We start from the raw sequence: 288,358 nt of genomic DNA, 5'->3' as shown, positions 1-288,358 counted from the left end.
GGGCCCTTAGTCAAATCAGCCCGGGGTCACCAATACATTCTGGTGGTCATGGACTATGCGACCCGGTATCCAGAAGCGGTACCGCTAAGGAACTCATCAAGTAAGTGCATAGCCAGGGAACTTGTCCATATATTTGCCAGGACCGGTCTGCCAAAAGAGATACTAACTGATCAAGGGACCCCATTCATGAGCAAGGTAATGAAGGAGCTGTGTAGGGTCCTCCAGATGTGAAACTCCATTTACCATCTGCAGACAGATGGCCTAGTGGAGCGCTTTAATAAAACCCTAAAAGCGATGCTCAAGGAGGTCGTAGAGAAGGATGGACGTGACTGGGACTACTTGCTGCAGTTCCTGCTCTTCTCGATAAGGGAGGTTCTGCAAGCCTCCACTGGCTTTTCCCCATTTGAATTTCTGTATGGACGACATCCATGAGGGCTCCTGGATATCGCTAAGGAAATCTGGGAAGCCGAGGTTACACCACACCGGAGCATCATTGAACATGTCGCCTAGATTCAGGAAAGAATGGCGAAAGTGATGCCTATCATGAAGGCGCACCTCCTCCAGGCTCAGGAGGCCCAGGCAAGGGTCTATAACCAATCGGCAAGGCCGAGGCAGTTCCAACCTGGGGACTGTGTTTTGGTCCTAATCCCTACCGTTGAGAGCAAGTTCCTGGCCAAATGACAAGGCCCATACGAGGTGGTGGAGAAAATCAGCGAAGTTAATTATAAAGTCCACCAACCTAGCCGAAGAAAGCCGCATCAGGTGTACCATGTGAACCTGCTCAAGCCGTGGCGAGACCAGGAACCTGTGGAAGCTCCTTGCCTGGGAGCCGCTCCCGGAGGCAAGGTGGAAGAGGTCACGATAGCAGAGACTCAATTGCCGGCTCAGAAGCAACAATGTCGAGAAGTGCTACAGCGGAATTGTGACCTGTTCTCAGAGTTGCCGGGGAGTACTCAGGTGGTAGAGCATGACGTGCTAACAGAGTCACATATACGAGTGAACCTGAAGCCCTACAGGATTCCTGAAGCACGCCGAAAGGTGATCTCAACCGAGGTGAAAAGAATGCTAGACCTCAGGGTGATAGAGGAGTCGAAGAGTGGATGGTCGAGTCCCATCGTCCTTGTGTCAAAACCCAATGGGGAGTGGAGGTTTGGTAACAACTACTGCCGGCTGAATGAGGTGTGCAAGTGTGACGCATACCCAATGCCCCGCGTCGACTAACTCATCGAGAGGCTTGGACCGGCGAGGTATATCACCACTCTCGACCTGGCGAAGGGCTACTCGCAGATCCCCATGTCTCAGACGGCCAAGGAGAAGATGGCTTTCTTGACACCTGATGGGTGTTTCCAATACACTCGGATGCCGTTCGGACTGAAGGGAGCCCCAGCCACCTTCCTGAGGGCTATGGATCGGATCCTAGCCCCACATAAGAAGTATGCCGCAGCCTACCTTGACGACATTGTGATCTTTAGCCCAGACTGGGCTAGTTATCTACTTAAAGTACAGGCGAGTCTGAATGCTCTAAGGAAGGCATGATTGCAGAATTTACAATAAATCCAAAAAAATGTGCAGTTGGAAAGGAAGAAGACAAGTAGTTGGGCTATGTCTTTGGGAGATGTGAGATTAAGCCACAAGTCAATAAAGTGGAGGCAATCCAGAACTGGCGCAAGCACTCTCCAAAAAGCAAGTGAGAGCATTTCTGGGAATGGTGGGATATTACCGGCGGTTTATCCAAAATTTTGCCATGATTGCCGCGCCACTTACGGGTCTCCTCAAAGGCACCAGATCAACAATGGTGAAATGGACAGAGGAAACAGAGACGGCGTTCCAACGGTTGAAGCTAGCACTATGTAAGTACCAGACTTTGAGAAAGAGTTCGTGGTCCAGACAGATGCGTCAGAAGTTGGTCTAGGAGCCGTACTCTCTCAAGAGATAAATGGGGAAGAACATCCCATTCTCTATCTGAGCCGGAAGCTTTCGTCCTGACTCCTGAGAGAAAAACTACGCAATAGTAGAAAAAGAGTGTCTAGCCATAAAATGGGCCATAGATACACTGAGATACTACCTACTAGGCCAGAAGTTTAGACTGGTATCAGACCATGCCCCGTTGAGATGGTTCAGAGAGAAAAGAGGTAAAAATGCATGTAGAGCACAGGCACGGGAAACTACATGGAAATGCTAATGCCCTCTCTAGAATTCCCTGTCTGGTGTCTGAAGGTGCCCAAACCCCCAGCTTTGGGCAGAGGGGGGGAATATGTGACAAAGTCACTGGCAGAATACTGGAGTGGAGATATGTGTCTCTGAGACTTTTTGCTTTAGTGATGTAAAACATGGGGGTTTCTCCTGCACATTAGGTGCAGAGAGGGTTAATAGCCAGAGTTACAAGGGCATGCTTTACAGCTGGATAGCTAAGTGCTGGGAGGGAAGCTATACACCCTATCTCCACTCCAGGGCGTGGTTTGTAGGTGGTCAGTATCTGGAGGCCAGCTCCAGAGAGAGGAGCGTGTGTTTGTTCCTGCTGAACCTGAACCGAGTGGTTTGTGCTAACCCGGAGTGGCCGGACCCCGGCCGGTGCAAGGACTTTGCTGGACTCTTTTTCTATTTTTGTTTGCCGTTAGGCCAGATGGGCTATGTTTATTTTCTATGAACTTTTTATTGGTTTATGCTGCACAATAAACCAACTGAAAATTTAAAGAGACAGTGTTCCGTTTATACCTCAATGCGTAGCCGAGTGAGCCGATCTACCGCAGTTAGTGATTCACAGGAATGCTAAATCCTCAAAAAAAAGAGTACACATTGTGAGTTTGTAAAGACAAATGCAGACACTGCTATTTTTTAGAACAGCTCAATGTTCATTTTTTGTTGTTTTCTGTAAAGTAGTTAAAATTATATACATTTCTCTTCATGTTTTGAATTATAAAACAGTGTGCAATGTTCCCAATGCATGGAAATAAAGACTAGTATAAAGATTTTGTGCTTAACTCATGTTTTTGAACACACTGCTATTATTTTGAACACTACTGTGTGAGTATTTTGCATGGATAGTACTTGTATCTGTGATAATCTATGGGGCCACTTACGTGTCTGTGATTTTTCACTGACAAGGAGGTCCGCAGAAAGTCACAGAGACATATCAGATTAGGTAAGTAAGCATATAGGCGGGGATTTCAGGGAATAAAAAACAGATAGGCGGGGTTTTCTTGGCATCCGGGGGACACCAAGCCTGTGCAAAACAGAGTTTTTAAAAACAGATTTCTCTGCAATCAAATCTTTACTATGGGCCATAGAAGTATGTATAGATTTACTTTTCTATAACCTGTATGCCCATAGTAGAGGTCTGATATCGCCCACCCTTTAAGGTTTTTACGCCAGTAATTTGGTGTAAACACTTTAATGAATCAGCACTGTAGTCTTTAGAAATTGCTAAAAATCATGATAAAGTAAATATTATGATCACAAATTCTGATATTATTTAAGTATAAATACAAGATGGCATATTCTGATACTTTTACTAGAATGATACCCACCGTATATGTTTTAATTTAACCCCTTCCCGATGCGGTCAATTTCCATTTTTTCTGTTTTTGTTTATTCTTCCCCTTTTTCTTAGAGCCCTTTTATATTTTTCTGTCCACATAGACATATGAGGGTTTACTTTTGCACATGTACATTTGAATGACACCATTCATTTTACCACATTGTGTACTGGAAAATGGGACAAACATTGCAAGTACAGATAAAAAAAAACACAATTCTGTTTTTTTTGGGAACTATTTTTACGCCGTATATTGCGTGGTAAAAATGTTTTTTCTTGTCTGTACGATTACGACGATACCAAACTTGTCCATTTTTTAAATTATTTTAGAGGTGAAAAAAAATCTGAAATTTCTATAGAAAAAAGGGGAATTGTGTTGACATTTTCTGCGATCCGCAATGCTGTAATTTTTTTTTCAGGGCTTATTTTTTTGCAGGGCGTGAAGATGTTTAATTGATATCATTTTGGGATAAATAAGACATTTTGATCGCTTCTTACAGCATTTTTTGCGGTATTGCAGAGATCAAAAAATGCAATTTGGGCATTTTATATTTATTTTATGCTTACAATCAGGGATGTATTTGGTGTTCATGCTGCCCTAGGCACTTTAAGTAGTCACGCCCACTACTGGTAAGTCAGACTAAGGGTACGTGCACACAACATCTTTTTCAGGGGGATACACTCCATAACCCACCTGAAAAAGTGCTAAATAAACTCTAAAAAGACTGAATATATGTGCTGCAGTATAAAAATGACTTACTGATCATATGTTCAGTCTTTTGAGCTTCTTTTAAACCATTCAGGTTTCCAAAGATGTGAAATGGTTAAGCGAAGTGACCTGACCATTCCTGAAACATCTTCAACTTGGAAGCAGCTCACTAGTTTATTTAATACAATTTAATTAAAAAATAGTCCCCAAAAGATGTTGGAAAAGACGAGTGAAAAGAAGCAAAAAAATATATCTTTAGCACAAAAGACGCCATTGTGTCTTGAAGCCTGAAAAACTCATGCAATTCACAGAGGTCTAAAAGACATTGTGGGCATGTACCCTAAAAGTGCCCATACTCTTTAGATAGTAGTTAAGCCCTCCCACACACATTAGACTAATATTGTCCGAATCCGCCAATAACAACAGGTTCAGCCCGGAGTCTAATGTGTATGGGATCCCCTGACTGATGATGTCGGGAGAGATAAGGATCCAGCATATCTGGTTAAGTACTGAAGATTCTTTTGTTCTCTAAATGATAAGCCTCCATGTAACATCCCTGGCGGCGTGCTGGCATGGCTTACCACCTCCCACCATGCAAGACCGCCATCTTACCTATCAATCCAGGCTGCACACTTTGCTCCAGTACCTGCTGTGTCTCTTGTCTGATTGCTTAGGGCGGCGGCGCGGCTACTGCCTGATTCTTATAGTTACTGTGTGCACACTCCTAATGCCTCCCCAGCCTATTGCTGTGAGTCACTGGATACTTAAACCCCCTCCACCCAGTAGGGGGTGCCTGACCAACACTTTCATTCAGTGTGTTCTGTGCAACTGAGTTGCCAGGTCTTGTCCTGTATCTTGTCTCTTCCGCCACCCTGGGGGCTGTATACCCAGGTCTGTTGCCTGTATCTGTGACTTCTAGTCTGTTTCCGCCACCCTAGAGGCTGAGTTCCCTGGCTCATTCCTGTATCTTGTTCCTGGTTCAGTTCCTGTCTGAACAGTGTCCTAGCCCGTTACCTGTTTGTCTCTATGTCCGAACCTTCCCTTTTCCTGCAGTGTCTGAACCTGCACCTAACTCCAACTCATCGTCTCTGTACTTCTGTTTGTGAGTTTTGTGTCCACTCGCTACTTCATTGTAAGTACCTTGTGTGTATCTGGTTCTGCTTGTCCCGTTTACCTGCCTCCGTATCTACCTCCTGTGTTCTAACTATCTTCCTGTATTTTCCAGTCTGTTCCCTGTGAACAGAGCCCTGTCCTGTCTGCCTGCACCTTCTGCTCTGTTCTGCTCTGCTTGTTCACCGCACCTGCGGGTTTTGTTCTGCTCTGCTATGCTTGTTCACCGCACCTGTGGGCTTTGTTCTGCTCTGCTCTGCATGTTCACCGCACCTGCTGATCCACTTTGCTCTGCTTGTTCACCGCACCTGCGGTTCCGCTCTGCTTGTTCACAGCACCTGCGGTTCCGCTCTGCTCTGCTTGTTCACCGCACCTGTGGTTCCGCTCTGTTCTGCTTGTTCACCGCACCTGCGGTTCCACTCTGCTCTGCTTGTTCACTGCACCTGCGGTTCCTCTCTGCTCTGCTAGTTCACCGCACCTTCGGTTCCGCTCTGCTCTGCTTGTTCACCGCACCTGCAGTTCCGCTCTGCTCTGCTTGCTCACCGCACCTGCGGTTCCGCTCTGCTCTGCTTGTTCACCGCACCTTCGGTTCCTCTCTGCTCTGCTTGTTCACCGCATCTGCGGTTCCGCTCTGCTCTGCTAGTTCACCACACCTGCAGTTTCGCTCTGCTCTGCTTGTTCACCGCACCTGTGGTTTCGCTCCGCTCTGTTTGTTCATTGCACCTTGTTCACCGCGCCGTGCCATCCAGTGCCCACCTGTCTGCATGCCAGCGGTGCCTGCCAGTGCCCACCTGTCTGCATACCAGCCATGCCTGCCAATACCCACCTGTCTGTATGCCAGCCTAACCTGCCTGTTCCTGAAATCAACGATGTGAGTCAACAGCTGTGACCGGGGTCTGACTTGGAGTAGCACCTGGTCCCTCTGCTCGGTTCCTCCCTGGTTCACGGAGTCGACTGAGCCGCCGTGTGACCTTGGTCGGACCGAGTTGCTCCTTAGTTATGCCCCTCCAGGCACTCCTCGGTTCATGGTCCAGTGGGATCACTAATCATTCTCACGCCAGTCAGTCCGGATGTGTGCATAACAGTTTGCTCAGGCCATGGGCCCCGTTGAGCCCCACGGCCCTTCCCTCTCAGAGACATTTGAATTCTTGTCTGGCAAATACGTGCACCAAGGAAAAAATTTTTCTCAAACTGAGGTCCAGGCGATTTACGCACCAGCCGAAATGGAGCTATCAGAACTTGTTCGTGCGGATCCACCACGGTACTATGGGGATCCAAAACAAAGCCATGCGTTTGTAGAGCAATGTATGCTGCATTTCAAATTCTACGCTCACTATTTTCCCTCTGATCGGGTTAAAGTAGCATTCGTGATGTCCTACTTAGCGGGTGATGCCTTGAATTGGATCACCCCCCTATGGGAAGCATGGGATCCTATCGTCTCTGACCTGCAGGCCTTCCTGGTGGCCTTTCTAATGGTCTTCGATGAACCTAACCCTGAGGCTTCTGCTAGAGCTTCCCTTCCCAATATCCTGGAGCAGTCCCGATGGGTGATGCGTGTAGGTAGCCCACCAGCTCTCCAGCCTAAAGAGACTGCCGCCCACACAGAATTCACACAGGATGACAATGCTCCACAGAATACTTCTCTTCCCAACCTCAAGAGGCAGTCCAGACATGCAAGGCGTAGAGGTAAACCGTCACGCCAGGTTCTGTCCAACCAAAGACCTCCTGTTCCCCAGCCTGTTGAGGCAGCTACCCGCACAGAATCCATGAAGGATGACCATGTTCGTCAGGCAAAGCAGAGGCCGGAACTCAGTCACAAAATTGGATTGCGGTCCCGCTGCGGTTGTTTGGGACACCCTGATGGTCTCTGTCCAGCGAAGGTTGGAGAATCCCAAGACATTAGGCCTGTAGGAGAGGCTGCCCTTGGCGTTAGTGTTTCCTCTCCACAGATGACCGTGACTGTCTCCGTGGCTAGTGAAGGCCTCTAATTAACCGGAAGTTTCGGGCATAAAGCCTTGAAGAGTCAGTGTCTGATTCCCGTCCGACAACTCCAGAATCCGGTTTGGGCATTGTCAGCGGAAGGACGAGCCCTACTCAGAAACAGTCAAAATATGTCTGTACAAATTAAGCTCCAGATTGGAGCATTATACATGAAGAAGTTCACATTCCAGGTGCTGTCTGGTTTACCCACAGGTCGTCCAAAGCCGAGTGAGCTAGTGCCCGCTCAGGTCCGGAGATCCTGCATGGTGTTTCCTGGGGGACTGCTGAGGTACAAGGGGTGTCCAGTCCCCATATCTTCAGGACTGTCAGCAGTGTCTTCTTCTTCTTCACCAGATCTGCTAGTCGCTGACTCGCTGTACGCTGAAGTCTCCGAAGAAAGGGAAGCGGAGGTATTGTCCCCACACAGTCTCGATGATTGTACCAATGATCTGGCTTTAGGCACCGCCCCGCCTCGCAGACGTGTCATCTAGAAACCAGACTGAAGTTGGTCCTAAGTAAGGATCCTCCATCTCTAACAAATCTGGCAATAAGTCCATCAAGGCGGTGGCTACCTCCAAGTCTCTGCAACCCTCCAACCAGGCGGAGGACCTCCAGTTGCCTCCTGAATCCTCCGGGGTGCTATCTGATAACAAATGGAGACAGACTTTTCTGCACCCTGTACCTGGTACTTCGCCCACTTCATCCAGTAAGCTTGGCAAAGTGTACGTCAAGGCGGTGGTTACTCCCGAGTCTCTGCACCCCTCCAACCCAGTGGAGGATCTCCAGTTGTCCCGTGAATCTTTTGGGGTGCTATCCGATATTAACAAATGGAGAGAGACTTTCCTGTGTCTTGCTCCTGGTACTTCACTCACTTCATCTGTTGCTGGGGATGGCTCGATAGGAGGAAGCATCCTAGTCACCAAGATGGCGAGACCAGTTTCATTCCCTCTAGTGGACTGAAGAGGTAATCTTCTTGAAGAGAAGGATCGGCCTCCAAATTCTCTGCAGAAAATCCTTGCAGGCTTGAAGAAGAGGGGGCGTAAAAGGGGGGTACTGTAGCATCCCTGGCGGCATGCTAGCATGGCTTACCACCTCCCACCATGCAAGACCACCATCTTACCTATCAATCCAGGCTGCACACTTTGCTCCAGTACCTGCTGTGTCTCATGTCTGATTGCTTAGGGCGGCGGCGCGGCTACTGCCTGATTCTTATAGTTACTGTGTGCGCACTCCTAATGCCTCCCCAGCCTATTGCTGTGAGTCACTGGATACTTAAACCCCCTCCACCCAGTAGGGGGTGCCTGAACAACACTTTCATTCAGTGTGTTCTGTGCAACTGAGTTGCCAGGTTCTGTCCTGTATCTGGTCTGTTCCTCCACCCTGGGGGCTGTATACCCAGGCCTGTTGCCTGTATCCGCTCCGCTCTGCTAGTTCACCGCACCTGCAATTCCGCTCCGCTAGTTCACCGCACCTGCGGTTTCGCTCTGCTCTGCTTGTTGACTGCACATGCGGTTCCGCTTCACTCTGCTAGTTCACCGCACCTGCGGTTTTGCTCCACTCTGCTTGTTCACGGCACCTGCATTTTTGCTCCGCCCTGCTTGTTCACCGCACATGCGGTTTTGCTCCGCTCTGTTTGTTCACCGCACCTGCGGTTTTGCTCTGCTCTGTTTGTTCACCGCATCTGCAGTTTCGCTCTGCTCTGCTGTCCACCGCACCTGCGGCTCCGTTCCTGTGTCCCAGTCTGTACTGGTCCCTATCCTGCCTGCGTTCCTACCTGCCAGTAACCGCCTGTCTGCATGCCAGCCGTGCCTGCCAGTACCCACCTGTCTGTATGCCAGCCTAACCAGCCTGTTCCTGCTTTCCCCGGTGTGGGTCAACAGCTGTGATCGGGGTCTGACCTGGAGTAGCACCTGGTCCCTCTGCTCAGTTCCTCTCTGGTTCACGGAGTCGACTGAGCCGCCGTGTGACCTTGGTCAGACCGAGTTGATACTTAGTTACGCCCCTCCAGGCACTCCTCGGTTCATGGTCCAGTGGGATCACTAATCATACTCACGCCAGTCAGTCCGGGCGTGTGCGTAACACTCCAGAGATGGCTGGCAGCATCTCTCTATTATAGAGAACACAGGAGCGCTCGGCAAAGTGAGTCGGCTCCTATATATGGGAGAATTGGGAGAGATAGCTGTCGGCCGAATGATCAGACAGCTGTCTATAATGTATGGGGGCATTAGTCAAACATTTGTTCAGCTGACAAATGTGGCCTAATTCAGACGGCTGTATTGTCAGTCCATTACACTGAACCTATAATGATAACATATCATGTCTAATGAATTAAAGATTACAACATCTACACAGTCAGCACATGATTGCATTACCAGAACCATTATCAGCACATAGATACATCACCAGAACCACTGTCAGTACATGACTATATCACCAGAACAACCATCAGTACATGAATATGCCACCAGAACTACAGTCAGTACATGACTACATAACCAGAACAATCATCAGTACAGAAATACAGGACCAGAAAAACAGTCAGTACATGAATACATCACGATGGTTAGTACAGTGATCACTTGCAATGTCAGGTTAGCCCCAAGCATATACATTTGTATCACATGAAAGTGCAACTCCCAGTATGTCCTTAATAATGGTAAGGAGATGATTGGCGTTGTTGTTACCAGGAAAAATATATTGTTGTACGGTGTTAGCTAGTAGATAGAAAAATATCATGATTTATGAGTCCTCAGTGGTTGATACCTTTTAATGGCTAACTGAAAGCATGGTAACAAATAGCAAGCTTTCAATACTACTCAGGTCTCTTCATTGGGAATAAAATAATACAAAATCTGAAGAGTCACATATTTCTACACAACAGTGCCCAGGAATACTGTAGTAATGAGACGACGTGAAGCAGAGATATCAATGTGTGACAGGGAGGATCAGTTTTGGCAGTAAATATTGGAAGAGTTCATAGATAAGGAGTGTGAAAGTTTTATTGTCCTCTGAAAATAAAATGTAGGGGGCAGCTGGGTGATGAAGATGTTGGGTCAAGAAGGGGTTAAGTGTTATATGTTTATTATATGTTTGTGTGGTGTATGATGAAGTGTTTGCTGTGATATCCCTATGGCCGCTATTGTATCCAGTTCTCCATGGGCTTTGCCTAAGGCTGTCCCTGGGATGCGGGAGGTCTGCCCAGAGGGGAACTGTACAATAGATAGGGATTCAGCTGCACTACACTGCTTAGACACCTGAAAGTTAGGACAAGGGCTACATCATCAGCTGGGAGGAGTTACAGCATTAGAGTAGTTTTATAGAAAAGCATTTCCTGGTTACAGACAGTCTAGGAGGGGAGAGTGAGTAGTGAGGAGCATTAGGCAGTGTACGCCTGCCATTAGGGGAGGCCTGAAGGGTTCAAGACCCGAGTGCACAGAATCGGAGATGTTTTATTAGTACAAGTTATCGGAACAGAATGAGGGCACATTTGAGACAGAATCTGGATGCTGGCTATGTCCTAGGCTCATGGCCTGTAAGAGGTGCTCAGTGTGAGGCCTCTGTTTCCCTACAAGGGAGTCTCCCAGCCGGGTCCCAGAAGATGTGGAAGATGTTGAGTCTCAGGAAGGGACGAGAACAGACACTGGAAAGGCACATTCCCAAGGGGGCTTCACTCACCAAAAATCTTGTCTTGATCTGTATACTGCAGCCGTGTATGGAAGAATTGCACAGTAAAAGTGAGTCTGTTAACCTGGATCTACGATCTCCTGTCTTGCTTGCGGTCGGTGTCGGTCCTGGTCCAAGGGACGTCGTAACAGTGAGTACAGCAAATCCTCCATTGCAGCACACACTCCGGTCTCAGTCCTTAATAGTAGAGGGGGCATTGGGCGAAGAAAAGATAGTTCCTTCACACAGCATGATGGTAGTGGCCCCGTGTGCTCCCCTCTACAAAAACATGAAATGACTGGTATTAAAAGGTAACTTCACATCCCAAAGAGACAGAATAGTCTGGGAATACAAACTTATGATGAACTTTGACACATTCAGAGCGCAAATGAATGTGTCACATGGATTTTTTGTGTTCTTACTGTACATCAATTAAGGAATGTGCTCCTCAGACCATTTGGGAGCATCACAACCCTGCACCAGACCTCAATCAGAGAACAATAAAACATTCACACTCTTTAACTATGAACTTCTCCAATATTTACCGCCACAGCTGTTTTCTTCCGTCCCACATTGATAGTTCTTGTTCATGTCACTTGTTTTCTTTATTGCATTATTTATGTGCCCTGTCGTGTATAAATATGTGACTCTTCAAAATTTGTCTTATTCCAGACCTGATGAAGAGACCTGAGTAGTCTCGAGAGCTTGTGATTTGTTACCATCTTTTCAGTTAGCCATTAAAAGGTATCAACCACTGAGGACTCTCAAATTTTAATATTGTTGTTACTAGCCATTATCATCAGCCATTTTGGACCATACAGGAACCACAGTACTGATTAGTTGCAGGCAGTAGCACCAGTAAAGGTTTAAAGAGTAAATTAAAGGGGTGGTCCAAAGGCAAAGTAATTTTCATTCTAAATTCTTATCTATTTAGTGGCACAATCTAAATTATTTTCTAATGTACTTCCATTAAAAATTCCCTGTCCTTCCCTAACACCACTATAAATAAATAAATAACTACTTTTCTTCTTTTTTTGTACTTCCTTTTTGATGACACTTCGTTTGCGAATCCCAGTGTACACTGCTGGGATACTCAAACGAAGGGCGCAGAGGCTGCGGTCAAGGTCACTAGGATCACCGGTGCCCAGTGGTAAATACTGGCCTGCTTATGATGTTTATCGATTGGGTTAATTATTTTTATATTTTGACAGATCTAACTTTTTTGGATGCAGCAATACTACATACCTGTATGTGTATTGTTTCATTTTTTACTATCTTTCTTTTTAATGGTGGAAAAGGTGGGTGGTTTGGACTTTTATGGGGGAATGTTTTTCAGATTTTTTAAACTTTATTACTGTAATTGAACCGGTGATCATCTGATCACTTGTCCTATATATAGCAATACCATGGTATTGCTATATATAATAAAAATCACAGTCGCCTTTGAAGTCTGACTACAGGCAGGGTTTCAAGGGAGCTCCGTAATGACAAGCACAGAGGTCTTCAACAGACCCCCCAGCTATCATAGCAACTCATCAGCACCTTGCAATCGTCTCAAGGAGGTGCCCATGGACATATAGAATGACTTGCCGGCATGCTGTTAATACTGCTGGCAGAGTTTGATAGCTGCATTTAACAGGTTAACAATCGCAGGCGGAGCTCTGTGAGCCCACTCCATACACCCCCTAATGATTAAAGAGTTTGCACCAAGTTAAAGTTATCAGCAAGGAGGGGGTATTTCCACTGGTATTTCCACCAATCCTGAGAATTCAGTGATGGTGATTGAGCATATGCATGGCCTCTCCATTCATTCTCCATAGGATTGCTGAAGACAACCAAGTACAAGAAATATTTCCCATTTTATAGCTTCTATGCTGTAAATCAGATTTTGCTGAAGGGATATTCCCATCTCAAAGATCCTATCCCAATATGTAGTAGGTGTAATAATAATAATAATATTAGCAAATACTTCCAATTAAAAATGTAGTATAGTTCTTCTCATTCGCTATGTCTCTAGGGTGCTTTCACACTTCGTTCAGGCACCTGTTTAGTGGCTCCATCGGGGCTTACATCCGAACCCACCGCAAAATGGGATTCAGGCTTGTGCGCAGAGGGGGCCATAGACTATAATGGTACCGAAAGAGCGAACGTGCGCTCTGTCGTGCATCATTTTCAGGAGTATGCGCTTACTGGAGGCGGACACGTCTGAGTGTCCGCCTCAGATAAGCGTACACCTCCGAAAATGATGCACGACAGAGCACACATCATCTCTGTCAGCAACATTATAGTCTATGGCCCCGTCGGCGTACAGTGTGAAAGCTCCGTGTGCAAGGCATTGCAGTAGCTTAGATATCCATGGTTACGACCACTAACAATTAACTGTCACTATATGAGTGGTTGTAACCATGGATACCTGCTACTTCAATTCCCTGCACATGGGAAGCAACATAGCTTATCAGATGAACTATACTACAACCCCTGGCAAAAATTATGGAATCACCAGGCTCGGAGGATGTTCATTCAGTTGTTTAATGTTGTTGAAAAAAAGCAGATCACAGACATGGCACAAAACTAAAGTCATTTCAAATGGCAACTTTAGGGCTTTAAGAAACACTAAAAGAAATCAAGATTAAAAATGTGGTACTCAGTAAGGGTATTTTTTTTCAGACCAAGCAGAGGGAAAAAATTATGGAATCACTCAATTCTGAGGAAAAAAATATGGAATCACCCTGTAAATTTTCATATTCAAAACTAACACCTGCATCAAATTAGATCTGCTCGGTAGTCTGCATCTAAAAAGGAGTGATCACACCTTGGAGAGCTGTTGCACCAAGTGGACTGACATGAATCATGGCTCCAACACGAGAGATGTCAATTGAAACAAAGGAGAGGATTATCAAACTCTTAAAAGAAGGTAAATCATCATGCAATGTTGCAAAAGATGTTGGTTGTTCAAAGTCAGCTGTATCTAAAATCTGGACCAAATACAAACAACATGGGAAGGTTGTTAAAGGCAAACATACTGGTAGACCAAGGAAGACATCAAAGAGTCAAGACCAGAAACTTAAACCAATATGTCTCCAAAACAGGAAATGCACAACAAAACAAATGAGGAACGAATGGGAGGAAACTGGAGTCAATGTCTGTGACCGAACTGTAAGAAACCGCCTAAAGGAAATGGGATTTACATACAGAAAAGCTAAATATAAGCTATCATTAACACCTAAACAGAAAAAACAAGGTTACAATGGGCTAAGGAAAAGAAATCGTGGACTGTGGATGACTGGATGAAAGTCATATTCAGTGAAGAATCGCGCATCTGCATTGGGCAAGGTGATGATGCTGGAACTTTTGTTTGGTGCCTTTCCAATGATATTTATAAACATGACTGCATGAAGAGAACACACAAATTTCCACAGTCATTAATGATATGGGGCTGCATGTTAGGTAAAGGCACTGGGGAGATGGCTGTCATTACATCTTCAATAAATGCCCAAGTTTACATTGATATTTTGAACAGTTTTCTTATCCCATCAATTGAAAGGATGCTTGGGGATGATGACATCATTTTTCAAGATGATAAGGCATCCTGCCATAAAGCAAAAACTGTGAAAACATTCCTTGAAAGAAGACACATAAGGTCAATGTCATGGCCTGCAAATAGTCCGGATCTGATCTCAATCCAATTGAAAATCTTTGGTGGAAGTTGAAGAAAATGGTCCATGATAAGGCTACAACCTGCAAAGCTGATCTGGCAACAGCAATCAGAGAAAGTTGGAGCCAGATTGATGAAGAGTACTGTTTATCACTCATTAAGTCCATGCCTCAAAGACTCCAAGCTGTTATTAAAGCCAGAAGTGGTGCAACAAAATACTAGTGATGTATTGGAGTGTTCTTTTGTGTGTTTGTTTTTCATGATTCCATAATATTTTCCTCAGAATTGAGTGATTCCATAATTTTTTCCCTCTGCTTGGTCTGAAAAAAAATACCCTTACTGAGTACCACATTTTTAATCTTGATTTCTTTTAGTGTTTCTTAAAGCCCTAAAGTTGCCATTTGAAATGACTTTAGATTTGTGCTATGTCTGTGATCTGCTTTTTTTCAACAACATTAAACAACTGAATGAACATCCTCTGAGCCCGGTGATTCCATAATTTTTGCCAGGGGTTGTACATTTCTAATTGGAGTTATTTGTCAATATTTTTATTGTAATCACACCTACTATATATTGGAATAGAATCTTGGAGATGGGAATACTTCTTTACCTACCTTATTGAACGCTTCAAATACTTTAGCCCTATGACTCAAACACTCAGTAATGGGTGTTTAGTGCCACCAGTTCTTTATGTTCAGAGAGTAGGTCTTTTCATAATTTCTACAAACTATTTGGATATTACTGAGAGAAGGGGTATAAGTGATTTTTAAATGCCTGATACAACTAGTGCAGCTCTTGACTCCCTGGATAGCAGGCACATCAAATATGGTGAGCAGTGATGGAAAGATTTATCCACTCCTATATAACTGTGACCTGTAGGGTGTAACATTGGTGACATAGAAAATATGTTAGCCAAGCAACTGTCTTAAAAGTATAGAAGTCAAACAGTGCCCTCTTGTGATCAGAACAAGATTTTCGTTTCACTTTCTTTTCTTTTTTTTTTATTCTATTTAGATCACATATCTTTTCCTTTTATACATTTAATATAACATCCTATAATCTAAAAAGAAAATTAATCTGGAGTCTTGCCAAACCAGGAGTGTTTGAGAATAAATCAACTCTAGGGGTAGATGAATGCTGCTCTCGGCAGGTCTTCAGCGCTCCGATTAGGATGAATAAAGCAGCAGTGCACGTTATCATACTCCACTCCATTGTTATGGGTCTCTGACCTAGTTCTCAGGATCGATGGTAGCCCTAGAAATCAAACTCCGAGCAATCAGGATATGGATCGTGGATATGGAATAACTTTCAAACTTGAAAAAATAGAAACTAGTAGCAGAATATACGTTTATATTATACACTGCTCAAAAAAATAAAGGGAACACTCAAATAACACATCCTAGATCTGAATGAATGAAATATTCTCATTGAATACTTTGTTCTGTACAAAATTGAATGTGCTGACAACAAAATTACACAAAAATCATCAATGTAAATCAAATTTATTAACCAATGGAAGCCTGGATTTGGAGTCACCCCCAAAATTAAAGTGCAAAAACACGCTACAGGCTGATCCAACTTTGATGTAATGCCCTTAAAACAAGTCAAAATTAGGCTCACTATTGTGTGTGGCCTCCATGTGCCTGTATGACCTCCCTAGAACGCCTGGGCATGCTGCTGATGAGGTTGCGGATGGTCTCCTGTGGGATCTCCTCCCAGACCTGGACTAAAGCATCCGCCAACTCCTGGACAGTCTGTGGTGCAATGTGACGTTGGGGGATGGAGCGAGACATGATGTCCCAGATGTGCTCAATCGGATTCAGGTCTGGGGAACTGGAGGGCCAGTCCATAGCTTCAATGCCTTCATCTTGCAGGAACTGCTGACACACTCCAGCCACATGAGGTCTGGCATTGTCCTGCATTAGGAGGAACCCAGGGCCAACCGCACCAGTGTGAGAGTGTGAACTGTGATAGCAGCAGGAGAACATTAGGACCCTGTGAGTTTTGCCTGGCTGAGCTCAGATCAGGGGCAGATCAGGAGACCTTGTGTGTTCTGAGGGTGTCTGCTGTGTGAGACGCTAGACGGGCATCTGAGGAGAACTGCAAGGACTGAACTGCAACAAGACTCTCTCTCTACAAGCTTTGCTGTGGGGGTTGATAACCCCTGGCCCTGGTGAAGCTGTGTCCCTGCTTAAGAACAAGTGCTGAGCTGGGGAAAGCTGTATGGCTCTTTGGAGTTTTGTGGAAGTCCATGCTGAGTGACTAGAGACTTTGTACTGAAGGAGCCAAGTGTCGAGTGAGAGGGAAAGAGACTGAGGATATCATCTCTGTGATGGAGTGTGACTACGAGAAGAGAGAAGGGGTCCGGTGCCATTCACATTGAGAGGATACTGACAAGCCTTGTGAAGAATTCTTCCCAGACCTTAACCTGAGGGTACAGGACTAAAGTCCCCGGTGTGTGGGCTCGGCATCGGCAGACAAGACAAGGAACCTTTATTGTTTTTGTGAACGTTGCTTTTTATTTGGCGCCAAAGTTTTCCTGGGACTAGCTGCAGCCACCGCGATTCGCAGGCCTGTGATAGACCACATCTGAATGTGACGGTACCGTAACTTTAAGATACCCAGGTATCCCTATACTAGGGGAATAAGAAAAATTGGTATAGTTTCACGCATTGTTATTGTTAATAGTTGTAGGATTGTACTCAGTGTGCCATCTCAGGGGTCCCTATAGAACACCTTCACTAGATCCTTTAGGTAAAATTGTTCCAGATCTTTAGAGTAATTCACATAAACTGGAAACCTTGAGATTGGCACATTGATTTCAGCTTTTGCCGGTTGTGTGTATTCCGTAGAGACAGTGTCCCAGGTAGAACCTGAGATTTATTCATGCAATGCTGAATTTTAGTCCCTGTTTTAGTAAAGAAAGTGTTGTTTATTTCTGTCTCTGTCTCAGTTTGTGACTCACTGGATCCCTCTCGGACTTCCGGTCATTACATTTTTGGCGTAGTCGGCAGGATCCAGTGCTTGTCATGGACAGAGGTGAGGGAAGAAATGACTCTGCCGCACCAGCAGCCCCCCCACTGGTAACGGAAACCCTGGCAGCCGAGTCGACTTTGGGAGGATATGTGCCGGTAAGAGCTTTACTCCAGCACATGCCAAAATATGACGGGCGTAACATTCCGTTGCAGGATTGGACTGAGAGGGTCCGGAGTGTTCTGCCAATGTCTAATCTGGCCCCCGCGTTACGAGCAGAGTTGGCATTAAATGCACTAGAGGGCGACGCTAGGCGGATGGTGATGGTATATCCAGAGTTAGAGAGGAGCACGTTAGAGAAAATCTTGGAGCTGTTATAGGGGAGTTCGGGAGGCCGGGCTCGCGTGGCCCAGCTTCGTTCCTTGTTTTTCATTCGGCCCCAAAGGGAATGTGAAACCTTGATGCAGTATTCGAATACCTTACAGGAAACGTTGAATGAGGTGCAGCGACTAGACCCAGGGGCAATGGGGGCATTCCGAGAGGTAGACCGCTTGCTCCGGGATCAATTCATAACAGGGTTAGCCAATAAACTCCTTTGAGACAAACTGATCGAGATGACCCGAGCTACCCCGGAATTATCCTTCTGGCAGATTTATCGTGCCGCAGTGGAAAGGAGGAGGAGTCTACTCTGGTGGTCGAGGGGGCAGTGGACAGTGCACAGATGGAGGGAGGTCAGACGCCAGTTTCAGGAGGGGGAGTACTGGTAAACGTTGTACAGGCTCTGCGTGCCGAACTGAAGGAGCTAAAGCTGGAGGTGTTAAAACTCAGAGCTGGGCCCGTCCCTACTCGCACGGAAGGGCCAACCGCCGCATCCTCTGGAATGGTGGTTCCGCAGTCTGCCAGGTCATCCTCCTCGAATGATTCGAGTTCTCATCCACGAGGAGCAGTCACTTGCTGCATGTGTGGGCATCGGGGACACATATCCCGATAGTGCCGGATGTCTTCAGCCCCGGAGCCTCCTTCGCCGGCGTTTAACTCCCAGCCGCTGCTATGAGAGGGTGAGCAGCAGCGGCCCACCCCCCACAAAGCCCTCGACAGGAAGAACAAGATTTGTTCGCATGCAGTCCAGTGCTGGAAGCAAAGTTTGAAGGGCGGAAGATGAGATTCTTGGTTGACACAGGATCCGAATGTACCATAATGTCCTTAGAGGTGTACGAAAGGCACTTCAGTCAACTAGTTGTTCCGGAGGACAGCTGAGTGATACGACTTACCGCTGCTAACCATGGCCAACTGATGGTGAAGGGGATCGTGTGAATGCAACTGAAAATGTTTGGTCAAGAGCTGGGTCAGAAAGGGATTGTGCTGGTGGACCACCCTCCTAGAAGAGGGATGGAGGTGACGCTCGGAATGAATGTTCTGTGAGATTTAAATCATCAGATGTATGCTAGTGAGGGACTCCGATACTGGGCTCGTACTACCCACCATCGACCCACACAGAGAATATTACACCGTCTAGTGCTGAGCTGCAATCTCCTGAAGAGTGCGGTCCCTGGGGGTTGCGTGGGCCTGGTCCGAGTGCCATTGCGGACCATGATCTCGCTAGCGCCCCGACAAGAAGAACTCTTAATGCTACCGGTGGGGGCTGCACAGAGACTGAATGGGCTTGAAGTACTACTCAAGCCAGCCCCAGAGAAGTCCTCTTTTGCCAAGGCGCATGTGACCCGGTCTCTGGCGATTGTGAAGAATGGACGGGTGCCGGTCAGATGCATCAACGTTCTAGATGAGGCTGTTACAATTCCTGCTGGGACCATTCTGGCTGAACTGTTCGTGCCAGCAGGGAAGGTGCCTGACAAGGCAGTGTTCTAACTGCGCCCAGATGAACAGTCTTCCTGAACACGCGGTCGAAGTAGGCCGGACCGAACCCCCTACCAAAGAATGGAATGGTCGTGTGATCATGGACCAGATGGGATTGGATCAGGAGAAACTGACCCCCATGCAATTGGAGCAGCTGGAGAGGGTTTTGTGGGAACATCACGAGACCTTTTCGCGACATGCGGAGGATTTCGGTTGTTCCCGGACGATTGAGCATGAGATTCCCTCCTATTAGGGAACGTTATCGTCAAATTCCCCCAACGCTCAATCAAGAGGTGACGCCCCTGGTGGCCAGTATGCTTGACAACCAAGTGATCCGAGAGAGCCAGAGCCCCTGGGCGGCCCCTGTGGTCTTGGTGCGGAAGAAGGATGGGACCCTTCGGTTTTGTGTGGACATATCCATTACCTCACATAGAAGAGTCTCTGTCGGCATTGGGTCGGGCCAAATATTTCTCGACGTTGGATTTAGCAAGTGGCTATTGGCAGGTACCAATGGCCAAAAAAGATCGGGCCAAGACGGCGTTTGTCCTACCAATGGGGCTCTATGAATTCAACCGGATGCCCTTCGGGCTCACTAATGCCCCGGTAACCTTAAAACGCCTGATAGAACATTGCTTAGGCGATCTGAATTTTGAATCAGTCCTGATATATCTAGATGACATTTTGGTGTTCGGGACCTCATTTGAAGACCATCTTGAGAAGTTACGTCAGGTTCTCCGGCGGCTCAGTTGTTGCTGCCTAAAAATAAAACCAAAGAAGTGCCTACTGTTACAGAGTCAGATTGAGTATTTAGGCCACGTGGTGACTCTGGACGAGGTGCTGCCCGCGACCAGTAAGGTCATGGTCGTGCAGGAGTGGCCACCTCCCCGTACCCTGCGAGAGGTTCGGGCCTTCTTTTGTTTAGCGGGGTACTATCGGCGATTTGTACCTAAGTTTTCACAAGTAGAGAGTCCCCTGAATGAGCTTTAAAGAGGGACCGCACAAGGCCCCCAAAATCGCCCCATCCCATGGGGACCCCAGCAGCAGAAGGCATTTGAGGAGGTGAAGGCCGCCCTAACGAGTGCTCCATTGTTGGCGTATGCCCGGTTTGATTCTCCTTTCCTGTTATACACCGATGGCAGTCTGCATGGGCTAGGGGCGGTACTAGCACAAGTGCAGGATGGTCAGGAGCGAGTAATCGCCTATGGCAGCAGGTCTTTAAGAGACACTGAACGCAACCCAGCTAACTACAGCTCGTTTCACCTACAGCTACTGGTGTTAGAATCTATTTTTTTTACTATCGGCCATCTTGTTGTGGTTTGCTGGATTCTAGTCTTTTCCTCTGGTGCTGAGTTTCTTGGTCACGTGATCTCTGCACTCTTTATTACTCAGCACCTGGCTCCCATTCCCCCCTGGACATCAGTGTTGTAACGCTAGTGCTCTGGCTAAGTAGCCTTGTTTAGTTCTTTTTGCTTTGGACTATTTTTATCCTGGGACTTCTTGTTCCACCAGTTTTGTTTCCTTTAATTTTTGTTTCTGCAACTAACTTTTCTGTTAGGAGGTCTCCTGCTTTTACTCCCAGTCCTTAGATCTTTTAGGGACCCCTTTCCCCGTCCTACAGGTCTTCGTTTGAGTTCAGTGCAGGAGTTTCGGTTGGGCTATTCATAAGGAATAGGGCACCCACCCAAGCGTAGGGTGAAGCTGAGTCTCAGTGCAGGGACAGCTTTTCCCGCATATTCCTTAGTTCTAAGTTGCAGAACATAACAGTATGTCCAGCTGCGTTTAAAAAAAAATGGTGTTTTTTTTCTTCTCCTCTCCTCTTCCTGGATTTTCTTCAATATGGTTACCATCCAGGAGCTTGCTCAGCGCTTGCAAGGGTTGACTCTGGAGGTTGCCGATCTTCAGCAGTACGTGAGTAAATATCCTGCAGAACGCTATGAAGAACCTAAGGTAGGATTACCTGAGTGTATCTCGGGGAAACAACAGGATTTTTTTTCATTTAAAAATGCTTGTTTGTTGTATTTTTGGCTCAGACCTAGGTCTTCTGGTAGTGAACTACAGCGTGTAGGAATTAATATGTCTCTGTTGCATAAGGAACCTCAAATCTGGGCATTTACCTGGTCTCCTGATGATCATTGTTTGAGGTCTGTGGAGGCATTTTTTGATGCCATGGGTTTACTATATGATGATCCTGATCGGGTTACATCAGCTGAGGCAGAGCTCAGACGTTTCAAACACGGTTCTCTTGATGCTGAGAGTTATTTCACCCTGTTCAGACGATGGTCTGCCGAGGTCAGGTGGAACAACCCTGCACTCAAGTTTCAGTTTCTGGCAGGCTTGAGTGAAAGGGTTAAAGATTTGCTTATTGCATTCCCTGCACCTAATACTCTGCAAGTTGCCATGCAGTTAGCTATCCGTGTGGATAGAAGATTGAGGGCTAGACAGAATGAGGAGAAGTTGCCTGTATTGCTGGATTCTGTTTCTCACGATATTCCTGCCGACACTGGGGAACCTATGCAGGTCGGGGCTATGTCATCCCGTTCCAAGGAGAGGGACAGGAGGTACTCTGAGGGACTTTGCTTGTATTGTGGTAAGTCTGATAATTTTTTAAAGCAATGTGAGGTTCGCTTAAGGAAAGAAAAAAAAATGGTCAGTAGAAATAACACTCCCGTTCGCATTGCGTTTTTACGTTCTGCTGGGGTGTTTTTTCCTGGTAATACCACCTGTCAGGGTCGTTTGATTGAGTTTCAGGTTATGGTGGATTGTGGTTCTGCACTTAATTTGATTGATCAACAATTTCTTGAAAAGTATAAGTTTGATTCTGAACCTTTGGCGTCTCCTTTTCCTGCGGTGTCGATTGATAATACTCCCCTGGAGCATGGAAGCATTCTTCGAAAGGTCACTGGGTTTCTGCTTACTATGAATATGGAACATCAGGAGCAGATTGACTTATTTGTACTTGCTGAGTTGCCTTCTCCGGTCGTCCGGGTGTTGCCCTGGTTAAAAGTTCATAATCTTTTGCTGGACTGGTCATCTGGTTCCATAAGATCCTGGGGTCAGGGGTGTTATGGTAAGTGTTTTACTGTTCAAATTGCGGCTGTTGTGAAGGGGGAGTTACCTGAACACATTCAGGATTTTTGGAGGGTTTTTTCGGAGGTGGAGTCGAAAGCTTTACCACCTCATAGAGATTACGATTGCGCTATTGACTTCGTCCCTTATGCTAAGCTCCCTAAGAGTCGGTTGTTTAATCTGATAATTCCCGAGAGGATACTTTGAAGGAGTACCTTCAGACTAGTTTAGCCGCAGGTCACATATGACCCTCTAAGTCTCCTGTGGCGGTTGGGTTCTTTTTTGTCAAAAAGAAGGATGGGGGTCTTAGGCCATGTCTGGATTTTCAGGAGATTAATAAGATCACTGTGCGCAATCCTTACCCGTTACCACTTATTCCAGATTTGTTTAACCAATTGACTAGAGCTAAATGGTTTTATAAGATTGACCTTCATGGGGCATATAATTTGCTGCAGGTGAAGGACGGAGATGAATGGAAGACAGCTTTTGACACCCCGGAAAGACATTTTGAGTGTTTGGTGATGCCTTTTGGGCTTACTAACGCCCCTGCATTTTTTTCAAAATTTCATCAATGATATTCTGAGACCCTTGATCAGTAGGAGTGTTACTGTTTATCTGGATGACATTTTGATTTATTCATCGGATCTTGAGTCTCATTGGCAGAGAGTCCGCGAAGTTCTTCAGATTCTGAGAGATAACACACTCTTTGCTAAATTGGAGAAGTGTCAGTTTGCTGTCCAGAAAAATAGTTTTTTGGGTTACTTTGTCTCTTGTGATGGTTTTGAGATGGACCCGGTGAAAGTTCAGGCTATGCTCGACTGGCCGAGGCCTGAGGGTTTGAAGTCCGTACATAGGTTTTTGGGGTTTGTCAATTATTACAGAAAATTCATAAATAATTTCAATGTCATCGCTAAACCCATTAATGATCTCACCAAGAAGGGTGCTAATACAGTCCAATGGTCCACTGAGGCTATTGAAGCTTTTGAGTATCTCAAGGAGAGGTTCAGCTCTGCTCCTGTTCTTATCCAGATGGATGAGATCAAGCCATTTTTGGTTGAGGTGGATGCCTCATCTATAGGCGTAGGGGCAGTTCTGTTCCAGGAGGGTGAGAATGGGGTACACCCCTGTGCTTTCTTTTCAAAAAAAATTTCTGAGACAGAGCTCACCTATGATGTTGGGAATCGGGTGTTGTTGGCTATTAAACTCGCGTTCGAGCATTGGCAACATTTTTTGGAGGGGGCTCGACATCCTATACAGGTTTTCACTGATCATAAGAATTTGATTTATCTGGACGCAGCTAAATGTTTGAATACCCGTCAGGCTAGGTGGGCACTGTTTTATGCCCGGTTCAATTTTTCCGTAACCTTTGTCCCAGGGACAAGGAATGTTAAGGCTGACACTTTGTCTCGTAGTTTCTTTCCAGGGGTGAATGCTGAGAGGGAGGAGTTTATTTTGCAGAGAGGGGTGGTGGTGGCCGCATTGGATTCTGAGTTGGAGAATAGCATCCTAGGAGCTCAGAGTGCGGCACCAACTAACACTCCGTGTGGTAAATTGTTTGTGCCTAGAGCCTTGAGGAGAGCGTTGTTTGTTGAATGTCATGAGTCTCGGATGGCGGGTCACCCAGGGATTTCGGAAACTAGGAAGTCTATCGGTCGGAGTTTGTGGTGGCCAGGATGGCAAAGGGAAGTCATGAAGTGGGCGCGTCAGTGTTCTGTGTGCGCTAGTTCGAAGGCCTCTCACGCTCTGGCTGCGGGGTTGCTATGCCCCTTGGAAGTTCCTAGTTCGCCATTGACGCACCTTGCCATGGATTTTATCACCGATCTGCCTTTATTGGAGGGTTTTTCTGTCATCTGGGTTGTTGTGGACCGTTTTAGTAAAATATGTCATCTGGTTCCGTTCAACAAGTTGCCTTGTGCCAAGACTCTTGCTAAGGCTTTTGTGAAGGAGATTGTTAGGCTCCACGGTGTTCCCACAGACATTGTTTCCGATAGAGGACCACAGTTTGTGGCTCGCTTTTGGCATGCTTTTGTGACAGATTGAAAATTCCTTTGTCATTCTCGTCGGGGTATCATCCAGAGTCCAATGGACAGACTGAAAGGAAGAACCAGGATATCAAACAGTTTTTGAGATGTTTTGTGGCAGACAATCAGGAAATGTGGCTAGAGTTTCTACCACTTGCGGAGTTTGCCCTAAATAATCATACTTCTTCCTCGACTGGTTGTTCTCCTTTTTTTTTGTTGTACTGGCAGGTATCCATCATTTGGTCCATTTTCCAAAGTTGGGGCTGCTGTACCGGAGGAGGACAATTTTTCTGGTGATTTGGAAAGGGTTTGGACCAGTGTACGTCTGAACCTTAAAGAGGCTAACAGGAGACCATAAAGGTATTTTGACAAAAAAAGAAAGGAGTCCTTGTTTGCTGTTGGGGATATGGTTTGGTTGTCCTCTAGGAATCTTCGTTTGAAGATTCCTTCTAAAAAACTGGGGCCTAAATTTGTGGGTCCTTTCAAAGTGGTTCAGATTGTCAACTCGGCAGCGGTGAGGTTGGGCATTCCCTCATCCTGGAGGATTAATTCTGTGTTTCATGTGTCGTCACTTAAGAAGACGAACACACCTGATGAGCAGGCGAAGCCTACTGTTCCTCCTGTTGATGAGGACGGTGAATTTGAGATTTCTCGCATTTTGAATTCCAGGTGGCATAGAGGAAGATTACATTATCTTGTGTCCTGGAGAGGTTTCGGCCCCGAAGATAATTCCTGCGTGAAGGCCGAGGACGTCTCGGCCTCAAGGCTAATTAAGGCTTTTCACAGGAGATTTTCTGGTAAGACACGGCCTAGAGGATCCAGAGGATCCTGGTAAAAGGGGAGGTACTGTTAGAATCTATTTTGTTTTACTATCGGCCATCTTGTTGTGGTTTGCTGGCTTCTAGTCTTTTCCTCTGGTGCTGGATTTCTTGGTCACGTGATCTCTGAACTCTTTATTACTCAGCACCTGGCTCCCATTCCCACTGGACATCAGTGTTGTAACGCTCGTGCTCTGGCTAAGTAGCCTTGTTTAGTTCTTCTTGCTTTGGACTATTTTTATCCTGGGACTTCTTGTTCCACCAGTTTTGTTTCCTTTAATTTTCGTTTCTGCAACTAACTTTTCTGTTAGGAGGTCTCCTGCTTTTGCTCCCAGTCCTTAGATCTTTTAGGGACCCCTTTCCCCGTCCTACAGGTCTTCGTTTGAGCTCAGTGCAGGAGTTTCAGTGGGGCTATTCATAAGGAAAAGGGCACCCACCCCAGCGTAGGGTTAAGCTGAGTCTCAGTGCAGGGACAGCTTTTCCCTCCTATTCCTTAGTTCTAAGTTGCAGAACATAACAACTGGCCCTGGTGTGGGCGATGACAGAACGCTTTGCCGAGTATTTAACAGGAGCTGAGGTGCTAGTCATAACTGATAATAACCCTCTGGCTCACCTAGAAAATGCAAAACTGGGAGCGTTGGAGCAGCGGTGGGTCGCTTGCCTTGCTAAGTTTAACTATCGAATTAAGTTTCGCTCTGGGCGGGAAAACGGAAATGCGGATGCACTTTCAAGGGTGTCCCTTGGGTCCTCGGGGGAACATTTTGATGACCAGCTTGAGGACACTGAAACCCCTGACTTGGGGGTACCTATCTTCCGAAGTGTTGTACATTCAAGTGGGGTGACGTCAGGGATGCCGTGTGTTCTGGGAAAAACACCCTCAGACTGGGCGAAAGACCAGAACGATTGCCCTGACATTGCACTAGTGCGCAATTGGGTACAAAAAGGGGTCTGGCTGCGTGCAGAGGAAAAGGCCCGGTTGTCCGCAGAAGAAATGAAACTACTGCGACAGTGGGATAAGTTGTGTGTGGAACAGTACCCCTTGTACCGTAAGGTGTACCTGCCATCTGAGCTGCAGCACCGGTACCAGCTAGTAATCCCTATGTGGATGGGTCCGGTGGTCGCTCGCAAGGCGCATGAGAAGGGGGCCCACTTTGGGAGTGATAAGACACTCCTGTGGCTACAGCGAGTCCTCTATTGTCCTGAATTGGGGGGGATAGTAACAGAGGCATGTCGGCAGTGTCAGGTCTGTGGGCTCAGTAAGAGCCCTGAGCAGCGAGCGCCCACGCAATCTATTGAGACTTCCGCTCCCTTTGAGCTGCTCATGATTGACTATGTCTTGATAGGATACTCAACGTCTGGGTATTCCTATTGCTTGGTAATGACAGACCACTTCACCAAGCATGCTGTAGCAGTGCCGACAAGAGATCAGACAGCGGCGTCAGCGGCTGAGGCAGTGTGTCGACATTTCATCCAGGTGTTTGGGTGTCCGCAAAGAATATACTCCGATCAAAGGGCATGTTTTCAGGGGGCATTGATGAAGGAGCTGTACCAGCTGTATGGTATCGCACCGTCGAGAACGACACCTTACCATACCCAAGGTAACGGAGCTTGTGAGCGCGTTAATCAGACTCTGTTGCAGATGTTGAGGACGTTAGAGGGTAAACAGCAGGTACGCTGACCTGAATATCTTCCCGAATTAATGTGAGCCTACAATAATAGAGTGCACAGCACTACTGGCTACTCACCACACATGTTGATGTTCGGGAGGCCAAGGCGGGACATTAAGGATTTGAGCATGCCAGGTCCCTCCTCCAATCCCCGTCGGACCGCATCAGAATGGGTTCGAGAACACCGGCAGCGATTAAGGGTGGTGCATCAGGTGGTGAGTGATTAACTCAATCAGGTGACCCATAGGGACACGCGTCCCGTGCAAGCCGAGCCTTTCTCCCCGGGGGATAGAGTGTTGGTGAAAATCAAAAGACGGTCCGGAAAGCCGAGTGAACGATGGGAGGCGACTCCGTACCTGGTAAAAAAACGGGTGAGCCCTGAGATTCCAGTCTACCAGGTCGAGCCGGTGGTGACAGGGGGACCAACTCGTAATTTTCATCGTAACATGCTACAACGGTGCTGGTTTGAAGATGCGGTACCAGTCCCCACGGAACCAAAGGCCGTGTCCTGAGGGGGTGGGCATTCCTAATGCTCTTGAATTTGATGGTGAGTCTCCCTCTGGGCCTGCTTACTTGTCCCCTGCGATCAATCTGTCCCCGTGTGGAGAGAGTGTTGATAATGTGGTATGTCCTTTAAAGAACAGGGAATCAGGTCAGTTACCTGACCCAGATGATGTGGCACAGGGCACCACACCTCAGGAGGGAGCAGCCTCATTGGCTCCCTCTGATGATACCACTGAAGAGACTTCTGCCCCCTCGGGGACTGAGCCTGTTGGGGTGGGTCTCAGGAGAACTACTCAAGCTACGGCAGGTATACCCCCACAGCGCTATGCACAGGACGACTTTAAGTGTGGAGGTGTGTCGAGGACGCCAACCTCTAGTGGGGTAGCATGTGAGAGTGTGAACTGTGATAGCAGCAGGAGAGCATTAGGACCCTGTGAATTTTGCCAGGCTGAGCTCAGAGCAGGGGCATATCAGGAGACCCTGTGTGTTCTGAGGGTGTCTGCTGTGTAAGACGCTGGACGGGGCCTCTGAGGAGAACTGCGAGGAATGAACTGCAACAAGACTCTCTCTCTACAAGCTTTCCTGTGGGGGTTGATAACTCCTGGCCCTGGTGAAGCTGTGTCCTTGCTTAAGAACAAGTGCTGAGCTGGGGAAAGCTGTGTGGCCCTTTGGAGTTTTCTGGAAGTCCATGCTGAGTGACTAGAGACTTTGTGCTGAAGGAGCCAAGTGTCGAGTGAGAGGGAAAGAGACTGAGGATATCATCTCGGTGACGGAGCGCGTGGTCGGTGGTCTGGAAAACAGTGAGTGACTGCGAGAGGAGAGAAGGGGTCTGGTGCCATTCACATTGAGAGGATACTGACAAGCTTTGTGAAGAGTCCTTCCCAGACCTTAACCTGAGGCTACAGGACTAAAGTCCCCGACATGTAGGCTCGGCATCGTGCGACAAGACAAGGAACCTGCTGTTTTTGTGAACGTTGCTTTTTATTTGGCGCTAAAGTTTTCCTGGGACTAGCTGCAGCCACCGCGATTCACAGGCCTGTGATAGACCACATCTGAGTGTAACGGTACCGTAACTTTAAGATACCTGGGTATCCCTATACTATGGGAATAAGAGAAATTGGTATAGTTTCATGCATTGTTATTGTTAATAGTGGTAGGATTGTACTCAGTGTGCCATCTCAGGGGTCCCTATAGAACACCCTCACTAGATCGGCACAGTGTTTAGGTAAAATTGTTCCAGATCTTTAGAATAATTCACATAAACTGGAAACCTTGAGCTTGGCACATTGACTTCAGCTTTTGCTGATTGTGTGTAGTTAGTAGAGACAGTGTCCCAGGTAGAACCTGAGATTGATTCACGCAATACTGAATTTTAGTCTAATCCCTGTTTTAGTAAAGAAAGTGTTGTTTATTTCTGTCTCTGTCTCAGTTTGTGACTCACTGGATCCCTCTAGGACCTCTGGTCATTACACCAGCATATGGTCTCACAAGGGATCTGAGGATCTAATCTCGGTACCTAATGGCAGTCAGGCGAGGACATGGAGGGCTGTGCGGCCCGCCAAAGAAATGCCACCCCACACCATTACTGACCCACTGCCAAACCGGTCATGCTGAATGATGTTGCAGGCAGCAGATCGCTCTCCACGGCATCTCCAGACTCTGTCACGTCTGTCACATGTGCTCAGTGTGAACCTGCTATTATCTGTGAAGAGCAAAGGGTGCCAGTAGCCCCTTTGCCAATCCTACTGTTTTGTGGCAAATGCCAAGCATCCTGCACGGTGTTGGGCTGTGAGCACAACCCCCATCTGTGGATGTCGGGCCCTTGTACCACCATCATGGAGTCGGTTTCTAACCGTTTGTGCAGACACATGCACATTTGTGGCCTGCTGGAGGTCATTTTGCAGGGCTCTGGCAGTGCTCCTCCTGTTCCTCCTTGCACAAAGGAGGAGGTAACGGTCCTGCTGCTGGGTTGTTGTCCTCCTATGGCTCCCTCCACATCTCCTGGTATCTGCGCCATGCTCTGGACACTGTGCTGACAGACACAGCTACCCTTCTTGCCACAGCTCGCACTGATATGCCATCCTGGATGAACTGCACTACGTGAGCAACTTCTGTGGGTTGTACTGTAGACACCGCCTCATACTACTGGACCTCTAGGGGTGAGAGCAATGGCAAAATGAAAAAGTGACCAAAACAACAGCCAAAAAGGATGAGAACAGAGAAATGGTCTGTGGTCACCACCTGCAGAACCACTCCTTTATAGAGTGTATCTTGCTAATTGCTGATCATTTCTACCAGTTGTCTGTTCCATTTGCACAACAGCATCAGAAATTGATTCACAATCAGTGTTGCTTCATAACTGGACAGGTAGGAGGCGACTCCGTACCTGGTAAAAAAACGGGTGAGCCCTGAGATTCCAGTCTACCAGGTCGAGCCGGTGGGGACAGGGGGACCAACTCGTAATTTTCATCGTAACATGCTACAACGGTGCTGGTTTGAAGATGCGGTCCCAGTCCCCACGGAACCAAAGGCCGTGTCCTGAGGGGGTGGGCATTCCTAATGCTCTTGAATTTGATGGTGAGTCTCCCTCTGGGCCTGCTTACTTGTCCCCTGCGATCAATCTGTCCCCGTGTGGAGAGAGTGTTGATAATGTGGTATGTCCTTTAAAGAACAGGGAATCGGGTCAGTTACCTGACCCAGATGATGTGGCACAGGGCGCCACACCTCAGGAGGGAGCAGCCTCATTGGCTCCCTCTGATGATACCACTGAAGAGACTTCTGCCCCCTTGGGGACTGAGCCTGTTGGGGTGGGTCTCAGGAGAACTACTCAAGCTACGGCGGGTATACCCCCACAGCGCTATGCACAGGACGACTTTGAGTGTGGAGGTGTGTCGAGGACGCCAACCTCTAGTGGGGTAGCATGTGAAAGTGTGAACTGTGATAGCAGCAGGAGAGCATTAGGACCCTGTGAATTTTGCCAGGCTGAGCTCAGAGCAGAGGCAGATCAGGAGACCCTGTGTGTTCTGAGGGTGTCTGCTGTGTAAGACGCTGGACGGGGCATCTGAGGAGAACTGCGAGGAATGAACTGCAACAAGACTCTCTCTCTACAAGCTTTCCTGTGGGGGTTGATAACTCCTGGCCCTGGTGAAGCTGTGTCCTTGCTTAAGAACAAGTGCTGAGCTGGGGAAAGCTGTGTGGCCCTTTGGATTTTTCTGGAAGTCCATGCTGAGTGACTAGAGACTTTGTGCTGAAGGAGCCAAGTGCCGAGTGAGAGGGAAAGAGACTGAGGATATCATCTCGGTGACGGAGCGCGTGGTCGGTGGTCTGGAAAACAGTGAGTGACTGCGAGAGGAGAGAAGGGGTCTGGTGCCATTCACATTGAGAGGATACTGACAAGCTTTGTGAAGAGTCCTTCCCAGACCTTAACCTGAGGCTACAGGACTAAAGTCCCCGACATGTAGGCTCGGCATCGTGCGACAAGACAAGGAACCTGCTGTTTTTGTGAACGTTGCTTTTTATTTGGCGCTAAAGTTTTCCCGGGACTAGCTGCAGCCACCGCGATTCACAGGCCTGTGATAGACCACATCTGAGTGTAAAGGTACCGTAACTTTAAGATACCTGGGTATCCCTATACTATGGGAATAAGAGAAATTGGTATAGTTTCATGCATTGTTATTGGTAATAGTGGTAGGATTGTACTCAGTGTGCCATCTCAGGGGTCCCTATAGAACACCCTCACTAGATCGGCACAGTGTTTAGGTAAAATTGTTCCAGATCTTTAGAATAATTCACATAAACTGGAAACCTTGAGCTTGGCACATTGACTTCAGCTTTTGCTGATTGTGTGTAGTTAGTAGAGACAGTGTCCCAGGTAGAACCTGAGATTGATTCACGCAATACTGAATTTTAGTCTAATCCCTGTTTTAGTAAAGAAAGTATTGTTTATTTCTGTCTCTGTCTCAGTTTGTGACTCACTGGATCCCTCTAGGACCTCCGGTCATTACACCAGCATATGGTCTCACAAGGGGTTTGAGGATCTAATCTCGGTACCTAATGGCAGTCAGGCGAGGACATGGAGGGCTGTGCGGCCCTCCAAAGAAATGCCACCCCACACCATTACTGACCCACTGCCAAACCGGTCATGCTGAATGATGTTGCAGGCAGCAGATCGCTCTCCACGGCATCTCCAGACTCTGTCACGTCTGTCACATGTGCTCAGTGTGAACCTGCTATTATCTGTGAAGAGCACAGGGTGCCAGTAGCCCCTTTGCCAATCCTGCTGTTTTGTGGCAAATGCCAAGCGTCCTGCATGGTGTTGGGCTGTGAGCACAACCCCCATCTGTGGATGTCGGGCCCTCGTACCACCATCATGGAGTCGGTTTCTAACCGTTTGTGCAGACACATGCACATTTGTGGCCTGATGGAGGTCATTTTGCAGGGCTCTGGCAGTGCTCCTCCTGTTCCTCCTTGCACAAAGGCAGAGGTAGCGGTCCTGTTGCTGGGTTGTTGCCCTCCTACGGCCCCCTCCACATCTCCTGGTATCTGCGCCATGCTCTGGACACTGTGCTGACAGACACAGCTACCCTTCTTGCCACAGCTCGCACTGATGTGCCATCCTGGATGAACTGCACTACGTGAGCAACTTCTGTGGGTTGTACTGTAGACACCGCCTCATACTACTGGACCTCTAGGGGTGAGAGCAATGGCAAAATGAAAAAGTGACCAAAACAACAGCCAAAAAGGATGAGAACAGAGAAATGGTCTGTGGTCACCACCTGCAGAACCACTCCTTTATAGAGTGTATCTTGCTAATTGCTGATCATTTCTACCAGTTGTCTGTTCCATTTGCACAACAGCATCAGAAATTGATTCACAATCAGTGTTGCTTCATACCTGGACAGGTAGATTTCACAGAAGTGTTATTGACTTGGAGTTACATTGTGTTGTTTAAGTGTTCCCTTTATTTTTTTGAGCAGTGTACTTTGGACAGGTTCTTCTTTGCTCTATAGTTAAGACTGTTATAGTTACAGCACTGATAACCTTTAATTGATTCCAAAAAGTACAAATAATATCACAAAATCCAAAGCAGGGAAGGATTGATTTATATGCTACATTTTGCGGCATTTTTAACATTTTTTCCTAATATGCTAGAAAAAGGACATGTTCTAAGTGTTAGAATATATACTATATATATACACACACACATATATATTTATTCATAAAACACTTTTCTTGCCATCAGTTGTCCAACTGCAGTACTAGATTACAAGATAAAGTTGCAATAGTAAACCCTGCCCGACTCTCGCTCCTGTGTGTTCCATTTTCCACTAGATGGTGCCCTATTGCAGTCTTCTGGGTGAGATTAATCTATAACAATGTAATTTTAGTAATATATTAATATAAATTGCTGGCGGATTTAAACTATTAGGCGAATATATGGAAATGATGCTTCATTTTGTAAGAATCCATTATAATAAATTGAAAATAAAATAGTAAAGGTTAATTTGTCAAAAAATATTGAACGATTGAGGTTTGTTAATCACAAATTGAAGAATAGGAAGAAATTTAGCTTAATTTTAGTAAACCCTATTGGTTCCCACTGCACCACCATAATGTGGCACACTGACTATAGGTACTGATCAGTAGAAAATAGTTCACATGTAGAGTCCGTTCCTACTGTGCTTGCTCATTATATCAGACTTTTTCCGATATAAACTCCATGGCTGATTTCTTTAGTATGCAAAGCATTACATGAAGCCGTTTTGCCCTTCCTCCAGCTTTCTCCACCCCTATCTCAGCCAATCTGAGCTGCCAAAAGACCCAGGCTAATGGGAAAGCTGTAGAATCCTAGAGACTTCCAGCTTACAACAGTACAATAAATTTGTTAAAGGGGTTTTCTCATTACAGAAAATCCCTGTCATCGAGTTGCAGATGTGTGCTCATACCCTAAAAGTGCCTATTCCTTTTCAGTATTCTAATGTGTATAGTGGCTTCAACTACTAATGTCGGTCAAATCCGCCAAAATTGACAGATTTGGACAACAGTTTAATATGTATGGGTGCTTCTGACTAATAATTGTCAGGGGAGATAAAGGATCTGGAATATCAACAGAACACAGGAACAATTAGCATAGTGAACACAGTGAGTACTCCTGTACATGGCGAGATAGCTGCCAGACAAATGTTCGACAGCTAACTAAAGTGTATGGGGTCTTGAGTCATACACTTATATTGCTGGCAATTATGGCCTAGTTCGAACTCCTGTATTTTCAGTCATTGTGTTGTTTATGTCTGCAACGGACTGAACTAAGACCCAATAGTGAGCTAGTATCAATCCTAATAAATAAAAGATTACTGCATCTACGTTAATATAGTATTAGAACCAAAATCAGGTCATGAATACATCACCAGAACCCTAATCAGTAAATTAATACAGCCCCAGAACCATAATCAGGACACAAATATAGTGGCAAAAACAGCATCAGTACATGAATACAGCACCAGAATCACCATTGGTACATGAATACATCAACAGAACAGAACCATCATCAATACATGTATGCATCACCAGAACCATTGTTAGTACATGAATGAATACAGCACCAGGACCATCACCAATACATAAATAGAACACCAAGCTTAGTACAGTGATCAATTGTCAGGTCAGCCTCAAGAATATTTAATTGTATCTCATGAACCTGCAACTCCCAGTTTATCCTTAATAATGATGAGTTGTTTCCAGCCATAGACTGCGCACTATACAGGACCATCAGTAGCGATGAGACGCTGGCAACAGCCTTAAACCTTTAAAGAGTGACTTAACCTTTGGGACATTTAGAAGGGGAAAGTCCATTGACAATAGACTCATACATAGTCAAGCATGTCCTTATATACAGACGGACACACAGTTGAGGAGCAATATTACTAACAAATCCTATGAAATCAGACACTTTATCAACTGCCGTTCACAAGGAGTGGTCTATAAGGCCACTTGTGAATGAATGCGGCCTGGAATACATAGGGAAAACAATACGTGAGTTTAGGCGCCAGATTGGTGAGCACTTGGGAGACATTGAACACGCTCGTGATACGCCTCTCGCCCGACATGTTAACAACCATCATGAGGGCAATGTGAAAGTGATCAAATTCATGGGTATTGATCGGATACCTAAACCTCAAAGGGGAGGAGATTGGGATAGATTGATACTGCAGGCTGAGGCCAAATGGATCTTCTACCTAGATACTGTCACACCCAGGGGTCTCAGTGAACAGCTTACATATAACTGTTTCATTTAGGAAATTGCCATATATTTCCCCCCATGCCTCTACTCGTACTTGAGATATGGGACTAACAAATAACATCTCCACAATTCATTTTTAATATTCCATCCCACACTGCCAGTGGTAATCCTATTTCTCAAATTTCTTTGACACTTTGATTTTTCCTAGGTATAGTAGAATGATATACATTCCACATATGATCATATCAAATATGTGATTGGTCGTTAATCTATGCTACCATTGTATATTTACATTGACTCACCCCATGATCATTTGTTATGATCCTTGTCATAGGTTAAGTTATTTTTACCACCTTATGGACACATTGCCTAGTTGGCATTTATAAATTGCATTGTATTATACTTGTTCATGAAGATTCTGGGGGGTTATTCTACGTGATTTGTAGTAAATAACTAATAGATAGCCCTTGGATTGATGTGTGGGCGGCTCATTGAGGTGCTTCCTGATTGACAGACTGGCTTAATGGCAGCATCGTGTATGGTGTCATCTTTTTGACACTCTAGGATGTGGGGCCTGCCATCTGGCTTTTGTCTTACACTGACATCCTTTTTCGGCTTGCAACCAAAGGACCGGATGTGACCTGTGTGTCTCGGTATGCGTTCCAACCCGTATCTGTATGATGCTGAAAACCAGCGCTTTGATTAACTGCCCGGTTCACCAATAGTTCCGGATGTGACGTTATTATCGTTACGCCCTGACATGTGACGCATGCGTTCCAGCATGCGTTCCACATTGGTTTCCGGCTCTGGGATGGAATCATGGGACCGGATATGACGTATGCGTCTCAGACGAGCGCTCCAACTCAGGCGGGAATGACAGCGTCCTTGCCTACTTTGACCCCCGCTTCTAGGGGTTACATGTGCGCCTTCATTATGGGCGTGATGAACTGGACGCACATCATTTGTCCACATGGCTATTTTCCCCAGTCATGAACCAAGATGGTGGTTTCTTAATCTACATTTACACCTGGGGCAATTTAGATTGGACCAAACACAACTTTGAGTCACCTGATTGTGATTTCCCTTGAATTACTCTGATATATATATATCCCCTCTACTGACTACTTCCAGCACTCCCTTGTAGATTGTAGTGGAGTACACATTGACTCCTAACATAGCAGAATAGCATAGAATCCAGCATTGTCATGTACGTATGTCCCCTGATGATTCCTGAGAAGGATGAAACTTGTTAGGATGCATGAGAGGCATATTGAGGGCAAGTGCAGGGTCTGTGTATTATAGTGGTAGCTGTGGACTGTCCTTGTCAGGACGGGAGCCTTTGGGAACAGGGCAGAGCAGTATTCCCCTTTAGGGCTAAATAGGGGCAGAACTATTTGCCTTCACTGATATGCTGCTGCGTTTCTTTATGGATGATGGCTCCCTCCACTGAGAAAGCCCCAGGACTAACTAACACGGAAATTACTACAATGGGTGAGGATGTTCCGTTTTATATTTAATTTTTGTCTTATTCACCATTGGGGTGATTTATATGGAGTGTATTGTCTTGCCTAATGGTAATGGGATGCACACCATAGATCTACTCTGTCCAGTGACTGATATGCACATGGTTAGATACACTGAACATTGGGGTCATTAAACACACTCCTTGTATCGTTTTTTCCATATATACAGTACAGACCAAAAGTTTGGACACACCTTCTCATTTAACCTAGAAAGCATGACCATAAAAATCTACATTTTCACATACCTGGGGCCTTTTACTCCCGTGTGCAAATAACATGGAATAACTCAAACAAAAATGACAAACAACTATATACCTGAGGAATACCTAGAGTTTCAAAATTCTAACTAAAGTAATCTTTCAGAAAATAGAAAACAATTAACAGGGCGGGCCTGCGAGGCCCCAGGTATGCGTTCTAGGGTTAAAGATTTTTCTGTATTTTCACGACTATGAAAATTGTACATTCACACTGAAGGCATAAAAACTATGAATTAACACCTGTGGAATTATATACTTAACAAAAAAGTGTGAAACAACTGAAAATATGTCTTATATTCTAGGTTCTTCAAAGTAGCCACCTTTTGCTTTGATGACTGCTTTGCACACTCTTGGCATTCTCTTGATGAGCTTCAAGAGGTAGTCACTGGAAATGGTTTTCACTTCACAGGTGTGCCCTGTCAGGTTTAATAAGTGGGATTTCTTGCCTTATAAATGGGGTTGGGACCATCAGTTGTGTTGTGCAGAAGTCTGGTGGATACACAGCTGATAGTCCTACTGAATAGACTGTTAGAATTTGTATTATGGCAAGAAAAAAGCAGCTAAGTAAAGAAAAACTAGTGGCCATCATTACTTTAAGAAATGAAGGTCAGTCAGTGCGAAAAATTGGGAAAACTTTGAAAGTGTCCCCAAGTGCAGTTGCAAAAACCATCAAGTGCTACAAAGAAACTGGCTCACATGAGGACCGCCCCAGGAAAGGAAGACCAAGAGTCACCTCTGCTTCTGAGGATAAGTTTATCCGAGTCACCAGCCTCAGAAATCACAGGTTAACAGCAGCTCAGATTAGAGACCAGGTCAATGCCACACAGAGTTCTAGCAGCAGCCACATCTCTACAACAACTGTTAAGAGGAGACTTTGTGCAGCAGGCCTTCATGGTAAAATAGCAGCTAGGAAATCACTGCTAAGGACAGGCAACAAGCAGAAGAGAAAAGTTTGGGCTAAAGAACACAAGGAATGGACAAAATCTGTGCTTTGGTCTCATGAGTCCAAATTTGAGATCTTTGGTTCCAACCACCGTGTCTTTGTGCGACGCAGAAAAAGTGAACGGATGGACTCTACATGTCTGGTTCCCACCGTGAAGCATGGAGGGGGAGGTGTGATGGTGTGGGGGTGCTTTGCTGGTGACACTGTTGGGGATTTATTCAAAATTGAAGGCATACTGAACCAGCATGGCTACCACAGCATCTTGCAGCGGCATGCTATTCCATCCGGTTTGCCTTTAGTTGGACCATCATTTATTTTTCAACAGGACAATGACCCCAAACACACCTCCAGGCTGCGTAAGGGCTATTTGACCAAGAAGGAGAGTGATGGGGTGCTACGCCAGATGACCAGGCCTTCACAGTCACCAGACCTGAACCCAATCGAGATGGTTTGGGGTGAGCTGGACCGCAAAGTGAAGGCAAAAGAGCCAACAAGTGCTAAGCATCTCTTAAGACAAATTTTAAGTTGTTTCACACTTTTTTGTAAAGTATATAATTCCACAAGTGTTAATTCATAGTTTTGATGCCTTCAGTGTGAATGTACGATTTTCAAAGTCATGAAAATACAGAAAAATCTTTAAATGAGAAGGTGTGTCCAAACTTTTGGTCTGTACTGTAGTTAAATGCATATTGATATATTTTCCATTGTTTAGTGGTTTGAATTTGCTCTTCACCTTGGAGTCTCACTCTCAGTCCTTTTTGGTATGACAGTGTCACTGTATTTTTGAGTATTATCATATACCTTTTGTCTTGGACATTGTTATACTTCTGTATTGACCTTGATTAGGTCCTACTTTGGTTTTACTAAGTGTTGTATATTCTTAAATCTAATTACAGGTTATGTTTTAAATTACCCTTGTTGCCCTATGGTAAAAAAATCGACATGTCAGCGTATTTTGCCCACGGACACACGGTCCGTGAAAACACACTGACGTGCACAGACCCGTTCATTTGAATGGGTCTACAGTACGTGTGGAAACTGTCACCACTCGTATTCGAAACACGGACGTCTAAAACGCGAAAGAGATTTATTTAATAATATATACAGTCTGTATTGTGAAATCTAGTGACAGATCTGTTTGAAACCTGGTTTGTTCATATAAAATTAAGCGAGTTTCCAGTCCAGCCCTTGTTGGCTATTAATGGGCCACAATCCTTTGTGAAAATAATTTATTAAAATTTTGATATTTTATTAGATATTTTTATTTGCTAGTTTATACCAGGATCAGCTAATTAGATATTGTTAAACGTGGGATACATTACATGTTTTAACCATGCATGTTATAAATGGTGGTGGTGGTATGACCAAAAAGTACATTTTTATGGGCTTACTGTTAAGGTATGGGCCCTCGATGCAGATTTGAAGCAGAAATTTCCTGAGCATTTCTGCATCTCCTTGGCAGAAAAAATGCATGCGGATTTTTCAGCGTTTTTACATGCATTTATGCAATTCGTTTTTTTCAAGCATTTTTCCTAGCGATTTTGAGCATCACTTGGAAAAGGGCTTGACAAGTTGGTCACACAATATAAATTCATGCAACTGGCATGGATTTATATTGTGTGACCAACTTAGAGGAAATTTCTACTATCAAATGCTGCATCTAAAGTAAAAAAAAAGAATTAAAAAGTATAAAGAAATAAAAAACCTTATATTCACCTCTCCGGCGACCCCCGGTCTCCTTCCGGCCACGTCCTCTCGCCTCGGCGTCCCGCGGTGTACTTGCAGGACCTGTGGTGACATCATTTAGTCAGCTGATGGTCACTCGACCGCTGACATCAGCAGTCAGATGATGGTCGCGTGGCCATCAGCTGTCTAAATGACATCACCGCAGGTCCTGCCAGTACACCGCGGGACGCTGAGGAGAGAGGACGCTGCCGGGAGGAGACCGGAGGTCGCCGAAGAGGGGATTATGAATAATTTTTTTTATTTTTTACTTTAGAATTCTCTTTTTACTTGCAGGTACGATGGTACCTGGGTCTGATGAGAGTCTCCTCTTCTCCAGACCCAGGTACCATCCGCGCGTTGAACTGCACAACATCCGCATGTATACATGCGGATATTATGCGGTTCAAAGCAAGTCAATGGGCACGATTTCGTGGCCCAAATTGGTTGTGCTGCGGATTGCTCCGCAATGATAATCCGCAGCGGAAATTTCCGCAGCATGTGCACAGCACATGTGGATTATCATTGGGGTACATCCCAGACCTCTTACCAAGCAATTTTAATGCGGAAACGCATTAAATTTGCATCGTGAGCACTCAGCCTAAGTTTCTCTTTTACCACTTAGACATAGCAATGTGTGTTAGCATACTATTTAGTGCACTACTCTATCCAGTTAATAAGAATCTGGAGGAGAAAGCAGAGGTAAATGATTATACATTCCCATCATATTTATCACATAACATGAACAAAACACTTTGGCCAAAGCTGAAAGTCCAATTTTGCAAGCAGCATGGGAACTCCACCCATGAACATAAGTTTTACTTCAGTTATGATGATCTGATAGGATGTTGTACAACCATCCGTGATGTCAGTGTAGCACAGACAGAATCAGATTTGTCTAATAGTGTTGCATCCTATAAGCTACATAAGGATATGTTAACACGCTGCATTTTTTCAGAGGTTTTTTGCTGCATTTTTTTCTATAGAACAGAAGCTGCATTTTACAGTTCCAGCAAAAGCTATGATATTTCACATATCTCATGTACACACTTGTTTTGACTGAATTTGAACACTGCAGCGTTTTATAAATCTGCAGCACGTGAATTATTGTCAATTATCAGTGTTTTTTGCAGTGTTTTTTCATTCATAGAAAATAATGAGAGTGCAAAAATGCTGTATTTTGGCAACAAGCTTTGCTGTATTTTTGGTGAATAAAACTAACTTCATTAAACATGTACTGTAGACAAATCACAAGTTATCCGCACCAACAAAACACAGAAAAAAAAAGTTGCAAAATCTGCCAACAGAGCAGGTTTTCACTGCAGAAAAAAGCACTGCAAAAACACTGCGTGTGAACATAGCCTAAGGGTACATGTATATAGAAAGTTGTTTTGCTGTATGAAATCACAGTTATATTCCTACAAAAAAAATCTTAACTTTCTAGAGAATCCTTTTTTTAATATTTTTAATAAAGAGGAGTTTAATAAAGTTTTCCATAATTTGGTTTGATTAGGTTCATTTATTGAAAATAAAATAGGAAAAAAATAATAGCGCTTGAGCATTATATGCATTAAGCCTTTCCAGTCAATCGACAAACTTGTACATCATCTATGGTAGTTCCCTCAAAATGCTGGCCATATGCATAAGGCTATGTGCCCACGATGCAGAAATGCTCAGGATTTTTTCCTGAGCGTTTCTGCATCTCCCTGGCAGAAAAAAACGCATGCGGATTGTACATGCGTTTTCCTGCCAGGGACATGCGGAAATGGAGCGGTTACCCACTGACATTTCCGCATGTGGATTGAAAAGCGCTTTCCAAGCGATTAGCATCACTTGGAAAGTGCTTGTGACAACTAGGTCACACTATATAAATCCATGCAAACAGCATGGATTTATATAGTGTGACCCGAGAGAGTGGTAAAAATAAAAAAATAAATGTATACTTACCCTCCGATGGCCTCCGGTGTCCCGCTCACTCTGTTCTCCCTTGCCGGCAACAGTGAATTGAAAAGACCTGCCGACGTCAGCCTCGCGTGACCAGTCACATGACTCTGACGTCAGCGCAGGTCCTTCAATTCACTGCAAAGTGCCGGGAAGCAAGTAGGAGCGGTGCGCGGGCCGACAGAAGGTAAGTATACATTTATTTTTTATTTTATTATTTTTTTACAGATTTTCTAATGGTACCTGGGTGTGGATGAGACTCTCCTCTCCTCTACACCCGGGTACCATCCGCACATTAGAACGCTTGGATTACGCATCTACATATACAGTGATGCGTAATCCATGCGGTCTAATGCAAGTCAATGGCGGCGAAGATGCAGCACTTCCACAAAATAATTGATAGTGCTGCGTTTTTTTCCGCAATGATAATCCGCAGCGGAAATTTCCGCAGCATGTGCATAGCACATGCAGATTATCATTGGGTAACATTGCTGCACTTCTACCATGCGTTTTTAATGCGTTTTTAATGCGTTTCCGCAGCTGCAAAACCGCTGCGGAAACGCATTAAAAACGCATCGTGGGCACACTGTTATGAACTGCTACAAGCACTAAGGAAAGATAGGAAAACTGTCCCTACAATAGGACTAAGCTGAATCCCTACGATGCAGCGGGGGACCTGTTCCTTGTGAACAGACCCGCCTAAGTCCTCGGCTAGTCTGAACGCAGACCTATAGAATAAAGGGAGGGGTCCCTACAAGAACTAAGGACTGGGATATAGATGGACACCTCCTAGCAGAAATTGTAGCAGAGCAAAGACAAACAAACAAAAAGTACTAGTGGTCCAAGGACCAAGCAAACTACAGAGTTAGGTACAAAGGCACCTGGCTAGCTTGAGAGTAAATGAAACACTGAAGTCCAGCAAGGCCAGAAGGGCGGAGCTGGATTAATTAGGCAGAAAGTCATGTGACCAACAAAATAGAAAAAAGACTAACAGGAGGGTTCTAACAGTACCCCCTCTTCTATGAGGATCCTCCGGATCCTCCAGGCCCAGGTCTATCAGGAAACCTCCTGTGAAACGCACCGACAAGTCTAGGAGCAGAGACATCATCCGCCTTTACCCAGGAGTTATCCTCAGGACCGAAACCTTTCCAAGCGACGAGATACTGCAATCTCCCTCTATGCCATCTAGAATTAAGAATGCGAGAAATTTCATATTCACCGTCTTCCACCACCGGACGAACAGAGACAGTGGCATCCCTATCCGAAACATCAGCTTTTTTCAATAAGGAAACATGAAACACTGGATTAATCTTCCAGGAGGTGGGAACCTCCAACCTAACAGCAGATTGGTTAACTACCTGAAGTACCTTAAACGGCCCTACAAATTTCGGGCCCAATTTCTTAGAAGGAATCCTCAACCGCAGATTCTTAGAGGACAACCAAACCATGTCACCAACAGTAAACAAAACCTCTTGACGTTTCCTGTCAAAGTAACTCTTAGATTTTTTTGTTAGCCTCTTGAAGGTTATAACGTACAGTACAGACCAAAAGTTTTGACACACCTCATTTAAAGATTTTTCTGTATTTTCATGACTATGAAAATTGTACATTCACACTGAAGGCATCAAAAATATGAATTAACACATGTGGAATTATATAGTTAACAAAAAAGTGAGAAACAACTGAAAATATGTCTTATATTCTAGGTTCCAAGTGACACATCTTGCTAAAACGGTCCACGACCACCCAGATGACAGAGAAACCCTCAGAGGCAGGAAGGTCAGTAATAAAACCCATAGCAAGATGCGTCCAAGGTGCACTAGGAACCTCCAGAGGGCAAAGCAACCCCGCAGCAGGAGCATGTGAAGACTTAGATCTAGCACACACAGTACATTGACGCACCCACTTAATGACTTCCTTCTGCCACCAAGGCCACCAAAAACTGCGACCTACAAGTCTCTTAGTCTCAGAAATTCCTGGATGACCTGCCAACCGAGACTCATGACACTCCACAAACAAATCTCTCCTAAAGTTCCTAGGCACAAGCAACCTCCCATGGGGAGTGTTAGACGGGGCATCCTCCTGGGCCTTCAGAATCCCATCTTCCAAAACGGAGTCCAGTGCTGCTATCACAACACCTTCCTGTAAAATGCTCTCCTCCTCCTCGGTACCAACCATGGGAGAAAAGCTGCAAGATAAAGCATCAGCTTTTACATTCTTGGTACCCGGGATGTAGGTAACAGAAAAATTAAACCGCGAAAAAAAAAAGTGCCCACCTAGCCTGACGGGCATTCAAGCGCTTGGCAGCATCAAGATAGATCAGATTCTTATGATCAGTGAAAACCTGAACGGGAAATAATTTAGCATCTTCCAAAAGATGACGCCAATGTTCAAATGCGAGTTTAATAGCCAGCAATTCCCGATTACCAACATCGTAATTAAGTTTGGTCTCAGAAAAAAATTTTGAAAAAAAGGCACAGGGATGTACTCCATCCTTGTTTTCCTGAGACAAAACAGCACCGACCCCCACCGAAGTAGCATCAACCTCGACCAAAAAAGGCTTGGTCTCATCAGGCTGCATAAGGATGGGGGCAGAACTGAACCTCTCCTTGAGATACACAAAAGCTTCAATGGCCTCCGTAGTCCACTGAACCATATTCGCACCTTTCCTGGTGAGATCGGTCAGCGGCTTAACAATTATAGAAAAATTCTTAATGAATTTTCTGTAATAATTGGCGAAACCCAAAAATCTCTGTATCGATTTCAAACCAATAGGCCTAGGCCATTCCTGCACCGCCTGAACCTTCACCGGGTCCATCTCAAAGCCCTCGCTGGAGATAATGTAGCCCAAAAAACTAATTCTCTGCACAGCAAACTCACATTTCTCCAGCTTAGCAAAAAGTGAATTGTCACTTAACAACTGCAATACCCCACTATGCTCTGCCAATGAGACTCCAGATCCGGCGAATAAATCAAAATGTCATCCAAATACACCACCACATTCTTACTGATCAACGGTCTTAGGATGTCATTAATAAGGTTCTGAAAAAACGCTGGTGCATTGGTAAGACCAAAAGGCATAACCAGATTCTCAAAATGACCCACCGGAGTGTTAAAAGCAGTTTTCCATTCATCACCTTCCTTCATTCGTAACAAATTGTATGCCCCCCGGAGATCAATTTTAGAGAACCACTTGGCCCCCACTAACTGGTTGAACAAGTCAGGAATTAATGGCAGTGGGTAGGAATTGCGTACGGTAATTTTATTAATTTCGCGAAAGTCCAGACATGGACGTAAACCGCCGTACTTTTTTTACAAAAAAAAATCCAACAGCCACAGGAGACTTAGAAGGTCTAATGTGACCGGCGGCCAAGCTTGTCTGTATGTATTCCTCCAAGGCCTTTCTCTCAGGGATAGTCAGATTAAATATGCGACTCTTGAGAAGAGTAGCTCCAGGGACAAACTCAATGGTGCAATCATATTCCCTATGAGGAGGCAAAACTTGCGACTCCTCCTCAGAAAAAACCTTCCAAAAATCCTGAATAGGTACAGGTAATTCCCCTTCTTCCACAGCAGCAATGCGACCGTTACAACATTTATCGTGACACTTAGGACTCCAAGACTTAATTTCATGGGTAGACCAGTCCAGTACAGGATTGTGCAATTTTAACCAAGGTAACCCCAAAACCACTGGAGAAGGTAAATTATTTAATACCGCCAAATCCAAATTCTCTTGGTGAATACCATTAATGGTGAGGGGAAATTCAAAAACCTTGTGAGTAATACATTTCAAAGGAGAGCCATCAACAGCAACCACAGAAATAGGAGATGACAAAGGTTTGGATTCTAATTTAAATTTTTCCAAAAATCCCTTATCAATCACATTGAGTGTAGAACCACAATCCACAAATACCCGAAATTCAATCAACTCCTCCTGAAATGAGGTGCTCCCAGAAAGAAATACACCCTTTGAGTTTAAACAAGCTATACGGGCGTAACTGACCTTTTTTTTTTCTTTGTTCAAACGAAGCACACAGTTCTTAATAAAGTGGTCAGATTTACCGCAATAAAAACATAATCCCTTAGCAAACCTGTGGTCTTTTTCCTGAGAATGGGGTGACATCGCCCCAATCTCCATCGGTTCTCCACCTTCCGAGCAGACCCTCTGAAAACTAGGAGCTGCCATAGCAGTAGATTTCTCTTCATTAATCCTAGCACGCAGTCTCCTGTCCACACGTATAGCTAATTGCATTGCCTCCTGCAAGGTTCCAGGTGTTGGGAAGGCAATCAGCAGATCCCTAACCCTTTCACCTAGACCAGCAAGAAACATACATTTTAATGCCAAGTCATTCCATTCCACTTCGGCCGACCATCTTCTGAAGTATGTACAATAATTTTCCACATCACCTGACCCCTGCTTCAAACATCTTAATTCATTTTTAGCAGATGAGACTCGATCAGGATCGTCCTACAACAACCCCATAGCAGAAAAAAAATCTTCCACTGATCTAAAACACGGATCATTAGGTTGGAGAGAAAAGGCCCATCCCTGTGGTTCTTTGCACAAAAGTGACATTATAAACCCAATGCGCTGTGATTCATTCCCAGAGGATCTGGGTCTTAAACGAAAATATAATAAACAAGCGTTTTTAAAGGAAAAAAAATCTTGCTGTTTACCATAAAAAAAATCTGGCAGTCCTAACTTCGGTTCCACAAAATGCGCTCCAGGACAGCTACTCACGTGTTGCTGGAGCTCGGCCACCTCCAAAGACAGTCCCTGTAGGCGTTGAGCCAAGTCCTGAACCGACACCATGCTGATATCTGGATTTCTTTCCTTAGAGTGTTTTATTTTTGTTTTGGGCTGGACTTACTGTTATGAACTGCTACAAGCACTAAGGAAAGATAGGAAAACTGTCCCTACAATAGGACTAAGCTGAATCCCTACGATGCAGCGGGGGACCTGTTCCTTGTGAACAGACCCGCCTAAGTCCTCGGCTAGTCTGAACGCAGACCTAGAGATATAAGGGAGGGGTCCCTACAAGAACTAAGGACTGGGATATAGATGGACACCTCCTAGCAGAAATTGTAGCAGAGCAAAGACAAACAAACAAAAAGTACTAGTGGCCCAAGGACCAAGCAAACTACAGAGTTAGGTACAAAGGCACCTGGCTAGCTTGAGAGTAAATGAAACACTGAAGTCCAGCAAGGCCAGAAGGGCGGAGCTGGATTAAATAGGCAAAAAGTCATGTGACCAGCAAAATAGAAAAAAGACTAACAGGAGGGTTCTAACACACACAGCCTTACAATGATCATAGCCCGGGCGCCAGGAGATTATTGACTCCCAGTGTAACACTCAGGATAGGAAATAACTCCTTGCAATCCTTGCAATCTAAACTCTTAAACAAGCTTTTACATGACTCTGTCGGCCAAAATATGGAAAAATTATAGCTATCAAAATATGGCGATGCAAAACTAGTCTTTGCAAAAAAAAGTTTTAGTGTGTTACAGCTGCCAATCATAAAAACCCGATATGAATCTGATATCGCTGTAATTACACCGACCCGAAGAATAAAGTCATCTAATCACTTATAGCACACGAGGAACGGCGTAAAAAATAAACTCTAGGATTAGAGTTACGATTAGGATTAGGGTTGTGTTAGGATTAGGGTTAGGATTAGGGTTACAGTTAGGATTGTGTTAGGGTTGGGGTTAGGATTAGGGCTACAGTTAGGATTGTGTTAGGGTTGGGGTTAGGGTTTTGTTAGGTTTGTGTTGCGGTTGGGATTTTTTCAAAAGTAAAGTAAAAAAATGATGATGATATGGCCACTAGTGTTGAGTGCAAGTGCTCGCTACTCGAGTTTGCATCAGGTACTCGTGTATGCACCGAGTATTGTGCGTGCTCAAGTTACATGCTTGCGCCTCCACCCCATATGTTTCATGGCTGTTATACAGCCAAAAAAACCACGCTGGGATTGACTGCCAGGCACGGGCAATCCCCGCATGTTTTTTTTTTGGGTGCCTAACAACTGTGAAACATGCAGGGCGGGACTCGAGCATGTCACTCGGACACATGCTCAGAATCAGGGGGATCCGTTGAAGCGTTCCAGAGTTATTACCTCATGAAGTGACAGTGGTCAGAATTGTAAAAATTGGTCTAGTCATTAACGTGCAAACAGCCTTCGGGGGTAAAGGGGTTAATAAGAGATTATTGCATGTATATACCCCAAATTAGCACCATGAACTACAATTTGTCCTGCAAAAATCATGTCCTCACACAGCTCAGTCTCAACCAAGTAAAACATAAAAAACAACAGATTGATGTAGCCATAATCTTATTGAACTGCAGAATAAAGATATAATATTTACATGGTAAAGGGTGTAAATAAATGCTGAATTGCTGTATCCCAACTTTCTCCCCCACCAAAAAAAAATAATGCAGTGTTTTCAATATATTACATTTACGTCAAAATGAGGGCACTAAAAATATGGTGCCCAATAAAAGCCAGCCCTCATATGGCTATGTCAATAAAAAAAATACTGTTCTCATAAGGTAAGGATAAAAAAATTAAAAAAATCCCTGTGGCATAAAGGCCAAAACTGTCTGCAATGGTAAGGGCTTAATTCTGTCTAGATTTTTACTGCTAGTACAATTTAAATTGATATATTAGGTTTATAATACAGCAGACAGCACGGTGGCTCAGTGCTTAGCACTACAGCCTTACAGCACTGGGGTCCTGGGTTCAAATCCCACCAAGAACAACATCTCCAAGGAGTTTATATGTTCTCCCCATGTTTGCCTGGGTTTCCTCCCACACTCCAAAGACATACTGATAGGTAATTTAGATTGTGAGCCCCCATAGGGACAGTGCCAATATTGTCTGTGAAGCAATGTGTAATTAATGGCGCTATATAAGTGAGTAAAATAAATAAAGTATAATATGCAGGAAGAAATTCTAATAGTCCATACAATCTACAGTATAAGATTAGGCACATCAAAGCCCCCTACACTTCATATTAAATAGATACAGGTCAATATTCTATTAAAACATATTTAGCTTAGCAAATAACTTTTTTTACACTTGGATAAGCTCATTATTATTAGTGTAGTATTTTTCTCCTTCAAAAAGGTTAACTAATTGTGATTTTTCTGCACAGTATTCTTTCATATAGTAAAAGAAAGCATCTATCAAAACATCTTCTTGATGTAATTCATCAAAAGCCTTTCCTTTTGCTTGTTTCACTAATTGTGTGATACATACAAACTCATAATCTAGCCTTCATTTATTCCTTTATATTCACCCTACCCATGGTATATTTTCTGTCATAAAAACGGTACACAACTGGGTACACCTAATACTTTTCTAATACTATCCCAAACTTTTTAAAGCAATAACCGTATGTGTATAGACACAGCGCCCCATTGATCACAGCTTTATTGCCAGAATTCAGGCAAAAAAGCTTTGAAAAGTCACAGCATTTTGGTGCTCTAAAATTTAGCAACTTTTAGTGTCCTCACTCCATTGTTACCCAGCTCTGACAAGGTAGGCAAAGCTGGGGCAGAACGGCGATGTGGCAACCATCGCTCATCAAATTCATGATGAGCGATGGCGTTCACTACGCCACAAATCTTACTCCAGCGGAGACTGAAGTAATATTTGTTGTGAGGCACACACGGATGCGCATTTCACTCGTTAGACGCTCCCGATTCATTAAGAGTAGTGATGAGCGAGACTTGCTCGTCACTGCTCGTTACTCATTTGAGCATCAGTGTGCTCAAGATGCTCGTTACTCGGCAAGTACTTTTTGAATTCTCGGGCGGAAACTTGAGTCCCTGCCCCACATATTTGGCATCTTCTAGCCAGCCAATAAACATGCAGGGATTGCCTGCTAGTTGCTGTAATGCCATAGTCATGTTGGGACCCTATGCTCGTCACAGACTACCAACCGAAACAGGTAGATCATGGAGAAGTGCTGCTGAACGAGGGAGAGAATTTTAGCTGCGTATAGGCACGATTCGACACCACTTTTATTTCTTTGAACTGCAACAGCAGCCCTTATTAGGGCTAATTATAATCAATATTAATACTGCTGTTAGCAGTACTTAGGGAGAGATTGTGCCAGAGGCAGAGTGTAGGACAGCATAGGGTTCATTGCACGTAATTTCTGCAGCAACTCATATCAATAGGCCTTATAGTAATATTCTTTTTGCTCTTAATCCTGCAAATTATTGTGAAAAGAAATATAATACACCATTTATACTGCTTCATTTGTGTGTTAAAGGCATACAGGCAGACTTGTTTGGTTGCAGTAGCATCGCTATATAGTGCAAGCAGTGAAAAAAATCCATCTGGGGTGTGCTAAATTTTCTGTGATACAAATCCTGCAAAGTTTTCTCAGCATCAAAATCTTCTACACCATTTATACAGGTCCGTTTGCACATTAAAAGCATACAGACAGACTTGTTTGGTTGCAATAGCATCACTATATAGTGCAAGCAGTGAAAAATGTCCATCAGAGGTGTGCTAAATTTCCTGCGATCCAAATCCTGCAAAGTTTTTTCAGCAGGGAAATATCATACGTAATTTAAAAAGGGCAAGGCGCGTGCTAAGGGATGGGGAAGTGGACGTGATGATGATGGTGAGCGAGGACAGCAGAGCAGAGGGGGAAGTATCTGCAGCACCACAATAGGCAGGAAGAGGCAGTGGGGTTGCCTGAGACACAATGCGGGCACTTGTTCCCCAGAGCCCCAACATGGGGGAAGTTGCCAGGCCAAGGGTTAGGTGTTCCCGAGTCTGGCGCTTTTTTAAAGACAGTCCAGTTAACCTAAAGAAGGTCATTTGCAACATGTGCCATGCCAGCATCAGCAGGGACAGCACAACTACTAGCCTGACCACCACCAGCATTCTCAGAGTCCAGAAACAGTGTCTGTTGGTGACACCACTGCCTCTTCCCCTGTTCTACGTGCACACCAATCAACGGTCCATGACACTGGTGTGGCACCCCAGGGGTCTGGTTGCCACAATGGTAGAAATACCATGTCTGAGAGCGAGCATGGGCTTTCCTGGCCAGGAGCACTATTGCATGCAACACCTCCTGCCCCAGTCCAGGGAGGGTAGGAACCTGCCCTTTATAAACTGGATCTGGGGCGGGGTTAGTGAGTCTAGTTCCAGAGGAAGGGACAGAGCAGCAGCAAGGAGCTCTGTAGGAGCCAGGAGCTGAAGGCCAGGGACTGGAGCAGAGAGCTCATCATGGTAGAAGACGCTGAGAACCGGACACCGGAGTCCAAGGCTGTGAGGATATTCACATCCAGCAGCAGAAACCACCTGGCAGGGGATTTCAGGTCCCCTGGCTATAGAAAGCCCGGAGGCTCAGTCACACGCAAGGGACCGGCACCGCCATCAAGGAGCGGAAGGCACCAAAGGCCCCAAGTCACCAGCCATAAGGGTGAGCACCACACGGTACACTCATGGACGTGGGCTACTACACGACTACAGCAGGGTAGCCAGGAAGAGTGCAGTCAGACGGGAAGGCCTACACCTCCACCTGGCCAGGGGGACTCTTGTTCGCTCACAGACTGACCAGGCCTCTAATGTTAGCCAGTACTCCCGGCAGGGCCTTCTTCATTACCAACAGTAAAGACCCTGAACTGCACTGCACAGACTCTGAGTCATTTCTGCTGCGCCCATGCACCACAACCCTCAGCATCTACACGCACTGCCCTGAGGCTATACTCCTCCCGTGGGGAGTTATACTACCCCCCTGCTGCGCACACAACATCAGCCTCAGCGGTCTGCCCGCAGCGGCGGTTCGCAGTGACCGCAATCCACAGGTGGCTTAGTCGGACATTTAAACATTACTAAACCAAAGAAACAGATCCGCCACTGGTTTGACCACCCTGAGCCACGGGACCGGGTCGCCGCCACGGAGACTACAACCCCTAGCATTACACAGAGACCCGGCTCCGGGTATTCCCCTACACACACGGCCCAGGGGGCGCGTCATAGGCGAAGATGCCTCCCACCACCATCATCAACCACATCCACATCCTTGTCCCAGCCCAGTGTTCAGTTGCCCCTACACCAGTCCTTGGAATGCAAACGTAAATATGCAGCCTCCAAACCACAGGCCACAATACTAAACAGACACATTTCCACACTGCTTGCACTGGAAATGTTGCCACTTAGGCTTATAGGGATGGAAGCTTTCCGCAACCTCCTGATGGCGGCCATCCCTTGGTCCCCAGCCGCCACTGTTTTTCCTGGTGTGCCATCTTCCCCACACAAGCACGTGTCGCATAACATCAGCTATGCCCTGACCAACGCTGTTACTGGGATGGCCCACTTAACCATGGACATGTGGACAAGTGATTGTGGCCAGGAATGCTACATTTCCCTGACGGCAAAATGAGTGAATATTGTGGAAGCCGAGACCCAGTCAAACCCTGGGATGGAACACGTGCTACCGACACAGAGGATTGTGAGCCCTGGTTCAATCAGGGTTGCCCCCACCTTCTATAGCAGTTCCTGCACCTCCTCCTCAGCCTCCATCTCTGAAACATCAACATCACTTGCAAGCTGGAAGCACTCAGCACTGCCTCGGCCAAGCGGCAACAGGCTCTGCTCAAGCTAATCTGCTTAGGTGACAAACCGCACACTGCCGCAGAATTGTTGAAAGGTCTACCAGACCAGACTGATCTGTGGCTTTCGCCCCTGAACCTACAGCCACGCATGGTCGTGTGTGACAATGGCCGTAACCTGGTGGTGACTTCGAAGCTTGGCAACCTCGCACATGTACCATGCCAGGCCCACATGCTCAACTTAGTGGTTCAGGAGTTTCTCAAAACCTACCGAGATCTGCCTGAGCTATTTGTGAAAGTATGGCGCTTGTGTGCCCATATCTGCAAGTCAGCTACAGCTTCTGCCGCCCTGTCAGTGCTGCAGCAGCATTTGCATCTTCCAGCTCACCCACCGGTGTGCAATGTCACCACGCATTGAAACTCAACGTTACATATGTTGGCAAGGCTTTGTGAGCAGCAGAGGGCAGTAGTTAAATACCAGCTCCAACATGCCAGTCGGTATTCCGGTCAGCCTCCACACATAAGAGCTAATGAGTGGGCAAGGATGTCTAACATCTGTGCGGTTCTCCAAACCTTTGAGGATTCGACCAAGATATTGAGCGGCGATGACGCCATAATCAGCGTAACCATCCCACTTCTCTGTCTACTGAAACACTCACTGCTCACAATTAAAGAAGAGGCATTGCAGGCGGAACAAGTTGTATTTGGTATTTGTTTCTTGTATGTGGTATTATTCATTCACTGTGTGGTGGCAATATTTGGTCCAGCCATGGTGTGACGGTGTTTGTTCCTTGTATGTGGTATTATTTGGTCTTTATGTGGTCTGGTCATGGTGTGACGGTATTTGTCCTTGTATGTGGCATTATTTGGTCACTATGTGGTGGTAATATGTGGTCTGGTCATGGTGTGACTGTATTTGTCCTTGTATGTGGTATTGTTTGGTCACTATGTGGTGATAACATGTGGTCTGTTCATAGTGTGGTGGTATTTGTTCCTTGTAAGTGGTGTTATTTAGTCACTATGTGGTGGTAATATGTGGTCTGGTCATGGTGTGATGGTATTCCTCCCTTGTATGTGGTATTATTCGGTCACTATGTGGTGGTAATATGCGGTCTAGTCATGGTGTGGCGATATTTGTTCCTTGTATGTGGTATTATTCTGTCACTATGTGGTGGTAATATGTGGTCTGGTCATGATGTGACGGTATTTATCCTTTGTATGTGGTATTATTTAGTCACTATCTGGTGGTAATATGTGGTCTAGTCATGGTGTGGCGGTATTTGTTCCTTGTATGTGGTATTATTCAGTCACTATGTGGTGGTAATATATAGTTCAGCCATGGTGTGGCGGTATTTGTTCTTTGTATGTGGTATTATTCATTTACTATGTGGTGGTAATATGTGGTCCAGCCATGGTGGGATGGTATTTGTTCCTTCTATGTGGAATTATTCAGTCTCTATGTGGTCTGATCATGGTGTGGCAGTATTTGTTTATTGTATGTGGTTTTATTCGGTCCCTATGTGATCTGGTCATGGTGTGGCGGTATTTGTTCTCTGTATGTGGTATTATTCGGTCAGTATGTGGTGGTAATATGTGGTGTGGCTATGGTGTGATGGTATTTCTTCCTTGTATGTGGTATTATTCGGTCACTATGTGGTGGTAATATATGGTCTGGTCATGGTGTGACGGTATTTGTCCCTTGTATGTGGTATTATTGATTATTTTAAAAAATGCGTTTGACACATTCCCTTAAAGAAAAATAAATAAAAATATACCTAAAAAGAGTATTGGATATTTTAACAAATGTTTGATTGGTTACAGTAGAGTAAAGCCCTTCCAGAGTCTACCTTGTTGTGGTAGCAGGCTGAAAAAATCTTTTGGCCAAAACAAAAGCTGCTGGCTATGTGTGTGATTTGGTGTTTGATGGGAACTGTTAATGTGTGAATGGTGAGGACGTGGTGCAGAAGTGGAGTTTTTCCAAGAGTGGGCAGTGGGACTGTGGAAGATTCAAGGGGTGCAGGTGGAGATTGGGCGCAGTCTCAAGGGAGGCCCAAAAATGTTGCCAGTATGGGGCCCTAAAATTCCTGATGGCAGCCTTGTCCATATTAGACTATTTTGTAAGGCATATCAACATTCTGGTAATATTATCATTTAAACTAATGTAAACCTTGTAAAAAAATGAAATCAATAGCATACGCCTAACTATTAATTTCTTTTCAATTTTTAAAATACCTTCACTAGATTTGATTTCACATATTCCTCATACAGGGAGATCTAGCTGCCCAAATATGTTGCCATATCCATAACCAATAATTGTCCTTCTGCCCTTTTTACTGTCTCCTTCTTCTCCTTATGGAACTAAATGCTGACTTGGAAAGAATTATTTTTCCCACTGAGAACTGGTCATATACTCTAAATATTTTCAATACTTTTTACATTGCAATGTTTAGGGTCCCTTTTCTTTAGATCCAATGTATGTCTGGTTAATTTTTACTTAAACACTAACAGAAAGTGGAGGATTCAGAAAACTGATGAGATACTCCAGTCCCTTACTGGCCATGTTCACATGTTCAGTATTTGGTCAGTATTTTACATCAGTATTTGTAAGCCAAATCCAGCAGTGGATGATAAATACAGAAGTGGTGACGTGTTTCTATTATACTTTTCTCTGATTGTTCCTCTCCTGGTTTTGGTTTACAAATACTGAGGGAAAATACTGACCAAATATTGAATTAGTGAACGTGGCCTTTTAGTTAGCGCTGCTCTATAGCATTAGTGTTAGTGGCCTGTTTAAATTTCCTATGAGCATCATGTAAGATCATAATATTTAATTTTTCTGCAATGTTCTGAAATGTTTTTTTTACATGATATCATTACTAGAAGAGAGGGTGAAATTGCAGTCTGTGATGTTGAACTATGACAATATAAATGAATCCCAGATTTCAGAGGTGCAGATTGAAATATGGTCAAGTATCATCTGCTTAGGATGTCCGAGAAAAGTTTGCTAAGATATCTACTTTATAGAAAAATTGCAAAATGAATACATTCTATTTGTGTTTTTCATTTTCTGCTAATCTAATGTAATAATGGATAAGCAATTTGTCATTGTAGGAAAGTACGCAGATGGTGGGCATGTCCCTCAAGGCTGAAAAAAATAAGATATGATGTTGAAAACTTACAAATTGATCTACTGTATTCCCAACAGAATTGTTTATAAAATGTTGTAAAGTAACTGTGGACAGTAATCTGGTCAAAGATTTATTGTATTTACCTGGGTCATGTTCTGCTTAATCCAACACATCATGATCAAGAGTAGTAATATGTAAATTGAGATCTTATTGCTACTTCTCAAGAACGTATTTAATAAGAACCATCTACGTCAATGGCCTGTCTAGAAGGTGAGTCAGTATGGACGTATGTAATCAGAATTACGTAAAAGAATCGCCTGCCCCTTTCTGTATCTTCACATATCATAAATGATGTATGCAGTGTTATTACTAAAGACTGATCTATTGCTACATTTTCTTTTCCAACCCTTAAATGGCAAGGACATGGTGTATGTTTACAAATTGGGGAAGGGGAGCACATTTCATTGGGGCAATCTGTGCAGCCACACAGGGGTCTGAAAGGTAAGGGGACCACTTCCACCTCCAAACTAGCTAGCAGCTTCTATCACTGATAGATACACTGCACAAGACCATATACTGTATTTGCACAGGGACCCTCTTACATCTGCATTCTGAAATGGGGCATAGTCAATGTGTATAAATCATAAATGCACCCAATTCTATGTTTCATTCATTGCCAAAAGAAGTTAAAAACAGGTTAAGTGTATCCATCTAGTGGAAAATGTGTTTTCATTAACTCGATCATAAACCGGAGTTAATGTTCAACAAGCAATAATGATAGCAATTGAACATTTACCACATATACAGGAAAGAATGTAGAAGAAATTATAGAAATGGAAAACCTGTATGGTAGAATGAAAACGGTTAAATGAACATAAAAGCTGAAAATACTCAAACGGCAGTGAATAGAAATACAATACGGACCGGGCAGCACAATGGCTGCTTTCTCCAGTGGAGAGGTGACATATTTGATCAGGTGAGAGGGAGGCGCATATCTAGCTAAGTAAAATTCCCATTAGCTTTTCATTATGCAAACACCAATGAGAGTATGTCCTGGGCAAAGGACAGAGGGAGCGTCTCCAGCAGGTCACAGGGTGTTCTCATAAATGTACTTGAGAATTGACTCCCCATAGCTGGATTAGCTAAACTACTGATTCCATCCATTTACTGTGGTGGATGGATTTCTGACTAAAGGAAGCCGATCTCAGGACCAGATCAGGAAGAACACAGGTAAATAGTGGAAATGTTTGTATTGTTGTGCTATCTGGGCTATATAGAATGTACCAAACCACTTGGTTAACGCTAAAGGCAGCACATTATGTGCTTTGATCCTTAATTCGATTTTACTAATAACTAGCTTTTCTCCTTAAACTGAGAGGTTTGTTAGGTTAAAAATATTTGTTAACTGACTTGAGACATAATATGAAGCCCCCATTTCATTTGTAGTACTATTCTCCTTATATGAGGCAGTAGAGCCTTTGAGAGTTTTTTTAGCTCCAGGACCTGGTTATGCCTGCGTACAACTGCCGATTTTGCATTCCCTATTTTTATGTCACTGGTACTGATAAATAATGAAGATTGTATGTTTCTTTAAAGGGTTTAACTATAGGACTAGAGATGAGCAAATCTTTGAAAATTCGAATTCGCTGGCTTTGCAGAATTTTTCCAAAATACTCAATTCACGCCAAATAAACTTGTGTAGATCTCAATACTGGAAAGTTTGTAGTTACTCAGTAAATACATGTGGGAAAGAGGAGATAGAGAACCTTGCTAAGCATAAAAGCCTACATTTTACATTGAGAGAGAGAAGACCCCACTGATCATAAGAGTTTACACTCTACACAAGAAAGAGGACTCCGCTAACCATAAGAATGTTACCATAAGAATGCTCTATTCTACAGAAGAAAGAGGAGCCTGCTGTCCATTAGAGCTAACACTCCATAGGAGAAAGAGAGGACCTCGCTGACCATAAGAGCTTACACATTACAGAAGAGAGAGAACCCTGCTGACCATAAGAACTTGCACTCTACATGACAGAGAGAACCCTACTGACCATAAGAACTTGCACTCTACATGACAGAGAGAACCCTATTGACCACAAGAGCTTACACTCTACAGGAGAGAGAGAGAACCCTGCTGACCATAAGCGCTTATACACTACAGAACAGACTTACCCAGTGATTCTGAAGATGGAAAATGACTCTGCCCTACAAACTGTGCTCCACTGAGAACCGCTGATCTGTTATTCCTAACAAGTGCTCCCCTGATTTACTTCCTCCACCCACACCCACTACATGGTTCCCCCTCACTTTGGTTCCCCCCACTCCAGCCAGGGACAGGGCTCAGCAGGAAAGCAACACATCTTGACCCTCTTGCTGATCTGGAGTAGTGTAGTGTTGGATATAGGCGTTAGGGTCCCGGGCAGTACTCCTTCCTTACCTGAGAGTGAGATACCACACCTCTGGGTGAGATGCGGTACCTCTGTGGTGACTGAACCCGCAGGGGCGCTACACATGCATCATGGAATTACTTATCCAAAATTATTATAGAGAAATCAGAGGCAGAATAGGGCCTGATGAATCTAGAGCAGGACCTGGGCAAAGTGCGTCCTGAAGGGCCACATCCAGTCCCTAGCTATTCCAGTCCAGCCAGTGGACCAAAACAGTTGAAAGGTTGAAAACACTGGCCCACAGGCCACAGGAAATAACATTTCACTACTATTTGCACGCTCAGGATGCAAATAGCATTTACTATAATAGTGGAGGAGGGAGCCATCGGATCATCCTTCCACTTCCTTGTTCCATAATTCAGCTTGTGTGACTCAGAAAGCAGACGAGATAATGTCACTACATCCCATCTGCTCTGCCGAATGTCAGTGCATATAGCAAAGACGGGAGCAGAGCGCCAGGGGAACGGGAGCGAGGTGAGTATGTGTTTTATGTGGGCTCATACTGAATATGGGGCTGTGTGTGGGATCATACTATATATAGCGAGGTTGTGTACAGGCTCATACATTATATAGTGTGGTGTAAGCATATTTAATTATGCTCAATATTAAAAGATACAATTATTATTAATATAAAATAATAATTATAATTAATATGTTAATATTAATATTGAGCAGAATTAATTTCAGCCTATTGGTTTGGCTCTCTCATGGTCTCTCATGTTGCCTGTTGGGAAAATTAAATTGCCCACCACCTATCTAGAGGGACAAAACTATCTAACAGAACAAGACACAAATGCTCAGATTTCTCCAGTGCATTTTTAAGCTGTTTTTATGTGTTGTTTTTCTGTTTTTGCTGGTGGCCTTTTTACCAAATTCATCAAAATGGCACACTATGTTTGATGAATCTGGCATGAATCAAAAGATGTTTTTTACTCTTTTGCTCACTTTTTAAAATATAAAGTTTCACAATCAATTTCAGTAAGCCTTAAAATATCCCACGGTAGTCTTCAACTACACAAAAAAAGACAGATTTTGTACTTTACTAGGGTACGGGAATACCAGTGGGCAAAAATGTTGCAATATTTAGAAAGATTATAAAATACTGAATTAGCCAAAAACATCTGGATATGAAAACACTTCTACATTGTTGAACAGAAAAAAAAAGACTAAAAAAAAACTAGAATAAAAATTGCACAAAAGACAAAAAGAATTTGGCAACAAAGTAAAAATGTATTTATTTATTTTACTCACTTATATAGCACGATTAATTCCACAGCGCTTTACAGACATTATGGGCACTGTCCCCATTGTGGCTCATAATCTAAGTTCCCTATCAGTATGTTTTTGGAGTGTGGGAGGAAACCAGAGGAAACCCAGGCAAACATGGGGAGAACATACAAACTCCTTGCAGATGTTGTCCTTGGTGGGATTTGAACCCAGGACTCCAGCGCTGCAAAGCTGCAGTGCTAACCACTGAGCCACCGTGTTCTTGTCCTTTCGATAAACTTAAAGTTTGCAAAATGCAAATCCACTTTAAAGGGGTTGTCCGGTCACTTTTTACCGGACAACCCCTTTAAGTACACTATGCATTATTTTACATCCTGGAATGTGGACTTGTACATGATGGTTACAGACTTCTGCTTTAAGACTACTGCTGTTCACCATGTTGTGTAAATCTTAATTTCGTTACAAGGAGGCCCAGATGCTAGTTACAACATGCATAATGGCACAGCACAATTAACAGTTGCCAAACAGTTTTAATGGTACAGTTCTTGATACCTTCATACTTTGATACTTTGATAGTCTTCACCATGACTAGGTACCATGTTATACTCCGCCAATCCTCTGGGAGTTGAATTCCACTCAGAGTGGCTGTCTGATTTTACCCATCGTTCAGTCCCATAGGTACCATTGGGAGTTCCCGAGGAGGCTAAACCAAACCCCACCTTCAGACAATTTGTCACAAGTTAACTTCACATTGTATGTTTCAGTAATTAGCAGTTGCACTTACAGGAGGGTTTCTTCTATACCCACTTTACTGTTAGAATAGTAACCCCTTATTCTTGTTTCAGTATTCTTTATCAGTTGACTATCAAACAAGAAGTGACTGTTTGCATCAGTATTTTGCACCTGGGCTACCACCACCTTTATCATGGGGGTCTGCTTCATCCTGCTAATGCATTGGTAATTTGACCTGGTGTTGCTGGTCAAGGCTGGTTTCTTTGAATTTTTGTCCTTTTCTGTGAGCCATTTTTAGTTTTAGTGTTAGGACTCATAAGTATGAGGACCCTTGACGTGGGTTGCGAGCTTGCGCATTTTGTCCAAAATATCGACCAATACCTCATGTAATCTATTTATCTTATACATTATTTTTCATCTTTTTCTTGCACAGTTTTCAATTTTGCAAGGAGCAGCTAGGCCCTTTAGTGTTGGTTGGGTGAATATGGGCATCTGTCTTGTGGGGGTGCACGTATATAGTGCTGGACAGACCGCATGATCTAATAGTATGGGTGTCATCAATAGACCGTAAGCCAGACACTGTGCATCACACGTGCCTGTGTGACTGACGTCTTATGCAAGCCCCATCTGTGTGCATGTATAATACTACACAGCCACCCCCTCCATGAATTGGATGCATCAGTATTTTGCACATGAGCTGCCCCCGCCTTTATCATGGGGGTCTGCTGCATCCTGGTAGTGCATTGGTAATCTGACCTGGTGTTGGTGAGGCTGATATATTTTCTGTGATGTTTTTTGAATTTTGTGTCCTTTTCTGTGAGCTACCTAAAATCTATAAGGACTACAATGTTTTAGTAGTATTGTAGCCTTTTCATTCTTGGGATTCAGGCAATCCCTGCATGCGTCACAGCAGTCTAACAGCCGTGACACATGCTGCCGCGGCGACACTAACATCGATGCTGAGCACGCCGCAAATACTCGTCGAGCACTCGAGCGTGCTCGCCAAAAGGGTTAACAATTCATGCTCGCTCATCACTACTTGCCCTTCTGTCACAGCTGCCTCTGCGGTGCAGCAGTGACATCAGCAAAGTGATGAGATGACCTCATCAAACCACTGCACTTCTCCTCTACAGCATTGGTGCTTATATCTTCAATTGTATTCTCAAAGATGAATGTAGAAAGCAAGGAACTGGATTGGCATCCAGCGTACTACAGCTTCGGAGAACCAGATGTCAGTTTAACAAATGGTTCAGAGAATTGTTGATAAACAGACGAATCCCAACTCCCAACTTATGGGTCCAGCAAAATGCCGCCTCTTAAGAGGCACTTCAGACCGCCGACTGAAGCGAGATGTTCATCTTGCCTCATGGCAGAAACGGCCCTGAGCAAGAAAGAAGGTAATCACATGTATCCCATTTCTAATATTTGTTAAAACAATAAACTCCACATCAGTGGATCGGTCACCAATGCAGTAGTACTAGAAGACAAGATCACTTACCCCTTCACTCCTAAGCATTTTTGTTTTTGGGCTTTAGTTTTTTCCTCTCCTTCATACAAGAGCTATAACTTTTTTGTTTTTCCATAGACATAGGAACGGGAAAAAAAAATCCAAGTGGGATGAAGTGGTAAAATAAATATAATTCCGCCATGGTTTTCTGTGTTTCATTCTCTTCAAGTCAATATGAATACTGGGATAACAAACTTGTAGAGTTTTTTATTATTATTATTATTATTATTATTATTATTATAGTAGCTAAAGAAAATAAACATTTTGAAAAAAAAGGGGGGCTTTTTTGTCGACTTAGAACTCGTAAATTTTTTATTTTTCTGTCAATATGACTGTCTGAGGGTTTTTTTTTGTGTGACGAGCTGGCATGTTTATTTATACCTTTTGGGCTACATACAATGCTTTGATCACTTTTTTATTGCTTTTTTAAAGAGGTACAAAAATCAAACAATGCGAATTCTGGGGTTCTTGTTTTTTTTTCTTTATGCCATTTGTGGGATAGTTGGTTTTATATTTTGATATATCGGACTTTTACAGACATGGCAATACTAGCTATGTTTATTTTCTCATTTCTTTATTTTTAGAGGATTTGAATCTCCGATATTTTGATGATCGCTTGTTCTGTTTACTGTATCACTTGCCGTATATAATGTAAATTATGGCCTCAAGAAAATCACATTGTATAAATTAGATAAATTTATTTCCATTTTGCAGTGAGAAATAAGTATTTGATCCCTCTGGCAAACCACACTTAATACTTGGTGGCAAAACCCTTGTTGCCAAGCACAGCAGTCAGACGTTTTTTGTAGTTGATGATGAGGGTTGTGCACATGTCAGGAGGAATTTTGGTCCACTCCTCTTTGCAGATCATCTCTAAATCATTCAGATTTTGAGGCTGTCGCTTGGCAACTCCGAGCTTCAACTCCCTCCATACGTTTTCTATGGGATTAAGTTCTGGAAACTGGCTAGGCCACTCCATGACCTTAACATGCTTCTTTTTGATCTACTCCTTTGTTGCCTTGGCCGTATGTTTTGGGTCATTGTCTTGCTGGAAGACCCAGCGACAACCCATTTTTAATGTCCTGGTGGAGGGAAGGAGGTTGTCACTCAGGATTTTACAGTAAATGGCTCCATCCATTCTCCCATTGATGCGGTGAAGTAGTTCTGCGCCATTAGCAGAGAAACACTCCGAAAACATAATGTTTCCACCTCCATGCTTGACATTGGGGACGGTGTTCTTTGGGTCATAGACAGCATTTCTCTTCCTCCAAACACGGTGAGTTGAATTAATGCCAAATAGCTCAATTTTTGTCTCATCTGACCACAGCACCTTCTCCCAATAACTCACAGAATCATCCAGGTGTTCATTGGCAAACTTCAGAGCAGGGGGACCTTGCGGGCAATGCAGGATTTTAAACCTTTAAGGCGTAATGTGTTACCAATGTTTTTTTTGGTGACACTGGTCCCAGCTGCCTTGAGATCATAAACAAGTTCCCCCCGTGTAGTTTTAGGCTGATCTCTCACCTTCATGATCAAGGATACTCCACGAGGTGAGATTTTGCATGGTGCCCCAGATCAATGTCGATTGACAGTCATTTTGTATTTCTTCCATTTTCTTACTATTGCACCAACAGTTGTCTCCTTCTCATCCAGAGTCTTACTTATTGTTTTGTAGCCCATTGCAGCTTTGTGCAGGTCTATGATCTTGTCCCTGATATCCCTAGAAAGCTCTTTGGTCTTGCCCATGTTGTAGAGGTTAAAGTCTGATTGATTAATTGAGTCTGTGGGCAGGAGTCTTTTCTACAGGTGACTATGTAAGACAGCTGTCTTTAATGCAGGTAATGAGTTGATTAGGAGCGTCTAACTGGTCTGTTGGAGCCAGAACTCATAATGGTTTGTAGGGGATCAAATACTTATTTCTCACTGCAAAATGCAAATAAATTTATCTAATTTATTAATGTGATTTTCTTGATTTTTTGGGGGGATATTCTATCTCTCAATGTTAAAATTAACCTACCCTTAAAATTATAGACTGTTCATGTCTTGTGGGCAAACTTACAAAAACAGCAAGTCAAATAATTATTTCCTTCACTGTATGTAAACCCTGTCAAAAACATACAGTTACAACCATATGTATCAAAGAGTAAAAAAAAAACTTACATCAACCTTCTTATCAATAAAACTGGATTGTGCAATAATTCTGTTAGCAGTTATATCATTCTCCAAATTACCCAAATCATCCAAGTTGCACTTATTTCTTCTTAAAGGGGTTTCCACTACTCAGACAACCCCTTCTCAATCACTGTTTCCTCACAGTAAAACAATAACGCCTACACTCACCTCTGGTGTTAATATCAGCATTGGCTCTACCATGGCTTGCGTGGCATTGTTATGTCATTCAATTCCTGCGGCAAATCAGCGGCCGCTTCACTCTTCCCTCCTTCGGACATAATTGACATCCAGAAGAAATCAGAGCTGTGTCTACTCTCTCACCTTCTGACAGATTCCCTTTAAGGTAAGTACTCATAAACAAGAGTGCTTCATAATTAACCTGTATATAGTGATTTAGCACTGATATGACTGTTTAAGTGAATATCAGTATTCTTTATAAAACAACAATCCTGAAGGCTCTTTTCTTAATCTCTGTGTTGTATTATTCCTCTATTATTCCTAGAATCTTACAAATTTGACAAATGGGCAAGTCTGATACTGTCAGTTCAGATTGAACGGTTTAAGTGAACCAACCATAAGCCCAATTGGTATTATAAATTCAAGCAAAAGTACCAATAGGATAAGAGATAAATGAAGGACTGATCAAAAATTGTTATAGGCTTTATTATAATGTACAATTTAAACATATGCAAATAAAATCCCGCTAAAAAATTACACAAACATGGTAAAAGATAGTCCAGAAAGAGAGAGAATATCTGGACTTGGGTGAAATCACATACATAATGAAAGCACATTTGGGTGTTATACACAGTAACTGATACATGTATTAGTGAAATGTTCCCAGAAGGGGCATGAAAAACAGTAAAAACAGCCCATAAGAACAGCAAAACTTAGATGGAAGAGTATATCTAAAAGTTTCAAATAAACAGATGCGCTAATATGCGCAGTTAGCCCAGTTCAGATATCTGAATATGACAATATGATACAGTCATGGCCGAAAGTGTTGGCACCCTTGAAATTGTTCCAGAAAATGAAGTATTTCTCCCTGAAAATTATTGTAATTACACGTGTTTTGTTTCTTCTGGGGGTTTTTTGTGTTGTTCCAACACACACAAAGGAAATAAACATATGACGCGCCCCCTGGGCTGTGGGGTACCCGGAGCCGGGCCAGTAGACGCTGGGGGTTGTAGTCACTGTGGCGGTGACCCGGTCCGTGACCCAGGGCGGTCAATCCAAGGGTAGTATCTGTGTATAGGTTATATAATGTCCGACTACGCCACCTGTGGAGTGCGGCTAATAGGGGCCGCCGCTGCAGAACAGTCCTCTGAAGCTGATGGTTTGGCAGCAAGGGTGGTATAACTCCCCACAGGAAGAGTGTAGCTTCAGGGCAGTGTGTGTGGATGATGGTGGTTATTGTGCAGGAAGTCAGTAATAAACAGGGAGTCAATGGGATGCAGTCTCAGGTACTTTACTCACAGTTGTTTCATTCCAAGTCATCACTGCAGATCACGACTTCCCATGTCGTCCTGTGTTTACTCAGTGAGGGGCTCAGTCCACCCCCAGATAGCTCAGGAGTACTTAGCAGGACCCCCTTCTGTGTGTCCTTTCTCTGGCCTTCTCCCTGCACCTCACACCTAGTGACTCCAATCCGATACCCTCGGGCCTTGGCGGGCGACGTCTGTTCTGTCCCCTGTGGCTACCTTCTTAGTGAGACTGGTGTGGACTTTTGGCTAACGGTACATAAAGTGCTGCAGCCTCCGGTTTCTAGTTGAGCCTTGCAGTTCTCCACTAGTTGGGGGACCGGTTCCCCTTATCTGGCCTGACCCCTCTACCTCCTGGTAGCAGCGGGCGTACGGGTGGCTTTCTGTGCGGCCCGTACCCCTAGGGTCCCTTCTCTTCTCCTCCTGGAGCCATCCTGCTCCCTCTCCTCTCTTCTCTCCTCTTCTCTTCAGACTTGGGCCTCACTGGCTAGGCCCGCCTCTGGAGCAGAGCTCATACAGAGCCTCTGCTCCTGTCACTTCTCCTCCTCTGACTGAACTCACCGTGATCTAAGATGGTGTCTCTATTTTATACTCTCTCTGTCATGTGCTCCCAGGATCTACTTCCTCCATCCCATCCACTACATGGTTCCCCCTCTCTAGGTGGTTCCCCCCACTCCAGCCAGGGACCAGGGACTGTGCTGTCCCATAGGAGTAATCTCGCCCTGTCCCCCGGAAATGTGGTGTAGTGAATGCAGGTGTTAGGGTCCTGAGCTGTACTCCTTCCTTACCTGAGGGTGAGATACCACACCTCTGGGTGAGATGCAGTACCTCTGTGACGACTGAACCCTCAGAGGCACCACACACCCCCTTGGTAAAATACAGCACATCCGCGGGCTGGAACAGAGTAAAAGACAGGGTAGATTAAAGACATGCAACATTTTAGAATGCATTCGCATAGAAGATCACAAACACAACATTTCTTCCCTTTATGGGAGGTTCTCTTTTCTTTAACGTTACTGGTACGTTTTCTCTTTCAGTAATATTATAAAACTTTCTTCACATATATAAAACATTATAAAACTCTTTTCACTTGAATCAACACATCTTTTGCATATAAAACATCTTTCTCATATCAAGCATTTATCATATCAAAACATTTTTCTTGGTAACACATTCTTCATATAACACTTTTGTCAACTGGTCACAGTGCACTTTGCAACCAGGTGTCCATTTTTCTGTAAGGTGCAAACTGGTAAACACGAACATGAGGGACCTGTCCAAAACCCTCAACGTAGGCCCTGGGGTGGCTGCAGGGCATAGCTGATCCAGGTGTTGGACCACGTCTTCGGCCACCTCCGACGGGTTTTTGTTCTGAGGTCATTTGTTGTACACTTATAAAACCAATAGGGGTCACTTTAAGAAGTGCAACTTTTTACAAAGGAAAGTTTTTCGGGAGATCACCGTCCTCTTCCCTATTGTCTTTATACCCACACGGGTAACTGGTTAAACAAACACAAAACATTTATAACGTTTCCTGCACCCTCACGGGTAACTATTTACAATTTCTACAGACTCATATTCAATAGCGGGGTTCCCGCCGGGGGAACTCCTCATTCTTGCCAACTGGCTTAGCCAGGTACTGCGGGGGTAGGTCTTTTCTTTCTCTCGCCACCTTGTGGACGTGGAGGGCATACCACCCGCGCTCTCCCTTATGACGGGTGAAAGTGACATAGTCACCGGGATAGAGGTCCCGTCTGGGGTGCCCCTGCTGGAGGTGGGGTTCCATGTCCCACCGATTGACGAAGACATCTCTATCGGTCTGTGGCTCCCGGATGAAGCCCCAGCTGGCATCCAAGTCAAACTTTACTATTATCCCCTCCAGACGGGGACTAGGTGTTGCTGGTTTTTCCTGGTGGACCCGAGTCTTAGCCGCCATATTTCTGGCCTCCATGCGCTCCCATCTCACCTGCCGGCCATACCGCTCTTTCTCCATCTGCAGCAGCTCCCTCCTGCAGTACTCTTCCCTCCGGAGGGCCTGGGCCTGCGTCTCCTGCGGGAACCCGATAAGGTCCCCCTCCCGGTTGTCCAACCGGAACTCCTCTCCCTCTGTGCAGGCCATCGGGGGCACAGGTATGGGAGCCAGGGGGGCTCTCTGCTGGCCTTCATTCCTGGCGGACCAGTCGAGGGCAGAGGTCCCGTATTCTCACTCGGATGCGGGGGTAGGCGGTTCCGGTAAAGGGCCCAGGAGCCGGTTCACTGAGCTGGCGTCCGGATGGTGCGGGGATTGCGGAGCTGGTCGGCGGAGCTGGTCAGGTGGTAGGGGGATTCCGCCTGGGGATTGCGGAGCTGGTCGGTGGTGGAGGCTCTCGGTGCCGTGGTGCATGCTGGACCTGGGGGTAAGTCTGGACCGTGCGCGCCCGGGTATGGAGGCGCCACCAGTGGGCCCAGGAGCAGGTCAGCGTGGTCTGCGCCCGGGACAGGGAAACTCTTCCTACCTGTTCCCGCAGCCGCTCCTGGGCTGCTCTCTGCCTCCTGGTCCTGGTCTGGCTCCGCCGGGGCTGGGGCGCTGTCGGTGGATTCCGGTGCTGGCTGCCGTCTGACACTTATCTTCTCCAACACTTCCCTCTTCCAGCTGGCGATGGCGGTTCTCTTGGCCTCTCCTACCCGCCGGCTGAGCTCACGCATCTCCGTCTGGAGGAACTCCGCATCCTCCAGGGTCAGCTTGTAGATCACCTACGTCAGGGTAGGAGGTGTCTCTTCTAGCTGCAGGCCGCGGACTGGGGTCTCAGGCTCACTTCCCTCCATCTTGCCTGCCGGGTGTGTTCTCTCTGGCCTGCTGGAGGCCACACCCTGTCTCCCAGTTTTTGTTTCTCCTCTCCCCTTTCTGGGGCGGTCCCATCGCTGCTTGCTGTCGGTCACACTTGGGGACATCTCCCCCACCTTGATGGACACATCTATGTGTATGGCCACAGTTTAAGGGGGCTGGTTGCACTTTTGGTGCCATTCTGGGACCCGGCCCACGATGGGAGGTTCTGTAGTGTTGTCTTTGATCACGCACATAATGGCGCCCGTTCTTCTGGGGCGGGCGCCACATTTAGTAGAAAGCACAGTCTTTAGGCGCACTATACCCGGTGATGACGGGTGGGCTCATATCCTGCCGACTACGCCAAAGTTGACGCGCCCCCCCTGGGCCGTGGGGTACCCGGAGCCGGGCTGGTAGATGCTGGGGGTTGTAGTCACTGTGGCGGTGACCCGGTCCGTGACCCAGGGCAGTCAATCCAAGGGTAGTATCTGTGTATAGGTTATATAATGTCCGACTACACCACCTGTGGAGTGCGGCTAATAGGGGCCGCCGCTGCGGAACAGTCCTCTGAAGCTGATGGTTTGGCAGCAAGGGTAGTATAACTCCCCACAGGAAGAGTGTAGCTTCAGGGCAGTGTGTGTGGATGATGGTGGTTATTGTGCAGGAAGTCAGTAATAAACAGGGAGTCAATGGGATGCAGTCTCAGGTACTTTACTCACAGTTCTTCATTCCAAGTCATCACTGCAGATCACGACTTCCCATGTCGTCCTGTGTTTACTCAGTGAGGGGTTCAGTCCACCCCCAGGTAGCTCCGGAGTACTTAGCAGGACCCCCTTCTGTGTGTCCTTTCTCTGGCCTTCTCCCTGCACCTCACACCTAGTGACTCCAATCCGGTACCCTCGGGCCTTGGCGGGCGACCTCTGTTCTGTCCCCTGGGTCCTATGTGGCTACCTTCTTAGTGAGACTGGTGTGGACTTTTCGCTAATGGTACATAAAGTGCTGCAGCCTCTGGTTACTAGTTGAGTCTTGCAGTTCTCCACTAGTTGGGGGACCGGTTCCCCTTATCTGGCCTGACCCCTCTACCTCCTGGTAGCAGCGGGCATACGGGTGGCTTTCTGCGCGGCCCGTACCCCTAGGGTCCCTTATCTTCTCCTCCTGGAGCCTTCCTGCTCCCTCTCCTCTCTTCTCTCCTTCTCCTCTCTTCAAACTTGGGCCTCACTGGCTAGGCCCGCCTCTGGAGTAGAGCTCATACAGAGCCTCTGCTCCTGTCACTTCTCCTCCTCTGACTGAACTCACCGTGATCTAAGATGGTGTCTCTATTTTATACTCTCTCTGTCATGTGCTCCCAGGATCTACTTCCTCCACCCCATCCACTACATGGTTACCCCTCTCTAGGTGGTTCCCCCCACTCCAGCCAGGGACCAGGGACTGTGCTCTCCCGTAGGAGCAATCTCGCTCTGTCCCCCGGAAATGTGGTGTAGTGAATGCAGGTGTTAGGGTCCTGAGCTGTACTCCTTCCTTACCTGAGGGTGAGATACCACACCTCTGGGTGAGATGCAGTACCTCTGTGGCGACTGAACCCTCAGGGGCGCCAAACATATGTATAACAAAACATGTGTAATTGCAATAATTTTCTGGGACACTTCATTTAATTATATACAAAAGTTACCAAAAACTCAGACACAGGTAGCCAGAGGAAGCAGCAATGAGGAACATGCGTTTTATTTACGACTTTTTAATGTATCAGTGACTGTGTATAAGGCTGCGTGCCCACTATGCATTTTTCAAGCGTTTTTGCTACGAAATTTCCCCAGCGAAAGCGCTTAAAAAACGCTTGGTAATACTTGCCCCATGGTCCCCAATGATAATCCACATGTGCTGTGCACATGCTGCAGAAATTTCCGCTGCGGACTATCATTGCGGAAAAATCCGCTGCATGTCCATTATTTTTGCAGACACACGGCGTAATTGCCGCCATTGGCTTGCATTGAATCGCATAATATCCACATGACTACATGTGCACATGCGGATATTAAGCGATTCAATGTGCGGATGGTACCCGGGTCTGGAGAAGAGGAGACTCTCATCCAGACCCGGGTACCATAGTACCTGTAAAAAAAAAGAATTTAAAATAAAAAATATACATTATACTCACCTTCTGATGGCCCGCGGTCTTCTCTCCGGTGTGTCCTGGCTCCCCGCTGACGTCGGCGGTCGCGTGACCTGTCGCATGACTTAATGACGTCATGAAAGGTCCTTTTACACCACCGTGAGCCGTACAAGAGACCGGACGCACCGGAGAGAAGACCCGGGGCCATCAGAAGGTGAGTATAATGTTTGTTTTTTTATTTTTTACCATTTTTATTATTTTTTTAACTATTAACTTGGTCACACTATATAAATCCATGCCAGTTGCATGGATTTATATAGTGTGACCAAGTTGTGATGCTAAAATCGCTTGGAAAAGTGCTTGATAACCCGCATGCAGAAATGCATGTGACGAACGCTTCTACCTGGCAGGAAAAACACATGTAAAATCCGCATGCGTTTTTCCTGCCAGGGAGATGACGGAAAAAAACTGCAGCATTTCTGCATCGTGGGAACTTAGCCAAACGCCCAAACATGTTTTCTGTATGTATGTTACTTCTTCCAAGAGCAGGTGGCTTGTGTTTCCTCTATTTCAGGACTCTTTTACCACATTTGTGAGATTTTTAATGGGATTTTCTTAGCATATGTTTTAACTGACTATGATAATAAAACCTTTGCTGTTTTTAACCAGCATCATTTATTCTTTGATAGTTTTACCAAAAGAACAATTTCAGAATGTGAAGGTACACCCCTCAAACTAGTAACACCCATTTTTCAATTTATTAATACATTTCTAATAGGAATTACAGCAACGGCACAGCAGAGTTCTAAGAAAAGATGCAAGAGAATTGTTGCTTCTTGACGATAACAATAAACTACTAAAACAGGTCCCTTTTAAGAAGAAACCACCAATTCTTGGTTTACATCCCCTACATATTCATGTTTGAAGGTGTTGTTCCATGGGATAGGTGATAAATGTGTGGTTGTTGGAGACCCAACTGCTGGGTTCCCAACAATTAAGAAAATGATAATCTTAATCCCAAAACCACATGGAGGTGGAAAAGTGAAACATATAGGATTATATCACATTAGGTAATCACTCAAGACACTGTATCCTGTGACCAAGTGTACTCAATGAAGTACAGAAAACATTAAACATCTGTGGAGGGTGCCACAATTCATTCTTCTGCAATGTGAATTGTTTGGAACACTGTCACATTGCAGAGGACCCAGAGTGGTCTATTCTCTGTAGATAAATGTGGAAGAGAGCTGTGCCGGTGTAGTGTTTGATTTTCAATACATACAGTGGATATAAAGGCTTCACATCCTCTTTAAAATGCCAAGTTTTGGTCATGTAAAAAATCATTGCAAGAAGAATCATTTCAGAATTTTTTCACTTTTAATGCCACTGATCAACTGTACAATTTAATGGACAAATAAACTGAAATCATTTTGGGTGGAAAAAGAAAAGTAAAGAATAGTGATGAGCGAGCACTAAAATGCTCGGGTACTCGTTCGGGTTGAGCAAATTGGAATGCTCGAATGCTCAGACCGAGTAACGAGCCCAATGTAAGTCTATAGGAAACTCGAGCATTTTTCCAGTGGCTCCCCCCGGCGGTCTGCAGGGGGCCTAAAAATTGCCCATATTGATGTGAACAGTGATCAAATGACACGGGATCAGCATAGGGAAGACCCCTGAAAGCATTTCGGATGCCCAGGTCACTGCTGTCATCAATGTTGTCAGATGTATTACGCCACTTTTACGGACTCACAATAAAACATGCAAAAACAAAAACAAAATGGATTTTCCTGGTAAAAATGTTAAGGAACATCCTTTCCAAGGCAATGACTTGTATATAAGGCAAAATAAATAACCAAACACAAAAATGCTCCTCCACACCTTGGGCTATGTTCACACGTAGCATTTTTGATACATTTTTGCACTTTTGCATTGCATTCAACCAAGACAAATGCATTCACTGGGAAATGTAATTTTAACATTTTACAACCTTATCTGGCCATGTGGTGTGTGACACATCATCAGACACTTGCATACAGTGCTGAAAAGACAAGGGAACAGCATGGGGAAGACCCCTGGAAGCATCTCTGACTCCCAGGTCACTGCCTAAAAGTGTGCCCATCACAAGTGATCCTTGGCGCATGCGAAGATGCCTCTGTCGTTGCAGACTTGCAGCAATCACCGTTCACGTCCTTGTTCCAGCGCAGAGTTCAGTTGTCCCTACCCCATTCCTTGGAATGCAAGCGCAAGTATGCAGCCAGCCAGTCACCCACCCACAGGCTACAATACTATACTGCCAAATTTTTGACAGCTACTTGCACTTGAACTGTGGCCTTTTAGGCTCATGGAGGTGGAAGCTGTCCACAACCTTATGGCAGCGGCTTGGTGTCTATACTCGGTCCCCAGCCGCTACTATTTCTCCCGGTGTCGTCTCCGCCTTCCACAAGCAGGGGTCCCACAACAATACCCGTGCCCTCCCCAGTGCACTTTCTGGGAAGGACCTAACCACAAACACATGGACAAGTGAATGTGGCCAGGGACTGTACGGAGCCAGTCCACAGCTTGTCGGTGAGAGTTGTATTTCACCACAACCATATTCTTTAGCTCGGTGAAAGGATTTGGGAAACCGTATCTACTCCAATTGTCATTTCTCCCAGAAAGTCCTGTAATGCAACTTGTTGCATAAGCAATGGCAGGCCATCCAACATCAGCGTGCACTTGACGGTGGTGCTTCGACACACAAACATATTTCTTTGCCCTTCAATTTCATGACTACAGAGTTGGGCAATGGCCTGATCAGCAATGCTGTTTGAGAAATAACATGCAATTAAGCACGTCCAATCCACATTAAAAAAAACAGCCATAGAGTGTCCGGGAACCTTCCCACACACTTTTCTTAGCCAGGGCTGCTTCTCGGCAGCCTTGGACGGACTCACCAGAAAACCGGAGACTCCTCCACTGGGCCCTCTCTTCTCCATTGGGAGAGTTCATAGTGCCGAGGTGAGGCCATGATGACAATAGAGGCCACCATTTGCTTAGTTTTCTGTTACTTGGAATGCAAATGTAGCACCCTGAGGACTCGGCTGCTACAGGGGTATTGCACCTCACCCAGAGGTGTGGTATTCCACTCCCGGGTAAGGATGGAGTGTGGGACTGAGCTCAGACAGCTGCATGCACTACACTCATCCCATTTCCGGGGGACAGAACTACGGTACTCCCACCAGTTAGATGTGCAGGTACGACAGCGTCTGTCCCTGGCTGGAGTGGGAGGGGGGGAGGAACATCCCAGTAGTGTAGGGGCAGATAGGGGAGGGGCTCTGGGCATAGAGGTAGGAGCCCATTGGGTGCTAGTCACCTGGGCTCACACATAGAGGGAGTATATATGGTGGGCACCATCTAGAGACAGGGTCAGTCAGTCTGAGGAGGAGCAGAGCAGAGGAGTTCAGCCAGGAGGGCTGACAGGGAGCTGTGGCTCCGGCTGGGCCCAGCTCCAGGGCCAGGCCTGAAGCAGAGAGGAAGAGGAAGAAAGGCCCAGAGGCATAAGACCAAGAGGGAACCCTGAGATCCCACGAGTGAGCTAAAAAGGGTGAAGGGTTGGCAGAAGAGGGCACCGGATCCCAAGCTGGCGGAGGCAAAAGTAACCCTTAACCAGGAACCGGAGGTCGTGGGCAAGCTTTGCCACGACCCTCACCACATCCACCAGGAAGGTACACCAAGAGTAGGGTCAGGAAAGCCAGAGAAGGTTTTACCATAGAAGGCCCAAGGGAACCGGACAAAGGTGGATCCCTGGTGGGGACGGCCAGGAGAAAGAGAGAGAGAGGGAAGCTCAGGACCACGCTCCGGAACTGCCTGGGGGTTGGCCGAGTCCAGCACCTGGTGGATGCAGCACGGCTCGGGTGGTCACTCAAGGCCAGAGTGACTGAAGGAACACCTGTGAGTAAAAACCCTGAAACTGCATCTCACGTCTCTGACTCTCCTTTCTGCACTATCACTACCCCCATCATCCGCACCAGCTGCCCTGAGGCCATACCCCTCCCGTTGGGGGTTATACCACCATCGCTGCACCCATACTACCGGCCTCAGCGGACTGCTCTGCAGCGGCGGCCTTGTGACCGCAAATCAACGGGTGGCGTAGTCGACACAGAAACAACATCTACCAAGACTGCCACACACTTAGTTTGACACCCTGGGCACGGACCGGGTTACCGCCACGAGACTACTACCCCCATCTGATCCGGCTCCGGGTAAGCCCCCGTGCGCGCGATGCCGCACGACACAGCAGGCCCAGGGGCGCGTCACAAACGCAAGTAAGAAACCAACCACCCACCCACAGGCCGCAATAGTAAACTGCCAGATTTCTGGGCAGCTGCTTGCACTTGAAATGTGGCCTTTTAGGCTCGTGGAGGCAGAAGTTTTTCACAACCTCATGGCGGCGGCGGCTGGGTGTCCATACTCGGTCCCCAGCTGCCACTATTTCTCCCGGTATCGTCTCCGCCTTCCGCAAGAAAAGGTTCCTGAACATTACTGCTGGTACTTTTCTGTGGGAATCTGCTGGTCTCCTACCAGCCTGGAATATTTCTAGTGACCTATGGTATGATGCCATGGTATTAGCACTGCCCCCAGTACCAGTAGCGAAGCCATCCCCAATTTCCTTCTCAGGAATTCTATTTGGTAGACTGAGTGGCTGCCCAAATACATTAGTTTCTCACAAAGGAGATGAAGATAGAGTGGCAGTAGGTGCAAGTTTCTCCAGCCTGTTAGATATCAGAGGATGAACGGTAGCACATTGGCTCAGTGGTTAGCACTGAAGCCTTGCAGAACTGGGATCCTGGGTTCAAATTCCAGCAAGGACAACATCTGCAAGGATTTTGCATGTTCTCCTCGTGTTTGCATGGTTTTCCACCTCAGTAAAAAAGGAGCCATAGAGTGTCCGGGAACCTTCCCACACACTTTTCTTAGCCAGGACCGCTTCTCGGCAGGGTTGGACGGTCCCACCAGAGAGTCCTCGGGTGGGCCCTGGCTTCTCCATCAGGAGAGCTCATGATAGCGCAAACTTTGCAGCAGCTATGGGGCTCTTGAGCAGGGGAGAAAGGTGAGCCCTCAGAATCAAATCCTCTGGTGGGCCCAATGTTTTTCAGTTTGAAACTGCTTCTCAGTGGGAGTTGTATTTCACCACAGCCATATTCTTTAGCTCGGTGAAAGGACTGGCATAGAGGGAAACCGTATCAACTCCGGCTGTCATTTCTCCGTCACCAGGTTTCGCCCATTGTCACACACGACCATGCCTGGCTGTATGTTCAGCGGTGAGAGTCACTGATCAGGCTGCTGTGTTACAGCTTTCAACAACTCTGCAGCGGTGGGCGGTTTGTCACCTAAGCATTAAGCATGTTATCTTCAGCACAGCCTGTTTCTACTTGGCCAAGGCAATGCTGCAGTGCTTTCAGCTTGTGATTGATGTGGTCATTTCGGAGATGGAGGCCGAACTGGAGGAGGAGGTGCAGGAGCTGAACAATGTGATTACATTGAGGTTACATTGGCAAGTCTGGTTTTATACTAAACAAATATCCCACTGTGTTTTTATTTGTTTATATTTTTGCGTTATTTTTTAAGACAAATGCATTCATCGGGAAATGTCATTTTAACATTTTACAACCTTATCTGGCCATGTGGTGTGTGACATATCATCAGACACATCCTGTTTCATTTATGATGGAGGGGCTCTGAAAGACACAAAGCCTATTTTTATAGAGTCATCAGGCTGCCCTTACTATTCTTAAAGGGTCAGCAGTCGGCCCTCGCTATTGTTAGAGAGCCGGCTATGCTTTGTTGTAACCATTATAAATGAGTGGGTCTCCATTACTGTTATTGCATATGCAGTGACTGCAAGGCCTGCCAAAAATTTGGACGCAACCCAATACCCCTTTGAACAGACATAGAGGAGGGTCTCAGTAAAAAAAATGTTTCCCATTATAAAGGAGCAGGTCTCCTATAGTGGTAATGCCCATGCTATGACTTCAAGGGCTGCCAAAATTTTGGAAAAACCCCACTAACAATTTAAAGACACATAGAGCTCAGCCACAGTAATGAGTACGAAATGTTCCCATTAGAAAGGAGAGGGTCTGCTATACAGTTATAGGGTATGCAGTGAGTCCAACGGCTGCCAAAATGTAGGAACAAGCCCACTAAGAATTTAAAGACACATAGAGCAGGGCCACAGTAGCGACATATTTCCATTAGAAAGGAGCGGGTCTGCTATACAGTTATAGGGTAAGAAGTGAGTCCAACGGCTGCCAAAATTTAGGAAAAACCCCACTAACAATTTAAAGACACATAGAGCTGGGCCACAGTAACAGCATATTCCCATTAGAAAGGAGCGGGTCTCCCATACTGTTTGCCTATGCAGTGACTGCAATGGCTGTCAAAAATTTAGAGGCACTCCAATGCCCCTTGCAAGAGACGTAGAGGTCGGAGGGCCTCCTGAAACAATGTTCCCATTATTAGGAAGTGTGTCTCCCATACTGTTTGCCTATGCAGTGAAGCAACAGCTGCCAAAAATTTCGAGGAACTCCAATGCCCCTTGCAAGAGACGTAGAGGTCGAAGGGCCTCCTGAAAGCAATGTTCCCATTATTAGGAAGTGTGTCTCACATACTGTTTGCCTATGCAGTGAAGCAACGGTTGCCAAAAATTTTGAGGAACTCCAATGCCCCTTGCAAGAGATGTAGAGGTCGGAGGGCCTCCTGAAAACAATGTTCCTATTATTAGAAAGTGGGTCTCCCATACTGTTTGCCTATGCACTGAAGCAACAGTTGCCAAAAATTTGGAGGAACGCCAATGCCCCTGTGTAGCCCAGGGGATGGGGATGACTCGGCGCCCGGGCCTTGTTGCTTGATCTTCGGGGATGTCGCGGTAGTCAGCTCCGGGGCCCGTACTCTGGTCCTCTCTTTAAAAAGTGTGGATAGTTAAATATAAAAGTTTGTGATACCACCAGCGCTGCGGCAGCCCACTGAGGCCGGTGTTAAGGCAGCTTGCGTGGTATAGCTCCCCACAGGTGGAGCTAGGCCTCAGGGCAGCGGGGAAGAAAGGATGCAGGGACAGATGGGACCCAGCCGGGTCAGAGCAAGAACAGGGACAGACACCATAGTCACTTCAGTACCTTTTACTGATGGAAATTCAGGCACATCACGGAGCACTGTAGGGTGAAGGGTGCATATCAGGATCCTCCCCAGTGAGCGGGTATAGGGCCTCCTGTTTCTTGCCATTGTGTAGTAAGTTTCTGACCTGCCTGGAGCTAGGCCTAACTTGGTTTCTGTTCTGCACCGGCTGACTTTGTGGTAGGGCCTTCTCTTGGAGTACGCGCTCCCAGCTTGCGGGGCCTCCGTGACTCCTCGCTCTGGTACGTATCAGCTCTTGGGTGATCCTGGGACTTGAAGTCTTCCAGGGGTCTCCGGTTGTCTCTACAGGGGGATATACGGCCCTGTAGACGCGGACCCGGTGTCTGGTATATGTTTTCTGGGGTGAGCTTGTACAGCTCCTCTGCCCCCAATGCAACTCACTCCTCTAGCCTTCGGCCTAGGCTATACGCACTAGCGGCAGCTTGCCGCGCTTCACCGCTCTTATGGCATCGGCACACCTTAAGCTCTAACTGAGCTCCCTGAATCTAGCTAGCAGGAGCCTCGTGCTCCACTGCTGAACTATTATTTGAGTTCTCTAAACTAGACTGAGCTCCACTGCAGACTGACCTCTCTCAGGCTTCTTTACTGCAGGAACTCTTCAGAGGAACTGCTCCCTGCCTAGCTCCACCTTCCCTATTTATATCCCTAACGGGCTCCCTCTGGTGGTCTGAGGTGGAAGGTGGAGGTGTGTGTATGCTGTGGGGGCCTCTTGTGGAGGAATCCGTTTATGCACCCTTCCAGGATTTGTGGTACCAAGCGCAGAGGGGGCGCCACATTCCCCCCTAGCAAAGCTCAGCACTCCCGGGCTGAAGTACATTTTGAATAAACATGAACAATAACAATCTTCCCTTTATGGGAGGCACATTCTTAAACGTTGCATATAACATTAGAAATAACAAATGTATACATATAGGCCATAAGCAACCTCAGAATTGAAGTCTCCTTTGGTGAGGTTCCCCCGAAAGGATGTCCATCTCACAGGGCAGAGTACTTGGTAGCTTAAGGGACCTGTCCCAAACCCTCAACGTAGGCCCTGGGGTGGCTGCAGGGCATGAAGATCCCGAGTTGGACCTCCATTAGAGCCACTCCAGACAGGTTTTTCTTCTGAGGTCACCTAAAGGGGCACTCCAGGGAGTGCAATTATTTACAAGGCATAGTTTTTGGGCTGCACATAGTCCTCAGCCGCTAAGTTCTTTATGTAACAAGGGAAGTGTCCATATCACTTAAATTGTCCATTAATAAAGGCAAAACACAAGTTAATACATAATATAATTCAATATAATACAATGCTATATAATACCCCAGGGGTAACTATCTACACTTGTCAGAAGCTTAACTGTTTTATTCAGTATATCTGGCAGGGAGTTGACCTTTGGTACTACGCATACATCTGCGTGGTATTGGAATGCGTGAGGCACTAGTATTTGCACTACCTCCCATTCTGTCAGTACTAGGTGTGGAGGGGCTGCTAGACTGCCTTGGCCTCTCTGCGGGACTGGCAAGTATACCAATAGCTGGACTTTCCTGCTCTGCTCCAACCGGGGATCCTTTTTCTGGGGACTCTTCTTGAGCAGGCTCTTCTGGGTGTTCAAAGAAGTGGATCACAGGTATTATTACTGCTCCTCCTAGTTGAGGCCAATCTGCCGGGAAATCTCCTAAGTCAGTGTGTATTACTGCTTCTTTAGGCTCCTCCGGTACGGTGAGAGGCACTTCTTCTTGGGGCTTTAGCAGACCTGGACACAACTTCAGATGGTCCCTGGATACTGTTACAGTCGTCCTTCCTCCGTCTCTACTAATTAGGCAGGTCTTCCTATTATCAAATCTCGAATTCAACACAGTGTAGGGTTCTCTCTCCCACTGGTCATCAAGTTTGTGGTTTCTTCTCTTCCTTTTTAATACTACTTCACCAGGTGTGAAGGGTTCTGCTGGCGCACTTTTGTTGTAGTGGGCCTCCTGCTTGTCTCTCATCCGAGTGAGACTGTCTTCAACACAGGCTTCTACTCTTCTGTACTGCTCCTGTCTGGTCGTGTCCCAGTCCTCAGTGGTCACATCCGCTTCTGGTTCTACAACACCAAGCTCCAGGTCCATGGGCAGCTTTCCTAGTGTTGCCCGCATGAGATATGCCGGAGTGCAGTTGATGGAACTTACTGGTATGTGATTGTACAGACCCACTAGGTCAGGTAGTAGGTCTGGCCACTGGTTTCTCTCCTCTAGTGGTATGGTCTTCAGCAGGTCGATGATGATGTTATTCATCTTTTCACAGAGACAGTTAGTTTGTGGGTGGTACGGTGTAGTTCTTATCTTTTTACACCCATACAAATGGCAGAAGTCCTTGAACAACTCAGCCTCAAAGGCCGGGCCTTGGTCTGTCAGCACCTGCTCAGGGAATCCATGGGGTCTACAGAAATATGCTTGGAACGTCTTTGCTGCTGTCTCTGCAGTCAGGTCTTTGACGGGGGCGACCACCAGGAAACGTGAGTAGTGATCCACCATGGTCAGGGCATAGGAGTACCCTGACCTGCTGGGGGACAGCTTGACATGGTCCAGGGCCACTATCTCCAGGGGTCGAGTTGTCTTGATGGGTTGCAAGGGTGCCTTCTGGCTGCTGTAGTCTTTTCTTCGGAGGCTACAGGGTCCACAGCTCCGGCACCACCGCTCAATGGAGCTGCGCATTCCTACCCAGTAGAATCGACACTTCAGCAGGGTCTCTAGCTTCTTCCAGCCAAAGTGCCCCACCTGATCATGGTAGGCCTCCAACACCATTTGGATGTCTGTCTTGGGGACCACTATCTGCCATACCATCTCATGGGTTTTTGGATTGACGTACCACTGGCACAGCTTCTCGCGGTAGATAAACAGCCGGCTTCTCTCGTTCCACAGCTGCTTTGCTTGCAGAGACACTTCCTTTTCCAGGGAGGAACCTTCTTGGGTTATCAGCTCCTTGATACGGCTGACAACCGGGTCACTGTCCTGGGTCTCTTTCCAGCTGTGGTGAGGCAGGGGGTTTAACGTCTTTCCACGCTGCCTCCTGGAGGCTCGTTGCTCGTGGATCATCCCATTCCAGTGAAATGCAGGTAGCTCAATCTCTTCCAGGTCATCCAAATGGTGTTGGAGGCCTACCCACACCCCTTGCAAGCGACGTAGATATCTTGTTATGGTACATATGGTGGTGATATGGTGGTGGAGGATGAGGATGCGGAGAAGGTGAGGGACAAGAGCAAATAGACAAAATCAGGAAGCGTATACCCATGTCTGGGTGCGAAGACAGAGGTGCATGGGAGTAGAGTTATACCTCCCAAAAAAAGACACTGTATTTGAGTTTATGTTATGCTGCTATCATTCAGTGGTGTTGAGAAATCTGGCCCAATCCAGCCCTTGTTAATTTTAATAAGAGTCAGCCTGTCAGCATTTTCAGTTGACAGGCGGATGCGCCTATTGGTTATAATTCCACCGGCAGCACTAAAAACCCGCTCTGACAAAATGCTAGCGGCAGGGCAGGCCAGGACCTCCAAGGCGTAGAGAGGCAGTTGATGCCACGTGTCTAGCTTGGATACCCAATAATTATAAGGCACAGCGGAATCACGGAGGACGTTGGTACGGTCGGCAAGGTACTCCCTCACCATCTTCCGAAACTTTGCACTCCTTGTGAGAGTACACCGCGCCTCAGGACCTCTATGATGGGAGGGTCTGAGAATATTGTCCCAGAACTTTGACAGTGTTCCCCTGCCTCTGCTGGATTGCATTTGTGGCTCTCTCGCATGTACTTCTTGGTTGTCCAACAAACTGTGACCTCTGCCGCCAGCGTTTTCAGATGAAATTTTTTTTAATAATTCCACAACAAGGGCCTTCTCATACTGCACCATTTTATTAGGCCTGTCCTGCAAGGGAATAAGAGACATAAAGTTCTCCCTGTAGTGTGGGTCTAGAAGCGTCACCAACCAGTAATTACTGTCACCCAAAATTTGAACAAAGCGAGGGTCACAGGAAAGGCAGCATAACATAAAATCAGCCATGTGTGCCAGACTGCAAAGAGGCAAGACTTTTGTGTTCTCACCAAGAAGACGACTGACCATGCTCTCCTCCTCATCCTCCTCCTCTTCCTCCTCCTCCCTGTCCTCAGGCCATCCACACTGAACAGACGGTAAGACAGTTGTGCAGGTAGTACCATCTATAGCACAGGAAACTAGCTCCTGTTCTTCCTCCTCCTCCTTCTCTTCCTCATTGTCACCCAATCTACGTTGGGATGAGATGAGGCTGGGCTGTGTGTAATCACCCATGTATGGTTCCTTGCTCCATCTCATCGTGCTCCGCCTGCAATGCATCCTCTTTAATTGAGAGCAGAGAGCGTTTCAGATGACAGAGACGCGGGATGGTGATGCTAATTATGGCGTCATCGCCGCTCACCATCTTGGTGGAGTCCTCAAAGTTTTGGAGGATGGTACAGATTTCTGACATCCATGTCCACTCCTGAGGTTTTATGTGTGGATTCTGACCTGAATACCGACAGCCTTGTTGATGCTGGTACTCAACAACTGCCCTCTTCAGCTCACAAATCCTTCCCAACATCTGCAATGTAGAGTTCCAATGCGTGGGGACATTGCAGATGAGTCGGTGAGCTAGAAGCTGCAAACACAGCTGAAGCACGGCAAGGGCGGTGGAAGCTGTAGCTGACTTTCTAAAATTGGCACACAGGCGGCGTACTTTGAAAAGCAGATCCAGCAAATCAGGGTAGGTTTTGAGAAACTGCTGAACCACGAGGTTAAGCACATGGGCCAGGCATGGTACGTGTGTGAGCTCGCCTCACCTCAGAGCCGCCACCAGATTCCGGCCATTGTCACACACGACCATGCCTGGTTGTAGGGTCAGCATTGTCAGCCACAGATCTGCCTGCTCTTTCAGAGCTGTCCACAACTCTTCAGCGTTGTGTGGTTTGTCACCTAAGCATATTAGCTTCAGCACAACCGTTGCCGCTTGGCCGAGGCAGTGCTGCAGTGCTTCCAGCTTGCAATTGATGTGGTCATTTCAGAGATGGATGCTGATGAGGAAGAGGAGGAGGTGCAGGAGCGGTAGAATGTGGGGGCAACCCTGATTGACCCAGGGCCCGCAATCCTCGGCTTCAGGAGGACGTGTTCCGTCCTAAGGTCTGACTGGGTCCCGGCTTCCACTATATTAACCCAGTGTGCCATCAGCGAGATGTACCATCCCTGCCCACAAGCACTTGTCCACATGTCCATGATTAGGTGGACTTTCACAGTAACTGCGTTGTTGAGGGCACGTCTAATATTGTGGGACACATGCTCGTGTAATGCGGGGACGGCCCACCGGGAGAAATAGTGGCGGCTGGGAACCGAACACCGAGGGACAGCCGCCGCCATCAGGTTGTGGAAAGCTTCTACCTCCAGCAGCCTAAAAGGCAACATTTTGAGCGCAAGCATTTGCGAACTGTGTGAATTTAGTAGTGTGGCCTATGGGGCGTTAGCTGCGTATTTGCACTTGCGTTCCAAGGACTGGAGTATGGACAACTGAATGCTTGCTGATGGTGCTACTTGAGAGTGTGCAACCACAGGTGCAGGGGGGGAGGCATCTTGGCATGCGCCATGGACAGGGGATTGGCGTGCAACAGTGGAAGAAACAGTGGTGTCACCCGCAGACACTGTTGCTGGACCCTGGAGTTCGGCCCCCTTAGTCAGGTGCTTTGCTGCCATGTGCCTGATCATGCTGGTGGTGGTCAGGCTGGTAGTTTTGCTACCCCTGCTGATGCTGGCCTGGCAGGTGGTGCAAACGGCCTTTTTGGGGTTATCTGCGGAGTCTTTAAAAAATTACCAGACTCAGGAAGACCTAACAGTTGTACTGGCAACTTCCGTCTTGTGGGGGTTACGAGGACCACTTTCCTGCCTTGTATCTGCGGCCACTACACTGCTACTTCCTGCCTGTTGTGGTGCTATGCCTCCCTCCCCCTGTGTGCTGCTGTCCTCACTCTGAGTGTCCCCCTGCCAAATTGGATCAGTTACTATATTATCCACCACCTCGTCTTCCACTTCCGCACCCTTGTCCTCCTCCTGACTTTCTGGCAATTGTGTCTCATCATCATCATCATCCACCTCTTGCGACAGCAATTGCACTTTACCACCCTCGCATTCATGTGACCATGGCTGCTCCAATATTTGGGCATCGCTACACGCGTTCTCCTCTTGACTCGCTTGAAGCTGTCCGGACGAGAGGCCCGAATCTACAAATGGAAAAGTGAACAGTTCTTCTGAGTGTCCAAGTGTGGGATCAGTTGTCTCCGGGCACTCGGCATGGTGGGAGGAAGGAGGATCAGGGTGAGGAATATGCGGTCCAGACTCACGGCTACTGAGACTTGACCGTGTGGAAGACAGGGTGGTAGTGGTGGTGGTAAAGTGACTGGAAGGATTATGCCCTGTGTTCAATAGTGGTGCTGTGGTCCCCTAGTAAGTGGAACAGGAAGGTCGAGCGACAAGATGTGGGTGTTTGTTGTGGCTCAATTTCGCCTTGCCCACTGCCACGTCCTCGGCTTCTGCATGCACCATCACCATCACGTCCACTTCCCCGTCGCTTCCCACGTACCTTGCCCATTTTAAATGGAGGACAATATTTTCCACATTCACGAGAAATGGCTGATTTTGGAACGCAGTTATAAGTGATATTTAGAAGTCTTTCAGTGATATGTCTGACAGAGAACCACGATTTTAAATAACAGGCCTGTAATTTACTAATATTATTCTACACAGAGACATAGTGTGAATAGCATCACCGACACACTGTAAAGGAATGAAAATGGAAGAAATGTATGATTTTAGAAGTCTTTTCGGTGATATGTCTGACAGAGAACCACGGCTTCAAATTGTAGGCCTGAAATTTACTAATATTATTCTACACGGAGACCTAGTGTGAATAGCTTCACCGACACTGCAACGGAATGGAAAAGGAGGCTAATATTTTCCACGGTCAGTTCAAATTTCTGGATTTTTATCGTTGTAATATGGAACACATCTGGATTTATTCTGCAGTGAGCAGAAAAATGGTGTACTCTGGATTGCTTTTTAAGCAAATAACCAGGATTAAGATAAAAAAAAGGTTTGCCCTGTCCCCTGATATCTGGGCTATGTCTAGAAATATCTGTAATTGTTACAGCAGCAGCAGACAGGACGTTCAATGGACCCTCTTGTGCTGTATTATATACTGCAGTCTGCCACATACACTGCCTGCCTAGCACTGATTATATGCAGCTGGATTAGTCCTCAGAAGGACTGTTGGTTCAGGTGGATATAGATATATGTTGTGGAATACCTATACTAACTATGAACAAGCAAATCTCTCCCTTACACAGCAGCAGCTCTCCCTACTCTGCCTGATTCTGGGGTAGACTGTGACGAGCATGGCGGTGCCCGGTCTTATATACACCTGATGACGCTGTGCGGCCAGCCAATCACTGTAATGCCCACAATCAACATGGCTACGGCATTACAGTGCGTGGCAGGCAATTCCTGCATGTTCATTGGCTCTCTAAAGAGCGCCAAACATGCAGGGAGGGGACCCGAGTTCCCGCCCGAGCAACCCGGAAATACTCGCCGAGCGCCGAGCTTGTCGAGCACAGTGATGCTCGAGCGAGTACCGAGCAGTGGCGAGCGCGTTCGCTCCTCACTAGTAAAGAACTAAAATAATGTGGTTGCATAAATATGCACACCTTTAAATTTGTTGAAGTACTTTTTGAATATATGACACTATTCAGTCTTTTGGGGTAGGAGTCTATAAGCATGGCACATCTAAAATTGGCAATCTTTGCCCAGTCTTCCTTGTAGCAGAACTCCAAATCTGTCAGATTGCAAGGGCATTTCCTGTGTACAGCCCTCAGATTTTCAATAGGATTCAGGTCTATACTCTGGGCCATCCCAAAACTTTGATTTTCTTCTAGCAAACCCATTCTTATGAGGTATGCTTGGGATCATTGTGCTGAAAGGTAAAATTCCTCTTTATTGTCAAATTGACTGATATATGGAACTGTTCATAATTCCCTCCACCTTGACTAAAGCCCCAGCTCCAGCTTCCGAATATCAGCCCTAAAACATAATGCACCATGCTTCACTGTGATTATGGTGATCTTTTGATGATGTGCAGTGTTGGCTTTGTGCCAAACATACCTCTTGGAATTATGGACAAAAAGTTACATTTTGCTCTCATTAGGCCATAACATGTATTCTCACATACTTTTGACAGACTTGATGTGGGTTTTGGATGTTTTTCTTTGTAAGAAAAGGCCTCTGTGTTGCCACCGTACCCCACAGGCCAGATATAAGAAGAATATAGGAGATGTCACATGCAGTATATAACCAGTGCTTGCCAAAAATTCCTGCAGCTCCACAAATGTTGCTGTAGGCTTCCTGGCAGCCCCCAAGCTAAGAGCTGCTATTTTTAGCCTAGGAAGGTGCCATTAGGCAAACATGTTCCCTGGTTATTCACAGCTTACAGCTGTTTGTTTAGCTGCTACATCCCCACGATCAGCAACCAGCAGTGTTACGGATCAGGGTGGTGGAACCTCTGTGCTGCGGTGCAAGGAGGGACCAGAGGGGCATAACTAGGTATCAACTCGGACTGACCAAGGTCGTACGGCAGCTCAATCGACTCCGTGACCAGGGAAGGACTGAGCAGAGGGACCAGGTGCTACTCTGGGCCAGACCTTGTATGAGAGCAGGTGACTCCCACGGGTCAGAAGGCAGGGACTGACCGGTACTGCCGATGAGCATGGCAGGCAGGCTGACGGGTGATCCGGGTAGACGGACTGGCAGACACGGCAGGTAACTGGGAGGAGCCTCCAGGTAGGCTGACAGATAGGTACGGCAGGTAACTGGTAGGAGCCTCCAGGTAGGCAGACAGATAGGCAAGGCAGGTGACTGGTACATTCTCCAGGAAGGCAGGCAAGCCAGGCCCATAGACAGACTGGCGGATTTTGATCGTAGGCAGACCGTCGGGCTGGAGAGTACACTTGGCAGGCGGAGACAGGAAACTCAGGCTGGCGGACTGGTCAGAGCCGTGAGACTCTGGAACTCTCTGGGAGAGGAAGTGGTGATGTCCAACTCACTTAATGAGTTCAAGAGAGGCCTGGATGCCTTTCTTGAGAACAATAAAATTACATCTTATGCTTAGTGATTGTTAATTAATCCAGGGATTTAATCTGACTGCCAGATTGGAGTCGGGAAGTGAATTTTTCCTCAATAATGTAAATTGGCCTATACTGCATGGGTTTTTTTTGCCTTCCCCTGGATCAACGCTGCGGAATAGCTGCAGTGCACAAGAAATAGGCTGAACTGGATGGACGCTTGTCTTTTTTCGGCCTTAAAACTTTCTGGTATTGACTAGCATTATCTATATATAATTTTAAAGCTATTTGTTAAAAAGCATATCCAGTATATGTAATAGCTGATACCATATTTATTACATTTTATGTGGTCCTCCATTGGGTTACTCTGTTAATGTATTTACTGTATTCATTTGTTTTAATTGTATAATTTAAATAAACATTATTATTTTATAAGACAATATGCACATTATGTTTTTCTGTTGGTATTTATTGTTAGAGGTGTGTCTTAAATTATAATATTCTGATATCATCATGTTCTCATGTGTTGGTTCTACTACAGGCAGCCTGACCCATAAATAACCTCAGGCACTAGCTGTCTTAGTCTGTTGATGTTTTCTCATTATTAGCTCTGGCTGAAATGTATAAAAGGTCAGTTTGGAATCAGCAGTTTATTCTTTTTTCCCGAGAAGCTATGGATATGATATACTTGCGTTTACATCATTTTTCACAAAACAAAAGCAATTGTTCCCTGCGATATAAAATATACTTCTCTTATTTTGTTCTCTTCAATATGGATATTTAAAGCTCAAAAACTAAAACATGTAGCAGATCTTCTAGCTGAGCTGCGAAAGACAAAACTAATGGATGGATGCGGCCAATTCTCTCAGGCAAAGAGCCAAGGTTCCTCTTCAGACTTAGCTGACTGCTTGGTAATGAGGCCACTAAGAGGCAAATTCTTAGCCTTGTGACCTTGTTTGGCTGTGTTCCTTATATTCATTTGTATTTCCATTCTCCCTAACAATAAAGTCTTTGATAACAGCATTGGATGAAGAAAGCATCTGGTGCACTAGATGACCGATATTTTCATAGTTCATTTAAACCATTGCATAGGAATAAGATAGAAAGTAAAACTATAGAGAAAGTAATTTATAACATGAATGCAAGTTGCATTACAGAGCGTGACAGGTTGGAAATGATACAAAATTATAGGAACTTTTGGAGGCCATCTCCTTTTTGCATTCACTGATATGATAATAACAGATTTGTAAAACTTGCTACTGGACATGGACTAAAGTTCCTACACCAGATTAAGAAACCAGTTCAGTATTCTGTGTTCATTTGTAAAGGATTTGTGACAAATTTGCTGTTGTTTTTAAGTGCTGTAATAAATACATGCCTTTCACTCTTTTGAAATAGTGTAACAATTTTGGAGTTTTATTTTTGAAATAGTATTCCTTCTGTAAATAGTTGAATGCAGGGGCAAACATATCATTGGTGCAACCTGTGCAGCCGCACAGGGGCCTAAGAGGTTGGGGGGCCCAATTCTATTTCCAAACCAGTTAGCAACTTTTGTCATAGACACAAAGAAGGGGCCAATATACGGTTTTTGCACAAGGGGCCCTTTCTGATGGAGCCCGCCACTGGTTGAATGTATTGACAAATGGGCATTACCAAACATTATAAAACAGATTACACAAAAAGAAACTGTTTCAATATACAATACTGATCAAAAGTTTTAGGCAGGTGTGGAAAAAAGCTACCAAGTTCCTTTGAAAACTGTGTGCAAGTGTAGCTATAAGAATAGATGATTTGATGCTGTTTTGAAGGCAAATGATCATCACAGCAAATATTGATTTGATTTAGATTTTTCTTTTGTTCATTCGCTTTCCATTTTGTTAATTGATAAAAATAAAATATTAACATTGCTATTTTTGAAAGAATTATTTTATTGCAGTCATAAAATGAAAATGAGTAACAAGTAAAGTGAATAAAATTAATTATAAATATTTAAATATAATGGCACTTATCATGGGAAAGTTAGGCACCAAACGAAAGGTCAGTTATTGAAGTTGATGTGCTGACAGAAATTAGAAAACTGGGCAGCTGTAATGATTTATACAAATTGGAAGTGTAAACGAAACGTCATTATCATTTTTATTTCCTAAATCAATAGTACACATGACAATAAGCAACTTTGTAATATGTCTTATCAGAGAAATCTGCTTCTTTGTCCTCCAGGACTGATCAATCATTTTCAAAATTCTCAATTTAGGGGTGGATCTAAAAATCAATATCAACCCTTTAACAAGCCTTGCCATATGACTTGGGATAAAAGCCAAACCAGAATCTCAATTTGCAGACACGGTATTAACTTTTAGGATTGCTACTTCCAGTAGGTGGCACTAGAGTTCTAGTCCTCTTCCTCTCTGAAGAAGCAATTTGCATATTTAATTTCCCAGAGGAGCAGGCATGGCGTATAAGTTCCTCACACTGACATGCCAGGCCTGGCTTGTCACTCTCCAAAATGAGAAATGTTACTCCTTAAATCCCAGTCTTAGCCTCTCACCTAGCCAAATCAGAGCTCATACTTTTTACTAATCAGGGTCAATACCCTGAAACACAATGTCTGTAAATTGAGATTCTGGTGTTTGGCTTTTATCCTAAAGGCCCCGTCACACTTAGCGACACTGCAACGATCCCGACAACGATACGACCTGTCAGGGATCGATGCTGCGTCGCTATGTGGTCACTGGTGAGCTGTCAAACAGGCAGGCTCACCAACGATCAGGGGAGAAGCGACATTGTGGAAAGAATCTTTCCACGATGTCCTGCTCCTGGTTACGAGCCTGCTGAAGCAGGAGCAGTCTGGTAACTATGGTAAACATCGGGTTACTAGGGGCACACGCGCACCTAGTAACCCGTTGTTTATCATGGTTACCACTCTGCTACAGTGAGCGGGAGGTTACCGCTCACTTTAGCAGGCTGGTAACCATGGTAAACATTGGGTTACTAGGGGCACACGCGCACCTAGTAACCCGTTGTTTATCATGGTTACCATTCTGCTACAGTGAGCGGGAGGTTACCGCTCACTTTAGCAGGCTCGTAACCATGATAAACAACGGGTTACTAGGTGCGCGTGTGCCCCTAGTAACCCAATGTTTATCATGGTTACCAGCCTGATCGCTGCTCCCGCTGGTCACACACAGCGATGTGTGCTGACCAGCGGGAGAGCAACGACCAAAAAATGGTCCAGGACACTTTGCAGCGATCAGCGACCTCACAGCAGGGGTCTGATCGTTGCAAAGTGTCACACATAGCGACATCGCTGGTGAGGTCGCTGTTGCGTCACCAAAACCGTGACACAGCAGCGATCTCGCTATGTGAGACGGGGGCTTTAGTCATATGACAAGGCTCGCTAAAGGGTCAATATTGACTGTTAAGATTACTTCTTCCAATAGGTGGCACTACATACAGTTCTAGTCTTCTTCCTCTCTGAAAAGGCAATTTGCATATTCAATTTAGGGGTAAAATCAGTATTCAGCAAAGACAGGTTTTACATTACTGAGATAGGAGATGACAGCTGCTACTGATAAGACTCTATGTAGATGGAAGAGGGGAAGAGGAGCGAGAAGCTCTGTCTCCTGCTCCCCTTTGCTCCTTCTCCCTCCCCTCTAAATAGAATCCTATCAGTAGCAGCTGTCATCTCTTACCTCAAAAATGTAAAAATCTGTCACTGAATACAGATTTTACCCAGGAATTGAGAATTTTGAAAATAAATGATCAGTCCAGGAGGAGAAAGCAGCAGATTTCCCTGATCAGATGTATTACAAAATTGCTTATTTTCAGATGTATTATCGATTTATGAAATTAAAATTAAAATGACGGCTACACCTTAAGAAGAGACAAATTGTGATGGTAAAGAAGTCAGTCAGAGATCTCCAAATGACATGTGTTCCCAGCATGGAGTAGTTATTACCTAAGAAAAGAGGTCCAAGAAAGGATTACTGGTGAACCAGCAACAGGGGCATGCGTGCCCTAGCCTCATTTTATGGACATGGGGAGTGAAGGCTAATCTGCCTGGTCTGATCTCACAGAAAAGCTTTTATCAATTACTGATAAAACTAATGCTGGTTATGATAGAATAAATTGTCAGAACGCTCCATACATTGGAGCCGCTTGTTATCTAGGGAAGAGATGGCATGAGACTACATTTTGGAGGGAAGGAATCCAGAAGCAATGTGATGCTCTTGGTAATGTACTGCTGAGAAACCTTGAACCCTGGCATGGACTAGTGGTTCAACTCTGAGAAAACTTGAAGTCACACAAACCTGAACCCGTATGAAGAACCATAATGACACAATATTCATAATTATTAAGAATCCAAGATAAATAAACCTTCAAAACTGCAAAAAGTAATAACAGATAAGGCATAAGGACGCCTCATAAACTAAACACAATTGCAACAAGTATAAGGATGTCAGTATTAAGTTTCCCATACACATTAGACTAAGATTAATTAAAATGGATGACTTCAACCATAACGAAAGAGGAGATATAGTGAAGCATAGGTTAAGAGATCCCATGTGTGAATATAGTAAAAAGCATAATAATAATTTCCAATAAAGAGCACAAGCCATACTGACAATATAGTCAGAATTTTTCAATATGGAGCTTTTCAGTACATTGATTACATGAAGCATTAGTGCACTAATAATCATAAATGTGCCTTTTATGGCAGCCGATAATAGACTTTTCTTTTACACAATGAATCATACTGCAAGTAGCCAAGATAACAGAGACTGTAATTGCCTGTCGCCCAAAAGATGGGGCAGAAGAAAGGAAGGTATGTTGCCCGATAGGATGCAGGCAGAGTCTCTGCAATGCATGATTGATAAATCAATCAATCATGAACTGAGAACAGATAAGGCAGTGTTCACTATGCTATCAGAGGGTCCTCATCTATTCCATTACATTTAACTGGAAGAATAGCATGGGATTCTTGCTGTAAAAATGACTGACACTGTGACAAAACCACAAATATGCAAATTGTCTCTTCAGAGAGGAAGATGACTTGACCTCTAGTGCCACCTATTGGAAGTGACACGCCCCCTGGGGCCGTGGGGTACTCGGTAGCTGGGCCGGTCAGTTCTATTGGGGTAGTCACGGTGGAAGTGACCCGATCCGTGGCCCAGGGCGGTCAATAAATTAAAGAAAGGAGGGGAATGAAGTTTTGGGGATAAAGTTTGTGACGCCACCCGTGGTATACGGCTATAGGTGGCCGCCGAAGCTATTCAGATCCACTGGGGCTGCTGATGACGCAGCAGAGATGGCTCAGCTCTCCACGGGTAGAGCTAGGCCCCAGGACAGTTAAATAGGGGATTTTAGGTGTTGGTGGCGTAGTGCAAGGCAGGTGATGCAGCAATTAAGTCAAGGACACAGTGGGGTGTAGTCTTCAAGTGTTTACTCACAGCTCTTATGATGTTCCAGATTACAACTGCCAGCAGGTTATAACAGCCCACCGAGTCCTGTGTCCTCCGGGGAAGTGATCCAGCCAACTCTCAGATAACTTGGGTGCACTTAATCGGGACCCCCTTCTTGTGTGCCTTCCCGGGTCATCTCTCTGCGCAGGTTCTCACCCTCCAGCTCTGTGCCTCACACACAGTGTCCCAAGCCAGTAGCCCTGGGCCTTGTTGGGCGACGTCCTCTCTGTCCACTTGATCTTATATGGCCACCTTTTCAGCGAATGTGTGTGGTTTTTGGCTACAGCACTTAAAGATTCTGCAACCTCCAGTTTGCTAGCTGAGTCTTGCAGTCCTCCACCAGTCTGGGGCCGGTCCCCTACTGTGACGTGAGCCCTTCACGGTCAGCGTGAACTCAGGCGCACGGGTGAACTCCGCACCAGAACAAACCAGAACTCAACTCCTTCTAGATCTTTCTACCCTTCCTTATATCCTCTCTGTCATTGGACCCACGTCACCAACTGTCACTCTACGTGGTCCCCTCTACCTTCAGTCCTTCCTTCAGTGCTCCCCTAAACTACTTCCTCCACCCACCTCCTCTACCTATCCTCCAGATAGGGACCGGGTCTGTGCTTTCCCTGAGGAGCAATCTTGCTCTTCCCTAATGGAGTGGTGTAGTGTTGGATGTGAGTGTGTGGGTCCCGGGTAGTGCTACCTCCTTACCTTAGAGTGGGGTACCACACCTCTGACTGAGATGCAGTACCTCTGTGGCAACTGGAGCCGCAGGGGGGCCTTCTCCCCCTCCCCTCGTTAAACACAGCACGTCTGCGGGCTGGAACAGAGTACAAAACAAGAATTTAAGCCATGCAAAATTTTTAGAATGCATTCACAGGTAAAACAGTAAAAATAACTTTTCTTCCCTTTATGGGAGGCACTTTTTCTTAAACGTTATATATAACTACCGGATGTATTAAACAATTTAAGATCATTTTAAATAACACTTTGTCAAACAAGTTCAGTAGGCTCTAGTGAGATCCCTTTCAGGGTGTCCATCTCACTGTTTCAAGTGTCATATGGGGGACCCGTCCTAAAACCCCCAACGTAGGCCCTGGGCGTGGCTGCAGGGCATAGCTGATCCACTCGTTGGACCATGCGTTCGGCCACGCCAAACGAGTTTTTGTTCAATGGCCTATAAAACCAACAAGAAGCACATTAAGAAGTGCCAACTTTGTACAATAAAAGTTTGGGCTGTTCAACGTCCACAACCACAGTGTCCTTTTCTTTAACTGGGTACTACACAGTTATTAGTTTATAAATTTCTATAATAACACCCAACCAGGTAACTATTTTACATTAGTTCGCTCTGTGACTCATCAGCTCTATGGCTCCTGCCGCTTCCGGGGTGGAACCTGTGGCTGCTTCCACGTTAAAAGCTGAGGGTGAGCTCTTTCTCCCTGACCGGGGGGTTCATCTGTTCGTCTATCACTAGACGGCAGATCCGGGTACTTAGCTGCAGCCGGAGCAGTAGCTGCTTGTGGACGGCCAGAGTCAGCGACCAGAAGTCAGGGGCATGTCCTCTGCGTTCGCCTTCCGCACATCAAGCGCGTACCATCCCCTCTCTCCTCAATGTCGGGTGGAAGTGACTCGGTCACCAGGATATATGTCGCGGTTGGGATTACCTTGCTGGAGGTGCGACTCTACATCACTCCTGGTCACGAATATGTCCTGGGCTCTATTCGGCTCCCAGATGAAACCCAGCCCTTGTCCAGGTTGAACTTTACAACCATGCCCACCACTCTCTGACCCCAGTCGGCGAGTTGGGCCTTGCGAGCCTGGGCCTTGGCTCTCATGTTCCGCTCCTCCATGGACTGTCATCGGGTCTCCCGCTCCCTTTCCTCCGCCTCCCACTTCTGGATTTGTTGCCGACAGAACTCCTCTATTTTCAGAGTTTCCTCCCGAGTTCCTCTTACTTGGGCCTCCCCAGGGAATCCCATTAGGTCCCCTCCCAGGTTCTCCCATCTGCACTCTAGTCTGCCTGTGCAGATGGCCCGGGGCGTTGGCGCAGCAATTAATGGAACCACCAGTCTATCCTCTTCTTTCGCTGACCAGTCCCAATCTACGTTGCATTTCACCCAGCCGGGTGTAGGGACTGTTGGGGGATCCAGGGGCCCAATTAGTGTATCTTCAGCCACCGGGTCAGGGGTGTTACCTGCTGCAGCTGCCTCTCCGGTGCCACTCGTCTTCTTCTTGTCTCCCTCCGGAGCTGGAGTTGAGGAAGCAGGCCGTAACTCCGGCCACTCCCGGGAGATCTTCTCCAGCAGCGTGTCCTTCCATCTTCATCCATCTTGGCCTTCCTCATCTACTGACCCAGTTCTTGTATTTCAGCCTGCAGAAACTTTGGGACTCCTTGGGGCATCTGCTCCAAAGCTCCCTCCGGGTGGCTGGGGAGGTCCTCCATGTCCACTCCTTGCACCGGAGCCTTTCCACCTTCTTTCTCCAACACGCGTACCGGGTTTATGGTGACTTGTCCGCAGCCGCCAGTGTATCTGTCCTTCTCCCAGGACTTCTTCTTCCCTCTCCACTTTCGTGGACGGATCGTTCTCATTTTGCTATCGGCCACACCAGGAGGCGGGTCCCCCTGGCTGATGGACAAGTCTATTAATATGGCCGTTGTTGCAACGGGTGGGCATGGCTCTTCGTGCCATCTTCTAGCCCGGCCCACGATGGGAGGTTGCTTATCTTCCGTAGACATACACATGGCGCCTGCTCTTTCTGGGCGAGCGCCACTACTCAATCTCAAACACAGTCTTGGGGCACACGAGACCCGGTGTAACGGGTCGGTACATCCTGTTCGTGACGCCAAGATTGACGCGCCCCCTGGGACTGTGGGGTACTTGGTAGCCGGGCCGGTCGGTTCTATTGGGGTAGTCACGGTGGCAGTGGCCTGGTCCGTGGCTCAGGGCGGTCAATAAATTAAAGAAAGGAGGGGAATGAAGTTTTGGGGATAAAGTTCATGACTAGTGATGAGCGAGCACTAAAATGCTCGGTTACTAGTTGCTCGGGACGAGTAAATTGGAATAGTCGGGTGCTCGACCCGAGCAACGAGCCCAATGTAAGTCTATAGGAAACTCGAGCATTTTTCAGGCGGCTCCCCCCCGGCGGTCTGCAGAGGGCCTAAAAATGTCCATATCGATGTGAAGAGTGCTCAAATGACACGGGACCAGCATGGGGAAGACCCCTGAAAGCATTTCGGACGCCCAGGTCACTGCTGTCATCAATGCTGTCAGAGGTATTACGCCACTTTTACGGACTCACAATAAAACATGCAAAAACAAAAACAAAATGGATTTTCCTGGGAAATATGTTAAGGAACATCCTTTCCAGGGTAATGACTTGTATATAAGGCAAAATAAATAACCAAAGACAAAAATACTCCTCCACACCTTGGGCTATGTTCACAAGTAGCGCTTTTGATGCGTTTTTGCACTTTTGCATTGCTTTCAACCAAGACAAACGCATTCACCAGGAAATGTCATTTTAACATTTTACAACCTTATCTGGCCATGTGGTGTGTGACACATCATCAGACACATGCATACAGTGCTGAAAAGACATGGGAACAGCTTGGGGAAGACCTCTGGAAGCATCTCTGACTCCCAGGTCACTGCCTAAAAGTGTGCCCATCATAAGTGATCCTTGGCGCATGCGAAGATGCCTCCCGCCATGCACCTGTCGTTGCAGACTTGCAACAATCACAGTTGTCCCTACCCCATTCCTTGGAATGCAAGCGCAAGTATGCAGGCAGCCACCCACCCACCCACAGGCTGCAATACTATACTGCCAAATTTTTGACAGCTGCTTGCACTTGAAATGTGGCCTTTTAGGCTCGTGGAGGTGGAAGCTTTTTATAACCTCATGCTGGCGGCGGCCGGGTGTCCATACTCGGTCCCCAGCCGCCACTATATTTCCTGGTATCTCCTCCGCCTTCCACAAGCACGGGTCCAACAACATTACCCGTGCCCTCCCCAGTGCACTTACTGGGAAGGACCGCCTAACCACAAACACGTGGACAGGTGAATGTGGCCAGGGATGGAACAGAGCCAGTCCACAACTTTTTTTTGCTAAGAGTTGCATTTAGCTCGGTGAAAGGACTGGCATAGAGGGAAACGTAATCTACCCTGCGTGTCATTTCTCGTCCTGTAATTGAGCTTGTTGCAGAAGCAATGGCAGCCCGTCCAACATCAGCTCACACTTGTCGGTGGTGCTTTGACACACACACATCTTTCTTTGCGCATTTAATTTCTTGAATACAGAGTTGGACAATGGCCTGGTCTGTAATGCGTTTTGAGAAATAACATGCAAAAGCATGACCGATCCACATTAAAAAGGCAGCCATAGAGTGTCTGGGAACCTTCCCCCACACTTTTCTTAGCCAGGGCTGCTTTTCGGCAGGTTTGGACGGGCCCACCAGAGAACCGGAGACTCCTCCGTTGGGCCCTGGCTTCTCCTTCCTTCAGGAGAGTTCATAGTGCCGAGGTGAGGCCATGATGATGATAGAGGCCACCATCTGCTTAGTTTTCTGTTACTTGGAATGCAAGTGCAAGTATGCAGCCAGACACCCACCCACCCACAGGCTGCAACACTAAACTGCCAGATTTCTGGGCAGCTCTTTGCACTTGAAATATGGCCTATTAAGCTTGTGGAGGCGGAAGCTTTTCACAACCTCATGCCGGCGGCGGCCGGGTGTCCATACTCGGTCCCCAGCCGCCACTATATTTCCCGGTATCGCCTCCGCCTTCCACCAGCACGGGTCCCACAACATTACCCGTGCCCTCCCCAGTGCACTTACTGGGAAGGACCGCCTAACCACAAACATGTGGACAGGTGAATATGGCCTGGGACAGTACGGAGCCAGTCCATAACTTTTTTTTGCTAATAGTTGTATTTAGCTCGGTGAAAGGACTGGCAAAGAGGGAAACCGTATTTACCCTGCGTGTCATTTCTCCCAGGAAGTCCTGTAATTGAGCTTGTTGCAGAAGCAATGGCAGCCCATCCAACATCAACTCGCACTTGTCGGTGGTGCTTTGACACACACACATCTTTCTCTGCGCATTTAATTTCTTGAATACAGAGCTGGACAATGGCCTGATCAGTAATGCGTTTTGAGAAATAACATGCCTAAGCATGGCCGATTCACATTAAAAAAGCTGCCATAGAGTGTCCGGGAACCTTCCCCCACACTTTTGTTAGCCAGGGCTGCTTTTCGGCAGGGTTGGACGGGCCCACCAGAGAACCGGAGACTCCTCCGGCGGGCCCTAGCTTCTCCTTCAGGAGAGTTCATAGTGCCGAGATGAGGCCATGATGATGATAGAGGCCACCATCTGCTTAGTTTTCTGTTACTTGGAATGCAAGTGCAAGTTTCGTCTCCGCCTTCCATAAGCATGGGTCCCACAACATTACCCGTGCCCTCCCCAGTGCACGTACTGGGAAGGACCGCCTAACTACAAACACGTGGACAGGTGAATGTGGCCAGGGATGGTACGGAGCCAGTCCACAACTTTTTTTGCTGACAGTTGTATTTAGCTCGGTGAAAGGACTGCCATAGAGGGAAACCGTATCTACCCTGCGTGTCATTTTTCCCAGGAAGTCCTCTAAAGCTGCTTGTACTGGAAATGTGGCCTGAACATTACTGCTGGTACTTTTCTGTGGGAATTTGCTTGCTTCCTACCAGCCTGGAATATTTCCAGCAAACTATGGTACGACGCCATGGTATTAGCACTGCCCCCAGTACCAGAAGCGAAGACATCCCCAATTTCCTTCTCAGGAATTTTATTTGGTAGACTGAGTGGCTGCCCAAATACATTTTCTCACAAAGGAGCTGAAGGTAGAGTGGCAGTAGGTGCAACTTTCTCCAGTCTGTTAGATATTAGAGGGTGAACGGCAGCACATTGGATCAGTGGTTAGCACTGAAGCCTTGCAGAACTGGGATCCTAGGTTCAAATTCCCAGCAATTACAACATCTGCAAGGACTTTGTATGTTCTCCCCGTGTTTGCGTGTGTTTCCTCCTCAGTAAAAAAGCAGCCATAGAGTGTCCGGGAACCTTCCCACACACTTTTCTTAGCCAGGACTGCTTCTCGGCAGGGTTGGACGGTCCCACCAGAGAATCCTCTGGTGTGCCTTGGCTTCTACCTCAGGAGAGTTCATGATAGCGCTAACTTTGCAGCAGCTATAGGGCTCTTGAGTGGGTGAGAAAGGTTAGCCCTCAGAATCAAATCCTCTGGTGGGCACAATGTTTTTCAATCTGAAAAAGCTTCTCAGTGGGAGTTGTATTTCACCACAGCCATATTCTTTAGCTCGGTGAAAGGACTGGCATAGAGGGAAACCGTATCTACCCCGGCTGTCATTTCTCCGTCACCAGATTCCGCCCATTGTCACACACGACCATGCCTGACTGTATGTTCAGCGGTGAGAGCCACAGATCAGGCTGCTGTGTTACAGCTTTCAACAACTCTGCAGCGCTGGGCGGTTGGTCAATTAAGCATTAAGCATGTTATCTTCAGCACAGCCTGTTGCCGCTTGGTCAAGGCAGTGCTGCCGTGCTGTCAGCTTGTGACTGATGTGGTCATTTCGGAGATGGAGGAGGAGGTGCATGAGCTGAACAATGTGATTACATTGAGGTTAAATTGGTGATACTGTTTTTTATACTAAAGAAAGATCCTATTGTTTTGTTTTTTTTACGATATTTTTTAAGACAAATGCATTCACCGAGAAATGTCATTTTAACATTTTACAACCTTATCTGGCAATGTGGTGTATGACACATCATCAGACACATCCTGTTTTATTTATGATGGAGGGACTCTGAAAGTCATAAAACCTATTTTTATAGGGACATCAGAAGGCCCTAACTATTGTTAGAGAGCCATCAGCCGGCTATGCTTTGTTGTTTCCGTTATTAACAAGTGGGTCTCCTATACTGTTATTGCGTATCCAGTGACTGCAAGGGCTGACAAAAATTTGGACGCAACCCAATACCCCTTTGAAGAGACATAGAGGAGGGTCTCAGTAAAAAAAATGTTCCCATTATAAAGGAGCGGGTCTCCTATAGTGGTAATGCCCATCCTGTGACTGCACGGGCTGCCAAAATTTGGGAACAACCCCACTAAGAATTTAAAGACACATAGAGCAGGGCCACAGTAACAAGGTACGACATGTTCCCATTAGAAACGAGAGGGTCTGCTATATGGTTATAGGGTATGCAGTGAGTCCAATGGCTGACCAATTTTAGGAAAAACCCCACTAAGAATTTAAAGACACACGGAGCAGGGCCACAGTAACAAGGTACGACATGTTCCCATTAGAAAGGAGAGAGTCTGCTATACAGTTATAGGGTATGCAGTGAGTCCAACGACTGACCAATTTTAGGAAAAACCCCACTAAGAATTTAAAGACACAGAGCAGGGCCACAGCAACAAGGTACAACATGTTCCCATTAGAAAGGAGAGGGTCTGCTATACAGTTATAGGGTATGCAGTGAGTCCAATGGCTGACGAATTTTAGGAAAAACCCCACTAAGAATTTAAAGATACTTAGAGCAGGGCCACAGTAATGACAAATTCCCATTAGAAAGGAGAGAGTCTCCCATAGTGTTGGCCTATACAGTGAATGCAAGGGCTGCCAAAAATTTGGAGGCACTCTTCCTCATTGTCACCCAATCCACGTTGGGATGAGATGAGGCTTGGCTGTGTGTGATCACCCTGTATGGTTCCTTGGTCCATCTCATCGTGCTCCGCCTGCAATGCATCCTCTTTGATTGTGAGCAGAGAGCATTTCAGAAGACAGAGAAGCGGGATGGTGACGCTAATTATGGCGTCATCGCCGCTCACCATCTTGGTGGAGTCCTCAAAGTTTTGGAGGATGGTACATATGTCTGACATCCATGTCCACTCCTGAGGTCTTATGTGTGGAGTCTGAACTGAATACCGATGGCCTTGTTGATGCTGGTACTCAACAACTGCCCTATTCTGCTCACAAATCCTTCCCAACATCTGCACTATAGAGTTCCAACGTATGGGGACATCACACACCAGTCTGTGAGCCGGAAGCTGCAAGAGCCGCTGAAACACGGCAAGGGCAGCGGAAGCTATAGCTGACTTTCTAAAATGGGCACACAGGCGGCGTACTTTAACAAGCAGATCTGGCATCTCCGGGTAGGATTTGAGAAACCGCTGAACCACGAGGTTAAACACATGGGCCAGGTATGGTATCTGTGTGAGCTCTCCTCGCCTCAGAGCCGCCACCAGGTTCCGGCCATTGTCACACACGACCATGCCTGGCTGTAGGTTCAGCGGTGTGAGCCACAGACCTGCCTGGTCTTTCAGAGCTGTCCACAACTCTTCAGCATTGTGCGGTTTTTCACCTAAGCATATTAGTTTCAGCGCAGCCTGTTGCCGCTTGGCCGAGGCAGTGCTGCAGTGGAGGAAGAGGCTGAGGAGGATGAGGTGCAGGAGCTGTAGACCGTGGGAGCAACCCTGATTGACCTAGGGCCCGCAATCCTTGGCGTCGGGAGGACGTGTTCCGTCCCAAGGTCCGACTGGGTCCCGGCTTCCACTATGTTAACCCAGTGTGCCGTCAGCGAGATGTACCGTCCCTGCCCACAAGCACTTGTCCATGTGTTCGTGGTTAGGTGGACCTTACCGGTAACTGCGTTGTTGAGAGCACGGCTAATGTTTTGGGACACGTGCTTGTGTAATGCAGGGACGGCACTCCGGGAGAAATAGTGGCTGTTGGGGACCGAGTACTGAGGGACGGCCGCCGCCATCAGGTTGCGGAATGCTTCTGTCTCCATGAGCCTAAAAGGCAACATTTCGAGCGCAAACAGTCGTGAAATGTGAGAATTTAGTAGTGTGGCCTGTGGGGCATTGGCTGCATATTTGCGCTTGCATTCCAAGGACTGGGGTAAGGAAAACTGAACGCTGCGCTGGGACAAGGACATGGACGTGCTTCCTGATGCTGCTACTTCAGAGTGTGCAACGACAGGTGCAGGGCAGGAGGCATCTTCGCATGCACCATGGACAGGGGATTGGCTTACATGCACAGCAGTGGAAGAAGCAATGGTGCGACCTGCAGACACTGTTCCTGGACCCTGGGGTTCAGTCCACAAAGTCGGGTGCTTTGCTGCCATGTGCCTGATCATGCAGGTGATGGTGAGGCTGGTCGTTTTGCCACCCCTGCTGATGCTGGCCTGGCAGGTGTAGCAAATGGTCTTTTGGGGGTTATCGGCAGAGTCTTTAAAAAACAACCAGGCTTGGGAAGACCTAACAGTTGTACTGGCAACTTCCTTCGTGTTGGTGTTACGGGGAACGGTTGCCTGCCTTCTGTCTGCGGCCACCACACTGCTTCGTCCTGCATGTTGGGGTGCTCTGCCTCCCTCCCCCTGTGTGCTGCTATCCTCGCTCTGCATGTCCTCCTGCCAGGTTGGGTCAGTTACTATATCATCCACCCCCTTGTCTTCCACTTATGCACCCTGGTCCTCCTCCTGAGTTTCTGGCAATTGTGTCTCATCATCGTCCACCTCTTGTGACACTTTCCCACCGTCGCCTTCGTGTGACCGTGTCTGCTCAAATATTTGGGCATCGCTACACGCGATCTCCTCTTGCCCCGCTTCAAGTGGACCGGGCGAGAGGCCCGAATCTATAAATGGATCTACAAATTGAAAAGTGAACAGCTCTTCAGAGTGTCCAAGTGTGGGATCAGTTGTCTCTGGGTACTCGGCATGGTGGGAGGAAGGATGATCAGGGTGAGGAATATGCGGTACAGACTCACGGCTACTGAGACTTAACCGTGTGGAAGACAGGGTGGTGGTGGTGGTGGCTAAGTGACTGGAAGCATTATCCGCTATCCAACCAACAACCTTTTGACACTGCTCTGGGTTCAATAGTGGTGTGCTGCGGTCCCCTAGAAATTGGGACAGGAAGGTCAGGCGAGAAGATGTGGGTGTTTGTTGTGGCACAATTTCGGCTTGCCCACAGCCTCGTCCTCAGCCTCTGCATGCACCATTAGCATCACGTCAAGTTCCCCATCCCTTGCCACGTGTCTTGCCCATTTTAAATGGAGGACAGTATCTTCCACGCTCACTACAAATGACTGAGTTTGGAGCGAACTTATATGTGATCCGTGTGATGGAGAAAACAGAGTTTTAAATACCTGGCCTGTAGGTAAGTTGTTTGAACAGCAAACTGTGGTGAATTGCTTCACTGACACACTAAAGGAAATTTTTAATGGAGGCCAGAAATGGCAGTATTTTCAGACAACGTATATGTGATCCGTGTGATGGAGAAAACAGAGTTTTAAATAGCTGGCCTGTAGGTAACTAGTTTGAACAGCAAACTAGTGTGAATTGCTTCACTGACACACTGAAGGAAATTTTTAATGGAGGCCAGAAATGGCAGTATTTTCTGACAACGTATATGTGATCCGTGTGACGGAGAAAACAGAGTTTTAAATAGCTGGATTTCTAGCTCTCTAATATGGAATGGACCTGCTTGTATTCTGCACTACCAACAAGCAAATGGCACAGAAAAAATGGTGTTCTCTGGATTGCTTTTTAAGAAAATACTGAGGATTAAGATCCAAAGAAAAGTATTCCTGGCCCCTGAGACCTGGGTCTTTGTATAGAAATATCTAACAGCAGCAGAAGGCAGAATTGGAATGGAGCCTCTTGTGCTGTATGCACTGCAGTCTGCTATATACACTGCCTGCCTATACACCGTGCCTGCCTGATATCTCTGCAGATGGAGTAGTCCTCAGAAGGACTGTTTGTTAAGATGGATATGTGTAATGTACGGTTTTTCTCTCTACACTACCTAATACACGATCAAATCTCTCCCTGAAACAGCAGCACCTCTCCCTGCACGGCCTGATTCTGGAGTGACTGTGAAGAACATGGCGGCGCCAGGTCTGATATAGACCTGATGACGCTGTGCGGCCAGCAAATCACTGTAATACCCACAACCAACATGGCTACGGCATTACAGTGCATGGCAGGCAATACCTGCATGTTCATTGGCTCTCTAAAGAGCACCAAACATGCAGGGAGGGGACCGGAGTTCCCACCTCAGCAACCCAGAAATACTCGGCGAGCGCCGAGCATCTCGAGCAGTGAGATGATCGGGCGAGCACCGAGCAGTAGCGAGCATGCTCATTCATCACTATTCATGACGCCACTCATGGTATGCGGCTATAGGTGGCCGCCGCTGATGTTCAGATCCACTGGGGCTGTTGATGATGCAGCAGAGATGGCTCAGCTCTCCACGAGTAGAGCTAGGCCCCAGGGCAGTTAAATAGGGGATTTAAGGTGTTGGTGGCGTAGTGCAAGGCAGGTGACGCAGCAATTAAGTCCAGTACACAGTGGGGTGCAGTCTTCAAGTGTTTATTCACAGTTCTTATGATGTTCCAGGTTACAACTGCCAGCAGGTTATAACAGCCCACCGAGTCCTGTGTCCTCCGGGGAAGTGATCCAGCCAACTCTCAGTTAACTTGGGTGCACTTAATCAGGACCCCCTTCTTGTGTACCTTCCCGGGTGGTCTCTCTGCGCTGGCTCTCGCCCTCCTGCCCTGCGCCTCACACACAGTGTCCCAAGCCAGTGGCCCCGAGTCTTGTCTGGCGACGTCCTCTCTGTCCCCTTGGTCCTATATGGCCACCTTTTCAGCGAATGTGTGTGGTTTTTGGCTACAGCACTTAAAGATACCGCAACCTCCAGTTTGCTAGCTGAGTCTTGCAGTCCTCCACTAGTCTGGGGCCAGTCCCCTACTGCGACCTGATCCCTTCACGGTCAGCGTGAACTCGGGCGCACGGGTGGACTCCGCACTTCTCGTGCCCCTAGGATCCTGTCTCTCTCTCTGGAGCCTGTCTCACTGCTCCGGTCTTCTCTCCTCACTCCCGGTGATAGACTCCTGTCACCCACTCTTCTGACTGACTAACTCCTCGACGGTCCTCACTCCTAGGACCCTAGGACCAGAACAGACCAGAACTCAACTCCTTCTAGATCTTTCTACCCTTCCTTATATCCTCTCTGTCATGTGACGCACGTCACCAACTGTCACTCTACGTGGTTCCCTCTACCTTCAGTCCTTCCTTCAGTGCTCCCCTAAACTACTTCCTCCACCCACCTCCTCTACCTAGCTCCATCCTCCAGACAGGGACCGGGTCTGTGCTCTCCCTCAGGAGCAATCTTGCCCTTCCCTAATGGAGTGGTGTAGTGTGGGATGTGAGTGTGTGGGTCCAGGGTAGTGCTCCCTCCATACCTGAGAGTGAAGTACCACACCTCTGGCTGAGATGCAGTACCACTGTGGCAACTGGACCCGCAGGGGCGCCACAGAAGTAGCAATCCTACAAGTCATTATCGACCCTTTAATCCCTTCACAACATGTGCCTTATATGTACGTATGTCTCCCCCTTTGGCGCGGGCACATGACAGCTGATCTATACAGCTGACATGTGCCTCTGAGAGCTGCGGATGGAATCACAATCCACCCACCGCTGTTATTTCACATTGCCGCCCCGGAAGCGGGTCACTAGTTCCACCTATCAGCACTCGTGTCACACGATGGCAGGTCACCGATGGTTTGGCATGAAAACGTGGGATCTGCAGGTTGTCATAGCCGATCTGCTATGAGTGCCGCCCAGCGGTCAGCGTTCTTAGCATATGAGCACTTTTGTTATACATAGCAGGGCTCCCATGGAGACTATAAAATCATGTAAAAAGTAAAAAAAAAAGTTTTAAAAAATATTTTAAAAATTAATAAAGTTTAAAAGTTCAAATCACCCCCCTTTCGCCCCATTCAAATTAAAAAAATGCACATATTTGGTATTGCTGCATTCATAATCACCCGATCTATCAATTTAAAAAAATAATTACTCGGATCAGTAAACAACGTAATTAGAAAAAAAATCAAAACGCCAGAATTATGTTTTTTTGGTCGCCGCAATATTGCAATAAAATGCAATAACAGGCAATCAAAAGATCGTATCTACACCAAAATGGTACCAATAAAAATGTCAGCTCGGCACGCTAAAAATGAGCCCTTCCCCGGTCCCAGATCCCAAAAAATGGAGACGCTACGGGTCTCGAAAAATGGCGCCATTTCTTTTAAACAAACTTTGTATTTTTTTTTCACCACTTACATACATGTTTGGTATCTACGAACTCGTAATGACCTGGAGAATCATAATGGCAGGTCAGTTTTAGCATTTAGTGAACATGGTAAAAAAAAAAAAAACAATTGTGGAATTGCACTTTTTTTGCAATTTCACCGCATTTTGAATTTTTTTCCCATTTTCCAGGACACAATATGGTAAAACCAATTGAGTCATTCAAAAGTAAAACTCGTCCTGCAAAAGATAAGTCCTCACACAGCCATATTGACCAAAAAATAAAAAAAAGTTATTGCTCTGGGAAGAAGGGGAGCAAAAAACGAAAACGCAAAACCTGAAAAGGGCAGCGGCGTGAAGGGGGTAACCAGCCTTGAAATATGACTTAAGATAAAAGCCAAATCAGAATCTCAATTTGTAGACACGGTGTTTCGGGGTATTTCCCTTCGTCAGTCATATTTCAAAGCTCCGTAAAAGGTTGATAATGACTTGTAGGATTGCTACTTCCAATATGTGGCACTAGAGTTGAAGTCCTCTTCCTCTCTGAAGAGACAATTTGCATATTTAATTTCCAGAGGAGCATGCAAGGTGTTTAAGTCTCCTCATACTGGCATGCCAGACCTGGCATGTCATGCTCCACAAGGAGAAACCTTACCCCTTATAAACCACAAATCACACAGTCTTAGTCACACCTTTTTAATCCGATTTTTTTTTTAAAGCGGATCTGTTACCAGTTTTAACGATGCAGACTTCATACATTCTTAAATAAATCTCTTAGACCTGTTGAGCTGTTCACATTACCTTTTTTTCACACAGACCAAATATCCACATGGAAAAATTACCTAGTCTCTGCCGTATTTCAGATAAGACGCGCCCAATAAAGACAATGGGTGCTCAAAAAATGATCGGATCCCATACGGAATATCCATATGGTATCCAATTTTTATGGATACATTACAATTCTTGACACAAGAATTGGTCTAGTAAATGGTATTCACTGCTGATTTATAAAAACAGGTGACATACAATGGGTACGGAAAGTATTCAGACCCCTTTAAATTTTTCACTCTTTGTTTCATTGCAGCCATTTGGTACATTCTAAAAAGTTCATTTTTTTCTCATTACACTCTGCACCCCATCTTGACTGAAAAAAAGCAGAAATGTAGAATTTTTTGCAAATTTATTAAAAAAGGAAAAAACTGAAATATCACATGGTCATAAGTATTCAGACCCTTTGCTCAGACACTCATATTTAAGTCACATACTGTCCATTTCCTTGTGATCCTCCTTGACATAGTTCTACTACTTCATTGGAGTCCAGCTGTGTTTAATTAAACTGATAGGACACACCTGTCTACATAAGACCTCACAGCTCACAGTGCATGTCAGACCAAATGAGAATCATGAGCTCAAAGGAACTGCCCAAGGAGCTCAGAGACAGAATTGTGACAAGGCACAGATCTGGCCAAGGTTACAAAAGAATTTCTGCATTACTCAAGGTTCCTAAGAGCACAGTGGCCTCCATAATCCTTAAATGGAAGAAGTTTGAGACCATCAGAAGTCTTCCTAGACCTGGCCATCCAGCCAAACTGAGCAATCCTGGGAGAAGAGCCTTGGTGAGAGAGGTAAAGTAGAACCCCAAGATCACTGTGGCTGAGCTCCAGAGATACAGTAGGGAGATGGGAGAAAGTTCCACAAAGTCAACTATTACTGCAGCCCTCCACCAGTCGGGCCTTTATGGCAGAGTGGCCCGACGGAAGCCTCTCCTCAGTGCAAGACATATGAAAGCCCGCATAGAGTTTGCTCAAAAACACATGAAGGACTCCCAGACTATGACAAATAAGATTCTCTGGTCTGATGAGACGAAGATAGAACTTTTTGGTGATAATTCTAAGCGGTATGTGTGGGGAAAACCAGGCACTGCTCATCACCTGCCCAATACAATCCCAACAGTGAAACATGGTGGTGGCAGCATCATGCTATGGGGGTGTTTTTCAGCTGCTGGGACAGGACGACTGGTTGCAATTGAAGGAAACATGAATGCAGCCAAGTACAGAGATATCCTGGATGAAAACCTCTTCGAGAGTGCTCTGGACCTCAGACTTGGCCAAAGGTTCACCTTTCAACAAGACAATGACCCTAAGTACACAGCTAAAATAACAAAGGAGTGGCTTCAGAACATCTCTGTGACCATTATTGACTGGCCCAGCCAGAGCACTGACCTAAACCTGATTGAGCATCTCTGGAGAGACCTGAAAATGGCTATCCACCAACGTTCACCATCCAACCTGACGGAACTCGACAGGATCTGCAAGGAAGAATGGCAGAGGATCCCCAAATCCAGGTGTGAAAAACTTGTTGCATCATTCCCAAGAAGACTCATGGCTGTACTAGCTCAAAAGGGTGCTTCTACTCAATACTGAGCAAAGGGTCTGAATACTTATGACCATGTTATAGTTCAGTTTTTCTTTTTAATAAATTTGCAAAAATTTCTACATTTCTGTTTTTTTTTCAGTCAAGATGGGGTGCGGAGTGTGCTTTAATGAGGGAAAAAAATGAACTTTTTAGAATTTACCAAATGGCTGCAATGAAACAAAGAGTGAAAAATGTAAAGGGGTCTGAATACTTTCCGTACCCACTATAAGGATGACAATACTGATGAAAAATTGTTAATTTTTTCTAGATGAAAATTGGACAATTTTTTATATGCTTGTGCTAACTTAAGGAAGGATAAAAAAATAGTAATCAGCTTCCCTTCCAGTGAGGACAATTCAGTGTGAAAACCACTTGTATTCATATACGAACTCTGGGAGACCTTGTTTGGTCAGGTTGTGGTGCAACGCACATGGCTGGTATCCAGGTCAGAAATGGGAGAGAACGTCCATGAGGCCTGGGCTCCAGCATCAATGAAAAAATGTTAAAACAGATCTTTTACTGTGCAGTTAAAAACATGGTGAAAAAAAGCAAAAAGAAAAAAGATTAAGGATCCCTTCGGGTTAGCAAACCGTATTCATAGCTGTTCATGTTTTAATTGCACAGTAAAAGTTATGTTTTAACATTTTCTCATTGGTGCTGGAGCCCAGTCCTCATGGGAACTTAACCAAAGGATTATTTTGCGAAATCTCATGAAAAATCATCTTGATCTATTATGCACAACAGCTTCACATAAATGATGAATGTCATCAGACATATGTGTTCTCTGATTTTGCTATAGTCAAATAGTAGATATGAGCATACATATAAAGGTGCATCTCACTAAATTAGAATATCATCAAAAAGTTAATTTATTTCAGTTCTTCAATACAAAAAGTGAAACTCATATATTATATAGAGTCATCACAGAGTGATCTATTTCAAGTGTTTATTTCTGTTAATGTTGATGATTATGGCTTACAGCCAATGAAAACATAAAACTCATTATCTCAGTAAATTAGAATACTTTATAACAACAGCTTGAAAAATGTCTTTAAAATCCAAAATGTTGGCCTACTGAAATGTATGTTCAGTAAATGCACTCAATACTTGGTCGGGGCTCCTTTTGCATCAATTACTGCATCAATGTTGCGTGGCATGGAGGCGATGAGCCGGTGGCACTACTGAGGTGTTATGGAAACCCAGGTTGCTTTGATAGCAGCCTTCAGCTCGTCTGCATTGTTGGGTCCGGTGTCTCTCATCTTCCTCTTGACAATACCCCATAGATTCTCTATGGGGTTAAGGTCAGGCGAGTTTGCTGGCCAATCAAGCACAGTGATACTGTTGTTTTTAAACCAGGTATTGGTACTTTTGGCAGTGTGGACAGGCGCCAAGTCCTGTTGGAGAATGAAATTTCCATTTCCAAAAAGCTTGTCGGCAGAGGGAAGCATAAAGTGCTCTAAAATTTCCTGATAGACTGCTGCGCTGACTTTGGTCTTGATAAAACACAGTGGACCTACACCAGCAGATGACATGGCTCCCTAAACCATGACTGATTGTGGAAACTTCACACTAGACCTCAAGCAGCTTGGATTGTGGCCTCTCCACTCTTCCTCCAGACTCTGGGACCTTGATTTCAAAATGAAATGCAAAATTTACTTTGCATTTACTTAGTGTCAATGACTGCCTTCTGGACATCTGTCAAGTCAGCAGTCTTCCCCATGATTCTGGAGCCTATTGAAACAGACTAAGGGACCTTTTTAAATGCTTAGGAAGCCTTTGCATGTGTTTTTTGTTCATTATTCTAATTTACTGAGATAATGACTTTTTTGTTTTCATTGGCTGTAAGCCATAATCATCAACATTAACAGAAATAAACCCTTGAAATAGATCACTCTGTTTGTAATGACTCTATATAATATAGGAGTTTCACTTTTTGTAATGAAGAACTGAAATAAATTAACTTTTTGATGATATTCTAATTTAGTGAGATGAACCTGAATATTGGTACGTGATAAAACCAGCCAAAACTAAACTCTACTCAATTATCATCATGTGTTATATTTATGTTTCAGTTCCAACTTGGGTCAAAGCAAACAGTCTTATCTAGCAAATAACTGGTGTGGAAGAGAAACAACTATTTTTAGAAGGAACAGCTGCAGTAAATGTTATAGGTAAACTTGCCAATAATTATTTTGCTCATGTTAGGTTTAACAGCAAACCCTAAGCAGAGACAGTACACTATCTCAAATAGACCTTTCAAATAGTGTTTTCAACCCCATAACGACTTCCCATTTTGGGTCTTTAGGCCAAAGCAACTTTTTCTGTTTTGTCATATTCCCAGAGCCATAGTATTTTTATTTGTTCGATGCAGCTGTATGAGGGCTTGTTTCTTTCAGCATGAGTTGTATTTGTCATTGGCTTAATTTGGGGGTAAATATAACTTATTCCCTAACTTTTATTAACTCTTAGTGGATAACAATAGAAAAAAAACAACAGATATTGCATCATATTCTGAGAACCATAACTTTTTTTTATAATTTCTAGAGCTATATAAGGGTTTATTTTCTGCATCTCAAGCTGTAGTATTTATTGGTACCATTCTGAACTACGTACCACTTTCTGATCTTTTTTTTTTAGTTTTTCATGAGGCGGGATGAACAAAAATGGCAATTCTGGTGTTTTCTGTACAAAATGTTACAGCATTTACAGTGTGAGCTAAATAATAACATATTATAGTGTTATAGTACATGATATTATAAACACAGTAATATCAAATATGTAACATTTTTAAACTACCATATGTTTAATTTTGTTCCATATTAAATAATTATATTTATTGGGAAAACTAGGATATTGAGGGAGGTTTAAAGACTTGAAACATTTTTTTAAATTTTTTTTGTAATATTTATTAGTCCCTCAAAGAGACTTTAACATGTTATTGTATTAGTAATACACAATATCAATTTAACAGTTCTTTGTAGTACACTATCCTTTCAGGGCATGACTGACAATTATATATATATACGGTACATTACTTATCGAATAATTACAAGTGCAAAGTTACAAACATGCAAACTCTGATCAAGACGATATGGACACATCCGTGTGTCATGGTCCAAGTACGGAATGTGATTCACAAACTCTCTTTAATAGCGGGCACACAGCGGCTCCTGCTGCCGCTCTGCGGGTACATTGTGCGCGCTATTAAGGTGAATGAATGGTCACTGCTCCCCACGCACACAGTCCCAGCGTGGGGAGCAGTGACTATTCCGGCACAGAGCGGAAGACAGCGCTGGAGGAGAGAAGAGGTGAGTATGATTGTTATTTTTTTTTCTGTGCAGCTTGACAGGGATCAGGGGGTGCCAAGCATACCAGGATGAGGGGGCCATACATACAGGGATGAATGGGGCCATGCATACAAGGATGAGGGGGGCCATGCATACAAGTATGAGGGGGGCCATACATACAGAGATGAGGCATGAGGGGGGCCATACATACAGGGATGAGGCATGTGGGGAGCAGTGACTATTCCGGCAGACCATCTCACAGTGAGAGGGCGCATGGCAGTTACGCCATGCGCAGCTTATACAGTGGGATCCCTGTCGGCAGCAATGCAGGACGCAGCGCTGGAGGAGAGAGGAGCTGAGTATAATTGTTTATTTTTTTTGTGCAGCGTGATGGAGATCAGGGGGTGCCAAGCATGCGGAAGAAGAAAAGAGATGAGGGTGGCCATACATACCAGGATGAGGGATGAAGGGTGCAATACATACCAGGAAGAGGGATGAAGGGTGCCATACATACCAGGAAGAGGGATGAGGGGTGCTATACATATCAGGAAGAGGGATGAGGGGGGCAATACATACCAGGATGAGGGATGAAGGGTGCCTTACATACCAGGAAGAGGGATGAAGGGTGCCATACATACCAGGAAGAGGGATGAGGGGTGCCATACATACCAGGAAAAGGGATGAGGGGGGCATACATACCAGGATGAGGGATGAAGGGTGCCATACATTCCAGGATGGGCATGAGGGCGCCCATACATACCAGGATGAAGGGTGCAATACATACCAGGAAGAGGGATGAGGGGGGCCATGCATACCAGGATGGGGATGAGGGCCACATATAATAGGAAGGAGGGGGCCATAGATACCAGGATGGGGAATATTAACAGAATTGGGGGACATTACCCCTGTAACAGTGTGTAACAGCAGACCCCCTCACCCTTAACAGGGCATCATGACCACATTTTTTGCTTACATTTTTTTTCTATTTTCCTCCTCTAAAACCTAGGTGCGTCTTATGGACCGGTGCATCTTATAGTCCGAAAAATACGGTATATATGCTCTTGTCAGTTGCTATAGTAACGCATCAACACTCTGCAATCGCGCTACAGGGATGCCAATGGGATGAAAAAGAGACCGCTTTCCCTCTGTCCAACAGCAAATGAGGGATTAAACTTCTAATATTGGCAAACCCACTGATCCTAGCAATTATGTTAGAGGGTCAGCTGTGTCAGGCTCCTGCAGCTGATTACACCTGCACAGAAGCGTTCAATCAACATGACAGATACTGTACATCCGTCATAGAGCAGAAAGTAACATGTTCTCATTTACAACAAATAATTTTTCCCTTTTAAAAGCTAGCCCAAGGTGTCATAGTTGGCTGCCCAACACATTTCTTCCATAGGGGATTCATTAGGGGACTATGCCAAAAATCATATACTATACCTAGATGGGCTAATTCTAGTCTAGCTGCCAAAATGTCGGCATAGGGAGCAGTCTAGCTCTGTCTAATAAAGGCCCCTTCACACTTAGCGATGCTACAGCGATCCCGACAACGATACAACCTGGCAGGGATCGTTGCTGCGTCGCTATGTGGTCGCTGGTGAGATGTCAAACAGTCAGATCTTCCCAACGACGCAGCAACGATGCGGCCACCCGTAACGATCTGTCTGAGTCGTCAACAAGGTCGTTGGTAAGGTGTCAAACACACCGATGCATGCTACCCAGCGGGGCCTCAGCGATCAAAGAAATAAATGTCCAGACCATTCCGACACGACCAGCGATCTCACAGCAGGGGCCTGGTCGCTGCTAAGTGTCAAATGTAGCGAGATCGCTACTGAGGTCGCTGTTGCGTCACAAAACTTGTGACTCAGCAGCGATCTCGCTAGCGATCTCGCTTAGTGTAACGGGGGCTTAAGGCAGAGCTCTATCTTTATACTTTACTGGTGAGATTGATCAATTGATTTGGTCTCTAGACGTGACCTGAACTGCTTTAAAATGCCTAATCTGAGAGATACCCTGATTACAGTGATGTGTCAATTAATTAGCGGATGCCATGTTGCGTTTGGAGAGCCCCTGATGTGCGTAAACAGTGGAAACCCCCCACAAGTGACACCATTTTGGAAACTAGACCCCTCAGAGAACTTATCTAGATGTGTGATGAGCACATTGAACCCCCAGGTGCTTCACAGAAGTTTATAACATTGAGCCGTAAAAATAAAATTTTCACATTTTTCCCACAAAAATGTTTTTCAGCCTCCAATTTTGCATTTTCATAAGGATAACAGGAGAAATTGCACCATACCATTTGTTGTGCAATTTCTCCTGAGTAAGCAGATACCCCATATGTGGGGGGAAACCACTGTTTGGGCGCACGGCAGGGTTCGGAAGGGAAGGAGCGCCATTTGACTTTTTGAATGTAAACTTTGCTTGAATATTATTTTTCTTCTAGTAATTTTGATAAAATCCCTGTTTTATTAGCAGGAGATTATCACTAGAGAACTAGTAAACCTGCTGACATATAGTCCTCCATATTCATGAGCTCTGTATTACCCCACCGACTCTACTGATTGGCAGCTTTCTGCTAAGGCACAGTGTAAACAGAAAGCAGCCAATAAATTTTGCTTTTTGGCCTAGGTTTTGTTAGATAAATAATAACATAGTGTCAGTGGCACAGTGGCATAACTAGAGTCTGATGGGCCCGGGATTTGGATGGGGGCCCTCCATTGTGATATATATATATATATATGTATATATATATATATATATATATATATATATATTTATATAAAATGTCCTCCATCTTGGTATATACGTCCCTCATCCTGGTTTATATAATGTCCTCCATCCTGGTATATATTTCCACCATCCTGGTATATGCCCCCAATTCTGCCGCTGTTCTTTAATGTATAGAAAAAAATACACCATTATACTCACCGGGGGTGAACATAGAAGTCATAGGGCTCCATATCAGAAGTATAATGTACTCCCCATAGTCATACATTTTGTATAATGCAGAGCCCATAGTCATACATGTAGTATAATCCACAGCCCATAGTCATACATGTAGTATAATCCACAGCCCATAGTCATACATGTAGTATAATGCAGAGCCCATAGTCATGCATGTAGTATACTGCAGAGCCCATAGTCATACATGTAGTATAATACAGAGCCCATAGTCATACATGTAGTATAATGCAGAATCCATAGTCATACATGTAGTATAATCCACAGCCCATAGTCATACATGTAGTATAATACAGAGCCCATAGTCATACATGTAGTATACTGCAGAGCCCATAGTCATCTATGTAGTATAATACAGAGCCCATAGTCATACATGTAGTATAATGCAGAATCCATAGTCATACATGTAGTATAATGCACAGCCCATAGTCATACATGTAGTATAATACAGAGCCCATAGTCATACATGTAGTATAATGCAGAGCTCATAATCACACATGTAGTATAATGCAGAGCCCATAGTCATACATGTAGTATAATGCAGAGCCCATAATCATACATGTAATATAATGCACAGCCCATAGTCATACATGTAGTATAATGCACAGCCCATAGTCATCCATGTAGTATAATACAGAGCCCATAGTCATACATGTAGTATAATGCAGAATCCATAGTCATACATGTAGTATAATGCACAGCCCATAGTCATACATGTAGTATAATACAGAGCCCATAGTCATACATGTAGTATAATGCAGAGCTCATAATCATACATGTAGTATAATGCAGAGCCCATAGTCATACATGTAGTATAATGCAGAGCCCATAATCATACATGCAATATAATGCACAGCCCATAGTCATACATGTAGTATAATGCACAGCCCATAGTCATACATGTAGTATAATGCACAGCCCATAGTCATACATGTAGTATAATGCAGAGACCATAGTCATACATGTAGCATAATGCAGAGCCCATAGTCGTACATGTAGTATAATGCAGAGCCCATAGTTATACATGTAGTATAATGCACAGCCCATAGCCATACATGTAGTATAATGCACAGCCCATAGTCATACATGTAGTATAATGCACAGCCCATAGTCATACATGTAGTATCATGCACAGCCCATAGTCATACATGTAGTATAATACAGAGCCCATAGTCATACATGCAGTATAATGTGCAGCCCATAGTCATCCATGTAGTATAATACACAGCCCATAATCATCCATGTAGTATAATGCACAGCCCATAGTCGTACATGTAATATAATGCACAGCCCATAGTCATACATGTAGTATACTGCAGACCTCATAGTCATACATGTAGTATAATGCACAGCCCATAGTCATACATGTAGTATACTGCACAGCCCATAGTCATCCATGTAGTATAATGCAGAGCCCATAGTTATACATGTAGTATACTGCACAGCCCATAGTCATACATGTAGTATAATGCACGGCCCATAGTCATACATGTAGTATAATGCACAGCCCATAGTTGTACATGTACTGTAGTATAATACAGAGCCCATAGTCATACATGTAGTATAATGCGGAGCCCATAGTCATACATGTAGTATAATACAGGGCCCATAGTCATACATGTAGTATAATGCGGAGCCCATAGTCATACATGCAGTATAATGTGCAGTCCATAGTCATACATGTTTCATACAGAGTTTCATGGCTGATGGAGGGACTACAATTTAAAGTAAAATAAAGTATAAAAAAAAGTTTAATATGTATATATATATACACGTTTGAGTCATAAAGAAATGAAAAAATATAAAAAATAAACATATTTGATATCATCTTATCTATCACAATGTAAAATTATTTAATCCATATGTTGCACACCTTCATGTAAATGTTGAGTCATTCCTAAATACATTCATGAAAGAATCATATTTTTATATACTGTATATATACAGGGTGGTCCAAAAGTAGGTGGACAGAAAGTGTAATAAGGTTATGAAGGGGCAGATTTATCAAACATGATGTAAAGTGAAACTGGCTCAGTTGCCCTTAGCAACCAATCAGATTCCACTTTTCATTCCTCACAGACTCTTTGGAAAATGAAAGGTGGAATCTGATTGGTTGCTAAGGGCAACTAAGCCAGTTTCACAGATCTAGTTTTCACAGATAGATCTCCCCCAAATCTGTTTTCCTTTCAGATAATTCAGATAACACATAATGGCAAATAATTTAAATACAGATCAAAGAAAATGGATTTTAACAGAGTATTGGAAATTGTATGTATGTGCACCTGGGTCCGAGTTACGGGTAGTTTGAGAGATGGGCGGGTCTTGTTGCCCATATACCTCTCTGGGTGTGGTTATGATATAAAATGGAGGCCGTTGTTTGGCACATGCTCTGTGTGTTTGGAGGGAGAAGGCCTCCTGTGTGTTGTGGTCTCTCGACTAAGCCAGTGAACTGGATGCTGACCAGCCTGAGTGCCCACAGGACTGGCTAACCAGAGATGTTGCTTAAAAAACTCTTTACTTTGTTTTTGCCGGCACAAAAGGCTGTTTACTTTCCTTTTTGCTTTTGCCGGGCTTATGAAGTAATAAACATTTAAATGAAAACGCTCCCTGTTTGCCTCCCGACGCACCTAAGTGAGTAGAACCCCTACAAGTTGTGCTAATGAAAAACAGCTGGACAGTTTTCAGCTAAGTCACATGACTGTGTATAAAAAGAGCTTGTTAGAGAGGCAGAGCCTCACAAAAGCAATGATGGTCAGAGATTTTCCAATCTGTCAACAACTGCATCTAAAAATTGTGGAACAGTTTCCGAAAAATGTTCCTCATTGTAAAATTGCAAAGACTTTGATTATCACACCATCTGCAGTACCTAATATCATCAAAATTCAGAGATTCTGGAGAAATTCATGTGCACAACAAAGAACAAGACTGACGGTCAATATTGGATGCTTGTGGTCTATGGGCCCACAGGCAGCACTGCATTAAAATCAGGCATGATTTGCTCATACAAATCAGTCAGGAATCCTTCCAGAAATCATTGTCTATGAACAGTTTGTTGTACAAACCACAAATGCAAGTTACAGCTTTATTATGCAAAGAAAAAGCCATATATCAACGCAATCTAAAAATGTTGCCATCTTCTCTGGGCCAAAACTCATGGACTGAGGTAAAATGTAAAACTGTTCTGTGTTAAGATGAATCAAAATTTGAAAATATGAAAACCACAGGCGTCACGTTCTGCAAACTCAAGAGGAGAGGGACCAGCCAGCTTATTTTCAGTCTACAGTTCCTTTTATCTGTTACCCCTTAGATACCGGTCTGACACCTCTCACCCAGCCAAACCAGAACTCACACTTTGCGCTGACGAGGGGCAGTACCCCGAAACACAGTGTCTGCAAATTGAGTTTCTGGTTCTGGCTTATATCCTCAGTCATGTGATCAGGCTCGTTAAAGGATCACTATTGACTTTTAGGATTGCTACTTCCTGTAGGTGGCACTAGAGTTCTAGTCCTCTTCCCCTCTGAAGAGACAATTTGCATATTTCCCAGAGGAGCATTGCGGCTTTAAAAGTCTCCTCACAGTGACATGCTTAACATGTCGTTCTCAACAAGGAGAAATGTTACCCCTTAGATACCAGCCTAGAGTTCAAAAGCCTGGATCTCTGATGGTATGGGGTTGGATTAGTGCTTATGGTATAGGCTGCTTACAGATCTTGAAGGGCACTATCAATCCAGAGCATTATATAGAGGTTTTAGAACAACATATGCTTCCATCCAGACAATGTGTAGTTCAGGAAAGGCCTTGCGTATTTCAGCCAGTCAATGCTAAACCACATACTGCATACATCACAACAGCATGGCTTTCCAGATGACGAGTTTGGGTGGCCTGCAGTCCACAAATTTCACCAATAGAAAACGTTTGGCGCATTATGAAATTAAGAATTCAGCAAAGAAGATACAGGACTACTTGAGCAGCTAAAATCCTACATCAGACAAGAATGGGACAACATTCCTCTATCAGAACTCCAGCAATTGTTCTCACTATCCAGATCTTTACTGATTGTTGTAAAAATAAGAGGGGATGCTACACAATGGTAGACATGGCCCTGTTCCAACATTTTGAGATGTGCTGCTGCCATTAATTTCTAAATTAGTTAAATTTCACATGAAATTGAAAAATGTCTGACTTTCATCATCTTAAAATATTCTATGTTCTGTTGTGAATAAAATATTGCTATAAGAGATTTCCAAATAATTGCATTCTATATTATTATATTGCTTTGCTTTTATGCAGCGCTTTACAGAAATTGTCATCACTGTCCCATTGGGGCTCACAATCTAAATTCCCTATCAGTATGTCTTTGGAGCACTGGAGTGGTGCTTCTAATCTGAGTTCCCTGCCCCTAGTCTCATAGTTACCAGCCGCCGTCTTCACCTTGCTGGAGCAAGCAGAAGGTCACTTTTTCAATTCAAGTTTTGAGAGCCTTGTTCTGGCTCTCATAGACTTTCATTGTATAAAGAGAAACCTCGGCACACCAATATGTATACGAAGAAAATTCCAAAGAGTTCTGGAGGTGCAGCAAAATCAAATTTATTCACTCAAAGCACAATCTCTTTCTTGTGGCAATATCTTCATCATACATCTTAAAGCTTTTGTAGGTCAAACAACATAATGGACCAACGTTTTGACCTATGTAGGTCTTTGTCAAGGTTTACTTGGCTCAAATAGACATTTGCTGGTTGGACCAGAGGAATACTGGTATAGTAAAGAACGGAGCCTCCAAAGGGGATATGCCAGTGCTCAGTGCACTGCGATACAAAAAAATTATTTTTTCTATAAAATAGTTTTTATTGTGTAAAAGCGCCAAAACATAAAAAAACAATATAAATGTGGTACCACTATAGACGTACTGACCCACAGAATAAAGCTGCCTTATCAATTTTACCACACGCGGAATGGCATAAAAAAAAATAAAAAAAAATTCCTGAATTGTTTGTTTTTGTTAATTCAGCCTCCCAAAAATCTGAATAGAGAGTGATCAAAAAATTTCACGTGCCCGAAAATAGTACCAATAAAAACGTCAACTTGCCCCGCAAAAAACAAGCCCTTACATGACTCTGTCGGCTGAAATATGGAAAAATGATTGCAAAAACTAGTCTTTGCAAAAAAAAGCGTCTTTTAGTATGTGACAGCTGCCAAACATAAAAACCCAATATGAATCTGGCATCACTGTAATCGCACCGACCCGAAGAATAAAGTCGTCTAATCACATATACTGTACCACACGAGGAATGGCATAAAAAATAAACTCTAGAGTTAGGGTTGTGCTAGGGTTAGGGTTGTGCTAGGGTTAGGGTTGGGGTTGTGCTAGGGTTAGGGCTGTGCTAGGGTTATGATTAGGATTGTGCTTGGGTTAGGGTTGTGCTATGGTTAGGGTTAGAGTTGTGTTAGGGTTAGCGTTAGGGTTGTGCTAGGGTTAGGGCTGTGCTAGGGTTAGGGTTGTGCTAGGGTTAGAGTTTTGCTAGGGTTAGGGTTGTGTTGGAGTTGGGATTTTTTCAAAAGTAAAGAAAAAAACGATGATGATATGGCGACTAGTGTTGAGCGCAAGTGCTCGCTACTTCAGTTTGCATCGGGTGCTCGGGTATGCACCTAGTATCGCAGGTGCTCGAGTGACATGCTCGAGTCTCCTCCCCATATGTTTTGCGGCCAAAAAAAACTCGCGTGGATTGCCTGCCATGCACGAGCGATCCCCGCATGTTTTTTTTGGGTGTCTAACAACCGTGAAACTTGTGGGGCAGGGACTGAAGCATGTCACTCGGGCACCCACAATACATGGTGCACACCCGAGTACCCGATGCAAACTCAAGTAGCGAACACTTGCGCTCAAGACTAATGACAACCAATTACATATGATGACCTAATGTTATCAAATTCTGTGTCATACCTCTGGGTTCAAAATGTTCACTGTACCCCTTGATAAGATCCTTGAGTCATCTAGTTTCCTAAATGGGGTCACTTTTGGGAGGTTTCCACTATTTAGGCGCATCAGGGGCTCTCCAAACACGACATGGCGTCCTCTCTCGATTCCAGCCAATTTTGCATTCAAAAAGTCACACAGTGCTCCTTCCCTTCTGAACCTTGCCGTGCACCCAAACAGTGTATTTTCCCCACATATTGGGTATCGGTGTACTCAGGAAAAATTGCACAACAGTTTTTGTGGTCCATTTTCTCCTCTTACGCTTGTGAAAATAAAACATTTGGGGCTAAAAGATTATTTTTGTGGAAAAAGTTTGATTTTTTTATTTTTACGGCTCCATGTTATAAACCCTGGGGGTCTAGGGTGCTCACCACACATCTAAATAAGTTCCCCGAGGGGTCTAGTTTCCAAAATGATGTCACTTTTGGGGGGTTTCCACTGTTTAGGCACATCAGGGGCTCCCCAAATGAAACATGGTGTCCGCTAATTATTCAAGCAAATTTTACATTCAAAAAGTCAAATGGCACTCCTTCCCTTCCTAATCCTGCTGTGTGCCCAAACAGTGGTTTTCCCCTACATATGGGGTATTGGCGTGTTCAGGAGATATTGCACAACAAATTTTGGGGTCCATTTTTTTTTGTTACCCTTGCAAAAATAAAAAAAAATTGGGGTCTAAAGTAACATTTTTTGTGAAAAAAAGTTAAATGTTCATTTTTTTCTTCCACATTCCAAAAATTCTTGTGAAGCACCTGAAGGGTTAATAAAGTTTTTGAATGTGGTTTTGAGCACCTTGAGGGGTGAAATTTTTAGAATGGTCTCACTTTTGGGTATTTTCTGTCATAAATACCCCTCAAAGTAACTTCAAATGTGATGTGGTCCCTAAAAAAATGGTTTTGCAAATTCTGTTGGAAAAATGAGAAATTGCTGGTCAACTTTTAACCCTTATAACTTCCTAACCCCAAAAATGTTGGTTCCACAATTGTGCTGATGTAAAGTAGATGTTAGAACTCTCCTGTTTTTTTCTAGTTTGCTGGTCACATGACCTTTTTTGCCTATTTAATCCTGCTCCGCCCTCCTGGCCTTGCTGGACTTCATTGTAATTTCTACTCTTGAGCTAGCTTGGTGCTCTGTTACCTTTCTCAGTCAGTTTTGCTAGGTCTTCGGACCTCTATGTTCTATGTTGTTTGTCTTATTTCTGCTACAATTTCTGCTAGGAGGTGTCCATCTCTCTCCCAGTCCCTAGTTCTTGTAGGGATCCCTTCCTCACATCTATAGGTCTTTGTTCAGACTAGCCGAGGACTTTAGCGGGTCTGATCGCAGGATCAGGTTCCCCGTTACATCGTAGGGATCCAGCTTAGTTCTATTGTAGGGACAGATCTCCTGTCTTTCCTTAGTGCTTGCGGCAGATCATAACAGTAAGTCCAGCCAAAAAAATTTCTCTAAGGAAAGACCTCCAGTTTCCATCATGGTCTTGGTTCAAGATTTGGCTCAACGCTTGCAGGGACTCTCTCTGGAGGTGGCCAAGCTCCAACAACACGTGAGTAGCTGTTCTGGAGCACATTTTGTAGAGCCTAAGGTACGTCTGCCTGATCTATTTTTTGGTGAACAACAAGATTTTTTTTCCTTTAACCCCTTAACAACATCTGACGTACTAATACGCGTCTGTGCCCTGGGACTTAAGAGCCAGACCCATATTAGTACGTCATCGCGATCGCGCGCGCACACAGGCTGTGCGGGCGCGATCGCCGACGAGTGTCAGCTGATTGTCACAGCTGACACCCGGTACTATGTGCAGGGAGCGGTCCTGCACCGCTCCCAGCACATTAACCCCTGCGATGCTGCGATCGAAGTCGATCGCAGCCGATCGCAGCATTGCGGGGGCAAGGGGAGGTGATCGCAGATACTCACCTCCTCTTCCGGCTTCCAGCGCTGTCTGCAAAGGCTTCCCGGGTGTTGCCATGACGACCCGATGTCGTCATGACAACATCCGGGTCACCAGAGAGCAGGAAGATTGTTTGGACATGCGCAGTGCATCTCCAAACAATCTTCTCACTTTGCAGCGCTGATAGCCTGTATGACACAGGGATGGTGCTGCATTCCTGTGCCATGCAGGCGATCAGAGAAAAAAAAGTGAAAGTCCCAGAGTGGGACAAAGTAATAAAGTATAAAAACTGTCAGTAAGTGAAAAAAAAAATAAAAAAAAAAATTGCAAAAATATAAAAAAATAAATAAATAAAATAATCCAACAAAAATAAAAATATAATGTACCCATCAATAAATATTATTATAAAAAAAAAAAAAAAAACAATAAAAGTACACATATTTGGTATCGCCGCGTCCGGAACAACCTGACCTATAAAACTGTCCCACTAGTTAACCCCTTCAGTAAACACGGTAAAAAAAAAAAAAAAAACGAAGCAAAAAACAATGCTTTATCACCATACAGCCAAATAAAAAATGGAATAACACGCGATCAAAAAGACGAATATAAATAAAAATGGTACCGCTGAAAACGTCATCTCGTCCCGCAAAAAACAAGCTGACACACAGCTCCATCAGCCGAAAAATAAAAAACTTATAGCTCTCAGAATAAAGCTATGCTAAAAAATATTTTTTTCTATAAAATTGCTTTTATTATGTAAAAGTGCAAAACATAGAAAAACGATATAAATGTGGTACCGCTGTAAACGTACTGACTCGAAGAATAAAGCTGCCTTATCACTTTTACCACACGAGGAACAGAATAAAAAAAAAAAAAAACAATTCCTGAATTGTTGGTTTTTGTTTATTCTGCCTCCCAAAAATCGGAATAGAAAGCGATCAAAAAATGTTACGTGCCTGAAAATGGCACCAATAACAACGTCAACTAATCCCGCAAAAAACGAGCCGTCACATGACTGTCTGCCAAAATCTGGAAAAATTATAGCTCTCAAAATATGGCGATGCAAAAACTAGATTTTACAAAAAATGAGTCTTTTTGTGTGTGACAGCTGTCAGTCATAAAAACCCCATATGATTCTGGTATTGCTGTAATCACACCGACCCGAAGAATAAAGTCGTCTAATCACTTATACCGCACGAGGAACGGCGTCAAAAATAAACTCTTGGGTTAGGATTGGGCTAGGGTTAGGGCTGGGTTTGGGGTTATTGTTGTGCTAGGGTTAGGGTTGTGCTAGGGTTAGGGTTGTGCTAGGGTTAGGGTTGTGCTACGGTTAGGGTTGTGCTATGGTTAGCGTTGTGCTACGGTTAGGGTTGTGCTACGGTTAGGGCTGGGGCTGGGGTTAGGGTTGGGGTTAGGGTTGTGATGGGGTTGGGATTTTTTTCAAAAGTAAGAAAAAAGATGACGATATGGCGACTAGTGTTGAGCGCAAGTGCTCGCTATTTGAGTTTGTATCGGGTGCTCTGGTATGCATTGAGTATCGTGGGTATTTGAGTGACATGCTCGAGTCTCTGCCCCATATGCTTCGCGGCCAAAAAAACTTTACGGGGATTGCCTGCCATGCACGAGCGATCCCCGCATGGTTTTTTTTGGGTGTCTAATAACCGTGAAACATGCGGAGCAGGGACTCGAGCATGTCACTCGAGCACACGCTGTACATGGTGCATACCTGAGTACCCGATGCAAACTCAAGTAGCGAGCACTTGCGCTCAAGACTAATGACAACTTATTCAATATAATGACCTAATGTAAACAAATTCTGTGTCGTACCTCTGGGTTCAAAATGTTCACTATGTGTGACACCCCAGGGGTCTGGTTGCCACAGTAATAGAGATATTACGTCTGAGAGCAGGTGGGAGGTCTCTTGGCCAGGAATCCTATGCATGCCACACCTCCTGCCCAGTCCTGGGAGGGGAAGAACTTCCCCTATAAAGCTGGGGCTGAGGCAGGGTTAGTGAGAAGAGTAGAGAGAAGAAGAGGAGCAGCATAGGAAAGAAAGATCAGGAGCTCTGTGGGAGCAGTGCTAAAAGGAATCAGGGGCTGGCAGCTGAAGAGCTCGCCCTGATTGAAGAGTTACTACCGGACCCGGAGTCCGAGGCTGTGGGGATTAACCCAGACCCAGCAGCAGAAACCGCCCGGCAGGGGATTTCAGGTCCTCTGGCCAAGAAACCCGAAGGCACGGTCACACGCGTGGGACCAGCACCGCCGTCGTGGAGCGGAAGCCACTAGAAGGCCCCGAGTCACCGGCCATACGGGTGAGCACCACACGGTACACTCAGGGACGTGGGCTACCTTTACCCGCCTCTAGCAAGGGAGCCAGAAGAGTACAATAAGTTGGGGAGGCCTACAACTCCGCCTGGCCAAGGGGGATCCCATCTGCTCAAGGACTGACCAGGCCCCGACCACTAGCCAGTACTCCAGGAGGGTCTATCTTTGTCACCAGTAAAGACCCTGAACTACACCGCATCGTCTCTGAGTGGTTCCTACTACCCCCATCATCCACGTCGGCTGCCCTGAGGCCATACCCCTCCCGTTGGGGGTTATACCATCCACGCTGCACCATCCTTCCACCGGCCTCAGCGGTCTGCCCTGCAGCGGCAGCTCCATAGCTGCATTCAACGGGTGGCGTAGTCATCCTACATCTACTGCTAATATACTGCCACTCAGCTTGACTCCCTGGGCACGGACCGGGTCACCGCCACGAGACTACTACCCTTATCAGATCCGGCTCCGGGTAAGCTCCCGCGTGCGCAACGCTACTCAGCACAGGCTCAGGGGCGCGTCAGCTTTTGGCGTAGTCGGCAGGATCTCGTGCCCGCAACCACCGGGTACTGCGTGCCTGAAAAAGACTGTTCAAACTTACCAGTGGTGAAGATTCCCGCCATCCGGCGCCATCTTCAGCCTTCTTCCCGCCATCGGTGAAGATTCCCGCCATCCGGCGCCATTTTCAGCCTTCTTCCCGCCTTCCGTGGAGTTTTCCCGCCGTTGGACGCCATCTTGAAGACGCCGCGCGGGAAGAAGAGGGGCGTGGACTCCAAAAGCGCGCGAGAACTGAAGCCCCGCCTCACGTCCAGACGTCGCGTAAGGTCCTGGAAGGAGCCCAGCAGACGCTGACGTCACAGGAGCGCGACGGAAGGTCCTCAACCCTGACGATCCACTGCGGAGCCGCGGCCTACGGAAGAGGATCATCGCAAGGTAGGCCACGGTCCACTAGGGGGGAGAAAGATGTCGGATACGGAGGAGAGCTTCACTGCCTCAACCCCCGCCAGCGCCACCGCTGCTGCAGTCATGCCTTTCACCATGCCCTATATCCCGGGAGCAGCCTGGCTACCCCAGTACTCAGGGGAGTCACATACCCTGAATGACTTTAAAGAAAAGCTGGATAGCCTCTTCCAGGTGTACCCCCTCACAGAGGAGCAAAAAGTGAGCATCCTGGTGGCCCAACTAACCGGGGCAGCCCAAAGGGAGGTAAAGTCCTGGCCACCTGGGAGGAGGACTGTCGCGGGGATACTAACCCGGCTGAAGGACACCTTTGATACCCGCACCTCAGCCGAGATTAAGCTTAGATTCTATGGGTGCAAGCAGCGAGCACATGAGAGTATAAGGGACTATGCACTAAACCTACAAGAGGCCCTGAGAGCCATTAAGCAGACCGACCCTGATGGCGTGGGAAACGAGGACAGGCTGTTGACCGAACAATTTATAGAGGGACTATATTGCAATGCCCACCGAACCCAGTTGCGGGCAATGGCCTTACAGGATCCTCATCTGGACTTTGCACAGTTCAAGGACAGAGCCATCCGGGTGCTCCGAGAACCGGCACCGGGTGGCGTTGTGACCCACAGGCGCCCTACTACCGCTTACCACCAGGAGGCGGCGCCCTTGTCGGCAGGGCCTGTGGGAGCTGACGCGCAGGCTTTGAACAATGACCCGGCTCCAGACCTGCACCATCAGGTCCAAGAGCTAGCTAAAAGCGTTGCTGCGCTAACCTGAACTGTGCAGTCTTTACAGGTTTCCACTCCAGGGAAGATCCAGCTGGCATCCGGACCGGAGGACATCCCGTGGCGTCGACCAAGGAGGACCCCACCGGCCAGAGGAAGACCCAGCGACCGATACAACGAGGACGGACAACCCATCTGCCGCCGCTGCAATCAACCCGGACATATGGCAAGGTACTGTCCTTTAAACTGGCACAACCTGGGGTAGAGGGCCAACTAGAGATGAGCGGTGTTCGACTAGAACTGTTCGCCAATCTCAAATTCGAGCTGTTTTGGGCGGTGTTCGAGTTGTTCGACGAACCCGAACGATTTGCAAAAAATTCGGCTGTTCGAGGTTATGTTCGATAACTGTTCGTGCACCAAAAGCGTGTCCTGCATGTCTGGCGCTATTTAGAGCACCAATCATGCAGGGATTGTCTGCCACTCACTGTAATGCCACAGCCATGGTGGTTGTGGCATTACAGTGATTGCCCAAATCGATGGGAACAGTGCCAACAGTGAAACATGAAAAGCCGGCAATTCAGCAGCGGCATACACCTGTACCCGACAATTTAGAACCGAAAGAATAGAGTATCACACATAGATTAGATAGATATAAACATGTCAGCCACATATATACGAAGTACAGTGAAAGTGCTGCTTACTGTACTTGTCATTTAGCGTAAAGGATTTATCAAAAAAAATAATAGTGTTTTCATGCACCGTCTCTTTAAAAAAGCCGGCCGGCAATTCAGCAGCGGTACCCGACAATTTATAACAGACAGAATAGAGCTTCACACATAGATTAGATAGATAGAAACATGTCAGCCACATATATACGAAGTACAGTGACAGTGCTGCTTACTGTACTTGTCATTTAGTGTAAAGGATTTATCAAAAAAAATAATAGTGTTTTCATGCACCGTCTCTTTAAAAAAGCCGGCCGGCAATTCAGCAGCGGTACCCGACAATTTATAACAGACAGAATAGAGCTTCACACATAGATTAGATAGATAGAAACATGTCAGTCACATATATATGAAGTACAGTGATAGTGTTGGTTACTGTACTTGTCATTTAGTATTAAAATAAAGGATTTATTATTAAAAAAATTGGCGTGGGGTTCCCCTTAATTTTAGGCTCTAGCGGAGGTTAAGCAGACGGCTGGGGCAGATGTTTGAAGCCTGGGAAGGGGGTAATACCCACGGAGCTTCCCAGGCTACTAATATCAGCCCCCAGCTGAATACATAGCCTTTACTAGCTATTAAAATGGGGGACCCCCCCCAAAAAATGACGTGGGGTCCCCCCTAATTTAATAGCTAGCAAAGGCTAGGCAGACAGCTGGGGGCTGATATTAATAGCCCAGGAAGGGAGCCATGAATATTGGCCCCCTCCCAGGCTAGAAACACCAGCCGTCAGCCGCCCCAGAAATGGCGCATTCATAGGATGCGCCAATTCTGGCACTTAGCCTCGCTCTTCCACGCTGCCCTGGTGCGGTGGCAGGGGGTAATAGGGTTGGGGTTGATGTCAGCTTATAATGCCAGCTGACATCAAGCCCAGGTTAGTAATGGAGAGGCGTCTATAAGACACCCCCATTACTAACCCCATAGTCAAAGTTAAAAAAAACACAAACACCCAGAATAAAGTCCTTTAATTGAAATAAAGACACAATCCTTTATTGTTCTAAATTAAACCATACTTACCGTCACGCCCATTCCAGCTGAAGCCAACGATCTCCTGCAATAAAAGAAAAATAATAAAGCAACCTCATCCTTACCTTTCCATGGTTCCCACGACAGCTTCAGCTCTGCTACATCGAGATGACAGGCTGGACCGCAGCAGAACGCTGCCATCCAGCCTCTCATCCCGCAGACACTGAGAAGCGCAGGCTTGCTTGCGCTGCTCAGCGTCTCTCTGTGACGACATCCAGATGAGCCGAGTTCATGTCCAATGAACTCGGCTCACCTCATGCACGTCACTGACAGCGTGGGAAAATTCTCACGCTGAAGCGGTGAGTGCAGGAGAATTCTCCCACGCTGTCAGTGACGTGCATAAGGTGAGCTCATGTCCAATGAACTCAGCTCACCTCCTGCACGTCACTGACAGCGTGGGAGAATTCTCCTGCACTCAGCGCTTCAGCGTGAGAATTCTCCCACGCTGAAGCGCTGAGTGCAGGAGAATTTTCCCACGCTGTCAGTGACGTGCATAAGGTGAGCTCATGTCCAATGAACTCAGCTCACCTCCTGCACGTCACTGACAGCGTGGGAGAATTCTCCTGCACTCAGCGCTTCAGTGTGAGAATTCTCCCACGCTGAAGCGCTGAGTGCAGGAGAATTTTCCCACGCTGTCAGTGCTGAGTGCAGGAGAATTCTCCCACGCTGTCAGTGATGTGCATGAGGTGAGCTCATGTCCAATGAACTCAGCTCACCTCCTGCACGTCACTGACAGCGTGGGAAAATTCTCCTGCAATCAGCGCTTCAGCGTGAGAATTTTCCCACGCTGTCAGTGACGTGCATGAGGTGAGCCGAGTTCATTGGACATGAACTCGGCTCATCTGGATGTCGTCACAGAGAGACGCTGAGCAGCGCAAGCAAGCCTGCGCTTCTCAGTGTCTGCGGGATGACAGGCTGGATGGCAGCGTTCTGCTGCGGTCCAGCCTGTCATCTCGATGTAGCAGAGCTGAAGCTGTCGTGGGAACCATGGAAAGGTAAGGATGAGGTTGCTTTATTATTTTTCTTTTATTGCAGGAGATCGTTGGCTTCAGCTGGAATGGGCGTGATGGTAAGTATGGTTTAATTTAGAACAATAAAGGATTGTGTCTTTATTTCAATTAAAGGACTTTATTCTGGGTGTTTGTGTTTTTTTTAACTTTGACTATGGGGTTAGTAATGGGGGTGTCTTATAGACGCCTCTCCATTACTAACCTGGGCTTGATGTCAGCTGGCATTATAAGCTGACATCAACCCCAACCCTATTACCCCCTGCCACCGCACCAGGGCAGCGTGGAAGAGCGAGGCTAAGTGCCAGAATTGGCGCATCCTATGAATGCGCCATTTCTGGGGCGGCTGACGGCTGGTGTTTCTAGCCTGGGAGGGGGCCAATATTCATGGCTCCCTTCCTGGGCTATTAATATCAGCCCCCAGCTGTCTGCCTAGCCTTTGCTAGCTATTAAATTAGGGGGGACCCCACGTCATTTTTTTGGGGGGGTCCCCCATTTTAATAGCTAGTAAAGGCTATGTATTCAGCTGGGGGCTGATATTAGTAGCCTGGGAAGCTCCGTGGGTATTACCCCCTTCCCAGGCTTCAAACATCTGCCCCAGCCGTCTGCTTAACCTCCGCTAGAGCCTAAAATTAAGGGGAACCCCACGCCAATTTTTTTAATAATAAATCCTTTATTTTAATACTAAATGACAAGTACAGTAACCAACACTATCACTGTACTTCATATATATGTGACTGACATGTTTCTATCTATCTAATCTATGTGTGATGCTCTATCTTTCTGTTCTAAATTGTCGGGTACCGCTGCTGAATTGCCGGCCGGCTTTTTTAAAGAGACAGTGCATGAAAACACTATTATTTTTTTAAATAAATCCTTTACACTAAATGACAAGTACAGTAAGCAACACTATCACTGTACTTATTATATATGTGACTGACATGTTTCTATCTATCTAATCTATGTGTGAAGCTCTATTCTTTCTGTTCTAAATTGTCGGGTACAGATGCTGAATTGCCGGCCGGCTTTTTTAAAGAGACGGTGCTTGAAAACACTAATATTTTTTTTAATAAATCCTTTACACTAAATGACAAGTGCAGTAACCAACACTGTCACTGTGCTTCTTATATGTGTGACTGACATGTTTCTATCTATCTAATCTATGTGTGATGCTCTATTCCTTCTTGTCTAAATTGTCGGGTACCGGTGTATGCCGCTGCTGAATTTGCCGGCCGGCTTTTTTAAAGAGAGTGTCTTCTGAGCAGTTTGTCAGCTTTTGGACACCTTTGCAGGTGTTTTCTATGTGTTTCTATGTGTTTTTGTTTGCCTGCCATTGGTTTTAACGGTGTTCGACGGTGTTCTAAGGTGTTCGACGAACAGTTCGACGAACAGTTCCTCGAACATCCCGGTGTTCGACGAACCGAACCGAACCCGAACACTACGGGGGTGGCTCAACACTAGGGCCAACCCCCAGGAAAAAGATCACCAGGCCCATCGAGCTGGCGTGACAAATATGTGGGAGGACGTCCAGTCTTGCCTGTGGTACTGGATGGCATTCCTATGAGTGCCCTACTGGACACCGGGTCACAGGTCACCACCATCCCGTACGTGCTCTTCAAGCAGTACTGGAATGACTCGGATATAACCCGCTACCCTGACGACGACTTGAGTATTATTGCCAGCAATGGTCAACCCGTGCCGCAGATCGGATTTAAAGAGATGACCATTAAAATCGGTAGAGTTGAACTGGCAGCACAGGGACTGATCATTGTGGACATTGACAAGCGCGAGAGTCACCCAAAGATAACTCTAGGAACTAATGTGATTGAAAATTGTCTTGCAGAGGTGATTTTCATTTTACAGCAGGTTGCCAAGAACGCCAGCTCCGGCCAGCAGCGAGTGCTCCAGAAAGAGATCCGGGCACTGATGCGACGGCAACAAGTGGAACTCTCCGGCGGTGAGATTGGTAGCGTAAGAATGTGTGACCCTTTCCCTATTGCCATACCCCCGAAAAGTGAAATGATGATTTGGTGCCGGGCAGCTATTGGTCTGAGAGGTAGAGATTACCAGGCCATGGTAGAACCAGTCTACTCAGACAGTAGGCCCACCATTTTGACAGCACGGGGAGTAGTTGATGTACGCCATGGGAGGGTGCCCGTTCGTATAATAAACATCGGGAAGAGAGAAGTATACCTGCCCCGATATGCTACGCTAGCCAAATTATATACTATCAACCAAAATTCTATACAGTCTGTGGAACCCTTGCCTCCATCTCACCCGGAGGAAGGTAATGGCTCTACGAAAATAATGGAGGATTGGTGTCAGCAACTACATTTGGGTACTGACTCCACTCCCTCCCACCAGAAACAGGGAGTCTACCGGGTGGTTCAAGAGTACGAGAGAGTGTTTAGTAAACACCCGTTAGACTTCGGGCGAGTCAAGGGGGTAGAACACCACATCCCCACGGGAGACCATCCTCCCATAAAAGAGAGGTATCGACCCGTACCCCCTGCACACTACCAACACGCCAAGGGGATGCTTAGAGACATGAAGGAGGCTGGGGTAATCAGGGATAGCTGTAGCCCCTGGGCAGCTCCACTAGTCTTGGTCAAAAAGAAAGACAACACCATGAGAATGTGTGTAGATTACCGGAAAATTAACCGTATCACACACAAAGATGCGTACCCCTTACCAAGAATAGAGGAGTCTTTGGCTGCTTTAAAATCTGCTAACTTCTTCTCCACCTTGGATCTCACTAGCGGGTACTGGCAGGTTCCTGTAGCAGAGGCGGACCGGGAGAAGACCGCATTCACCACCCCGATGGGACTTAGCGAGTTTACCTGCATGCCGTTTGGACTCTGCAACGCCCCAGGAACCTTCCAGCGACTGATGGAGTGCTGTCTGGGACACCGGAACTTTGAGACGGTCCTGTTATACCTGGACGATGTCATCGTCTACTCCAAGACCTACGAGGACCACCTGAAGCACCTGGCGAAAGTGTTCGAAGCTCTGGCAAGTTACGGCCTAAAGGTGAAACCCTCCAAGTGTCACCTCCTGAAGCCAAAGGTGCAGTACCTGGGACACGTGGTGAGTGCTGACGGAGTGGCTCCCGAACCTGATAAGATCACCGCAATTAAGAAATGGCCAAGCCCCTCCAGCGTAAAGGAAGTGAGGCAGTTCCTCGGGTTGGTAGGCTACTACCGAAGGTTCATTCCCGGTTTCACCAAAAAGGCAGCTCCTATGCAGGACCTCCTGATAGGCCAGTCCAGGAAGGCCAAGAACCAGAAGCCACCCTTCAGATGGGAGAAGCTGGAAGAAGAGTCCTTCCGCCAGCTGAAGATGGCCCTCACGGGGGATGAAATCCTGGCGTACCCGGATTACAGCCAGCCCTTTATCCTCTACACCGACGCCAGTAACATTGGGCTAGGAGCCGTACTATCCCAGATCCAGCAGGGGAAAGAACGGGTAATTGCTTACGCCAGCCGAAAACTGCGACCCACCGAAAGATACCCTGAGAATTACAGCTCATTTAAGCTAGAGTTCCTGGCAGTGGTGTGGGCAGTCACAGAACGCTTTAAGCACTACCTCGCTTCTTCCCGGTTCACCGTGTACACGGATAACAACCCGTTGACACACCTGGACACTGCAAGACTCGGTGCCCTAGAGCAGAGATGGATGGCCCGCTTGTCCAACTATGAGTTTACAATCAAATACCGGGCAGGACGCTCCAATACCAACGCAGACGCCCTGTCCAGGATGCCAAACCTACCGGACGTAGGGGAAGATTCAGAGGAACTGGAAGAAGTTGAGCTCCCCGCGTTCCACCGTCATGGGACTATCCAGTATTCCCACCGTGTAAGAAGTAAGCAAACCGCTACGTTCAACCCCTTACCTCATTACAACTGGGTGGAGACGCAAGACAGTGACCCTGCCGTCCGTCTGGTAAAGGAGATGCTGACTCGGCCAGAAGCACGCCTTGACCCAGACGCTCCGGAGGAAGCCAAGCAACTGTGGGCTGAGAAGAGTCGACTGTTCCTTTACAAGGGGAAGTTGTGCCGCAGAATGGTTAACTCCCGGACGCATGAACTAATCTGGCAAGTAGTGGTGCCAAGAAGAGACGCAGCTATGGTGATGGAGGCATACCACGACGGAGCTGGGCATTTCGGATGGAAGAAGCTGGAGTTTCTGCTGCGCGGGCGGTTCCATTGGGTAGGCATGAGAGGAACCATCGAGAGGTGGTGCAGAGACTGTGGCCCATGCAACTTAAGAAGGAGGGACCGTGCCAGCCAGAAGACTCCCCTGCGGTCCATCATCACCAGACAGCCGTTGGAACTGGTAGCCTTGGATCATGTAAAGCTGACCCCAAGCAGAAGTGGCTACGTCTACGCGTTAACCATCGTGGATCACTACTCCCGGTTCTTGGTTGTCGTCCCCGTCAAGGACTTAACGGCTCACACAGCAGCTAGAGCCTTCCAGCAGCACTTCTGCCGTCCGCATACCCGGAGCAGGTGCTGACGGACCAGGGGCCCGCCTTTGAAGCGGAGGTCTTCCAGGAGTTCTGCACCCTGTATGGATGCCGGAAGATTAGAACAACACCCTATCACCCGCAAACTAATGGACTTTGTGAGAAAATGAACCAGGTGGTGATAGATCTTCTGAAAACATTGCCCCTGGAGGAACGCAGTCTGTGGCCTGAGAAGCTGCCCGACTTGGTGGACCTATACAACCACATCCCTGTAGGTTCCACCAACTGTACCCCGGCTTACCTAATGAGGGCAAGACCTGGTAAGCTTCCTGTTGATCTGGAGATGGGAGTCCTGACACCCGAGGACACTTCACCAGAAGCAGACTGGGACACAGAGAGGCAGCAGCAGTACCGGAAAGTACAGGAGAGCGTGGAGCGTAGTCTCTGTCAAGCTAGGGAAAGACAAGAGAAAACTTACAACCAGTATGCTCCCGCTGTTCCCCTGGTGCCCGGAGAGCAGGTCTTGAAGAGAAAAAGACGGCTCCACAAGTTGGACGACCAATGGGAGAAGGACCCGTACACCGTACTGCCCTCAAGCCACGACAACCCGAAGATCTGTACAATCAGTGAAGACGGAGGGGAAACCACAGCCATTGTATCCCGGGATCACCTAAAGAAGTGTCCCGAACAGCTACGGAACCCTGAAGAGGAACAAGAGGACTCTCGACCCGTAGAGGAAAGGGAAGATATGGTTAGTACTGTGCTCGGAGACTTCCCTCGGTCTTGGACTCAAGTCAATGGTGCTGTTGTGGTACCCGTCCTCACGTTCCTCCAACCAGCATCCCAAGTGCCTACGGAGACGCAGGTAGAACTGGAAGAACAGCCGGCCCAGGAGGCAGAAGGCCCCACACAAGCAGACCAGGAAAATCAACCCTCTGCTTATAGTGAGCCTGCCATACCCCTAGTGAGCCAAAGAGTCCATAGACGGCTGCCCAGTTTACCCTTGACAGCTCCTATACCCTGTAGCTCAGGACCAGTCAGTCAGCTCCGTAGGTCCACTAGGGCCACTAGAGGCCAGTTACCCGTACGTTGGAGGATCTAAGTGTTTAGACTGTTTATTTGTATTTACCTGTTTATTGTTGCTTGTGTATAATTATGTGTTTCTAGTTAATTGTAGGAGTCTTTGGTGGATTTACCGGGAATCCTTTGTGCATATAGTTGGAGCGTAACCCAGGACGGACTTAAGACTGTTAAGGACTCGGGGCAGGACAGACCCCTACCTGGTTACGTCTCCCTGTTTTTGGTGAAATGGACACCCTTGTTTTCTTGAAAAACTGCACCCGGTTGCAGACACGCCGTGACCATCCTAATGTTTTTCTTTATTGCGTTGTTTCTGTTTGTAATTTGTTATGTTACAAAAATATGTTTAGTCCCGGAGTACTAAATTTCACTAGGTGGGAATGTGACACCCCAGGGGTCTGGTTGCCACAGTAATAGAGATATTACGTCTGAGAGCAGGTGGGAGGTCTCTTGGCCAGGAATCCTATGCATGCCACACCTCCTGCCCAGTCCTGGGAGGGGAAGAACTTCCCCTATAAAGCTGGGGCTGAGGCAGGGTTAGTGAGAAGAGTAGAGAGAAGAAGAGGAGCAGCATAGGAAAGAAAGATCAGGAGCTCTGTGGGAGCAGTGCTAAAAGGAATCAGGGGCTGGCAGCTGAAGAGCTCGCCCTGATTGAAGAGTTACTACCGGACCCGGAGTCCGAGGCTGTGGGGATTAACCCAGACCCAGCAGCAGAAACCGCCCGGCAGGGGATTTCAGGTCCTCTGGCCAAGAAACCCGAAGGCACGGTCACACGCGTGGGACCAGCACCGCCGTCGTGGAGCGGAAGCCACTAGAAGGCCCCGAGTCACCGGCCATACGGGTGAGCACCACACGGTACACTCAGGGATGTGGGCTACCTTTACCCGCCTCTAGCAAGGGAGCCAGAAGAGTACAATTAGTTGGGGAGGCCTACAACTCCGCCTGGCCAAGGGGGATCCCATCTGCTCAAGGACTGACCAGGCCCCGACCACTAGCCAGTACTCCGGGAGGGTCTATCTTTGTCACCAGTAAAGACCCTGAACTACACCGCATCGTCTCTGAGTGGTTCCTACTACCCCCATCATCCACGTCGGCTGCCCTGAGGCCATACCCCTCCCGTTGGGGGTTATACCATCCACGCTGCACCATCCTTCCACCGGCCTCAGCGGTCTGCCCTGCAGCGGCAGCTCCATAGCTGCATTCAACGGGTGGCGTAGTCGTCCTACATCTACTGCTAATATACTGCCACTCAGCTTGACTCCCTGGGCATGGACCGGGTCACCGCCACGAGACTACTACCCCTATCAGATCCGGCTACGGGTAAGCTCCCGCGTGCGCAACGCTACTCAGCACAGGCTCAGGGGCGCATCACTATACACCTTAATAAAATCCTTGAGGGGTATAGTTTCCAAAATGGGGTCACTTGTGGGGGAGCTCCACTGTTTAGGCACATCACGGGCTCTCCAAACGCGACATGGTGTCCGCTAACAAATTGAATGGAAAATCGGCTCAAATTGTTAGCTGACGCCATGTTGCGTTTGGAGAGCTACTGCGTGCACACACATTGGAGCTCCCCCACAAGTGACCCCATTTTGGAAACTAGACTCCCCAAGGCACCTATCTAGATGCATAGTGAGCACTTGGAACCCCCAGGTACTTCACAAATTGATTTGTAAAAATGAAAAAGTGAAAAAAAACCACTTTTTCATAATTATGAATCAATTTGTGAAACACCTGGGGGTTCCAAGTGCTCACTATGCATCTAGATAGGTGCCTTGGGGTGTCTAGTTTCCAAAATGGGGTCACTTGTGGGGGAGCTCCAATGTTTGGGCACACAGGGGCTCTCCAAACGCAACATGATGTCCGCTAACAATTTGAGCCGACAATTTGTTAGCGGATACCATGCTGCATTTGGAGAGTTCCTGTGTGCCCAAACATTGGAGCTCCCCCACAAGTGACCCCATTTTAGAAACTAGACCCCCCAAGGCACCTATCTAGATGCATAGTGAGCACTTGGAACCCCCAGGTGTTTCACAAATTGATTCATAAATATGAAAAAGTGTTTTTTTTTCACTTTTTCATTTTTACGAATCAATTTGTGAAGCACCTGGGGGTTCCAAGTGCTCACTATGCATCTAGATAGGTGCCTTGGGGTGTCTAGTTTCCAAAATGGGGTCACTTGTGGGGGAGCTCCAATGTTTGGGCACACAGGGGCTCTCCAAACGCAACATGATGTCCGCTAACAATTTGAGCCGACAATTTGTTAGCGGATACCATGTTGCATTTGGAGAGTCCCTGTGTGCCCAAACATTGGAGCTCCCCCACAAGTGACCCCATTTTGGAAACTAGACCCCCCAAGGCACCTATCTAGATGCATAGTGAGCACTTGGAACCCCCAGGTGCTTCACAAATTGATTCATAAATATGAAAAAGTGGTTTTTTTTCACTTTTTCATTTTTACGAATCAATTTGTGAAGCACCCGGGGGTTCCAAGTGCTCACTATGCATCTAGATAGGTGCCTTGGTGTGTCTAGTTTCCAAAATGGGGTCACTTGTGGGGGAGCTCCAATGTTTGGGCACACAGGGGTTCTCCAAACGCAACTTGGTGTCCGCTAACAATTTGAGCCGATTTTCCATTCAATTTGTTAGCGGATACCATGTTGCATTTGGAGAGTCCCTGTGTGCCCAAACATTGGAGCTCTCCCACAAGTGACCCCATTTTGGAAACTAGACCCCCCAAGGCACCTATCTAGATGCATAGTGAGCACTTGGAACCCCCAGGTGCTTCACAAATTGATTCATAAAAATTAAAAAGTGGTTTTTTTTTCACTTTTTCATTTTTACGAATCAATTTGTGAAGCACCTGGGGGTTCCAAGTGCTTACTATGCATCTAGATAGGTGCCTTGGGGGTTCTAGTTTCCAAAATGGGGTCACTTGTGGGGGAGCTCCAATGTTTGGGCACACAGGGGCTCTACAAACACAACATGGCGTCCGCTAATTATTCAAGCAAATTTTACAATCAAAAAGTCAAATGGCGCTCCTTCCCTTCCGAGCCCTGCCGTGCGCCCAAACAGTGTTTTTTCCCCACATATTGGGTATCTGCATGTACAGGGGAAATTGCACAACAAATTTTGGGGTCCATTTTTTCTTGTTACCTCTGTGAAAATAAAAAAAATTGGGTCTAAAGTAACATTTTTGTGAAAAAAGTTAAATGTTCATTTTTTTCTTCCACATTCAAAAAATTCCTGTGAAGCACCTGAAGGGTTAATAAAGTTCTTGAATGTGGTTTTGAGCACCTTGAGGGGTGCAATTTTTAGAATGGTGTCACTTTTGGGTATTTTCTGTCATAAAGACCTCTCAAAGTGACTTCAAATGTGATGTGGTCCCTAAAAAAATGGTTTTGTAAATTTTGTTGGAAAAATGAGAAATCGCTGGTCAACTTTTAACCCTTATAGCTCCCTAACAAAAAAAATTTTTGGTTCCAAAATTGTGCTGATGTAAAGTAGACATGTGGGAAATGTTATTTATTAACTCTTTTGTGTGACATATCTCTCTGATTTAAGGGCATAAAAATTAAAATTTTGAAAATTGCAAAATTTTCAAAATTTTCACCAAATTTCCATTTTTTTCACAAATAAACGCATGTGATATTGAAGAAATTTTACCACAATCATGAAGTACAATATGTCACGAAAAAACAATCTCAGAAACAGGGGGATCCGTTGAAGCGTTCCAGAGTAATTACCTCATAAAGTGACAGTGGTCAGAGTTGTAAAAATTGGCCTGGTCATTAACGTGCAAACCACCCTCGGGGCTTAAGGGGTTAAAAATGCTTGTTTATTGTATTTTTGTTTAAGACCCGGATCCTCTGGTGATGAATCACAGCGCATAGGGTTCATAATCTCACTTTTGCGCAAAGAACCTCAGGGATGGGCCTTTTCTCTCCAACCTAGTGATCCGTGCTTTAGATCAGTGGATAGTTTTTTTTCTGCTTTGGGGTTGTTGTATGATGATCCTGATCGTGTCTCATCTGCTGAGTCTGAATTAAGACGTTTGAGGCAGGGATCAGGTAATGTGGAAAATTATTGTACTCACTTCCGTCGGTGGTCTGCTCAGGTGGGGTGGAACGATTCAGCTTTGAAAAGTTTGTTTCTTGCGGGGCTAGGTGAGAGGGCTAAGGATCTGCTGATTGCTTATCCTTCACCTGGAAACTTGCAGGAGGCAATGCAATTAGCTATACGGGTGGACAGGAGACTGCGTGCAAGGGTTAATGAGAGTAAATCCTCTGCCATGTCAGCTCCGAGTCTTGAGAGGGTCTGTACTGACACTAGAGAGCCGATGGAGATTGGGGCGATGTCACCCCGCTCTCAGGAAAAAGACCACAGATTTTCTGAAGGTTTGTGCTTTTATTGCGGTGGATCTGACCATTTCATTAAGAACTGTGTGCTTCGTATGAACAAAGAAAAAAAAAAGGTCAGTTACGCCCGTATAGCCTGTTTAAATACTAAGGGTGTACTTCTTTCTGCTACTAACACTGCTCAGGAAGAATTAATTGAATTTCGGGTATTTGTGGATTGTGGTTCTACTCTGAATGTGATTGATCAGGGATTCTTGGAAAAACTTAAATTAAAACCCAAACCTTTGTCGATGGCTCTCCCTTAAAGAGTGTTACTCACAAGGTCTGTGAATTTCCCCTCACTATTAATGGTATTCACCAAGAGAATTTGGATTTGGCAGTATTAAATAATTTGCCTTCTCCAGTAGTGTTGGGGTTACCCTGGTTAAAATTGCACAATCCTGTACTGGATTGGTCTATCAATGAAATTAAGTCCTGGAGCCCTAAGTGTTATGACAAGTGTTGTAACGGGTGCATTGCTGCTGTGGATAAAGGGGAATTACCTGTACCTGTTCCGGATTTTTGGAAAGTTTTTCTGAGAAGGAATCGCAAATTTTGCCTCCCCATAGAGACTATGATTGTACCATTGAATTTGTCCCTGGAGCGACTCTTCCTAAAAGTCATTTATTTAATCTTACTATTCCTGAGAGAAAGGCTTTGGAGGAATACATACAGACAAGCTTGGCCGCCGGTCACATTAGGCCTTCCAAGTCTCCTGTGGCTGTTGGATTTTTTTTTGTAAGAAAAAAGGACGGCGGTTTACGTCCTTGTCTGGACTTTCATGAGATTAATAAAATTACTGTACGCAATCCTTACCCACTGCCATTGATTCCTGATTTGTTTAACCAGTTAGTGGGGGCCAATTGGTTCTCTAAAATTGATCTCCGGGGGGCATACAATTTGTTGCGCATGAAGGAGGGTGATGAATGGAAGACTGCTTTTAACACTCCTGTGGGTCATTTTGAGAATCTGGTTATGCCTTTTGGTCTTACCAATGCTCCAGCATTTTTTCAGAATCTTATTGATGACATCCTTAGACCTTTGATCGGCAAAAATGTGGCTGTGTATTTGGATGACATTTTGATTTATTCGCCGGATCTGGAGTCTCATTGGCGGAGCGTACGTGAGGTATTGCAGTTATTGATTGACAATTCGCTTTTTGCTAAGCTGGAGAAATGTGAGTTCGCTGTTCAGAGAATTAGTTTTTTGGGCTACATTATCTCCAGCGAGGGCTTTGAGATGGATCCGGTTAAAGTTCAAGCTGTGCAGGAATGGCCTAGGCCTATTGGTTTGAAATCGATACAGAGGTTTTTGGGTTTCGCCAATTATTACAGAAAATTCATAAAAAAAATTTCTATTATTGTCAAACCACTGACCGATCTCACCAGGAAAGGTGCTAATGCGTTTCAGTGGACTTCTGAGGCAATTGAAGCTTTTGTGTTTCTAAAGGAGAGGTTCACCTCTGCTCCCATCCTTATGCAGCCTGATGTGACTAAGCCGTTTTTGGTTGAGGCTGATGCTTCTTCTGTGGGGGTCGGTGCGGTGTTGTCTCAGGAAAACAAGGATGGAGTACATCCCTGTGCCTTTTTTTCAAAAAAAATTTCTGAGACTGAACTTAATTACGATATTGGTAATTGGGAATTGCTGGCTATTAAACTCGCATTTGAACACTGGCGTCATCTCTTGGAAGGTGCTGAATTTCCCATTCAGGTTTTCACTGATCATAAAAATCTGATCTATCTTGATGCTGCCAAGCGCTTGAATGCCCGTCAGGCTAGGTGGGCACTTTTTTTCTCGCGGTTTAATTTTTCTGTTACTTACATCCCGGGTACCAAGAATGTTAAAGCTGATGCTTTGTCTCGCAGCTTTTCTCCCATGGTCGGTGCTGAGGAGGAGGAGAGCATTTTACAAGAAGGTGTTGTGATTGCTGCTTTTCACTCCGTTTTGGAGGATGAGATTCTTAAAGCGCAGGAGAATGCCCCATCTAACACTCCCCATGGGAGGTTGTTTGTGCCTAGGAACTTTAGGAGAGATTTGTTTGTTGAGTGTCATGAGTCTCAGTTGGCAGGTCATCCAGGAATTTCTGAGACCAGGAGACTTGTGGGTCACAGTTTTTGGTGGCCTGGATGGCAGAAGGAAGTCATTAAGTGGGTTCGTCAATGTACTGTGTGTGCTAGATCTAAGTCTTCGCATGCTCCTGCTGCGGGGTTGCTTTGCCCTCTGGAGGTTCCTAGTGCACCTTGGACACATCTGGCTATGTACTTTATTACTGACCTTCCCCCCTCTGAGGGTTTCACGGTCATCTGGGTGGTCGTGGACCGTTTTAGCAAGATGTGTCACTTGGTTCCCTTCATCAAACTGCCCTGCGCTAAGTCATTCACTAAGGCCTTTGTCAAGGAAGTTGTCAGACTACATGGCGTTCCTACTGACATTGTTTCTGATAGGGGACCTCAGTTCGTGGCTCATTTTTGGCATGCTTTTTGTGACAGGTTGGGAGTTCATTTGTCGTTTTCATTCGGATATCATCCTGAGTCTAATGGCCAGACAGAAAGAAAGAACCAGGATGTTGAGCAGTTCTTGCGTTGTTTTGTGGCAGACAATCAAGAGGGGTGGTCTGAGTTTCTGCCACTTGCTGAATTTGCTCTTAACAACCATACATCCTCTTCTGCTGGGTGTTCGCCTTTTTTTTGTTGTTCTGGGAGACATCCGTCTTTTGGGTCATTCTCCAAATTGGTATCGGCTGTGCCTGAGGAGGAGAGTTTTTCCGGTGATTTGGAAAGAGTTTGGACGGATGTGCGTGGTAATCTTCAGGAGGCTAACAAAAAATCTAAGAGGTACTTTAATAGGAAATGGCAAGAGGTTTTGTTTGCTATTGGTGACATGGTTTGGTTGTCCTCTAAGAATCTGCGATTGAGATTTCCTTCTAAAAAATTGGGTCCCAAGTTTGTAGGGCCCTTTAAGGTGCTTCAGATAGTTAACCAATCTGCTGTTAGGTTGGAGGTTCCTACCTCCTGGAAGATTAATCCGGTGTTTCATGTTTCTCTGTTGAAAAGAGCTGATGTGTCGGATGGTGACGCCTCTGCCACTGTTCCTCCGGTGGTGGAGGATGAAGAATATGAAATTTCCCGCATCCTAAATTCTAGACGGTATAGAGGGAGTTTGCAGTATCTCATCGCTTGGAAGGGTTTCGGACCCGAGGATGACTCATGGGTGAGGGCGGATGATGTTTCTGCTTCCAGACTTGTCAGAGCGTTTCACAGGAGGTTTCCTGATAAGCCCGGGCCTAGGGGATCCGGAGGATCCTCTTAGAAGAGGGGGTACTGTTAGAACTCTCCTGTTAGGTTTCTTCTAGTTTGCTGGTCACATGACCTTTTTTGCCTATTTAATCCTGCTCCGCCCTCCTGGCCTTGCTGAACTTCATTGTAATTTCTACTCTTGAGCTAGCTTGGTGCTCTGTTACCTTTCTCAGTCAGTTTTGCTAGGTCTTTGGACCTCTATGTTCTATGTTGTTTGTCTGTCTTATTTCTGCTACAATTTCTGCTAGGAGGTGTCCATCTCTCTCCCAGTCCCTAGTTCTTGTAGGGATCCCTTCCTCACATCTATAGGTCTTTGTTCAGACTAGCCGAGGACTTTAGCGGGTCTGATCGCAGGATCAGGTTCCCCGTTACATCGTAGGGATCCAGCTTAGTTCTATTGTAGGGACAGATCTCCTGTCTTTCCTTAGTGCTTGTAGCAGATCATAACAGTAGACATGTGAGAAATATTATTTATTAACTATTTTGTGTGACATATCTCTCTGATTTAAGGGCATGAAAATTCAAATTTTGAAAATTGCAAAATTTTCCCAGTAAAACGCAAGTCATATTGAAGAAATTTTACCACTATCATGAAGTACAATATGTCTCGAAAATACAATCTCAGAATCAGCGGGATCCGTTGAAGCGTTCCAGAGTTATTACCTCATAAAGGGACAGTGGTCAGAATTGTAAAAATTGGCCTGGTCATTAAAGTGCAAACAACCTTCGGGGGTAAAGGGGTTAATAGCGCGATATTAGGGAAATATAGCCATCAGACTAGTTCCCTGATCAACGCCCATCACAAAATCTAATACCCATAACCTGTATTATTATATTTATCGAGAAAGGCTTCTTGAATTTTAGTATTGAATGAACAAAATAGAAATCTAACTCCAAATCTATCTGATTAACTCAAAATTTATTCCACAGCAGGACAATGACCCCAAATATCAGGACAATATCATTAAGAACTATCTTCAGTATAAAGAAGAACAAGAAGCCATAGAAGTAATTATATGGCCCCCACAGAGCCCCGATTTCAATATCAATGAGTGATCATTGAGATTTGCACAAAGCTATATCCACAGAATATCTTGGGGTTAGTTCTTCAAGATGTTTGGAACAACCTCCCTGTTGAGTTCCTTCAAAAACTGTGAGCAAGTGTAACTAGAGGAATTGATGCTGTTTTGAAGGCAAACGATGGTCACACCAAATATTGATCTGATTTACATTTCACTTTAGTTCTTTCACTTTGCATTTTGTTAATTGATAAAAGAAAACTATTAACACTTCTGTTTTTAAAAACATCCTTACTTTGCAGCATTTTTCCATACCTGCCTAAAACTTTTGCACACTACCATATATACTCTTTTACATTATTTATTTGCTTATGTCTTTGATTATGCCTACTACCAATTTACATAAAAAGATGCAATCTATTAAATATGCATTTTCATTCTTTTTAGGGTATAAGCACCAAATATGGATCAGGATTTCCTGAATGCAATAGAGTAAGTACTTTGTGTACAAACATTCAATAATTACAGATAATTCTGACAATTAATTAATCTTTATTTGTTATTTAGCAACTGCATAATGAATATAATAAAGGAATACATGTATGAAGCACTATTTTTCTTTGCAAACTATAAACATCAAGGTAGACCCTGACAGACCTCATTATAAGGCTATGTTCACGTGATCCTATTTTCGATCACTGTGCAGTCCATGGACAAAACTGACAGTACTCAGAACACTATTATTCAATTTTAGCTGCTCAGATGACAGTTTTTGAAAAACTATCTGTTTTTTTCTGGGTGAAAATATGGTGATTATTTTTTACACTTGTATGAACTTAGCCTTTGGCAGTTGGATTTATGGGACACTAATTGTATTTGTCATGTGGGGGGAAAAGTAGAGCAATGTGACTACTGTTAAGAACAGACACAATGTAACAGACTAAGGGCCTGATTCATCAAGACTGGAGTTATTCACGCAGGTCTTGATGAGTGGGCATGCTGGAGTCTGTCATATTTATTCACGAAGAGGTGCATACCTTCATGAATCTGGAGCATCTGACAAGTAGCATGCAGCTCAGAATTAGACAAGCTGTGGTGTCATGCTCCTGCCGCACACCCATCACGTGCGAAGCTGGGAGAAACTGGCGTGAAAAAGCCAAAAGTCAAAAAATGTAGGCGCATCTCCGAGTTGAATCTAAACTTTGCAACTTTTAAAAACTTTTAAGCTTGAATTATGGTGTGAAAGCTTTGATGAATCAGGCCCTAAGATTAACAAACGTATTATTTAAAAATAACCTGTCAACTGATTCATGCTGCCTGTGATTCAGACAAGATGAATAAACTGACAGGTTTCCTTTTACATAACAAAACAGAGTATTTTATAGACCTATAGCCTCAATCAACACCAAACAAAACCATTGTTATTGGGCAACTTCTGTATTAATGGACTGGAATCTATCAGTTTACTGGTTAATCCTAATGATTTTCAATGTTGATCATTCCAAAAGCTATATCTAGGAAACATACATTCAGATCCCAGAATAGTTTCTGAAGTTTGTTTACTTTACCTATATTAAAACTTTTTTTTTCTCTTTGTTTCCATGCATAGCGGAAAATCTCCGCCAACCTGTGACAAATAAAAAACTCTGTAATATTCGTACTATCAAAATTCGCTACTGGTACCCTGCAGTCAGTCCACTCCTGGTCATATGGCTATAGCAGTGTCATGGCTATGGTAGCTTTGTCTGCAATATTGTATCACAAGACAGGCTTCTCTAAATGGCAGCTGATGTTGTTATAATAAGTATACAATTTACTAATATAATATTTGTAATGGATGTAAATAAGCATTGCATCAATGTTACATGGGATTGTACCCAAATATGGCGTGTCACTACTCACAGATAAGCCATAAGGCTGGGTAATTAGCGGTCCGAGGTTTAAAGCCCGGAGGGTACATGATAGACAGAGGGTTGAGTCAAAGGCATAGTCAGGTAACAGTCTGAGGTCAGAATTCCAAAGTAGCGAATCCTGACAAAAGAGCTATGCAAACGGATGGTCAAGGCAAATCCAAGGTCAAGCAGCAGACAAGGTCAAGCAGCAGACAAGGTCAAGGCAAATCCAAGGTCAAGACTAGGAGCACAGAGCAAATACACACTACTTGAGCAAGGATTGACAGAAATCTAAGGCAGAGAGACAGCTAAATAGCCAGGGAATTACTTCAAACAGGAGACACATGGAGGAACCCCCGGCACACCCTGGTCCTGATTTAACAGCTAAACTGTCACTCAAGACACTGACAGTTCAGCACACCCCAGCTTCCAATTGGACGGCTGAGTTGTCTATCACCTTACTGACAGCTCAGCACGCCTCTGCCCTAGACTGGACTGCAGAACAGTCATTCACTGAGTCCAAACACACTGCTAGGTGTAATCGTGACACATGGCAACATTTTAGGAATCCATGAGACAATAGCATAAGCTAAACATTCCCATTATTATATTAAGGAATTTAGAAGAGAGTCGTCTTAAAGGAAATCTGTCAGCTGATTCAGCAGCATAAATCAGAGCCTGGCTGTAAAATTGCAACCAGGTACATTTTTCTCTGAAACACCGTAGCATATATATAGTTTGAAGATCCAACCGAGGACCATAAACTAGGAGAAGACAAGACTATCCAATGGCTGACTTCTCCCAGCCCTGCTCCAGTTGATTGACAGTTCTCTCCCAATGTGCACAAAAGGAAAGGAAGTGACTTGTCAATCAACTAGAGTGTTGTGGGAGAAGCCGGCTGTGGGCAAGGCCATCTATTCAGCTGACAGGTTCCCTTTAAAAACTTTTGGAACTTAGCAAAAAAGATTTTTTTGCTTATTAAGAAGGATATTTCAGCAATAATTACCACCTGTAGTCTTCATATCCTTCAATTCTGTATGTCACAATATGGAGCAAAGAGAGCAAATCCTTTAAAACTGGATAAAGTGTAAATGTTTTATAACACTACATGGTGTCACAATATATGCCATCTCTGTCCTGTATTAGTGGTGTGCTGGCACAACATGCAGAATCCACTCAACCTATTAATATTGGTAGCAGACCAAGTGCAAAATCTATTTACGGTAAGTACACTTATTCTTTTTATTCCAAGCTATGAAATCTTAATTCATCAAGCTCACTATTCTAATGGGATACTCTGATGCAACAGAGCAGATGGTGCTAAGCACCAGATAGGAAAAGTAGTAAACTTGATGATTATAAAGACTTCTGCTCACAGTAGTGTTACAGCTCCCTAGAACTTGCAACTTGCATTGTAGTTCTCTGCTGTGCACCCGTGCCCTAAAAGTGCTCTTGAAAATCATAAAAATAAACTAAAAGCTTTAATCTCATAGTAGGAATGATTTAATGATTTGCCAGGAATCTAGTTTGTCTTGTAATCCAAATACAACAGTACAGACATGAACTGGCCGGTACAGTGTGGAAGGACTTATTATAAGCTCTAATATACACATAGTATGGCAGTATATAGAGACACTGTATAAAAACCAAATTGCAGCAAGCTCCATCAGATGCCATACATCCCAACAAGTTTTTTTTGTAGAAGTACTTTTTTGGTGCAGTTAGAGAAAATGTGGTCCAATTCATTGCATCCCACACAGAACTATGTGGCCTGAGATATGGATCTTTTTTGCACAATGCATAGTGGGTCAAAATACAAATGCCTGTAAAAAAAATTAAAAACTTTGCTTGTTAAAGAGAATCGGTCCCCAGGTTAAAAATGGCCAGTTTTTTACATTACTACTGCTACTCCCCTTAGTATACAATTTTTTTTGTCTTTTTAAATCTACCATACGGTTGCAGAGATATGGGCCTTTTTATGTAGCGCTAATTTTTATGGTCTTTATAAGGGGGCGTGGCTTACAGGGTAATAATACAGACACACCCTATAGAATTCTGTGAGCCACACCCAATTGGTAAAGACCATAGCAATTAGCACTAAATAAATAGACCCATATCTCTGGAATCATATGGCAGATTTAAAATGAAAAAAAAAACTGAATACTCAGAGGAGCAGCAGAAATAAAATAAGAGAAAAAACTGGTCACTTTTTACTTGGTGATCTGTCCTCTTTAATTATGAAACTCTTCCAAAATAATAATCGCTCAGACATTCCTAATTGTACGGGACAACACTGAGATGTAAACAGTAACGTAGAGTCCGATGGGCCCCGAACCACAATGTGGAACTGCCCCCCCCCACTCTGCATGTTGGTAAGATGTATGGGCCCTTGTAGCGTTCTAAATCCTGTAAGGACATACGAGTTGCACTCCCTCCCCCATTATGTAGTAATGTCCCCTATCTTGTGCTCCTTCCTGGTATATATGTCCCACATCCTGGACCCATCCAAGTATATATACAGTTATATGAAAAAGTTTGGGCACCCCTATTAATCTTAAGCTTAATGTTTTATAAAAATTTTTGTTTTTGCAACAGCTATTTCAGTTTGATATATGTAATAACTGTTGGACACAGTAATGTTTCTGCCTTGAAATGAGGTTTATTGTACTAACAGAAAATGTGCAATCTGCATTCAAACAAAATTTGACAGGTGCAAAAGTATGGGCACCTCACCAGAAAAGTGACATTAATATTTAGCAGATCCTCCTTTTGCAAAAATAACAGCCTCTAGGCGCTTCCTGTAGCTTTTAATGAGTTCCTGGATCCTGGATGAAGGTATTTTTGACCATTCCTCTTTACAAAACAATTCCAGTTCAGTAAAGTTTGACGGTCGCCGAGCATGGACAGCCCTCTTCAAATGATCCCACAGATGTTCAATGCTATTCAGGTCTGGGGACTGGGATGGCCATTCCAGAACATTGTAATTGTTCCTCTGCATGAATGCCTGAGTAGATTTGGAGTGGTGTTTTGGATCATTGTCTTGCTGAAAGATCCATCCCCTGCATAACTTCAACTTTATCACTGATTCTTGAACATTATTGTCAAGAATCTGCTGATACTGAGTGGAATCCATGCATCCCTCAACTTTAACAAGATTCCCAGTGCCGGCATTGGCCACACAGCCCCAAAGCATGATGGAACCTCCACCAAATTTTACTGTGGGTAGCAAGTGTTTTTCTTGGAATGCTGTGTTTTTTTGCCGCCATGCATAACGCCTTTTTGTATGACCAAACAACTCAATCTTGGTTTCATCAGTCCACAGGACCTTCTTCCAAAAAGAAATTGGCTTCTCCAAATGTGCTTTTGCATACCTCAGCCGACTCTGTTTGTGGCGTGCTTGCAGAAGCGGCTTCTTTCGCATCACTCTCCCATACAGCTTCTCCTTGTGCAAAGTGCGTTGTATAGTTGACCGATGCACAGTGACACCATCTGCAGCAAGTTGATGCTGCAGCTCTCTGGAGGTGGTCTGAGGATTGTCCTTGACTGATCTCACCATTCTTCTTCTCTACCTTTCTGATGTTTTTCTTGGCCTGCCACTTCTGGCCTTAGCAAGAACTGTCCCTGTGTTCTTCCATTTCCTTACTATGTTCCTCACAGTGGAAACTGACAGGTTAAATCTCTGAGACAGCTTTTTGTATCCTTCCCCTGAACAACTATGTTGAATAATCTTTGTTTTCAGATCATTTGAAAGATTTTGAGGAGCCCATGATGCCACTCTTCAGAGGAGATTCAAACAGGAGAACAACTTGCAAGTGGCCACTTTAAGTAGCTTTTCTCATGATTGCATACACCTGGCTATGAAGTTCAAAGCTCAATGAGGTTACAAAACCAAAAAAAGTGCTTTAGTAAGTCAGTAAAAAGTAGGTAGGAGTATTTAAAACAAGAAAATTATAAGGGTGCCCATACTTATGCACCTGTCAAATTTTGTTTGAATGCAGATTGCACATTTTCTGTTAGTACAATAAACCTCATTTCAAGGCAGAAACATTACTGTGTCCAACAGTTATTACATATATCAAACTGAAATAGTTTTTGCAAAATCACCAATTTTTATAAAACATTAAGCTTAAGATTAATAGGGGTGCCCAAACTTTTTCATATAACTGTATCCCCCATCCTGGTATATATGTCCTACATTCTGGTATATATGTTCCCCTTCCTGGTATATATGACCTCCATCCTGGTATATATGTCCCCCATCCTGAGCCTCATCAAGTTAAATATGTTCCCCATCCTGGTATATATGTTTCCCTTCTTGGTGTATGAGTTCCCAATCCTGGGCCCATCCTGGTATACATGTTCCCCATCCTGGTATATACTGTATATTCCCCATCCTCGTATTTATGTCCCTTATCCTGGGTCCCATCCTGGTATATATCCTCCATCCTGGTATTTATGTCCCTTATCCTGGGTCCCATCCTGGTATATATATCCCCCATCCTGGTATATACTGTATGTCCCTTATCCTGGGCCCCATCTTGGTATATATGTCCCTTATCCTGGAGTATATATATCCCCCATTCTGGTATGTATGTTCCCCATCCTGGGCCCTTCCTGGTATATATATCCCCCATCCTTGTATATTTGTCCCTTATCCTGGTATATTTATCCCCATCCTGGTATATGCCCCCATTCTGCCACTGTTCTTAAATGCGTAGAAAAAAAATAAATGATTATACTCACATTCCCTCCATTCCTCCACCGCGCGGCGTTCTCTTCTGAAGCCGGCAGCTGACTTTAGCATGCAAGCGATGGGAGAGCATGACGGCACTGCCATGCGCTCCCAGTCACACGCACTCCGACATTATGTGCTGGCCTCTGATTGGCCGGTAGTGTGTATTGCAGCGTATGGACCCCGTGGGTCTATGCACCACAATACACTTCAGCTGAATGTGTGTCCAAGGACGCACATCGGGTTAAAGTTTGCGCTGGCATTGGTGGGCCTCTCACCTTCACGGGCGCAGTCAAGACCTCTGCGACCACGATCGTTATGCCCACTGGATATACTCATTAAATTGGAATTTTGCTCATGTTACAGACCAAAGGAAAAGATATGCACAGTCTTTGTCCCAGGCAGATAGCAACTTTCAACATCGAGTAGAGGTAATTATACTTTTTATACTTATTACGCCACGTGTCAATAAATAGATTCATCACATTTATCACATTTTAAAAACAATGCAGATTATTTATCAGAACAGATCCAAAGTAAATGTGGACTTTCAGCTTTATAAAGCGCTTTGGAAAAATTAGAGCTGGATTATGATTAAAGGGTTTTCCTTACTATACAAATTAATTTTAATGTTAGTATAAGGCTATGTGCGCATGTTCAGGAATTGCTTGCAGGAATTTCTGCAGCGTTTCTGTACCTCTTGGCAGCAAAAACTCTGCGGAAAATCCATAGCGTTTTTGATGCGTTTTTTGTGCGTTTTTGCCGGCGGATTTGCCATGCATTTTTCCAATGCATTGTATAGGCAAAAACGCATGCGGAAACGCACAAAGAATGGACATGCTGCGTTTTTTTCCACACATGAAATCCGGTCAGAAAAATTCCTGATCATGTGCACAGAACTTGCAAAATGTCATGGGATAAGGTATGCAATGCGTTTTTGGCCCATTGCCGCCCTGGAAAATCACACTAAAAATGCACTGTGTGCACTTAACCTAAGTTTGTTTTGTTAGAAAGCAAAAAAAAACATTACTCACCTCCTGGAACAAGAGTATTTACCGTACTTAAAAGAAAGTACGGTATTTTTTTTTTTTTTCTCATGGAGCTAAGAACTGACAGGTAGGTAGTTGCTCAGAGCAGTCATGGACCGCCACTCCTGTCGGCGATTCTGCTGCTTCAAGTCAACAGAACTGCTCTTTCGGGCTGCTCTGGCGGCGGGGCGTGACTGCCAACATCATGCTGATTGACAGCCAACTCCCCGCAGTTAGGCAGTGGGGAGCTAGCTGTCAATCAGCATGACACCGTCAGTCATGACCCATCAACCGATCAGAGCGGAAGAGAAGAAGCTGCTCTGTCGACATGGTGTCACTGGAAACCACAGAATCGCTGGGAAGAAAGGTCTGTGACAGCTCTGAGTCAGCAAAGATCGGCCCCTGGCAGAACACGCATGTAGTTCTGTAGAAAGACGTATACCCTTTCTAAAGAAGCAATTTAGCAAAACATGCGTCATGTTTTTTTTTGATAATTATGGTAATTGCATACTTTCATCTGATATGTGATTTTTCTGTTTGCTATTTTTCCCACTGGATTGCTGGCACCAGCGTGCCTGGAAGTGTGCTACCCCATTATGAAGCACTAGCACTTTACTTATTTATTGACCTCTGTTTGGGGCAGGTGCACATCTCTGCACGAGGCTGTCAATTCTAATTTATTTATTTATGTGCATTTAGTCACCTTGCACTTTATCAACCTATTAACATATCTGTTGTGCAATGTATACTTTTTTGCATCTAGTCACCTTGCACTTCATCAACTTATCTCTTGTGCAACATCTCTTTGGTTTATTCGTATTTCCATTTGGAATAATTTAGGTTAACACCACTAGGGGGAGATAGTATATTATTTACATTTGTTGTGTATATGATTCATCTATTTCATATTTCATTATTTATTTATATTACTTTTCTCCATGTGGATCATTTATGAAATCAGATTGTTGTATTAATTGATGAGCGCATTTTTTGAGGGGCACAAAAAATCTGTTGCACAATTGCCATTTATATCAGTCTCTGCAGTTATCTTTTTTTATCTCGAACTGGTTTTTATTGTTTGCTGTATATTTGTATTAATAAAGATGGATTATGGAATTAGGAGAATGGGAATAGTTCTTATTGGCGAGTTGTAGAACACGCAATTAGTTAGCAACTACCTGCCTGTAAGTTCTTAGGTCCATAAGAAAAAAATTAAATAGTCCCTGATAACCCTTTTAATTAGCTTTATATGAAACTGAACTGAATGTGTATGTTTCCGAGAAAGAGAAATCAGATTATGAGCCCCATAGAGACTGATGTGAGTGATACCAATTTCCCTACAATTTTGATTTCAGCACCTGTTGACATGTGAACTTGATAATCGCCTGCAAAATGTCCAGGATTGCCTGAAACATCTCAGTTTATTACATGCAGAAGGGAAAATTTGGGGTCAGGAGATGATTCTCCAAGTTCATAATGGAGAATTAATACTGGCAGACCTGGAATCTCGGGTAAGATGTTTGCTTCTATGTTTTACAGAATTAATAATGTAATGTTAAATGTTTTTCTAGTTAAAAAGATAACTTCTTATAAAATATTGGCAAGTAATCATGGAAAGCTGTTTAACTCTTTGAGGAATAAGATCTTCAGATGCCTGAATGCCCACAGCAATATGTCACCTCTACTATGACATGTTCTAAAGGTGAATATTTGATTTGCATTATTCTTTAGCTATACCATAGTTGGTACTTTAATGTAATACTAAAACAAAATCACAAATTTTTCACATTTATGTACAGTAGGGGAGAATCATAGAATCATAGAATGGTAGAGTTGGAGGGGACCTCCTGGGTCATCTGGTCCAACCCCCTGCTCAAAGCAGGATTCACTAGATCATCTCAGACAGATGTCTGTCCAGCCTCTGTTTGAAGACATCCATTGAAGGGGAACTCACCACCTCTCGTGGCAGCCTGTTCCACTCATTGATCACTCTAACTGTCAAAAAGTTTTTTCTAATATCTAATCTGTGTCTCCTCCCATTCAGTTTCATCCCATTGCTTCTAGTCTTTCCTTGTGCAAATGAGAATAAAGATGATCCTTCTACAATGTGACAGCCCTTGAGATATTTGTAGACAGCTATTAAGTCTCCTCTCAGTCTTCTTTTTTGCAAGCTAAACATTCCCAAATCCTGTAACCGTTCCTCATAGGACATAGTTTGCAGACCGGTCACCATTCTGGTCGCTCTTCTCTGAACTTGCTCCAGTTTGTCGATGTCTTTTTAAAAATGTGGTGCCCAAAACTGGACGCAGTATTCCAGATGAGGTCTGACCAAAGAGGAGTAAAGACCGATAATGACTTCACGTGATCTAGACTGTATGCTTCTGTTAATACATCCCAGAATTGTAATGTGGAGGGAAAGTGGCATACTGTGTGGGCGTTTACTGAGGGCGATTGAACTGGGTGCTACAGTCTATTGGGGCACAACATTTTGCACCCCCTGCCAATTTCCTATGCTGCTTGCACTGTGAAATGATCCCTTGCACCCACAAGCTGTCTTCATAGGAGGACTAACATGGCAGCAATTCCGGCCTTTGGGCCACAGCCCCACTATCAATATTTGGCCACGGCCCCACTGTCAATATTTGGTCAGTATTTGGTCAGTATTTTTTCTCAGGACTGGGAGCCAAAATCAGGTGAGGAACAATCAGAGAAAAGGTATAATAGAAACAAGTCACCAAATCTGCATTTATCACCCACTCCTGGTTTTGGCTCCCACTCCTGAGAAAAATTACTGACCTAATACTGATAGTCGGGCCGTGGCTGTAGAAGGCTGGTAAACCATCAGCACCCCTCGATTGTGTCATAGTGAGCCGATGGGACCCAGTGCATGAGCACACCGGCGATCGCACTATTTAAATGCTGCTTTCAGTGATTGAGCGACATCTGAATGGTTAAACAGCAGCGATCAGGTCTGGAATTTTACAGGCAGATGCGAGGCTGTGTACGAGTATGTGTGGAGCCCACTTATTTGGCTCCATACACGAGGGCCCTCACTGTGATGTACAGTTACATAAGGGTGAGCATAAGGATTAATATTTTTTTATTTTAGTTTTTTTTATAATTTTATTATTTTCTTTTACATATAATAATATATCTTTATTTTTGCACTTTATTTTTGTACTGTTTATTTTTGCATTTTATTTTCCTGTGGACATAACTATTTGAAATCTTGTCTTTTGAGAGAATGACATCATTAACTTCACCTTATAAATGCACTTAAAAACAAACAATTCCAAGGACAATGGAATAATGAAAAAAAAAAAGCAATTCCGCAATTGTTTTCTTGGTATTGTTTATGCGGTGGAGTAAAAAAGATCCTTCAGGTCAGAATGATTACAGCAATACCAAACTTGCATAGTTTTATTTTTATTTATGGTGACAAAAAATTTGGAAAGTTGTAAAAAATATTTGGTTTTCTGAGAACAAAAACATTTTTATTTTTTTTCAACGGTGGAACTGTGTGAGGGTTTGTTTTTTTGCATTGTGAGCCAAAGTTAGAATTTTTTAAAAAAACTTTTTTATATATGTTACTTTATTTCTTAGTTTCCTTAGGGAACTTCAAACTGCGACAATTTGATGCAGACTAAATTACACACGTGGTCAAAATTATTGGTACCGCTCATTTAATGAAAGAAAAAACACAATGGTCACAGAAGTAACTTGAATCTGACAAAAGTAATAATAAATTAAAAATCTATGAAAATGAACAAATGAAAGTCAGACATTGCTTTTCAACCCTGCTTCCACAGAATTAAAAAATAAATTAAACTCATGAAATAGGCCTGGACAGAAATGATGGTACTCTTAACTTAATATTTTGTTGAACAACCTTTTGAGGCAATCACTGCAATCAAACGATTCCTGTAACTGTCAGTGAGACACCTCTCGACAGGTATTTTGGCCACTCCTCATGAGCAATCTGCTCCAGTTGTCTTGTGTTTGAAGATTGCCTTTTCCAGACAGCATGTTTCAAAGATGCTATATAGGATTTAGGTCAGGTCTCATAGAATGCCACTTCAGAATAGTTTGTTCTGTAATGTTTTCCTCTTAGCCATTCTTGGGTGTTTTTAGCTGTGTGGTTTTGGGTCATTATCCTGTTGCAAGACCCATGACCTGAGACTGAGATCAAGCTTTCTGACACTTGGCAGCCATTTCTCTCTAGAATACCTTGATAGTCTTGAGATTTCATTGTACTCTGCACAGATTCAAGACACCATGTGCCAGATGCAGCAAAGCAGCCCCAAAACATAACAGAGCCTCCTCCATGTTTCACAGTAGGGACAGTGTTCTTTTCTTGATATGCTTCATTTTTCCATCTGTGAACATAGAGCTGATGTGCCTTGCCAAAAACTTTCATTTTTGTCTTATCTGTCCATAGGGCATTCTGCTTTGTGGCTTGGCAACATGTAGTTTGGCAAATTCCAGTCTGGCTTTTTTATGATTTTTTTCAACAATGGTGTTCTCCTTGGTCGTCTCCCATGAAGTCCACTTTGGATCAAACAACAATGGATGGTGTGATCTGACACTGATGTTCCTTGATCTTGAAGTTCACCTTTAATCTTTTTAGAAGTTATCCTGGGCTCTTTTGTTACCATTCGTATTATCCGTCTCTTTGATTTGTCATCAATTTTCCTCCTGCGGCCACATCCAGTGAAGATGGCTACAGTCCCATGGATCTTACATTTCTGAGTAATATGTGCAACTGTAGTCACAGGAACATCAAGCTGCTTGGAGATGGTTTTATAACCTTTACCTTTAACATGCTTGTCTATAATTTTCTTTCTAATCTCCTGAGACAACTCTTTTCTTTGCTTCCTCTGGTCCATGTTGAGTGTGGTACACACCATGTCACCAAACAGCACAGTGAGTATCTGTAGCCCTTATATACAGGCCCACAGACTGATTTCAAGATTGTAAACACCTGTGATGCTAATTAGTGGACGCAACTTGATTTAACATGTCCCTTTTGTCACATTATTTTCAGGGGTACCATCATTTCTGTGGAGGCCTATTTCATTAGTTTAATTTTTTTTTTAATTCTGTGGAAGCAGGGTTGAAAAGCAATGTCTGACTTTCATTTGGTCATTTTCATAGATTTTTAATTTATTATTACTTTTGTCAGATTCAAGTTATTTCTGTGACCATTGTGGGTTTTTCTTTCATTAAACAAGGGGTACCAACAATTTTGACCATGTGTGTACATTCTCCAAAGAGGCCCAGGCAGAGGCTGGGTTTAGCTTAATGGAGATATATGGCAGCCACAGGGGCTTTCAGCAGGTTGCCATGACAATCTATTCAGGTGCACCATCAATCAACCAACAGAGGCATTTTAATGGTTAAAGAGCACAAATCAAAGGAGATAGCGCCTGTTACCATAGCTGATACTATTATGCCTTACATTTGGAAGGAGTTAAAAGAATTATGTCATCAGAAAATTACCTATTTTTTATATCAAGCTTTTAGGTACCGGTAAATATATTTTTAAAGAAATGTTGATACTTTTTAATAACCCTTTTCCATTGCAATTTTTCACTTTTTTGCTTTCATTTTTTTTCTCCCCTTCTTTCAAGAGTTATGTTTTTTTACTTTACATCAGTGTAGCCCTATGAAGGCTTGAGGCCAAATTATTTTTTTATATTTTTAAATATAAAAAATATTGTTTTTTTTTAGTTTTCTTAGGGAACTTGAGCCTGTAATCTTCTAATCACTTGTTCTATAAGATGCAATACAGCAGTATGGGCTGGGCTTCACAGGAGTACCAAGATGGCAGCCATCGACACCCAAAGATCGCATTGTGGAGGGGATGATGTCGGGCCTGGAATGGCACACCCCTGGAACTGTGTGTCCTTTAATGCCATTGTCAGAGATTGATAGTGGCATTTAAGGGGTTACATAATGAAAGGAAACATCTCTATGCACAGTAGATAACCCAGGATCCACCATTCACAATAGATAATATCACAGATCACCTTCTGCCCCTCTCATCACAATTAACTTAGCCTAAGGGCTCATGCAAGCACAGGCCGCTAATGCATTGACTGGCCGCGGGTCTCCCAACTCGAGCTTGACAGCCTCACAGAAATATTTGAAGCTGTCATGCTTGGGCCGGGAGTGCCGTGGCCAGTCCATGTGTAGGGATGTGCTCTGCCTTACCCTGTTTTTGCCCCTGAAGACAACAGACGCATGTGAATACCGTCATGCGGTTTTATATGTAACAGTAACATGTGTCCAATGTAATTTAATGTATTATGGTGATTTACAGTATAAGGTTTTAATATATAATGTGAATATAGCATAATGATAAGTTTAGGACAGCATAAAAAATAGCATAAGGATAATAGGTTAGCATTTAACATAGGAAATGGTTAAGATTAGGTTTAGCCCACTTACTGGTTGGAGTGAGTTCAGTGTTAGCTAGTGAAGTGTATAGTGGAGTCCAAGTTAAAGTGGGGTGGGTGCTAGGGGCAGCATGGACCAAAATTCAAGGCAATGGGAGGCCAAATGGAGATACCTGATGGACATTCCAACAGCATCCTGTGCCTAGGGCTTGGGCCAGATACCATGGAGCGGGCTTGGTCTTCTGATATCACAAGGTCAGTGGACATGAAAATGCATGGGGCCGGTCCCGGGTGCACTGCCAGAGTGGACAATAATAAATCCATGAGACTGACCGAATCAGTGGGCTTGGGAGTACTCCAGAACGAATGGGTGGCAGAACAGAAGAGGAGTTGTACTAAAGAGGAAGGATGTGTGAATTTCTGTGCCCTATTCCACCAGTACCCACCTAATGAACTTGGACTGTTTAGTAAAAGTTTGCCTGTTGAAAAGAACCTGGTGTGCCATGCACTGTGAGTGGCGGGTCCTGAGGACGGAAGCCTGGAGAAAACAGAAGCCTGCGGCCTGCAAGTGAGTGTGATGATCTCCACACCCTAAAGCACAATGGGACTGGGACACTCCTTATCTGCACACAAAGCACAACCAGACAGCAGCTTCGTCACGACTACCGCTTTGCAGCACTTCAACATGCATTGCGATCCAAGATCAGACCAAAATCTACGAATGTCAGCATGAGTCCTAAATCAGAGCATGACCAAAAAGTACGAACAGAACGCATTCACTCACATCACCGTGGGGCCACTAGAACCCCTCCAACTTAATAACAAACAGATAGATGATGATGATGCTAACCAGGCCATGTTTGATCTCTATGTAACGGTAAAATCATGATAAGAAATATGACGTCAATATCTACCGCAGGGAACCTTCAGAGGATATCTTTTAAGTTGGGGATCTCATAAAATTCAAACAAACCCAGCACGTCCCACAATCCGCCACCACATGAGCTCATCAAGGGGAGGTGTATGGGCGTAACTTTGAGCTAATAAAAAGCAGTATTTGGGTCTGGGTCATTTGTCAGTCCTTGGAAGAAGTAGTTCACTGTGGTTCTGACAATTTTCAGAGTGCTCCCCTCTGCTAAGCTCTGAGCCATTTCCATGACCAGGTTTAGTTATTCTTTTTTGTTATTCCTTTTCATTTTATCTAATTGTATATATTGTATTGTTTGTTCCCATTTTGTATCATCTTGTATATTTTTTATAAACACTACCTATCATTCTGGATTAAATATATAAAATTTAATAGCTCTGTTCCTCCTTCTCTGTAAACCACGCCATACGGTATCTGTAACGGGTGTCCAATCGGCCTGTATAAACGATAGATGGTGGCAGCTAGTAGTTATTTTGTTATTGCGGAGCTGGCAGTCCATATGTGGGTATATACATATATCCCATGCATTGGAATCGAAGGTGTACAGTGGCATGTAAAAGTTTGGGCACCCTTGGTCAAAATTACTGTTATTGTGAACAGTTAAGCAAGTTGAAGATGAAATGATCTCCAAAAGGCGGGCACCCTTGGTCAAAATTACTGTTATTGTGAACAGTTAAGCAAGTTGAAGATGAAATGATCTCCAAAAGGCCTAAAGTTAAAGATGACACATTTCCTTTGTATTTTAGGCAAAAAAATATACTTTCAAAAAGGAAAATGGGCCGATGCAAAAGTTTGGGCACCCTGCATGGTCTGTACCTAGTAGCACCCCCTTTTGGAAGTATGACAGCTTGTAAACACTTTTTGTAGCTAGACAAGAGCCTTTCAATTTTTGTTTGGGGGGATTGTCATCCATTCTTCCAGTTCTGTGAGATCACTCTGACTCCAAACATTATGTAATGTACTATTAGGATTCGGCTGTTTTCACATTCTCTCCTGTCTTCATATTATAACTCCTTATGTAATTTGCATAGACACAGTCAGGTTCCATTCTCTTCTGCTTCTCTCATTGTTTCAATTGAGAAAAGCAGAAGAGAAAGTGGTTGGCATGTGATTGTCTCTATGGAAATTGTGTAAGGAATGGTAATGTGATACGCATAGAGAGTGTAAAAACAGCCGAATCCAAACAGTATTCTAAAGCCCCCCATCACACTAAGTGAGATCGTTAGCGAGATCGCTGCTGAGTCACAAGTTTTGTGACGCAACAGCGACCTCAGCAGCGATCTCGCTACGTTTGACACGTAGCAGCGACCAGGCCCCTGCTGTGAGATCGCTGGTCGTGTCGAAATGGCCTGGACCATTTTTTGATCGTTGAGGTCCCGCTGGGTAGCATGCATCGGTGTGTTTGACACCTTACCAACGACCTCGTTGGTGACTCAGAACTGAGACACATAGGCGTGCATTTGCGTTGCATCATTATACAGGTCGCTACGGGTCGCCGTATCGTTGCTGCGTCGTTGGGAAGATCTGACTGTTTGACAGCTCACCAGCGACCGCACAGCGATGCAGCAACGATCCCTGCCAGGTCGTATCGTTGTCGGGATCGCTGTAGCGTCACTAAGTGTGACGGTACCTTAAAACAAAATCAGAATATATTTTTGAGAGTGAAAATGACATTTCCCTTTTTTTTTCCCAATGTGGTGTGCCAAAGGGCTTAATTATATAACTTGTGTATAGTGTTCAGTTTTTATCAACATAACATGCTGTTTAATGAATTTGGCAAAACTATGAGAATAATATACAATTTCTAATCCACAGAATTTTTATTCTGACATATTCTGTTCCCATATCTTTATAATATGCTTGGTTTTGCTCCTATATCTATGCAGTAAGCTTGGTTATGTTCCATATGTATGTTGAAAGCTCAATTCTGGTATTGTATCTATGTAGAAAGCTTGGTTCCGGTACCATATGTATGGAGTAAGCTTAATTCTGTTCCTGAATCTGTCCCATGATTGGGACATTTACGGACTATAATGACCTTTTTACAGTTGCTATGTACTGCTGTTTGTTTGCATAGCTGTAAGGTTTACCTTACTTATGTTTGTCCCCTCTCTCTCTGTCTCCCTCTCATGTGACTGGCTGAAGCTAACCCCTCTCTTCTTTTTCCTCAATCACTTCCTCTTTCACCATCTTGGCACCATCAGAAGCTCATGTGCTCTCAGCTTGTCTGAGGAAAGTTCCCTTTTACCTGCTGCCATTGTTATGCATGTATTCACAAGATTCCTGTAAGAAAATAAACCCTCTTCTGGATTCTCCTCAACGTGTGTGCCTACAGCAGAGTTAAGCTATCTGCGACCATCGTCATTGTAAGCACAGGTGAAGAGACCCAGCGTCTCACAGAGCCATATTTACAGACACAGGTCATGTTGACAGAGCAATTGATCTGCTCTCTGAAGCACAGGAAATGTTGCTAGCAGCAAACCTCAGACCTGACAACACCTTGCCATCACCCCCAAGTTTTGTTCCTGAGGACCCTTGTTCTGTCAATGCTGGCAGCACACTTAAACTTGAGGAACTAGTAACTGACAGAGAGACCAGACCCGTCATCTCTTTACGCAGCATACCTGTGACTCCAAAGTTGAAGCTGAGGCCTCATCTTCGAGACCTGACAACAGATCAGGTGGAGGTGTTGGTCTGCTTCTTTCAACAAAATGTACTTTTCAGGTTATCCCCCCAGTGCCCTCCCTTATCTTCCCTTCTTCTGAGGCCCACACAGTCAGACTCTACCGGCCCTTCTCCCTGCGAGTGGCGGTTGTCTATCGCCCTCCAGGTCCCTCCCGTCAGTTCCTGGATCACTTTGCTGCCTGGCTTCCAAATTTTCTATCCTGCGACATCCCCACGATAATCATGGGAGATTTTAACATCCCAATTGGCGATCCTCTTTCCCCATCTGCCGCTCACCTTTTATCACTAACCTCCTCCTTCGGCCTTTTACAGCTTGCTAATTCTCCTACACATGAGGACGGGAACACATTGGACCTGATCTTCTCCCGGCTTTGCTCAGTACATGACTTTACTAACTCTCCCCTTCCACTCTCTGACCATAATCTTCTTTCATTCTCTGTCAAGAACTGTGACTCTACTCAAGACCCCCCCACTTTCCACACTTATAGAAATATACGCGCCATTAACACCCAGAAATTTCTGAAAAAGTTGCAATCATCATTGGCCCCAATCTCATCCCTCTCATGTCCCGACTCTGCATTGAAGCATTATAGCGAAATAATGCTATGCGCCCTGGATGAAGCCACACCTCCTACACAAACAACAATTCGGCATAGACGGCGACAACCCTGGCACACACCTCAAACACGTCTTCTCCAGCGGTGTTCCAAATGCGCTGAAAGGCTGTGGAGAAAATCTAATCTGCCCGAAGATTTCCTCCATTATAAATTTATGCTGAAAACATATAACTCTGCGCTTCACCTCTCCAAACAAACCTACTATAACAACCTCATAATCTCACTTTCCAATAATCCTAAACGACGCTTTGACACGTTTCATTCTCTCCTCAATCAAACAGCACAGGCCCCGATCACAGACCTCAGCGCAGACGATCTGGCCAATTATTTCAAAGAAAAAATTGACCATATCCGACGGGAAATTTTCTCCAAATCCCCAAATGTTATGCATGCTCTCCCCCGCCACATTGTATCTTGCTTACTTTCTGATTTCGAACCAGTCACGGAAGATGAAGTGATCAGGCTCCTTGCATCTTCTCGCCCTACCACCTGCATCCGGGAACCCTATTCATTCACATCTCCTTGAGTCCCTTGCTCCAGCTGTCACCACTCACCTAACTAAAATTTTCAACCTCTCCCTCTCATCTGGTATCTTTCCCTCTTCTTTTAAACATGCCAGCATACATCCATTACTTAAGAAACCATCCCTTGACCAGAACTGCACGGCCAACTACAGACCTGTCTCCAATCTTCCCTTTATCTCTAAACTCCTGGAACGCCTGGTCCATTCCCGTCTAATCCGCTATCTCTCAGACAACTCTCTTCTTGACCCTTTACAATCTGATTTCCGCTCTTTACATTCTACTGAAACTGCCCTCACTAAAGTCTCTAATGATCTACTAACAGCTAAATCTAATGGTCACTATTCCCTGCTGATTCTCCTGGATCTCTCTGCAGCATTCGATACTGTGGATCACCAGCTCCTCCTCACTATGCTCCTCACTATTGGCCTCAAGGACACTGTTCTCTCCTGGTTCTCCTCCTATCTCTCTGACCGCTCCTTCTCTGTGTCTTTCACCGGCTCCTCCTCCTCTCTCCTTCCCCTTACCGTAGGGGCTCCTCAAGGATCAGTCCTAGGCCCCCTTCTTTTCTCCTTATACACCGCTCCCATTGGACAAACAATCAGCAGATTCGGTTTTCAGTACCATCTCTATGCTGATGACACTCAATTATACACCTCTGCTCCGGACATCACCCCTGCATTACTACAAAAGACCAGTGATTGTCTTTCTGCTGTGTCTAACATTATGTCCTCCTCAAAAACATCTCAAGAATCAGGACTTTTCTCACCTTTGACTCGGCAAAAACTCTTACTGTCGCTCTTATTCATTCTCGTCTGGACTACTGCAACTCTCTACTTATCGGGCTCCCTCTTACTAAACTCTCCCCTCTCCAATCCGTCCTCAACGCAGCAGCCAGGATCATATTCCTCGCCAACCACTACACCGATGCCTCTTCCCTGTGCCAGTTATTGCATTGGTTGCCCATCCAATATAGAGTTCAATTTCAACTTATCACGCTTACCCACAAAGCGCTCCATGCTTCAGTACCCCCCTACATCTCCTCCCTTGTCTCAGTCTACCACCCTACACATGCTCTCCGTTCTGCCAGTGACTTAAAACTAAAATCCTCCATAATCCGAACTTCCCACTCCCATCTCCAAGATTTCTCGCATGCTGCGCCAATTCTTTGGAATGCACTACCCAGGACAGTTCGATTAATTCCCAATACCCACAGTTTCAAGCGGACCCTAAAAACCCATTTCTTTAGACTGGCGTATCGCCTCCACACACTATCTGTCCATCCCAGTTGTCCGTCCCAGTTTTCCCCCATATTAAAATCTTCTTAAATTTCAGGCTCATACCAACCATGCACATAATAGCCTCGGTCAGGACTGCACACATACTGGCAGAGGACCAGTCCATGTATTATTTATCCTATATAGTATATCAAGGCTGCATTATACAATATATGTACATTCTACCTTTTGTGTCTCCCCCATTTACTCATAGACTGTAAGCTTGCGAGCAGGGCCCTCACTCCTTTCGATATGAGATATGTTTATTCTGTATTGTTTGTATAAGTCCCACCTAAAATTAGTAAAGTGCTGCGGAATATGTTGGCGCTCTATAAAAATAAAAATTATTATTATTATTATCTCTCTGGACGCTGCTTGAGCTGGTCACCGGTTGTGCAGGCTGGTATTCACCTGATGTGTACCGCCAAGTGCTTCATGGGAGAAGGCATCACATGAAGGACATCGCTTCTGGACACGGCTTACGGCGGGGAGCCTACCGCTATATTCCTCCAGCTGTGTTTGGACATTGAAAGTTCTCCAGCGGATTGTTGGGTTGGTGGAAGTGTTTGCACGTTGTGGCTTCTCCAATCCGAAGATGGGTTTCATTTGGACTCGGACTATCCGGCTGTTGAGGACTTCAGGCCTCCAACTAAAAAATTGAACTACACCTATTGAACTACAACTGTTGTTGTTATTGTTAGCATACCTGTATGTTTCTTTCGTTTCTGTCTTTCAGGTCTACTGTGATATCTCCAACAGACACCATGTCAGGAATTATTGAAATCTAAAGATTTCAAATGGGGAGTGTTCTGTCCCATGATTGGGACATTTACGGACTATAATGACCTTTTTACAGTTGCTATGTACTGCTGTTTGTTTGCATAGCTGTAAGGTTTACCTTCCTTATGTTTGTCCCCTCTCTCTCTCTCTGTCTCCCTCTCATGTGACTTGTTGAAGCTAACCCCTCCCTTCTTTTTCCTCTGTCACTTCCTCATTCACCATCCTGGCACCATCAGAAGCTCATGTGCTCTCAGTCTGTCTGTGGAAAGTTCCTTTTTACCTGCTGCCATTGTTATGCATGTATTCACAAGATTCCTGTAAGAAAATAAACCTTCTTCTGCATTCTCCTCAACATGTGTGCCTACAGCAGAGTTAAGCTATCTGCGACCATCGTCATTGTAAGTACAGGTGAAGAAACCCAGCGTCTCACAGAGCCATATTCACAGCCACAGGCCATGGGGACAGAATAGTAAAAAGGAAGCTCATGTGCTCTCAGTCTGTCTGTGGAAAGTTCCTTTTACCTGCTGCCATTGTTATGCATGTATTCACAAGATTTCTGTAAGAAAATAAACCCTCTTCTGGATTCTCCTCAATGTGTGTGTCTGCAGCTGAGTTAAGCTGTCTGCGACTATCGTCATTGTAAGTACAGGTGAAGAGACCCAGCGTCTCACAGAGCCATATTTACAGACACAGGCCATGGGGACAGAGTAGTTCTGTTGCTGCATCTATGTAGAAAGCGTGATTCTGTTCCCATATTGATGTAGTAAGTTTTGTTCTGTTCTCGCATTTATGTAGTAAGTTTGTTTTTGTTCCCGTGTCTATGAAGTAAAATCAATTCTGCTCCTTTATCTAAGCAGTAAGTTATTTTCTGTTCCTGTACTTATGTAGTAATCTCGGTTCCGTTCTCGTCTCTGGCTTCCTATATCTATGTAGTCAGCTTGGTTCTGTTCCTGTATCTATGTAGGTAGTAACCTTGGTTCTATGCTTATATCTATGTAGTAAGCTCAGTTATGTCCCAGCCAGTTATTTTTAAAGCCTGTTACCTCTGCTTTTTTAATATAGCGGCCAGAGATACTCTGGCACCTTAGTTTTCTGGAGCATCATGGTTTTGCATTTTATATATTAAACAAGGCTTAAAAGTCTCCTCACATTAGCATGCCAGGCTTGTCATATCACTGTCCTCAAGAAGAAACGTTACCACTTGGAATCCAGTCAGATGTCTCACACCCAGCCAAACCAGATCTCACACTTTCCACTGTTGATGGGCAACAACCCGAAACACAGGATCTGCAAATTGAGAATCTGGTTTGGCTTTCATCCTAAGTCATGTGGCAAGGCTTGTTAAAGGGTCGATATAGACATTTAGGATTGCTACTTCCAATAGGTGGCACTAGAGTTCTAGTTCTCTTACTCTCAGAAGTGGCAATTTGTATATTTAATTTCCCAGAGTGGCATTGCAAGGCATAAAAGTCTCCTCACATTGGCATGCCAGGCTTGGCATGTCACCCTCAACAAGGAGAAACGTTACTCCTTGGACAACATTATTAGTTTCATACCTTCAAGGACTGCTGAGATTGGAGGACAAATGTGAAATCATTACCTAGTTTGAGACAGCTAAGGCCACATGCACATGTTGAGCATTTGGTGAGTTTTTTAACCTCAGTATTTGTAAGCTAAAACCAGAAGTGGGTAAAAAAAAATGTGGTGACGTGTTTCTATTATACTTTTCCTCTGATTGTTCCACTCCTGGCTTTGGCTTTCAAATACTGAGGTATAAAACTCACCAAATACTCAACATATGCACATAGCCTTAATAGTTATGTCTTTCATTACTTTATTTTCTCAGTTTCCAGAAGAAAGATAGGGATAAAACTTATTTTTGAGAAATATAATGTATAAACCTTATAGAATGCAGCCCTTGCAGCTCTTATGTGCGCATTCTATTTACGTACTGAAATTTGGAATCAGCTAAAAAAAACACGTATTGATAGAAAAAAAGATTTGTACCTTATTTCTCTTTTGTATTTAATAGCAGATTTGACAATTAAACCAGTATGTTAACCCAGCCTTGAAAATACCGAAACCTTGTATGTTCATTTTGTATGTTCATATAGTATTTGCTGCATTATTTAGCCTTGGGAGCGGAGTGTACTGTGATCTCTTGTATGTTCTTACAGCAACTTGCGCTGTGAACTATAAACTTTGCTATGTCCTTGCCCTGCAATTACTGGCTTTCAAGATGTCTGTTTTACAATATTAAAGAGTAATTTAAAGTGTAACCATAATTTTATTTCTTATTTCATAAATCAATAATACATGAAAATGAGCAACTTTGTAATATATTTTATCAGAGAAATCTGCTTCTTTCTCCTAATGTATTGATCTTTTACTCTCAATTCATGGATAAAATCTGTAAAATCTGTACTCAGTGAAGATAGATGTTCATGTTACTGAGATAGGAGATAACAATTGGTGTTTATAAAGTTTTATGTTGAGGGGAGGAGCAGGAGACAGAAAGACATTCTACTACAGATTCCATCGAATGTTATAAGCACCAACTGCCATCCCCTCATCTCAGTCATGGGAAAATCTGTATTCACGTAAAGGGGTATTAACATCTCCAAGATGCTATTACAATATGTAGTAGATGTAATAATAATATTAGCAAATACCTCCAATTAGAAATGGAGTATAGTTTTTCTTATAAGCTATGTGGCTTACCCCAGGTGCAGGCATTCCAGTAGCTTAGGTACCCATGGTTACAAGCACTCACATAGTGACAGTTTGTTAGTTGTTAGTTGTCATAACTATGGATACCTAAGCTACTGTAATGCCCTGAACACGGGTTAAGCGCCATAGCTAATCAGAAGATCTATATTACATTTGTAATTGGAGGTATTTGCTAATATTATTATTATTATTATTACACCTGATCTTAGAGATGGAAATACCCTATTTAAACAGATTTTACCCTGGAATTGAGAATTTTGAGAATGAATGATCAGTCCAGGAGAAGGAAGCAATTCTCTCTGGTTACATATGTTACAAAGCTTCTTATTTTCTCATGTACTATTGATTTTTGAAACAAAAAAAAAACAATGGTTACGCTTAAATTCTCTTAATGTCCCAATTTATAACTAACACATAAAGTAGCACTCTGCAACGCTAACTGCAGAGTGCTACTTTATTTGTTAGTTGTATATGGAGATGGCTGCTCCTAATAAGCACCTGTTCACATCTATTTCTTGTTTTGGAAGTTACAGTCAATCTTTTTTGTTTAAATGTCCCAACTTATGATGTGCCATACATAATGGGCATATATGTGAGTCCCTCACTTTAATGACGTAAATTCCAGCAAGACATTAATCCCAAGCACACATGCAATTTAGTCATAAATTGGTAAGCAAAGAAAAATGTTCCAATGGCCAAACCAATCACCGGATTTAAACCCTATAGAGCACCTTTGGGATGAGTTAGGGCGACAAGTTGGGGCCCGCACCCATAGCAATAAATATGAATTTGCAGATTTGCAAATGGAATGGAGCAAGATCCCTCAAGATGTCTTGAATACTCTAGTGGCTTCAATACCCCGTTTGTGCAGTAATTAAAGTAAGTTATGGCATTGTTACAATGAATTACTCACTATGTTGTGATCAATAAATAGTTTATGCAAAACTTTTGGCAGTCAGTTTTCTTTAATTAAATGTCCATACCTACTGTATATTCAAAAGCATTTTGGTTAAAATTAAGGTCTTGCATGATGACAACTTCATGCACTTTCACTTCATCACCAGGGAAATGGCATCACCACAACCAGACAGAAGTAATCACACTAGAAAAAAAATGCAAAACTTTTGGTGGCCACTGTGTATTACAAAGTTTCATATTTTAGTTTTGATTTATGCATTTTGTAAAAATGACAGTGACCATTTAATTGATGCATACAAATTTAATCTCTAGACACTGTATGAACTATTTCTATATGTAGAATTACTAAAAAGAAGAGAAGTTATACCATTATGAAAAAAGTATTATGGGAAAATCTTTTATCTTTGTTATATATTAAAATAATATCTGTCCATGTCTTATAGGAGAGTCTGGAAAACATTCCATTGCAGAATATTGAAAACTGTCGCGCTGTGTCTGGGACCCACCCTTACAATTCTCTGTTTGTGATTACTGTCCAGAATAAAAGAAATACAAATGTTTTGATATTTCAGTCAGAGGAACACCCAGTAAGTTGTATAATATAATAGTATATCACCCATAACCGCATATGTTAGTCAACTAACACGTCTGCTATGTCCTATCATTTAGGCTAACACCCTACAAAGAAAACTGGAGAAGGCTTTGTCTCAACAGAAAGAAGACCAACAAAATAAAGATAACACTAGGTATGATTTGAAACTTGCCAAACGCTATGTTACATACTGACCTCTGCCCATTATTATCTTTCCTGTAAAACTGGGAGAATTTCCCAAACTACTTATCATTTTTATATATTCAGTGGGACAGATTTACTAAAAAAACTGTCTAATTTTTAGACACTAAAGAGTCTTTATCAGAGTGGTTCATTGGTGGATGACAAATTTAGGACATTGTTAGAGATCTAGTCTAACTTTATTACCGTAGTTTACTTGTGTCAGCATAATAAATCTCCCCAATGTTTACATGGTTTAACTCTTTTCTGACATGTGAAAGACATGTATCTCACACATCTGGTGCTGATGTAAACATGGTAGTCAAGGCTGGGTTTCATATGAGACAATTATTTCCCCTATATCAAGGATGTCAAACTCAAATACACGGAGGGCCAAAATGAAAAACTTGGACAAAGTCACGGGCCAACCAGTATAAAGTATAATGGGCCCCATATAGTCCTTCATATAGAATAATGGGCCTTACATAGTCCTCCATACAGAATAATGGGCCCCACATAATCCTGCATACAGTATTATGGGCACCACATAGTCCTCCATACAGAATAATGGGCCCCACATAGTCCTCCATACAGAATAATGGGCCCACATAGTCCTCCATACAGAATAATGGGCCCCACATAGTCCTGCATACAGTATTATGGGCACCACGTAGTCCTCCATACAGAATAATGGGCCCCACATAGTCCTCCATACAGAATAATGGGCACCACATAGTCCTCCATACAGACTAATGGGCCCCACATAGTCCTCCATACAGAATAATGGGCCCCACATAGTCCTCCATACAGAATAATGGGCCCCACATAGTCCTCCATACAGAATAATGGGCCCCACATAGTCCTCCATACAGAATAATGGGCCCCACATAGTCCTCCATACAGAATAATGGGCCCACATAGTCCTCCATACAGAATAATGGGCCCCACATAGTCCTGCATACAGTATTATGGGCACCACGTAGTCCTCCATACAGAATAATGGGCCCCACATAGTCCTCCATACAGAATAATGGGCACCACATAGTCCTCCATACAGACTAATGGGCCCCACATAGTCCTCCATACAGAATAATGGGCCCCACATAGTCTTCCATACAGAATAATGGGCCCCACATAGGGGTGATGGTTTTGATGCAGAGGGCCAAATAAAACCACCATGCGGGCAAGATTTGGCCCACAGCCCAGAGCTTGACATGTATGCCTTATATTATTATTATTACTACTATTTATTATCATACCGCCATTTATTCCATGGCGCTTTACATGTGAAAAAGGGGTATACATAGGAAATAACAAGTACAATAATTTGAACAAAAATGAGTCACCGACTGGTACAGGAGAAGAGAGGACCCTGTCCGCAAGGGCTCACAGTCTACAAGGTTTACAAATCTACAATACCTCTGTATTGAAGTATTAGAGCAAGCGATCAAGCAGGTTCACATCCCCTAGGATATTAAAAAAAGTATTCTTTTTATACATATAATCATGAACGCCATAACATAACTCCACAAAAAACAATGGTATAATTATTTCACCGCACTTGGAATTTTTTTCCTGTTATCTAGTACACTGAATGGTAAAAGGAACTGTTATATTCAAAACGTTAACTCCTCCCACAAAAGATAACAAGCCATAGTTAAGTCAATGGAAAAATAAAAGTTATGGCTCTTAGAAGAGGGGGAGGAAGAAAAATTACACAGTCATTAATAGGTTAAGCCCTTGTATTAGGTCTAACATGCTCTGGACTGACATAATGAAGTTTCTGTATTTCTAGGATGATTAGTGTAAAGTTCGGTTATTATCACTTCTGCATAGCAATGATGCAAACTGATTCGCAGGACCCAGTACAGCAGCCTGTTCAGCACTCTGTGACCGTTGACTGGGAGCCCTGAGAACCACTTTCTACCTCCCAACATCTGCAGCTCTTCTTTTGATTAGCCAGACTAGCATGATATCAAAAGTGTTGGCTTACTTTATAGCAATTTTGGTGTATTGGGTTACATTTGAAGCCACACCTATTTAGTAAGCCACACCCCTTTGCCCTTCAGGCCACATTCACTGGTGAGCAATGCGAAACATGCTCTTAAATTAAGTGGTGCAAAGCGTGTACACCAGTTTATTGGCTGAAATTGTGCCGGAATTCTGGCAAATTTAGCTTAGTAACTTTCCCACATAGTTTACTAATAGTGATGAGCAAATACATTCAGCACTATTCGTTACATGCATGAATAGTCCAGTATTTTGGCTATTCACCTCGGTATATTCGAGTGACCCTCCCAGCATGTTTGGCACTTTATTTGCAGTCAATGAACATGGTGGGCTTGCTTGCCAATCACAGTAATGTCGGCGCCATCTTTGATGTGGCATTACTGTGATTGGCTGACCTTACAGCGTCATAGGGGATATTTAATCCCTGCTGGCGCCATCTTGCTCACATTACAGCCGGAGGCACCGTAGTGAGAGCGCAGTGTGAGCGTAGGGAGAGCAAAAGCAGCGTATAGGGAGAGTTAATAATTACAGAAAGCTCTTTTAAGAGCTACTGAGGGTGAAGATTAGTTCTCTGTTAGGTGGAGATAGTGTAGGGAGAGATTTAAAGAAGTTGTCCACTACTTTTAAGAGTCCCCCAATGTATTAACCCTCGGATTATAAGGCGTTTTCTAATTACCTTGTTGTGTCTTTATTGCCTGTGAGCGGCGCTATCCTTGTCCGCTCACAGGCATCACGTGACCCCCTGCTGATGTCACGTCAAGTTCCGACTGCAGCTGGGCGTGACATCAGTGACGTGGTCCCCGCAGTGGATGCTGGGTGTGATGCACGGGGTAACCCCGCCCACAGCCCAGCATCCACCATGGAACGCAGCACTGATGTCACGCCCGACTGCAGCCGGAACTTGACGTGACATCAGCGGATGTCAGAGCCGGCTGCAGTCGGGGGTCACGTGATGCCTGTGAGCGGCCAAGGATAGCGCCGCTCACAGGCAATAAAGACACAGCAAGGTAATTACAAAAAGTCTTATAATCAAAGGGTTAATACATTGGGGGACTCTTAAAAAGTAGTGGACAACTCCTTTAAAGAGGGAGAGTGAAAGTCAGGCACCAGCGTGTTTGCAAGTACATGCTGCAGATCTCTACTACTTTGCATGACTTTTGGATATGGGACGAACCCCACTCCATCTTAAAACCAACTATAACTACAGTAAACCTCAACATTGGAATAAATACACAACACATTATTTTTGATGTCAGAATTGCCACAACTTTATTTAAATCACAGAATTAAAACAAGCACAGTAGGAGTCAGGTGGAGGGCTAGTACATTGTGATTCACAAGTACTGTGATATCCCCAGCTGTCTGACATACAGCAAGAGCACAGACAGCCATAACGGGGCGGCACGCACTGGCTTGCCATTCAAGCAGAGCCAGTAAACTTTCAGGGCACCAATGACCCTATTATCCTCACTCCTGTGCTAAACCACCGTGCAAGCCCCTTATAGATGTTACCATTACGACATCCTTCAGGCTGCCCACCAAAGCTAAGCTTGTTCAACACCGTGAGGTTTTACATGCTCTATTAATTGAAATGAGTCCACCTTAACTTGTCTGCAACTTCCACCTGACTCCTAAATCGCAAAGCTGTGACAAGTTATGTATAACCATTTTTTTATATATATATAAATAAAACGCTTATTTCACTTTAGTACAATTAAAAAATAGATGCCCCTGCAAAAGCATCAAGGAGAGTAAGCTTGGCAAACCTCCAATTCACAAAGAGTCATCCTACAGCGCTCAGGAGAGGAAAAAAACCCTTTGGAGGAAACCTCTAGGGAACCATGGCTAAAGGATTGCCCTTCCCTTGGGCTTAGAAGGTTAATGCTAAAGTTAACTCTTTATAGCCATAATAAAATTGGACATGGTACAAGATATACAACGGATAATTAAATAAATACAATAAAGCATTCATCGTTATACAATAAAGCATTGCAAAATAGTGATTATAACAGGGCGGGAGGGTGGGTGATGCATCCTCCACCTCCTCCAAAGAGAGAAAGAGAGATCATACAGAGAGAAAGAGTTACCTTACCTCCCCCCATGTAAGCCCCACCCTCCTTACAATAAGACCCCTGGCACAGCCAATACCATGATCCTTCCTCCTAAAGCAGAATCACTCTTGTTTAACCCTACAATGCGGTTCGAGGGCCTTTTAGGCCCCGGTGCTTACTTTTTTGCTATTATCTGCAAAATTACTTTAGTTAGAATTTTGAAACTCTAGGTATTCCTCAAGTATGTCGTTGTTGGTAATATCAAGTTGTTCATATAATTTTTTTGATAGGCATTTTGGTGTAACAATGTTTTTTGGGGGAAAACCACATCTGTATGGAATGGGGGCCTTTTAGACCCCTGCTATTTTTATCATGTGCTCAGAAGTGTTTGTGTCTCAAGTTACTTTATTTGTACTCAGGGTTGCTAGTGGAGGGGCCAGGGGGTGGATCATGCCATGTGAGGCTGACATGTGATTTTGGGAGGGAGTAATAAGGCATAGAAGGAAGACATATCGCTTCTGCAAAAAATAAGTCCTGGAAAAATATCTCAAAAGAGGAACTTTATGCATATATTGGACTTTTAGTGCTGGCAGAGAGTCAAAAATCGTGTGATGTTCCAATCAGAGAATTATTTCTGGACCCACTTTCTGATCCACACTATAAAGCGACAATGGCAGTCGACAGATATGAGGAAATTAGAAGAAACATTTGATTTGATGATAAGCGAACTTATGCAGCGAGGTTCCAAACAGACAAATTAGCCCCTATCAGTTATATCTTGAACATATTTATCAAAAATTGCACCAAACTTTACAATCCTAGTACTAATGTTACAGTAGATGGGCAACTTGTACCCTTCAGAGGACGTTGCAAGTTCATACAATACATGCCCAGTAAACCAGCCAAGTATGGAATAAAAATCTTCTGGATGTATGATTCTGCAAATTATTATGGCATAAATGGGCTTATCTACTGTGGCAAAGAAGTTAATGCACCAGTACAGAATGATCTAGGGTCTGAGATTGTGAAAACACTTGCTGTACCAATATACAATTCAGGTAGAAGCATTACCATGGACAATTATTTTACCAATATTGCACTGGACAATTTTCTGCTTGAAAAAGCTGTTACACTTGTTGGTACTATGAAGCCAAACCGACGAGAAATTCCTCAAGCAATGAAACACAATCCACAGCCAGCACTTTATGAGAGTGTCTTTGGTTTCAACAACAAAGCGACACTGGTATCTTACAAAGCGAAGAAGGAGAAATCCGTTATATTACTCAGTACCATGCATTATGATTGCAGTATTGACAGCAATGACAGGAAACTGAAACCAGAAATCATCCTGTATTACAATAAAACTAAAGGAGATGTAGACAAAATGGATGAAATTGTGGGAGAATATTCATGCAAGAGGCAAACAAGACGTTGGCCTGTAGTAATTTTTTTCAAATATGCTAGATGTAGCAGCCCTGAATTCATTCATTATTTATACAGAAACTCATCCAGAATTCCATACAAGGAGGAAGGACAGGAAACACCTATTCTTGAAGGACCTTTGCCATGAACTTGTAATGCCTCACATGATGGAGCGAAGCAACATGAAATGCTTGCCAAAGCAAACTAAAGAAGCAATGAAACGGTGTGGCGTACAGTTTCAGGATATTCCAGGGCCAGGAAAAAGAAAACAAAAGCGTTGTTTCATTTGTCCAAGAAACTTAGAGAGGAAAATTGAGTGATATTGTACCACTTGTGGGGAAAATGTCTGTAAAGAACATTCTTCAGAAAAGATAACATGTGAAAATTGTTTGTAAGACCAATAAAATTGAAAAGAAAGTTAGAAAAGAAATGTAGCTGCTGCTAGTTTAGTCTAGATTTATATACCTTTGTGTGTTTTTCATATCTTTGTTTGAAATTTGGAAAAAAAAAGTTTTTTGGTGTTTTCTACAAAAAATTATAATTAAAATGCTGTGCATTATTCATATCTTATTTTTCAACTTTGAAATAAACTTGTAAAAGTTATTTATGTTTCTTTCTGTTATATAGTGTAGGAACAGACTGTGGGATTAGGTTGACAGGCAGGGTTTCATCCACTACATTAATATATAAAGCAGAGGCAAATAATATTACGTTGTAGTACCAACATATACTAAACCAATTTTTTTGGAGCTACATAATATTCCTGCGTGCCAGCATATAAAAAAAAGTTTGTTTTTTTTACAGATAAATAATAATCGTCAGTGCCAACATATAGTAAACATATTTCTTAAAAGCTAAATGCTAAATAATATTCCTGGGCTATTGCTGAAATAGCTACTATTTATCTAGCAGTTGTGCGACTGGCGCAAAACTTGCAGAAATACACAAACATCACTATTTACCAGTAATTCCCCTGAGTCTGCTGTTGGAGTGTGTCATAAAGGCAATATAAAAAAAACAAAAATGTTATATTGATTAAATAAATAGCATCTCTTTATCTATCAGTTGTGCGACTGACGCAAAACCTGCAGAGATACGCAAACGTCACAAGTTACCAGTAATTTCCCTGAGTCTGCTGTTGGCGTGTGTCATAAAGGTGATATAAAAAAAAAAAAGAAGTTATATTGGTTAAAAAAATAGCGTCTCTTTATCTTATCAGTTGTGTGAGTGGCACAAAACCTGCAGAAATATGCAAATGTCACTAGTTACCAGTAATTTCCCTGAGTCTGGTGTTGGCGTGTGTCATAAAGGCGATATAAAAAACAAAAAAAAAGTTTTATTGGTTAAATAAATAGCGTCTCTTTATCTAGCAGTTGTGCGACTTGCACAAAGCCTGCAGAGATATGCAAACGTCACTAGTTGCCAGTAATTTCCTTGAGTCTGCTGTTGGCGTGTGTAATAAAGCTGATATCTGAATATAAAATACCCACATATTGCTAGATACAGGGAATTTGTACATAACACCTCTGTGAGAGTACTTGTGAAAAATAAAGCCAGGAATTTTTTTTTTCATAATGCATTCAATAGGGGAAAGGGGGAAAGGATGACGTTAAGGAACATGGACATGGATGTGGTGGTGCCCGCCAATGCCGTGTGACAGATCAGAAGGTGACTGTATCTCGTTCTAGCTTCCTGTCAAAATTTGGTCAGCGCGCTACACCACTGTCGAATCAAGACAAGTGCAAGGAGGTTGTGGGTTGGATGGCAGACAAAGGCTCCAGTGTGCTGACAAGCAGCACCACCAAGTCTTCCACACGGTCCAGTCTCAGTAGCCAAGAGGCTAGACCTCACAATCCTCAACCTGGTCCTCCTTCCTCCCCCCATCAAGAGTCCCCGGAGACATATGACCCCAATGCTGGCCACTCCGAGGAACTGTTTACTTTCCTTTATAATTATTCAGGCCTCTCAATGTGCACCATTAAAGAGGGTCATGAGGAGGTGGAGTGCAGTGATGCACTAAAGTTTGAGCACCCAAGGCCAGGAGAAAGTCACGTTGGGGAAGCTCAACTCATGTCTGAAGAGGTGGAGGATAATCATGATGCACAGTTGCCATCAGATCAGCCTAAAATCGCAACTGAGAAGGAGGATCAGATTGATTAATTGGAAGATGACGTGGTCGATGATGAGGCCACTGATCCAACCTGGCACGCCTAGTGAGCACAGCAGTGCAGAGAGGGATGGATCCGTAGCACAGAAACAGGCAAGAAGAGGTAGTGGTTTAACCAGAAGGAGAACTCGGTCAACTGTTCCACAGAGGACCCAGACTCGGCTCGATAACAGGCCAAGGGTGTGTTGTTCCCCTGTATGGCAATTTTTTTCTGAAAGTCCTTCAGACAAAATAACTGTAATTTACAGCATCTGCCAGACCAAGCTGAGAAGAGGCAAGAATACTGCCAACCTGAGCACCACCAGCATGCAGAAGCACATGGCAGCCAAGCACCCCAGTAGGTGGGCAGAACGCCTGGGTACATAATCTGTGTCTGAGGGTGAAACCACTGCCCCTTCCCCTGTGTTACAGCTTTCCCAATCTGTTGTCCAGGAAGCAGGCACTGATGCCTCCTGCCCACAACCTGCAGTTGCACAGACACAACAGTCAGCAACCACATCCAGTTCGTTGTCGCAGCGCAGCGTTCAGTTGTCCCTGCCCCAGACGTTTCACAGCAGAAATATCCACCCACCCACAGGCCCAAACGCTAAACACCCACATTCCCAAATTGCTAGCACTGGAAATGTTGCCGTTTCGGCTTGAGGGAACAGGAACTGAGTGGCCGTGGCATCCCCACGGTACTCGATTCCCAGCCGCCACTATTTTTCCTAATGTGCCGTCCTCGCATTACATAAGCACACGTTAAACAATATCAGCAGTGCTCTGGCCAACGCAGTCACAGGGAAGGTCCACCTAACCACAGACACATGGACAAGTTCTTGTGCACAAGGACACTACATTTCCCTGACAGCACACTGGGTGAACCAGGTGCAGTCTGGGACAGAGTCTGAGGCTGGGACATCACATATCTTACCCACACCAAGAATAGTGGACCCAACTTCCATCAGGGTTTCAGTCTCCTGCCAGTTCCTGTCTCTCCTCCTCCTCAACCTCAGCTGAACTAGCCTCCCCATCACTCCCCAGCTGGGAGCTCTGCAGCACTGCCTTGGCGAAGCATCAGCACGCTCTACTGGAGCTCATCTGTTTAGGTGATAAAGCTCATAACGCAGGAGAGCTGTTGAAAGGGATAAAAGACCAGACTGATCAGTGGCTCTCCCCGCTAAACCTCCAACAATGTCTGGTTGTATGCGATAATGGACGTAACTTGGTGGCGGCTTTAAAGCTCGGCAAGCTGGTACACATTCCATGCATGGCCCACGAGCTGAACTTGGTTGTATAGTGGTTTTTAAAAACATACCTTGACTTTCCGGACCTACTTGCCAAGGTACGCCGTGTCAGTGCCCATTTCTGAAAGTCATCTCAGGCTTTCACCGGTCTGGCTTCACTGCAGCAGCACTTTAATTTGCCTCGTCACCGACTGATTTGTGACCTGCCCTCACGCTTGAATTCGACATTTCATATGTTGGCAAGGCTTAGTGAGCAGCAGAGAGCAGTGGCTGAATTAAAGCTTCTCAATGCCAGTCAGAGTAACACTCAGCCCCCACACATAACAACTGCCGAGTGGGTTTGGATCGCTGACATATGTAAGGTTCTTCAAAACTTTGAGTACAGCACCAAGACGGTGAGCGCTGATGACGCTATAAATGTTCACTGCAGAATCTCAAAGAGGAAGCTTTGAATGCCGAGCAGGTGGCTATGGATCAAGATTTTACAGTGACTGATACCACACAGCCCAGCCTCGCATAATATTCTCAGGCCACATTGGGTGATGACGAGGAACAGGAGGAGGATGAGGAGGAACAGGAGTTTTGAGCCTGCACTACAGAGGGGACTCCCAATCCCAGCTTCATGCCTGTCCAGCATGGAAGGCCTGAAGAGGAGGAGGCGATGCGTTGTGAGGAGGAGAGGATGGTTAGTGTTCGTCCTGGTGGGGACACTGAACATTTGACTCTTTGTAGTTCATGTCCAGTTGCCTTTCCCAAGACCCTCAACGCTGCTAAAAGAGCTACCGGCTCTTTTCACCCACAAGGATTACAGGGGAGGGACACACACACCAGGTGCAACTCAGGGGATGGGGGAAATGTCCACCAACTGGGCCATTTTCATGAAACCGTCACATCAGCAAGGGCTATCTGTGGGTGTAACCATGACGAAGAGGGAGAAGTTGACCAAGATGGTGAAGGAGTACTTAAGTGACCATACCAGCGTCCTTCCTGATTCTTCAGTGCCCTTTAGCTATTGGTTGTCCAAGCTGCACACTTGGCCTGACCTCTCCTTGTACGCCTTGGAGGTGCTGCCATGCCCTGCCGCAAGTGTGTTGTCTGAGCGGATTTTTAGTTTGGCCCGTGCAATTATAATGGATAGGCGCACACGCCTGTCAACGGAAAATGCCGACAGGCTGACTCTTCTAAAATTGAACAAGGGCTTGATTTCCTCTGACTTTGTAAGCCCTACGGATGACAGCAACCTAACGTAAATGCAGCCCAAATGTTCTTTTTTGGAAGCTGTTTTAACGTCCATGCCTTACCATCCAAGCCCATTTTGTTCAGGAAATCACGTCCTACTCCTCCTGCTTCTGCAACAAGTACTTAATGGGTCATATTGTATATGTATACCCCATTAAGGGTAATGATTTTAAATTTTTGGAAACCTTTGTACACTGTGCAATGGTGAAACTTGTACTACCATCTCTACCTATTCTAATAACTGAAAAATGTATTGTGAGGTCCCCATCATGGACTCTTTCAGCGTGTATCTGGGAGCCTGATGTTGATTTTTGGGTCTGCAATTGTACATTGTGGAACATTAATGCATTAATATGCTCCACACACTTCTTCAAGTTTCGCCTTACACAGATTTATAATATGAGTAATGAAACATGCTCTATATATATATATGCTGCTAGCTTGAAAATCTTACCCACACATCCCTTTATAAAGGGAAATTTGACATAATACCTCTGTTAGCATGTGCCATATACTGCTGACATACGCAGCACCCCAGTAGGTGAACGGAAAGCCTGGGTACAAAATCTGTGTCTGAGGGTGAAACCACTGGCCCTTCCCCTGTGTTACATCCTTCCTAATCTGCTGTCCAGGAAGCAGGCGCTGATACCTCTTGCCCACAACCTGCAGTTGAACATACAGTAAGAACATTCAGCAACCACTTCCACTTTTTGGTCTCAGCGCAGTGTTCAGTTTTCCCTTGTCAGCATATATGTCTCTTCCCAAATTGTTAGTTACACACGTGGTCAAAATTGTTGGTACCTCTCGTTTAATGAAAGAAAAATCCACAATGGTCACATAAATAACTTGAATCTGACAAAAGTAATCATAAATTAAAAATATATGGAAATGAACAAATGAAAGTCAGACAAGAAATAGCCCTGGACAGAAATGATGGTACCCCTGAAAATAATGTGACAAAAGGGACATGTTAAATCAAGTTGTGTCCACTAATTAGCATCACAGGTGTCTACAATCTTGTAATCAGTCAGTGGGCCTGTATATAGGGCTGCAGATACTCACTGTGCTGTTTGGTAACATGGTGTGTACCACACTCAACATGGGCCAGAGGAAGCAAAGAAAAGAGTTGTCTCAGCAGATTAGAAATAAAATGATAGACAAGCATGTTAAAGGTAAAGGTTATAAGACCATCTCCAAGCAGCTTGATGTTCCTGTGACTACAGTTGCACATATTATTCAGAAATGTAAGATCCATGGGACTTTACCCAACCTCCCTGGACGTGGCCGCAGGAGGAAAATTGATGACAAATCAAAGAGACGGATAATACGAATGGTAGCAAAAGAGCCCAGGATAACTTCTAAAGAGATTAAAGGTGAACTTCAAGCTCAAGGAACATCAGTGTCAAATCGCACCATCCGTCGTTGTTTGATCCAAAGTGGACTTCATGGGAGACAACCAAGGAGAACACCATTGTTGAAAAAAAATCATAAAAAAGCGTGACTGGAATTTTCCAACTACATGTTGATAAGCCACAAAGCTTCTGGGAGAATATCCTATGGACAGATGAGACAAAAATTGAACTTTTTGGCAAGGCACATCAGCTCTATGTTCACAGACGGAAAAATGAAGCATATCAAGAAAAGAACACTGTCCCTACTGTGAAACATGGTGGATGCTCTGTTATGTTTTGTGGCTGCTTTGCTGCATCTGGCACAGGGTGTCTTGAATCTGTGCAGGGTACAATGAAATCTCAAGACTATCAAGGGATTCTAGAGAGAAATGTGCTGCCCAGTGTCAGAAAGCTTGGTCTCAGTCGCTGGTCATGGGTCTTGCAACAGGATAATGACCCAAAACACACAGCTAAAAACACCCAAGAATGGCTAAGAGGAAAACATTAGACTATTCTGAAGTGGCCTTCTATGAGCCCTGACCTAAATCCTATTGAGCATCTTTGGAAAGAGCTGAAACATGCAGTCTGGAAAAGGCGAGAGGTGCAGAAGTCTCATTGACAGTTACAGGAATCGTTTGATTGCAGTGATTGCCTCAAAAGGTTGTTCAACAAAATATTAAGTTAAGGGTGCCATCATTTCTGTCCAGGCCTATTTCATGAGTTTAATTTTTTTTTAAATTCAGTGGAAGCAGGGTTGAAAAGCAATGACTGACTTTCATTTGTTCATTTTCATAGATTTTTAATTTATTATTACTTTTGTCAGATTCAAGTTATTTCTGTGACCATTGTAGGTTTTTCTTTTATTAAACGAAGGGTACCAACAATTTTGACCACGTGTGTAGATGGGGCATACATATTCGTTAGCACTTTACATAGTCCGGTGCTGGACAAAGACCATTCCTGGCTTTTCCAGGCTCCTAAATGAGACTTGTGTCTCTTTAGTAAACTGTCGCTTCCCTTAAATTTTCTAAATTTTGGTAAAAAACAAATGGTGGTGGGTATTGGCCAGTTTCTGTACATTGGGTTAATTCACTCCACAGACCTATTCAGACCACAGCCTTACACATATTGGAACATGGTCATTGCCACGCTAAGCCCTTTACCTGAGCTCTGTAGCACTGCCTGTCACCTGAGTAATACACTCCACAGACCTCATCACTCTCTGGGACATATCCTGTAATTACTTCGTTCTTGTTCAAAACCATGCAAAAGATACTTTCTGCCTGATTGGGTAGTTTCTAGAAAAAGTGCGTAGGCTTGTGCAGATTGGTCAATGGCACTCCTGGTGTCTGGTAGAATCCAATTTACTGACATTGAGCATACAGCTCCTCCATCTCCTGTATTATATTCACCTTACAGCGGCTTCACCCGCTATAACAGTAGCTCCATTGGGAACCGGTGGCCAAAATGAACTGTGGAGCTCACAAAACACAGGTTTCATAGCACCTGCTGGCCCTCTGAAAATGTGAAGCGAGGGCCACATAATGACATGGCGGTGGATGTGGTGGTGATGGCGGGCGAAGGCCAAAATTCAAATGGGCATGTTTTAGCTGGCATTGTAAAGTTCTGGGGAATATGTATTCCACTATCTAGCTAACAATTTTGAATGAGGGAGCGACCTTCCAAATGTAGGAGTGAGAGCCCTCACAAATGTAAAAGGAAAAACTAAAGCCAAAACACTATGTGAGAACAAATGCTAAAGGGGAGGTATAATTTTTTTTTAGTATTTTTTTTTATTTTTAGCTTACGTTATAGTTATATACAAGTAAATATGAAGGAAAAAATGTTTCTTAGCATTTTTCCCTTTAAAACAAAATTTAGGTTTGGTTTTGTAGGTCTTCTTATAAATCCATAAAACAGGCGCAATAGTCTGACAACATTATTCCCAGATACCAGATGATGCCATTATTCACCAGATGTGAGCCAGGAAGGCATGCACTCATCTTCTCCATGCTGTTCCCATTTAGTTTTAGCACTTTCTCATCCATTTCAGCTTTTTTTCTCAGGCCCCCAGATCTGTTTGTTGGGTCCAGCAAAAAAATATTCAGCTGTCCCATTGACTTGCATTGGATTCGTTATTCGGTACGAATACCCGAATATTAGAAATTATTCGTGACGATTTTTCTGAATCCGAATATTTCACTATTTGCTCATCACTATTTACTAATCATTAAGAGGTTGTCCAATACTGGACTATCCTTTATTAATGGGCCCAGGGAGGTGAAAACAAATTGATACTTCCAGGACCGGTCTTTTAACATCCATTGGGGGCCGTTGATTGCCGCCGTACTCACATGACTGCGGATGTTAATCCCAGCAAATCAGTGGGGATGACCTGCATCTCTGAATACAGTGGAGCTCTGCTAATCCAAGAGGTGAGTGTCGTTTTTTTTTTTTTTTTTTTTCACCTCCCTAAGAAACATCAATAAGTCAATAAATCAACCCCCTTAAAAAAAAGCAGTTCTCTAACAGCTGACAGACTTTTCCTGGTCTGTTTTCAAGTACTACACAGAAAAAGGAACATCCACTAGTCTCATTGTAGCGTGGAGCAGGGCGGTAGCCGCAGGTGAGGCACTCGTCTCCCTTTACGCCTCGGCGTTCTACATGAAAGTGTGAGTCCTGGCTGGGTGTGTGGACTTGTGCTGTGTGGACATCACGCCCATGCAGGCTGCATGTAGTCAATGGTGTGGGCTGGCCAGGACCATGCATTTTACAGTTCAAAGAGAGAAACTTCTGTTCCAACACAAACTCTTCACTGAATGGTAACTCGGTTAAGATTATATATACAGTAGGATATTGTGCACAAAGCTTTATGGACGTTTCCTTCACAGTATAAAGCAGTTTTCACACAGAATCCTTCCTCTGTTGTTTTCTCCAGGGCTGGTGAGGCACACTGTTTCTCTCTACTCTGCCACAACTCAGCAAGTCTCCTTACTTGCTCTTTGGTTCCGCGTCCTATTTCTTCAACTATTGGCACCCTGGAACCCTCGCACTCTGGACCCCACTAGTCCGTCGTACTCAGTCCTGCTTAGGTCCGTTACCTTCTGCGTTACAAGCTCCGTAGTTCGTGACTCAGCGTCCTAACTAAAGACACCTCTGCAGAAGGCCACTCTGTCTCGTCAGTCACTTCACTGGTGGATCACACTATCCCTTGTGCTTAGTCTCCTCTCACTTGGGGTCACTCATTCATGCAGGTCTGCTCACTAGACACTCCAAACCCTATCTCCCTAACCAACAGGAACTCTGTCATTTTCCCTAACACTAACCCCTCCCACTGTGGGTTAGTCCCAAACATTAACTCTCTCCTAACTTACCCTAATGTCACTACCTATGCTACAGGCAACTATTTACATCCCTACACCATCTGTCTTATACTGTACACTACTAACATTATCACATAACCATATTACAATATATACAAAAACACATGACACTATTCACACTACACAATATGCATAACGCGATTGGTGTCTTCAGTGGTAGTAAAACGATTGCACAGTTCACCATTCTTACATCAGAGCTATCAGAGAATGGTTGTCAAAGTACATGAATCAGTATATACCACTGGGAACATTATAGGGCATTGGATGCTATATAATGGGTGGTGTCTGCAGTTCAACCCACTGTCTGCACGGGACAGAATCCAATGTATACAAAGGTCAACAATGCCTAACATGGTTACATACTACTCTACAAAGTAGATAGATCCTGGGACTATATAAGTTGTTGGTTACCAAAGACTATAAACTGCGTATTTCTTTAACTATTTAAATTAATGTCCCAAAAATAATACTTTTGTTGATAAACTCCTTTAGAGCTCATGGATGTCACATATGGTCCTCCCTCAAGATCTGCTTCTATGAGCCACAATGGCTCTAGCTCTGGCAGACAATCTATGCATTATTGAACCCATTCATGTATGCATAGCCACATAGTGTAAATGGAAATAAGTAACCAGAAATTGACTTTCTTATGTTTATAACTAATTTTCAGAAAGGCTAGAACTGAGGCATTTTATTGGCTTTATCTCAAAAAGGTATTCTTTTAGGAAAGCTGGACTTATATTGTACTTATAAAACAAAACATATACTGTACATTCAACTCTATTTTTTTCAGTAATATATTTCAGATGTGGTTATACAATGCTTAAAGGGAACCTGTCAGAAACTTGTCCCTTTCCCCAAAAATCAGTAATATGATTGCATAGCTATTTAAAAGATAAGACAGTTGATCCCTTTATGACCCCAAAGTACTACTCCAGCAGTGAGAAATTGTAGTGAGAAGTTGTCTAGAAGTGCTTTGTGACAATGTACTTCTTATTTCTCAGCCTCCCACTGTATTTCCTACTTAACAACATGACTACCCCACCCCTTGCTGATTGACAAGTCTGGTATACGACCACTGACCTCTTAGCCAGGGGAAGGGTGCCGCTAGGTAGGAAATGCGGCGTGAGGTTGAGAAGCTAGAAGTGCATCGTCACACCTCAATGCACTTCTAGACACACCTTCAAAATGCTGGAGCAGTGCTTTGGCGTCATAAAAAGATCAGATAGCTTATCTTTTGAATGGCTGCACAATAATATTAATTGTTTAGGGGACTAAAAGTTTTTGACAGGTTCCCTTTAAAGAGTTTCCACTAAACTAGATGTTGAATGTGGTAAATGAGTGTAATGAAATGAGCAAATCACTTTTTACTTTGTTTCACATTAGTCAAAATAAACATTTCATGTTTTTTTATTTCAGAGGTAGACTACCGAGCATCAGACCTCAGAATGACTATAATGAACGCAGTTACTCCCCACAACCCATTCTATCATTGGAAAGTCCTAGATTAGGACGTTCAGGAACATCAAGTCCCCAAGGTTAGTGTTATTCTTCTAGGGTGTTTTACACTAAATCTACCCTGCAATCATATTTCTGATGTTACACAGTTACAATGCAGAAGATATTATCAGTGTGGTCCATGGTTTCTTCACACCTTCACGGATATCTAAACTATAGAGGTTTGGGTGCTACAAAAATTTTGGTTATGAAGGTTACTTAAGGTTGTTGTGATTGTGCTCCATTTACAGTGTGTCTTGACTGGAAATGTCTCCCAAAAAATTTCACACAAAGCTACCTGGGGAGATTATGTAGCAGGTACTTCTAAAATATATGGGCTGAGATTACCTATATGAGTATAACTTATTTATAATTTATCTGCATTAATGTTTTTGTCATCTACAATTACTTTATGATTTTACTATTTAAAGGGGTTTTCCAGTGTTAGGAAACTGGACCCCAAACAATTCTTGTAATGTTAAATAACAAAGCCAGATAGTACTTCATCCTCCCCAGCTCACATCTACATCAGCAGAGCCACTGAGCTTAGTGAATGGCTGCAGTGGTGATTTGCACTATGAAGGTGAAGTCACTGCTGCAGCCACAACACATAGACAGGAAAAGTGGTGAGGAGCCATTGCTGTAGAGGAGGAGGGGGAGTACAATCTGTCTTTCTTATTTTAGCTTACAGGAATTGTTTGGGGTCTAGTTTATTAATGGTTGCTGAGGAATGTTCTTCCACTCTGAATGTGTGGCGCCCCTGCGGGTTCAGTCGCCACAGAGGTACTGCATCTCACCCAGAGGTGTGGTACCCCACTCTCAGGTAAGGAGGGAGTACTGCCCGGGACGCACCCACCTGCATCCAACACTACACCATTCCAGACCAGCAGGCGGGGCAAGATGCACTGGCTTATGCTGAGCCCTGTCCCTGGTTGGAAGTGGGGGGAACCGAGAGAGGGGGAACCATGTAGTGGGTGTGGGTGGAGGAAGCAGTACAGGGGAGCACTTGAGTAGGAGTATAAAAAGGGGAACCATCTTGGGAGAGACAGATCAGTCTGAGGAGGAAGTCTGAGAGGAGTGGGAGCAGGAGCTCTGTAGGAGCTCTGCTCAGGAGGAGAGGGCCTAGATTGAGAGGCCCAGGAGGACAGGCTGGAAGAGGACGGGAGCAGAGGGAAGGCTCCAGGAACAAGGGGATCCCAGGGGCACGGCGAGTGCGGAAGCCACCCGTGTGACCGAATCTACAAGATTGTGGAGGGATCAGGCCGCAAAGGGGACCGGCCCCTAACTAGTGGAGAACTATAAGGCTCAGCTAGGAACAGGAGGCTACTGTACTTTCAGGGTGCAGCTGCTCACTACCGCAACTATATCGTCAAAAAGGTGGCCGCATAGGATTCAGGGGACTGCAGGTTGTCCGCCAAAATCCGAGGCTACCGGCTTGGGACACTGGTTATGAGGCACGGGGCAGGAGGGTGAGAGCCAGCGCAGGAAGACGACTGAGAAAAGCACACAGAATGGGGTCCCGTTATGTACTCCTGAAACACCTGGGAGTTTGCTGAACCCCTACCTTGGTGAACACAGAACGGCATGGGAGGTTACCCTGGCGCTGGTAACCTGGAGTCTGACAACTGTGAGTAAATCTGAAAGACTGCACCCCACTGTGTCTTAGAATTATTATCTGCGCCATCACCTGCATTACACCGCACCAACCGCACCTACCTCCACGCCATAGATAGACCATTATTTTTAATCTTTAAAGATTCCATAATAACAGGGTCTGTACCACAGGACTGGCGTATAGCAAATGTGGTGCCAATATTCAAAAAGGGGACAAAAACTGAACTTGGAAATTATAGGCCGGTAAGCTTAACCTCTACTGTGGGTAAAATCCTGGAGGGTTTCCTAAGAGATGCTATACTAGAGTATCTGAAGAAGAATAACCTCATGACCCAATATCAACATGGGTTTACGAGGGACCGTTCCTGTCAGACTAATCTGATCAGCTTTTATGATGAGGTAAGTTCCGGACTGGACCAAGGAAATGCAGTGGATGTTGTGTATATGGACTTTTCAAAAGCTTTTGATACGGTTCCACACAAAAGGTTGATACATAAAATGAGAACAATGGGGATAGGGGAAAATATATGTATGTGGGTTAAGAACTGGCTCAGTGATAGGAAACAAAGGGTGGTTATTAATGGAACACACTCAGACTGGGTCTCCGTTAACAGTGGGGTACCACAGGGGTCAGTATTGGGCCCGCTTCTTTTTAACATATTTATTAATGACCTTGTAGGGGTAGTAATATTTCAATATTTGTAGATGACACTAAACTCTGCAGGGTAATCAATACAGAGGAGGACAATTTTATATTACAGGAGGATCTATGTAAACTAGAAGCTTGGGCTGATAAATGGCAAATGAGCTTTAATGGGGATAAATGTAAGGTAATGCACTTGGGTAGAGGAAATAAAATGTATAATTATATGCTTAATTGTAAAACACTGGGCAAAACTGTCACTGAAAAAGACCTGGGTGTATTGGTGGACGACAAGCTCACGTTTAGTGGCCAGTGTCAGGCAGCTGCTGCAAAGGCAAATAAAATAATGGGATGCATTAAAAGAGGCATAGATGCTCATGAGGAGTACATCATTTTACCTCTATACAAGTCACTAGTGCGACCATACTTAGAATACTGTGTACAGTTCTGGTCTCCGGTGTATAAGAAAGACATAGCTGAACTAGAGCGGGTGCCGAAAAGAGCAACCAGGGTTATTAGAGGACTGGGGGGTCTGCAATACCAAGACAGGTTATTTATTATACTTGGGGTTATTTACTTTGGAAAAACGAAGGCTTAGGGGTGATGGGTGATCTTATTACTATGTACAAGTATATGAGGGGACAGTACAAAGACCTTTCTGCTGATCTTTTTACTCTTAGGCCAGAGACAGGGACAAGGGGGCATCTTCTACGTGTGGAGGAAAGAAGGTTTAATCATAATCACAGACGCGGATTCTTTACTGTAAGAGCAGTGAGACTATGGAACTCTCTGCCGCATGATGTTGTAATGAGTGATTCACTACTAAAATTTAAGAAGGGCATGGATGCCTTTCTTGAAAAGTATAATATTACAGGTTATATATACTAGATTCCTTGATAGGGCATTGATCCAGGGACCTAGTCTGATTGTCGTATGGAGTCAGGAAGGAATTTTTTTCCCCAATGTAGAGCTTGGTGTTTTCCACATGTTTTTTTTTTGCCTTCCTCTGGATCAACATATCAGGCTATGGGTTGAACTAGATGGACTTAGTCTTCCTTCAACCTTAAAAACTATGTTACTATATTACTATGTTACTTCTAAGTATTGCTACATCCTGCCCTGGAGCTAAACTGTACCTGTGGAGAGCTGAACCAACTCTGCTGCGTCACCACCAGCTCCAGAGGATCTGTAACACAGCGGCGGCTCCATATAGCCGCATACCACAGTTGGAGGTCACGAACATTATCTATAAAACTTTATTTTCCTTTTATTTTATTCCTCTTTAATTGACCGCCCTGGGTCACGGACCGGGTCACTGCCACCGTGACATCCCCCAGCATCGACCGGCCCGGCTACCGAGTACCCCACGGCCCAGGGGGCGCGTCAAATGCACTTGGGCATAGAAATCAGCAAGATCCACTGCTGGCAGCTCTGTTTTGATTGCCAACAAATAATGTCTCAGCTGTGCTAGATGGAAGACAAGTCTGGAGATGTTGCAGGCCATGATAGCACGTTTAGGCCACGCATGCTGATGATAGTAGTACAGAGCAACATACAGCCTGGCATTGTCATGTTGAAAATTGGCTCCTGGGACACTTTGGAAGAATGGCCGTACCACTGGTTCTATGACCAAATCAATGAAGACTGGAATGAGGACTTCAGACCAATCTCCAGCTATTATTGCATCCCAGACAAAAGCGGGACTCATCACTGAAAAGGATAGTCCTCCATTCCAGCCTCTATTTCCATCTTTCTCTGTACCATAGAGTAGCCTTTGACACTGGTGGTGTGAGGCTATGAAACACTTGTAGGTGGACATCTAGCTCATATCCCAATATCATGCCTTAAGCTTGGTATATGATGTCTAATTTTATTTGCAGTACAGTATGAATCACTACACACCATTCTTCTATTTTGACGGTCTGTCCGTGCACAGTTTTGTTTATGTGCACCTCTTGCTGTCATTCCAGTTCATCATTGTTCTCCCAACCCACTAGGTCACACAATTTTCAAAAAAGTGCTGACATCTAGGTGTACGCGTCTAGCGATCTCCCAGAGGGATAAACCAAGCTCTTTCAGTTCAAGGATTGTGTCACTCTCAGTTTGTGACAAGTGGCGCTAACTGGCATGTTGACGAAAAAAACGAACAGTAGGCATCACACTATCATTCCACAATAATTAATCTAACTTTTGAGGTTTCATGTTGATAAAAAATAAATGAATTATGCCCCTCTTATATGCTACAGATTGAAGCTAGGTGCTTGAAAATTTGATCATTTCATTTGCAGAACTGAGGAACACCTGGTAATTCCTCAATTTGCATAACCTTACGTCTTGCCCTTCTTGATGTTGTAATTTCAACGTTGAGGAGTGTAATTCTATAATGACTTTGATTGGCAGTAAAGGTCGACTTACTCCTTGAAAACTGGAATATAAAAACTCATTTTAAAGGGGTTAATTTGCTTTATTATACAATACCCTACACTTTTCCTTATCTAGCTAATCCCTAAATGTGTTTTCTTTACTGTACTTCGAGTGACGCTTCGTTTGAGAGAGGAGTCACAAAAGTGACGTCTTGGGAGGCTGCTGCTGCACTCATTTCCCTGCATCGTCCATCGCCCCTGCTGGAACAGGACATCACTAGGGGCAGCACTGCAGTTACTCACTAGTTTCTTGCATCGCCACCCTCTCAAGACGTCCTGGATCCTGGGTGATGGACGCTGTGGGAGAGATGAGTTCAATGCCCACACTTCTATCTCCGCCCAGTGGCATAACTAGCGTCCGATGGGCCATGGTGCAAAATTTGGACCTGGGCCCTCACCTGCATGTTGGTAAGGTGCATGGGCACTTGTAGTGTTCTAGATCCTATAATGACACGCGTATTCACCCCTCATGTAATAATATTCCCCATCCTGGCTGTTTCCTGTAATAATTTCCCCCATCGTGGCCCCCATCCTGTAATAATGTCTCTCATCCTAGGCCCTTCGTGTTATAATATCCCTTGTCCTGGGCCCCTTGCAGGTATAATGTCCCCCTTACTGGTATAATTCCCCCATCCTGGGCCTCATTCTGGTATAATGCTCTCCATCCTTGGCCCTTCCTTGTGTAGTGTCCTCCATCCTGGGCTACTTCCTGGTATAATGCCCCCCATCCTGGGTCTCTTCCTGGAATAATGCTTTCCATACTGGGCCCCTTCATTGTATAATGCTCCCCATCCTGGGCCCCTTCCTTATATAATGCTCAGCATCCTGGGCCCCTTCCTGGTATAATGCTCCCTATCCTGGGACCTTTAATTGTATAATACTCCCCATCCTGAGTCCCTTCCTTATATAGTGCTCAGCATCCTGGACCCCTTCCTTGTATAATGCCTCCCATCCTGTGCCCCTTCCTTGTATAATGCTCCACATCCTGGGCTCCTTCCTTGTATAATGCTCCCCATCCTGGGCCCCTTCCTTGTACAATGCTCCCCATCCTAGGCCCCTTCCTTGTATAATGCTCCCCATCCTGGGCCCCTTCCTTGTATAATGCCCCTCATCATGGGCCCCTTTCTTGTATAATGCTTGCTATCCTGGGCCCCTTCCTTTTATAATGCTCCCCATCCCATGTCCTGGTATAATGTTCTGCCTCTCTTTTCCAATATATTAAATAAAAACAATAAACAATTCTTCTTACCTTCCTCTGCTCCCACGACATCCTCTTTTGCAGCTGATTTCAGTGTGCCGGCACGGGCAGCGCATGCGATCACTGCCATGCGCCGCTCGTGACTGGCATGCCGACGTTACCTGCCAGACTCTGATTAGCCGGCAGTGTGTATTGTAGTGCAGAGACCAGGATCTGCTTCAATCACTGCCCCTGACGATGTCTTCTTTCAGTTAGGAGCTAAGATGGCGGCAAATATAGAAGCAGAGTGCCGGCGCTGCACTCACCTCTCCCACAATGTCCATCATCCAGGATGTCTTCAGAGGGGACAGCGATGCAAGAAACTAGTAAGTAACCGCAGCACTGCCCCCTGTGATGTCCTGTTCCAAGAGGGGCGATGGACACTGCAGGGAGTGAGTGCTGCCCTAGCCTCCCGTGACATCCTCTCAAATGAAACATCACAGCAAGTACAGTAAAAAAACAACACATTTAGGGATTAGTAGGATAGAGTAGGGCATTGTGTAATAAAGAAAATTTAAAAAATGGTTAGAATGTAATCATAGGTATTTAGAAAATACATTTTAGGTGCTGGACCACCCCTTTAAGAGTATGAACATTGTTGTGTATTATTCTCTATTGCAGATTCTCCTGCTTCTCAAAGAAGGGATGATCCTATACCTCTGAGTTTCCAGCCACCATCAATCCCTATTCAAAAGTCAGATACAGGACGTGACATTGTAAGTTCATATCATAGGCAACTAAATTTATTTTCTCATGCATAATTGTAAAAGTGTCAATACATCAAACAAAAACACCTTTTCTTTCAGCAATGGGGAATATTTATCAATACTGTCGAATCGATAGAGGCACAATATTTATCAAAGTAATTTCTGCTGTTTGATAAATTTGTCTAGTCTATGTTTACCCCACCTATTGGTTGGTATATTTTGTGCTAGAAATATGCACACCAATTTTAGTACATTTTTGGGGGTATAACATTGCAGGTTGGGTCATGTGCCTTTTCTACTAAGCAGGGGAGTACATATGAATCATGGGGCCCAATGGCAGAAACTTTAATTGCCTCCCCCTACCTCCTTACCCCCTTCCCGCAGAAAAAAAAAACGTAATATTTGCTAGGGTCACAGAACCACAACCTTGAGGCACTTACAAAGATATTTTTCTATTGAAGCCCCTAGATTGCCCTTTCGTTGAACCATAAATTATGATGCCAACTATAGTGTCCCCCCCAAAACACAGTATGGTACCCTACAGTGAATTCTTCCACAGTACCCTCCACACACATGGTATTATGACCCTACTGTTACCCCTTCCCCTTCAACCCTCCCTCAGCAAAGTATGGTGTCTTTAACATAGTATGATGGCACAACTGTGATTGCCCTCCATACAGTATAATGGGCCTCTATATAGTATAATGGCCCTCACACCCTTCCACTCTGTATAATGGGCCCCACATATTCCTCTATACAGTATAAAAGGCCCCACATATTCCTCCATACAGCACAATTGACCTCAAATAGTCCTCCATACAGTATTATGAACCAAACATAATCCTACCTGCAGTATAATGAGCCCCACATAGTCCTCCATACAGTATTAAGGGCCACACATAGTCCTCCATACAGTATTATGGGCCCCATATAGTCCTCCATACTGTATTATGCACCCCATATAGTCCTTCATACAATATTACTGGCCCCATATAGTCCTCCATACAGTATTATGGGTACAATATAGTCATCTATACATTATTATGGGCCCCATATAGTCCTCCATACATTATGGGTCTCATATAGTCTTACATACAGTATTATGGGTCCCATATAGTCCTCCATACAGTATTATGGGCCCCATATAGTCCCCCATACATTATTATGGGCACCATATAGTCCTCAATACATTATTATGGGTCCCATGTAGTCCTCCATAGAGCATTGTGGGCCCCATGTAGTCTTCCATACAGTATTATGGACCCCATATAATCCTCCATACAGTATAATGGGCGAAAAATATAGTCCTCCATACAGTAATATGAGTCCAATATAGTCTTCCATACAGTATTATGAGTCACATATAGTCCTCCATACAGTATTATGGGCCTCACATAGTCCTCCATACAGTATTATGGGTCCCATGTAGCCCTCCATACAGTATTATGGGCCCCATATAGTCCTCCATACAGTATTATTGGTCCTATATAGTACTCCATACTTTATTAAGGGTACCATATAGTCTTCAATACATTATTATGGGTCCCATGTAGGCCTCCATACACTATTATGGGCCCAATGTAGTCCTCCATACAATATTATGGGTCCCATATAGTCCTGCATACAGTCTTATGCAGGGCCGGCGTCAGCACCCGGCGTACCCGGGCAAGTGCCGGGGCCCTGGAAAATCAGAGGGGCCCACCGCCCACTCACTGTCGGGGCCCACCGCCCACTCACTGTCGGGGCCCTGGCCGCTTCCTCGGCACCTGTTCAGTGACGCAGGCGCTGCTTGATTGCCGGCACTGCCCCAGACATGGCCGCACGCTGTGCGGCTGTGTCTGCTAGTAATGACACGGCAGGGTCGAAGACACTGCACCTTTAACTGTGCTTGTGTGTCGCCCCTGCCGCGTCATTACTAGCAGACACAGCCGCACAACGCGCGGCCATGTCTGGGGCAGTGCCGGCAATCAAACACCGTCGGAGGTCCTGCACAGATGGAGGGGGAACGGCCCGGACCCGACCGCAAGTGGGCCCCCCTGATGGTCCAGGGCCATGATGTCTGTGACACGCCAGGGGCCCTGCACTGCCCGTACCTGAGGAGCTGCTGGACAGGACACTGGACCGGGGACAGGTGAGTGAGGCTTCCCCAATCCCCATATTAAAAATATTTGTAATGGGTCTGTGTGAGTGCATGTATGTGAATGTTAGTGTGTATGACTGTGTATATATATTTGTCTGTTTTATATATGTTTTTAAGAATTTGTGTAAAAATGTGTGTATGTCTGTATGTGTACGTGTCTGCGTACCGTGTGTGCGTGCGCATGTCTGCGTACCGTGTGTGCGTGCGCATGTCTGCGTACCGTGTGTGCGTGCGCATGTCTGCGTACCGTGTGTGCGTGCGCATGTCTGCGTACCATGTGTGCGTGCACGTGTCTGCGTACCGTGTGTGCGTGCGCATGTCTGCGTACCGTGTGTGCGTGCGCATGTATGTCTGCATATGTGAAGGATGAGGTGGCAGGATGGGCCCTGTGTACTATATATATATTTCTCCGCCATATCTGTGCATCATGAATCGTGTATGTGTTAAAAGGGCCCACTGAGACTCTTTCGCCTGGGGCCCAGAAAAAACTGGAGCCGGCCCTGGTCTTATGGATACCATGTAGTCCTCCATACATTATTATGGGTCCCATATAGTCCTCCACACAGTATCATGGGCCCCATATAGTCCCATACATTATTGTGGGTCCCATATAGTCCTCCAAACAGTATTATTGGCACAATATAGTCCTCCATACAGTATTATGGGCCCCATATAGTCCTCCATACAGTATAATGAGCCCCACATTAAAAATAAATAAACAAATACTCACCTCTCCTCGTTCCCCCGCTGCTCCAGTCTTTGCAGCGTGTCTTCTGACCATCTGCACGGCTCAGCACAGAGGGTGCGCTGCGTTGAGACGTCACAGAACTCAGATGCAGAGTAGGAATGATGGGAGAGGGAGCGTCAGCTGATGGCTCCCTCTCCCATCATGATTTTCAACTGTATCAGCATCCAGGATGCCGATACAGTTGAAAGAACGATGCAAGGCAGGGGCGGTGCTGATGCTGGCACCGGGCCCTCCGACTCACGAGCCCCATAGTCATCATGCCCATGTTTAGTGAAGCCAAACCATCTTTTTGAACAAAGACTTGCACTATAAAGTATCTAAAATACATAATAAGTAAGGTGCAAGTTGGGAAAAACTGTTTTTTTGTGCAAATTTCACCAGAGTTCTGGCGCATTTACCTTGATAAATCTCTGCTAATGTTTTCATTTTTAGCTTTCAAGATGACTATTTTAATACATCAACAGAACGTGCAGTAGATGGCCACATCTAAATGTGCTTGTTAAAGAGGTTGTCCATTGCACTTTGCAATGTGCAATTTATGTGTGTAACATCTACAGTATATCTATCCTTCTACTTCTGTCATGGGGCAGCACTGCACCTTCATTAAAGATAGCAACAATGTAAAGTAGTTCTGTTTGATATTCTAGGACTTGTGGTGCTATCGAAGCAGGAGCTCAGGCGTTAATTCCTGGATATGTTTTTTTCATTAACTCCCTTCTGTTGGCCTGAGGTTTCACACTATATACACCCCTAGTTCCTAGCCTCTAGTTGCGAGATATAAGTTCTACTTACCCTGGTTAACTCCTATTTCTCTGCTCCTGCTTATTATTACTGACCTCTACTCATGTTTTTGCTATTCTACTACCTGACAACTTTGTTCCTATCCTGACCTATTGGTACTGATTGACTGAGCTTTCTGACCAAGCTGTGCCAGCTGGCTCCTCTGGCCAGTAGCCACTCTGTGGAGTCAACCCAGGGGCCCCTATGTAAGTCCAGATCCATGCGCAGCAGTTAAAGGGTAATGGTCAGGGTTACCCTGGAACCTGCTAGACTAAGCGGCTAGTGCGAAACATGTCTGTGGCAGTCAATTTAATAGCTATCAAGGTACCATTAACACATCTATCTTACAGTATAACTGGGCAAAAAGGATATGGATTGATCACCAAGTTGTGGTCGATCAAAAGCAAAGCTAGAAAAACGCGTTCATAAACTTAAATTGAGAGCTTGTGACCATTACCTCTGACTTAAGGTCAGTCAGAAATTTTGGTTACTAGAAGGCGGTGTGGGATTGGAGTGGCGTCGGGAAGAGCTGAAGACAGTGGCTGGTAAGTATAAGACTAGCCTCAGGGAACTTAGATTAGTAGCATCACTCCAGCGCTGCAACAAAAAAAACACTGAACGGGAGCTTTCTTCTTCTTTCTGATAGGCCTTACAATGCTTTAAAACAGCACTCCAGCATTTTTTTTATTGCAGCCCTGGAGTGTTGCTACCAATGTAAGATCCCTCCACTTAATTTTATACTCACTGTCAGGGAAATATTGAGGAATATTGAAAGCCTATCATAGATATTGACCATTTCTCCCTTATTCCCCTTTTGTCAGTACCAAGCTGTCTCCATAAAAATCTCAGCACAAAGCCCCAATTAACACAGTCATGAGTAAGGCCTTAAACAAACTGCTGTCAGCCAAGAAGTATTACAAGCTACTCAGAATGTGAGCCTCTTGTCAATGGAAGATGCAGGGGGTGATTAAAACGCAGGATTGCCATCTTTTGCGTGTAACTGGGAAAGCTTGTTTCCCGAGCTTCAAACAGAAATCTATAGACACTTTGACTCCGAAACAAAATCTGAAATATTATAAGTTTCATATGTCCAACAATAACAGGACCTATATTTTTAGTGGCAGGGACAGCCGAGGAACATACAGTATACATAGTTTTTCATTGCTGTCAGTAAGATCAGGGAGCTGTAGCGCAAAAACACCAGAATAACAGACGGCAACTATGCGATGTATGGTCTCTAAATGCAGGTAAAATCATAACAGAAAAAATGGCGTAGTTTGTGTAGCGCCCCGAGGGCTCGGCCGCTACAGGGGTATTGCACCTCTGCCAGAGGTGTGGTATTCCACTCCCAGGTAAGGATGGAGTATGGACCAGGGCTCAGTTAGCTGCATACAGCACACACACCCCATTTCCGAGGGACAGCTCAACGGTGCTCCCACTAGACAGAAGTGCAGGCACGACCGACTATGTCCCTGTCTGGAGTGGGGAGGGGGGTGGAACACCCAGTGCTGTAGGGGCAGATAGGGGTTGGTTCCTGAGCGTAGGAAGAAGCCCATTGGTTGCTGGTCACCTGGGCTCATGTTTCTAGAGGGAGGTATAAAAGGTGGGCACCATCTTAGTTCTGGGTCAGTTCAAGCAGGAGGAGAAGAGAGAGGAGTTCGGCCGGAGAGGGCTGACAGGGAGCTGTGGCTCAGTCTGGGCCCAGCTCCATGAGGCAGGCCTGAGGAGAGGGCCAGGAACAGAAAGGAACAAGAACAGAAAGGAACAGAAACAGAAAGGAACAGCAAAGAAAAAGAGGAAGAAACAGAAGGGCTCAGGAACAAGAAGGTGGAAGGGACCCTAAGAACCCACGAGAATCCAGGGTGCAGGGTCAGGCAGATTAAGGGTACCGGATCCCAAGTTGGTGGAGGAGAAACAACCCTCAGCCAAAGACCGGAGGTCGTGATCATTTATTGGTGCGACACCTCATCAAACCTGCTAGGAAGGCACCATATAGGACAGCGGAGGACGGGGCCCACGTTTAACCGCACAAGTCTGCGGTAGCTGGACAAAAGTGGGTCACTGGTGAGGCAGGCCAAAGAAAGGACAAAAGAGGTCTTGAGCCATACTCCTGAGCTGTCTGGGAGTTGACCGAGCCCCTCACCTGGTGGACGCAGCACGGCTCGGGCAGTCACTCCCTGCAGAAGTGACTTGGATATTAACCGTGAGTAAAGACCCTGGACTGTAGTACGTTGTCTGTGTGCTTTTTCGCTCCTCCGGCATTACCGGTACTGGGACTCTCACCACCATCACTCCCACCATCCACTACACTGCCCTGGGGCCGCACTCTTCCCGTGGGGAGCCACACCATCCCAGCTGCGTACATCATCGGCCCCAGCGGTCTGCCCTGCAGCGGCGGTTCCTAATAACCGAATTCCATGGGTGGCGTAGTCGGACATTATCTAAAACATCTAAAAGACTGCCACTGGTCTGACCACCCTGAGCCACGGGACCGGGTCGCCACCACTACCCCCATCGTCTCCCTATTGCCCGGTTCCGGGTGCCCCACGGCCCAGGGGGCGAGTCATTTGCAAGCTTCTGCGATCAATGAGCGATGAGTTATCGCAGAAGTTAGCGTTTTTAATTAAAATATGCAGGCTGGAGACCAGCCCACATGATGTCACCACAAGGGGCATGTGGACAGATCAACCCTTAGGTATAAGAGAACCCATGGAAAACACAGGAGCACTCATTGCCAGGGGGGTATAAGGACTATAAGCAACGGGTTACGTTCGATAACGTTCAAATCCATCTGGGGAGCCCCTCCTCCACCTATGCTGGTTCGTCCCTGCGAACTGTATAGCGTAATTTTTCTTCTTTACTCCTGTTTTATTTGTGTAACTGCTTTGTATTTTAATGTCTCCTTTGTAACATCCTTGTATATATTTTTGCTAAACACTGCCTCCCTTTTGGATTAAATATAAAATTTAATAGTTCTGTTTCTTTTGTACTATAATCATTCCCTTCCCCGAAGGCATATACTCTACCAAAACGCAGGCATCCGGCCAGGCCTGTATTATGTTTCAAACTCGGCCGGTGGTGGCAGAGAATATTAATAATCGGGCTATCGTGAAGCTGACAGTGACCGTACAGAGGGCGTAAACACGTATTCCATGCTTTGGAACCCAGAGGTGTGATGCCATACGCTCACTGATCGCTTGCCGATACCTAAGCAGTGAGTAGTCTGGATCGTGAGATCGTGATTCCGGACAAAATACTGACAGTGTGACGGCATGGTGAGATATTGCGTGATCTCCCCGATGTCGTCCCTGGGGAGTTCCTGACAATCACCACCTGCCGTCTTCAGCTCTTCCCGGCGCCTCTCCAGTCCTGTGCCACCATCTTGTGACCACAACTTCCGACTGACCAGAAATCAGAAGTAAAACAGTCACAAGCTCTCAAAGCAAGTCTATAGCATGAGAGCCAAAATGAGGTGCTCATAGACATAAAAAAGTGACCTCCGTCTCGCTCCAGCAAATACTAGAGCGATCCGGCAGGTCACAAACTGCTGGAGACAACCCATCCAGATAACAGCAGATGGTAAGACTAAATGCCTTATATTAGTATCACCACTCCAGCGCTGCAATTAAAGTGCTGCAGTGGTGCTTACATAATCGGTGTATCCAGAAATCCCCCTTAATGGTGTATGTGCATATATATATATATGGTGTATGTGTGTATATATATACACACATACAGATATATATATGCATAGATATATATGTGTACATATACAGTACTCAGCATAAATGAGTATACTCCCATTGAAAACTAAGATTTTAATCAATATCTCACTGAACACAAGAACAATTTCCAAAATTTAGACAAGACTGAGTTTCATAGAACATTTTTGTAACTCACAACATGAAAAAAGGTTCATAATATAATTTTCATTACAATATCTTTATTTTTACGCAAATTAATCGATGCAAAAATGAATACACACCACATCAAAAACTGCTAGATCTAGTATATTGCATGATCTCCATTGTTTATAAGGACAACACCAAGTCTTCTAGGCATGGAATCAGAGGCGTAGTTAGGTGTTCAGCTCAAGTAACCCTGATTACAACTACAGTGTCGCAGGTTAATCAAAGGTATAGGGGTACCTCAGCAGATGACTATGCTGTTACTGAAATTCTCTATACAAAGACAATCGCTGACATTTATTTACTAGCTATTGAACCCATTCTACACCCGGGTGGCGAGCATTTTTATTGGTACATTTTTAATTTTATTAATGGCGCTCACATTCTAGGTAGCTTGTAATACTTCTTGGCTGACAGCAATTTGTTTAAGGCCTTACTCATGACTGTGTTAATTGTTGCTTTGTGTTGAGATTTTTATGGAGACAGCTTGGTACTGACAAAAGGGGAATAAGGGAGAAATGGTGAATATCTATGACAGGCTTTCAATATTCCTCAATTATAACGACGTGGGAAGTTATAATCTGCAGTTGTAACCAGGAGCAAAGTGAGAACTGTGAGTAAATCCGAAAGACTGCACCCCACTGTCTCTGTGAATTATTACTGCTGCGCCATCATCCCTTGCATTACACTGCACAGCAACATCTAATACATCTAATACATCTACACTGCCCTTGAGCTAAGCTCTACCTGTGGAGAGCTAGACCAACTCTGCTGCGCTAACATCAGCTCCAGAGGATCTGCTCCGCAGCAGCGGCTCCCTTTAGCCACATACCACAGGTGGCGTCACAAACTGTATATACGAACTATAAATCCCCTGTAAATAACCCCTTTTATTGACCGCCCTGGGTCACGGACCGGGTCACTGTGACATCTCCCCTAGCAACGACCGGCCCGGCACCGAGTACCCCACGGCCCAGGGGGCGCGTCAATAACATACTGAGAATACAGGGGGGTGTACTCACGTACGCTGAGCGCTGTATGTATAACGTACTGAGAATACAGAGGGGTGTACTCACTTACACTGAGCACTGTATATATAACATACTGAGAATACAGGGAGTGTACTCACTTACGCTGAGCGCTGTATGTATAGCGTACTGAGAATACAGGGGGGTGTACTCACTTACACTGAGCGCTGTATATATAATGTACTGAGAATACAGCGGGGTGTACTCACTTACGCTGAGCACTGTATATATAACGTTCTGAGAATACAGGGGGGTGTACTCACTTACGCTGACTGCTCTATGTATAACGTACTGACAATACAGGGTGCTGTACTCACTTATGCTGACTGCCCAGTCTCATGCTGCACATAACACATCTGCATCTCTGGCTGCTATGGGCATAAAAGGGGACAAACTTATGGTGTGGCACCCATGCTCCCCTGACCTCAACCCCATTGAGAACCTCTGGAGCATCATCAAAAGGAGTGTATGATGGCGGGAGGCAGTTCACATCTAAGCAACAGCTCTGGGAGGGTATTCTGTCCTCATGCAAAACAATTGAAGCAGAAACCATCCAAAACCTGACATTCAATGGACGAGAGAGTTCAGAAGCTCCTTTCGAACAAGCGGTCCTATGTGCAAATGTAACATCACCTAGAATAAAGTTTTGAGTTGAAAACTGTTTGATTTCAGTTTCTAATAACCTGCTAATGCTTATAATTTCAAAAATGACCATTTTTTTGTTCTTTATTAAAATGAAAAGGTTGAAAACTCTGCTGTGCATAATAATTTGGAACATGCATTTTGAGTGCAGTTTGAGTGTTTCATTTTTTTAAAAATATACTGTTATCATAGGCAGTTTGTACAAAAACCTTTCAATTGTACTCTAATAGTTGTTGGACTGGAAAATTACAATGACTGCAATTCATATAGGTAATTTGGGAAAATCTGAGAAAATATTATTTGCATAATAATTTGGAACACAGTGTATTTATGCTTACAATGATACTGTTAGGTGAATGCACTATGTATAATACTTTTTTTTATATATTTTCTGTTTTTTGATTATATTTTTTTGTGTTTTTTTTCCTTAGTTTTTCCGCCCTGTGCTAATGGTTAGAAATAACCTTTTGATACTGTGCGTTCTTCTTTGCCTATGAAGATGTGTTCTATACGAATCTCAATAGTAGTACACTTACCCAGGGAAGCTAGATGCAAATTTATTCTTGATTGATAACAACTGTTTGCACCAGTGTTTAGTGAAGGGAGTGATTTAAATAGTAGACAGGATGTGACGTCACATGTAAAGATTTATTTTTTTTTCTAACATAGCAGCAAGATACTGCAAGGACTGAAATCTGCTAAGATCGAAACTCGTCGCTTTGTACTTGCTAATTTTATTTTTAATATTGCACTTTGACATGGATCACACACCCATTTTATAATAAATATGGACTTTTTAGAAGACCTTCAGTATGCTGGACTTTGCTTTTCTTTGCTACGCTACTGTGCCCCACATAATAATGCTTCCACTGTGCCTCTTACAAAATAAAATGGCTCCTATCGTCTCTCTAGATGGTAAAATTGTGTCCTAGAAAATATTAATGTCCTGTGCAAATGTCCAGGACAGCAGTGCCCACATTTTGCCCCTAGAAAGTAATAATGCCCCGAGTGTGCCCTTATGACTAACACAATACCGTGAATACCGCTATAACAATTATGCTTCTTAAGTGCCTACCTAACATTTTAGAATGTCCCCTGAGTCCCCCTATATATAGTTCAAATCTACAAAGCATGATGCCCCGCACAAGTCTCACATACTCAGCATGATGGGCCCTCAGTATTCCCCCACACTCACACTGTATGATGGTCTCCAGTATTTCCCCGTCGCACATACTGTATGATGGCCCTCTGTATTTTCCCCTGGCACACACTGTATGATGGCCCTCAGTATTCCCTCACCTTGCGCACACGGTATAATGGCCCTCAGCATCCCCCCCCCCCACACGCACACACACACACACACACACACACACACACACTGTACGGTGGTGTAAAGTGACCACAGGCGGTAGCCATGACCAAGCTTCTGCTTCACTTTACCCCTGCACTTTACAGGAAAATTGTGTCCTAGTCCCAATGTGCTATCATGTGTGGGGTGGATTGAATTCATTTGTAGGCCGCAAGCCTTCACCTTCTCAAGGCCTCCATCTTCATAAACCGCCACACATAGATCAAAGGACACCCGGTTTGTTTCAACACGTAAAAGTTTACTGGACAATTCAAGTTCATTAGATTGCAACATGCAGTATTGGGCACCACACTTCCCGTTCCTTGTTTCCTTAACAGAACACACTCTCAGCAGTTCCTCCTGGACTATCCCCACGTTCACTGGCTCTCTCAGCCCCTGGGATTTCCCGTCCAGTCCCGCAGTCCACCCGGGATCCTTGACCTTCCCTTGTCGTTGCACATCCATCGTCCCCTTACCTATACTGAGCCTTGCGCTCCGGATGTTGTAGGAATGTCCGCAAGAGATTCTAGTAAGGCCTCCCACTGCCATGAACGATAGACTTGCTGATGCTACCAGCCCCCTGCACTTGAACTTGACCTTGGTTATTGTACTTCCCTATCTGACTATCAGTAAGAGCCTGCTTTTCACTAGCAACTACCCCTCCCACTGTGGGCTAGTCCCAAACATTAACTGTATCTTATCCTATACCTTCAGCTAACTACAGTTACTATCCTATAAAACTATGTACTAAGCCTATTGTCTTTATCTTATGCTGTACACTACTATATCAGTCTATTCACAATATACACTAAAACCGCAGTACCTAGTTCACATTTCACATAATACATTATATGTACAGTCATGGCCAAAAGTTTTGAGAATGACACCAAAATTATATTTTCACATGATCTGCTGGCCTCTGGTTTTTATTAGTATTTGTCTGATGTTTATATCACATACAGAAATATAATTGCAATCATATTATGAGTACCAATAGGTTATATTGACAGTTAGAATGAGTTAATGCAGCAAGTCAATATTTGCAGTGTTGCCCCTTCTTCTTCAAGACCTCTGTAATTCTCCCTGGCATGCTCTCAATCAACTTTTGGACCAAATCCTGACAGATAGCAGTCCATTCTTGCATAATCAATGCTTGCATTTTGCCAGAATTTGTTGGTTTTTGTTTGTCCACCCGTCTCTTGATGATTGACCACAAGTTCTCAATGGGATTAAGATCTGGGGAGTTTCCAGGCCATGGACCCAAAATCTCTATGTTTTGTTCCATGAGCCATTTAGTTATCACCTTTGCTTTCTGGCAAGGTGCTCCATCATGCTGGAAAAGGCATTGTTGGGCGCCAAACTGCTCTTGGACGGTTGGGAGAAGTTGTTCTTGGAGGACATTCTGGTACCATTCTTTATTCATGGCTGTGTTCTTAGGCAAGACTGTGAGTGAGCCGATTCCCTTGGCTGAGAAGCAACCCCACACATGAATGGTTTCAGGATGCTTTACAGTTGGCATGAGACAAGACTGGTGGTAGCGCTCACCTCTTCTTCTCCGAATAAGCTGTTTTCCAGATGTCCCAAACAATCGAAAAGGGGATTCATCAGAGAAAATGACTTTGTCCCAGTCCTCAGCAGTCCACTCCATGTACCTTTTGCAGAATATCAGTCGGTCCCTGATGTTTTTTCTGGAGAGAAGTGGCTTCTTTGCTGCCCTCCTTGAAACCAGCCCTTGCTCAAAGAGTCTCCGCCTCACAGTGCATGCAGAAGCACTCACACCAGCCTGCTGCCATTCCTGAGCAAGCTCGGCACTGCTGGTAGTCCGATCCCGCAGCTGAAACAGTTTTAAGATACGGTCCTGGCGCTTGCTGGTCTTTCTTGGGCGCCCTGGAGCCTTTTTGACAACAATGGAAGCTCTCTCCTTGAAGTTCTTGATGATGCGATAGATTGTTGACTGAGGTGCAATCTTTGTAGCTGCGATACTCTTCCCTGTTAGGCCATTTTTGTGCAGTGCAATGATGGCTGCACGTGTTTCTTTAGAGATAACCATGGTTAACTGAAGAGAAACAATGATACCAAGAACCAGCCTCCTTTTAAAGTGTCCAGTGATGTCATTCTTACTTAATTACTTAAACTGATTGATCGCCAGCCCTGTCCTCATCAACACCCACACCTGTGTTAATGGATCAATCACTAAAACGATGTTAGCTGCTCCTTTTAAGGCAGGACTGCAATGATGTTGAAATGTGTTTTGGGGGTTAAAGTTCATTTTCTGGGCAAATATTGACTTTGCAAGTACAGTAATTGCTGTTAAGCTGATCACTCTTTGACATTCAGGAGTAAATGCAAATTGCCATTACAAAAAATGAAGCAGTAAACTTTGGAAAAATTACTATTTGTCTCATTCTCAATACTTTTGGCCATGACTGTACAAAATGCAAGACATTACATACATGATGAGATTGGTGTCTTCAGGGGTAGAAACACAGTAGTACAGTCCACCACTTTACAGTGGCCCCCAGTATTCCCTCCCCACACACTGTATGATGGCCCCCAGTATTCCCCCACACTGTATGATGTTCACCAGTATTTCCCTCCACCACTGTATGGTGACCCAAGTATTGCACCCCACAAACACTGTGTGGTGGCCCCCAATATTTCCCCCACACTGTATGGTGGCCCTCAGTATTTGCTCTCACACACACGCATTGTATGGTGGCCCCCAGTATCTCCCACACACACACATACTGTATAATAATAATAACAATAATAATCTTTATTTTTATATAGCGGCAACATATTCCGCAGCGCTTTACATACATTATCATCGCTGTCCCCAATGGGGCTCACAATCTACATTACCTATCAGTATGTCTTTAGAGTGTGGGAGGAAACCGGAGAACCCGGAGGAAACCCACGCAAACACGGGGAGAACATACACTGTATGGTGGCCCCTTGTAGTTCCCACCACGCCCTCTGTATGATGGCCCCTTGTAGATCCCCCACACACTCTGTATGGTGGCCCCCAGTATTCCCCCCCACACACACACACACACACTCTGTATGATGGCCCCCAGTATGCCCCCCACACTGTATGGTGACCCACAGTATTTACACCCCCCACTGTATGATGGCCCCCAGTATTCCCAAACAAACACACACACTGTATGAGGGACCCCAGAATTTCCCCCCGAACACACTGTATGGTGACTCCCAATAGTCCCCTCACACTTCATGGTGTCCCCCAGTATTTCCCCACCACACTGTATGATGGCCCCCAGTATCTGCCACACTGTATGGTGTTCCCCTGTATTTCCCCCATCACTGTATGATGACCCCAGTATTTCAGCACAAAAAAACACTGTATGTTCCCCAGTATTTCCACCATACACACTCTGTATGCTGGCCCCCAGTATATCCCCCACACACACAATGCATGATGGTCCCCAGTATTTCCCCCACTCACACTGTGTGGCGGCCCCCAGTACTCTCCCCACACTGTATGGTGTCCCCTAATATTTCCCCCACACACACACTGTATAGTGGCCCCTAGGATTTCGCCCCACACACTCTGTTTGATGGCCTCAGTATTCCCTCCACACACACTGTATAGTGGCCCTCAATATTTCCCCACCCACACTGTATGGTGGCCCCCAGTATTTCCCCCAACACACACACTATATGAAAAAATATAAGACCTAAATTACCATTTTTCAATCACCCCTCCTCCCCAAAAACAAGCAATAGAGTTCAAAAAACTGTATGTACACCAAAATGGCACCAATAGAAATGTCAGCACCAAGCAAAGAAAAAGCCCTCACACAGGCCCATTGATGGAAAAGAAAGAAAGTTAGAGGCCTCAGAAAACAAATAGCCCTTTCAGAATTTTTTTTCACCACTTAAATAAAGAAAAACAAATTTTACAAGTTTGGTATATCGGCATAATCGTTCTCCATCCAATCTCACTGAGCTACTGTAGAGCTAGTATGCAAAGAAGAATGGACAAAAATGTCAGCCTCTAGATGTGCAAAGCTGGTAGAGACATACTCCGAAAGACTTGCAGCAGTAATTACAGCGAAAGGTGGTCCTACAAAGTATTGACTCAGGGGGCTGAATACAAATGCACGTCACAATTTTCAGATTTATATTTTAAAATAATTAAAAAACAATGTATCATTTCCTTTACACTTCACAAATACTTGCTACTATCTGTTGGTAAATCACATAAAATCCCAATAAAATACATTTAAGTTTATGGTTGTAAAATTAATACTTTTCCAAGGCACTGTATATGGTTACAGTCCATCTAACATGTTTTGAACACTTCATTAATCTATTCTGTCATCTATTCTACCTCCAGGAGGTTTTAAACCATGTACTTGCAGATATTGAATTATTTGTTGGAAAACTAAATACAGAAAAAAAGAAGAAAAAAGGTCAGTAAGAAATGATCAAAATATAAAATGACCCCTGCAACAAATAAAGGTTTAGACTAACATAATGTGATGATAAACTGACGAGAATTTCTTGCTTTTTGTCTTTGAAAAGATAAATCAATTTCTGAATCAGAATTCGTTGAATGTTTTCAGAAGATAAAATATGGTTTTAATTTATTGGTGAGTAACAACAAGCAGTATATTCTAAGCAAATAATATTTATGTCAAACTATGTGCGTACTCAAAAGGATTTAAAGGTTATCTTTGTCCCCGGGCACAATTTCTTATATGAAAAAAAAAAAAAGTGCTGTACTCTCCATCCCCAGGTCAACTGACAAGTCTGTGCTGCTTCTTCGGGCGTCTGGCTTCAGCACTGACGTATCGTTGACAGTGTGGCAACCAATAAGTGAGCTCAGAGGTCCTGCTGGTGTAGACAGACCGCCCTGCTCAGAGTCGCTCAGACGCTGGAAGCAGCAGTGGAGACTTTCCGGTGGACCTGTGGATGGTGATCACAGCACAGCTTGATTTTCATACCAAATTGCACGCAGGGGTGAAGATTACGTGAAAGGGAACAACGCCTTTAAAGCAGTATTTCCATTGCATATGGCATATCCATCTCTGACTTCTTTGCTAGTTCTAAAAATATCAAACCTGCTTTCTTTGTTAAATTGTCACTGTATATCCAAAATAAAGTAAATTTTCAATAGTTAAACGGAAAAAAGAAAAGGGAGATCTAGGTCCCAGCACCTGGTTGAAAGTTTGATCCTTTCTTCAGTCATGATTGAAAAGTGCATTTAGGCTGTGTCATAGCTACAAATCAATCATTACAGCAGGAATTTATAAAACAATCTGACTAATAGGCAAATTTGGAGAAAGAACATGATAAAGTTCACTTTTCAAGTATGCAAAAAAAAAAAACAGACGTGAAACCGGCCTGAGGGTGGATACAACCGAAATGCGTAGGCTCAGCCTATGACCACAGCAAATGGATAGATGAGTTTTTAATCAAGATTGAATGAAGGGTTGAACTTTTTACCCCAAGTGCTGGAATTGTATCTAATATTTAACTTTTCATTAGGTCATTTTTTTATTACAAAGGTTTTGTTATTTTGTTCTAGTTGCTCTTAGGCCAAGGCTACACGGCAACTTTGGCCACGACACATGTAGCGCAGTTAAAGATTGATACGTGTTGTTGCCACATTGCAGTTTAATTCAAGTGAATGGGGTCTCACTGCAACGCCAAGAGTGTTGCTCTAGTGACAAGCAAGTTGAAATTTTTTTACTTGGTTGGATTTTTTACGACTTACTTGACGGGGTCACAGTGAGTCACTTGTAATGAGCTGCGATGTAGTAGTGACACCTAGTGGCTGTGCAACTTGTGATGTGGCTAAAGTCGCCTTGTAGCCCCAAGTCTAAGGCCACAGCCCCATTATCAGTATTAGGTCAGTAATTTTTCTCAGGAGTGTGAGCCAAAACCAGGAGTGGGTGATAAATGCAGATATGGTGACTTGTTTCTATTATACCTTTTCTCTGATTGTTCCTCACCTGGTTTTGGCTCCCACTCCTGAAAAAAAATACTGATAGTGGGACCGCAGCCTTATGCAAATGATATTCTGATCACACTCTGATCAGAGTCTGATAAGACTGTGATCTGATTCTCTCTGTTGAGAAGATGGGAAAAAAACCTTCTCCATCTTCTCCATTGTGTCAGTCCTTGGAAATAAGACTGCACTCAGATGTCATCCGAGTGCAGTCTAATGGTTTCCACACTCTCATTGACTTGCATGGCCGAGCGCTATCTGAATATCAGATCAAACTCGGGCATGCAGCGTTTTTTTTTTTTTTTCCTCGTGCAGGCTCAGTCAGAGGAAAAAATCTGACGTGTGCACAGCCCCATAAAATAACATTGTTCTAGGTGCGATCCGATGTTTTGTTGGATCAGTCAGAAAAATGAAAACATGATTACAACATCCCACTACTCAGAGGTTGTCCTCTGTTACTGCCAGCATTGCTGTGCAATGGCCAATGCATATTGGAACTTAGAAATAGCTGAGCCTTCTAATTATCCATTTGTGTTTGTGGAGTTCTCTGTAATAACATATTATATGCATGTTTCCCTTATATTCTACATTAAATGCCAACAGGCAAAAGTGCAAGATCAAATGTCTCAGCCAACTGCTCCAGACTTAGTCCACATATTGATGGACGTCCTGCCCAAGGTAAAGAGGATGGGATTTTTATATCATTGCAGTAATATACAAAGGGTTTTATACAATAAACTCCTTGCTCTATTACAGATCATATCAAAATGTCCTGGAAAGAACACTGCCAGCTCTGTGCTGTCTCCTTTTCTTACACAAAAAGCAATACTGCTCTTAAGCTCATGTGTTACAGATAAAGAGAGGAAACTGTGGGAGAGTTTAGGGGACGCGTGGCAAAGAACAAGGTAATAATGTTTGTGTAACAAACACATTTAAAAGGGGTATGCCAACCTGTGGGCATTCAATAAATGTCTGATAGCTGTGAGTCTCCCGCTCCTATCTTTAGAACCTATGTTTCCTGAATGCTCTGTTTTTCCCCATTTATTTTTCGCTAGCATGGCTTTCTCTATTCTCTTCTATAAGAGCTCCAAAAACAGCTTGAAAATTAGATGGGAATTAGCAAATTTATGGTTTTGTGAACATTTCTAATTGAGATAATGTAAGGTTTCTATAAGGACCAATTTACAAGTAACAACTGTGAAACATTTAACTTTTTGGGACTAATTACAAAGCAGGTGGGACATTATCTTCAAGGGGTTGTCTCATGAAAACAATTTATGTCTTTTTGAAAGACTCTTTCCCTCACTGAATTTCCTTTCTGAAGAGGTGGACACAGTCTGTGCAAGCATTAAAAGGGTTGTTCAGTCCCAAGCTACAAGTCTGCAGTCACTCTATGTGACTGCAGACTTGTGAATTCTTACATCCCGAGCATTCTCTCATGTGACCGCTAGTATGTTTGCATACTTTAAGCCACATTCCTACTAGACTGTATGCGGTCACATTCCGACTATACTGTGTCCAGTCACATTCCGACTAGACTGTGTCCAGCCTCATTCAATACACTTGCATTGTGTAAAACTGCACCGATCTAGCTGGCACCTGACAGTATGTATGCAAATCACATACTTGCAGTCATGCGCCCGCCGCCGGGACAAGAAAATCCTTACAGCATGCAATACCTTCGCTGTGAGTATTCACAAGTCTGCAGTAATGGAGTGACAACCCCTTTAAATGCAGGATTATTCACTTGTAAGGTGTTCAAGGAAAATATTTCTACTGCTATAATGCAGGTAAACAGTATGCAACAGCGTAGACACAGGCAGAACAACAGTATATTTCTTTTATTTAACAACTAATATTAATTGTAAAACACGTATTATATGATAAATTCTTTACAACATTTGACAGTAAAATAAGCAGTAAATCACATAACAGAATAAAATATCAGAATACACTAGAATTCAGGTGCTGATAGTTTAAAATAATCTACTGGGGGAAGGAGAGCTAGATTGTCATCAACTTTATCTTGGTCGAGGGGCTGTCTTTTAAAGCCTTGGCAATACTCTGTTCTTATCACAACTTGCTGCCCGTTTCCCCCATCACTCTCTATCCACTTTTGCAATGTCGCTCTGGCGTCTGCTGGTCCCCATCTGACTACTGTATTTCCCTCTATCCGTGCCCGGTACCATGTGTCTCTGTCAGAGGTAACGGCCCGCTTTGCGCGTCCTTCCTGGTCGCCGACCCGACCGTGAATCTCCGATCTGACACCTTCAGAGTTTCTGTGACGTCCTCTCACTGGCGCACACGTCTGAGAACTGTGCCACTGCAACCTGTTCCAGTTCTGTCAACCGACGTCACCCAGGTGAGGAACCTTGACTGGCGTCGCTCAGGTCTTCGGGGCTTGACCATCGATGTCTGGGCTGGGAACCTTGACTGATGTCGCTTGGGTCTTCGGGGCTTGACCACCGACGTCTGGGCTGGGAACCTTGACTGGCGTCACTTGGGTCTTCGGGGCTTGACCATCGACGTCTGGGCTGGGAACCTTGACTGGTGTCGCTCGGGTCTTCGGGGCTTGACCATCGATGTCTGGGCTGGGAACCTTGACTGGTGTCGCTTGGGTCTTCGGGGCTTGACCATCGACGTCTGGGCTGGGAATCTTGACTGGTGTCGCTCGGGTCTTTGGGGCTTGACCATCGACGTCTGAGCTGGGAACCTTGACTGGTGTCGCTCGGGTCTTTGGAGCTTGACCATCGACGTCTGGGCTGGGAACCTTGACTGGTGTTGCTCGGGTCTTCGGGGCTTGACCATCGACGTCTGAGCTGGGAACCTTGACTGGTGTTGCTCGGGTCTTTGGGGCTTGACCATCGACGTCTGAGCTGGGAACCTTGACTGGCGTCGCTCGGGTCTTCGGGGCTTGACCATTGACGTCTGGACTGGGAACGTTTACTGGTGTCGCTCGGGTCTTTGGGGCTTGAACATCGACGTCTGGGCTGGGAATCTTGACTGGTGTCGCTCGGGTCTTTGGGGCTTGACCATCGACGTCTCGGCTGGGAATCTTGACTGGTGTCGCTCGGGTCTTTGGGGCTTCACCATCGACGTCTGAGCTGGGAACCTTGACTGGTGTCGCTCGGATCTTTGGGGCTTGACCATCGACGTCTGGGCTGGGAACCTTGACTGGCGTCGCTCGGGTCTTTGGGGCTTGACCATCGACGTCTGAGTTGGGAACCTTGACTGGTGTTGCTCGGGTCTTTGGGGCTTGACCATCGACGTCTGAGCTGGGAACCTTGACTGGCGTCGCTCGGGTCTTCGGGGCTTGACCATTGACGTCTGGGCTGGGAACCTTGACTGGTGTCGCTCGGGTCTTTGGGGCTTGACCTTTGACGTCTGGACTGGGCGGATACCTCGCACCTTTCTTCCTGACAGGAGCTCCAGATGCTGCTGTTGCTCCTCCCGTCTCTCTCTTCGGCATCAGAGTCACCTCAGAACTTGTTTTTCTCCTCAGCTCCCTGACCACGCTGTCCCCAGAGTCCTGATCAAACTCCTCCCCTCTGCCACGCCGCCTCGCTGTTCTGGTTCCACAGTGGCTTGTCTCCTTACACTATAGCAGCTGTTGTAGGGATAATATACATCCTGATATTGCTTTTATGGTGATAGCAGATTAAAAATGCTGTTCTGTTGTATAATTACACAACTATGTTGTACACATGTAGAGAATACCAGGTTCACCTATCTTGCCGCTAGTGATATTTTTTAAGAGTACGGAACTATGCCATTACTTATCTTTCCAATTTTCAGAATTAAATTGCATAGGTCCAGCTCATGTCAGCAATTAAAATTCAATGTTTCATTAGACTTACTTTAAAAACTGCGTTATTATAGCATTCTCCAACGTTTGAAATACAGTTAGCGTTCTTACTGTTCTTATTCTGGGTGCGATTATGAACGCTAATCACATTTGAAGCACAACATTTTTTAATATGAGTGGGCCATGCAGACTTGAGCTGGACTGTGCAAATTAAAGAAGACATGTCAGCAGGATATTTGACCCCTAACTAAAGGTTTGAGTATAAAGCCCCCTTAATGGCTATTACTTTCATACCTTTCTAGTAGAATATCATTGGGGCATTTTTGAGAATCCTGTTTTTGAAGTTTTGTTCTCAAGTGCATCAGGGTGGGCACTTCCCTTACCAGCTCTGCTGTTCCATGCCTCCCCACCGCCGGCCTCTGGTCACTGATTGACAGGTCACTCTTTTCTCAGTGACCAGTCTCCCCTGTGCAGGCACTGTCCGTTTCATCGGAAGGAGCAGCTCAGTGAGTTCCTGATGATGCTGCAAAATCAATGGACAGCTCCTACAACGTCATTAGGAGCTCACTGTGCAGGCTACGCTATTGCAATGAACCCGGTGTGTAAGTAGTATGTAAGCTCTTATGGTCAGCAGGTTTCTCTCTCTCCTGTAGAGTGTAAGCTCTTATGGTCAGTAGGGTCCTTTCCCTCTTTCTCCTTTAGAGTGTAAGCTTTTATAGTCAGCAGGGTCCTCTCTCTCCTGTAGAGTGTAAGCTCTTATGGTCAACAGGGTTCTCTCGCTCTCTTTCTTTCTCCTGTGGAGTGAAATCTGTTATGGCCAGCAGGGTCCCCTCTCTCCAGTAGAGTGTAAGCTCTTATGGTCAGAGGGGTTCTCTCTCTCTCCTATAGAGTGTAATCTCTTATAGTGAGGGGGATTTCTCACTCCCTCTTTCTATTCTCTTTCTATGTGTATTTTCTCAGCAATTACAAGCTTTCAAGTAATGAGATTTATGAGAATTTACTTTGCAAAAATTTGGCGAAGCCAGAAAATTCAAATCTCAAAAGATCCGCTCATCTCTAGTCTAAAAACTAAATACAGCAGCCGCAGCTACACAAGCCTCACTGGTAGTCTACAGTAATGTATTAGCCTGGAGTCCATTGCCCAGCCTGGTAATTGAATTTTGCTCATATTTTTCCCACTGCTCCCCTGAGTATTCTTTCTTTCTTTTTTTTCAATCCATCGTATGATTCCAGAAATATTGCTTTTTTATTAAGTGATAATTTTTATTGTCTTTACCATAGGAGCGTTGACTAAGTGATTCTCTGGGGACGTGTCTTTAGGCTACTCTGCATTACTATCCTTTCATCCACGCCTCTTTGGTAAAGATTATAAAAATTTGCACCACATATACAGGCCTATATCACTGGAACCATACGGTGGATTTAAAAAAGAATACAGAATACTTAGGGGAGTAGCGGGAGTAAAATACAACCAAAAACTGTCCACTTTTGACCTGGTGATGGGTCCTCTTTAAATATTTTGTTATTTCTTTAAAAGTATTTTTATTATTCTGTATACCTTGTGTAACAATGTTGGATTATTTACACCTCTGTAAGCGCTAACATAAGCTGTTGGAGAACATTGAAAGCGATCCCTTTACATATGTATTTTTTAATAAAAATATTGAAACAAAGGGGTTTCATATTAAGATTAATTGCTAGTTACTAAAAAGTGTCATCAATATGTGATTGGTGGAGGATTGAAACAGATTATCATGGCCCCTTTGGATTTCACTGGACCTTTACACTTTGTATTTGGGTTGTGTCTAGAAATACAGCTGAGTATCACTCACATATCCTGTAAAGGACATATTGATATTCATGCTATAGCTACTCCATTTTTGCAGCTTGCTCCTAAAATCATGTTATTATTACTATATACATTCTTTCATTCTTTTATCCCGCTTCACATGCAATTTTTTCACAAGAACTTTTTCTCTCAAGAACATTCTATGAGACACCCTGCTCCTGTTATCTAACTAGTCTGAGCCGGGATGTGTAACCTTGTAACTTTCCATCATGCACCGAACTAACGATAATATGACCATATGTGTGTTTCCGTAATAATTGTACTAACATTGGTTCAAGCCTGTAGTATGGCTGTAGATGATTGGCTATTGATATACTCAAAACAATATATAATGCTAAGTAGAAATAAACGGGGTTAGAGATTCTCAAATCCTTCCATACAGAGCTTTGCCTCCGTCTGGTTTCCTGATTGCAATCAACCTTGTAACATAATAATTTGACACTCACTTGGTCAACCGTGAAGGGTCATTGCAGCCCTCCCTCAACAATCCTACAACAATACCTTAGCAATGTACCATCAATTTTTATTAGTACAAAACTTAATTAAAGCGTATCTCTAGGATCCTCTCTGAGTATCTTTTATATCAGTTTCTATACATCTTTGCCTGATAATCTTGTACACATTTCTGGTTTTGTACATACTAACTGATGCCCCGCATACACATTTGACTAATGTCGGCTGCACCCGCCAATATCGGACCAACTGATTCTCGGAGATGTCGATTGGGCATGTCCGATTTCGAACTGCCAATTGCTTTGTTCTCCCGGAGATATCTGTTGGCTGTTTTCTCACAGAGAACACTAGAGCACTCAGCTGAGCATAGTTTGGCCGAAAACCATTTAATGTGTATAGGGACCTTAATTTAGTGCTTCAGGCTCCATTAGTAACTAAGTTGTAGTCATTAAAAAAAATTTACCAGGAGCTACAAAAATTAATTTGCTTAAAAATCCTGATAGATACTATTTAAAAATATCTTTTTTTGTGGACATGCAGATGGCGTGCTTCATTTCTTTAAATGCAGCTCTTCTAGTCCTTGACTTTGCAGGAGACACATATTCTGCTAGAGGTAGCAGCAATTCCAGTGTACTATCAAACTCTGATTCTACAACAAGAGAAGCAGGAATCAATGTACGGTACATAATCAAAGGTAAAAAGGGATTCTACAGCCAAAATCATGTGACCCACATCAGAACTACAAATCAGTACACCATTGCACGTACATTACAAAGCTGCTTTCTTTTACCAGTGCGGTTTATAGGTTGGAGATAACAGATTGGAGTGATTCAAAAGAAGTAAAGCAGACAACAATGACAAGAAATAAGCAAACAAGATAATAACATTATATTTGTATCAATACTATATGCTTACATTATAGAGAAGACTGCCCAAATGGAAAAAGTGTTCCCGCGTATACACCATCTTTCTCTGATGGGTGGATCCCGCCAGCAGCCACACTCAGTAATGACCAACTAGAGGTATGTAGATTCCTAAAATAGTGCCATTCTCACAGCAACTTTCAGATATTCAAAGTGATATTCTTCTATGAAGCACAGCTCATGTTGGGCTTCGCAGGAGGAAAAGGTTGGCAGTCATTGGGGGCTTCAAAATCTTACTTCCAGAACAACCTATTGGTACAATCGCGGGGATGATGGGAGCCTCTCATTTAAACACTGATGTAAGAGACTGAGTGTGGCATTTAAAGGGAGCATTCCAGCACAGCATGACTGTTCAGGCAAAGTACAAGCGCCGGGTGCACCCTTGAAGTGGCCAAACAGTTCAGTCCAGCTCCCGAGTCATTCTGTGCTGACAGAGTCCATTTAAATGTTTAAACAGTGACGATTAAAGCTAGCTGCTCTTACAGCCAGATTGCAGCTGTATAATACAACCAGAATCTGTCGGGTATAGTGCAGACTCAGCTCCCGACATAGGACATACTATTACGCCCTACAGCAAAAAGGGGTTAGAAATTTTTTTCTGCTATTGTGCATTTATATTCACATATGTTTATTTAATCTTCAGATTCAACAAAGCAACAGAACACCACCAACCAACCGGTAGGCAAAATAAATATTTCCTTGTATCCTTCTATATTGTAGTACAGAAAATCAAATTCTTTAATGGACATAGAGGTAAAGTCATGAACAGCGAATACGTTAAACCATTCTAAGGCATGGCAGCAGGTGAAGTTTGTATTCCAACTAAGAACATCATTTGATATTTCTATGCAGTTCAAGTTATGATCACATCTATGTGTCATGCCCAATTATTTCTACATTCCATAATACTCAGGTATTAGTGATGATCATGATTTAAACTTCCCAAATTGGCATATAGCACTAATTTTGCCACAAAAAAGAGGAAACCTTAACAGAATCCTGACAGGCCCCATTATAATGGAGTCCATCCATATGTGTCCTAACAGATCTATTGTGCAGTATAACAAATCTGAACTTAGCCAAACTACTAAGCCAAAATAAATGGCTTATTCTCATACATGTGACAAGAGACACAATTACCTTTTACAGACACTTCCAGCCAATTCAAATGAAAGCCGCTTATGACTTTGAAGCCAGAAATGAACGTGAACTTTCAGTAATGAAAGGAGAAAGTCTAAAGGTAAGGAAAGTTCTACAAGATATTTGTGACAGGTCAGAAAATTTAATATTTTGGAACTTCGCATTCTATATATCCTCCTGGATAAAAGACATTTTACCTGTGTTAGGTAAAATGTTAGGTATATATATATTACACATAGTGGTGTGGAAAAAGTGTTTGTCCCCTTCCAGATTTCTTATTCTTTTGCATGTTTGTCACACTTAAATGTTTCAGGTCACAAAACAAATGTAAATATTAGACAAAGATAACACAAGTAAACACAAAATGCAGTTTTTAAATGAAGGTCTTTATTATTAAGGGAAAAATAAATCCAAACCTACTGGGCAAAAGAATAAGAAATCAGGAAGGGGCCAAACACTTTTTCCCACCACTGAGATATATATATACAGTGGTGGCCAAAAGTATTGGCACCCCTGCAATTCTGTCAGATAATACTCAGTTTCTTCCTGAAAATGATTGCAATCACAAATTCTTTGGTATTATTATCTTCATTTAATTTGTCTTCAATGAAAAAACGCAAAAAGAATTGTCCTAAAGCCAAATTGGATATAATTCCACACCAAACCTAAAAAAGGGGGTGGACAAAAGTATTGGCACTGTTTGAAAAATCCTGTGATGCTTCTCTAATTTGTGTAATTAAAAGCACCTGTAACTTACCTGTGGCACCTAACAGGTGTTGGTAATAACTAAATCACACTTGCTGCCAGTTAACATGGATTAAAGTTGACTCAACCTCTGTCCTGTGTCCTTGTATGTACCACATTGAGCATGGAGAAAAGAAAGAAGACCAAAGAACTGTCTAAGGACTGGAGAAACCAAATTGTGAGGAAGCATGAGCAATCTCAAGGCTACAAGTCCATCTCCAAAGACCTGAATGTTCCTGTGTCTTCCATGCGCAGTGTCATCAAGAAGTTTAAAGCCCATGGCACTGTGGCTCACCTCCCTAGATGTGGACAGAAAAGAAAAATTGACAAGAGATTTCAACGCAAGATTGTGCGGATGGTGGATAAAGAACCTCGACTAACATCCAAACAAGTTCAAGCTGCCCTGCAGTCCGAGGGTACAACAGTGTCAACCCGTACTATCCGTCGGCGTCTGAATGAAAAGGGACTGTATGGTAGGATACCCAGGAAGACCCCACTTCTTACCCCGAGACATAAAAAAGCCAGGCTGGAGTTTGGCAAAACTTACCTGAGAAAGCCTAAAACGTTTTGGAAGAATGTCAGATGAGACAAAAGTAGAGCTTTTTGGGAAAAAGCATCAACATAGAGTGTACAGGGAAAAAAAGAGGCATTCAAAGAAAAGAACACGGTCCCTACAGTCAAACATGGCGGAGGTTCCCTGATGTTTTGGGGTTGCTTTGCTGCCTCTGGCACTGGACTGCTTGACCGTGTGCATGGCATTATGAAGTCTGAAGACTACCAACAAATTTTGCAGCATAATGTAGGGCCCAGTGTGAGAAAGCTGGGTCTCCCTCAGAGGTCATGGGTCTTCCAGCAGGACAATGACCCAAAACACACTTCCAAAAGCACTATAAAATGGTTTGAGAGAAAGCACTGGAGACTTCTAAGGTGGCCAGCAATGAGTCCAGACCTGAATCCCATAGAACACCTGTGGAGAGATCTCAAAATGGCAGTTTGGAGAAGGCACCCTTCAAATATCAGGAACCTGGAGCAGTTTGCCAAAGAAGAATGGTCTACAATTCCAGCAGAGCATTGTAAGAAACTCATTGATGGTTACCGGAAGCGGTTGTTCGCAGTTATTTTGGCTAACGGTTGTGCAACCAAGTATTAGGCTGAGGGTGCCAATACTTTTGTCTGGCCCATTTTTGGAGTTTTGTGTGAAATGATCAATGATTTGATTTTTGCTTCATTCTCTTTTGTGTTTTTTCCTTGCAAGCAAATTAAATGAAGATAATAAGACCAAAGAATTTGTGATTGCAATCATTTTCAGGAAGAAACTGAGTATTATCTGACAGAATTGCAGGGGTACTTTTGGCCACCACTGTATATATATATATATATATATATATATATATATATATATATATATACACTGCTCAAAACAATAAAGGGAACACTCAAATAACACATCCTAGATCTGAATGAATGAAATATTCTCATTGAATATTTTGTTCTGTGCAAAGTTGAATGTGCTGACAACAAAATCACACAAAAATCATCAATGGAAATCAAATTTATGAACCAATGGAGGCCTGGATTTAGTCACCCCCAAAATTAAAGTGGAAAAACACACTACAGGCTGATCCAACTTTGATGTAATGTCCTCAAAACAAGTCAAAATGATGCTCAGTATTGTGTGTGGCCTCCACGTGCCTGTATGACCTCCCTACAACGCCTGGGCATGCTCCTGATGAGGTTGTGGATGGTCTCCTGTGGGATCTCCTCCCAGACCTGGACTAAAGCATCCGCCAACTCCTGGACAGTCTGTGGTGCAACGTAACATTGGTGGATGGAGCGAGATATGATGTCCCAGATGTGCTCAATCGGATTCAGGTCTGGGGAATGGGCGGGCCAGTCCATAGCTTCAATGCCTTCATCTTCAAGGAGCTGCTGACACACTCCAGCCACATGAGGTCTGGCATTCTCCTGCATTAGGAGGAACCCAGGGCCAACCGCACCAGCATATGGTCTCACAAGGGGTCTGAGGATCTCATCTCGGTACCTAATGGCAGTCAGGCTACCTCTGGCGAGCACATGGAGGGCTGTGCGGCCCTCCAAAGAAATGCCACCCCACACCATTACTGACCCACTGCCAAACCGGTCATGCTGAAGGATGTTGCAGGCAGCAGATCGCTCTCCACGGCATCTCCAGACTCTGTCACGTCTGTCACATGTGCTCAGTGTGAACCTGCTTTCATCTGTGAAGAGCTCAGGGCGCCAGTGGCGACTTTGCCAATCCTGGTGTTCTGTGGCAAATGCCAAGCGTCCTGCACGGTGTTGGGCTGTGAGCACAACCCCCATCTGTGGACGTTGGGCCCTCATACTACCCTCATGGAGTCGGTTTCTAAACGTTTGTGCAGACACATGCACATTTGTGGCCAGCTGGAGGTAATTTTTCAGGGCTCTGGTAGTGCTCCTCTTGTTCCTCCTTGCACAAAAGCGGAGGTAGCGGTCCTGCTGCTGGGTTGTTGCCCTCCTATGGCCCCCTCCACGTCTCCTGATGTACTGGCCTGTCTCCTAGTAGCGCCTCCAACCTCTGAACACTATGCTGACAGACACAGCAAACCTTCTTGCCATAGCTCGCATTGATGTGCCATCCTGGATGAGCTGCACTACCTGAGCAACTTCTGTGGGTTGTAGAGTCCGTCTCATGTTACCACGAGAGTGAAAGCGCAACCAACATTCAAAAGTGACCAAAACATCAGCCAGAAAGCATTGGTACTGAGATGTGGTCTGTGGTCCCCACCTGCAGAACCACTCCTTTATTGAGGGTGTCTTGATAATTGCCAATAATTTCCATCTATTATCTATTCCATTTGCACAACAGCATGTGAAATTGATTGTCAATCAGTGTTGCTTCCTAAGTGGACAGTTTGATTTAACAGAAGTTTGATTTTCTTGGAGTTATATTCTGTTGTTTAAGTGTTCCCTTTATTTTTTTGAGCAGTGTATATATATATATGTAGCACCCTGAGGACTCGGTTGCTACAGGGGTATTGCACCTCAGACCAGAGGTGTGGTATTCCACTCCCAGGTAAGGATGGAGTGTGGAACTGAGCTCAGATAGCTGCATGCACCACACTCACCCCATTTCCGGGGGACAGATCAACGGTACTCCCACCAGATAGATGTGCAGGTACGACAGCTTCTGTCCCTGGCTGGAGTGGGGGGGGGGGGACATCCCAGTGGTGTAGGAGCAGACAGGGGAGGGACTCTGGGCATAGGAAGGCGCTCATTGGGTGTTTGTCACCTGGGCTCGGGTGTCAGAGGGAGTATATAAGGTGGGCACCATCTTAGGACAGGGTCCTGTTCAGAGGAGAGTCTGTGCAGAGAGGAGCTCAGCCAGAGAGGGCTGACAGGGAGCTGCGGCTCCGTCTGGGCCCAGCTCCAGAGCCAGGCCTGAAGCAGAGAAAGGCCCAGAGACGAAAGCATAGAGGGAACCCTGAGATCCCACGAGAGAACCAAAACGGGTGAAGGGTTGGCAGACAGGGTACCGGATCCCAAACTGGTGGAGGCCAATTATCCTCATCCAGGAACCGGAGGTCGTGGACAAGTTTTGGCGCGACCCCTCGCCATATCCACCAGGAAGGCATACCACGTATAGGGTCAGGGAAGCCGGGAAAGGTTTCACCACCAGAAGGCCCGAGGGAGCTGGACAAAGGTGGATCCCTGGTGGGGACGGCCAGTAGGAAGGAAAAGAGGGGAGCTCAGGACCACGCTCTGGAACTGCCTGGGAGTTGGCCGAGTCCCTGACCTGGTGGACGCGGCACGGCTCGGGTGGTCCTACTGTGCACGGGCGACCTGATAAAGAACTGTGAGTAAAGCTTTTGAAACTGCACCTCAAGCCTCCGTGTTCCGTCGTCGCACCTGCACCATCAGTACTGGGACACCCGCACCATCACTCCCATTATCATCTCTAACATAGCTGCCCTGAGGCCATACCCCTCCCGTTGGGGGTTATACCATCCACGCTGCACATCCGAACCACCGGCCTCAGCGGGCTGCCCTGCAGCGGCGGCTTCATAGCCGCATTCAACGGGTGGCGTAGTCGGACACTTAAACAACATCTACAAAGACTGCCACACACTTAGTTTGACCACCCTGGGCACGGACCGGGTCACCGCCACAAGGACTACTACCCCTATCCAGATCCGGCTCCGGGTGTCCCTTGAACATGGCCCAGGGGGCGCGTCAACTTTGGCGTAGTCGGCAGGATTTCGTGCCCGCAACCACCGGGTACTGCGTGCCTGAAGAAAAGTTCACATTTACCTCAAAAAGAAGTCTCCCGCCAATTCCAGAGGGTTCCCGCCATCGGACGCCATCTGGGGTCGTTTCCCGCCGTTTGCCCGCCATCTGCAGTCTTTGCCCGCCATCCACGGAGTTTCCCGCCATAGGGAGACGATTCCCGCCATCTTGGACAGTTTCCCGCCCTGGCAGAGCGGACGCCATTGTGGGCGTGCCAGAGGGTGGAAAGAGACCACCTCTCATCGTGGGCGCGGTCCCAGAAGAGCGCCAAAAGCGGAGACCGCCCCCACCAGCCGAGACTACCACCATGGAAATGTCCATCAAAGTGGGGGGTCTGCCCCTGAAACTGACTGTCACTAAGTTGCCCCGGGACCACTCCCAAGGGGAGCGGATAGAGAACAAAACAGAGAGGATGGGTGCGGCCTGGAGGAGTCTGGACACATCGCACCCGGAGATGGAGGAAGAGTCGAGCAGCACTGACCCTGTAGTCCGGAACCTGTTGCAGGCTGCCACCCCAGAAGGCCTGGTGGAGATCCTGGCACAGCTCCCCAGAGATCGGGAGCGTGCACAGACCGCGCTGGAAGCCTTGGCCCGGAAGATGGCCCGAGTACAGCAGGAAGCACTGGCCGAATGGAGGAGGGAGATGGCCCAGCAGGCTAGAACCCGCCAGCAGAGGACGCCACCCGCAACGTGGAGCAAGTCTGCCCCTGAGGATGGTGCAGGAGGGACGAAGGCCGGAGACGACGCCGCGGAGGGAGCCGCAGGGATGGAAGCAGGTAATGGGGACGTCATCACCCCGAGCCCAGTAGCCGTAAGCCTGCCCCAGCTCCCCGTCGCAGAGCCCGAAGTCACCCTCATTGCGCCCGTTGCCGCACCGCCACTGCTCCCAACTAGGCCTCAAGCGGCCGGAGCCGCGGTCACGCCCCCTTCCGCGCCACGCCCCTTGACCCTGAGCACGGTAAAAGAGGAAGTGCCACCGGCCTGGTCGCAAGGCCGAGTGCCTCCGGGCGCCGCGGTCTCCACAGCGCCCTTTACCTCCACTGTGCCACCGGCCTGGTCACAAGGCCTGGTGCATCCGGGCGCCGTTACCCCTCCAGCGCCCTCTTCCCCAAAGGTGCCATACCTGGACCCAAAAAGGATGCCTCCGGCCTGGACACAAGGCCGAGTACCTCCGGGCGCCGCTGCCCCCACAGAACCATCAACCTCCACAGTGCTGCCCCTGGGCGAAGATCTCTTCGCGCAGCATACTAGCCCGGACGGGCTGCCCTTCGTGTGGCCACCGGAGTACATCAACCCCCGACTCCGGAGGGAACGGCCCCTCTGTGAGCCTCTAATCCCGGCTCCGGCGCCCGCCAAAATTGTTCCGCTCCCGCTGGAGGAGGCCCAATTTGCATGGGACCCCACCGGTGAAAACCTCATGGGGTTCACCCAAGAGACCCGGGCGGCCGCAGCCCGGCGTGAGGAGTGCTGCCGTCAGCAGCTAGAAGTCTTCGGGAGAGAACGACGAGAGAGGCGGATCCGCGAAGAACAGCTGCAGGTCCGGAGCGCGGAGCAGAAACGCCGAGCCCGACGAAACCCCCGTGCGGCCCACGGTCCCCGCGCCACCGGGACCGTAATAAAGTTCCAGTTGGAGCATGGCTGGGGCTTTATCCGGGATCACCGAACCCCCGGCGACGTCTTTGTCACCCGCAGGGATGTCGAGAGCCACCTGCCGGAGGGACATCGCGGACGTGACCTCTACCCGGGTGATGAGGTCACCTTCACCCGGCATCAGTGTGCCAAAGGACCATACGCCCTTCACGTGCACCGGTTGACGGAGGAGGAGATACAATATGAGGAAAGCCAAGAGGACCCGGACGGGTCTGAAGACTACCCTCAGGAGGAAACAAGGAGAGGACACCGCTACTGAAGGGAAGTAGCATAAACAGAGAACTGTATATAGTTACCCGTAAGGGTACTTGACATGCTGCTAATTGAAGTGTGGTCCCCGTTGGGACTAGTGTGGAACTGTTTAAAGGAACTGTTTCCTGTGTGCCCCTATCCATTACCAGGCTGAGGACTGTGAGCAGCCATTTCCCTATTCCCACTGGCCGAGGACTGAGAGCGGCCATACCCTGTAAATAGTTGCGCTTCTTCAGGCGCCCCCTACTGGTTTTATAAGGAACTGTTTTTTCTACTAGTGACTGTTGCACTTTACCTGGTCACAAGTTGCACCGTGGCCAGATGATCGAAAATGTGTTTTATATGAGAATGTTTTATATGAAAAAGTTTTTATGATGCTAAGAGAGTTAATGATATTTTCTGATAATGTTTCCGTAATGTTTTATACCTGTAACATTCTAAGAAAAGAGTACCTCCCATAAAGGGATGAGTTTTCAGTTAATGTCTTACATGCAAGTGTACACTTTAAAATTTTTGTATGTTTTAATTTGCCTTTGCTCTTTTCCAGCCCGAGGACGTGCTGTGATTTACCAGGGGGGAATGTAGCACCCTGAGGACTCGGTTGCTACAGGGGTATTGCACCTCAGACCAGAGGTGTGGTATTCCACTCCCGGGTAAGGATGGAGTGTGGAACTGAGCTCAGATAGCTGCATGCACCACACTCACCCCATTTCCGGGGGACAGATCAACGGTACTCCCACCAGATAGATGTGCAGGTACGACAGCTTCTGTCCCTGGCTGGAGTGGGGGGGGGGAGGAACATCCCAGTGGTGTAGGAGCAGACAGGGGAGGGACTCTGGGCATAGGAAGGAGCCCATTGGGTGTTTGTCACCTGGGCTCGGGTGTCAGAGGGAGTATATAAGGTGGGCACCATCTTAGGACAGGGTCCTGTTCAGAGGAGAGTCTGTGCAGAGAGGAGCTCAGCCAGAGAGGGCTGACAGGGAGCTGCGGCTCCGTCTGGGCCCAGCTCCAGAGCCAGGCCTGAAGCAGAGAAAGGCCCAGAGACGAAAGCATAGAGGGAACCCTGAGATCCCACGAGAGAACGAAAACGGGTGAAGGGTTTGCAGACAGGGTACCAGATCCCAAACTGGTGGAGGCCAATTATCCTCAGCCAGGAACCGGAGGTCGTGGACAAGTTTTGGCGCGACCCCTCGCCATATCCACCAGGAAGGCATACCACATATAGGGTCAGGGAAGCCGGGAAAGGTTTCACCACCAGAAGGCCCGAGGGAGCTGGACAAAGGTGGATCCCTGGTGGGGACGGCCAGTAGGAAGGAAAAGAGGGGAGCTCAGGACCACGCTCTGGAACTGCCTGGGAGTTGGCCAAGTCCCTGACCTGGTGGACGCGGCACGGCTCGGGTGGTCCTACTGTGCACGGGCGACCTGATAAAGAACTGTGAGTAAAGCTTTTGAAACTGCACCTCAAGCCTCCGTGTTCCGTCATCGCACCTGCACCATCAGTACTGGGACACCCGCACCATCACTCCCATTATCATCTCTAACATAGCTGCCCTGAGGCCATACCCCTCCCGTTGGGGGTTATACCATCCACGCTGCACATCCGAACCACCGGCCTCAGCGGGCTGCCCTGCAGCGGCGGCTTCATAGCCGCATTCAACGGGTGGCGTAGTCGGACACTAATACCATCAAATCAATAGCGCCACTTAGTTTGACCACCCTGGGCACGGACCGGGTCACCGCCACGAGGACTACTACCCCTGTCAGATCCGGCTCCGGGTATTCCCCAAACATGGCCCAGGGGGCGCGTCATATATATATATATATATATATATATATATATATATATATATATTTATATGTATATATATATATATATATATATATATATATATATATATATAGTGTACACACACTGTGTGTATTGTGGAAGAATATCTCTGTCTGCAAAATAGAACCAATGCAGCCAGACACAGTGACACAGAGAGGTTCCGTTTAAACACAGCATCTCCTCCTGTTTTATACTGTTGGTGTACAAAATGAATGCATAGCCTTTACAACCAAGCACAAAAGGTTTCATGTCAATAGCACCTTTAGTAATATATTTACTTAGAAAATTGGTGACCGCTCATGCTGAAGAGCAGGGAAGAATGACTCGCTGCAGCGAGAGCGGGCCCTTGAACTGCGGTGACCTCACTGAGGTCACCGCAGTTCACAGTGAACTGAGTTCATGGTGAACTGCGGTGAACTCAGTGAGGTCAGCGCAACACCGTGAGAAATTTATCACGGTGAACTCACTGAGGTCACCACAGTTTATGGGCCTGCTCTTGCTGCAGCGAGTCATTCTCCTCTGCTCTTCAGAATGAGCAGTCGCCTCACACCACCATTCATGCTGTGGAGCAAATGATCTCAGCGCGAACAGGGGACAATGATGACAGATGCCTCCAGCAGCCCGCGTTGGGGATCAGTGCGAACTGTACCACTAATTCCCAGGCGCTGGTACGTGTCACACTGACACACAGATGTCATCCATGTGTCATCAGTGTGCATGTGTGCAGCATGCGTTTTGTGCATGCTGCGCAAAAAAAAAAAGTAACGTGTCTGCGGGTTTTTGACATGGACACACGCTCTATGTGAAAAACCTGACATGTGCGCACATCCATTGAATATAATGGATGTGCGTATGTCTGTATTTGCGGCCCTTTAAAAACGGACTGCATACGGACATACAAAACAGATGTGTGAAGGCGGCCTAAAGAACACACATTGTTTCTAAACCCAGCAATTTATCAGCTCAATATCTGGACTGACTGAGGCCTACAGAGAAAAATAGACCATAAAGGGAATGACCTGCCTATCATTCCATGAAAATCCGGGCAATAACTAGAAATACCACAGCTCTTAGCAAAATATTCTTTGCTAAGGATATGGAGCTTTTCTTTGGTGAGATATACAGTGTATACTTCCTGAAACCTAGTATGCATATGAGAGAAATCTTGGACAAATATAGCCATCCACGATTACTTCTTCTGCAGTTGATGACTTGCCAGATCGCTCAGGTGTTTGCTGGGCGATAGGGAAGTCACAACTCAATGTAAGTCTACGATATCCACAACGAGACTCTCTTAGGCTATGTGCCCACGATGCAGAAATGAAGCAGAAAATTTCTGCAGCATTTCTGCATCTCCCTGGCAGAAAAAACGCACGCAGATTGTGCATGCGTTTTTCCTGCAGAATACATGGGGATTCACATGCGTATCCACATGCGTTAACGCATGTGTTTCTGCATGCGGACTGACAAGCACTTTCCAGGCGATAGCATCACTTGGAAAGTGCTTGACAACTAGGTCACACTGTATAAATCCATGCAAACGGCATGGATTTGTACAGTGTGACCGTAAAAATAAAAAAAATAAAGCTATACTTACCTCCGATGCCGCCGCGTGTGCTGTCGCTCTCCTTCCTGGTTCCTTCCTGGCTTGCCGGCATCTCGCGAGACAGCCTGCGGCCACATCTCAGGTCCTGAAAGGAGAAGCGCTGCAGGGGCCACCGGACAGGTGAATATAAACTTTATTTATTATTTTATTCTTTTTTTTACAGGTACAATGGTACCCAGGTCTAGATGAGAGTCTTCTCTCCTCCAGAACTGGGTACCATCCGCACATTGAAACGCATATTATCCGCTTGTACAAATGTACAGACACGGATTCTATGCGTCTCAATGCAAGTCAATGGCGGCGCTTCCGCTGCGGCTCCGCAAAATTAATGAACATGCTGCGGATTTATGAGCGCTGCAGAAACGCTGCGGAAAAATCCGCAGCATGTGCATTCACATTGCGGAATGCCATTGGGGACCATGGGGTGCAGATTACCATGCGTTTTTGATGCGTTTCCGCTGCGGAAGTTCCGCAGCGGAAACGCATGAAAAACGCATCATGTGCACGCAGCCTTAGACTTGCATTGAGAGTTTGTGTCTGCTACATCTGACAGTTCAGTCAAAAGCTGAGATAAAAGGATGGTGGAGCGATATCGGCGCTGTGCCAGAAACAGCTGAAGACATTGGCTGGTGAGTATAATACTAGGGGCAGAGAACTTGCATTAGCAGTGAAATTAAAAAAAACAACAACGCTGGAGTGGTGCTTTAACCAACTTATGGACTTTCAATAAATCTATACAACTTTTCAACCTTGTGATAAAGCAAAGAAGGGGTTTCATGATCAAAATATGGCTTTAATGCAAGAAGCTGTATATCACAAACGAAGTCCATTAAAGGGAATCTGTCAGCAGCTTTTTGTTATGTAATCTGACTGCTGCATAAAGTAGGGATAGTGACAGATCCTCATTCCAGAGAACTATCACTTAGTTTACTGGGTGCAGCGGTTATGATAGAATCACAGTTTTCGCTGTTGAAGATTTAGCAGAGCTGATATGCTGAGCTGTGTATAACCCCGCTCACATAGCTTTCTGTGTACATTGTATAGCGACAGAAGCTGTGAATCAGTGCTGAGGGAGTGGTTGGACTATGAGGCACGAGGCCTGATGTCCTGTAGTGATAATTTCCTGCTGATAAAACATTTATTGTATTGAAACAGCAGAACAAAGCCCAGTAAGTAACACATCACTGGAATCAGGATCTTTGTACCTATATTGTGGTTTTCTCAGATTACATAGCAAAAAGCTGGTCCTCATGGTAAAAGGTGAACTATGAAATATGAACTATGAAATGCAATTTCTACTTTTCTGGTGAAGAAAGCAAGCAAAAAACAAAACAAATCAGACATCTATTACCATGTCAAAAGTGGGTAGCAAATTTTCTTAAAATCGGAAAAGTTAGACAAATCTGGGCGGGACCGCGAATACAGGGCAACCACTGTGTTTTTAACAGTTTTGTTAACTTAGTGCAAGTGTCTGATGAGCGGTGACATGTGGCAGGTGAGTGTGGGAGCTGTGGAGAGCTGAGAACAGGTCAGATCAGCGGCGCACTGTTTTTTCTTTTTTCTGTGGGCGGTAACTTTAACTGAGGAAAGCGCGGCCAGCCAATCATAGCGCAGGAAACATCTACACTGTCCAGACATAAGGGCTTCTGCAATTGGCTGCAGAAATCACATGTCCTCTCAATATAAAAAGCGGCCATGTTCCCTCAGCGCCATTATATCCATGTCACTGCTGGAGGCAGACGCAGCTCAGTGTTCTCCTGTGTAATGAGAGATATTAGCTAGATTGATGGGCGCTTGTGTGGTAGTCAGATAGTGTAGAGAATTTCTGGCCTGTGTACCTCTGCAACCGCCGGTGCAGCACATTTTTGGTGTTCTTGTACAAGTCCTGAGATTCTGACAGAAACAGAGGGCCCATGCCATACATTAGTGTTGTGCACCGCTGGTATAGAGCTCCATGTCTCAGTATACCTTGAATCTTTTTTTGCACTTGCTAATGTGATCAAGCAAGCGCAGTGCACCTTTTCATTTAGTGGGGTTGAAATTGTGCTCTGCACAGTCTGCAGAGCTTCTTATTGCAGAGCACAAAATCTGTTTTTTTTCTGTTGCTATTGTGATATTGAAAGCTGTGGGCACTAAAGTTTTTTTTAGTGTCAGATACTATTTTAGTGGAGTTGAACTTCAGGTGGTTTCAGAGTAAAAAAATAAATTTTTTCTCTTGCTAGGCCCAGTCCAAAAAATATTTTTTCCTGTGCCAAAAGTCATACAGTGCTATAAGCCATCTACTACGTCAGTGGCGGTCAAATTCAGCTTGTACGCACAGTCAAACCTATATATATTTTTGGTTGGCAGGCAGAGTCCACAAAAGGTTTTTTATTGTGGCAAAGTTGATCCAGTCTGCTAAAAGGGAGATCCTATTTTAGTGGCGTTGAACTTGTCCTGGTTTCACAGAAAAAAAACAACTTCTCTTACTAGGTCCAGTCCAAAAAATTATTTTGCCTGTGCCAAAAGTCATACAGTGCTATAAGCCAGCCACTACGTCAGTGGCGGTCAAAGTCAGCTGGATGCAGAGCTTATGCAGAGTAACTCAAAAGTATTTTTTGCTCTGAGTAAAGTGATACAGCTGGCTAGATCTGAGTTTGAAATATTTTGGAGCATATATTCTATGTCATACTGGCGTCATCCACATTCAAAATAAACAATTTCTTCTGTTCCTAAAGTAATACAGCAGGGGACATCTCAGTTTGAAATTGTTTGGAGAATATCTCGTAGGTTCTATCGGCCTCATGCACACTAACAAATTTCTTTTGTCTGTTAGTAACGTTATACGGCAGGCCATATCTTACCTTGTCATTTAGTGTCGCTGAAATTCAGCTGTGTGCTGAGATATTGCACAGGACCAACATGAGTGGGAAAAAGAGAGGGTGTGGTGGAAGGTGGAATAGACTTGGTGTTCAAGGTGTACGTGGTAATGTTAGTGTAAGCACTAGTGAACCAACACAAACAGGTCCTATCCAAAGACAACTGACAACTTATGTTAGTGGACGGCCTACTGCACTCCCTTCCTTTGGCAGCCACACAGCGATACGCCCTGTTGATAAGGCCCAGAAAGAGCAGGTGCTCCAGTGGATGGCAAGCTTTGCTTCCAGTGGTCTCTCCTCTTGTTCCGCCACCTAAATATCACACGCAGTACAATCCAATTACCCATGCTTCCCCTCGCGTCACACCTGGCCAACTGCCCAACTGACTGTAGCGAACCACAGATGGGCGAGTCTGTAGAACTCTTCACCAATTCTACACCATGGGCATCAGAAGTGTACTCCAAACAGTCACAGAGTCAAGGGGAGGAAAGCATCTGCACCGATGCCCAAAATTTTTCTTTGCTTGGATTCGGGGCAGGACGAAGTAGGGTCTAAGTAGGTTCCTGATCCTAGTCACCAGACATTAACCGCAAGAGAAGGAGGTGATCCCGATGAGACTCAGATACCTGAGGCTCATGCGGACTGTACTGTGCTTTCAGGGCAACAAGAGGAGAGGGGTCACTCTGAGGGCGTGGAATGGGATAACACATTAGATGATGACGAGGTTGAAGATCCTACTTGGTGTGAACCCAGAGTCACGCAGCCGAGTAGCTCATCTGAGGAGGTGGAGGAGGAAGACGAGGAGGTTACATTTCGCCCTATGGCGCAGACACGGAGTAATGCAAGCACGAGTAGCACTGCATCCTTAGCCACAAACGTGGCTGTGGCCAGCAGCGGTCACGGGTCTGCTGCTCGCAGGGCAGCAAGGGTTGCCTAGTATGGGCCTTTTTTGTCACTGCAAAGGATGAGCCAACTCACGTTATCTGTAAACTTTGCGATAAAAAACTCAGTAAATGGAAAAACTGCAATAATTTGACTACTACATGTATGAACATTCACATGCTCAAACAACATTCTTTACGCTGGGAATCTTACCGCGCTGAAATGCGAACCAGCGCACCTCAACAACCATCAGCTGCCCCATCAAATGCATCCGCTGCTTCTTCCTCCTCCTCTGTTCCCGTGCTAAGTATTGTCACGCAGGTCTCCCATCGCAGAAACTCCGGTTCTTTACCCGCTCCAGTGAGGCTGAGTGACAGCCCGTCATCTGTAACAGAAGCGGACACGCCTGCTGTGTATGTTTCACCGAGCACACCGCATGTTTCTCAATCCACCGTAACATCTACACCTCACTCACGCTCCGCCAGTTTTTCCGGTTCACTATACTCCGCCTTCTCTCAACACCTTAGCTAGCCCTTAGTCCCGCAGTTGTGGTCAGGTAAAAGATTGTTTCATCCTAAGCATGACAAAGCTAAGAGGTTGAACTCCACCATCTCCAATCTGTTGGCCACGGAAATGCAGCCTTTCTGCCTGGTAGATACAGACGGTTTCCGAAAACTGATGGCCGTCGCAGTCCCCCAGTACTAGTTGCCCAGTTGCCATTCATTCTCTAAGAAAGCTGTGCCTGCGCTACACCAGCATGTCGCAGACAACATCACCCGTTCCTTGTCTAAATCTACGGACTTATCACGTTTGCGAAGTGGGAACAGATTAAGGACCTCTGCACCCTTCTGCATGGTTTTGAAATGGCTGCTAAACTGGTTAGCGCTGACGGTGCAATCATCAGCATCACTATTCCGGTCATATACATGCTGGAGAAAACTTTGAATAACCTGCGGCAGGAGGTGGTTGCCCCAGAAGAAGAGGAGGATGCGGAAGGGATACCAATGTCTCACATTTGCAGACTGTCATCACACAGGCGGATGCCAAGTAACGGTGGATTACAGCGATCGAGGGGGTTTGGTGATACTAGGCAAACTGTTAGTGAAGGTGCAAGAGCCGAGGAACTAATGGAGGAGGAAAAGGAGATGGGCGAGCAGCTGTCAGAGGATGAAGAGGATAATCATCCCCTCTCGTTTGAACGTGGTTGGCAGGAGGGGACGGAGGAAACAAGCATCAATGTTACGCAGCCCACAATACAGCCTGGCTTTGGACCTCCTGGAAGAGCCCGACATATGAGTGCCTTCTTGATGCACTATCTGCAACATGATCCCCGTATCGTTAGGATTCAAAATAATGCTGACTACTGGGTTGCCACTCTCTTAGATCCACGTTCTAAGAGTCAATTTTTCCAGATGCTTCCCGCCCTGGAAAGGGACCCGCTTATGTTGGAGTATCGAAACAAGCTTTTAGGCAACCTTAATAGAGGTTTTTCCCAAGATAACAGTGAGGCACACAGTGTGCATCGTAGCTGTAGTCTTTCAACCTCCGAAACGTCAGTTTGTCAACGCCAAAACATTAGCAGCAGCAGCAGAGTAAGTGGCAGAAGCAATTTCTGGGAGTCCTTTCACACATTTTTTAGACCAGCTCGTGCACCAACACAACAGAGTACAAGTTTGACACGAGGTGAACGACTGGAGAGGATGGTGCAGGAGTATCTAGAGTTTAATATCAATACCATCAGGGAGGGTTTGGACCCTTTTACATTTTGGTCGTCTTCAAAAATGGGTGAATGGCCTGAGCTTGCCTCTCACGCCTTGGCGGTTTTATCATGCCCGGCAGCCAGCGTTCTCTCTGAACGTGTCTTCAGTGCTGCTGGTAGTGTCTTGACGGATAAACTCACCAGGCTGTCCCCTGAAAGTGTAGACCGCCTAACTTTCATCAAGATGAACAAGTCATGGATCTCCAAGGACTTTTGCACCCCAATAGCAGACTGTACGGACTAGGCGATGTTGTCGTTTTAAGTGTGCTGCATTGATCTCTTGAAATTGCAGTCTGTGATATGGCTTCTGTGCCTGCTCTTGCTGCTGCAGGTTTTAGGCCCTAATTTTGGGAAATGTGGAGAATTCCGATTGTGTCTCCATCCATTGGGTTGGCTGTAGTGGGACAGGTTTGGGTCTGCGATAAACTACTTGCAGTCTGATGACATTGATGCCACTTCGGTGGTGTTAGACCCTCATTTAGGGTAATGTGGACACTCCTGGTTAGGTGTCCATCTCCTGGGTTGGCTGTACTGGAACAGGTGTGGGTCTTATTTACACTATTTCTACTGTAGTGAAATTGATTACACTTTGCTAGTGTCTGCCACTAATTTTTATAAATGTGGAGAATCATGATTGGGTCTCCATCTATTGGGTTGGCTGTAGAGGAACTGGTTTTGGCCTCCTTTGCAATACTCATACTCTAGTGAAATTGATGCCACTTCGGTGGTGTTTGTTAGGCCCTCATTTAGGGCAATGTGAACACTCCTGGTTAAGTCTCCATCTCTTGGGTTGTCTGTACTGGAAGAGATGTGGGTCTCATTTACACTATTTCTACTGTAGTGAAATTGATTACACTTTGCTGGTGTCTGCCACCAATTTTTGGAAATGTGGGGGATCCTGAATGGGTCTCCATCCATTGGGTTGACTGTAGTGGAAGAGGTTTCGGTCTCCATGCATTTCTATAGTTATACTCTAGTGAAATTGAGCATTTGGTGCAGATATTATTCTCCCCAAACGTATACACAAACATGATAAACTCTAAATTGATTTTCAATAAACAACCATCAGCCGCCCCATCAAACACCTCTGCTGCTTCTTCCTCCTCCTCTGTTACCGTGCCAAGTTGTGGCACGAAGGTGTCCGACAGAATCAGCTGTATACCCACTGCAGTTAGGCTGAGTGACAGCCCGTCAGCTGTAAGTGAAGCAGACATGCCTGCTGTGTTTGTTTCTCTGAGCACACCACACGTTTCTCAATCCACCGTAACATCTCCACGTGCACTTCACTCACGGTCTGTCCATTTCACCGTACTCTTCCCTCTCTCAGCACTGCAGCCAGCTCTCAATCCCGCTGTTGTGGTCACATAAAAGATTGTTTCATCCTACACATGACAAAGCTAAGAGGTTGAACTCCACCATCTCCAATCTGTTGGCCACGGAAATGGTGGTCTTAGGCCCTATTATTTTAAATGTAAACACTTCCGATTGAGTCTGCATCTCCTGGGTTGGCTGTAGTGGGACAGGTATGGGTCTGCATTAAACTACTTGTAGTCTGATGACATTGTTGCCACATCGGTGCTGTTAAGCCCTCATTTAGGGCAATGTGGACACACCTTGTTAGGTCTCCATCTCCTGGGTTGGCTGTACTAGAAGAGGTGTGGGTCTTATTTACACTATTTCTACAGCTGTGAAATTGATGCCACTTCGGTGGTGTCAGGCCCTCATTTAGGGCAATGTGGACACTCCTGGTTAGGTCTCCATCTCCTGGGTTGGCTGTACTGGAAGAGGTGTGGGTCTTATTTACACTATTTCTACAGTAGTGAAATTGATGCCACTTTGCTAGCATCTGCCATAAATTTTTTAAATGTGGGGAATCCTGATTGGGTCTCCATCTATTGGGTTGGCTGTAGTGGAACCTTGCTGTTCTGCAGTGTAAATTGTGTAAGGTTGCGTACCAGTCCTTGCTGCACTCCTGATACAGACTCTGCCTGTTGCACTCCTGATACAGACCTTGCCTGCTGCACTCCTGATACAGAATCGGCCTGCTGCACTCCTGATGCAGACTCTGCCTGCTTGCTGCACTCTGATACAGATTCTGCCTGCTGCACTCTGATACAGACTCTGCCTGCTGCACTCTGATGCAGACTCTGCCTGCTGCACCATTTAGTCTGTCCTACTGGGTCCAGCTGCTGCGTGTCCGTTGCTCTGTGTTGTGGCACCTGGCGTTCATCGGGAGCCAAGTCTAACCTCACCATCAGAGGCTCTAGTGAACAGTCCGGTGCTCGCTTAGTCCGCCCCTCCAGGCTCTCCGGGGTCTGTGGCACAGTGGTTCCACAAACCACGTCCGTGACAGTGCGCCCTCGCAGGCAGGGTCCTCTCTCCTGTTGTACCAGTCGGTGACCCCTTTTGACATGTAAAGCGCAACTGAATAAGTGTCGCTGTCACAGTAATAATAATCATAGTACTTGTACTCTGGGTCAATTGATGGCACTTCCCTGGTGTCTACACCTAATTTGATGTGCTTTGGCAGCTTTTGTTCCCGTTTCTAGGTGTTGTATATGCATTTTTTTGGTCCCCCCATTGACTCCTATGGGATTCGGAAATGTTCGACGAACATTCGGCGAATAAATTCGGCCAATATCAATTTGTTCGGCAAACTTTTCCGAAATGTTCACTCATGCCTATTCAAGAGAGCATCTGTTACTAGAACACGTCCATCTTATGTCTCCACAGTACCAAATTCATTGAACTATACTCAGTGTTTGTTTTAATGTTTCTAGACTCCTTCTTTCCTTTAAACACATTTATTCCTGTATTATGTAAATCATGTTAAGAGGTTGGTTTAGTAGGCTGGTGCTTCATTAATATTTAATTTCATCTGCTCACTTCTGCCCGGCACTGTGATTGACAGCCAAGACCTTCTGGAAGTTTGTGCAAATCTACCATATGTTACACACTCGGTGAACTTAGTTCTTGCAGTCGATGCTGTTAGAAACTTATTATGCACTTAAAGGGAATCTGTCACCCTCCTGGGTGATATCAGACCTCTACTCTGGGCATACAGGTGATAGAAAAGTAAATCTATACTCACCTGTATGCAGATTGCATCACTAACAACGCAATGGGGGCAGTTTAGATAGGACAAATGACATGACAGGTTCCCTTTAAAATAACTAAAAATGTACTAGACCACAGAGGAAGCATCTTTGCTTTTTAATATGTTTTATTTTCTTTATTTTGTTCAGGTTCTAGATCAGAGCAGGCAATGGTGGATGGTAGAGAATACTCAGGAGCAGAGAGGATTTGTACCAAGCAACATTTTGGAGAATACAAGTAATAACCAGGTAGATTAACATATTAATAAAAAAATGTATTTATATGTATTTATATACAGTATATATAAATATATACATATATATATGCACAAGTATTAAACACATCACCAATTTTCTAAGTATCGTAAATAAATTTCTAAAGTTGCTATTGAAATGAATTTCTCACCATATGTTGGTAACAACCCATCCAATCCACACAGTCAAAGAAATCAATAAATAATATCAGCTGGTTCAACTGATGGCCAATAAAAAATGATCTCATTATCTCATTACCAAGGTGCCACACAAGAAACGTATCATGATGGTTAAAACAGTGAGCTGTCTCAAGACCTTCGCAACATTACTGAAAACATACTGATGACATTGGTTACAGAAGAATTTTTAAACTACTTAAAGTTCCATTGAGCACTGTTGGAGCTGTGGTGACGCTAGTCACCACTCACAGACTCACCATGAGGAGGGAAAGTCAAGGTGTCTGAGGTCAAAAGTCAGGAGAGAACGTCATAAACAGAAGGGTGAGGCAAAGGCGTAGTCAGGTCACAGTCTGGAGTCAGAATTTCAAGAAGGTAGCGTATCAAGACAAAGGAGCTAGGCAAATAAATGGCCAAAGGCAAATCCAAGGTCAGTCAACAAGGATCAAAATACTAGAACTCAAAGCACAGAGCAAACACACACCACACTGAGCAGAGCTAAAACTGGCAGAGATAAGAGGCAGACAGCCAGCTAAATAACCTGAGAATCATTATGAACAGGAGACACCTGTGGGAAACTCAGCACGCCCTGGCCCTGATTGAGCAACTGGACTGTCACTCACCACAATGACAGCTCAGCACGCCCAAGCCTCAGATTGGACAACTGAGCTGTCTATCACAATACTGACAGCTCAAAACATCTCTTCCCCAGATTGGATGGCTAAGCAGCCACTCACCACACTGAGAGGATGAATCATAACAGTACCCCCTCTTCTGGGGAGCCAACAGACCCCCAGGATTCCCAGGAAACCTAGAATAGAAGGCCAGGCAATCGGCCTTCACATCTACAGGTGGAACCCAGGATCTCTCCTCTGGTCTGTATCCCTTCCAATGAATGAGATACTGTAGGGAATCCAGCATGCCCCAGCCTAGATTAGGCGACTGGACTGTCACTCACTGCACTGACAGCTTAGCATGCCCAAGCCTCAGATTGGACGACTGAGCTGTCACTCACCACACTTAGAAGACAAATCATGATAGTCATAATCCGGAAGTGGAAAGAACATCATTTCACCATAAATCCGCCCGACCAGGTGCTCCCCACAAGATTTCAGACAGAGGAGTAAAAAGAATTATCAGAAGAGTTGTCCAAGACCAAAGACCACCTGTGTAAAGACCTGGAGCAGGTACAATTGTTTCAAAGAAAACAATAAGTAATGCACTCATCCTCCATGGCCTGTATGCACGCTCACCATGCAAGACTCTATTGCTGAACAAAAAGCGCATTTTAAGGGATTCTGTCAGCACAAAATTACTGTACAGGCGCTCGGTGCTTCATGACGAGCCAATCATTTAAATACCCCTTCATACCTGCTTGTTTTCCCTCTGTCTCCACCATTATATGGTTCTATGAAGCTGTCAATCAAAGAGGAGGGTGGAGATTGAGGGAAAAAAAGTGTGGCACCCCAGGGGTCTGGTTTCCACAGTAACAGCAATGTTATGTCTGAGAGCAGGTGGGAGGTCTCTTGGTCAGGGATCCTATGCATGCCACACCTCCTGCCCAGTCCTGGGAGGGGAAGAACTTCCCCTATATAAACCTAGGGCTGAGGCAGGGTGAGTGAGTAGAGAAGAAGCAGAGAAAAGAAGCAAATATAGGAAGAAACAACAGGAGCTCTGTGGGAGCAGTGTTACAAGGAGTCAGGGGCTGGCAGCTGCAGAGCTCGCCCTGACTGAGAAGTTATCACCGGACCCGGAGTCCGAGGCTGTGGGGACTAACTCCTATCCAGCAGCAGAAACCGACCGGCAGGGGATTGCAGGTCCTCTGGCCCAGAATCCCGAAGGCCCGAGTCACCGGCCATATGGGTGAGCACCACACGGTACACTCAGGGACGTGGGCTACTTATACCCGCCTCTAGCAAGGTAGCCAGAAGAGTATCGTTAGTTTGGGAGGCCTACAACTCCGCCTGGCCAGGGGAGATCCCATCTGCTCAAGGACTGACCAGGCCCCAATCGCTAGCCAGTACTCCGGGAGGGTCTATCTTTGTCACCAGTAAAGACCCTGAACTACACAGTACCGTCTCCGAGTGGTTCCTGCTACCCCCATCATCCACGTCGGCTGCCCTGAGGCCATACCCCTCCCGTTGGGGGTTATACCATCCACGCTGCACCATCCTTCCACCGGCCTCAGCGGTCTGCCCTGCAGCGGCAGCTCCATAGCTGCACTCAACGGGTGGCGTAGTCGTCCATCATCTACCGCTGATACATCGCCGCTCAGTTTGACTCCCTGGGCACGGACCGGGTCACCGCCACGAGACTACAACCCTCAACAGATCCGGCTCCGGGTAAGCTCCCGCGAGCGCAACGCAGCGCGACACAGGCCCAGGGGCGCGTCAACTTTTGGCGTAGTCGGCAGGATCTCGTGCCCGCAACCACCGGGTACTGCGTGCCTGAAAAAGACTGTTCAAACTTACCTGTGGTGAAGATTCCCGCCATCCGGCGCCATCTTCCGCTTTCTTCCCGCCATCGGTGGAGTTTTCCCGCCATCCGGCGCCATCTTCGGCCTTCTTCCCGCCATCCGTGGAGTTTTCCCGCCATTGGACGCCATCTTGAGGACGCCGCGCGGGAAGAAGAGGGGCGTGGACTCCGAAAACGCGCGAGAACTGAAGCCCCGCCTCACGTCCGGACGTTGCGTAAGGTCCTGGAAGGAGCCCAGCAGACGCCGACGTCACAGGAGCGCGACGGAAGGTCCTCAACCCTGACGATCCACTGCGGAGCCGCGGCCTACGGAAGAGGATCATCGCAAGGTAGGCCACGGTCCACTAGGGGGGAGAAGGATGTCGGATACAGAGGAGAGCTTCACCGCTCCAACCCCCGCCAGCGCCACCGCTGTTGCGGTCATGCCTTTCACCATGCCCTATATCCCGGGGGCAGCCTGGCTACCCCAGTACTCAGGGGAGTCACATACCCTGCATGACTTTAGAGAAAAGCTGGATAGCCTCTTCCAGGTGTACCCCCTCACAGAGGAGCAAAAAGTGAGCATCCTGGTGGCCCAATTAACCGGGGCAGCCCAAAGGGGGGTAAAGTCCTGGCCACCTGGGAGGAGGACTGTCGCAGAGATACTAACCCAGCTAACCGAGGAGGAGCTGCAGTACTACCAATACGAGGAAAGCCAAGAGGACCCGGACGGGTCTGAGGACTACCCTCAGGAGGGAGCACAAAGAGGACATAGCTACTGAAGGGAAGTAGCGTGAATAAAGAGCTGTAAATAGTTACCCGTAAGGGTACAAGGACTGCTGCTAATTAAAATATGGTCCCCGTTGGGATTAGTGAATTGTTCCCTATGTGCCCCTATCTTAAACCAGGCTGAGGACTGTGAGCAGCCATTCCTTATCCCCACTGGCCGAGGACTGAGAGCGGCCATATCCTGTAAATAATTATGTGTTTCTAGTAATTTATGGGAGTCTTTGGTGGATTTGCCGGGAATCCTTTGTACATAGTTGGAGCGTAACCCAGGACGGACTAAAGACTGTTAAGGACTCGGGGCAGGACAGACCCCTACCTGGTTACGTCTCCCTGTTTTGGTGAAATGGACACCTTGCTTTTCTTCAAAAACTGCACCCGGTTGCGGACACGCCGTGACCATCTTTATATGTTTTTCTTATTGTACTATTATTGTTTATACCTTGTTATGTTTAAAAATATGTTTAGTCCCGGAGTACTAAATTTCACTAGGGGGGAATGTGGCACCCCAGGGGTCTGGTTTCCACAGTAACAGCAATGTTATGTCTGAGAGCAGGTGGGAGGTCTCTTGGTCAGGGATCCTATGCATGCCACACCTCCTGCCCAGTCCTGGGAGGGGAAGAACTTCCCCTATATAAACCTAGGGCTGAGGCAGGGTGAGTGAGTAGAGAAGAAGCAGAGAAAAGAAGCAAATATAGGAAGAAACAACAGGAGCTCTGTGGGAGCAGTGTTACAAGGAGTCAGGGGCTGGCAGCTGCAGAGCTCGCCCTGACTGAGAAGTTATCACCGGACCCGGAGTCCGAGGCTGTGGGGACTAACTCCTATCCAGCAGCAGAAACCGACCGGCAGGGGATTGCAGGTCCTCTGGCCCAGAATCCCGAAGGCCCGAGTCACCGGCCATACGGGTGAGCACCACACGGTACACTCAGGGACGTGGGCTACTTATACCCGCCTCTAGCAAGGTAGCCAGAAGAGTATCGTTAGTTTGGGAGGCCTACAACTCCGCCTGGCCAGGGGAGATCCCATCTGCTCAAGGACTGACCAGGCCCCAATCGCTAGCCAGTACTCCGGGAGGGTCTATCTTTGTCACCAGTAAAGACCCTGAACTACACAGTACCGTCTCCGAGTGGTTCCTGCTACCCCCATCATCCACGTCGGCTGCCCTGAGGCCATACCCCTCCCGTTGGGGGTTATACCATCCACGCTGCACCATCCTTCCACCGGCCTCAGCGGTCTGCCCTGCAGCGGCAGCTCCATAGCTGCACTCAACGGGTGGCGTAGTCGTCCATCATCTACCGCTGATACATCGCCGCTCAGTTTGACTCCCTGGGCACGGACCGGGTCACCGCCACGAGACTACAACCCTCAACAGATCCGGCTCCGGGTAAGCTCCCGCGAGCGCAACGCAGCGCGACACAGGCCCAGGGGCGCGTCACAAGCAGGTGGGAAAGTGCATTTAAATGATTTGCCACGCCGTGAAGCACCGAGCAGCGAGACTGAGTTAGAACAGTCATCCAGTGCTGACAGAGTCCCTTTAAAGTTTACTCAACCACATTTAGATAAGCCAGTAAAATACTGGGAGAATATAGTTTGGTCAGATTAGACAAAAAATTGAACTCTTGGGATGCCATAATACATACCATGTTTAGAGGCCAAAAGGCACTGCATATCACTCAAAAACACCATGCTAACAGTGAAGTTTGGAAGTGGGAACATCATGGTGCGGGGCTGTTTTTCAGCATACAGGAAAACGTCAAATAATTGAAGGAAGGACGAATGGACAAAGGTAACGGGATATTTTTGATAAAAATCTGCTGCCATCTACCAGGATGATTAAGATGAAAAGAGGATGGACATTTCAGCAAGAACATGATCTCAAACACACAGCCCATGAAACTCTCAATTGGCTTCAGAGAAAGAAAATAAAGCTGCTAGAATGGCCCAGCCAATCACCTGACCTGAATCCATAAGAAATTTTATGGAATGAGCTAAAGCTCAGTTCATAGAAGAAGCCCATGGAACCTTCAGGATTTGAAGAGTGTTTGTGTGGAAGAATGGGCCAAAATCACACCTGAGCAATGCATGCGACTAGTTTCTCTATATAGGAGGCGTTTAAAGCAGTCATCACCAACGAAGGCTTTTGTACAAAGTATTAATTACATTTCAGTAAGCGTATTCAATACATTTACTTATGTCATTTCTCATTATTACACATAACTTAATTTATGGACAACTATGGTTTGATTTCTTTGCCTTTGTGGATTGGATGGATTGTTACCGACATCTGGTGAGAATTTCATGTCAAAAGCACCTTTAGAAATATATAATAAAACAATCTTACAATACAAAATTTATATTGTAACAGCGTGTTCGAATACGTGGAGAAACCCTGCGGCATAGCTCAACACCAGATGAAGTGACTGACTGGCTACAAGATAAAGGATTCTCAAGGATGTAAGTCAGCATCTGTTTTGTACTTTTGGTAGGAGTCTCAGGACCTGGACCTCCACTGATCAGCAACACTACACATCACCTGTGATGTATAAAAAACTTTTATATAATGATAGTTACACTTTAATGAGCAGCCATTTTTTTTCTTTGCTTTGCAGAAGCCATAACGTTGAATTTTTTACTGATGTAGATACATAAGGCTTTGTTTTATGTGGGACAAATTGTATAAAAAATTTTAGCTGTGTTTTGGGGTACATATAAAATTACAATACAATAACGCGTACATAGAAAAAAAAATATTTTTTTGTTTAGTTTTTTTTTTTTACTGAGGGCAAAGAGAAATGGGGTCATAGGTGACTGCAGTCAAAGTTTATGTATTTTATTAGTTGTATAAATAATTAAACACTTTCTTCTTTTACAGCACCGTGAGATGCCTTGGGATATTAAGAGGAGATCAACTATTGAATTTGAGTCGCGCTGACCTGAAGGCTGTTTGTCCTGAAGAGGGTGGTCGTGTCTATTCTCAACTCAATGAAATTCGAGAGAGAGATTCACTATATTAGGCATTAGAACAGTTGCTTATGGTACTCATATTATTTATTTTATTTACTAAAGTGCATATAAAACTATAATGGCATCTGGTCTCAGTTTTTTTCTATTTAGACAGTCCAAGGTAGTATTTTTTTTTACTAAGAAAGAAATTTATTGATCACTGACTGGAAGACTCAATTTTGGTATCATCAGAACATGAAGCTGTGTTTCCACTTGAAATAAGTGAATCAGAGTTTTTAGGAGTGTTTTTTTTTACCCTATTGTAATGTTAAATGATAAGGACACCTTTGCAATGGAATAAATGATTTGCATATGTTAGTCAACGCCATTAGTTAATCAAATTTCACAAGTTCCAGTTTGCAATCTTCATTTCTTCAATAATTTTAAGTCCCATTTTAAACAGAATTTGTATTTGCTCTAAGTTTCAAAGTTTTCTCGTGTGGAAAGGTTTCTTTCAGTAAGGGTGCAGTCAGGAGTCTGTATAAATCAGACCAGGATCGGACGGCAATGCCCGGACTAGCTCTCCCGACTGCAGCATGACAGCTTCATATATTTCTATGCAGCTGTCAAGTTCTGGTGGGGAGAGCCAAAGCCAGTCCGAGAATTGCGGTTCGATCTCGGTGCGATTTATACTGCCATCCTGTAAGCTGAGTACCGAGGGGGTTCTCAGGATACGACAAAGTCACACACAAGGAAGACGACCCAGACAGTTTATCCCCAGAAAATAAGTTTTTACTCAATCAAGAGGGAGCTATATTAAACTACACCCACAACGTATACAAATCCAAACACTCAACCTAGAGTTGAGACTATTATGCTGTACGGCAGGGCAGCCCACGATATGTACTGCAGAATATAAAAACTATTAATACTCAAACCAGGAACAATTTCAGTGAATACGAGGCCTGGGCTGCCCGCGGTGCAACACAGCAGTTTACAATCTTATAACTTCTAAATATCCCGGCTCCCCAATGCGCTTAGTGTACACATTTACGTTTTAACAGCAGCTGCTCCAACAGGACTTTGGATCAGGGACTTTTACAATAGCAATGTTCATAGGTGCCTTTCAAGCACCTTACTATGTAAAACAAGTCTGTCCGTAAGGTTCAAAGCTACTCAATTATATAGCACGTGAGGTACGGCCACACCGTACTAGATACTCAGGAGTCCAGCATAAAATAAAAAATAAAAGTCTAAATAACAACAAGATCCCTGGCTCCGTTAATGGGGAAAGTTCTGGCCTGCGCAAAAACACTGTCTAACTAACTGACTAGCTATATACAGGCCTCTGATCAGACTTTGGTTTAGGCGCCAAAAAAATGTAGTTGCGTGCACGGTTAAGCTCTACAATGACGCCGAGGGCCTTAAATCTCTTACAGACCCGGGTCTGTGGCTGGTCTCCTTCTCCGACAACTGTCACTCCTCATGCTTGCCTCCAGCTGTACTCGCCCACCTTTGCCATCTCCTCTAGATACCAATTTCCGTTGTTTTCCGTTGAAAAACAAACTTAGCAGAGAGTAGAAAGGAAACAGTGACCTCCTGTAGTCACATGACGTCATTGCAGCTTATACATATCACACATTAGCATATATAAATGGATGAGCTGATATCTGCAGGAAGCAAGGTTTATATTCATGTGAACACTGGTATCTATACTTTGTACCACTTTGGTGGGTCAGCATATATCTCCATCCCTGAAGCGCCGGACTGCTGTCCCACCATCCTACAATCCAACTGCACCCTAATATACAGTAGACTTGATATGAAGTCTGTGTGTTCAGAGTGCTGCTCATATTTCAGCACAGCTTCTATTCTGTGCTTATCTCATCTTTGTGTGATTTTCTCCTTACCTATAGCCTATTTCTCTGCACATCCAGGCACTTTAGATACCTACTTCTCCACGCTTGAGGTGTGTGTACAACCTCCTTACTGCTGCCATCTCTAACACTGAGAGAAGGAAGTGGCGGAGACAAAAGGTGTACATAGTCTTTATAGGCATTATCTCATTATAGATAACAGTTTCATTTGGTAGTATCCACCAAACCCCAAGCAAGTCACCTGCAGTAGCCAGCCATTGAGATGAATAACTGTCTATATAATACGTGGATGTCTCATGTCCATTCACAACTTAAAGCTATAGCTGTAGTAGATCATATGTAGTTTACTCAGCAATATTGTGGATATCCTACATATTTTGGAACTTCCACTGACCACATCTGTGAACAGGCTCCTTCTGGTGGGATGTCACAAAGCACTGATCTTATCTTATGTCTTATCCCAATGCTTCTTTTCCACTCCTACAAAAATAGGCTTCATTTCCACATGCAAATTTTCTCAACCATGTGTTGTCTGTTTTTAAAACAGGACAGCATACTGATCCAGAGTTCCTATAAGTTTTCCATCTGTTCTTAACTATCTATTGCCAAATGTCAATGGAAAAAAGTTCAGACAGTTTACTTCCTTATGTTTTTAAAAATGTCAGTGAAAAACAGAAAATGTATGCAAGATGGATGATACATGGGAGCAAAATGTGATATAAAAACAAAAAATATATATGAAGAAAAGTATTAAACAGATTCTGAAAACACTGCTGCAATGTCCCACTACTCTTTTACCTTCACTATTAATTATTTGCTGTTTTATATTAGACACATTTTATCAGTGACTAAAAAACATTTCTGAACATATAGAGAGTTTGTAGGGAAGAGGGGACATACAGCCTGCTGGAAAGTGAGGAAGATGTCACTTGCATCTAATACAATATATTATTAAAAAAATTAAATATCTTCATATACTACTGATACATGCAAAATTTTCTATGGGTAAGTACAACAAAGTCATGTACCATATACTAATATAACTACCTACTAAACAGGGGCAAGGAACACACAAAATACTTATAATAGAATATATGACAAGCCTTTATAAGTTATATTTATTATGAACCATTGTTAATAGTGCTTAATTTTTTGTTCCCTTTAGATGCAAGTTTGACCCAAGAGGTTTCTTTCTGACATTTTTAATGGACGTTAAGTGGAACTCTATAAAGACTTCGCTGGACTGAAGCTATCTATGATCAATGTAATTTATTGTCAATTTTGGTTTACAATTTCATTCCAATAAATTATATCGAACCATTATAAATTGATCATTTTGTATCTAAAACATGCATAAATCATCTTTAAAAAACAAACATTCTATGGAATCTTAATGCCACAACCACACACCATTAAGGGGCTTTATTCTGTAGCACTATGAAAGCAGAAAGGAGGAATTAGTCCTACCAGTAATTGAATTTTCCGGACTCCTGACTGACAACAACACAGGAGGAGGATATCCTATTCTGCCTCTGTTGGGACAGGAAAATAGAGAGGGTAAAAGTTCCCCCTTACCACCCGCCAGTATTTTCTATTTACTACATCAGAATGGGTGCAATGCAATTTTATTTGATCGAACAAGGATTACACATATGTTAAAGTTCATATAATAGAAAATCATAGAGGGAAACTAAGAGTGATGACTTTCTGGACTACTAGAAATACAGTTACCAGTAGGACTAATGCCTCCTTTCCAAAATGTCCCTCATGACATCACCACATGAGAAATACCAGATAAAACAATCTATGAAGGGTGGCCAACTGCTTTAACTACTTCGCGCCAGAGCCTGTTTTTGCCTTCGTGACCAGGCCAATTTTTTCAATTCTGACCACTATCACTTTATGAAGCAATTACTCTGGAACGCTTCAACGGATTCCCCTGATTCTGAGATTGTTTTTTCGTGACATATTGTACTTCATGATAGTGGCAAAATTTCTTCGATATCACTTGCGTTTATTTGTGAAAAAATCGGAAATTTGGCAAAAATTTTGAAAATTTGGCAATTTTCAAACTTTGAATTTTCATGAACTTAAATCAGAGAGATATGTCACACAAAATAGTTAATGAATAACATTTCCCACATGTCTACTTTACATCGCACAATTTTGGAACCAAAATTTTTTTTTGTTAAGAAGCTATAAGGGTTAAAAGTTGACCAGCGATTTCTCATTTTTCCAACAAAATTTACAAAAACATTTTCTTAGGGACCACATCTTATTTGAAGTGACTTTGAGGGGCCTTTATGACAGAAAATACCCAAAAGTGACACCATTCTAAAAACTGCACTCCTCAAGGTGCTCAAAACCACATTCAAGAAGTTTATTAACCCTTCAGTTGTTTCATGGGAATTTTTGGAATGTGGAAGAAAACAATGAACATTTAACTTTTTTTCACAAAAATGTTACTTTAGACCCAATTTTTTTATTTTCACAAGGGTAACAGGAAAAAATGGAATACACAATTTGTAGTGAAATTTCTCAAGAGCGCGATGATAACCCATATGTGAGGGAAAACCACTGTTTGGGCGCACTGCAGGGTTCGGAAGGGAAGGAGCGTCATTAGACTTTTTGAATGTAAAATTTGTTTGAATAATTAATGGACGCCATGTTGCATTTGGAGAGCTCCTGATGTGCCTAAACAGTGGAAACCCCCCACAAGTGACACCATTTTGGAAACTAGACCCCTTAGGGAACTTATCTAGATGTGTGGTGAGCACCTTGAACCCCAAGGTGCTTCACAGAAGTTTATAATATTGAGCTGTAAAAATAAAATTTTCACATTTTTCCCACAAAAACGTTTTTCATCCCTTATTTTTGCATTATCATAAGGGTAATAGGACAAATTGCACCATGAAATTTGTTGTGCAATTTCTCCTGAACACGCTGATACCCCATATGTGGAGGAAAACCACTGTTTGGGCGCACGGCAGGGTTTGGAAGGGAAGGAGCGCCATTTGACTTTTTGAATGTAAAATTTGCTTGAATAATTAGCGGACGCCATGTTGCATTTGGGGAGCCCCTGATGTGCCCAAACAGTGGAAACCCCCCACAAGTGACACCATTTTGGAAACTAGACCCCCTTAGGGAACTTATCTAGATGTGTGGTGGGCACCTTGCACCCCCAGGTGCTTCACAGAAGTTTATAATATTAAGCCGTAAAAATAAAATTTTCACATTTTTCCCACAAAAACGTTTTCATCCCCTAATTTTGCATTATCATAAGGGTAACAGAAGAAATTGCACCATGAAATTTGTTGTGCAATTTCTCCTGAGTACGCCGATACCCCATATGTGGGGGAAAACCACTGCTTTGGTGTACGGCAGGGTTCAGAAGAGAAAGGAGCGCTATGTTGGCTGGGATAGGTTGCAGACACCATGTCACATTTGAAGAGTCGCTGACAGAAACCCCCACAAGTGATCCCATTTTGTAAACTACACCTCTCAAGGAATTCATCTAGGGAAGTAGTGAGTATTTTTAAATGTTTAAATTTATACCATTGGGCAGTGAAAAAAGCATAATTATATTTTTACCACAAAAAAATGTTTTACCCTCAGATTTTACATTTTCACACAGGGCAATGGGTAAAAATGGTGCCGAAATGTGTCACACAATTTCTTCTAAAAGTGGCAATACCCCCATATGTGCCTGTATCGTACCGCTCAGCCATACGGCGAGATCTGGGGGGACGGAGTGCTATTTGACAATTGGAGAACAAATTATTGTAGAATAGGCATTTGGATTTGGGAGCACAAAATTTTCTGAATTTCTTTTGGGGGGCAAGGGCCATTTCGCTTTTCCAGAGCCTTTCTGCTACCAGTAACTTGGAAGTCCCTTATATTTTTAACAGATGACGGACCTGAGTGGGGACTAGCTTTTTTTGAGGACTGAGTTGAAGCTTTTATTGGGAACATTTTACGTAACATTTATCCGGCGCTCTAGGCTGAGCACTTACATCGGAGTTTCCATCTAAATTTCCAAGTGATGTAATTCAGATGAAACCCCTGCGGGATCCATTCACTGTAATGAGGCAGCAGAGTTACTCTGGACTCCGTCTGGCCTCTGTTTAGCGGTGTCCTTTTTGTCAGAAGTGCACAAAACTGTGGCCAACCGCACTTTTATGCATGCCTAAAAAAACTGACACCGTGGGATCACAGGCCAGATGGCATCCACAGTGGCCTATATCTGCCTCATAACAGGGAATCTTCCGTCATGGGTTCCGTCTGAATCACGTATTTCAGAGATTTACACGGAAACTCTGGTGTAAATGCTCAGCGCAGAGTGCAGGATAAATGTGAGCAGAGCCTTACTTTGGGAGACATAATAAACAAATCAGTAGCAGGTGAAGAATTGGTTATTTATTTTTTACGCCATTCCTCGTGCGGTATAAGTGATGAGATTACTTTATTCTTCGGGTCGATGTGATTACAAAGATACCAGATTTATATCGGGTTTTTATGATTGACAGCTGTCACACACTAAAAGACGCTTTTTTTGCAAAATCTAGTTTTTGCATCGCCATATTTTGAGAGCTATAATTTTTCCATATTTCAGCCGACAGAGTCATGTGATGGCTTGTTTTTTGTGGAACGAGTTGACATTTTTATTGGTACCATTTTTGGGTACGTGACATTTTTTGATCGCTTTCTATTCCGTTTTTTGGGAGATAAAATTAACAAAAAACAACAATTCAGGAATTGTTTTTTGAGGTTCTGCGTGTGGTAAAGTGATAAGGCAGCATTATTCTTCGGGTCAGTACGTTTACAGCGATACTACACTTACTGTATTTTTTTATGTTTTGGCGCTTTTACACAATAAAACAATTTTATAGAAAAAATATTTTTTTGCATCGCTTTATTCTGAGAGCTATAACTTTTTTATTTTTCGGCTTATGGAGCTGTATGGCGGCTTTTGTTTTGCAGAACAAGATGACGTTTTCAGCGGTACCATTTTTATTTCCATTTTGCTTTTTGATCGCATTTTTTTCCACTTTTTGTTTGGCAATATGATGAAAAAGCATAGTTTTTTGCTCCGTTTTTTATTTATTTTTATTACGGTGTGCACAGGAGTTAATTAGTGTGACAGTTTTATAGATCGGGTTGTTTCGGACGCGGCGATACCAAGTATGTGTACTTTTTTTGTTTTTTCTAAATATACGGATTTATTGGTTTAATATTTTATTTATTTATTTTTATTTATTTTGTGATTTTTTTTTAACAGTTTGAAAACATTTTTTAGACTTTTTTTTACATTTTTACTTAGTCCCTGTATGGGACATTAAATTTTATTTTTCTAATCACTGCTCTCATGCAATGCAATAGACATGTATTGCATTTAGGGTTGAGCGAGTATGTTCTGTCCGAGTATGCTCTGGCCGAGCTCCGAGTATTTACAGCTGCTCGGTGATAAGGTTAAATTGCTCCCGTGTGCATGATTTGCAACTGTTTGACAGCTTTATTACATGTGAAGAATGTGTAAGAAATAGACATTCCTCACATGTAATAAAGCTGTCAAACAGTTGCAAATCATGCACACGGGAGCGATTTAACCTTATCACCGAGCAGCTGTAAATACTCGGAGCTTGGCCCGAGCATACTCGGCGAAAGGGTTAATAGAACATACTCGCTCAACACTAATTGCATTGCATGAGAGCTTTGCTGACAGTTTTACACTGTCTGTCTCCTGCTGGACTTCAGCTGCAGGACACCATATATGGCAGATCAGGAGGCGGTCATGTGACCTCCGGCTGCCATAACAACGGCAGGTCCTGGAAGACATCAGGGGGCCGTCGGAGAGGTAAGTGGACGACCGCCTCTCCTCTCACTATCTTCTAAATGCCGTGATCACTATAGATCACGGCATATAGAAGATAGCAAAGGGTTAACATCATTGGGACCTGATCCAATCAGGTCCTGATGATGTCCCCTGTCAGAGCTGTCGCTCTGAACTGCAACCACAGCACTTGCAGGACCACCAACCGTTCATAAACGTCGGCGCTGCACAGAGCCCAGGCAGCGCCTACGTTTATGTACAGTGGGCGGTCTGGAAGCGGTTAAGAACTTTATGTCCAAAGCCCAGTCTAATGGTTTGACAAGACCCCAACTCTGTAATGCCTACAGAAAGTATGTATGTTACCCCATGTGGCTGCAGTGAAAATTTAATCAATTGACGCTTCAACCACCTCGGCTAATGAGGCAGACACAGCTTTAGTGGAGTGTATTTTGATGCTTAGAGGATGGTTCACACACAGACAACATAGGCTTCTTGAAAAGACAATTTGATACATCTAGCCATAATTCTTTAGAATTACTTTTTTCCTTTGTTCTCCTTTCCACATTGAATAAACAGATTAGGATACATTCTCCAGGTAGCAGTTAGGCTACGTGCACAGGGTGCGTTTTTTGTGCTTTTTCACTGAGTTTTTTTTACCGCGGAAATGGACCTAAAATGCTAGGGAATCCTTGTGACAGCTAATGCAATGAGAACCCTCAAGTGCTGTGTAATGCAGGTGCCGGAATGCAACGCACAGAAACACAAGGCGAGAACAGTCAGAGATGTTTGTAAGCAGTTTTATACAACAGGTATACTGAAACAAGGGATTAGCAACAAGGGTAATGAACATTGGTTTGAAATATCAGAAAAATACAAAATTTCTCAAAGTAAGGCGCAGTCTCTTAAAATAAGGCGCAGTCTCTTAAAATAAGGTGCAGTCTCTTAAAGTAAGGTGATGCCCTCAAGCATGAGAGACACCACACAAGTTCTTTAACCGTGAATTTGGCCCTAGCGGGGGTCACCGGTTATTCCTGCTAGGCCGTGAGTCTCTTTCCGGATAAATTAAATTAAATCACGTTGTGCTACTTTAGCCCCAACCGTTCCCCTCCCAACCTGAGTACTTAAACCCAATTGTCCCCGGTACCGTGGGTGAGCAGTGGAAGTGACGGCCCTGCTCACATATGCAGCTCCTCTCTGCTTGGCCGTTGGAGGCAGTCTCTCGAGCCTTGGATAGGGGGGTCCAGGCCTCGTCTGTCGGCGGCCGACGTCGGGTTCCGCGAACTCACTCAGCAACGCGATCAGGTTCCTAGTATCCTCAGCAGGCACAGCACTCGGGTCACAACTGTGAGGGATCCGGAACTCTTTTACCGGTGCCCAGCTGGAGCACCTCTCAGGCCTCTGGATTTGGCCTGTCACGCGGGGTTTCTCAGGACGCAGGGAGCACGTCTGCTCCTCTCTGCTGCTTGGCGCCAAAGACCCCTCAGGTTTGGCGCGCTGGCCTCTTATCTCTCTGAACTCCTTCCTGGAAGTCACCTGATCGGGTCCAGCATCTGAATCTGCCCTCTCTGCAACTTCCCTTGTATATTTTGGTTCCTCTTGACTGTCTCTGGCCAGTAGATGGCAGTCTCGCTCCATCCTTGAAACGTCATGTTGAAGTTCTTTTACAAGCTCTCTTGCTCGTTCTACAGCTGTGTACATGATCAGGAATTTTCCTGTCAGGATTTGCATTGCGTTTAAATCTGTAGCATGTCAATTCTTTGTGCGTTTTTGCCGTGTTTTTCATCCATTGACTTCAATTGAGTCAGACAAATCCGCAGCAAAAATGCAGCTATAAAAATATTGGTGGATTTGCTGCATATTTTTGCTGTGCATTTGACTGACTCAATTGAAGTCAATGGGTCAAAAACGCGGCACAAAAATGCACAAAGAATTGACCACGGTTGACAGGCATCGGCTGATGAGAGACTACTCCTCCCATCAGCCTACGGCTGCTGCTGCTGACAATAGTGAGAGCAGGCATCATTGATGGGAACTGTCATCAGTCAGTGTCTGTGCTCGCAGTGAAAAAAAAAGTTAAAATAAATTAATGTTAAAATAAAAAACACATTATACTCACCTATCCGCCGAATCCCGAGTTTCCCACGGTGATCCGATCACCAGGCAGCATGCTATACATTGACAGGAGCGTGATTGCTCCCGACAGTGTATAGCGCTGAGCTGCTGGGACAGAGGTCACATGAGTTCATCAGGTGATGATCATCTGATGAGCTCCCATGACCTCATTTAATCACGGGAGAATTTTATCACACAGCATCGGTGCAGTAAGTGAGGTCACCTGAGCTCATCAGCTGATCATCAGCTGATGAACTCATGTGACCTCTGTCCTGGCCGCTCAGCGCTATACACTGATAGAAGTGGTTACACTCCTGTCAGTGTATAGGCTGCTGTCTAGAGTAGTCACATCAGTGTTTGCTATTGTGACTGCACTAGAAGTGACCCAGATCACCGTGGGACATTGTGGATTATGTCATCACAGCAGACAGGTGAGGGATATGGTTGTTTTTTATTTTTGTTTTTTACAGGTGACAATGGCCTCAGTGGATTAGGCTTTAGGTGAGTATTTTTGTTGCTTATTATTTCCTGTTTTTTTTACAGGGGACAATTGGTTCAGCGGATTAGACGTTAGGTGAGTATGCAGTGTTTTTTACTTTTAAATAAATTATTAAACTGTGTGGACTTTTATTTCAAATAAAGGATATTTTCAGGCCAGGTGTTTATTTCAAAACCTTGACTATGGGTTTAGTAATGGGGGCATCTTATTGACGCCCTCCATTACTAACCTAGGTTCATGTTAGCTGCCAATACAAGGCGGACATGAACCCCAACCCTATTACCCCACTTGCCACCGCACCAGGGCAAGTGGGAAGAGCAAGGCTTAGAGCCAGAATTGCCGCATCTTATATATGCACCATTTCTGGAGTCGCTGAGGGCCGATATTATTATCCTCAGAGAGGGCCACCATCCATGGCCCCTTCCCTGGCTATTAATATCAGCTCACAGCTGTCTATTTAGTCATTGCTGGTTAGATTAATAGCCAGGGAAGATCTTTGGCTAATGGCCCCTTCCCTAGCTAGTAATATCAGCCCCCAGTGGTTGGCTTTCCCTCTGCTGGTTATGAAAATTACATGGGACGCCATGCCATTTTTTAAATTTAATTCTTCATTTTCTTTCATTTATAAGAAATCCCATGCCCACTATATTTGTTTTTGACGCTGCATAATCTCACCCTCAGCATGTCAATTTGCTGCAGATTTTGACCGATTGAAATGTCATTACATGCGGTGGATCTGCATGTTCTGACAAAACAAGTGGGGCATTAGAACGCAGCGTTTTGGACGCAGCGAGAATATACTGCATTCAAAGCGCTGCTGGTTGCTGATCGTGGGGACATAGCGGCTAACCAAACAGCTGTGAGGTGTTATTAATAGCCAGGGAACATGTTGGCCTAATGGCCCCTTCCTAGGCTAGAAATAGCAGCCCTTAGCTGCCCCAGAAAAGACACTTCATATTTGAATGGGATTAGGGCTAATGGGAATAGGGTTTATGGGATTATGTGTCGCTGGCATCAAGCCCTTGGTTTAGTGCTGAAGAAGTGTCAACTAGTGTTGATCGAGTATGTCATTAACCCTTTCCGACGAGCACGCTCGGGTGCTCGCCGAGTATTTTGGTGTGCTCGGCGTTTCTTTTATTGTTGCCATGCCTGCAAGTGTCACGGCTGTTAGACAGCTGTGACACATGCAGAGATTGAGTATCAAACAGGCACCAGAGCGTGCTTGCTGGAAAGGGTTAATGATACATACTCGATCAACACTGATGTCAACCAGACACCCTCATTACTAAATCTGTAAGTAAAGAGTTAAATAAACACACACACGGAGAATAAAACACTTTATTTGAAATACAACAGACACATTCTTTAATAATTTAAATTAATCAATATACTCACCCCAGGTCCGACGGTAATCCAAGGGTTAAAGAGATGTCCCATGTTTCTTTTTTCAAATATCTTTATTTAGCTCCAAAAAGCATTTATTGCTGTACAAAAACGTATAAAAAAAACTTGTGCAAAAATGCACCACAAATGCATTAAAATTTTGGCAAAGCGCTTTTTTTTTCTTTAGCATTTTTGCTGCCAAGAAGTGCAGGAACCTTGCAGAAATTTCTGCAACCAAATACTCAACGTGCCCACATAGCCTAAATATTGGAGTATAGCTCTCCTTACATCTAGACCAGGGATATCAAACAAATATCAAAGGTCCAAAATAAAAAACTAGGACAAAGTTGCTGGCCAACCTTGGTATCTATTAAAAAAATGTCTACAAGTGAGAATGTTTTTCCTTATCATCAGATATAACGATGAACCTTTTCATATGAAACAAACTTAAAAGGTTTGTCCCACAAACAAAGTACATTTTAATTACGGTAATAGATTTTTACATAAACACATAATCACAAATGGGGAATACTGGAATAATATATGTTATGTAAGAGCAGTAAAAAGCATATGACTCAATGGCCTAATTTAATATGTAATAACAAAGGATAAAAAACCTTGACTTCATAAATAATAAAGTATGATGCCAACAAAAGTGCCCCCACAGTATGATACCCCCACAGTGAATTCCTCCAAAGTACCCTCCACATGCATGGCATGATGACCCTACTGTACCGCCCAGCAAAGTATGGTAACCTCAACACAGTATGATGCCCCAACTGTGATCCCAACACAGCCCTACACACAGTATAATCGGCCCCACATAGTCCTCCATACAGTATATTGGGCCCCACATAGTCCTCCATACAGAATAATGGGCCCCACATAGTCCTCCATACAGAATAATGGGCCCCACATAGTCCTCCATACAGTATAATGGGACCCACATACTGCTCCATACAGTATAATGGCCCCACACAGTCCTCATACAGCATAATGGGAGGGCGCAGTGCCTGTGTCAAGGGACAAATATTATCACCCCATGGGCCAGAGTTTGACATGTGTGATCTAGACATTGGAAATACTCTTCTTGAGAGTTTTGGGGATAAAAAGAAGGTAATATGATATATGGATTCAGATGAAATGATGTAGCAACTGTGGGTAAAAAAAAGCTGGGTCTAGCTTTAGAATAATCTGATCCTCAAGAATTTTAAGGAAGGGTTCATTCATGGAGAGGGCTAGCAATTATGATGGATACAAGAAAACCTTTGTTTTTTTGTTTGTTTTTTAAATGTCAATTATTTTATGCTGGCACATAGTAGGGGTTCACAGGAAGCATCACATTATCTCTGTAAGACAAGCTTGAAGTCCCGAGAAGGAACAATTTTCTTCAAGCTTTATTCTAATACTTTAATCTTTAGATAGCTTTATTGACTCCCTTTACACAAACATGATCAGATAATGAGAATTTGAAAAAACTACATAGGACTCAAATTTGACCTTTAAGAACTTCAAGACCACTCAGGCCAATACTTTCGTCAAAGCCTTCTTGAAGGAAGTCCAAGATTTGAGGGACATCAGAAGTAAAGAGATCTAGAGGAGAATCACCACACCAGAGAACCTTTTTCATGTTTTGAGGTAAATAGCTGAGGTTACCTGTTTCCTACTTTTGCGAATTCTAGAAATTACTGTGACTAAAAGGCCTTGACTCTCTAGAATTCATGCATTGACTCCCAGAATCCTTGCAGAGGTACATTTTTTTTTACATCTTGATGAAACATTAGACCATGAAACAGAACTTCCTTCCTGACCGGAAGATGAAACAGCTCCTCTAAGGCAAGCTAGTTAAGAATAAGAAACCAACTTCTCTTTGTCCATAATGGAATAATTAAATTTATTTTGCCAGAACTTTTCTGTATTTTTCTTCGAAGTTCTGGAATCAATGGGAAAGGTGGAAAGACATATTTGTTCCATGTATGAGACAGAACACATACTGCTGATGGATTTTCTCTGTGATTTAGGGAAAAGAAGTTCTGAAGTTTTGCATTTTTCGTTGAAGAAAAGAGGTCCATTTTAGGAAGACCCTATTTTATGCAAGGAGATTACATACTTTTTTGTTTAAAGACTTACACCTGATCTTATATTTTATGACTTAAGAAGTCTGCTCTTAGATTTTCTGACACTTAAGGGGTATAGCAGAGATGGAGAGGATGGATTACTCTGTCCAGGAGAATGCTTTTGAAGACAGAAGATATCTGTACTTTGTCCCTTGTTCCTGGCAAAGGAAGGAAACCATCATCATGTTGTCTGATAAGATTCTCACATGACCAACTCTCAAAACATTTTGTGACCTTTTGAGTGTCTCCCAGACAGTTCTTAGCTCTGAAGTATGATGACATTTTTGAAAAAGTAAGGATCATATTCCCTGAAGATATTAGTCTTGAATCTGGGTTCCCTAACCTTACAAACCTGTGTAAATGGGGAGACACGGTGAGTAATTCCTAAGAGACCTTTTTGAAGATACTGGCAACAAATCCACCAGTTTAGCTATTTTTTCACTTGATGTGTAACATTTATTTTGGAATTTAATGACTTCTGCCAGGAGAAGGATTTTCAAGGTGTCTAATGGAATTTACTTCAAGATACAAACTAGATACAGAATATCATAAGCCTGGTATGTTCACTGCATTTCTTGAGGTACATGTATTCTTTTTCAGAAACAAACCCATTTTTAGAATGGTTTCTTCCTGTTTTGACCTTGGTAGAAAAGAGACATGAAGGGAATAAGATAGTTTGATGCCTAAAAATTTCTTCTTTCAGGGAGAAGATCTGATTATCAGGGATGTATATAGAAATCACGGGGCCCCATGAAAGAAGTTCTTACTGGGCCCTACCCCCCCCCAAAAAAAAAATTTACTTAATTGTCGTGGTCACAGAAAAGCATATCTCACAACTTTCCAGTCTTTACATAATAATTTTCCTCTTACTGATATCCTAGATTCCTCTTTCATTGCCCCCATAAAGTATGATGCCAACAAAAGTGACCCCAAACACAGTATGAGACCCCCATGGTGAATTCCTCCACATTAGCCTCCACATGCACAGTATAATAACCCTACTGTACCCCACCTCAACTCCCAAGGCAAAGTATGGTGATCCCAACACAATATAATCCCCCACACAGCCCTCCATGCAGTATAATCGGCCTACGTACAGTATAACGGCCCCACACTATATAATGGCCCGCCCTAGCCCTTCAAACAGTATAATGGCCCCCACACAGTAGGATGGACCCTACACAAACCTTCACACTGTATAACTGCTTGCATACAGTGTAATGGCCCCCACATAGCTGTCCAAATATTATAATGGCCCCACATAGCTTTCCAAATATTATAATGGCCCCACATGGCCTTCCATATAGTATAATGTGCCCCCCATAATCCTCCATTTAGTATAATGAACTCCTCATGGTCCTCCATATAATATAATGCACTCGCCATGGTCCTCCATAAAATATAATGCACTCGCCATGGTCCTCCATATAATATAATGCAATCACCATGGTCCTCCATATAATATAATGCACCCCTCATGGTCCTCCATACAATATAATGCACCTCCCATGTTCCTGCATACAGTATAATGCACACCCCATGGTCCTCCATACAATATATTGTACCCCAATGTCCTCCATTAAATATAATGAACCCCCCATAGTCCTCCATACAATATATTGCACCCCACATGGTCCTCCATATAATATTATGTACCCCCCTTGGTCCTCCATACTCTATTATGGCCACCAGTCACTGATTTAAAAAATAAATACAGTACTCACCTCTCCTCGTTCCTCCGATGCTTTGGTCTCCTGAGCATGTGAGGTGAAGCACCGCACATCTCAGAACAGTGGGACTGCTGTAATAACGTCATCGTGCCCGTTGCTCTGACATGTCAGACACCGAGGCAGAATAATGGGGGTGGAAGAGTTTTTTCTGTTGTAGTGGTCAGTGGTCAGAGTGGTCAGAGTGCTGAGCTATGTATAACCCTTCCACACCACTAACAGGCAGCTTCCTATGCACACTGTACATTGTCAGCAAAGCTGCAAATCAGTCGTGGGGGAGGGGTCACACAGAATAGATGGCTGTCCTGCACATGAGACCTAGTCAGGCAGTGATAATCTCCTGCTGATAAAACACTGACTGTATTGAAACTACAGCAAGATGCTAAGTAAGTGACACATCCCTGGAACCAAGCTCTCTGCACCTATATTTTGTTGCTCTCAGATTAAATAGCAAAAACCTGCTGACAGACTCCCCTTAAATATCCAATACATCTCCTTTTTTGAGATGGTCAATCCTATTGGCACAATATGTAGGTATCTGCTCCGGTGGAATGACTTTGAAGTGTTTGAAATTGCCACGCTGTTTTGTAAAACTCAAATTGTTGTTTGACCCATGTCTGTTGATTTGTTTGAGCAGAGTTTGGATAGTGCGATCTACATATTGCAACTGGCAGGCAGCCACATATTCAGATGCTCAGTTGAAATACCATTAGATTTCAAATGTTTCACCGGATGTAGGACTTCAGAATGACCTGCTTTAACTCATAGTAGCACAACATTTGCATTCGGTATGGTCACGTTTATCGCTGTCTATCTCATATTAGGGTGGCTTACAGTATTTCTGGGAAATCTACTGGGGGTCAGAATACTTTTCAGGATTTTGGCTCTCTTGTATGTCAATTTTGGCTCTGTAGTGATATTAATGTTCAAGAATGGATTATCTTGTAAAATATGCCCGCATTTTTTTCAGAAATCTTTTAATTAATCCCTTCCGAAAATGAAAAAATGGAAATTGGCCATGCTGTGAAGAAATTAAACCACGAGAAGAGTTGTAGGTGGTAATAAAGATGTTAGCATATTCATTGGATAGTGGTATTTTTGTCCTTGGTTGGACACATTCTGCTTGGTTTAGCTTGTGTGCTCTCTGGTGTATTTCCTAGATTATTTGCTGGGGACAGGGTTACTCCTTGAAAAGGTTTTTGAGGATATTAGACTTGTTTTGGAAATCTGAACCCATAGTACAATTTCTGTGTATCCTTCTTAACTCCTTCACGACCATGGAAGTATCCATGCGTCCAGGTTGGTAAGTACTTACCGACCTTGGACGTATGGATACATCTTCTGGCAATTTTGAGCGCAAAGGAGCTGTGCGTGCGCGATCACCAAGCTCAGAGCATGGTGTATCAAGCTTGTATGTCAGTGCAGCACTGACAGTATAAGAAGCATAGCAATGCTCGTGCATTGCTATGCTTTATAAGTGATCAGAGTGAAAAAAGTGAAAGTCCCATAAAGGGGCTAAGTAAAAAAAAGTTAAATACATTTTTTGTAAAAATATTTAAAAAAAAAAATCACAAAATAACAAAAAAAAGACTATATTGTATCCATAAATAAATATTTTTATGAAAAGAATAAACAAAAAAAAGTACACAGATTTGGTATCGCCGGGTTGGAAACGACCCAACCTTTAAAAGTGTCCTATTAGTTAACCCCTTCAGTGGATACCGTAAAAAAATAAATAAATAAAAAAAAGGCAAAAAACGATGCTTTATCATCACACCGCCAAACAAAAAGTGGAGTAAAACGCGATCAAAAAGATCAATGTAAATAAAAATGTTATCTCTGCAAATGACATCTTGTCCCGGAAGAAAGAAGGAGCCATATAGCTCTATTAGCGGAAAAATAAAATTTTTCTAAAAACTAGTTTTTATTGTGTAAAAGCGCCATAACATAAAAAACGCTCTAAATGTGGTATCATAGTAAACGTACTGACCCGAAGAATAAAGCTGCCTTATCAATTTTACCACACGAGGAATGGCATTAAAAAAAAATGAAGAAACAACTCCTGAATTGCTGGTTTTTGAACATTCTGCCTCCCAAAAATCGGAATAGAAAGCGATCAAAAAATGTCATGTCACAGAAAATGGTACCAATAAAAACGTCAACTCGTCCTGCAAAATAAACCTTCATATGAATCTGTCAGCCAAAATATGGAAAAATTATAGCTATCTATATATGGGGATGCAAAAATGTGTTTTGGCAATAAAAAGCGTCTTTTAGTGTGCATAAAAGCACGGTCCACAACAGTTTTGTGCACTTCTAGAAAGAAGGACCACGCTGAACAGAGGCGACACGAGTCCAGAGTAACTCTGCTACCTCATTATAGTGAATAAATCCCCCGGGGGTTTCATCTGAATCGCATCACTCGGAGATTTAGATGGAAACCCAAAAGTGCTCAGCGTAGAGCACCAGATAAATGTGATCCAAAACGTTATGTAAAATGTTCCCAATAAAAGCTTCGACTCAATCCACAAAAAAAACAAGTTAGATCCATCATCTGTTAACGGAAATATAGGGGGCTTCCACCTTACTGGTAGTACAGAGGCTCTGGAAAAGCAAAATGGCTCCTCGTCCCCCAAAAGAAAGAGGTGTAGTTTGTAAAATGGGGTCACTTATAGGGGGTTCTGCTGTGCTGGCACCTTAGGGGCTTGCCAATGTGACATGACACCCCCAAACCAGTCCAGCAAAATCTGAACTCCAATATGGCACTTCTTCCCTTCAGAGCTTTGTACCGTGCCTCAAAAGTCATTTTCAACCACATATGGGGTATCAGTGTACTCAGGAGAAATTGCACAACAAATTTTAGGGTCCATTTTCTCCTGCTATCCTTGTAAAAATGAAAAAAATTGGGGCTAAAACATTTTTGTGGGAAAAATATATTTGTTTCATTTTCACAGATTAATGTTGTAAAATTCTGTTCTGTGAAGCACTTGTGGGTTCAAGGTGCTCACTACACGTCTAAATTCCTTGAGGTGTCTAGTTTCCAAAATGGGGTCACTTGTAGGGGTTTTCCACTGTTTAGGCACATCAGGGGCTCTCCAAACGCTACATGACACCCGCAGACCATTCCATCAACGTCTACGTTCCAAAACGTCACTCCATCTTTTCGGAGCCCTGCATTACATTTGAAAAGTCAAATGGCACGCCTTCCCTTTCGAACCCTGCCGTGGTCCCAAACAGTTTTTCTCCATATATTTGGTATCGGCATACTCAGGAGAAATTGCACAACAAACTGTATGGTGCATTTTCTCCTGTTACCCTGGTGAAAATGCAAAATTTGGGGCAAAAAAAACATTTTTGTGGAAAAATGTGATTTCTTTAGTTTCACTGCTCGTTATAAACTTTTATGAAGCACCTGGAGGTTCAAAAAGTGCTCACCATTAGTGATGAGCGAGCATGCTTGTTACTCAAGATTTACGAGTATGCTCGGGTGTTTTCCGAGTATCTAAGGCGTACTCAAATGTTATGTTACAGTCACTCTGTGTGAATGATTTGCGACTGTTTGACTGCTTTAATACAAGTGAGGGATGTCTGTTTGTTAGGCATTTCTCACATGTATTAAAGATGTCAAACAGTCGCAAATCATGCACACGGAGTGACTCAAACATAACATTCGAGCACGCCGCAAATACTCGGTGAGCACCCGAGCATGCTCGCCGAAAGGGTTAACAGAACACGCTCGCTCATCACTACTCACCACACATCTAGATAGGTTCCCTTAGGGGTCTAGTTTCCAGAATTGTGTCACTTGTGTGTGTGTGGGGGGGGGGGGTTCCACTGTTTAGACACATCAGGGAGTCTCCAAACGCGACATGGCGTCGGCTAATTGTTCTAGCAAATTTTATATTCAAAAAGTCAAATGGTGCTCCTTCCCTTCAGAGCCCTGCCGTGTGCCTAAAAAGCACTTTTCCTCCATATATGAGTTATCGGCGTACTTTGGAGAAATTGCACAACAAATTTTGGGGTCCATTTTCTCCTGTTGCCCTTGTGAAAGTAAGAAAATTGGGTCTAAAGTAACATTTTTGTGAAAAAAAAAGTTAAATGTTTATTTTTCCTTTCACATTCCATTAATTCCTGTGAAGCACCTAAAGGGTTAATAAACTTCTTGAATGTGGCTTTGAGTACCTTGAGGGGTGCAGTTTTTAGAACAATGTAATTTTTTTAGGAATTTGTCATACAGACACCTCAAAGTCACTGCAAATGGTATGTGGTCCCTAAAAACGGTAATTAGTCTTACCGGTAATTGTATTTCCAGGAGTCCATCCTGACAGAACCATGGAGGACGTCCTTCTTATCCTTACAGGGACGGGAAACACAGAGAGGTTAAAAGCTCTCCCCTCCCTCCACCCCTCAGTGTTATTTCTAAGTACCACACCAGGATAGTTGCAACAAACAAAAATTTTTATTACAATTCTATATAACAATGTTACTTCACACTGTATATAACGTAAGGGGAGGGAACTAACTGTGCTGTCAGAATGGACTCCTGGAAATACAATTACGGTAAGACTAATTACCGTTTTCCAGGACGTCCCCCTGACAGCACCATGGAGAATACCAAAGTATTGATTTTAGGGTGGGATCACTGCATGGAGAACTTTCCTGTCAAACGAAATTCTCTGACTGGCTACAACATCTAGCGTGTAATGTCTAGAAAATGTACTTAGGTTAGACCAAGTTGCGGCCGTACATATCTGCTCCACCGAGGCCCTCCCTTTCTCTGACCAAGAAGTGGCCATTGATCGAATCGAATGAGCCCTCAATTCAACAGGAGGAGTCTTTCCTTCTGCCACATAGGCTAGACCTATAGTAGACTTAATCCACCTGGCAATTGTCTTTTTTGACGCTTTTTTACCCCTATTTCTACCCCCAAACTGGACAAACAAGTTGTGATCCTTTCTCCAACCCTGGGTGGCCTCTAAATAAGTGAAGACTGCTTGTCTAACGTCCAGGGAATGGAAGAAGACTTCCTTCTTATTTTTAGGATTTTGGCAGAAAGATGGAAGTACCACTTCCTGATTTATATTATGGGTAGAAGCAACCTTGGGTAAAAAGGATGGATCGAATCTAAGAACTATTCTATCCTCATAAATCTGTAAGTACGGGTCCTTTCTAGATAAGGCCTGTATCTCCCCCACCCTTTTAGCAGTTGTAATTGCTACCAGGAAAGTTGTCTTAAAGGTGAGTCTGTCTATGGTCAAGTCTTTGGACGGCTCGTATGGATGTTTACAAAAAGCATTAAGTACAAGATTGAGGTCTCAGAGAGCAACAGATCTCTTAACCCATGGTCTCAATCTCTGAACCGCCTTGGAAAAACTAGCTATCCAAGGATTCGCTGCCAATTGTGTACCAAAGAATACGCTCAGGACAGAGACCTGGACTTTTAGAGTACTTGGTTTTAAACCCTTGTTAAACCCGGCCTGCAAAAAAACAAAATCTTAGGGATATTTGGGTTAGAGACATCGATAGTTGAGTGTCCACATTCTGAGCAGAATTTTTTCCAAATTTTACTATATATGGCCGAGGTCACCGGTTTTCGACTGGCCTGTAGGGTTGTTATCACCTGATCAGAAAGTCCTCTGGACTTCAAGATCTGCCTTTCAGCATCCATGCCATAAGATGCAATCTGTCTACTTCTTGGTAGAACACAGGACCCTGATAATAAAGAAGGTCCTTCCTCAAGGGAAGCTGAACAGGGTCTTCTAGTGCCATCTTTGCCAATAGAGGAAACCAGCTCCTCCTCGGCCAAAAAGGAACTACCAGTATTATCCTTGCTTGGTCTTCCTGCATTTAGTACCCTCGGTATCAGCGCTAATGGATGGAATGCATACAACAGGCCCTTGTTCCATTGCTGGGATAGGGCGTCTATTCCTTCCGGATTGTCTAGCGGATCTAGGGAATAGAATCTTCTGACCTTTGCATTTTCTCTGCTTGCAAAGAAGTCTATTTCTGGAGAACCCCAACGACGGGTAAGGTCGAGGAAGACCTGCATATTCAGTTTCCACTCTGTGGGACATGTCCTCCGTCTCCTCAGGAAGTCTGCTATCTGATTCTGAGCCCCTGCTAAGTGTACAGCTGTTATAGATAGGGCTGTTCTTTCTATCCAAAGAAACATCTTTGTAGAAAGGCTCTGCAGTAAGGGGTGTCTTGGGCCTCCCTGATGCCGCAGAAAAGCCACCGCTGTTGTGTTGTCTGACAAGACTTTTATATGTCTTCCCAGAAATAATGGTCTGTTCTGGCGGAGAACTTCCCACACGGCTCGTAATTCCCGATAATTTGGGGACCTTGCACGAATTTCTGGGGACCATGTTCCCTGATAAAACTTCCCCTCTACGTGGGCGCCCAACCCTGACTGACTGGCATCAGTGGTAATTACTATGGCTGGGGAGGGGATCCAAGCTACTCCCACCTGGAGATTTTATGGAAGCGTCCACCATACTAGGGACCTTCTTACCACTCTGGAAAGGGGCATTACTTTGTGCAAGGATATCTGACGCCGGTCCCAGGCCGACAGAACGGCTTTTTGTAGATGTCGGGCATGAAACTGACTCCATCTGACACATGGAATGCAGGCCGTCATCAGTCCCAGGATCCTCATTGCACTTCTGATGGAGCAATGATTCCTTGGAAACTGAACAATCTTTCTTCTCAGTGACCTCTGCTTTTCTACGGGTATCAATGAGGTTCTTAGGCAAGAAACCAGAGTGACTCCCAGAAAGTTTTTCCTTTCCCCGGGATCTAGGTCTGATTTGTCCCAATTTATCAGCCAACCCAATTCTTGGAGGGTGGAAATGGATACCCTAACATGACCCCCCCCCCACCAGAAGGAAATTGTCAAGGTAAGGGACTATGATGATTCCCAAACGTCTTAAATGGGCTACTACTTCTGTTATCAGCTTTGTAAACACCTGAGGGGCTGAGGACAGACCAAAGGGGAGACATCTGAATTGAAAATGGTGGATCTGATTTCCCACTTTTATTGCAAATCTCAAAAAATTCTGATCGATGGGATGGATGGGGACATGGTAGCATGCTTTTTGGAAGTCTAAGGTACACATCACAGCCCCTCTATCAGGGGAATAGTAGACTGAACTGACTGCATCTTGAATCGTTAGTATCTCATCCAGTGGTTTAACGGTTTTAGGTTTATTATTATATGCGCTTCCCCTGAGGGTTTCCTGATGGAAAAGAGTCTTGAGTAGTGTCCCTGGAACCTCTCTACCCAGGGAACTGGACTTATGGCCCCTATTTTTAAGAATTTCTGTACTTCCAACCACATGGGTGAAGTACCGGACACTGGCTGGGGATAGGTGAGAATAAACCTCTCCGGAGGTAACTGGGCAAATTCGATTTTGTATCCTGAGGATACGGTTTTTAGAATCCAAGGATTCTGTGATATTTTTTGCCAGCCCCTGAAGAACGACATTAGACATCCCCCAACGCGTATGGCGTCATTGCTTCCTCGAGCCGGATGCTGAACTAAAGGGGGGCCCTCTGCCCTTGTTCCCCTTGGGTGTAACTCAATCTGCTGGACTTTCCTTTACCCTCATAATCTGGTTTACGCGAGGGGCGGGCTCTCCGAAAGGGTTGATACCTATGAGGTTTATCCTCGAGAAACCGTTTTTATCAGACGCTTTTTCTAAGATGTCGACTAATACTGGCCCAAATATCCTATCCCCCGAAAAAGGAATGGAGCATAATTTATTCTTTGACTGGTTATCCCCAGACCAGGTTTTCAACCAGATAGCCCGTCTAGTTGCATTAGATAAGGCGCTGTTTCTGGCTGCAAATCTAACGGACTCTGCCGAAGCGTCGGCCATGAAACCTGTAGACATTTTAAGGAGGGGAAGGGATCTGAGAATAGCTTCTCTAGGAGCTTTTGATGTTAACTGCTCCTTCAGATCTTCTACCCACAAACACATTGATCTGGCTACAGAGGTGGCAGCAATATTAGCTTTTATGATAGCCGCCGTCTCCCAGGCCCTTTTTAGAAGGCCATCCGCCTTTCTGTCCATAGGATCCTTCAGGCTGGACGAGTCCTCAAAGGGGATTGAGGTTTTCTTGACCACCTTTGCAATGGGAACGTCAATCCTGGGAATCTCTTCCCAGGGCTTAATGTCCTCTGGCTCAAAGGGTAGGCATAATCTAAAGTCTCGTGGAATTACAAGTCTTTTCTCTGCATCCTCCCATTCTTCCAAGATCATGGAACGGATGTGGTTATTTACGGGGAAAACCCTGTGTCTCTGGGATCTTAACCCCCTGAACATCTCATCCTGCACTGTATGCGATGTCTGGGTGCCTTCCACCTGCATAGTGTCTCTGACCGCTTTTAGCAGTTCGTCTGTGTCCGCCGCTGAGAAAAGATATCTCTTTCCCTCCTCCAGTGGATCTGAAGCTATATCTTCATCCTCCTCCTCCTCAGAAGCAAAGGGCTGTAACTCTTTCTCTGAGGATAGTTCCACCTCCCACCTCGGTCTTTTTGCCCGGGGTGCCGGCTGAGACATCTGGGGGGGAAACTAGACCCGAAATGGAGGCCCGAACTTTTCTGATGATTGACCTCATATCTGAAAGGATGGTTGGTTGGTTGGTTGTTCATCCTTCACAATTTTAGCAGTGCAGCCTTCGCATAACTGTTTATGCCATGCTTCAGGCAACCAGCAATTACATATGGGGCATCTCTTTATCTCCCCCCCCCCCAACTTTTTATCCTTCTTTACCGTTGTTGGTGGGTTAGCGGAGCCTTTATCCTAAGATAGGGGAACAGCACTGTGGTATTTAGGAGGCGACCCTTTGTTTGACTAATTCTGGTGAGTTACCCTCTTCCCCCCAGATAGTCCTACCCCCACTCACATGTACCATTGGTGGCTCAGATGGGGTCTCTGGCTTTCCCAAATCCTCCATGATGCAGTCTCCAGCACAGCAGGGAAGCCAGACACAGGAAAGCGCTTTTATACTTACCTGTTTGATGTCTTCCCTGCCTTTTGCGTTCCATCGTGGAACGCACGCCAACTGCCGCTTTAAACTTTCAAATTTTGCGCTCTGCCTCGCATGCACTCCCGTGACGTCACCAGAAGTGCGCGCACATGTGGCTGGAACCGGATGCGGAGGCAGGCGCCGAAGCCAAGAGCCCTCGCCGAAGGGAAGTGGCTCCTGGGTCAGGAGCAGCGCTGCACTGACCAGGCTGAGGAACCCCCGTTCAGGGGGTGTCAGCCGCAGGCTGCTTCCCAGGAGGAAGGGGAAGTTTTGAGCCGCCCGATCCCATGAGGCCGCATACAGGTACGCTTTTCTGCGCACAAAACCTCTCTGTTCCTATCCTCACAGGGATAGGAAAAACACTGAGGGGTGGCGGGAGGGGGAGGGCCTTTAACCTCTCTGTTTTTCCTGTCGCTGTAAGGATAAGAAGGACGTCCTCCATGGTGCTGTCAGGGGGACGTCCTGGAAAAAATGGTTTTGTAAAATTTTGTTGGAAAAATAAGAAATCGCTGGTGAACTTTTAATAAAAAAAAAGTATGTTTAAAAAATTGTGCTGATGTAAAGTAGACATGTGAGAAATGATATTTATTAACTACCGTATTTTTCAGACTATAACACGCGCTGGACCATAAGACGCACCCCAAATTTTGGGGTGGGAAAAAATATTTTAAAAGATGGTGGTCCGTCTTATAGTCCAAGTAGGTCTCTTACCTGGGGGCGGTGGAGCGTGGGTCACAGGAGGCGCATGCTCAGTTGAGATCTCGGCTGGCTCGAGATGCCAGTCTGCGCAAGCGACCGCTGGGAAAGTTCTGCCTGACCGCCGATACTGGGCCCACAGCATCGCACAGCTTCTATAGCCGCCAGCTTCCAGATGGAGGGACCCTGCTTCCTCGCGATCCCGCTCCACCGCAACTCCCCAGTAAGCCTGTATTCGGACCATAAGACTCACCACCCCTCCCCCATTATCCTCCCAAATGTAGGTAAAAAAAAGTACGTCTTATGGTCCGAAAAATAGTAATTTGAGTAACATAACTCTGATTTAAGGGCATAAAAATTTAAAGTTTGAAATTTTCAAAATTTTTGCCAAATTTCCGATTTTTTTCACAAATTAAAGGGAACCTGTCACGTCCTAGTAGCTATGTAAACTGCCCCCATTGGCTTGTTAGTGATGCAATGTGCATCACTAACAAGCTGTTTTTATGAAAATCGGTGGTAGTATGTTATATCGTTTTATACACTTTATCTTACCTGCTCGTATTCAGGCATAGGGGTGTGATTCTCAGATTCAGTCATGGGCGGCGCCAGGTTCAGTTAGTGCTGGCACCACCCATGACATTTGAATACTGTTCCCTGCAAGCACGATGTTTGAGGGGCGCATGCGCATTTCCACACATCGAGCCGCTGGTCCGGCGCGTGTGCATTGAGGCTATGTGATTACCAGCTTCAGTGCGCACGCACTGTGACCTGTGGGTCCCGGCACGTGCGCAGTCAATGTATCTTGCGGTCACTGCATGCGCAGTGACACTGCAGCGGTGACCGCAATATACATGACTGCGAACGCGCATGCCACAGCGCGTGCGCACTGAGGCTGCTAATCACACAGCCTAATGGTGGTATAGGAGGTGTCAACTTCACAGTTGTTAGTAGATAAGAATATGGTATGTAGAGGGTAGGGCTAGTAATTTCATATTCCAAGCTTTAGAAAAAAAAAAAAAAAATGGATGCTTCTACTTCATTCCTAAATGGTGACACTGGATTTGTATTACCAGGTGAGTGGGGTATTCATGCTACCAGAGAAAAGTTGCCTTGTTGTGGCTGGTGGGCACACATGAACGGTTCAATCTGTGTACCAAGTACCTTTATTTCATAGTATATTTTGAGTATATTCTATATAGCAGTAATGTAGGTTACATTTCATACATTCAATGGTTGCATACATTTTGGCATAAACATGGTGTTTGTGTATAAGTTGCATCTCGAAAGATGATAATGATATAGATATATAGATCTATAGCACGGTCCTAATTGTGACATTTGGAAAAGTTAAAAAATAAATAAATAGAAAAGTCATAGAAATGGATAGTGACAAAGTTAGGAAAGTTGCAAAAAACATTTATAGTTATTCTCAAAATACTTTAGTTGTGTACATATGCTCTGAAATGCTACGGAAATATTTTGTGTGTGAAACAAGTCCTAAGACTTCTATTGGTATGGCAAAAAAATAAAATACATAGTATCTATAATGGTATTTGGCTCCCGGGCCAGTGGTCTTAGCCAGAGAAAAGTCAAGGAGTTTTCCTGCGGCTTTTCCCAGTTTTATACAGCTTAAATAAAAATATTAAGTATTTAATCTTTACAACCTATTTAACTCTCCATTAAACAGTAATTTTCAAGACTTGTTTTTATGTCATTAATCTAGTTTTTATTTTTTTTCCCACAAAAATCAGAAATACTACTACTATTACAACAAAATCAAATTTTACTCATAGAGACTATACATGGACTTGAACTTTACAAAAAGTTACTGAAAAATAAGATGCTCAAAAAAAGAAAAATGCTCTTTATAAATGAGTAATTTTTTCCACCTTACATTCTATTTTTTTTTTTTTTATATTTTATCATTATAACCACAGTGGTTTTAAAGGTTTACAAATCCATTACCAACAGAAAGGCTTTTACTGTGCGATTGTAAGAAATCTCCAAGCATCCAGACACTGGTTTATTTTTCAAAATTACTGCAAACACTAGTCATAAAACGGACTACAATTAGAAGAAATTAAACAAAAACATTATTAGCCCGTCCATCTCCAAGTAGGCAGTGAACAACTCTGTTGTGCATGATTATTTGTTGGACCAAAATGCTTCTTTGCCATTAACAGGAGTTTTCTTACAACGGGGTGTTTTTAAGTATGCAGCAATAGAGGGAAGAGCCTGAAACAGGAAAAAAAGAACAAAAAGTAAAACTTAAGTCACTTAAATAAGGTTTTAGCTTAGTACTTAAACAGCTTAATTTTTGTCAAAGAAGCTGCAACAAGAGCACAGATCTGTGTTACCGCCCCATTCAAACCACTGATCTGGAAAAGGGCACGAAAAGAGCCAGTGAGATGTTCACAACAAAAATATTTGTAATTGTATTATGCAATCCATGTAAGAAACGCAAAGCCTCGACCAGCTGCAAGTCTCCTGACCCGAACAGTCTTATAAGCATATATGAGTGTTAGTTTGGGTCAGAAGCAGTTGGTGCATTGGGGTTCGTACTCGGACCATATATTAAGTTCATGTGAATAGCCTAAAAAAAAAAAAATTTATGAACTTTTCACTTGCTTCAATTCACAACTCTCATTCTAAAGCCATGTGTCTGTAAACAAACTATAAGGCTGAACTTACAAGCTTCATCTAGACTGAATGTCGCTCGGCCATCTCTTTCAGTTCCATACACAATGAATGGAGAGGGGGGGGGACTAAATACTCAACTGACAGAATTTAGATGAGGCACTGAAAAGTCCAATACACTGAGACACACACTAATCCTGCGGAGGGGAGCCACAGCAATCAGCAAGATATCAATTTTTTTTTGGATAGGTGATGGACTTGTTATTAAAGTTCTGCATACACATTAGAATGACGTCCTTATCTGCCAATGGATTGGTTTGGCAGCAGCTCTCAAAAAAACATAGGAGTACTCAGAAGAGGGAGGCCATTCGGCCTCGGAGTACTCTGCCGACTAGCCGAACCATCGTTCATTCAACACTGTGGGGGACATTATGAGACCTTATCTTTAACTGTTGTGTCTAGGTAATAAGTTAATAGGATTATAGGTAGACACTAAAAAGGGCATAGATGAACATGATAAAAACAAGGTATCACCATTACAAATCACTAGTCAGTCCTAACATGGTATTGGGTACATTTTTGAGCATCAGTGAATGAGAAATATATAACAGAATTAAGCACAAAGATGGGCAAATAAGTTTTAGATGAAAATGATTGATTACAGTACCCGAAAAGATTATCAAATAGGTTTATATACTGTGAAATAATGGCTGATGGTTAACATAATGACCATGTGTAAATCTATAAAAGGTCCAAAAGGAGAGCTCACTCAAAACCTATATATACCCAGGACTAACTATAAAAAGGGGCCTTCCCTACATCTGGAGGAAAGTAGGTTTTTTTAATAAAAGGGGATTCTTATAGTAAGAGAAATAAAACTATGGAATTCTCTGTGCCTAAGCAACATGTCATGGAGAGTGCACTAAAAATGTTCTAACAGGGGTCTGAATGTTTTTCTTGAGTGTAAAACTTTTAGAAGTTATGGTTACTAGATTTATGGAGATGGTGACTAATTCCATATTTGTAGTCTGAAAGGAATCCCCCCCCCCCCCCATCTTGGGAGTTCTTTGCTAGCCTCTGGATTATTGATGTGTCTCCAGTAGTGCCTTATAGGCTCAAAGACATCACAGATCTAGTTGCCTTTGCTAAGCTCCAAACTGCCATGGCAACAAACCAGCGCTCTTCACTTGCCCTGCTAGGATGCCGTGAGTGATAGGGGAAGCCCACTCCCTCTGTCGAAGCACCAAAATACCGCAGTTACAGTTGACAGGAGCAGCTGAGCAGTTAAACAACTTGGATTGGAGTTAGCCTTGTTCTCGGGTGTTATAGAGGACGCCCACTGCTAAAAAAGTGCAGGTACAGTTATTAAAGAGGACCTTTCACCAGGCTGGCTGTAGAGCTGAGCAAACTGTAGTTTTTATTAATTTAAATTTCCCATTTCATTGTGGCGACATTAGCTTGTAAAGTTTGGTTATAATTTATGTTACTCCAAGAAAACGTTACCAGATATTCCTCCCTGGGGGGAGTGTACGTCTCCCTATGACTGAGGTTGACCAATCATAAGCAGGCATCAATATACTGGGGATGGGGGGGTGGAAGAGAGATCATGCTCCTACAAAATGCTTAGAGCAGGTTTCTCAGTGGAGAAATAGAATGTCTGTTCCCTTCACTGATCTCACTGCAGAGCTGAGTGTGATTAAGAACACCCTTCATCTCGCAGTAGTCCGTGTGGGGGAGGAACTGAAAAGCAAAGCTGAGCTCATGCAGGGGAAACCGTGAAAAATCTCTGGTGATGCTGATTTTGACTTAAATTCTAAATTAAAACTTTACATGCTAATATCTCCACAATATTTATGCTTTATTCAGCTCTGCAGCCACTATTCCATAATGTGGACAGTTTAATATGGTAAAACTGGTGAAAGATACTCTTTAAAAAGGCTGTCAACTATTCAGAAACCCCTTCCCTATTACTACACTGCTCAAAAAAATAAAAGGAACACTCAAACAACACATCCTAGATCTGAATGAATTAAATATTCTCATTGAATACTTTGTTCTGTACAAAGTTGAATGTGCTGACAACAGAATCACACAAAAATTAGATTAAAAAAAATAAATAAAAAAAGAAGTGTCCCTGCCTCATGAACTATAAAAGATGAGATGCCTAGTGCACTTTAATCATCTTTATAACGCTTGTAATTTCATGTGACAGGAGCTGCTCCTCACTGCCCCCCCCCCTCCAGTCTGGGACAAAACAGCACACACCAGTGTTCAGCTATTCTCTGTAACAGCCAGCCTGAGAATAGGAAGCGCCGCTTGCTCTCAGGTTTCTAGTAGCAGCCAGCCCCCTGATAATATCATCTTCACTACAGGGCTACTAGCAGGGAGCAGGCCCCGCCACGCCCCCTCACCTTGGACAGCACACAGGGAGACATTATCAGGGGGTTGGTGTGACAGCAGCTGCTCCTCACCCCTCTGTCTGGGACATTACAGCAGTGTGCAGCTCCCCACTGTTATCAGCCAGTCTCCTGATAATAGCCTCTCTCTATTTAGAACAGGGATCGTGGCCATGCCCCCTCTTCTCAGGCTGGCTGTTACTCACAGGGGGAGCTGCACATTGGTGTATGATGTAATGTCTCAGATGGGAGGTGGGAGTAGCTGCAATCACACAGAATTAAAAAAAGTGTTATAAAGAAAATTGAAGTGCACTGAGCATCTCATCTTTACACCCTATGAGGCAGTAACAGTACAATTTTATTTTTATTTTTTATTTATTTTATCTCCCCGGACTACCCCTTTAAAGAGTGTCTAAATGTCTAAACCTTTGCAAAGGTTTTCTTTTTATATTGTTTCAATACATCTAAAAAGAAAACAGAAGCAACAGTATTTAAAATAGTGGTCCTTAAACATCTCTTACTACTTTCCATCCACAGCTCTGTGCAGATCTATGTATCTCCATGGTAATGCTAGTAAGTATGATGCAGATGGAAGGTGACAATTACAAAACCAGACTACACAAGTTGTCTGTTACCTTAACTACATGGGCCTTCTAGGAGCTGTATAAACAGAACAAAGATATTTTTCAGACTATTGGCAAAGCTTTCATTTTGAGATGCATTTTAGTAAGAAAACAAATTTGGGCTCTGCAAAAAGTTATTTCATGTTTATTAACATTTACCTCAAATCTTATAAGGAAGTCCTGCAAGTTCTTAAAATTTTGCAAACAGGTAGGAGCCAAAATTTTGTGCTGATCCAGGGCATCATACATCAGAATATCTGCAAGCGTAATCTTTGAGATGGAATACACATACATTATAGAATTAGAAATGTAAAACAATAAATTATGTAGGCAAGTTAGCATCTAAAGTATATAAAAAAGAAAAAAAAAAAAAAACACTGCAATGTATTTACCTTGTCCCCTACAAACCATTGTCTTTGCCCCAAAAATCGAGAATATCTTTCCAATACGGTTGGTAACTTTTCAATGTATGGTCCCTTCAGCTCTTCCTGAAAAAGTAAGGTCAAATGATTATTTCCACATTTTTATTTTTGCTGCACTGGAAATTATGTAAAAATGAAAAAAAAAAAAAAAACACTAATAGATCTGATTCTAGTAATTTGAGTGAAATTTATGAAACTAACAGAAAAAGCAACAAATCACAAAGCAACTTTAATTTCTAACAGAGCAGACTACAAAATGAAAGTTGCTCTATGATTACTATGGGCAGCAAAGTTTTTCATTTAGACAGTCTTCGCCTACATCTTTAGCTACATAGGAAGACACACAGAGAGGGGGTGGAGCTGAGTGGGGAGGGGAGGAGTCAGCTGCCAGGAAGGCCTCCATAGGAGATGATGTCATACTGCAGTTCACAGGAAGTCAGAGACTGACATCCGGTCTATAGATTAACGCATTAACTAAAGATCACATGATCCAAGTTTCTATAATAAAGAGGGAGAAAAGTGTAGATATAATAAATTTAACAACTAGAATATTGAAGCTGGGTAAGCATATGTGAAGAAAAAAAACAAAAAACACAGGCTTCTATAAGAAACAATATACAAAGTAACCATTATTTCATATATTAAAGATTACTCTCCATCAAAATAGCAGGCCAATCTAGGTTTTACTTACAAATTTAGGATCATATGAAACAGAAGCAATCCGCATACGAAAATCCATGGCTTCATTTTCAAACAGTGATACAAAGTTCTGTTCATTTTCAGTATTACCACCTGTAACGCACAGAAATACAGTAAGCAAACACTGTGCCCCAAGCATCAACTAGAAGTAGTGCAGTGGGCTAGAAGCTTTAACCAATACCAGTTTTCATAGCAGTTGGAAAATAGTGTAATAACCAAACTCTTGCATCCAATTGTGCGTTTCAGATGGTTAATCCAGCCCATGATGTAAAATCCTTAGGCTTTAGTGTAAAGACACATTTAGGCCCTGACATAAAATCACTCTCATAAATCAGAAAATTTCTAGGCAATGCAAGGCTGGCAAAAACTTCAGACTTTTGGCGTTCTCATGCCAATGTCACCCAACTCGTGGTCCCGGGACTCATGCGGTTATGACATGCGAGCCTGGCGCCCAATCAGTGCTGGAGATACTGTCTCCACCTTCAGACAAATCGATCATCAAGAGGGAGAGAGCGGCGGCAGCCCAGACTTCCTCTTGAAGTTCAATTTGTCCGAAGGCAGAGACAGTCACGCCAGTGCTGAGTGGGCGCAGGGCTGGCTTGTCATAACCGCATGAGAGTCCTAAGACCGCGAGTGCCGACATTAGGAGAGTATAAACTTTTTTTATTTTATCGGGCCAAACACAGAGAATATATATTATATATATATATATATATATATATATATATATACACTCCTGCACCTGTCCACCATGCGGACGAGCACATAAAGTTGCGGACGTGACAAGTTTGCAAAGTCCAGTGGTTATGTGAGATTAACCCACCACAGCTACACAAAAAAAAAAAAAAAAGAAATCAGAAAAATACCAAATTCAGTGTTTAATAAACAAAAATAGTACACACAGTGACATTATGGAACTCTGCCACATGAAGTAACTTCAAGGAAGGCCAGGATGATTTCTTGAAAAATATATTACAGGTTCTGAGTATTAGATTCTGTGATGGGACGTTGATTCGGGAAACTTGTCTGATTGCTGTATGTGGCGTTAGGAAGGAATTTTCCTCTTAATATGGGGCAATTAGCATCTGACTCATTGAAATGCTGCCTTCCTCTGGATCAACATGTTATGTTATAGCAAGCCTATAGAAGGACTATATGATACTGATGGCATATACCTACACAGCACAAGAGCTTAACAGCCAAAATCATGTAAAATAAACACTTATTCAATACAATTCTATAGAACATGTAAAAATATTTTAAAATGAGATCTAAAACAGATTGAAACCACAAGGAGCCCTGTAACAAACTATCACTGCAGATAATAAATGTATGACATCTTAAGGGTATAACTGAGGCCTTTCACATCACAAATAGAGTCAAAGTCAATGCACATAAGATGACAAATTGGAAACAACAATGTTACGACACAAAATGGAGCACAAGTGACATTGTGATGCTATCACAAAATTTACAAAGAGTTCAAGGCAACGAGCCAGACTGGTGGGGACAAGAGAGTCCATTTGCATCCAATGATAGTGGTAGATAATTACCAATGTATTAATATACGATCAAGTGATCATAAAAGTATATGGGGATGCAAACAGAAACCCCTATGTGCCCGTAGGAGACAGCGAAAGATGAGGTGATAAGTCATATAAGCATCACAAATAGCAGCATTGAATAGCAAAGTGCAGAAAAAAAAGAGCATGCCAATGTGGAGATCCACCCAGATGCACCCCTGACACGCGTTTCGTGACCAGTTTCGAGGGGTGCATCTGGGTGGATCTCCACATTGGTATGCTCTTTTTTGCTGTGTAGGTATAAAAAAATGTTAGCTTATAGGTTAATCTTGATGGACTTTGTGTCTTCTTTCAACTAAAATGATGAAACTACAAGAAGTCCATACTCACACAATCCATGCTTGCGGCCAATGTAACGAAGAATAGTGTTACTCTGCGTCAATTTAATATCACCGTCCAAAAGGTAGGGCAACTGTGCAATACAGAATTTCCTTATATCACTAACTTGACTCTAGTTTAAAACAAAGACCATGAATAAAATGCATAAGCCCTGCTCATAACTTCAAGACATAGCAGTTAGAATGTTCTGCTGATTACACACCCACTAATTAACCGATCATTTACTGGTGAGGATGTAAACTAGGATTAGGTGCATTATATGACCAGGCGACAAAACTTTTGTCTTGCCAAAATCTGACCATCCTGTGTTCATTAAATGATCAATATTTCAGCATTGATGGCAACTTATTTTCTTAACCTATACCAAATTTGGGAGGGTTTCAACTTTCAAAAGAGTAATTTATAAAACCAATGGATGAATTTAACGTCAGGTTATAAGCTTTTATTTACATAACATGGATAAGCGACATAACTTCTGTCAGGGAGTGTATTTATTTTGCTCACTTCTATAGCACCATTATTTCCACAGCACTTTACGGACATTATAACCGCTTTCCCTGCTCACAATCTACATTCCCTATCAGTATGTCTTTGGAGTGTGGGAGGAGACCTTAGTACTCGGAGGAAACCCAGGCAAACACGGGGAGAACATACAAACTCCTTGCAGATGTTATCCTTGGTGAGATTTACATTACACTGTGGGGAACCATACTGTGTGTGGAAGAATGCACTGTGGGAGTCATTATAATATGTGTGGGGTAATGTTGTAAGTGTGGGATATTATACTGTGTGGGGTAAAGTGTGTGGATGAATGTAGCGTGTTTGGGGGGGGCTGGAATATTGCGTGAGGGTGAAAGTACTGTGGGAGGCATTGTACTGTGTGGCGCACAATCCTGTGGACGACTCTAGTGTGTGCAGGTGAATGTACTGTGGGAAACATTACACGGTGTGTGTGTGTGTGTGTGTGTGTGTGTGTGTGTGGGGGGGGGTGTAGTGTGTGGGGAAACTACTGTGTGTAGGTGAATGTACTGTAGAAACCATTACACTGTGTGTGGGGGGGGGGGATGTAGTGTGTGGAGGAGGGATGCCACTCTGTTTAGGAGAATGAACAATGGGGTGCACTATACAGTGTATGTGTGGGAGAGACAACTTTGTGTGGGTGAGGCATTATACTGTGTGTAGAAAACCTTAATGTGTTGAGGGGGCACCATACTGTGTGTGGAAGATGAGACAATTACTGTGTGTGGGTGAATGTACTGTGGGAGGGGCATTATAGTGTGTGTGTGGGCACTTGTTGAGTCATCATCCTGTGTTATGGGAAGGGGTCACTGTGGAAAGCCATGAAAGCAGTACCATGCTGTGTGGGAACACTAAGGGGCCTTACTAGAAGCAATATTTCAGCTTAGGCGCATACGACTGGGTGAGGTTCGGTCAGAGTCTTAATGTAAAATAAATTTCCGAGGCATGCTGTGCACACTATATTAAGTGTCCTACTTTCCCGTCTTTTTGAGTTGTGAAGTATGAAATATGTGAAGTTCCGTAACACAGAGGAGGGAGCAAAGCCATGTATTTGGAGTACAGGACACAAGCCGATGATGAACATGGTCACATGACTGTATGAAAGACATTTCTTCTATGGACCACGATAGTACATGCATTTAAACAACCCTTTAATTTAATTTTCAAGTAATAATTTTCCATCTCCACATACATTTGGAAAGTCCAAGCCCAGCTTCTCCTTTTCATTAGTCCACTGACTCTTGTCATAGTCTGGGGCTGTATGGAGACACAACAAATTAGTCACACAGAAACATGATGTTCATGCAGATTTAGATATTTTTCATGTGTCACATGGAAACAAATGCTATATAGCAAAAAGGGTTAAACATAACTTTTAATATAGATTGCTAAAATCAATGAACAAAATAGAGCCCTAATATTTAAAGTGCAATGTGCAAAAATGGATATTCTACATAGAAATAAAGTCAGATGGTATACTATATATAACTAGAGCTCCCCTTTGCTCCATCTGGTACCATCTACATATAATGCCAAGCATCATACGACCAAAAAGGCATACTGTATATTTATGAACAGCATTTAAATAATCAAATGTAGAACAGTCACCAGATTTCCTTGGGAAAGTGCCTGGTTAATACCCTTGCAGGTATAATAGTGGATGTCCCAGCCTAAAGAAACTCCTGACACATTTCATGACTCATCAGGGATGCTGATCATGGTGCAATGCATCCTGTAAAAGAATGATATGCCGTCATGTGTCACTTGCCTGTGTGCATCTATTTAATGCAGTTTATAACTATGTATTGTGCCCTTTTCCTTGTATGATGCTTGGCATTCATTATATGTAAATGGTGGCAGTACAGGTCTGTGGCTACTTCTCATGCATGCACATGCTATATGTAAAGGATTGTATACTACTTACCCGGATATGTGCACTACAAGCACTGGTATGGGCTTTGTTACAATAGCAGCTTTGTGCATTGCATTAGTAGTTTTAAACTGGTTCTGGTAATCTACACAGCCCGCATACTGGTAACTGAGACTGTTCCCTCACTAACGTCATTGGGTCTGTGGATGGCACATTGTATATCAAAAGTGGATACTAGAACCTACGTGTACCTACTGCAGAGAGGATTTGGTCTATCCCCAGATTGAAACAATTGCGCCATACTATCTCTAGAATTGGACTTTGATCTAATAAGGAGCAAAAGGGAGCTCTAGTTAAATATAGTATACCATTTGACTTTATTTCTATGTAGAGTATCCATTTTTGCACATTGAATACTGAGTCTCTATTTCGTTCATTGATTATATAGTAATCTATATTAAAGGTTATATTTTCACCCTTTTTGCTATATAGAACTGACTTACTTTGGGTTAGCACTAGTGTTGAGTGAGTATGTTCTGTTAACCCTTTCGCCGAGTATGCTCGGGCCGAGCACCGAGTATTTATAGCTGCTCGGTGATCTGGTTGAATCGCTCCCGTGTGCATGATTTGCGACTGTTTGACAGTTTTATTACATGGGAGGAATGTCTATTTCTTACACATTCATCACATGTAATAAAACTGTCAAACCGTTGCAAATCATGCGGGAGCGATTTAACCTCATCACCGAGCAGCTATAAATACTCGGAGCTCGGCCCGAGCATACTCAGACAGAACATACCCGCTCAACCCTAGACTTAGCACATATCACAGCTATACTTACTCACATGGAAACAAAAGCTACAAAAACTCACTTTTGAAAGTATATTAGCTTTGACACGTTCCATTGCTCAAATAGGTAACACTTAAGTTGTATTCAAATTACTGTCTAATCGGACCGCAATGCACGGAGGGGCCGGTGGGTCTCCTGAGCAGAGAGTGACAGCTTCATAGAAATATATGAAACTTTCAGCACTATCAGACCTCTCCTGGACCTTGGCCTACAAATTAATGGGCAGGTAGGATCCAGCTCCAATCCCAGCTTGAACAGATAGGAGGGATACCCCCGCATGTAAGCTGCAAGAACTTGTGTGAACTGACTGCCTCCCTATAGGCTGGGCACACCACAATTTGTTAAAGAGAACCTGTCAGCCCAATATTGTCATGTAAAGACACGGCTGTAATACAGGTTAAATTAATAAATTTGGTGAAGAAGTCGGCTTTGATGTTCAGACAGAAATAAGACATATGCACCTGTCACTGCCCCTCTCTTAAAAGAGGGGGTAAGGCTATGTGCCCACGATGCAGAAATGCTCCAGATTTTTTCCTGAGCGTTTCTGCATCTCCCTGGCAGAAAAAACGCATGCGGATTGTACATGCGTTTTCATGCAAGGGACATGTGGATGTGAAGCGTTCTTCACATGCATTTCCGCATGCGGGTTATCAAGCGCTTTCCAAGCGATTTTAGCATCGCTTGGAAAAGTGCTTGTCAACTTGGTCACACTATATATTAATCCATGCAAAAGGCATGGATTTATATAGTGTGACCATAAAGAATGGTAAAAAATAAAAAAAATAAAAATCTATACTTGCCTTCTGATGGCCCCCGGAGTCATTATTTGATCTGTCCTGGCTTGCCAGCAGCTCACGGTACACTGAAGGACCTGCCGACACATGACTAAATGACGTCAGCGCAGGTCCTTCAGTCCATCACGATCTTCCGGCAAGCCAAGACAAGCGCACCGCGGGCCATCAGAAGGGGAGTATAATGTTTATTTTTTATTTTCTTTTTTTTTTTTTACAGGTTCTATGGTACCCGGGTCCGGAGGAGAGTCTCCTGTCCTCCACACCCGGGTACCATCTGCACATTAGAACGCATGGAATGCGCATCTACATATACAGTGATGCAGAATCCATGCGTTTCAATGCAAGTCAATGGCGGCGAAAACGCCGTGATTGCGCAAAATAATTGGTAGTGCTGAGTTTTTTTCTGCAATGATAATCCGCAGCGGAAATTTCCGCAGCATGTGCACAGCACATGAGGAAAATCATTGGGGGAACATTACAGACCTTCTACCAAGCGTTTTTTAAGCGTTTCTGCAGCAGAATTGTCGCTGTGGAAACGCTTAAAAAACGCATAGTGCGCACACAGCCTAGTGTGACTGCAGGTAACCAGGCACCTGTCCTATTCTGATGCACTGGTCAGGAGTGGGACACATGTAACCTGGCAGCTATGTGCAGACATGACTAGCCCTCCTCACCGCCCCACACCTGAGCGGAGGCGGATTACCCCAGAATCCACTGATAAGTGCAGGAGTTGGTCCCTGTCCTACAAGTCACTGCCGCCTCAATACACCATAAAGAACAGACCACATCTGCACACCGGTCTGGCACTGATTATACACAGGGTACAACCCCATGCTACCTCTGCCCAATCTCCTCCTGCAGCCTCACCATCCCCTTCCACATAGCGCTTCTCCTCATAAGGCGTCTCCGTGTATTCCAGCAGCAGGCGGATCGCATGGCCGAGCTGCGGGAAAAAGTGGATAAAAGTCAGTAGTGTGAGCGGCGTCCTAGCACAGGACAGCAGCCATTACTTGTAGTGCGCCTCTCACCCCGCGTATGTCCCAGTAGCCGAGAATCATCATCTTCCCAGTAACGTCCGTCACCTGCGCCGCTCACTAAACTCTGACCCTGCGCCTCACAGACTCCGGAGCTGGCTCAGCTGTTCACGTGACCGTAGCTGGGATTCCAGCCAATCACATTCCAGCACATCCAATCTCATTGCTCTCCGCCGCATACCGGAAGTGGATTTCAGTACACGTGACTAGGCGATGCCTCCGGGCTGCGCTCCAGCATGTAGGCTGCTGGCTAGTATGAGGCACATATTTGCTGGTCAGCACTTAGTGTTGCTAGGTAACAGGCTAGGAAACGTCATTATCTGTGCTACTTGTATATACTTATGTGAGATTGTCCTGAAGCATAAAAGCCCCCATACACATCAGAGAACAGTCAGTAGGGAAGGCTGACCGCCAACATAATGGGCAACCATTCCTTTCGCCATATGGCTGTTGATGAATGTCCATTATGATTCAAAAGACTGATTGAGCACATTGGACTTTGTTGGGAAACCGTAACCGCTGGCAATATTGTTTGCCAAAAAATCCAACACCCCAATATAGTCTGAGATGGTTTTCAACCCGGTACTGAACGACCATTTGTCAGCCCCTATTTGTCTCATGTATTAGGGCCTTAAAGGGACTCGATGTCAGCATAGAACGACTTCAAACTAAGTCTCACCACTCGTTGCCAATCATTTATATACACCTGCCCATCTGCTTATTGTCCCTGCATCTCCATCCCCCTCTTTGATTGACAGCTGTGGCTTCATAAGGCCAGAGAAGGTGGTGGAGATAGACATGCAGAAAACATGCAGATGGGAAGATGTATATAAATGATTGGCCCCGCCATGAAGCACCGAGCGCCTGGACTTGGTTTGGACAGTCATCCTGTGCTGACAGAGTCCCTTTAACTCGTACATGTACGGTGCTGCGGAAGGTGCGTTCCCACAAACCACCATACATGTATGGCGTGACAGTCATGTGGGCTCATGCAGATTGCCGATGCGATCAAATGCGGGTGTCAGCACAATATGAGAGCTGACACCCTGTAGCAATGCCTACGATCAGTGCTAGCGCAGATCACAGGCATTTACCCCCTTTGATGCCTCTGTCAATAGTGACAGCAACATAGATCAGCATCGCCGAGGGAAGGAGCTCCCTCTCTGCTCCGATCAGCACAACGCGATTGCAATCACGTTGTGCCAATGGTCATATATGTATACACACAGGCACATAAACATACCATACTGGCACATACGCATATATACTATATAAACACAGGCACATATACATATACTCAGATAATTACCACTCTGTTGCTTCCTCTCCTGCTGTATCCTGTGTAACCAGAAGCAGTGGATGTGGAGCTGTACAACCTCAATCTTCCTGCTGTCCCCTCAGCTCTGCTCTCCCTGCCCTCCTCTCCTGCAGACCTGCTCTCATCATTTGCTTCTGAAGCTGCAGCCTCCATCCTCTCCTGAGCAGGGAGCCCCAGCCATCTTCTCCCCCGCGCTCTCACAGTCACACAGGGGGAGGGGCAGAGCTTATTGCAGAGATCCAGGGGAACTTTTTAATAGAAAGCCCCTCTCACTGATTCCGGTTCCATCGGGTTTCACCAGTTTACAGGTGAGCCAATCGGACCCCAGCAATTTTACTTTTTATGGCCCTCTTCTAGTTGTGAGGGCCCCTCTTCCCATCTGGGCCCCGGTGCGGCTGCACCGGCTATATGTCCGCCCCTGATTCTACAATAATTTGTTCTCCAAGAGGCAAATAGCACTCCTTCCCTCCGAAGTCTCGCCGTGTGGCTAAGCAGTACTGTACAGCCACATGTGGGGTATTGCCATGTTCAGCAGCAATTGTGTGACAAATTTTGGTGCCATTTTTACCCATTTGCTCTTGTGAAAATAAAAAATCTGGGGCTAAAACAATTTTTTGTGGTAAAAATGTAATTCTTTTTCTTCATTGCCCAATGGTATAAAATTCTGTGACACACCCATTGCGTCAATGTGATCACTGCACACTTAGATGATTTCATTGAGCGGTGTAGTTTTGAAAATGGGGTCACTTATGGGGGAGGTTCTGCTGTTCTGGCACCTCAGAGGCTTTTCCTGTGGGTCTTGGTACCCGTAAACCATAACAGTAAAATCTCTACTACAATAAGGCGCTCCCTCCCTTCTGAGCTTTCCACTGTACCTGAAAAGTGGCTCCCGATTACATGTAGGGTATTGGTGCACTCAGGAAAAATTTCACTGTGAGGTCCATTTTCTCCTATTAGCCCTTATAAAAATTAAAACCTTGGGGCTAAAACAACATTTTAGTGATAAACATGTACTGTAATTATTCTTTCTTCACCGTCCAATGGTATAAAATTCTGTTAGGCAAATGTGGTGTCAACATGCTCACTGCACCCCTAGATGAATTAATTGCGAGGTGTAATTTGTAAAATGGGGTTCCTTAAGAGGGGTACTGCTGTTCTGGCACCTCAGTGGCTCTGCCAATGTGACATGGCACCCTTATACCATTCCAGAAAAATCTGAACTCCAATATGCTGCGCCTTCCCTTCTGAGCTGTACACTGTTCCTAAAAAGAAGTTTTTGACCACACATGGGGTATTGCGTAACAAATTGTACCGTTCATTTTCTCCTTTTATCCCTTTTAAAAACTGAAAACTTGGGGCCAACGCAACATTTTTCTTTCATTCCGAGTCCTGCCATGTCCCCAAACAGTTTTCCACCACATATGGGGTACTGGCGTACTGAGGAGAAATCACACAACACATTCTGTGGTCCATTTTCTCCTGTTACCCTTGTGAACTGGAAATATTTGGGGCTAAAGCAACATTTTTTGCTGCAAAAATTTATTTTTCATTTTCACTGTTCAATGTTATAGAAATCTGTGAAGCACCTGTGGGTTGAATGTGCTCACCACATCTCTAGATAAGTTACTTGAGGGGTGTCGTTTCCAAAATGAGGTCACTTGTGGTGGGTTTTCATTGTTTAGGCACATCAGGGGCTCTGCAGATGTGACATGGCGTCCGCTACCGCTATACAGTACAGACCAAAAGTTTGGACACACCTTCTCATTTAAAGATTTTTCTGTATTTTCATGACTATGAAAATTGTACATTCACACTGAAGGCATCAAAACTATGAATTAACACATGTGGAATTATATAGTTAACAAAAAAAGGTGCTTTTTTTAATGCGTTAAGTGCACAAATTTGAAGAATGCCACAAACTCGACCTTCTGACCAATTTATGTCAGGGGCAGTGCATGAAAAGAGAAATTTAAAAAGATATCTAGTGAACTGACATCTTGTGCAGTTTATATAAAACCCAGAAGAGATTAGGTCCATCTTTGATTTTTATTTAAGCACATTAGATCAAGGTGTTATCATTTTCACAGACACAAGGCTTTTCAAACTATGCCATTCTGGACAGTTCTTCCTTTAAAACAAAATAATTTGACTAACATCTTTCTTCAATATGCCGATTCTGTGTATACCAGAGCCTCAGAATAATTCACACTATTGCCAATAATGTATTTATGAGGTTTACACTACAGCTAAAATTGAACAAAATATTATAGATTTTTAATATGCAGGATGAAGCCAGCAAGCAGAAAAGCATGATGAATGTGTTGTGTAAGACTATTTATTGGCCCATAAAGCCATTTTGTTGTTTACACGGCTTCTTATAAAACAGGGTGTTTTCATGTATGCAGCAATAGCTGGCAGAGAAAGAAAGGAAAAAGATAAAACAAGTAGTAACCACTCTTCAAATAAAAGCATAACACTACATGTACCCACCTGCTACCCTCAAAGGGAATCTGTCAGCAAATTTCACTCCCTAAACTATTTATATGTGCATGTAGCTCTTTCAAAGACAAGTCCAGCAATACCTTTACATGGCCAGTCCGTTCCTCCATTACTGAGAAATCAGCGTTTGAATTGTTATGCAAATGGATATGGCAGATCTAAAGCCTTTATCACTTCCACTCTGTCTTCCACCCAGCGCCACCGCCTCCTACTTAACTGACTGATAGCTTTTATGCTGTAGGACTTTAGGCAAACAGGAGGCAACAGCACTAGGTGGGTAATAGAGCTGGAGTGATAGAGGCTTTAGATCTGCAATAGCTCTTCAGCCTCATTGAAAAGAGTAGCTCCCTTGAGATTTGGAATACATGATGCCTCTCATTGAAAAGAATTGCTATAGTTTGCATTACTATAGTTACAAGATTTTAACTTTCTTTTATTACTTATTCTAATTTTACCTACTAACATTACCCAGTAGAGCTATGATTTCAGAATATTTATGCCAACCGCAATGCCAGAACTGACCGCGACCTCCTGACCCCACCTTCCAGCCTTTTGGTTCAGGTGATGAGACAACCTTCTTGGGAAGTCCTGTCCGTACTCGGACCATGATTTATAGATGTGTAAAACTGGCCTTATAGAGATTTCAGATCACTGTTCATAAACAAGAATAGCTGCCTGCAGGTTGATGGCTGATTGTACATCAAGTCAATGTCACCACAAAGCTACAGTACAATAGCAGCAGGTACCTCAAGTGAAATTTTACTTCTGTGATTACACTCCTGGCAGTCACACATTTCCATACTGTTCTTCTATAGCGGAATAAAACCCCAGATTGTGGCATCAAAATAAAGTCAGAGGAGAGGAAAAAGAGAGTACTGTCATGCCTGGTGAAGGGTTTTTACACTCTGTTCCTACTATATAATCAAAAGTGGTGTGAACTGGATTGCAGAAATAAAAAATTAATTTAAGCTTACTCTGTGCAAAGTGGTGTGCTGTTACTAGGAGAAGTTAAATGCACACACACATTGAATGTGGATGGCCCACCTTTCTCAAGAAGTGAAAAAAAAATAAAAAAATGAGTAGTTGCACATATAGTAGACAAATTTGTCAACTCGACAAAGCAAATGTGTATACAATCAGATTTTGTCCTTGCCAAGTTTGTGAGCATTGTCTGGCAGAAAAGGGGTCAAGGGTGGGCTGTTCACTACTTTTGTACTTTGGAAACAAGTATATACAATGGTGTGAAAAAAATGTTTGCCCCCTTCCTGATTTCTTCTTTTGCATGATTGTCACACTTAAATGTTTCAGATCAAAAACAAATTTAAACAATGGACAAAAATAACACAAGTAAACAAAAAATGCAGTTTTTAAATGAAGGTCTTTATTATTAAGGGAAAAAGAAATCCAAACCTACTGGGCACTGCGTGAAAAAGTGATTGCCCCAATTCCTCAAAACATAAATTTACTGTGGTTTATCACATCTTTGGGAAGCTGAGTTAAATTTCCCTAGCCACAAAGGGCCTGAAAACTGCCACACCTGTTTTCAATCAAAAAATCACTTAAATAGGTCCTGCCTAACAAAGTGAAGTATACCAAAAGATCCTCAAAAGCTCATGCTGCAATTCAAATAAATTCAGGAACAAATGAGAAACAAAGTAATTGAGATCTATCAGTCTGGAAAAGGTTATAAAGCCATTTCTAAAGCTTCGGGACTCCAGTGAACCACAGTGAGAGCCTTTATCCTCAAATGGCAAAAACATGGAACAGTAATGATGAACCTTCCCAGTAATGGCCGGCTGACCAAAATTACAGCAAGAGCACAGCGACAACTCATCCAAGAGGTCACAAATGACCCAATAACAACATTCAAAGAACTGCAGGCCTCACTGGCCTCAGTTAAGGTCAGTGTTCATGACTTCACCATAAGAAACAGACTGGGCAAAAATGGCATGAGTTCCAAGATGACAACCACTGCTGAACAAAAAGAACATAAAGGCTCATCTCAATTTTCCCAGAAAACATCTTGATGATCACCAAGACTTTTGGGAGAATACTCTGTGGATTGACAAGATAAAAGTTGAACTTTTTGGAAGGTCTATCTCCCATTACATCTGGCATATAAGTAACATGGCATTTCAGAATAGGAACATCATGCCAACAGTGAAATACAGGGGTGGTAGTGTGATGGTCTCTTGCTGTCTTGCTGCTTCAGAACCTGGAAGATTTGCTGAGGTAAATGGAACCATGAATTCTGCTGACTACCAAAAAATACTGAAGGAAAATGTCTGGCTATCTGTTTGTGACATCAAGCTGAAGCACACTTGGGTTATGCAGCAGGACAATGATCCAAAACACACCAGCAAGTCTACCTCTGAATGGCTTAAGAAAAAAAAAAGTAAGACTTTGGAGTGGCCTGGTCAAAGTTGTGACCTTAATCCGATTGAGATGCTGTGGAATGACCTTAAAAAGGTGGTTCATGCTCGGAAACCCTGCAATGTGGCTGAATTACAACAATTTTGCAAAGATTAGTAGGCCAAAATTCCTCCAGAGCGTTGTAAAAGACTCATTGCCAGTTATCGCAAATGCTTAATTGCAGTTGCTGCTGCTAAGGGTGGCCCACCAGTTATTAGGTTTAGGGGGCAATCACTTTTTCACACAGGGTCCTGTAGGTTTGGATTTCTTTTTCCCTTAATAATAAACACCTTCATTTAAAGGCTACATTTTGTGTTTACTTGTATTATCTTTGTCTAATATTTAAATTAGTTTTGTGATCTAAAACATTTAAGTGTGACAAACATGTAAAGGAATAATAAATCAGGAAGGGGCAAACATTTTTTCACACCACTGTATAACATGTACAGTACAGACCAAAAGTTTGGACACACCTTCTCATTTAAAGATTTTTCTGTATTTTCATGACTATGAAAATTGTACATTCACACTCAAGGCATCAAAACTATGAATTAACACATGTGGAATTATATACTTAACAAAAAAGTGTGAAACAACTGAAAATATGTCTTATATTCTAGGTTCTTCAAAGTAGCCACCTTTTGCTTTGATGACTGCTTTGCACACTCTTGGCATTCTCTTCATGAACTTCAAGAGGTAGTCACCGGAAATGGTTTTCACTTCACAAGTGTGCCCTGTCAGGTTTAATAAGTGGGATTTCTTGCCTTATAAATGGGGTTGGGACCATCAGTTGTGTTGTGCAGAAGTCTGGTGGATACACAGCTGATAGTCCTACTGAATAGACTGTTAGAATTTGTATTATGGCAAGAAAAAAGAAGCTAAGTAAAGAAAAACGAGTGGCCATCATTACTTTAAGAAATGAAGGTCAGTCAGTGCGAAAAATTGGGAAAACTTTGAAAGTGTGCCCAAGTGCAGTTGCAAAAACCATCAAGCGCTACAAAGAAACTGGCTCACATGAGGACCGCCCCAGGAAAGGAAGACCAAGAGTCACCTCTGCTTCTGAGGATAAGTTTATCTGAGTTACCAGCCTCAGAAATCGCAGGTTAACAGCAGCTCAGATTAGAGACCAGGTCAATGCCACACAGAGTTCTAGCAGCAGACACATCTCTTCAACAACTGTTAAGAGGAGACTTTGTGCAGCAGGCCTTCATGGTAAAATAGCTGCTAGGAAACCACTGCTAAGGACAGGCAACAAGCAGAAGAGACTTGTTTGGGCTAAAGAACACAAGGAATGGACATTAGACCAGTGGAAATCTGTGCTTCGGTCTGATGAGTCCAAATTTGAGATCTTTGGTTCCAACCACCGTGTCTTTGTGTGACGCAGAAAAGGTGAACGGATGGACTCTATATGTCTGGTTCCCACCGTGAAGCATGGAGGAGGAGGTGTGATGGTGTGGGGGTGCTTTGCTGGTGACACTGTTGGGGATTTATTCAAAATTGAAGGCATACTGAACCAGCATGGCTACCACAGCATCTTGCAGCGGCATGCTATTCCATCCGGTTTGCGTTTAGTTGGACCATCATTTATTTTTCAACAGGACAATGACCCCAAACACACCTCCAGGCTGTGTAAGGGCTATTTGACCAAGAGGGAGAGGGATGGGGTGCTACGCCAGATGACCTGGCCTCCACAGTCACCAGACCTGAACCCAATCGAGATGGTTTGGGGTCAGCTGGACCGCAGAGTGAAGGCAAAAGGGCCAACAAGAGCTAAGCATCTCTGGGAACTCCTTCAAGATTGTTGGAAGACCATTTCCGGTGACTACCTCTTGAAGCTCATCAAGAGAATGCCAAGAGTGTGCAAAGCAGTCATCAAAGCAAAAGGTGGCTAACTTTGAAGAACCTAGAATATAAGACATATTTTCAGTTGTGTCACACTTTTTTGTTAAGTATATAATTCCACATGTGTGAATTCATAGTTTTGATGCCTTCAGTGTGAATGTACAATTTTCAGTCATGAAAATACAAAAAAATCTTTAAATGAGGTGTGTCCAAACTTTCGGTCTGTACTGTACCTCAAATCTTGCATGGAAGTCCTGCAGGTTCTTGAACTTTTGCAAGCAGGTAGGATCCAATATATTGTGCTGATCCAGGACATCATACATCAGAAAGTCAACAAATGTAATCTTTGGGATAGAGGCAAATGCATTGAATGTAAATAGTGATGTGTAAATTTACCAGCAAGATAGACTTATACATTATATGGGCATGCAAGCATCTACACGACCTAAGAAATATCCTAATATAATGGATTTAACTTGTCCCCTAGAAGCCAGTGTCTTTCCCCCCAAAATTGAGAAAATCTTGTTAATACCTTTTCAAGGTATGGTTCCTTCAGTTGTTCCTAAAATATTTAAAATCAAAGGATTATTTTTATAGTTTTCTCTTCAGCTGTATCCATAGCTTATGCAAATTGATGTGTTGTAAAATGATGGATGATCATCTTCCATACTATTACAAACTGTCAGTAATGCCTAAGCAGAGTCCAAACATGATTTTTTTTCTCTCTCCAAGAACAACATTGGCCTTGTGTTTAGAAAATCAGAAGAATTTAGGAGTTTTTATATATTTTATAAATTCCATTTGCAAACAGGTACATTATAGATGGAATGGTTGTACAATTAAATAATGACAAAGCAATAGATTA

General features: G+C 44.4%; 2 protein-coding genes across 7 annotated transcripts; one reads left to right on the top strand and one right to left on the bottom strand.

Annotated features, from left to right (window-relative positions):
• The first annotated feature begins 55,673 nt into the window (after positions 1-55,673).
• On the top strand, positions 55,674-243,638 carry EPS8L3 (EPS8 signaling adaptor L3). Of its 3 annotated transcripts, none has more exons than XM_073666830.1 (20): positions 55,674-55,861; positions 142,232-142,276; positions 144,823-144,899; positions 148,775-148,839; positions 150,792-150,947; positions 166,734-166,877; positions 166,960-167,036; positions 183,371-183,489; positions 189,987-190,081; positions 205,027-205,102; positions 205,215-205,282; positions 207,247-207,321; positions 207,400-207,548; positions 213,673-213,772; positions 214,317-214,351; positions 214,823-214,913; positions 233,922-234,020; positions 239,808-239,896; positions 240,315-240,477; positions 243,428-243,638. In XM_073666830.1, exons 2-19 carry the CDS (start codon positions 142,248-142,250, stop codon positions 240,454-240,456), a joined length of 1,686 nt encoding a protein of 561 aa, XP_073522931.1. In that variant the 5' UTR covers positions 55,674-55,861; positions 142,232-142,247; the 3' UTR covers positions 240,457-240,477; positions 243,428-243,638. The 3 variants fall into 3 exon arrangements, with proteins under 3 accessions (XP_073522931.1, XP_073522930.1, XP_073522932.1); XM_073666829.1 differs by lacking the exon at positions 55,674-55,861 and adding an exon at positions 55,897-56,115; XM_073666831.1 differs by lacking the exons at positions 55,674-55,861; positions 142,232-142,276; positions 144,823-144,899; positions 148,775-148,839; positions 150,792-150,947 and adding an exon at positions 162,825-163,040.
• Positions 243,639-267,666: 24,028 nt separating this feature from the next.
• LOC141223435 (glutathione S-transferase Mu 4-like) lies at positions 267,667-280,969 on the bottom strand. Of its 4 annotated transcripts, none has more exons than XM_073666824.1 (8): positions 280,732-280,969; positions 279,256-279,331; positions 276,067-276,131; positions 274,347-274,467; positions 272,426-272,526; positions 271,705-271,800; positions 271,472-271,582; positions 267,667-267,891 (listed from the first exon to the last, which is right to left on the bottom strand). In XM_073666824.1, the coding sequence occupies exons 1-8, from the start codon at positions 280,891-280,893 to the stop codon at positions 267,802-267,804; spliced, it is 822 nt and encodes a 273-aa protein (XP_073522925.1). In that variant the 5' UTR covers positions 280,894-280,969; the 3' UTR covers positions 267,667-267,801. The 4 variants fall into 4 exon arrangements, with proteins under 4 accessions (XP_073522925.1, XP_073522926.1, XP_073522927.1 ...); XM_073666825.1 differs by having other exon boundaries at positions 274,347-274,428; positions 280,732-280,965; XM_073666826.1 differs by lacking the exon at positions 280,732-280,969 and adding an exon at positions 279,417-279,574.
• Positions 280,970-288,358: the final 7,389 nt, after the last annotated feature.

The sequence above is a fragment of the Phyllobates terribilis genome, unplaced genomic scaffold (genome assembly GCF_046119375.1).
Source record: "Phyllobates terribilis strain yellow unplaced genomic scaffold, ASM4611937v1 Scaffold_2__4_contigs__length_985480577, whole genome shotgun sequence".
In the NCBI taxonomy this organism is placed as follows: Eukaryota; Metazoa; Chordata; class Amphibia; order Anura; family Dendrobatidae; genus Phyllobates; species Phyllobates terribilis.
The sequence above is the reverse complement of the archived record's forward strand: the minus strand, read 5'-3'. Positions and strand labels throughout refer to the sequence as shown.

What these genes read in the sequence shown, in the direction of transcription:
- EPS8L3 (XM_073666830.1), top strand. Translation starts at nt 142,248, where the DNA reads ATGGATCAGGATTTCCTGAATGCAATAGA. An exon ending in AGAAAAAAAGAAGAAAAAAG is followed by an intron (nt 205,103 to 205,214) that starts GTCAGTAAGAAA and finishes GTCTTTGAAAAG; the next exon opens with ATAAATCAATTTCTGAATCA. An exon ending in AGAATACAAGTAATAACCAG is followed by an intron (nt 234,021 to 239,807) that starts GTAGATTAACAT and finishes ATATTGTAACAG; the next exon opens with CGTGTTCGAATACGTGGAGA.
- LOC141223435 (XM_073666824.1), bottom strand. Translation starts at nt 280,893, where the DNA reads ATGGAGGCTGCAGCTTCAGAAGCAAATGATGAGAGCAGGTCTGCAGGA. An exon ending in GGAGAGGAAGCAACAGAGTG is followed by an intron (nt 279,332 to 280,731) that starts GTAATTATCTGA and finishes TTTTTCCCGCAG; the next exon opens with CTCGGCCATGCGATCCGCCT. An exon ending in TGGCCGCAAGCATGGATTGT is followed by an intron (nt 272,527 to 274,346) that starts GTGAGTATGGAC and finishes TGTGCGTTACAG; the next exon opens with GTGGTAATACTGAAAATGAA.